Source organism: Euleptes europaea, chromosome 10, assembly GCF_029931775.1.
Source record: "Euleptes europaea isolate rEulEur1 chromosome 10, rEulEur1.hap1, whole genome shotgun sequence".
NCBI classification, from domain to species: domain Eukaryota; kingdom Metazoa; phylum Chordata; class Lepidosauria; order Squamata; family Sphaerodactylidae; genus Euleptes; species Euleptes europaea.
In genome coordinates this window covers 3,925,882-4,197,180 of record NC_079321.1, presented here as the reverse complement: position 1 = coordinate 4,197,180, position 271,299 = coordinate 3,925,882, and the positions used below count along the sequence as shown (strand labels likewise).

Below are 271,299 nucleotides of genomic sequence, written 5' to 3'. Positions count from 1 at the left end.
GGTGGTCTTAGGCATTGGACAACGAGGGCAGATGCCATGAGCTGAGAGGCCCCTGACCATTGAGCTGCCCTTTGGGGACCCCCGCACTGCCCACATTATTGGTGCCACTGCAAAGTGGCCTGCATTAGCTGGGGCGGGCAAGCCCTGTGGCCCCGTCCCACCACCCTAGAGCCTGGCCCCACAAACCCTACCCCCTCTGTACCCAGACCAGTGATTCTGGGGTCCCATCATGAGTTTTGCCCAGCATCCCAGAATCATTACAGCTGTCCTAGTGTGTAAGTCTAAGCAGAGGTGCATTTCATAGTCCATTTAAGTTAATGTCACTCTGTCCTCACCTGGCTGGCCCAGGCGAGCCTGATCTCGTCAGATCTTGGAAGCTCAGCAGGGTCAGCCCTAGTTAGTACTTGGATGGGAGACCACCAAGGAAGTCCAAGGTCAATATACAGAGGCAGGCAATGGCGAACCACCTCTGAACATCTCTTGCCTTGCCCTGGATGGCCCAGGCTAGCCCAATCTCATCAGATCTCAGAAGCTAAGCATGGTCAGCTCTGGTGAATAATTGGCTGGGTGACCACCAAGGAAGTCCAGGGTTGCTATGCAGAGGCAGGCAATCGGAAACCATCTCTGAGCATCTCTTGCCTTGAAAACCCTCCGAGGCTGCCGTAAATCAGCTGCGACGTGACGGTACTTTCCACCACCACCACCAACTCTGCATCTGATTGCTCAGTTGGAGTGAGATTTTAATCTCCATCTTCTTCTAAGACTGAATTCTTTCTTAAGTGAACCAAAGGCTTTATCTGTCCATTCAGAAATAATGTAACCAGGCTGAATAGAGCAGCTGCTTCTTAGCATACGCAGTAGTAATTTTGTTGGCAATTAGTGCTCCAATAAAAAAAAGAATACTTACATCTGTATTAAGAGTTTGGGGTTTTTTACCTTCCCCCCAGCTAGAATACCAGGTGTGCAGAATGAGAATAATTCTCCGTGCTGCACACGTATTCCGGGACTACAATTAGATGTTTAAGTAATGGTTCGAACACACAGCAATGTAAGAAAATCTGGGAGCTGGGAAGCTTTTGAAATGGAGAGGGTCTTTGGCTTCTGTTCTATAGCAATTGCACCGGTAAAAGGGACTCATCTGGAAGGACTCATTACTGTCAGCGTGGCTGATGGAGAAATAAGAAGGCTGATCAAAAGTCGCATTTTGGAATGTGCAATTTACATATAAAAATGGAAACCCTTGACAGCCTGTCAAAATAGTACTTAATGCAGCGGCGGTGTCAGAAAGGTATAATGATGCGTTTTGATGTCTGTAGCAGCTTTGTTCCCGAGCACACGTGAAGCTGCCTTCCAGGCTGTTCATGCAGGGACGTTTCCCCGCGGTCACCTCCACCGACTGCTTCGAGGCTTCCTTTTGATTATGCATGCCTTTCCCGACTGCCAGAAGTCGCCTCTGGCCACTGGGGAGCCAGCGTGGTGTAGTGGTTAAGAGCAGTGGTTTGGAGCAGTGGAGTCTGATCTGGAGAACCTGGTTTGGTTCCCCACTCCTCCACATGAGCAGCGGAGGCTAATCTGGTGAACTGGATTGGTTTCCCCACTCCTCCACATGAAGCTAGTTAGGTGACCTTGGGCTAGTCACGCTCTCTCAGCTGCACCTACCTCACCGGGTGTCTGTTGTGGGGAGGGGAAGGGAAGGTGATTGTAAGCCGGTTTGAGTCTTCCTTAAGCGGTGGAGAAAGTCAGCATATAAAAACCAACTTCTTCTTCTCCTCCTCCTTCGTCTTCTCACTCACCCCACACATTTTACCCATCTTTTCCGGATGCTGTTTTAGCCAGTATCTGGAAAACACGGGCAAAACATAAGGAAACACGTGGGGAGTGTGAGGTGACCTCTGATGCTTGGGAAAGGCATGCATAATCAAAAGGAAGCTGCAAAGCAGTCAGTGAGGGAGACTGTGGGGAAACAGTCCTGCATAAATGGCCATACTGAATCAGACCCTTGGTCCGTCAAGATGAGTATTGTCTACTTGGACTGGCAGCGGCTTTCCATGGTCTCAGGTGAAGGTATTTCACGTCATCTCCTGCCTGGTCCTTTTAACTAACAATGCTGGGGATTGAACCTGGGACCCTCTGCATGCCATGAAGATGGTCTACCACTGAGCCACGGCCCTCCCCATACCTGAAGCTGCCCTATACTGAATTAGACCATGTGGCCATCAAGGTACTGGGCGGAAAGGTACTGAATGGATATTAGGAGGAATTTTTTTTACAGTAAGAGTTGTTCTACAGTGGAATCAGCTACCTAGGGAGATGGTGAGCTCCCCTTCACTGGCAGTCTTCCAGCAGAGGCTGGATAAGCACTTGTCAGAGATGCTCTAGGCTGGTCCTGCATTAATCAGGATGTTGGACTAGATGGCCTGTATGGTCCCTTCCAACTCTATGATTCTATGATCCTATAAGGTCAGTACTGTCTGCTCAGACAGCCAGTGGCTCTCCAGGGTCTTAAATCAGAGGTCTTTCACATCACCTGCTGCCTGGTCCTTTCAACTGGAGATGCCGGGGATTGAACCTGGGACCTTCTGCAGGCCAAGCAGAGGCTCTTCCACTGAGTCATGGCCCCTCCCCAGTCTAATGACGCCATATAAATTAGTCCCTAGGCCTGCACTCACTGACAGTTTACGAATGTGTAGCATCGCCAGCTGCAACCTCCTGCTTGCCATTTGAGTAGATGTATTGATTGGTTTCATCTCTGTCCTGCCTTTCTCCCCAATGGGAACCCAACATGGCTCACGTCATTCTCCTGCCCTCTATTTTAGCCCCACAACAACCCTCGGAGGTGTGTTAAGTTGATAGTATGAGCGGCGCAGCAAGCTTGCATGTCAGAGTAGGGATTCGAACCTGGGTCTCCCATATCCTAGTCCAACTCTAACCACTAAACCACATTGCCCTACTATGAAGAAGAAGAAGAAGAAGAAGAGTTGGTTTTTATACGCCGACTGTCTCTCCCACTTAAGGGAGAATCAGACCAGCTTACAGTCACCTTCCCTTCTCCTCCCCCACAACAGACACCCTGTGAGGTAGGTGGGGCTGAGAGAACTGTGACTGCCCAAGGTCATCCAGCTGGCTTCATGTGGAGGAGTGGGGAAACGAACCTGGTTCACCAGATTGGCCTCCGCCGCTCATGTGGAGGAGTGGTGAATCAAACCCGGTTCTCCAGATTAGAGTCCACCGCTCTTAACCACTATGCCATGCTGGCTCTCTATGCCATTATGCCAACCATCTCTCTGACCTCCTATATATTTCCTAGAGATTTTTTAAAAATGCAGGATATGATCTAAAACAAAAGATTCGAATCCAGCTGAAGGAATTTATGGATTTCTCTGTATCTGGATCAGACTTGATATCTTCTGGTTTTAGATAAATAAGGAAACAGACTTTGTCCTGCATGTTTGGGGTGGTGGTGGATTATTTGGCTCATATAACAGCACAGTTCCTCTGTGCATACCCACCGCTGCCACCAATGTTATTTTGAAAGACTGAGGTACAGTTTCTTTTCTGGGTGGTACTTTTTTTATCCCCTGAACAATGTAGGCCTGATGCTACATTTTTTTGACACTTCCCCCAAATATTCTCTCTTTTTTTTTAAAGAATTTTTATTATTTTCTCATTTAATACCTCATACATACATCACTACTGAGTAATAAAAAAATAGTAAATGTAAATTAAGTCTAATAGAATGTCTAATACAAATAAAAATGACTCCCCCTTCACTTTCTTCCGTCTGAAAATAAATTGTAAGTACTTTTGCTAACAACGTAATCCCCATCTATATAAGAAATTTATCCTTTTCCTGTTTTATCTAATACAAATCTTATGGTGTCCTAGTTAGCCTTTATACAAAATACATACATGGGATTAAATCAAAATTTATCCTTTAAGTTGATCCATCAGAAAGTAATTTTCACAATAAGTTCTCCACGCCTCCTTACCTAAATATTCTCTCTCTTGAGGAATAGGTTATTGTGGAAGCATGGGGTTATTTGACTGCAAGGGACAAAAAAGGTATAATTCGGCTTAGGACTGCACCGTATGTTGGCCAAGAGAAAAAAGTCCTTAAAAATATTCCATCTAGCAAAATGCAGTCCTTTCCTCCATTTCACCGAGTGTTTCCACATGAGACATTTTTTCCACCAGCCACTTCCCTCAGTTCTCCATGAAAGCAGCTTACGGAGCCTTTCGCGCACAGCACCGTGATCGTGGGGTTGTTCTTCCAGGAATGAATTTCAAACCGCAGACCCTCAGAACCCATTCCTTATCTCACCCTTCCACTTAGGCCCTCGCTGCTTGTTAGTCGATCACCTTGGCCCGATGACATTTCTTTATCTTTCACAGAACCTGACTTCACTCGATTAAAAATATCCCACTGGTTCAGTACTTTCCCCAAACGTTTGAAACTTGAGGCTGACGGGTTCTCTCGGTTGGCAAAGACAGAGGCGTCTGTCAAGAGGATGAGCAGGATTAGCACATCGCTGGAGATAGGCCATTTCAGCACCAACAACTTACAACATATTATCCTTGTGGTCGATCTTATAGGTTTGCCCACGAATTCAAAGTATTTATACATACCCCGTACTTCACAGAGCGCTTAGATTCTCCTCAGAGAGATTTCCTTTTCTTCATCAGTGTAGCACTGTTTTTAATATCATTTTTTAGTATAATTCGTGACGTCATGGACGCTCCCCTGTTTTCCCACCCTTTATGTTTTAGCGCATACGTTGTAGGTAAATTCACTCAGAATGGTTGCCACTACCTTAATGCAATGCACTTACAGGGATATCATTTAAAAATTAACCGTGACCCCACGCGATTTAAAGGAGGGCATCGTCCAACACTCCGACATTCCTTCGCCAGTCCAAATTCATTAGATAAAAAATTAAACAGCAAGGAAAACAGCTGGCTGGGGGAGAGGAGAGGGGAGGGGATTCTCGAACCTTAACACAAACCTCCGTGCAGGCAGTCCACCCCCCCCCCACAAGTAATCAGAGAGCCACTGTCCTCTCCGCTGTGAAATGTGCACTCTTGATGGAAGTTAACTGCTGTGGGAACATTTGGTGCGGGAACAACAACAACAGAGAATCAAGCTGCAGCACCCGTTAGGTTTTCTCTGCCTCGAAATGTAACAAGCTACACAATGTACTTAAAGGAATATGGGAAGGAGCGCACCATTTCTTCGATAAGCAAAGTACATTTAATTTTTAAAAAAATCAAAACACAGAAAATGGGGACAGGCGGGGAGATGGGCAATGTGGCAGGCATGCACGATGGAGGGGTGGAGAAATGAATAGCATCTCCGTCATGTCCATACCTTGGGGAAGTCATTCTTGGAACTAGAGAAAGGAAAAAGTCCTATAGAATCATAGAGCTGGAAGGGACCACCAGGGTCATCTCGTCCAACCCCCTGCACAATGCAGGAAATTCACAACTGCCTCCCCCCCCACCCCCAGTGACCCCTACTCCATGCCCAGAAGATGGCCAAGATGCCCTCCCGCTCGTGATCTGCCTGTCAAAGAATCAGCATTGCTGACAGATGGCCATCTAGCCTCTGCTTACAATCCTCCAGGGAAGGAGAACTCACCACCTCCCGAGGAAGCCTGTTCCACTGAGGAACCGCTCTAACTGTGCTTACAGATAACATACCGATTAAAGGATTCCAAAACAGCCCCAACCCCAAACAGGGAAAACGGTGCAAACAAGAATAAATAAAACGTTCCATTAAATGTTTTAAAAGATTGGTGTGGAAATGGCCATACTGAAGGAAGTTGGAAGGATGGCTGAAAATCTTCATCTCACAACAGCCTAGAGTTAGTAGCCCAGCAAAGTGCCTGAATCTCTGGCCTAAGTATTCACTGGGCAATGTTAGACATTGGTGTTTGAGGTAGTGAATTTCCAACTCAGGGACACTCTAGCACATTTCTCTATGGAAACCATAGAGCTTTTGGAGAAATGCTGGACTAGATAGACCACTGGTCTGATCCCGGAGGGCTATTCTTATGTTGTTATAGACACAGCAAGCCAGGGAGTGTTGATTTTGTTGGCAATTAGCTACAACCTTTTTGACCCTGGGTTCCATGGTGCCCACAGGTACCACATTGGGGACCCCCGGGCTACACAGTTCAGTCTGCCTACTTATACTACATGACCTCAGTCCAAGTTTAAAAAAAAAACAGGGATATTTTTCTTTGTTTTTCCAGTATCTTGCATATAGAACGCTCCCCACCGTCACCACATATTGCAAAACTTCCTTTTGCATGGTCTGTATCTGTGTCGGTACTATTCCCAAGGGCATGAACTTCGGGTTTAATTCGATGTCCACCTGAAGCATTTCCAGGATCTCTTTGTGTATTCGCTTCCAAAATTTCTGAGCCTTTTTACAGGCCCACCACTGGTGGTAAAAAGTTCTTTCTGGTCCCGAGCACTTCCAGCAAGTTGCCCGGCTGGATCTGTACATTGTTTGTAAGTCTGTAGGTGCCAGACACCATCGTTAGAACATTTTACACCAATTTTCTCGGACGTCTTGGGACTTTGAGAATTCAATTTCAGAGTTCCCCATCTTCTCCCAGTCTTGCATTTCCCCAAAGTTCTGCGTCCATTTTATCATACATGTTTTCCCCATGCTTTACCCCCCATTCACTCTCCTGTATCTCTAAAAGATCAATAATAACAATAATAATAATAGGAAAAAAACATGTTATGTAGACCGGCTTTACTGGGCACGGACAAAAGATGAACTGTAAAATCTTCCCTATCTGCCTTCCCCCCTTTTTTTTCTGTACCCCCTTCAAAAATGAATAAAATCATTAAAAACAACAACAACAACAACAACAACAACAACAACAGGGAGCAAATTCAGGGAGACGAGGGCTCTGAACTGGCAGGGGAAAACACACAGAACAGCAGAAAAGGTTTAAGCCGAAAACAAAATGGCAAGTTTTACATCAAAAACCGAACCTCAAGAAAATTAGGCACAGCATGAATTGTAACTTTTGACTTCTTTTCATAAATAATTGCCAGCGTGGGGTAGTGGTTATGAGCAGTGGTTTGGAGAGGTGGACTCCCCACTCCTCCACGTGAGCGGCGGACTCTACTCTGGTGAACAGGGTTGGTTTCCCCCACTCCTACGCACAAAGCCAGCTGGGTGACCTTGGGCTAGTCACAGTTCTCTTCAAACTCTCTCAGCCCCACCTACCTCACAGGGTGTCTGTTGTGGGGAGGGGAAGGGAAGGTGATTGTAAGCCGGTTTGATTCTTCCTTAAGTGGTAGAGAAAGTCGGCATATAAAAAACAACTCCTCTTCTTCTTCTTCTTCTTCTTCTTCTTCTTCTTCTTCTTCTTCTTCTTCTTCTTCTTCTTCTTCTTCTTCTTCTTCTTCTTCTTCTTCTTCCTCCTCCTCCTCCTCCTCCTCCTCCTCCAAAGGTGACATTTCCAAATGGCTTTGGAAGCTGTTCGATGGTTGCCATGCATACTGGACTTTTTGCAGTTTCTCCAAACAGCCTAATTATAAGCTGCCAAGGGGGGAAAATAATCAATGCAATTTAATCCAGGTTGGGAGGGGGGGAACATGTCACTTTCCTCCAGTTTCCTGCCACGGGCACAAGCTAACAGGATCCCATTATCAAACAAAACCACAAAGCAGTGCATTGCACCATGTTTGTTTAAAATGGCAGGAAATGTCATGTCACCTTTCCGTCCTCTCTGGCAGCCCCAGATTCCATCAAGTAGTTTACAACGGGGGAAATCAGAGGAGAGATGGCAATATACATCCTGCATTTCAGCTCAGCGTTAATAACATGCCTGGTCTCATTGTGAGGGTTGCTGGAGTAGAAACTGATTCTATAAGCTGTGTTGGCCACGGCTTGTGTTGATGAATAGTTTTTGATTTCTTCACAGCTTCCACTGAGGCATGAGTTGTTTTAAAACACCTATTATTGGGGTAGGAAATGTGCTGGTCAATAATATCTATACTAATCGAGAGGGCATTATTTTTATTTTAGTGATTTGTACCCCATTTTTCTCCCCAATGGCTTATGCTTTTGTTCTCTTCTCTTCTATTTATCCTCAGAACTACAGCCTTGTGAGGGAGGTTAGGCTGAGAGAGAGAGAGAGAGAGAGAGAGAGAGAGAGAGAGAGAGAGAGAGAGAGAGAGACTGGCCCAAAGTGATCCGGAGATAGGGTTGCCAGCTCCGGGTGGGGAAATCCCTGGAGTTTTTGGGGGTAGAGCCTGAAGTGGGTGGGTTTCGGTGAGGGTAGGGACTTCAGTGGGGTAGAATGCCATAGAGTCCGTCTTCCAAAGCAGCCATTTTCTCCAGGTGAACTGATCTCTGTCGCCCGGAGATCAGTTGTAATTGTGGGAGATCTCCAGCCACCATCTGGTTGGCAAGCCCACCTGGAGAGCTTCCTAGACAGAGTGATTATTTGAACCTGGGTCTCCCAGATCTTAGTCTGATGCTCTATCTACCGTACAACTCAGGTATACAGTTGCTTTCCTGGTTTCATATGCATTGTTAGTCCACACACACACACATACACACACACAAACACACACACACACACACACACACACACACACACACACACACACACACACAACCTTTAAGTGAAAGCTGCATAACCTAAGCTTAGAATGTCAGTATCCTTTCTATGGATATGTCTGAGGAATTTCCTACATGGGACTCCTGGTGGCACTGAGCCCCACAGAGCGTAGGGTTGCCAACCTCCAGGTGGTAGCTGGAGATCTCCCGCTTGAGAGCCAGTGTGGTGTAGGGTTAAGAGCGGTGGTTTGGAGGAGCAGTGGACTCTGATCTGGAGAACCGGGTTAGATTCCCCACTCCTCCACATGAGCGGCGGATGCTAATCTGGTGAACCGGGTTGGTTTCCTCGCTCCTACACATGAAGCCATCTGGGTGACCTTGGGCTAGTCACAGTTCTCTTAGAACTCTCTCAGCTCCACCTACCTCACAGGGTGTCTGTTGTGGAGAGGGGAAGGGATTATAAGCCTGTTTGATTCTTCCTTAAGTGGCAGAGAAAGTCGGCATATCAAAACCAACTCTTCTTCTTCTTGATGGCACTTAACACACTCACATACAAGGAAGTATTTCTTCACACAACACATAGTTAAATTGTGGAACTCCCTGCCGCAGGATGTGGTGATGGCTGCCAACTTGGAAGGTTTTAAGAGGGGAATGGACATGTTTACTAGTCCAAATGGATACTAGCCGTGATGCATACCTATTCTCTCCAGGATCAGAGGAGCGTGCCTAGTATATTAAGTGCTGTGGAACACAGGCAGGATGGTGCTGCTGCAGTCGTCTTGTTTGGGGGCTTCCTAGAGGCACCTGGTTGGCCACTGTGTGAACAGACCGTGGACTTGATGGGTCCTGGTCTGATCCAGCAGGGCTTTGCTTATGTTCTTGTGTTAACCAGTGTATCATGGCTTACGTTTCTGAGTGTGATTCTAATGGCAGTCAAATTAAACTTACGATCTTTTAGTGTGACTTGACTGCCTTTAGAATCACTTAAGCCACAATAGGTTGGTCAGCCCCCAAGATGGTTGTTTTCGTTTTCCACTTCATTTGCCGTAGTACAAACGGAAACCCTCGCTTGCTGTAGCGAAATGATGCAAGTCGTTGGTATCCAGTGAAGACCTTTAGAAGGGAATCAATGCGGTCATTCTTTTCTATTTGGATGTAATTAGAAATCACCATTAGGGACAATTGATAAATGTGTCAGAGGGAAACAGAGATATATGTTTGGAGTACAGGCCAACAATGCTGGGCGGGCGGGCGGGGGGAAGCATGAAGGAAATGATAGGCTGGGCCTGTAGAACCTTACTGGTACTTATAGCTGGTGGTGGAGGAAAGTGCCTTCAAGTTGCAGAAGACTTCTGGCAATCCCATAGGGTTTTTAAGGCAAGAGACATAAAGAGGTGGTTTGCCATTGCCGGCTCTTTCATCATTTGTTATGTGTGAATCATTCAACTGTTCAAATCTTGAACATAGAGAACCACTCTTGATTTATCATACTAGGCTTTTCTTTGCTCAGCTCATTCCTTTCCCCTCTTTTTGCATAAAAATTAGGAAAAATTTTTTTATACCTTTCTTTTTCTTTTCTAAATTTTTGATCTCAGTGTGACATTGTTCAGGGCCAAATTGGCCATATGAACAGTATCATTAAAGTAAAGCGATTCTCTCTTACCCCTCTATCCCAGTGTATTATTAAATTACCCCTATTCTCCCCTGCACTCGGGCTTACTCAGCAGCCAATTTGTGGTTGGCTCCGCCTCCTTTCAACCTGCCACCTGGAGGGAGTCTCTTCACACATTACGAAACACAGAGGTTGGCTCCGGGGTCCCCCCTCTTGTGACCTGTGGAACCGTCTCATGTCCCTTGCAGTTCCTCCTCCATTCCTGCGCATGTGCCCGATTTGGATCACAAATTGCGGCATGCATGGAGAAAGATTTTCAGCCTCATCCTGTGAACCATGTTCCTGGCCTGCAGTAATCCCTCGAGTCGCATGTGACTGCCATATTGCATACTAGGATCAACCGGTGTACTTCGTATTGTGGAAAGAGGCTACTGGAATGCTTGAGCATCGAGCGCGTGGTTGTTGTTTTCTCTGCGGAGAATTTGATAATTTTGCAGAGAATTTTTCAGAGCAAATTCATTTCAGGTGTCAACTCTCAAGTTATGGCTGCATAGAGACCATCATGCAGGGTTTTATTACACAAGGCATATTGGGTTTTTTCCCGCTTAGATGGTGTATCGTTATTTGAGAGTCTGTGTCCCAATTGATGAACATCCCTCTGTGGAATGCCCCACGCCATGAATCACTGCAATTAGAGGCTACGGTTATTATCAAAAGCATTCCCAGCCCAGCAAAAACCCGCTGTCTGCATCCCAGAAATTGAGTATATGCTCATTAGATGCTCCTCTTTGAAGCCATGATAAATAAAAACAGATGATTAGGGTTTAAAAAAAATATATTGGCAGGTTCATCTTCTGAGACAGTGGAACAAGTAAGTGGTCAAAGAAATCCCACTTTTTAATGGCTGTGTGGTCATAAATCTTTTTGGGACCGGCCCACTGTCTGACCGGTCAAGAGAAGAGACAGCCGGCGAAGGCTGAAGGGAAGAAATATGACGATGCTCTCCCCAAATCTTGGTGACTAATTGAAACCTTTCTGTCCAGTGCCCATCCCTCGAGGATGTCTGATCCCCTTCCCTCCTTTTATGTTTCTTCTTCACATTTACGCAAAACTTACACAACAGACACAGAACATTTATATTTACAGAATACGTGCCCCTAAAAAGACAGCAGTAATAGTATTGAAAGCTGGACAGTGAAGAAAGCTGATAGGAAGAAAATAGATTCCTTTGAAATGTGGTGTTGGAGGAGAGGGTTACGGATACCGTGGACTGCCAAAAACCAAATCAGTGGGTTATAGATCAAATCAAGCCTGAACTGACCCTAGAAGCTAAAATGACTAAACTGAGGCTATCGTATTTTGGTCACATCATGAGACGACAAGAGTCACTGGAAAAGACAGTCATGCTAGGAAAAGTTGAGGGCAGCAGGAAAAGAGGAAGACCCAACAAGAGATGGATGGACTCAATAAAGGAAGCCACAGCCTTCAGTTTTCAAGATCTGAGCAAGGCTGTCAAAGATAGGACATTTTGGAGGACTTTCATTCATAGGGTCGCCATGAGTCGGAAGCGACTTGACGGCACTTAACACACACAATAATATTGTAATATCCACACCACAGCCCCGTATATTAGCCTGTCTGTCTAAACGCAGAGTGATATTGCCATATTTCACAGCTAGGGTTGCCAACCTCCAGGCGGTCTTAAAACCACAACAAACCTATGCTGATACAACGAAGTTTCTAATTAACAACAGCACGAGGGCTCAAAAAATATTTAGTAGCAAGAAAATAAATTCAGCAATATCATTCATGTATTTTGTAAGGTATTTCAACTATATCATTCATGTATTTAATAAGGCATCATTCAACATAAAGGCAAAGCAAAGCAAATATGCTTGATAAGCAAGCCAAACAATAGAAACAAAATTATGTGCAAAAATGTACAAATAAATACAGAGAAAAACTAAGAGAAGTCCCACCCGGGATCAAAAAATGTACAAATAAATACAGAGAAAAAAACGAAGAGAAGTCCCACCCGGGATCAAGTCCTTTCCAGGTAAATGGTGATCAAAATACCTATATGAAAGCACCTATATGAAATAAATCGGAGCAAGGTCCGTTTAGGGTGAGGGAAAGTCTGTTGAAGACAATAATTCCTTCCAAATCCACTTGAAGAAACGGTAATCCCAACGGGCCAATTAAAAAAAAAGAAAAATTCAACAAAAAGACGACACCTCTAGTTTGGTAATCGTTTCGCCAGTAAGGCTTCTTCAGTTGTACTTCTATGTAGTTCTTCTGATTTGTAGGGCAAAGAATTGCCTCTGAAAAAATATATACATGCTAAATATACATTCAAAGATCCCGATAGTGGAATAAGGAAAATGATAAATTGACCACATAAATTCTTACCAAGTCATACAGATAGACCTGATCAGGTTCTAGACCACAAGGGTTCCATTCACCTCCCGCGAGGTTGGTATGTCTAAACTCACCTGCAAAAGGCTAAGCTAAATAATGCAGATCAGAGTCAGCTGCGCAGAGACGGAGTCCCGGTACTCCTGTTGACGTTTAAAAGAAACATGCCAAATCAAAATCATTATTAAGTCCAGCAGGGGACATAGTTTTAAAAAGGAAGATTAGCTTCATTTCTTGTCTGTGTAGTATCTTAGCAATATCTTGTTGATGATAGGATCTTTGCTTATACTTCCAAAGCTCAAAAAATAAAATATCGTTTTCAGAATGACCTTTTCCCAGATAATGCTGTGTGAGCGGGGCGTCCATAACTCTTGCGCGTAAACTCGTGCTGTTGTTAATTAGAAACTTCGTTGTATCAGCATAGGTTTGTTGTTGTTTTAAGATTTTCTATACTATGGCTCACAAATTGACTTTGTTTAGCTACACTAGCACAGACAAGGATAGAATTTTTAAATTACTGCCTAAAAAGCAAGCCACTGTTGATTTCTCAGGTTGGCCAAGTCGGCCAAATCAGCAGTGGCTGAACATGGACTGACACAAACAGGACACAGGGTCTTATTCCAAGACACTGAAAGACTGGACAATTCTACCAACTATTTTGTCAGATTGCACCGAGAAGCCATTGAAATTCATAAACATCAGCACAACTTTAACAGAAAAGAAGAGAGTTTAAGAATGAATAAGGCTTGGCTTCCTGTCCTGAAAACCTCCAGACTAACAAAGACTACAGTCCACAATAGCCATGCGGATTAGCTTTGGATTTCACACAATAACAGATCACTTCAGGATACAATGGTTCCATATTAACATACCGTACCCTCATTAGCACATGATCTTGATACTTACAGGACAATGATCAGCACCTTACCTTTGATACTTTTTGCAGGACAATGATTCAGCTCAAACCCAACCCTTTCTGACTATATATTACTCTTCCTACACACTTGACACTGAGAGACACTGTCCTTCAGTGTTACTCCTCTGAAGATGCCTGCCACAGCTGCTGGCGAAACGTCAGGAAAGAAAATACCAAGACCACGGTTACACAGCCCGGATAACCTACAAGAACCAATGAACTCTGACCGTGAAAGCCTTTGACAATATTCTGAATTGTAATGTTGCACTCTCAATTTAATGCCGTGTATTCCCCCCCCCCCCTGACCTGCATGGCCCAGGCAAGCCTGATCTCGTCAGATCTCAGCAGCTAAGCAGGGTCAGCCCTGGTTAGTATTTGGATGGGAGACCACCAAGGAAGCCCAGGGATGCTGTGCAGAAGAAGGCACTGGCAAACCACCTCTGTTATTCTCTTGCCATGAAAACCCCAAAAAGGGGTCGCCATAAGTCGGCTGCGACTTGACGGCACTTTACATACACACACATCCCCCCCCCACTTGCGTTTGCCCTTCTCTGCATTAAAAAACAAAAACCTGCAGCTGTCAAAAACATGCTTTGAATTCCTGGGAAATGTTTTAGGAAGCTTCTGAAATTTGCTGTCAGCCTTTTCCTAGAAACGTACCATCGCAACAACATTTGAAGTGATGTGCATAATAATAACGAAAGCAGAACGAGGGCTGTTTGTTCGAAGGAAAATGAAAGGCCCGGCACCTGGTAAATCAATTTATCTGCACTACAGTTGAAAGAATTCTGGTTGAAAGAATTCACTGTTTGGCTTTGGGGGAGGGAGGGAGACTCTGTGGCATTAGGACTTTTTCTTGCTGTTAAGTTGACTTTCTGTAAAGCTGGAACTGAAAATCCAAATGCGATCTCGTTTTGAAAGCAGTGTGATCGATGATGGGTAGGCTTTCTTCTTCAGTAGTGCGGGATGTGTTCTTATCACTTCTGAAAAGCTAGTTTTGAATAAGTGTCTAATTTGAGCCACGTCTCACCCCAGAATCTGGTTCGGACGCTGGTGTTCAGCCGGACCATTGCTAATAATTAACAGCTTCTTTTCTAGGGTTGCCAACTTCCAGGTACTAGTTGGAGATCTCAAGTTATTTCAACTGATCTCCAGTCAATAGAAATCAGTTCACCTGGAGAAAATGGCCGCTTTGGCAACTGGACTCTATGGCATTGAAGTGCCTCCCCTCCCCAAACCCTGGCTTCCTCAGGCTCCGCCCCCAAAACCTCCCACTGGTTGTGAAGAGGGACCTGGCGACCCTAGCAATTGGACTCTATGGCATTGAAGTCCTTCCCCTCTCCAACCCCCCCTCCTGAAGCTCCGCCCCCAAACCCTCCCACCAGTGGAGAAGAGGGACCTGGCAAGCCTACTCTTTTCTGAGTTCATCCAGAGGTGGAGAGAATTCCACACCCCTAACCTTAATGTGGGATTGGAAGGCAGAGAAGAGGCAAATTCAAATCCAATATATATTCAGGGTTGGTAGCCAGCAGCCATTTCAACTTGGTTTGGGTTTCAGGTTTACCGAACACCAAAACTTGGGAAGCAGTCCAAATAGGTACATCCCGAAACAAGCCGAATAGATATTCGGCTTTTGGGGTTTCGGCTAGTTGCCTTCTGCAGCATCTTTTGTGGCCCTTGTCATGTTTAAAGGAGAGCTCTCTCCTTTCTTCATATTCCTGCCCCCTGGCTGGTTTCCAGGGCAGCAAGAGCGAGGGTGCAGGCATCTTGGAGTGGCCAATAGGAAGGCTCACTGGAGCTTCCCATGTGGCCACTGACAGCCATGCATTTTGCATGGCTGCAAAACCAGCTGGTGCAGTCTACCTGTTTTTTTGCACAGAGGACAACCTAGAGAGGGGAGGAAGGAGGGCCAGGAATTCTCAGTGACCAATAGGTACCCAGGTAAGGAAGAGCAGTGTTCTTTGGCTAATCACAGAAGGCGTTTTTTGGCTGGAATTATTTCCAAACTTTTCTGTGCTTGGCCAAAGACTATAAAAGCAAGTCTGGTTCCTAGACCAGGCCATTCCTCAGAGGTTTGAGAGAGTTTGGTGGCAAAGCTTTGGTGGCAAAGCTTGGCTTTAGCTCTGCTGCCTGATTCTCCCTCTGCGTCCTGGTGCCTCAGCCTGACCTGCTGGATTACTACCTGCTGCTTGGATTGGATTCCTCCCTGCCTGCTGCCTGGAGGAGAAGACATCAAAGGGTTTGAGATATCATCATTTTCCTTTCAACAAGCTGTTGTATTTGGGGCTTATTTTCTAAATTTTGTAGAAGCCAGCAGGCTTTGGCATGTTGGTTGGGAGAGGTGTTTGATAGTTTGAGGGGGTGATTTGATTATTTTTGGGGGGCTGCTTCCATTTCTCTACTGCAATTTCAAAGTTGCACTGTTTGGATTTTGGTGTTTTCTCTGCTTCAGATCCTACTGGCTTTCATCTGAAAGGAGGGGGTGCTTTGATTCACTGTTTGGGGGGACATGCACTGTTGTTGTTGTCATCATTCTCAGTGTTGCCATAAGAGAGAGGTTTTTTGGTGTCTGTGTTCTCTGGTCTGCGTAAGGTCCTGGTGGTTCTGGTTCACAATGTTTCTCTATGGAGGAGGGGGGTGACCCCTTTGGGACCCCATAAAATTGGATCCCCTGACTGAATCTTCACCAATCTTCGGGGGTCATGCAAGGACAGTCTTTTCAAGCTACACTGCAAATTTGGGGGTCCTACCTCCAAAAACACCCCTACAGGAGCTTTGAAAAAAATCCCCATAGACCATATTGGATCCAAATTTTTCTGTAAACCTGAAAATAAGCAGAATATTGATATTTTCTGGTATTAATATTTGGCTTATTCCAGGTTTACCAAAACGTTGGGCCCAATAAACCCCAACCCAAAATTTACCGGAATTTTTGTTTTGTACAACCCTAACTGGCTTTGATGGACCAAAGGTCTGATTCAGTATAAGGCAGCTTCATGTGTTCATGTATGTGGCCATGTGATAAAAAAGGAGGAGGCAAAGTCTTTATTAAATATTGGGCATATCTTAATGAAAGTCAAGCCCGCTGTATTCTCGAAGGGTTGTTTTTTCTTAAATCTTTTGCACAAGCTGTGTAAGATCATTCACGACTGCGAATTGTGCAGCTGCTAAGGAACAGAAGACGTTTGAAAGGAAATGTTAGTCATGAACATGCCGGAAATATAAAAATACCAGCTGGTGATTCCTCTTTCCCTGGACCAAACTTTGTAGTAAAAGTTCTTTTGTCTTAAGTATCCCTTTCAACTGTTCTTAATTTTGATCTTTAACTTGTGCAATACCAAATTTAGCATAGGTCTTTTCAGCAGCTTTAGTTACTACAGGCATAGAAACGTCCTCCATTTTTATATCCTGCGTGGAGGCTGTTTTGATATGGGTGAATATTTATTTAATAATTTACTTCAGTTGTACCCTGACTTTCCCCCCAATCAGGACCCAAAGTGGCTCACGTCATTCTCCTCTCCTCCATTGATCTTTACAACAACCCTGTGAGGTGGGTTAGGCGGAGAGTGTGTGACTGGCCCAAGGTCACCCAGCGAACTTCCAAGGCAGAGTGGGGACTTGAACCTGGATCTTCCAGGTCCTAGTCTGTGGTGTTGTGGTTAGGAGCAGTGGACTCTAATCAGGGGAAGCGAGTTCGATTCCCCACTCCTCCACATGAGCCACAGACTCTAACCTGGAGAACTGGATTTGATTCCCCACTCCTCCACATGAGCGGCAGACTCTAATCTAGAGAACCGGGTTCTATTTCCCACTTCTCCACATGAGTTCTGGACTCTAATCTGGAGAACCGGGATCAACTCCCCACTCCTCCACATGAAGCCTGCTGGGTGACCTTGGGCCAGTCACAGTTCTCTCCAAACTCTCTCAGCCCCACCTACCTCACAAGGTGTCTGTGGTGGGGAGAGGAAGGGAAGGCGATTGTACTCCGGTGTGACACTCCTCGAAAGGTAGAGAAAGTCACTATATAAAAACCAACTCTTCTTTGGCTTCGGCTTCTCCTCCTCCTCCCAGGTCCTAGTCCGACAGTCTAACCACTACATTACACTGGTTTTCTTGATTTAAATGTAGTTACAAGGAGTTACCTTTCCCCCCACTTAACCCAATGAAGCTTGGGCAGGCTAAAACTCTTGGCTGCTTAATGTTCTCCATTTGATAATTTTCCAGCTCAAAATCAATACCTCCGTGGTAAATTTTTAGCTGTGAGCAGCAGAGATTCCTGGAGTCTAAGGAAGGTGGGGGTTTGGGGAGGGGAGGGAATTCAATGCCATAGAGTCCAGTGGCCAAAGCGGCCATTTTCTCCAGGTGAACTGATCTCTATCGGTTGGAGATCAGTTGTAATAGCAGGAGATCTCCAGCTAGTACCTGGAGTTTGGAAGAGATCCAAACAACACACACAAAGTACTTAGAAATGAAGTGACAATTTATAAAAGTGAAAAGTGGTGCAACCAGGGAACAATATATACAATATATTTCAATATTGAAATTTGGTATGTGTATCTTATTGTTATCCTATTGTATATATTGTTCACTGGTTGCACCACTTTTCACTTTTATAAATTATCACTTCATTTCTAAGTACCTTGTGTGTGCTGTTTGGATCTCTTCCATTATCCGTACAGCACTGAGCCTTTAATTTCTCCAGTACCTGGAGTTTGGCAACCCTAGTATAAGGCCATAGAGCAGGGCTGTCAAACTCAATTCTTACGAGAGCCAGATATGACATAAATGTCAATTTGTAAGGCCGGGCCATGCCTCGCCAGCCCAGATCGAGTGTGTGCGTGTGTCTAACTCGGCTGGCTCGCAGGCCAGATAAGAGCTTTCAAGGGGCCGAATCCGGGTCGCGGGCCTTATGTTTGACATCCCTGCCATAGAGGCAAGCCACCAAAGCAACCAGTTTCTTCAGGGGAATTGATCTCGGAAGTCTGGAGGTCAGTTGCTATTCCAAGAGATCTCCAGGGCCCACCTGGAGGTTGGAAACCCTAAAAATAACTGAAGTAGAAAGGGTGAACGACCTGTGTTGGATTCCAACAGAGGATTTCCACAGACAAAAGGGGAGGTGATTTTTGCCGATTTTCCCCTTCCTGTGGAAGACCTCAGACTCCCACACCATGGGGGGTTTCAGCAGGATCCATGTACCCTTCTGCATCCATTAGGGTTGCCAGGTCCCTCTTCGCCACCAGTGAGAGGTTTTTGGGGTGGAGCCTGAGGAGGTTGGGGTTTAGGGAGGGGCTTCAGCTCCATAGAGTCCAATTGCCAAAGCAGCCATTTTCTCCAGGTGAACTGATCTCTGTCACCTGGAGCTCAGTCGTAATAGCAGGAGATCTCCAGCTGGTACCTGGAGGTTGGCAACCCTAGTACCCATACATCTTCTGTATTGAAATGTAACAGGGTGCAGTCCTCAACAGAGTTACATCCTTTTAAGTCCATCAAAGTCAATGGGCTTAGAAGGGTAGAACTCTGCTTAGGACAACACTGGTGGGGTATGAGCTTTCGTGAGTCACAGCTCACTTCTTCAGGATAACACTGAAAGTCAATGAAATCAGCATACTCACAAGGGGGGGGGAACCCAACACAGCTTCTGGTTGGGTAAAAAGTTATCCTTTCTCTTCACTCATTTCCAAGGGCACAGTTGCATCTTGATAATCCATTCAGACTAACGTTGGCATGTTTATTAACTAATAGTCTTTTACATCTTCTGCAGGCATCCTTGAATGACTGATGAGAAAGCCTCTTGAGAGCCAAGACTTTGTCTCCCAAGAGACTGAAGAGGCTGCCAAGCTCTTTCTTAATTCACTCAAATCCATTTTTCCCCCTGCTTATATTTTCATTTTGCATGGGATCAGGCACTTTGTATGATTTCTTCAAAAGATATGACTTCATAATGGTGCCTATGAATGGATTTGGGTCATTGTTAAGAGCTTTAACCAATCTGCATTGACTCTGTTCCATAACAGAATCCCTTTACATTCCTTCAGTTCATGATTTAGAAAAGGTCTTTGCACTGATAAATAGTTTGGACTGTTCAGAAAAGAGGAAATGTATGGCACCAAGGATGCATACATCTTGCCTGGCAGTATTTATAAAGTCAGTGTAACTTTCTTTAACAAAAGTAATTACAGGAGAATTACTCAGCTTTAAGGATGACAATGAGGAAACTGAAATTGTTCAAGACTTTATATTCCTTGGCTCCATCATCAACCAAAAGGGAGACCGCAGCCAAGAAATGAGAGGGAGTTTGAGACTGGGAAGGGCAGCCATGAAGGAGCTGGAAAAGACTCTTAAGTGTAAGGATGTGTCACTGGCCACCAAGATCAGGTTAATTCATCATATTCCCTACTTCTATGTAAGGGTGTGAAAGCTGAACAATGGAGAAAGCTGATAGGAAGAAAGTAGGTTCCTTTGAAATGGGGTGTTGGAGAAGAGTGTTACGGATACCGTGGACTGCCAAAAAAACAAACAAACAAACAAAAAAAACAAATCAGTGGGTTCTAGATCAAATCAAGCCTGAACTGACCCTAGAAGCTAAAATGACTAAACTGAGGCTATTGTACTTTGGTCACATCATGAGAAGACAAGAGCCACTGGAAAAGACAGTCATGCTAGGAAAAGTTGAAGGCAGCAGGAAAAGAGGAAGACCCAATAAGAGATGGACTGACTCAATAAAGGAAGCCACAGCCCTCAATTTGCAAGACCTCTATTTAATTGACAGCTAAAATATTTGATTTTAAAAGGGTTGCCGGTTCTGGGTTGGGAAATACCTGGAGACTTTGGGGGTGGGGCCAGAGGAGAGTGAGGTGTGGGGAGGGGAGGGACTTCAATGGGGTATAATGCCATACATTCCACCCTCCAAAGCAGCCATTTTCTCCAGGGGGACTGATCTCTGTAGTCTGGAGATGTCAGGCTGCTATCTCGGTTTCGTTATTGCCTCTGTCTCTGTATTGTGTTGTCTGCCCCCCAAGGTCGCATACCTAGGCCTGGGAACTCAGCTCCTGGGAAACTGTATTCATGCGTGTAATCTCCCGCCTTGCCTGCCTTATAATATCTCCCAGCTAGTGAGCCTCTCAGAGCTGTCATTTTATTCGTTTGCACTGTATGCCTATTTGATCAGTAAAAACCATCTGTTTGGACTCTATATGACTTTGTGGTGATTTCTGGTTCTGTGGGCCAAGGGCTGACATTATGACAGCTCTCCCTCATCTTCGCCGTTCTACTAGCCAGGCTGGAGCCCAGGGGGGTTCGCCTGCCACTTGGATGGGAGCTGTGCAGCTCTCCAGGTGATCTACTACCCTGGAGCCCTTCTCAGAGGATCCTACTCTGTTACAAGACTTAATCGCTGAACTTTTCCGGACGACCCGAGAGGTTTGCCGCTTGAGGGGACTGGTACAGGCGCAGTGGCAATCTCTTACAGGACGTCTCTGGATGTTAACATCGGAGGATACTGATGCTCGTTTAGATCTTCAGGACTTGGATCAATTACTGGACGATGCCCGATTGGCGACTGAGGATTTACAAATATTAACTGGACTTTTGGATAATCTTATTTCTCGACAAACTCTTTCTACCATGGCGGGAGCCCCGCCGGAGGTTTTTTCCCTGATCCCGGATGCGGCCAGCTGCCAGGCTGAGGCCAAGCGAGTCGCTATTAGCACCGCTCTTCTCCTTGTGGAATGTACAAAGGACACCCCGGTAGCCACCTTGGCTCAAGTTTTGACCCCGACGTTTGGAGCCGAGGCATCCGCACTGGCGGTTCGAGTACAACCTCTGCTGGGCGGGGAACCTGACCCCATACTCTTGCTCCTCGAGACAGAACTTTTGCCGCGCATTACGGCAGAGGCTGCCCTAAGACTTGAGAACGCCAAAGTTCTTGCGGATCAGCAAGCCGCCGAAGCGGCTAGGGTCGCAAGAGAGAGAGAGGCGGCGGAAGCAGCCAGGGCGGCTGCAGCAAGGATTAGGAATCAGGCGAACGTGGACACGCGTCCCAAGGACTATGTACTGGGACTATCAGGTCTAACTTTTTCCCCGGCGTTTGTCCCGTCGCGTGCGACCCAACGCGCACGCCGTTTGGCTGACCGACGTCGAGACTCAGATGAGTCTGAAGACGAGGATTTATATGGGGATAGCTCTCAATGGGCCACGAGCTTCCGAACCAGTAAGCCTCATCTTACTGGTGGCCCAAGTGAGGAGGTTCATCTTTTACGAACCCAGAATCGGGAGCTCTCCGACCGTGTTGATCAACTCCAGGAAGTAATGGAACTTATGCTTCAAGAGAACAGGCAATTACAACACACCCTGATAGCTCAGAGACAGCCCGTTCCGATACCGGGTCAGGGGGTACCCGTACAACCACCCGCTAATGTGCCTGCTCCACCCTTACCTCCTGGAGCTCCTGTTGCTCCTCCGCCCGGACCACCCGTGCAACCACCTGCTAATGTGCCCGCTCCACCCTTGCCTCCTGGAGCTCCTGTTGCTCCTCCGCCCGGACCACCCGTGCAACCGGGTCATCCCGCGCCCGGCCCTTGGAAGCAACTCAAATTGAGGACTACGTATGACGGATCTCTTGAGACTTTGCCTTGTTTCTTGCATCAAGTGGACAGTTATATGCGAGAACAAGGTCAACTTTTCCCCACGGAAGATAGCCGGGTGCGGTACGTAGCTTCCCTCCTGACAGGCAAAGCGGCTGACTGGATGGTCCTCCAGTTTGACACCCGCTCTCGTGCGATTCGTTCCCTCAACAACTTCATGACTGCCCTGAGAAGGAGGTTTGAGGACCCCTTCCTGGGGGAAAGAGCCAAAACGGAACTCTTACAATTAAAACAAGGCTCTGCTACAGTTCGGGAATTTGCCGATGAATTTCAGCGACTGGCAAGTAAAATTGTAGGTTGGCCCGAGACCACCCTAATCCATCATTTCAGGGAAGCCTTGCATCCTGACATTCTGAACTGGTCTTACATGCGGGGCGATCCCGATACCCTCGAAGGCTGGATCCTATTAGCCGAGGAAGTGGAAAGCCGCCGCCGCTTTATTTCTCTCGTCCGTCAAAAACACAAGGAGAAGGGCACCCAAAAGCCTCAACCCAAGGCACCACTGCTCGTCCCACGAAATCCCCCACGCCCGCTCCAGGAACGTGAAGCCCGATTTCAGAGGGGTGCCTGTCTTACATGCGGAGAAATGGGCCACTTTGCAGCCGTTTGCCCACGCCGCCAGGAATTATTTCGTCCCAGCACGACAACCCGCGCCCGAGGTCGTCCACCACGCAGAGGCACCGCGGCCACCCGCAGCGCAGCTCCGGGAAGGCCCACACCCTCTGCACTCCATGCCGGGGACCCAGCCTCCCTGCCTACTTCCAACGACCCCGCCGGGTCTTGGATTACAAGTGCCCCATTGGGGGACAGCTTTCCCTCTTCAGATGAGGAAAACCCTTGGATTTCTCCAGCCTTAAACCTGGAATCTCCCCTCGACTTGTCAAAAAACGGCTCCGGTCTGTGGTGAATGGAGCATCTCCACAGACCTCTCAGGATCTTCCTATCAAACCGAATGCTCCTACCAAAATCAAAGAAGTGGACTCCACCGTCTACGTGGATGCAGTTTTACAACAACTTAACGGAGGTCCACAAATCCCCGTCAAAGCACTAATTGACTCCGGTTGCTGTCGCACTCTCATAAGTGAAGCCACGTTTGCTGCACTCAGAGCCGACTCAGAGGCTTTACCCGCCCCCGTCCAATTTGCTCAAATGGACGGGAGCCAATTCCAGGGGGGTCCAGTTGATCACCGCACCATAGGGGTGGCAATGGGAATTGGTTCCCACTGGGAACAAATAGACTTCACTATAGCCCCTATCCGATTTGAAGTGGTCTTGGGAATTAACTGGATTAAAGGACATAGTCCCAGTATTGATTGGGAAACAAACACTATCTCTTTCGCTAGTCCCACCTGCGACCAGCATCGGCAAAACTTTGCTCTGCCATTTCCGCCCGTTCCAGCATTAACCTCTACTGCCCCAGTACCACCAGCTCTACCCGCTGTATACCGGGACTTTGAAGATGTCTTCGACCTTAGGGAATGTGATGCCTTACCCCCCCACCGGGCCTCAGACTGTGCGATTGAAGTAGTAAAGGACTGCACATTAACCAAAAGTAAGATTTACCCTATGAGCGCTTCCGAGCGCACTGTCCTCCGGGACTTTTTGGACAAAAACCTCGCCAGAGGGTTCATTCGCCCTTCGAATGCCCCAAACTCGGCCCCCGCGTTTTTCGTCCGGAAAAAAGAAGGCGACCTTCGCCTATGCATTGACTTCAGAAAGCTCAATGCGGTTACCCAGACCAACGCCTATCCTATCCCATTAATATCGGATATTTTGGGACAATTACAGGAAGGCCGTGTGTTCTCTAAATTAGACTTGGTGGAAGCCTACTACCGAGTCCGTATCCGCGAAGGAGATGAACACCTCACTGCCTTCTCTAGCTGTTTCGGAATGTATGAATTCCTTGTAATGCCATTCGGATTAAAAGGGGCCCCGGGGGTCTTCATGCAACTCATCAATGAAATCCTACATGACCTTCTATATCGTGGGGTGGTGGTCTACTTAGATGACATTCTCATTTATTCGAAAACTATGGACGAGCATGTGACTCTGGTCAGAGAAGTTCTACAACGCCTGCGTAACCATCAACTGTTCGCTAAACTAGCTAAGTGTGAATTTCACCAAAGCAAACTCACGTTTTTGGGATACATCATCTCCCACCAAGGTCTTCGCATGGACCCCGCCAAAGTCCAAGCCGTTCTCGATTGGACTCCCCCCACCAACCGTAAGCAAGTACAGCAATTTCTGGGATTTGCAAACTTCTATCGGGGATTCATCCCTAACTTCGCCCAAGTGGCTCTACCCATTACGGACCTGCTGAAAACTAAAGGAAAAGTAAGCTCGGCTGCCTTGCCCTCCGCAAAAATCCTATGGACTGAGCAATGCCAAGCCGCCTTTCTGGCCCTCAAACGCCTCTTCACTTCGGAACCGGTGCTACGGCACCCAGACCCAAATCGAATGTTCATTGTGCAAGTCGATGCTTCCGATGTAGCCATGGGAGGGGCTCTCCTCCAGCAAGGGCCGGACGGTCTTCTTCACCCTTGCGCTTACTTTTCAAAAAAATTTGCGCACGCTCAATTAAACTGGCCCATCTGGGAGAAAGAGGCCTCTGCAGTTCATCATGCACTGACCTTATGGCGGCAATTCTTGGAAGGGTCTAAAGTACCCTTTGAAGTTTGGACCGATCACAAAAATCTAGCTGCCCTCACGGGGTCCCATAAGCTATCGGCGAAACAACAACGGTGGGCGGAGTTCTTTGCTCAGTTCCGTTTCACCCTGAAGCACGTCCCTGGGAAGCAGAATGTTCTCGCGGATGCCCTCTCCCGTTTACCACAATATCCGGTAAAACTCGAAAGACCCACCAACTCTCTGTTCACCCCTATGCAACGTGGGGCCCTACCTATGCTGGCTGTGCAAACCCGATCCCAGCATCAGCACACCTTCCCTAACTCGCAAGCTCCGCCAGCCCAACCGGCTGCCCAGCCGCCACCGCAACAGACCGGAGTTCCCGCCCCTCCTACCCCTCCGACCGCTCAGCCGCCTGCAGTCTGCGCGCCGCCGCACGTAAGCACTAGCCCTATAACTGTTTCTCAGATCTCCATGACCGACGGGGGGGCTCCCTCCAAAATCCCCATCTCCGAATCCTTTTTAACTGTCCTTCGGGACCAGTGCCTTTTAGAACGTTCCGCTCACACCCTACCTCCTGGTGTTTTGGAACAAGGAGGGTCCTGGTACAAAGACTCAAAATTGTATGTACCCAAAGCTCTCCGGAAAGACGTTTTACATTTAGCTCATGGAGCCAAAACAGCTGGGCACTTTGGGTTTCTGAAGACCCTTCACTTATTGCGCAGACAGTTCTGGTGGGGGGGAATGCGTTCCGACATTGACTCCTTCATCCGCAGCTGTCCCGTTTGTGCCGCTGCGAAACGATCGCAGGGCAAACCCCCGGGACTGCTACAACCTCTTGAAACGCCCAGCAGACCTTGGGAAGTGATTGCTATGGACTTCATGACTGATCTCCCTCTCAGTGGGGGTAAAACTGTGTTGTGGGTTGTTACTGATTTGTTTTCTAAGCAAATACATTTGATTCCATGCGCAGGGATCCCCTCTGCTCAGAAACTGGCCCGCCTCTTCGTGACGCATATCTTTCGTTTACATTCGTTTCCGCGTAAAATAATTTGTGACCGCGGAAGTGGTTTCGTTTCTAAGTTTTGGAAAGCTTTCCTCAAGTTAGTGGGGGTGGAACAGGGATTGTCTAGTGCATACCATCCTCAAACTGATGGGCAAACTGAACGTGTCAATGCTGTACTTGAATGTTATTTGCGTTGTTATGTTAACTACCACCAGGATAACTGGGTGGAACTGTTACCTTTAGCAGAATATGCCTACAATAATGCCATGCATCAATCCACAGGTTTTAGCCCGTTTTTTGCTGTGTATGGACAAGATTTCAGTCCCATCGCTCCTACGGATGATGTAGAGGGGGAGGGGAACCCCGACATTGCCTCCTGGGCACACGCCCTCCGTACCACTTGGCCCTGGCTCGTTAGCAACCTCGACCGGGCCAAACGTAAATACAAAGCGCAAGCTGACAAACATCGCTCCCCCGGGGGTGATCTGCAAGTGGGTGCTTTAGTTTACCTTTCCACCAAAAATCTCCGTTCCACCCAACCGTGCCATAAGCTCAGCGCCAAATTCATTGGCCCTTTCCCCATTACTCGGGTCATAAACCCTGTCACAGTGGAACTGGCTCTCCCCAAATCCTTGAGGCGTGTGCATCCTGTTTTCCACATAAGCCTCCTCAAACCCCATGTTGCTTCTCCACGGTGGCATCCGGACCCACCGCCTGCGCAACCCATCATGGTGGGGGGGGAAGAACACTTCGAAGTCTCCAAGATCCTTGACTCCCGTATTCACCATGGCAATCTGCAATATCTAGTTCGTTGGAAACATTTCCCCCCTGCCTATGACGAATGGGTGCGCGCACTGGATGTCTCCGCCCCCGACCTCGTCGACGCCTTTCACATTGCTTACCCGAACAGGCCAGCCCCCTTGCGAACTGGGAGGGGGCCTTGAGGGGAGCAGAATGTCAGGCTGCTATCTCGGTTTCGTTATTGCCTCTGTCTCTGTATTGTGTTGTCTGCCCCCCAAGGTCGCATACCTAGGCCTGGGAACTCAGCTCCTGGGAAACTGTATTCATGCGTGTAATCTCCCGCCTTGCCTGCCTTATAATATCTCCCAGCTAGTGAGCCTCTCAGAGCTGTCATTTTATTCGTTTGCACTGTATGCCTATTTGATCAGTAAAAACCATCTGTTTGGACTCTATATGACTTTGTGGTGATTTCTGGTTCTGTGGGCCAAGGGCTGACAGGAGATCAGTTGCAATAGCAGTAGAACTCCAGATCCCACCTGGAAGTTGGCAACCTTTTGCATGAGTGTATGTTAAAAAATTTCAGAACCAATGACTTCTATCTTTAAGAAAAACTGGAATTTAAAAGCTGAAATCCCAGAACTCTAAACACTGGCTGAGTCAATTTTTTTTGAAGGCATATTCATAGTTGGGATCTTTGAGCGGAGGCACAGCTTTTTCAAATTAGTGATTCGAAGGAAGGAAAAACAAACCAAAGAAAGAGAATCGTTTCAATCCAGTTTTCCTTGAAAACTCTCTCGGAGGAGATAGTTTTTTGGGAAAATACGAGAGCCCTGAAGCAAAGACTCGAAATTAAGATAAAAACTCCCAGAGCACCTTTTATCGATAAACTCAGCTCGGGAGGCAGATAACATCCACAAGGCATTGGGACTTTTGCTAAAGAAATGATAAACAAAGACTGACTCGGTGGTGAATGGAAAGGGTACACTCAACAATAGCAACAGTAATAGTAATAGAGACATGTACTAAAATAATTACTTTTCCAGGAATCAGCAGCAGGGACTCTTCGAAGGGGCTTGCCGAACTCTGGAACGGGGACAATTCATTCCAGCTATTTGGTCTTTCTAGTGGCATTAACTTCAGCCCCTTTTATTTATGACTTTCAACAGGTTAGAACGTTTCCATTGAGAGTGCCCTGGGGGAGAACTGAAGTCTCTTAATTCTTAGAAGGATGTTAAAGGTAGAACATATAATTTACTATGTTAGAACAAAATAATGGCTTAGTGGAAAAAAAGAGCCCTATAAATTAGCTCCCTTAGATTTAGAATTGTGAAGCTCTAAGAAAATATTATCGTCTCCCGGGGATTTATTTTCCTTTGATCGGTCTCAAATTAATTGGCTGTGTTAATGGGAGAGGGATGTCTCTGCACATGTGAGCCAAAAGAAAAGCCCTGCTGGATCAGACCCAGGCCCATCAAGTCCAGCAGTCTGTTCACACAGTGGCCAGCCAGGTGCCTCTAGGAAGCCCTCAAGCAGGAAAGGGCTAGAGTCCTGATGTTGTTGAGGGGACTCAGTAGGTATGAATATCCATATAAAATTAGAATTTTGGGGAGTGATTCGTCTTTCCCAAGAGGAGTCCTTTGGTTTCTGTAGCATTGGGCCATTGAAAATATTATATGCATGTAACCTGACTTTATCTAAGTATTATCCTTCTATTATTGAGGAATCAGTTCTGTGCTCTTACAGCCCTCTGGTGGTGGTATCCTGCAGGCATGATTTAATTTTGCTAGATTTCTCAATTCTAGCAGAACAAATGAAGTACTTTGATCAGTGCAGCATATCCCACTTTATGGAGAGTACAGCGGTTATAACCTGAGCCTCTGCTGGAACTGAATATGGATGGGAAAACTGGGAAGATGCTGAATTCTTCCAGATGCAAAGAATTCTATTGGGTGAAGTAAGGAGGAGGAGGAGGAGGAGAAGAAGAAAGAGGAGGCGAAAGAGGAAGGAGGAAGAGGAGGAGGAAGAGGAAGGAGGAGAAGGAGAAGAAAGAGGAAGGAGGAAGAAGAAAAAAGAAGAAAGAAGAAGAAGGAAGAAGAAGAAAGAAGAGCTGGTTTTTATATCCCACTTTTCTCTACCGGAAGGTGTCTCAAAGCGGCTTACAATCACCTTCCCTTCCCCTCCCCACAACAGGTACCTTATGAGGTAGGTGAGGCTGAGAGAGTTCTGAGAGAACTGTGACTGGCCCAAGGTCACCCAGCAGGCTTCATGTGGAGGAGTGGGGAATCCAACCCGGTTCTCCAGATTAGTGTCTACCACTCTTAACCACAACACCATGCCAGCATTTAAATCCCGCTTTTGGTGTTGCAGGTCAGGCCTTCCTAGGCAGAGCAGTCATGAGCAGTTGTTTTCTGTTGCCTCAGAAGGTCTGACCAGAACCAACAGGTTGAAATTCAATCAAAAGAGTTTTCGGCTAAACATTAGGAAGAACTTCCTGATAGAGCGGTTCCTCCAGCTTCCTCTGGAGGTGGTGGGCTCTCCTTCTTTGGAGGTTTTTAAGCAGAGGCTAGATGGCCATCAGAAAGCAATGCTGATCCTGTGAACTTGGGCAGATTATGAGAGGGAGGGCAGGAAGGGTTGCACTTAAAAGCCAACTCTTCTTCTTCATCATCATCTTCGTCTTCATCTTCTTCTATTGCTGATCACCACTTTGGAGTCAGGAAGCAATTTTCCTCCAGGCCAGATTGGCCAGGGATCCTGGAGGGTTTCTCCTTCATTTTCTGGTTCTGGAGTAGGGGTCACTGGGGGTGTGTGTGGGGAAGGTAGTTGTGAATTTCCTGCATTGTGCAGGGGGTTGGACTAGATGACCCTGGTGGTCCCTTCCAGCTCTATGATTCTATGATCCTCTCTTGGATGTACATTGCCACTGGCCAGATCTGAGCTAAAGAATAAAGATCTGTTCCTCAAACACCCTCCTCCCCAATCTACAAAGGAATATAATACATCAGATCTTGTTAGTTTGTCATACAGATCTTTGTAATACTATGGTCAAGAAGAAGAGTTGGTTTTTATATGCCAACTTTCTCTATCACTTAAGGAAGAATCAAACCAGCTTACAGTCACCTTCCCTTCTCCTCCCCACAATAGACACCTTGTGAGGTATGTGGGGCTGAGAGAGCTCTAAGAGAGCTGTAACTAGTCCAAGGTCACCCAGCTGGCTTCATGTGGAGGAGTGCGGAAACCAACCCAGTTCTCCAGATTAGCCTCCACTGCTCATGTGGAGGAGTGGGGAATTGAACCTGGTTCTCCAGATTCAAGTCCACTGCTCCAAACCACCAGTCTTAACCACTGCACCACACTAGCTCTCAACACGGAGAACATTTAATACATTTTTGCAAACCCCTGCATTTTAGAGCGTAGCGATAATCTTTTAAAGACTGCAGGCTTCCTAGCAATGTGACCTCATCCTTTTTGACGTGCCCGAAAAGTTGACATGTGCAATCATTAGAAAAGGAATGCTTTTCGTCCCTGCATTAGAAACGACATCCACAGTTGCACAGGCGTAAGTCCAATGTGACATCCGCATGCAAATATCCCCGGCTGAGAGGGATAAAAGGCCAGCGGAATGCTTCAGACCCGTCCCGTAAAGCCGGCACCGCTTTTGTTTCCTGTGTCTATCGAGAATTCTAATCCACCCGGAAAAAGCCGGACAGCTGTCTCCCTTTCGCTTTCAGCCGGGCCGCACACAATCGGAACAGATGGGAAAGGAACAAAGGAAAAACGCTGACTTTTTTTTTTGAAAAGAATTGTCCGAGAGCAAGAAGGCGGGGCAATTCGATTTTATTTAGTTTCTCCTGTCGAGAGCCGGAGGTTTAGGATTGCAGAATATTCGCCGTTTCGAGCGTGGCGGGAGAACAGAGGGCGTTCACTTCCTTTCCAGATGCACTGAACATTTCCTTTTTTTTACAACCTGGACGGAGAAAGACAGATGCAGAGGGGGACTCCGGGCCCGCGTGATTCCCCCCGCCCCACCATGTACAGAAGCAGCTACCTGCGCGAGGTGCGCAAGGAGAAGTACGAACGTTCAGACGCGTTTGAAGAGCTGCCAGATTCGCCGGAGTTCGGCAGCCTGGCTCAGGCACAAGGCCTGGAGAACCTACAGGAGCTCAATGAACGGTTTGCCAACTACATCAACCGGGCCCGGGTCCTCGAGCAGCGCAATGCCATTTTCCGCAAGCAGCTGGAGACCTTCCAGCGCATGGAAGAACTGGCGGGGTTGGAAGAGGCGTTTGCGGCCCAGATCGACCTCAACCGCCAGCGGGTTCGTGAACTGGCCGCAGACCGATCCAAGCTGGAACGCGAAGAGAAAGACGCACAGCGTATGCTGGATGAATTCCGTAACAAGTAAGCGGGCTAGAGCTAACCCTGTGGTCCTAAACTCTGCTTATTATCCTCAAAGTCTCACAACCTATTTCTGCATTGTGGCTGACTTACCTGGTGGTGCCGGAAAGTGACATCAAGTTGTAGCCTATTTATGGCAACCCCATGAGGTTTTCAAGGCAAGAGATGTTCAGAGGTCGTTTGTCATTGCCTGCCTCTACATAGCGACCCTGGACTTCCTCGGTGGTCTTCCATCCAAGTAGTAACCAAAGCTGACCCTTCTTAGCTTCTGGGATGGCTAGCCTGGGCCGTTGAGGTCAAGGCAAGAGATGAACAGAGGCAGGCAATGGCAAACCTTATTAGTTGCCATACGTTGGCTGCAACGTGACAGCACGTTCCATAACTCATGTGTGTGTGTGTGTCTATCTTCCTAATCATGCAACATAGTGCAATGGGGAGGGGCCGTGGTTCAGTGGTAGAGCATCTGCTTGGCATGCAGAAGGACCCAGTTTCAGTCCCCAGCACCTCCAGTTAAAGGGACCAGGCAAGCAGGTGATGTGAAAGACCTCTGCCTGAGACCCTGGAGAGCCGCTGCCGGTCTGAGAAGACAATACTGACTTTGATGGACCCAGGGTCTGATTCAGTATAAGGCAGCTTCATGTATCCATGTGTTCCTGTGAGCTGGCTTTAATCAGCTCCCAAAGCCCTTTCAGCCCAGGAAAGCCCCCTTTAACCGGAGCCGAGTTACACCTGCAAAAAGGCAGGCATGGTCCTGTGAAACCCTATGGAGGCGTTTCACAGCGTTTCGTTAAAATTACCTTTTGGGCCTCCTTTCTGGGGCCAGGAAGCCAAACAGGTGGCAGCCCAGCTGCACCGTCCCAAGGTGCTTCTTAACCACCACCATCCCGTTGGATTTCACAGTGAGTAGTCCTTAGTGACACTAATGGCTGCCGAGCGATTGGAATCAGCAACCTTTTCGTTCACAGGCAGCTTGGCCAAAACCCGATGCAAAATTGTTCGGTGTGTGTTCATAGCCTTCGCCATGAACCGAACAGACCAGATGGCTGACTAATGCCTAATCTACAGCTTCAACCACCATAGGTTTGACATTAGTGACAAAATCACTAATGGTTGCCCGTTGTGTACTCAACACATGGCAGGGCCCATAACTCTTAAAATCCATGTAGTAACCCATTATTCAGGAGAAATGCTTGCCAGGGGTATCTAACATGGTGTTCACCAACAATTTTCCTGGTGCCCGCCAAGAAAGCCCGCGTGGTGTAGTGGTTAAGAGCAGCAGACTGCAACCTGGAGAACCGGGTTCGATTCCCCACTCCTCCACATGAGCGGCGGACTCTAATATGTTGAACCAGGTTGGTTTCCCCACTCCTACACATGAAGCCCACCAGGTGATCTTGGGCTAGTCACAGTTCTCTTGAAACTCTCTCAGCCTCACCTACCTCACAAGCTATCTGTTGTGGGGAGAGGAAGGGAAGGCAATTGTAAGCCGGTTTCAGACTCCTTAAGGTATAGAAAATCTGGGTATAAAAACCAACTCTTCTTCTTCATTTCAAAGGTGGGCAGGGCCAGGTGGGGGTTTTGCCCAGCAAGGCTCCTGATTGGCTGTGCATCCTGTTAAACAGAGTTTCTGCCTACAATGATGAAAAGTTATTAGAGTTATATATAACCTTGCTTCCTGGTATTTTGTGGTTGGCTCCACCCACTGTGGCAGCCATTTTTGTGGTTGCGCCCACCTCCCTGTGTCAGAATTCCAAAAGTGGCCATGGGTTAGGGTTGCCAGATCCCTCTTCGCCACAAGTGTGAGGTTTTTGGGGCGGAGCCTGAGGAGGGCGGGGTTTGGGGAGGGGAGAGACTTCAATGCCATAGATACCAATTGCCAAAGCAGCCCTTTTCTCCAGGGGAACTGATCTCTATCAGCTGGAGATCAGTTGTGATAGCAGGCGATCTCCAGCTAGTAGGTTGACAACCCTATGGATTATAATATTACACAAATTATAATATTACACAGATTTGTTAATTTTTATTTTTTTCTACATTTGTTTCTGCCCCATTTTGAATGTGAAATTCCCTACAACTCCATTCTATTACTGCAAGAGGCTTTTCCCAATGAGATGGGATTTTATTCATTTATTAAATTAGATATTTATATCCTGCTTTTCTCCCGAATAGGAACATGAGGAGGGCAGGGCTTGGGGAGGGGAGGGACAGTTTATAGTAATTTATGCAGTTTATAGCAGTTTATGGTCGTTTATGTATGGGAGTTTTACCTGAGGTTCGTTGCTGGCTGGACCCACATTTTCCTGTTGGGAAGCTATGCACATGCAGTCTCCGAGCTCAAATCAAGTCCTCGCCCCTTGAAATGCTGCTTTTTAATTGGCTTACTTTGTAGTGCTCACTGTGAGAGAAAATCCCGCCCCCAAACCAAATTGCTGCATTAAAAAGCATTTTAAGAACAAAAAACAAAAAATGGAGCAATCTGAAAAGGGGGGGGATCCTTAAAGCCTTAGTTTTAAGAAGCCTTTCTTCTGCTCAGAAAGAGCTCCCAGGAAGCAGGTAGTGTTTGAATCCCCGCCTCTTGACATGCTGCTTTGTAATTGACTGTGGAAGAATCCAAGCTTGCGTATCCCTTGCTTTGCCTTATGCATGAGGATTTCACCCGGGCTGAGCTCAGGGGAGAGGGAAGAATCAGGTTAACAGAAGGATGGGAAGTCCCGGGATTTGTGAGGGCTGGCAGCGAGGTCACCTCAAATGGAGGGGAAACTCATGCATAATTCCAAAGAACAACCAAGACAGACCGGGGCGAACGTGGGTGAAAGTATCCATGCCTAAACGACCTATATCATCATTCCCCCTGCCTCCATTTTATTCTCACAGTTAAATTAGGCTGAGTCAGCTTAGGCTGAGAAACAGTGCCTGACCCAAGGTCATAGAGTGGGGATTTGAACCTGGGACTTCCTAATCTTAGTCTGACAGTCAAACTACCATTCCACTCTGGTACAGCCTCCTGTGCCAGAGGAAGGTTTCTTGTGCTGAACAGGGTCACAGAGAACAGGACCAGAAACCTGAGCCATCAGCCCATTACTTTTAATCTGTATTTGTCTTTTGTTTCACTTCTTTGTAGGTATAGAAATGAATGTGAGTATCAGCAAATGCTGAAAACGACCCTGGAACGCCTTAACAAGGTAAGTTCACTGTCTGGGAGACACGATGTGTGTGTCCCCCCCCTGCATTTGTTCTTCCCTCTTGTGTCTTTTGTGATGATATGGGTACTGTACCCTGGGAGACGTGACTGTCCCCTTCTGTTGCCGTCTTCCACCAGTGGGTAGAGTTGCCAGGGCCCTCCTTGCCACCGGCGGGAGGTTTTTTTGGGCGGAGCCTGAGGAGCGAGGGGTTTGGGGAGAGGAGGGACTTCAGTGCCATAGAGTCCATGGCCAAAGCGGCCATTCCCTCCAGGTGAACTGATCTCTGTTGGCTGGAGATCAGTTGTAATAGCAGGAGTTCTCCAGCTAGTACCTGGAGGTTGGCAACCCTGGTTGTAATGCCTCTCCAAGTCATGATATCTCTTCCAATGCATTTCCTATAATACTTTGCTTAGCATGCAAACTATTGACAGCTTGGAGCAGAGCAATATCTAAACGTCTGCCGTCTGATAGTCAGACAGAGGCCCAGAACCTGGGGATCTAAAATCTTTATTGCATGGTCTTTGAAAATTCCCCTTATATCTTTAGAAAAGGCTTCTCTCTTTAGGAAGAAGCTTTAAAATTAAATCACACTTTTATCTTTGATTTCTCATAAGCCAAGATTTTCTTCTTTTTCTTCCTTTCTCTTTGTTCTGATTGCTCATCTTTGTGCTTTCGCTTTTATCCTGCAGTCGATCCTTGAGTGTTCCCTCCTTTCCCCAAACTACAAAAAGAGATTCTGCTTGAAACGGGATCGGCCTAACTTCTGTCATTCTAGTTCTAATTGTCTGTTTTTCCAAAGCTTGTTTTAGCCTCCAGTGATGAACTCAATAGAGCTCCCTGCTTTTCTCGGTTCCATTCAAGAACCCTTTGGTTTTTTCACCTACGGTTGCCAACCTCCAGGTACTAGCTGGAGATCTCCCGCTATTACAACTGGTCTCCAGCCGACAGAGATCAGTTCCCCTGAAGAAAATGGCCGCTTTGGCAATTGGACTCCATGGCATTGAGTGCAGACTAGACTAGAGTGCATCGCTCATGTGGAGGAATGGGGAATCATACCCGGTTCTCCAGATTCGAGTCCACCGCTCATGTGGAGGAGTGAGGAATCAAACCCATTTCTCCAGATTAGAGTCTACTGCTCATGTGGAGGAGTGGGGAATCAAACCCGATTAACCAGATTAGAATCTGCTGCTCATGTGTAGGAATCAAACCCGGTTCTCCAGATCAGAGTCCACCGCTCTTAACCACTACACCACGCTGCCTCTCTTAGACGGAAGTACCGTAACTCCGCATAGCTCTGTAATTTTTGGGACACCGAGTTGTCTGGTAGCGTTGCTCTTCTAGGACAACCAGCATTACAGATTTTGGAGCTCTCCTTGAAGATGAACATCTGTTGATTCAACTCTCCCCCCAACTGCTCTCTTCAGCCTCCATCAATCAGCCAAAAATATGCATTAAGAGTGTCTGTGGCCATATCAGGATTGTAGGAAGAGCTGTTGCAAAAGGCCGGTGACCAAGCAGGACAAAAGGAACATAAAATGAGTTGGCTTGTGACTAATGCCACCACCGCTTGCCAATGTAATCTCTGCAGCCCTCCTCTGGTAAAGGCTGACCTGTCACAAACAGTAAACATCAGATGGTTTAATGCAATTTCCACCGCGGCTGCGGCCGAACGAGCCGTTAAAAGCAGTTGGTTGCTAGAGAACATTTAGACCTCGGACTGAATAAATCACAAAATGGCCCCGCAGTCCACCGATGCAAAGGTCCGGGGCATTCCAGATCAGCAGGCGGTAGCAAAAGGTCACACCGCCTGTTAGAAATGACAAAGCCGTGAACACAGTCGGGGACTTTCGTGAAATCCATTGTGGGCTTTGTAAACGAATCCACGTGGGATGGGTGGTAAACAATATCCACCGGTCAGTGGTTGCATTAACAGCTGTATATTGTCGTCAAATCCCAACAATTCCTAAAAGCAGTAAAAATACCAAGCTTGTGGAATTCTTTGTGTTTTTCCAATGTTCCCTTTGTACTTTCCAAACCAAAACATCCAAATTAAAATACTGAATTCCTTAAGTGGTTTTTAAAAGGAGAACAAATCTTGTAGCTCAGCTGAAAAGTGAACTGCTTTGATAGGGGAGGACGCTTTTGTGGGCATTTTCAGGAGAGTAGCCATGTTAGTTGGCAATAGAAGGAATAGATTCGAGACCAGTACCACCTTGGAGACTAAGAGGATTCATCAAATGAATCATAGAGGATGGCGCAGAGTTGTTTTCTGTTGCCCCAGAAGGTCGGACCAGATCCGACGGGTTGAAATTAAATCAAAAGAGTTTCCGGCTAAATGTTAGGAAGAATTTTCTGACAGTCAGAGCAGTTCCTCAGTGGAACAGGCTTCCTCGGGAGGTGGGGGGCTCTCCTTCTTTGGAGGTTTTAAGCAGAGGCTAGAGGGCCATCTGTCAGCAAGGCTGATTCTGTGAACTTAGGCAGATCATGAGAGGGAGGGCAGAAAGGGTTGTATCAGTGTTTGGCTCTCATGGAGAGCCAAGGAAATGTCAATCACCACTTTCGGGTCAGGAAGCAATTTTCCTCTAGCCCTGATTGGAGGTTTTTTTAATTGCCATCTTCTAGGCATTGAGGAGGGATCACTGGGTGTGTGTGTGGGAGGTAGTTGTGAATTTCCTGCATTGTGCAGGAGGGCGGACTAGATGACCCTGGTGGTCCCTTCCAATTCTATGATTTCCTGTGTTGTGCAGGGGATTGGACTAGTTGGCCCTTGGGGTCCCTTCCAGCTCTATGTTTCTAACATCTTCAAATTGTGGTCTATAGCTTTTCCACAGAGGAACCTGAGCGATGCATTCAGACCAAGTCTTGAGCCCGTGGGTATTCCAGCAAACTCATTCGTATAATTACGTCCATCTTGAAAGAGCCAGGATGGCTTGGGTATTAATTGCATTCAATGTATTCTTGGCGATACACTCAGTTTTCAGTATTTTAATGAGGGCCTGTTTATGGAGATGCCGGTGAGATGTTTTTAGACTTGAGAGGGCAATCTCGCTGCGCCCACAGATTCCTTGGTACTTGTCGATGGAAATGTCGCCAGGGTAATTACTGCTCGCCAGCTGTTCCAGTTGTAGAAGATCTTCACTTTAATTATGTGGAGGCCTGCACCATTTCCAAGGTCAAATGGTATCATTTACAGCATCCCTGAAGAGGTCTGTGTTTGTTATTTGGCTGTCGAGTCCAGCTGAAGATTCGGCAAAGACCCTTACGCTGCCCATCTGTCGGAGCTGCCTCAATCCACCGCTTGCTCTGTGAGCCATAACTAGATTCCATGACTGGAATTGGCCGTGTACAAAATCGTATCTCTTACCTAGGGTTACCATCCTCCAGGTACTAGTTGGAGATCTCCTGCTTTTACAACTGATCTCCAGTCAATAGAGATCAGTTCACCTGGAGAAAATGGCCTCTTTGGCAATTGGACTCCCCTCCTCCAACCCCGCCCTCCTCAGGCTCCGCCTCAAAAACCTCCCACCGGTGGTGAAGAGGGACCTGGTAACCCTATTGATGAACTCAATAGAAGGGCCAGAGGTCCAAGCCAAGGTCACCCAGTTTTTCTCTACTGAAAGGAGTCTCAAAGCAGCTTACAATCACCTTCCCTTCCTCTACCCACAAGAGACACCTTGTGAGGTAGGTGGAGCTGAGAGAGTTCGGAGACAACTGTGACTGGCCCAAGGTCACCCAGCTGGTTTCATGTGTCAGAGTGGGGAATCAAACCCGGTTCTCCAGATTAGAATCCACTGCTCCAAACCACTGCTCTTAACCACTACACCACGCTGGTTTGAGTGTTCCAACATGGCCAAGGACACACCACCAGTTGCATAGACTAGATTCACCTTAGTGAGAGAAGCCTGTTTATACCTGCAGGTCTCTCAGCATGGTGTAGTAGTTAGGAGCGGTGGACTCTAATCCGGAGAACCCACTCCTCCTCATGATTTCCGGACTCTAAACTGGTAAATCAGGTTTGTTTCTCCACTCCTCCACATTAATCCTGCTGGGTGACCTTGGCCTAGTCACAGTTCTCTTAGAGGTCTCTCAGGCCCACCCACCCCACAAGGGGTGGGGAGAGGAAGGAAAGGTGATTGTAAGCCAGTTCAATTCTCCTTAAAAGGTGGAGAAATCGGCATATAAAAACCAACTCTTCTTCTTCTTCTTCTTCTTCTTCTTCTTCTTCTTCTTCTTCTTCTTCTTCTTCTTCTTCTTCTTCTTCTTCTGGCGATTGTGTGTGAGCAGCGATTCAGGCTGTCCAGATGTGTCGTAAATGGCAAACAAATGCTGTTTGTGCAACAAATGTGTTTTTTTTTTAAGCCAAGATGTAGTTTTGTCCTTGATCTACAGAAATAGACACTAATGAGAACTGTATACTTTCCCTTTCCCTATCTGTGGGCCAGCAGATGTGTAATTTCACCGTTTGTTATGCAACAGATCTGTCTGTCAATGGGAAACAGTGAAGAGGGCAGAAATGTGGAGCAAACGCCCGATCGCTGGCTTTAGAAGGTTCCGGTTACCGTCGGTAGTGATGAATCTCAATTATTCGCCAGGGAGATAGCTGGGTCCAAAGCAAAATCCATACTGAGGGGTTTCTGTTGTTGTTGGTATATCAGCAGGCCTGACCGGTTGTGCATTCCACGGTATAATGGAAACAGCAAACATCTGCACATTTTTGAATAGCAAGGCAGAGCTCTGGATTAGTTTGTGGCACATGCCACAAAAGAAATCCTTTTTTGAATGGCTCTCTGTCACCCTAGGAATGTGACTGTGTTACAGCACACAGGCCGATCTGTGGGGTATTCCCATCTGAGTGTCGGAAGACATTGGTTTGTAGAGAAAACCTCATTTTTCAATGCTGATATTTTGTACTTTTTCACGGAAGACAAGGTTCTTTCCCATTTACAGGCTGCCTAGCAATTACTTTGGTCATTTATGCATGGGAGGTTTTGCCTTGGAACTGCCGCACTCTAGATGCACATTTTCCTGCGATGCACATTTTCCTGCGAGCTGTGGCTCAGTGGCAGAGCATCTGCTTGGCATGCAGAAGATCTCAGGTTCAATCCCCGGCATCTCCAGTTAAAGGGACTAGGCAAGGAGGTGATGTGAAAGACCCCTGCCTGAGACCCTGGAGAGCCGCTGCTGGTCAGAATAGACTATACTGACTTTGATGGACCAAGGGTCTATTAGTATAAGTGCATTCCTGACTGGAATGCTGCTTAGGAGGCAACGGCCTGGCCGAAACCTCCGCCTGGTGCAAAAAACAACAACATGCAATCCTCATAGCGTTGCACGGGAGATATGCCACCAAAAGGTGGCATATTTCGGGGGGGGGGGACGGGCGTTCCCAAGCCAAAATGGCTCAGGAGGCCATCTAACGACGTCCCTGCCTCCTGGCCAGCACCATAACGCCCCAGGAACGCCTCCTAGGACGCTGTTACACCCCGGGAACACCTCCTAGATCGCTGCTGCGGCCTTTGCCGGAGTCCAGATGCCAGTGGCAGGTTCCGCCAGCTTTTGGGCCTGGCACTGCTGCGCCAGAGGCCAGAGACCGGCATCCGGCCCGGCATGCCAGCGCTGGGGCCACAAACACCGGCGTGCGCCTCCTGGATGTCGGTGCTGTGGGCCCTTGCACCAGCGTGGGCCTTCGCCAGCCTCCAAAGGCCTTTGGGCACGGCCGCCAGCTCGGCTCAGGAATGGGCTGTTGGGCAGCTTCATGTGTTCATGTGAATTTTCAAAACTCTGCATGGGGGCTTATTTTTTGCTTTGAGAATTCGGGCGGGGAAATGTGCATCTAGAGAGCGGCAAATCCAAGGCAAAACCTCCAATGCATATCAGACTGCATTCCAATAAAGCTTTGTTCTGAATGTACACACCAGTTAAAAAAAAAATTAAGGTAGGTACACAAGTAATACAGATTTGAAGACAATTTGCTGCTATCTGCCAGGTTCTAAATCAAATGCCTCATGGTCCTTTGCAAGGAACCAATTAGTCGGTTTCAGAACAGCCGTGCCGGCAACCAAAATATTTTAATTTATGACCGTTTGCAGCGGAGGAATCATATCTGTCACAAACGATTAATGTTTTAGTAATGCCAACTATGAGCAAAAAACGAACAGAAAACAGTTTTTCCTTTTGCCTTTGACACAGGAAGCCGACGAAGCTTTGTTATGCAATTTGGAGCTACAGATCGAACTGCAGTTCTCGCAGGATGACGTGAATGCCGCCAAGGACAGATTCAAGAAGGTAATTTCCACCAGAATTGTTTTACTGATATTTTCATTCCTTGCTCAGGAGTGGAGGCAGGAAAAGCAGTAGGCTTTTGATCTCTAGAGAGCCCCGTGGCGCAGAGTGGTAAGCTGCAGTACAGCAGTCCAAGCTCTGCTCATGACCTGAGTTCAATCTTGACAGAAGTCGGTTTCAGGTAGCCAAGTCAAGGTTGACTCAGCCTTCCATCCTTTCGAGGTCGGTGAAATGAGTATCCAGCTTGCTGGGGTAAAGTGTAGATAACTGGGGAAGGCCATGGCAAACCACCCCGTAAACACAGTCTGCCTAGGAAACATCGGGATGTGGCATCGCCCCATGGGTCAAGAATGCTTCCTTTTTACTTTGATCTCTGGTAGAAGAAGAGTTGGTTTTTATACCCCGCTTTTCTCTACTGAAAGGAGTCTCAAAGTGGCTTATAATCACCTTCCCTTCCCCTCTCCACAACAGGCACCTTGTGAGGTAGGTGGGGCTGAGAGGGTTCGAAGAAAACCGTGTCTGGCTCAAGGTTACTCAGCAGGCTTCATGTGGAGGAGTGGGGAATCGAACCCAGGTCTCCAGATAAGAGTTTACCACTCTTATCCATTACCCCCCCTGGCTCTCCGCCAAAGACCTTCTGCAGATGCATCCATCCTGTCTTCCTATCCCTTTCCCCTCAGTTGACAGTTCCTTGAAAGGCAGGTTATAGGTAACCAGGAGGACCAGGGATAAGGAAATGGTTCCTCTGTCTTCTGGTGCCAGAGATACACTCCAGTCCAAGTCCATTGAAACCAGTGGGTTGAGACAGGAGTAACCCTGCAAAACTGTGAACTGTTACCATCTGTTGGAAATGAGTATACTGAGGTACTGCGGCAATGTGGATTAGTGGAGGAGACTCTGCTTGGCATGCAGAAGGTCCCCGGTTAAATCCCCAGCACTGGGAGTTTAAGTGGTAAAAGGCACGTTGCGATGTGGCGCTTCTGGGTGTAAATCAGAAGTGACGCAATCACGTTGGTGCGGCCGCGCGTGCAAGCGATCCCCTCTTCCAAGCTGAGCAACCCTAGCCTGAAGATAGTCAGTCTTCTTTGGAGAAATAGATTCCAGTAAAGTCCAAATGCTGGACTCTGGTTGTACTTTTGTTTTTCCTAAATCAGATGGCCCAGCATGATGGAAATTTTGCTTCCCCCCTGTTTCTTTAATTTTTTTTTGAAACATCTGCTGATGAAGGGTTCTGTAGAACTCGAAAGCTGGTGCCGTGTTTTGTGTCATTGGGGCTGGCCTCCACAAAAAGGTTTTACATTTTGTTATTTCTTTTTTTCTGGATGTTGCAGGGGCCATCCCAGCCGTTTACAACTTTTTTTCAAGAGAACGTGGCCCGTATCTCTAATAAGCTCAGCAAAAGAGAGTAAAGGAAACATAGGATTGCCTGGCGATCTCCCACTATTACAGTTGATTTCCAGACGACCAAGATCAGCTCCTCTGTAGAAGAAAATGGCTTCTTTGGAGGGTAGATTCCATGGTGGGATATCCTGCTGAGGTCCCTCCCCTTCCCCAACCCCACCCTTAATAGGCTCCACCCCCCCCCCAAATCTCCAGGAGTTTCCCAACCTGGAATTGGTAACCCTAAGGAAACAGGACATTGCTGTAAGCAAGACAAACGGATTGTGAGCAAAAAATAGGAGTTTAGTCTCTCTCTCTCTCTCTCTCTCTCTCTGTGTGTGTGTGTGTGTGTGTGCGCGCAAATCCGCTTGCAAAATGAGCCATCACCTTGGCCAGCTAGTTTGTGAGAAAAGAGACAATTTCAGAAGGACAGAAAAAGAGGCAGGCGTTTTATGCACTGGAGGTTTTGCCTTGGATTTGCCGCTCTCTAGATGCACATTTCCCCCGTCCAAATTCTCAAAACTCAACAATAAACCCCCGTGCAGAGTTTTCAGAATCCAAATCCAAGGCAAATCCAAGGCAAAACCTCAAATGCATAAATTCTAGCCATTTCTTTTCTTCTCCACCTTCATCCTGCATCCCACGCTACGCCTCCCGGAATTCCTCCTCCTATGTGACATCGGATCCTTGTGCGTCTTTGCATTGAGTCATCCGTGTCTGACCACCCCAGCAACTCTCCGTGAGAGCCTTACAATTTTCAGAAATGAAAAAAAAAAAAAAACCGAAATAGGAAAACACGAGTTCGGTTCCTCGAACTGAACTGTGATCTCTTTGTAACGGAAGTTGTTGTTTTGTTCTGCCGCAGAACCTGACGGAAGTACAGACCTATGTCAGTATTTTGCAACAGATTGTGCAAACCGCCCCTCGGGTGTCTACCCTCACAGCGGGAGCCAATGAGGTAAGAGTTTTTTTAAAAGTTTTATTAATAAAAACAGTCAACAGTAAATATATACCTAAACTAAAAACAGTCACATAATCACATAAAGTCACATCAAATACTTTACAACCCTGCGTCCATAGCTCCTTCTCGCATAACCGAAACTATATCTTATTATAAAATGGACATTTGCATTCTTTGAATGGTTCTTGTCCATAGCAGGTCTACACTATTAATATCATTATTATTGTTTTTTTAAGTGGTTAGCTTCACTAAAATATACACCTCTTTTATTTTTGACAACCAGTCATGTATCTTAGGGGAGGTTTTCTGGTCGTACTGCCTGGCAAAGACCATTCCAGCTGCAGTTAACATATGTAACGCTACTATCCGTTGGTCTCTTGAAATTTCGGTAAGGTAGTTCAACAATAAGGTTTCCGGCTTAAATGGAATTTGTTTCCTCAACCCAACTGACATAGTTTTTACAACCTGTTTCCAAAAGACTGATGGCCTTATGCAACCTTACCAAAAATGAGGTAAGAGTTGAGTTCTCGATTAAATATGATGTCATGGTGTCAGGGTGGTGGTGGCAGTGGTGACACCAGCAAACCCCTCCAGTGCCCCACGATGCTGTGCCCAGCATCTGCCAGGCCCTGTCCGGCTGTGGACACGCCCTTCAAAGATGTGCCCGCTGGACAGCCAATCAGCAACCGTTGGTCCCTTAACAGTTGACAATCAGCTGTTCGGCTGCTCTGACCTGGAGGCAGGAAAGAGATGGCTCTACTAAGACACAGCTGCAAATTCCCCCTGGAAACTCAACGCTGACTCACCACTGAGGCCCAGTTTGGATCAGGGCGTGGTGTGAGTGGAAAGGGGACTTCAGCCTTCCCCCCACTGAACTGTTTTCCTAGTAAGAAATAGGCATGTTTTCAGCTCATGTGCTGCCCACCAATTTGTTAAACATTCCCCCCCCCCGAGGCTATTTCAGTTTGAGAAGCCCCTCAACATCTGTTAGCCATGGTGAATAGAAGAAGAAGAAGAAGAAGAAGAAGAAGAGTTGGTTTTTATATGCCGACTTTCTCTACCACTTAAGAAAGAATCAAACCGGTTTATAATTGCCTTCCCTCCCCCTCCCCACAACAGACACCCTGTGAGGTAGGTGGGGCTGAGAGAGCTCTAAGAGAGCTGTGACTAGCCCAAGGTCACCCAGCTGCCCATGTGGAGAAGTGGGGAAACCAACTCGTTTCACCAGGTTTGCATCCGCCCCTCATGGGGAGGAGTGGGGAATTGAACCCAGTTCTCCAGATCACAGTCCACTGCTGCAAACCACTGCTTTTAACCACTACACCACACTAGTAAAGTGGAACCTCCAAATAGAGAAGCATCATACCTCTGATTACCATGTTGGGGACCCCCATCGTACAGAATCCAATCTCCTTGTTTCCCCCTCTGCCCTCCGTTTATCTCAGGAGAAGCTGATAACCGAGAGGAGGATACCGATCCTGCAGAGCCAGTTGGAGGAATACAAGAGCATCCTTGGCCAGCTCCAGTCTCAGAAAGCGAAGCTGCACACAGAGGTATGACGGGCCAAATCCTACAGGGGCCGCTCTGAAGACTAGAGTGGCTGAATCATAGAAGCATAGAGTTGGAAGGGACCACCAGGGTCATCTAGTCCATCCCCCTGCACATTGCAGGAAATTCACAACTACCTCCCCCCATACACACCCAGTAACCCCTACTCCATGCCCAGAAGACGGCCTAGGTGTCCTCCCTCTCATGATCTGCCTAAGGTCATAAAATCAGCATTGCTGACAGATGGCCATCTAACCTCTTCTTAAAAACCTCCAGGGAAAGAGAGCCCACCACCTCCCGAGGAAGCCTGTTCCACTGAGGAACCGCTGTCACTGTTAGAAAGTTTTTCCTAATGTCTAGACAGAAACTCTTTTGATTTAATTTCAACCCGTTGGTTCTGATCCGATACTTATGGAACTTTTCAGAAGTTTTGTGTTCCTGGAACAATGAGACCCAAAGGAGTGAGATTTTTTAAAGGTTTTTAAAGGTGCTTTGATCTGTGTTCCTGGAACAGTGAGGCCATTTATACATATACATGGCTGTTTCCTGACGGTCACCCCGCCATCTCCTTTGGGGCTTTTCTTTAATTATGCTTGCATTTCCAACCATTAGAGATTGCCTCGCTCTCCCCGCGCATTTCCGTGTGTTTTGCCTGCATTTTCTAGATTCGTGTTTAGCCAGCATCCAGAAAACTCAAGGAGAAATGCGAGGGAAATGTGCAGGGTGACCTCTGATGGTTGGAAAATGCATGCATAATCAAAGTAAAGCCCTGAAGTAGCCGGCTGGGTGACCGCCAAGAAACAGCCCTGCATAAATGGCCAAAATGGTTCTTATGTAACTTTTCAGAAGTTTTGTGTTCCTGGAACAATGAGGAAGTATTATTACCATCAGATGGCAGACTAACACTTGGAAAACAAAGATTTTGCCTTACAGAAAAAAAATGTTTTATCATGGCCTTAAGAGAGCCCCGTGGCACAGAGTGGTAAGCTGCAGTTCTGCAGTCAAAAGCTCTGCTCACGACCTGAGTTCGATCTTGACAGAAGTCGGTTTCAGGTAGCCAAGTCAAGGCTGAATCAGCCTTCCATCCTTTCGAGGTCGGTGAAATGAGTATCCGCCTTGCTGGGGTTAAAGTGTAGACGACTGGGGAAGGCATTGGCAAACCACCCCGTAAACATAGCCTGCCTAGAAAACGTCAGGATGAGACGTCATCTCATGAGTCAGTAATGACCCATAGCTTGTACAGGGGACTACCTTTACCTTTAAGATCATGGCCTAAATGATTCCCCGTCCCACCATTTTAACACCCAGCCTGATGGAGGATTCAGGAGAGCTTCAGAGCTTACAATCGGCATTGTGCTGTTTCGGTGGGTCTTAATAAACTGCTTCTGCTTGGGGTTTTGTACGATGTGCCCATAAGACAATAGTCTTGATTTTTCAGTAAGTGAACCTTGTTTTCCAAGTGATGTACTGCCACCTGGTGATCAGTTTATATTGCATACATGTGGCACCATAAATGTTCATTATGGTGGTGGAAAGGGCCTTCGAGTCGCAGCCAATTTATGGCAACCCCCTAGGGTTTTCAAGGCAAGAGATGTTCAGAGGTGGTTGGCCATGGCCTGCCTCTGCGTAATGACCCTGGACTTCCTTGGTGGTCACCCAGCCAATTATTCACCAGAGCTGACCATGCTTAGCTTCTGAGATCTGACAAGATTCAGGCTAGCCTCTGCCAAAGGTTCATTATAGCCTGACTTTTTATTATTAGAATTAAAATCTTATTTATTTATTATGTGTTAATAACTCAGTTGTCCTTCAAACACCCACAAGGATGTTATTGTTGGTATTATTTGCTTTACGGAGCAACACAGCTACCCATGTGGGACATATTCCACAACTCTACCATTTATTTTTTTTACTCAATTTTTTTTCTCTTGCAATGTCTTGAGTAGATTTTAAACAGAGATTCAAATGTGACATTTTCCTTCCACACAAGGAAATCTTAGGAAACACTAGGTGTAAAAAACTACTATTGTAATGCAGAAAGTATGGCGATGATGCAGAAAAGATGGGCAGGCAAGAGAATAGCTTCCTGGTTCTCAAATCACACGTGAATTTCTCACCACAAGGTGGCATTTTGATGGACAGAGCGAAAAATCTAACCTTAGACCATGTCCATAATACTGGCAGAGTTCTTGCATCCTAACTTCAGTATCTAGGATTTTAGTGAGACTAAGGGACCAACTTGGAAGGTTTTAAGAGGGGAGTGGACATGTTCACGGAGGAGAGGGCTATCCATGGCTACTAGTCAAAATGGATACTAGTCATGATGCATAGCTACTCTCTCCAGGATCAGAGGAGCAAGCCTATTATCTTAGGGGCTGTGGAACCCAGGCAGGACGGTGCTGCTGTGGTCGTCTTGTTTGTGGGCTTCCTGGAGGCACCTGGTTGGCTGCTGTGTGAACGGACTGCTGGACTCGATGGGCCTTGGTCTGATCCAGCATGGCCTTTCTTATGTTCTTATGTTCTTAATCATATCACTTGTTTAAACGCCAGTGAAGCAGATTGATATACTTTTTGGGTGCTTGCCGTGCAGTCCTTTTCAGAGTTTCTCGAGTCTAAATTCGCCGCAATCAATGGTCTTAGACCAGAGTAACTTTGCATCCTGTAGCAACCTGCTGGGAAGGTGCGTTCCCCCCGGTTTCGAACCCTCGCTTCCATCTCCGTTTGCTGCACAGACCAGCATGCTGGAGCAGGCCATTAAGAACACCCAGGAGAGCTACGAAGATGAGATCCAGCTGTACAACGAGCAGATCGAGACGCTGAGGAAGGGCATCGAAGACGCCGAGAGGACCTTGGAGAAGTACACCAACGACTGCCGCCAGCTCTCCATTTACCAGCAGTCCCTGGAGAACGAACTCCAGCGCTACAAGCGGATTATTGAAAACGAGGACAGCAGGTGAGACATTGGTTCGTGCTGCGGAACTGCAGAGATGCTCGGTGGTTCGGAATATTGCTGTGTCTTTAACGACAACTCTGAGGACATATGGTTCACATAGTGATAGAGGAGATAGTTTAGAGAGATTCCCAGCGTGGTGTAGTGGTTAAGAGTGATGGTTTGGAACGGTGGGCTCTGATCTGGAGAACCGGGTTTGATTCCCCACTCCTCCCCATGAGCGGCGGACGCTAATCTGGTGAACCAGGTTGGTTTCCCCACTCCTCCACATGAAGCCAGCTGGGTGACCTTGGGCTAGTCACACTCTCTCAGCCCCACCTACCTCACAGGGTGTCTGTTGAGGGGAAGGGAAGGAGATGGGGACCCAAGTGGCTTATATCCTTCTCCTCTCCTCCATTTCATCGTCACAACAACCCTGTGAGGTAGGTTAGGCTGTGAGTATGTGACTGGCCCAAGGTCACCCAGTGAGCTTCCTTGGCGCGATTGGGGATTCAAACTTGGATCTCCCAGATACCAGTCTTAACCGCTACTCTTAACTGCTACAGACTTCACTGGAAACCTAATCAGAGAAATAGGAAGAACCATCAGCCCATTTCCTAACCCACCGTTGTCCAAGTGTGGTGTAGTGGTTAAGAGTGGTGGTTTGGAGCGGTGATCTGGAGAACCGGGTTCGATTCCCCACTCCTCCACATGAGCAGCAGAGGCTAATCTGGTGAACTGGGTTGGTTTCCCTACTCCTCCACATGAAGCCAGCTGGGTGACCTTGGGCTAGTCACAGCTCTCTTAGAGCTCTCTCAGCCCCACCTGCCTCACAGGGTGTCTGCTGTGGGGGAGGGGAAAGGAAGGTGATTGTAAGCCGGTTTTAGTCTCTCTTAAGTGGTAGAGACAGTCGGCATATAAAAAACAACTCTTCTTCCTCCTCTTCTTAAGCTCTCCTTCCCTGGAGGTTTTTAAGCAGAGGCTAGATGGCCATCTGTCAGCAATGCTGATTCTATGACCTTAAGCAGTTGATGAGAGGGAGGGCAACTTGGGCATCTTCTGGGCATGGAGTAGGGGTCACTGGGGGTCTGGGGAGGGACGTAGTTATGAATTTCCTGCAGCGTGCAGGGGGTTGGACTAGATGACCCTGGTGGTCCCTTCCAACTCTCTGATTCTCTGAGGTTAGAGTTAAGGAGAATGCCTCACCCGGAGAACTGCTGCCAGTCACCATAACCAATACCTGAGCAAGATGGTCTGACTTGGTATAAGGCCGCACCCTGTGCTCAAGCGTGAGACTGGTTTCCAATAAAAGATACTGTTCATTAGCAGTAAAGGCCAATCTTGGCGTTTTCTGTTTCTGCTCCTGATTAGAGTAGCACAGCAGATCACAAATAAACACGCCTGCCCTTGACTCTTTGACCCACCGATTAAAACGGTCTCTCCTAATGAATCATAAGCAGTCTACCAGTTTCCCTGATGCGCCAGCCCCGTTCTGAACTGTGTTCTATTATGTGCTTGAGAGGGAAGGTACTTTTAAGCATGAAGCTGCAGGCCGGGGTTGAGAATTAAAAGGCCGAAATGGAATAATAGCTGTTTATCCAGAAGGGAGCCCTGAACAATGGGTTGGCCACCCTGTGCCCTCTCTACTGGCAGGAGACATTCCGCTTGCAAAGGAGACCAGTTTTCAGGGATCAGCAGCCCCTCTCCCTGCATCTCCTGTCTCTATTCCTTGATGTTCCTGAGAGTTCACTTACTAGGGATGCCACCTCTGGATTGGGAAATACCTGGAGATTTTGGGGGCGGGGTTTGGAAAGGGGAGAGGCTTCGATGCCATAGAGCCCAACTGCCAAAGCGGCCATTTTCTCCAGTTGAACTGATCTCTATAGGCTGGAGATCAGTTGTAATAGCAGGAAATCTCCAGCTACTGCATGGAGGTTGGCAACCCTATCACTGACCCAAGGGAAGTCACAATTTGGGGGAAGACCAAACATGGCTGCTCGGAATGGTAGGGTTGCCAGCTCCAGGTTGGGTAATACCTGGAGATTTTGGGGGTGCAGCCTGAGGAGGGTGGGCTTTGGAGAGGGGAGGGACTTCAATGCCATAGAGTCCAATGGCCAAAGCGGCCATTTTCTCCAGGGGAACTGATCTCTGTCGCCTGGAGATCAGTTGTAATAGCAGGAGATATCCAGCCACCACCTGGAGGTTGGCAACCCTAATAATGGGGAGGCCGGAAAGCCCCCTTTTAAGCAGAGCAGCTTGGCTTATGCTTAAGGTTGCCAACCTCCAGATGGTGGCTGGAAATCTCTCGCTATTACAGCTGATCTCTAGGCAACAGAGATCAGTTCCCCAGGAGAAAATGGCCACTTTGGCCATTGGACTCTATGGCATTGAAGTTCCTCCCCTCTCCAAACCCCACCCTCCTCAGGCTCCCCCCCAAAAAAATCTCCAGGTATTTTCCAACCTGGAGCTGGTAACCTTACTTGTGCTGCTTAGGAGCCAAGTCTACACAGAAATAAAGAGAGCAAGTATCCACAAATATTTATTGATTTTCTTCTTTTATACCCTGCCTTTCTCTTCAGTGGGGACCCACGGTGGCTTCTGTCATTCTCCTCCCCTCCATTTTATCCTCATAACAGTAGGTTGAGGCTGAGAGAGTGTGACTGGCCCAAGGTCAGCCAGCGATCTTCCATGGCAATGTGGGGATTCGAACCAGGGTCTCCCAGATCCTAGTCCAACACCCCAACCACTATACCATGCTGACTCTCCCAAATTATATATTATATAATATTATATAATATAATATATAATAATTATATATACCAGTGACCCATTTTATTTGAATTCTTTCTTTTTTGCGCAGGGTTGCTGTCAAGTCACATTTGACTTATGGTGACCCCTGGTGGGGTTTTCAAGGCAAGAGACGTCCAGAGGTGGTTCGCCTTTGCCTGCCTCTGCATCACGATCCTGGATTTCCTTGGTGGTCTCCCATCCAAATACTTGCCAGGGCCGACCCTGCTTAGCATCTGAGATCTGATGAGATCAGGCTAGCCTGGGCTCTCCTTGGTTTAGCATTGGTTGAAAGTGAGGGAGAAAATCATTCCCGGTCTTGTTTAAGTTATGACTGTGCTGGAAACATCTCCTCCAATTTCCCCCCCACCCTCTGTGCTAGGTTGAATTCTGCCATCGTTGGAACTCCCGTGACGCTATTCACACAGAGTTACAAACCCCCGCAGATGCCAACTCTGAGAGGAAGAGGTAATGCATGACCCCTGAGCTTTGGTTCTGTGAGGCTGGCAGGTTGCCAAGATGCCTCTGTTTCTAAACGGGCATGAAGTCTGGTAGCAAGCAATATGACTAGGTTGAAGGGAACGTAAGAACACAAGAAAAGCCCTGCTGGATCAGACCCAGGCCCATCATGTCCAGCAGTCTGTTCACACAGGGGCCAACCTGGTGCCTCTAGGAAGCCCACAAAGACGACTGCAGCAGCACCATCCTGCCTGTGCTCCATGGCACCTAACATAATAGGCCAGCTCCTCTGATCCCAGAGAGAATAGGTATGCATCATGACTAGCATCCACTTTGACTTGTAGCCATGGATAGCCCTCTCCTCCAGAAACATGCCCACTCCCCCCTTAAAGCCTTCCAAGTTGGCAGCCATCCACACATCCTGGGGCAGGGAGTTCCACAATCTCAGGGGTCAGGTATCCACTCACTTATAGGTGCAAGCCTTCTCCTTCGTTTAAGAGCAGTCAAGCAAATGGAGAGAAAAACAGAGAGCGGGCAGATTTGATTAAAACAATTTAGAAGTTGCCGGGAAGGAGAGGTTTATAGCGCTACAGACCTCCTTTGCTGTAGCTGGGTCAAGTTCCAGATTTCATTCAAATTCACGGAAAGTTTAACTCAAACTTTCTCTCAGGCCTTAATAACAAGGGTTGCAGCCTGGTGCACAGTTGCTCACGAGTAAGACTCGATCTTTGCATCAAGCAGTCAGATCCGTAAACCAGCTAAGCTTGACTCCTCAGGCTTCCTCTCTGGGCCCACATCTCATGAGCCCTGTGGAAGACCCTCAACGATAGCTGTAGAGCGGTGGTCTTCAGGCCAATGGCCGGGACCCTCTAGTAGAATTGACTACCAATGAACTTTCAAGTAAGGACCTAAATGACTGATAGCTTTATAATCTCATGCCCCTCCTGATTCTTCCACCAATCAAAGAAGCTCATCTGGTGGACATATGAGAGGGCCTTTTCGGTGGCTGCCCCACAATTATGGAATAACCTCCACAGAGAGGTGCACCTGGCCCCTTCATTTTCGATCTTCAGAAGGCAGATGAAAATAGTTTTATTTAGGACTGCGTTTGACGAATTTGGTTTTTATTTATTGGTAGCCCTAATTGGAGATTTTAAATTGTGGTGTTTTTTTTTTTTAATAATCATTGTTTTACTTATAGTGTAAGATGCCTTGAGTTCTGCAAGACTGAAAGGCGGTGAATACCTGCTTTAAATAAAGAATATCATGAAAACAAGCTCAGGCTTAGATAGGGTTTGTTAGCCAAAATGCTCGGTTATGAATATTATGGGGAAATTAGCCTTCAATAACCGGCAAAGGCATAACCTAGGGATCTTAACCAGTGTTTACGGGAGTCCAATCCGAGACCCAATAAATGAGGCGAAGGCAAATGGATTTTAGTTTCAAGCATTTACTTATTAATAAAATATGTGCACAAGCATGCAAATATCATACACACATCAACATACAGAGTCTAGGAGCAAAAGAGAGGAGTAAAGAGACAGTCGCCAATGTGGCAGGCCCTGATGACGGGTTATACTGCACCTGTCCTGAAGCGGAGTTGTCCTGAGTTTCGTAGGCTAAAAATACTGGGGAAGCGGGGCAAGGAAGAGGGGTTCCCAGAGACTCGACCAGCGAGGCGGGGGTGTGTGTGACCAGGTTGCGCAAAACCCAAATCACAGAGTGGCGGCAAGGAAGCCAAGGGAAGACCTAAGATACCATATGGATGGTGGGACCCCAGATATACTGTTTTCTGGGGGTGGGGTGATTGGATTACCCTCATGGTTCCCAAGTTAAAACAAAAGGTGACAAAGGGATTAATGATCGGCTGCCGGGGTCGGGAAATGGGGCAATTGAGAAAACTATGCTGTTTGCATTGATTTGCGCAATTCCGGGAGGATCGGGAGTTGCTTGTAGATGGGATTACTGCTCATACACAAAGATGCACATCGCTGGTTCCGGAACATGTTACTTTGCATAGCCGGAGGAATGGTGTTTCATTGTTGTCTCAACGTCTCTCGATAGCTCACTAATCATGTTGATGAGGCAAGGGGAGGGGGGTGTTGATGGTGGCTGCGTGCTGACAGCTCCCTTTGAGATGGCTTCCACTGGAACGGGGGCACACAGGAAAATGGATTCCTTCTGGTTCACTTGAGGGGTTGACCTGGCCTCTGCTCCTTCACTGCCGGTTCGCGGGATGACAGGGCGCTCTTTTCCAGGCGGCTTTAGGCTTGCCGCTTGCTCTTGAGAGGTGGAGGCACACACCAGCTGGGGTTGCCATGACCAGTCTGAGAAATAGGCAACCCATTTTGTAACAGGTTGCCAACCTCCAGGTAGTAGCTGGAGATCTCCTGCTATTACAACTGATCTCCAGCCAATAGAGATCAGTTCACCTGGAGAAAATGGCCGCTTTGGCCATTGGACTTTAGGGCATTGAAGTCCCTCCACTCCCCAAACCCCGCCCTCCTCAGGCTCCACCCCAAAATCCTACCGCTGATGGTGAAGAGGGATCTGGCAACCCTAGGCTTAGAGCTTTCTTTGGAAGTTGTAGACAGTTCTCAAAATGAGCTGTTTGCTTTCATTATGAGGGTAAAGCTCCAACCATCTGACTGTTCTGAGGTAAATAAATATTTAGCACTAATTTGGGTGGGGCCTAGGATTGCCGACCTCCAGGTGGTGCCTGGAGATCTCTTTGGATTACAACTAATCTCCAGGTCCCCTGGAGACAATGGCCACTTGGAAGGTGAACTCTATGGCATTAGTCCCTCCCCTCCCCAAACCCCACCCTCCTCAGGCCCATCCCCAAAATCTCCAGGTATTTCCCAACCCAGAGCTGGCAACCCTAGTGAGAAGAGCAATTCGACAATGGAACCAATTTCCAATTTATTTTTTGCTGTTTATTTTTGCTGTCAAGTCACAGCTGAATTATGGCAACCATGTAGGGTTTTCAACCTGGGTGGTTTGCCATTGCCTGCCTCTGTGTAGCGACCCTGGACTTCCTTGGTGGCCTCCCATCCAACTACTAACCAGGGCTGACTCTTCTTGGTTTCTGAGATCTGACGAGATCAGGCTAGCCTGGGCTATCCAGAATATGTCTACTGATGGTTAAAATCATGGTCAAGCTTTGAGCAAACTGGTTAGACAGTTATCCGGAGCAGCCATCTCTAGAACAAATAGTTGCCCTACTGTGTCAATACCTGTTAGTATCATTTGAAGAGGTGGATGGTCATGATCTCTTTCATTATGGCTCATCGGTTCATTATGTTGTTCTGTTGTTCCCTTTCCTGCAGACATTACCTTGGTCATGCAAGACATTGCCAGTGCAAAGCCAAGACAGAGAAGTCTTCCGAAGAAAATTTCAAGGAGGAAGGAGATCACACCTAAAGACCTCACCCACGATGCTTCATCTGAAAAAACGTATGACCAAACCCTGGAAGGCTTTGATATGGATCAGCTGGATTTGACGCGTGAAGACCTGATGGGAGAAAGTGAGGTTGGGAAAGAAGGAGGAGAAGGAGATGAGCAAGAAAGGATTGCAGAAGATGTGCCTGATGGAGCCCAGATAAGCAAAGCTTTCGATAAACTGTGCAATATAGTGAGAGACAAAATCAGAGGCTACCGGAGACCAGGATCCAAAACTGACGTCTATACTAAAAAACGTTACGTGCTCGTCACAGGGGAGGGAAGTTACGAGGACCCCTGTTTCTTCTCTTCGTCCGTTCCTTCTGGAGGTGGGATCACCGTTTCTGAAGAGAAGATGCCAAGCGGAGCGGATGTCAAACCCATCCTGGAGTTACCCGAACCCCCAGAAAGTGACCGAAGCAAACTGGAAGCCCGTGAGACACCGGAGGGACCCAAGACACAGGAAGAGATGAAATATAAATACAAACCGGAAGGCGGAGAGAAGGAAGGCGAATCTGAGCAGCAGAAAGAATCCGAAGAAAGAGAAGGAGAGCCTACGAAAGAAGCCGGCGTCTTAGAACCCAAGCCAGCTCCCATGCTAGGCCCGCCTGGTCCAGCTGAAACAGGAATATGCGTAGGCGGAGAGTATGCCAGAGCCGTTGGCCCTTCTTTCGAAGAACTGGGGGCCCCAAGTTCCATGAGCTACGAGAAGGTCGAGGTCGTGGAATCCATCGAGAAGTTCTCAGACAACAAAATCCAGACGTACGAAGAGACTGCGATGATTGTGGAGACCATGATCGAGAAGACCAGTAAGAAGAAGACAGGAGACAAAAGCTGTTGATGCGCAGCTGGTTTTCCCTGCGCGCAGTCACTGAAGGTGTGATCCTCGACACCTTTCATTCCATAGCAAGATCGGCTGAAGTCAGTGGACCCTGTCCCAGTGTGAGTGGTTTAAGTACTGTAACCCAAATTGACATACTTTGCTTGGATTTGTTTTGTCCATCTTCTGAGGGAATGATAAAAAGTAGTTGTTTTTGCTGATTGGCATGACAGTTTGTCAGTTAATACTCTAATACTTCATAATATGGTTCCACTTCTGAGATGTTTAGAGCTGGTTCATAGATGAGCTGCTGCCACTAGGCTGCTGCTGAACAGACTCCATGTACTTCAGACCCATATAATGACACTAAGGATGGTCATGGAAAGTGCCATGAAGTTATAAGAACATAACCTAAGAAAAGTCCTGCTGAATCAGACCAAGGTCCATCAAGTCCAGCAGTCTGTTCACACAGTGGTCAACCAGGTGCCTCTAGGAAGCCCACAAACAAGAGGACTGCAGCAGCATTGTCCTACCTGTCCTCCACAGCACCTAATATATAATAGGCATGCTCCTCTGATCCTGGAGAGAATAGGTATACATCATGACTAGTATTCATTTTGATTAGTAGCCATGGATAGCCCCATCCTCTATAAGAACATAAGAAAGGCCATGCTGGATCAGGCCAAGGCCCATCAAGTCCAGCAGTCTGTTCACACAGTGGCCAACCAGGTGTCTCTAGGAAGCCCACAAACAAGAGGACTGCAGCAGCATTATCCTGCCTGTGTTCCACAGCACCTACTATAATAGGCATGCTCCTCTGATACTTTGGAGAATAGGTGTGCATTATGCATTGCAGCTGGCTTATGGCAACCCTGTGGGATTTTCAAGGCCAGAAGTGGTCAGATGCAGTTGGCCATTGCCTGCCTCTGCATAGCAACCCTGGACTTCCCAGGTGGCCTCCCATCCAAGTACTAACCAGAGCCAGCCCTGCTTAGCTTCCGAATCTGATGAGACAGCCCAACCTGGGCTGTCAAGGTCATGGCATGGAAAGTGCAGTCAAGTTGCAGCAGACTTATGGCGACCCAGTAGGGTTTTCAAGACAAGAGACCTTCAGAGGTAGTTTGCCATTGCCTTCCTCTGTGCAGCAAACTTGGAAGTCCTTGGAGGTCTCCCCACTGAGTTACTAACCAAGGCAGACCCTGCTTAGCTTCTGAAATCTGATGAGATCGGAGTGGCTTGAACCATCTGGGTCAGGGTGTTAATGATACAAGCCCCAATTTATCTGGTTACTTCCCAAGTCAGCATCAAGAGCATCAAGAGAAGGAGAAAGCCGCTGCCCTATAGAATGGAAATTATGAGTTGGGCCTAAAACAACTATTTGAAATTAAAACTTGGGGCTGGGGATTAATAAACCCAGTTGTTTTAGGCTTACCAATGGAACTTAGGTTTCCAACGATACAGCCCCAATCCAATAAGGGAGATGCACATGGGTCACTCATCGGATTGCCAACCTCCAGGTGGTGGCTGGAGATCTCCCGGTATTACAACTGATGACAGAGATCAGATCACCTAGAGAAAATGGCCACTTTGGCAATTAGACTCTATGGTATTGAAGTCCCTCCCCTCTCCAAACCCCACCCTCCTCAGGCCCCAGCCCCAAAAATCTCCAGGTATTTCCCAACCTGGAGCTGGCAACCTATTATTTGATAACTCCTCATCTTTCTCGAGCCTTCTGTTTAGCTAGATTGAATGCTAACCCCTCTATGGTATGGAATTTTGAACATACTCAGAAAGGACCTGTCCTTGCTCTTCTGGATCTATTGATTCATTAGCTCATGCCCTTTTGGAATGCCACTTTTATGAGGAACTGAGATCACGTTATATCTCTCCCCTTTTAATGTTTAAATCCAGTGCCTCTGTGTCTGACATAATGCCTTTTTTGTTAAGTGACAAGGATCCCAAAGCCACATTGTCATTGGCAAGATTTATTTCAGTCCTTTCATCCCTCATATCACCCTTGTGTGTTTAAATTAGATTTAAAATTATACTCCAAGATCAATGGATCAAGATCTATTGATCCAAATGGATCAAGGAGCTTCTAAGGGATAAAGGAAAGGAGCTGGCAACCCTACCTGGAGAAAATGGCTGCATTAGCCATTGGACTCTATGACATTGAAGTCCCTCCCCTCTCCAAACTCCGCTCTCCTCAGGCTCCACCCCAAAAATCTCCAGGTATTTCCCAACCTGGGAGTTGCAACCCTAGTCGCTCATGTGGCTGTGTATCATGGGGCCCATTAGAACTCAACTTGAAGTTAGTGGTCTCCATTAATAGAGGCAGGAGACCCAGTTGGACCACTGCCTCCCCTTCTGTGTTCACGAGTCACTGCAACGCAGTGCAACGTGAGCTGGATCGGGGCCAGCCTGCTTGGTGTCACAACATAACAGTGCCCTTTCTTTGGAGTAAGGCTCCTAGAATAGACCTGGGTAGGATTCCGAGTTGACCCGAGGATTGTACTGCGAGGTGTGTCAAGTATAAGTGGATAGACTTCATTAACTTCCCTACTGAGGTGGCTTCATATGGGGCAATCCTGATAACCTGTATCTCTAATGATGCTCGAGTGATGAATGTTAGCTGTTGACTTGTGATTGATTTTCATTTAATAAAAGTGTTGCCTTCCACAGGAAGTGTTTTTTGGGGTGGGGGGAGACTGGGTATTTAATCAGGTAGGGCAGCATCTGAGAAAATCACTTGGACTCACTGCATACAATGCAGCTCAAAACAGAGTTTTTTCAGGCTCTGGACCTATCAGTGATTGGGAGGAGGAAGAAGAGTTGGTTTTTATATGCTGATTTTCTCTACCTTTTAAGGAGAATCAAACTGGCCTACAATCTCCTTCCTCTCCCCACAAGAGACACCTTGTGACATAGGTGGGGTTGAGAGAGTTCGGAGAGAACTGTGACTAGCCCAAGGTCATCCAGCTGTAGGGTTGCCAGGTTCCTCTTCGCCACCGGTGGGAGATTTTGGGGGCAGAGCCTGAGGAGGGCGGGGTTTGGGGAGGGGAGGGACTTCAATGCCATAGAGGCCAATTGCCAAAGCGGCCATTTTCTCCAGGGGAACTGATCTCTATTGGCTGGAGATCAGTTGTAATAGCGGGAGATCTCTAGCTATTACCTGGAGGTTGGCAACCCTACCCAGCTGGCTTCGTGTGGAGGAGTGGGGAAACCAACCTAGTTCACCAGATTAGCCGCCGCTGCTCATGTGGAGGAGTGGGGAATCAAACCCGGTTCTCCAGATCAAAGTCCCCCACTCCAAACCACCGCTCTTAACCACTACACCATGTTGAAAACTGAATTGGTCAAATGCAGTCCTAAATAAAACTGTCTTGAAGTGCCTTGTGAAGATTGACAGTGAGAGGGCTAGGTGCACCTCCTGGGGAGGTTGTTCCATAATTGTGGGGCTGCCATCAAAAAGGCCCTTTCTCTTATGCCCACCAGATGAGCTTCTTTGATTGGTGGGACTCTGCTTTTCTACTCTCACAAGGGCCAACACGGTGGCTAACAAATTAAAACACACATAATAAAACCACATTTTAAAACCATTAAAGCCAACAAAAAAAAAAACCCAACACATAATTAAAACAATTAGAACCAAAATTAAAATACAAAAACATGAAAACAATTAAAACACTGGGCAAGAAGGCAAATATGTGGTTCTTTTTTATCACTGCTGATATAAAAAGTCATTCCTGCTGTATGGATGGGAGTGCACTGAAGACCAAGGAAATGTTTAGGAGTTCATTGTGGGAGCAAAATATTGGGCTGAATTTTGGGCTGATTTGTGACAGACCTCTGACTCCTCCCCCACACTATTCAAAGGGGTCCCCTGTACCCCAAGAGCAGCGTTTTGGGGGGTATTGGGGGCTGCAGTGGGAGAGGGTAGGCAAGAAAATCACACGAACACATGAACACATGAAGCTGCCTTCTACTGAATCGGACCCCTGGTCCATCGAAGTCTGTATTGTCTACTCAGATCAGCAGCAGCTCTCCAGGGCCTCATTCACATCACCTACTTGCTTGGTTCTTTCAGCTGGAGATGCCAGGGATTGAACCTGGGACCTTCTGCATGCCAAGCAGAGGCTCTACCACTGAGCCACAGCCCTTCAGACTCCTTAGAGAGAAGTGCTTCCATCTGTGGAAATTTTAGACAGGATCTCAACCATTTTACGGATTGTGTTGTCCTTGTGATCGGAATTTCCCACGGACTGCAGTGATATCATTTGAGTTTAGCGCCATAATTCAGAATTCCTCCTTTGCTCTCTCAACATGTGATCTGCTTCTTCAGTGCATTTTTATCTCAGCCTTCCCCATAGGCGTTCAACACAGGCTATGGGTTCTCCTTTCCCCATTCTGTTCTCACAAACCAACTCGTAAGTTAGACTGGGTGACAGCAAAAGTAACTGGCCCAAGGCAAACCAGCAGACCTGGTGTGGAAATTTGAACCCAGGGATGTGGATTTGAACCCAGGTCTCCCAGAGTACACTGACCACTAGAGGCCAGTACTCTAACCACTACACTACCATGGATCTGTTTGAAAGCCGAACCTTGAATAACTTCAGGAGAGCTGAAGGTCTTTGTCCACGTGTAAAGATGGAACATGAAACACACAAGGGTGATAGAATAAAATTACTGCAGAAGAGCAAAAATGCCCATTTTGTCCGGATCAAATAGACTTCCTAGCCCACATTGTTTTAGCATGTCCACAAAACAATATTGCGCAAAATAAATATAACACTCCCTGAATAAAACAGCTAAAGACACTTTTTCAGAAGCGTTATCTGCTGTCAAATAGATTGTTCAATTGCGTGAGAGATGTGGCAATGTTTCTGTTTATAGTGTCAAGGAAAAATTAAATTTCATTTCCCCTTTTTAAAGTGTGAAGTGGTTGATGGACAGCCAGTTAAATCTAGGGAAAGGTTTGTTGTTGGGTTTTTTTTTGGGAAACACACAGCCAAATGCTATAATTGCTTAACACGGCGGTTTCAAATGTCTTCTGAAAGAGAATCATTTGACTGCTGGAACAGGGCTAGAAAACCCTTTGTCAACAAGACCACCAAATGGGCCTGGAACATAGAATCGTAAGGTTGGAATTGGACCTCCAGGGTCTATCCCAAATGGGTCTGGAACATCGAACCAAATGGGTCTGGAACACATAATCGTAGGGTTGGAAGGGACCTCTAGGGTCATCTAGTCCAACCCCCTGCACAATGCAGGAAATTTACAACTACCTCCCCCCCACACACACACACACGTGCAGTGACCCCCTACTCCATGCCCAGAAGATGGCAAAAAGAAACCCTCCAGGATCCCTGACCAATTTGGCCTAGAGGAAAATTGCTTCCTGACCCAAAAGGGGTGATCGGCGTTACCCTGGGCATGTAAGAAAGGGCCACGAGAGCCAAGCACTGATGCAAGGACAGACAATTTTTCAGCGAATGAACTCTGGACTTACAACCAAGTTGCACGCCGTAGAATTCCAGGAGAAGGTTGTTTAAAAAGAGCCAACTTATCAAGTGGATGTTCTCATAATACCAGAGCGCAGGGTCATCTGCTGAAGCTGGAGGGTGAGAGATTCAAAACAGACAAAAGGAAGTATTTCTTCACACAATACATAGTTCAGTTGTGGAACTCCCTGCCCCAGGATGTGGTGATGGCTGCCAACTTGGAAGGCTTGAAGAGGGGAGGGGACATGTCCATGGAGGAGAGGGCTATCCATGGCTAATAGTCAAAATGGACACTAGTCAAAAATCTCCCAGCTGAAAGAGACCAGTTCACCTGGAGAAAATGGCCGCTTTGGCCATTGGACTCGATGGCATGGAAGTCCCTCCCCTCTCCAAACCCTGTCCTCTGCCCAAAAAACCTCCTGCCAGTGGAGAAGAGGGACCTGGCAACCCTACATGGCACCCACAGGCCACATGTTGGGGACCCTGTTCTAGAGAGTGAGGGCTTCTACAATGATGTGTGGGGCTTCAGCATTGTCTCACCTTGTGGGACACAAAGTTCCTTTACACAAAGTTGATGTCGACCTCCCCCAAAACCTCTGATGAGCAACGATGCTAGGATTCACCGCTTTACAACATTTCTTTATTTTACTCGTTTTATAAAACAGCAACACAGGGTCTTTAACAGTGTTCAAACAAGTAACCCCATGACTCCCTTATTATGAAAAATAAGTAATAAATTAATGTCATTCTGTCATCAGCAGTGCCACAAAAAGTTTTTCTAAATGGACATTTCCTCCACCTGTACTCTGATGCAAAAAATAATAAGTAAAACCCAGGATGTGCATGTATATATATAATGCATATATATGTAATATATCCTTGTTATTGTATACGATTGGGTGTATATATAAATATATATTACATATGAGACGCTGACATACTATTACACTTTATATTAGAGTATAGCTAATGTAGGGCCTGAACAACATATAGGTCAAACTAGCCAGGAGATATGTGCAAATGATCTATCTCAATGTGCATCCTATCCCCATTGAACATGGTGGCTATGCATGATGTTGATGGAGATATTCATGTCCACCTGGGGCTACTACTCATTTGTGAAAAAGTGCGACTGAAGCTAGTTGAGGGTCACTGTGGTAATTAGGGTTGCCAGCTCTGGGTTGGGAAATAACTGGAGATTTTTGGGGCGGAGGCTGAGGAGGAAGGGGTTTGTGGAGGGGAGGGACTTCAATGCCATAGAGTCCAATTGCCAAAGCGGCCATTTTCTCCAGGGGAACTGATCTCTATCAGCTGGAGATCAGTTGTAACAGCAGGAGATCTCCAGCTAGTACCTGGAGGTTGGCAACCCTAGCAATAATACCAAATCTCTCAGATGTGCATATCCATGTCTCATTACTTTTTAGTGTTCAGACTTTCAAAAAGTATGTGGAATCCAAATGACAAGGAAACCATTTGTTGGCCTTAGGTGGATTCCATGACCATTTGGCTTGAAGATTTAACACCATTTAGCTAGATTCGAGTCCAGTAGCACCAAGAGGGGCATGAGCCTTTGACAATCGAAGCAACCCTTAATCAAATATTTGGTGAATGTAATGAAGGGAGCTTCAACTCTCAAAAAAATTCATGCCCAGAAAATCTTGGTTTGTAAGGTGCAACTGGGCTCGAATGTAGAGGTTCTACTGCAGACCAACATGGCTCCCCTCTGAAACTATCTTAGCACATATAGTCATAAATGTGTGTGTTTGTGTTACGTGTCATCAAGTTGCTTCCGACTCATGGTGACCCTATGAATCAATGTCCTCCAAAACCTTCTGACTTTAACAGCCTTCCTCAGGTCTTGCAAATTGAGGGCCGTGGCTTCCTTTATAGAGTCCATCCATCTCTTGTTGGGTCTCCCTCTTTTCTTGCTGCCTTCAACTTTTCCTAGCATGATTGTCTTTTTCAGGGACTCTTGTCTTCTTATAATGTGACCAAAGTACAATAGCCTGTTTAGTCATTTTAGCTTCTAGGGTCAGTTCAGGCTTGATTTGATCTAGAACCCACTTCATTTGTTTTTTTTGGCAGTCCAGGGTATCCGTAACACTCTCCTCCAACACCACATTTCAAAGGAATCTACTTTCTTCCTATCAGCTTTCTTCATTGTCCAGCTCTCACACCCATACATAGTAATAGGGAATGCAATGGCATAAATTATCTTGATCTTGGTGGCCAGTGACACATCCTTACACTTAAGAACCTTTTGTAGCTCCTTCATGGCTGCCCTTCCCAGTCCCAATCTCCTTCTGATTTCTCGGCTGCAGTATAGTCATAAATACTTCACGTATATGAAAAGCAGTTTCTGTCACAGAATGATGGGGAAAGCAAAGGACGTCTCCCATTTGTTGGCCTTAGGTGGCACCCACAACCACTTGGCTCGAAGATTTAATGCATGTAGCTAGATCTGAGTCCAGTAGCCCCTTAGAGACCAACAGGGGTATGAGCTTTTGACAATCAAAGCACCCTTCATCGGAAATACCCCGAAAATCTTGTTGGTCTCTAATGTGCGACTGGACTCGAGTGTAGCGGTTCTACTGCCGACCAACTCTGGAACTATCTTAGTGCATATAGTCACGAATATGTCACATATATGAAAAGCAGTTTCTGTCAGAGAACAGAAAGGGAGACTCAGCATTCAAGGAAGGCCGTATTTTGGCTAAAGGGAGCATGGCTGTAATCATCAATGAGATACGGAACACAACCACTAGAGTCATGTTTATAATCTGAGGCTAGAACCAGACCATGTTCGCAGTTGGTTTAATTCAAGCTCACCAGTTTAAAAGTTTTATACTTTTTTATACTTTTTTATTTTATACTTTTCCCTCTCTGCATTAACAAAAACCAACTCACAAAACGCAATTCTTACATTTCTAAAATGTAGATGTGTGTGGGTGTTAAGTGTGCTGTCAAGTAGCTCCTGACTCATCATGGAGACCCTATGAATTGATGTCCTCCTTAACAGCCTTGCTCAGATCTTTCAAACTGAGGGCCATGGCTTCCTTTATAGAGTCCATCCAACTCTTGTTGGGTCTTCCTCTTTTCCTGCTGCAGTCATCATGCGGAAACAAGCGGGGAGAGTGAGGTGGCCTCTGACGGTTGGAAAATGCAAGCGTAATCAAAGCAAAGCCCTGAAGTAGTGACTGTGAGGAAACAGCCATGCATAAATGGCCTTACTGTTTGTACTCTGCCTAGCAACCCTGGACTTCCATGGTATCTCTCCCATCCCGGTACTAATCAGGGTTGACGCAGCTTAGCTTCTAAGATCTGACAAGATCAGGTTAGCCTGGGCCATCCATATCAGGGCTGCAGTATGTAGTACCAATAAATTAAAAAAAAAAAAACCCTCACTGATTGATTCATATACATGCAAAAGAACATAGCCAGGTGAAATGTTAAGCTCCTTTGTCTTCTGACAAAATGCAACAGGACTGATGATACATGTACATCTATCATGTGTGCTGTGGTTAGTATAAAGTTAGCAGAATCCTTCAGCTCCAACTATAAAGACATGTGCTTTTGGCTCTTCAGTGGAGGTGGAAAGTGCTGTCAAATTGCAGCTGACTTACAGTGATCCCATAGGGTTTTCAAAGCCAGAGTCAAACAGAGGTGGTTTGCCATTGCCTGCCTCTGCGTAGCAACCCTAGATTTCCTTGGAAACCTCCCATCCAAATACTCACTGGGGCTGACCCTGCGTAGCTTCTGAGATCTGACAGGATTGGGTTAGCTTGGGCTATCCAGAGTAGGGCACAGATGAACAGAGGTGGTTTGGCATTGCCTTCTGAATGGGATTGAGAGATTCTAAATGACCCCATGAGGAGCAAGATTTCATCTCAGCTGTCAACAACAGCCTTGCTGGGTTCCGAAAGATGAAAGAGTTAAATAATCAACAGAGATATTCATTCGACCTCCATCGTTGTTCAAAACTGATTCTCAAAATGAGTAGACTCGTAGACATCTATACCCCCTTTCTCCAGGTCCTATCATCTTGAGGTTGGTCTAGACTTGCCATCAGTAGCCTACGGAAGAAGTAAGATAGATGAAGGCAACAGAACAAGCCTAGATAAAGTCCTTGGAAACCCCACCCTTTGGATTTAGGAGAACTTATTTGGGAGGGGCCGTGGCTCAGTGGTAGAACCTCCACTTGGCGTGCAGAAGGACCCAGGTTCAATCCCTGGCATCTCCACTTAAAGGGACCAGGCAGGTAGGTGATGTGAAAGACCTCTGCCTGAGACCCTGGAGAGCCGCTGCCGGTCTGAGTAGACAATACTGACTTGATGGACCAAGGGTCTAATTCAGTATAAGGCAGCTTCATGTGTTCATGTGACCCAGAAAAATTTCACCTGGTGAGCTCAAGATTTAAAGTGTCAGCCCTTACAGTTCAATCTTACACTTTGCCTCTTAGAGGCATTCACCTTTGATGGCAGGGACCAAATGTATTAAAAATGATGCTTCAGTAGGGTTGCCAACCTACAGGTGGTGGCTGGAGATCTTCCGCTATTACATTTGATCTCCAGCCAATAGAGATCAGTTCACCTGGAGAAAATGGCCGCTTTGGCCATTGGACTCTATGGCATTGAAGTCCCTCCCCTTCCCAAACCCTGTCCTCCTCAGACTCCATCCCAAAAACCTCCCACTGGTGGTGAAGAGGGACCTGGCAACCCTAAGTTTCAGAGAGGCCAAGATTTCAGCACTTTGTTAAGATCAAGCCTTTAATATAGGTCATCATCCTACAAAGTACGCACAGAGGTGTGAATAACTGTGCAACAGGGTACCTTGAGGGTACAATCCAGCCGATAGATGTAGGGGTGGGGTGCTCTGCCTCCTGTGGCAGCCATTTTGTAGTTGAGCCCGCCACCCTGTGTCAGAATTCCAAAGGTGCCCACAGGCTCAAAAAGTTTGGGGACTCCGGCTTTTTGTAATAGTTAATGATTTTTGTTGAATTCTGCCTTAAGCATTTTTAAAGAGGCACAGGAGGTCTACAAAATACCTTATAGAAACAAACAAATAGTGTTCAATGAATTGCAGAAGCTAATCTGTCCTCTGGATCTCTCCACCAAAACTCTTTGGAGGGGAACCAGGCAGGCAGTTCCACCCATCTCTGTCCCGTGACTTCAAATGGAGAGTCAAACGACTTCAGTCAGAGAATAAATTCCTGCACAAAGCCAAGACACTTTACACAAAGCCAAGACGACTGCTTATAGTTTTCAGTCATGTGTCCCTCTTATTGCACATGCTTCTCTCATATTGCACATGCTTCCCTAGGAAACTGTTCAAAAGGCAACTTCTCAAGGAAGGATGTCGGATGTGGAATGGCAGCCTTTTGGACAACTTGATCAGTGAATTTCTACCAAAAAGGCCTGCACCGGGGAAGAGGGAAGCACTTATTCATTATATCAGTACAACTAATATGCATCGTGAAGTAAACATCACATGTGGCTTGGTGGTTCTTTCATCAGAGTCTGCCACAGAATTATGCACAAAGGTGAGGAAAGTGGGGGAGAGCCAGCATAGTATAGTGGTTAAGAGTGGCAGACTCTAATCTGGAGAACCGGGTTTGATTCCCCACTCCTCCACATGAACAGCCGACTCTAATCTGGTGAACCAGGTTGGTTTCCACACACCTCCAAATGAGTGACAGACTCTAATCTGGTGAACTGGGTTTGATTCCCCACTCCTCCACATGAGCGGCAGACTCTAATTGGGTGAACCGGGTATGATTCCCCACTCCTCCACATGAGCAGCAGACTCTAAATCTGGAGAACCGGGTTTGATTCCCCACTCCTCCACATGAGTGATGGACTCTAATCGGGTGAACCGGGTTGGTTTCCCCACTCCTACACATGAAGCCTGTTGGGTGACCTTGGGCTAGTCTCAGTTCTCTCTGAACTCTCTCAGCCCTACCTACCTCACAAGGTGTGTGTTGTGGGAAGAGGAAGGGAAGGCAATTGTAAGCTGGTTTGAGACTCCTTAAAAAGTAGAGAAAATTGGGGAATAAAAACCAACTCTTATTATTATTACAGTTCTAGCCCATCCTCGTCATCAATATCTGTACATTTAAAGTGGCCATGTAGAGTACAGGATAGCTAATATTATGTAACCTCCCCCAAACTCTACAGCTCTTTCCATTGGTTCTCAGAATGAGAACTTATTTAGACATCTGATTTTCTTTGCACCACTATAAAAACGTACGAGCCGATATTTCAGCAAGTAGAAGTTAAACCGTAATTTGCAGTTTGAAGATGTACCTTTTTCAGAAAAATAAAGAAATTGCAAGCAATGTCCATCACAAAAAGTAGAAAGAGAAATGCTATAACAACTTTGTTTTCTATTATTACTTTTGCGCGTGACACTTAAAAAACAAAACACCCTCCTCCCCAAACAAAGACAGGTACAGTCATACACTCCCAACAAAGAAGTTGGTAGGGAATAATATATTTGTGGCTCAGAAGTCAAAAGTTTCCATTGTAATTAAATGACAACGTGGACAATTGTAAAATCGGGAACCCAGGATAATGAACTAGAGACAATTAGTGGCGTGTGCTCAACAGAGAGGTTTAAGAAAGGAAAAAGAGAAAGGGGGATGACATGCAAAGCAATGCTAGTTCTTGCTCAATATACTTTTCAAACTTCTCTCCACGGCTTCATCTAATTCTTCTTCCAACTCCTCCTTCTTGGACATGGCCAATTTAGACTGGTAATCCTTCACTATTTGGTCTATATAGGGTGCACTTTGAGTTCCGTGTAGCATTAATGTCCATTCTTTCAGGACTCCTCTCTGAGGCATGATACCAACAAACCCAACTTCTAGAACCCAAGTACCTCTGGGGTCTTCTCCCCAAGAATGTGTCGTCATGAAAGGCCATTTGTCAAAGCCCACTTTGGAGTCGTCATCTCTCGGGCGTCGACTCAGCAAAATAGATTTAGTTCCCATTGGCGACGTCATGTTGACGTTCAGATCCCCCCTCCTGGTGGAGTTCACTGTGATAACTGCCTGAACGTGTTCCAGATAACGGACAAAGTTCTCCTTCCCTTCGCAAGCATCAGTTGTAAGCGTCAGGACCAACTTGCCACTGGACGGTATTTTCCTGAACGGGAACAAAAATGGAGAAATCGATGAAATTGATAAAAGGTTTAGCACAAACACATTTATGCGTGTATAAATATTAAAATTTGGTTTCCCGATTTTTAATGGAACAGGTATGACAAAGAGTTTTCTGAGGAGGAGGTGGTTATTAGTGGAGACTTTTACAGCACTATGTATTCGTAATTAGATTGTTAAGAAAGGTGTCTTTTAGATCCCTCCCCAAATCGTCGCGTTTATCTTTGAAAGATAATTTGAGGCATGGAGGTTTCTGCATCCAGGTGAAAAAGATCATACTTTTTATTCTGTACCACATAGCTCATATGCATGGCTTGACTTATTTTTAGCTTTTCTGGGAATTATAACTCTACAAAATTATTGGCCAAACTATTAAAATATGAACAGTTGGGGTATTAAAACAATTTGAGGTATTAAACGGTGCCTCGCATTTCCGGAGAATTCTCCTCACATTCCATTCCAGCAGGATAGTAGAGGAATTACTTGCTTCTCATGATAATTTACAGCGCATTCCTGACTTCTGAGGATGAAAGTCCTCCGGAGGCCAGGAAGGGGCTGCTCTGGTATTGGGGCCCCCCATATTGGCATCTGGGCTACTCACGCCACCATAAGTGGCCCCAATGCTGGCAGGGAGGCCCAGACGCTGATCTCCCGGTGCTGCTGCAGCAGTGCCACCCTGGGACGCAGAGAGGGTCTTCTGCCAGCGTCCCACTGGCGTAAAGTCCCGCACTGGCATTCAGGGGGGCGTTCTGATATCCCCGGGGGTGTTCCCAGAGTGTGCCAGGAGTGTGCCTGGCATGCTGGTGGCAAGAACGGCAGTGCTGCGCCTGCTTTTTAGCAGGCACAGCCTCGCTGTTCTCTATGGGGCGAAAAGCCCCATTTAAAATTTTAAAAGCCTTTAAAAGGCTTTTTTGATCTTTTGGTGCCCTGGAAATGGGCTAGGAGGAGCTGCAGTGGCACCTCCTCCCCGCTGTCTCCGGCCCCCGACAGCTCAGAAATGGGCTGTTAGAGCACTTTGGGATAAAAGTAAGGCGATATTTCTGGACTCAAGAAGTACAACTTTTGGTCCCTGGTAGGATCCAAATTTAGGATAAATCAGCACAAATGAAAAAAAAAAGTGAATATTCCCCTAATTGATACGCTCTCTCCAAGCCCAGTGAAGATCCAAGAGAAGAAACGGATAGATAATAAGAGAAGGATAATATAATTCAGTGATTCCACGATTTGCATTCAACTCTGATAGGGATCAGAGACAAAAAAAAATATCGATGGAAAGTAGAAGTTAAATGACAGAGCCTGAGAAAGAACTAGTAGGGAACTCACAGCGAACCCCTCAATTAATGGTAAAATCTATTCAAAAAGTTTGTACTCCTATATGAACAAGAAGGCAGTGGTCAAATAGTAAAGCATGGAGGCCCTGCTGAAGATACTGGCCTAATAAGTAGACACAAACTATAATACCTTTAAAACCTATTGTTTTTATTAACAAGACCACAGGATCTGGAGTTACAGTGTCAGAAGGGGGAGAATTAGAAATGCAGCAGATTATGAAGACGAATTCACTGGGTACATATTCAGTAGTGAATATTTGCTTCTGGAACATAGAAGGATTCCTTCCTCCAAGAAGCTTTCCACCAACTTAAGTGACTCTTTCTCCAATGGAAGAACCACTTAAGTTGAAGACAACCTCCTTAGGCTAGAGGAAGGTTTCAAACTTTGCTCAGTGGACTAGTAGGATAAGGGCGTTGACTTCAATGGACTTAGAAGGGTGCAACCTTCCTTAGGATGCAACTGCTAGATTTGAGTCCAGTAGCATCTTAGAGACCAACATGATTTTTGGGGTATAACTTTTCGAGAGTCAAAGCTCTCTTTGTCAGACACAAGTTGGAATGAAGATCTCAGAGTCCTCATATCCCAGTCATAAGGTGGGAGGGATGTTGCAAAGAAGGAACTCAGGATGCAGAGGTGTGATGCTCACTGTAATCAGCTTGATTCGAGCAGAGAGGAAATGCTTGGGGGGCAGAGAATTATAATCTGTAGTGAGATAAAAAAATCCTACATTCTTCTTCAGCTGGGGGGAGGGGTCCATTGTTCTGAACTTGTATATCAACTGAAGTTCAGCAATCTCACATTGTAATCTCCCCTTGAAGCTTCTCTGTTGGAGGACTGCCACTGTATTGCACTGTAACCTTTCTAGGTTACAACTAACTAAATTTTGAAAGATTATTCCCATGTTCAGTAAATTGTACATTCTTTTTCTAAGTTAAGAGCGTGAGTGACACCTGAAACCTTATTTTGAACCGGGTTGACTTTGAACCTGAATCACGGCATTGGCATTACATACATTTCCATAAGAACACACGATCACATGAAGCAGCTGCCTTATACTAAGTCAGACCTTTAGTCTATCAAGGTCATTAGTGTCTACTCTGATTATCTGTAGCTCTTCAGAATCTCAGGACAAGGTCTTTCAAGTTACCTTATCCTTTTAACTGGGGATGCTAAAACTTGAATCTGGGACCAACAGCATGCAAAGTAGATGTTCTACCACTGAGCTACACACAGCCCATCAGATTAAAGAGAGGGCCCTCCAATCAGACCCCAAAGAAAAAGAGGTTCATGCCTTCAGATACCAAGTTAGCTGCCAACTTGGAAGGCTTTAAGAGGGGAGTGGACATGTTCATGGAGGAGGAGGCTATCCATGGCTACTAGTCAAAATGGACACTAGTAGTGGTGCATACCTATTCTCTCCAGGATCAGAGGAGCATGCCTGTTATAATCGGTGCTGTGGAACACAGGCAGGATGGTGCTGCTGCAGTCGTCTTGTTTGTGGGCTTCCTAGAGGCACCTGGTTGGCCACTGTGTGAACAGCCTGCTGGACTTGATGGACCTTGGTCTGATTCAGCAGGGCTTTGCTTATGTTCTTGTGTAGTTTTCATTTTTATTACATACTTGGAGACTTTGCAAGATGCAGAGCACAGGCCTCATAAATCTGTGAGATTTGTTTATACACAAATAAAACCTAACTGATGGGTTTTGAAAAAGTAAAATAACCAGACCTCCACAAACCGCATCAGTTTTATATTAGTGCCGTATATTATTTTCCATTTCCAATAAAGCACAGCTATTTTCAGGGCTAACACCAAAAAAGTAAATTGCTTCTGTTGGAGGCATAAATTGGCCGTCATTAGGTTAGTATTTCAAATAATTTAATTGAACTTTAGCTGTTGCAGTCAATTAGTATTAATTGATTTGCTTGTTGACTCATTCCGCTTTACCACATGAGGAAAATCAGAACATAATTTGACTCCCTAGCCTTTAATTGGAGACCTGGAGAACACAAAACAAACTATTTATTGGCGCCATGGTACAGCATTCAAAACTACATTGACCGAGTTATCGAACTCTTTGCCACAGAGTGGAGTAAGGCAGAGAAGGACTTAACGAATCCTAATATCCGGATTTAATTAGTCTCATTTAATTGGCTTGGGGTAGATGATGTCTGTCCAGTTATTGGCCCAACTCTAGACCAGGATGTCCACCCACAAAGCACCATTTTCCTGTCTCCCTCACTCCCCTGGTAGCCCAAAATTGTCCCTGAGAGATCAGTTGTAATAGCAGGAGATAAGAACATAAGATCTCCAGCTAGTACCTGGAGGTTGGCAACGCTAATGTTAGCCAGTGGCTTGTATTCTACCATTCTGCTGACCAAATTTGGAGCCCTTCCTCTGACCAAAGTGTAACCTTTCCCTACTCTGTTCAGTTAACTATTCAGTTCACTTTGTACTGACCACTAGGGGTGTGCAAAATAAAAAAATCAGTAAATTTTGGGTTTGGGTTTATTGGGCCCGATTTTTTCCAGTAAACCCAAAATAAGCCAAATACCTATATCAGTAAATATGGGAATTTGGCTTTTTTTTGGGTGTCCCCAAAAAATTCAGCCCCATAGACTCTATGGGGATTTTTTTGAAGCTCCTAGGGGGGCATGTTTGGAGGAAGAGCCCCCAAATTCACAATGTAGCTTGTAGGAACTCTCCTTGCACAACCCTCAAAGTTTGGTGAAGATTTGGTCAAGGGGTCTGATTTTATGGGGTCCGGAATGGGTCACCCCCTCCTCCATAGAGAATCATTGCAAACTTTGCAATGATTCTCTATGGAGGAGGGGGCGACCTCTTCTGGATCCCATAAAATCGGACCCCCTGACCCAAACTTCACCAAACTTCGGGGGTCGTGCAAGGAGAGTCCCTTCAAGCTACGCTGTGAATTTGGGGGCTCTACCTACAAAAATGCCCCCAGGAAATTTTTAAAAAAATTACTTACATTTTAGACTTGTAAAAATAATGGCTGACCATCTGCTTCCTTCTTCAAGAATCGTTGGAAAACTAATGTTCCCAATGACAGCACGTTGCAGTCAATCATGGGAAATTGAGTTTTCTCATGTTTCTAATGGCTGCCTGCTTCCTCAAGACTCTCCCCAGGTTTGTGCATTAGGTAAACCCAAACCCAAAATTTACCGAAATGGCTAATTTTGGGTTTATTTTCGGTTCGGGTTTATCGATATGCACAAACCTACTCTCAAATAGGGCTGTGCAAATTTTTTTTTGGCAAATTTCAGGTTCGGGTTTATTGGACCCAATTTTTTTCAGGAAACCCAAAATAAGCCAAATACCCATAGCAGTAAATGCGAATTCCAGCTTTGTTAAGGTTTTCCTGAAAAAATCCAGGTCCATTTTAGCGTATGGGAAATTTTTCGAAGCTCCTGGGGCAGCATTTTTAAAGGTAGACTTGCCAAATTTTCAGAGTAGCTGCAAGGGACTCTCCTTGCATGGACCCCAAGGTTTGGGTCAGGGGGTCTGATTTTATGGGCCCTGTGAAGAAATGGGACTTGGAGGTTTTGAAATGCCAAAAGGGGCTCCAGGAAGAAAGTTTCTGGAGGTTTCAGGAAAAAACTTCTTTGACCCAGGTTGACCTAGTCAGTGGGTGGAGACAGAAAATGATTAAAACTGCTGAGAGGGAGGAGAAATACCCTCTTTTGGCTGGGACACTCAGGGAAGGCAGAGCTCATCTGAGGCCTGGAGGAGGCAGCCATTTTTTGACAATGTGCTGGCCCCAAGAACGCTGATGAAGCTTTCCAGGTAATGGAATCTAGATAGAAACGTACAGTACCCTAAGCTTAAGAGCCTGTCCTATACTCCAACATCTGATAGGGCATGTATAGAGAGAGGTACAGAGGAATTGCGTTTCTGCCAGTTCCTTGTTGCTGTGCTAGAAGTATCCCTGGAAATGTTTTACTTCTAATAAATACTTTTAAACTTTAAATGCTGACCATAGTTCTCTGTACCACATAGTCCTCCACCAGCTTGGAACACGCTATTGGAAAACAGGGGGGGGCCAGGAGGGAGGGAGGGAGGCTGGCCGTTGGCAAGCAGCTATTTCTCCAGTGGCAACCCCAGGCAGTATCTTGTCTCCGTGGTGCCCAGAAGTGGGGCAAGCGGGAGACACCGAGGCAAGGCCTCCGGGTTTGAGAGGGACGCTGGGGGAGATCTTGACCCCCACCCCAGTGGGCAAGACCTACAATGGTCAGGTGGTGGCAGCGGTTACCCGAAAGGAGAAAACGGCAACCCCTTCGAGGTAAGGTTCAGAATCCCTGGGAAAGGACAGGAGTGGAATAGGGCCTGAGAATCTGAGTAGGTCGTTCCGGCCGGGAGGCGCAGATCTATTCCAAGCCCCCCCCCGCACGCCTTCAGGGGGCTCCCCTGAAGGCGTGCGGGGGGGGGCTTGGAATAGATCTGTGCCTCCCAGCTGGGAGGCGCAGATCTGTTTAAAGGGCTCCCTGCGCGCCTTCAGGGAAGCCCCCTGAAGGCGCACGGGGGGCGAATTTTCCCCCGAACTCCGGATCTCGCCCGAATTTCGGGGATCCAAAGCAGGGGAGTTCGGACTTCGGCACGGCCCAAATCAAAACGGGCCGAATTTTGCCGAATCCGAATTTTACCGAATTTGTTTTTCAACAGGCCCCAAAAGGGGTCACCCCTTTCTCCATAGAAAAGCATTGAGCTACTGGATTTGTATCTGATGAAGGGAGCTTAGACTCCTGCAAGCTTATACCTTGAAAATCTTATTGGTCTCTACAGTGCTACTGGACTTGAATCTAACTGATTTTAACAAGCCTTATTACTTAATTACTTATTTTATTTTTAAAAATCTTGTATCCCACCTCCGGTGTGTGACTCATAGCAGTAGTAACTTATATAAAAAGCTTTTTTTTTAAACACACACACACACACACACACACAAATAGCCAGCACTTAAAACAATGAATTGCAGACCTAGCATCAGCAGGGGTGGGGAATCTTATAAATGGGCTGAGCCCTGAATATTTCATTTCACTTACCGAGGCTCTTGTATTGAGCCACCAACACAGTGAAACCTCTCCGGGACAGTTTTCCAGTCTTTGGCCATCTTGACCATGGCCCCAGCGTCAAGAACTCCATAGCCAAACAAGTGGTTGAACTCCAGACCAACCCCGTTTCTTCTCCACTGGTGAACTTCGTCATGGAGCTGATTCCTCTTGGATGTGAGGACCGTAAGATGCTGCATGTCCCTCCAGGTCAGGTCCACGCTGCGAGAGAGAGGGAAAGAGAGCGCAACATGGCGTGAGAGTCAGTGGCTCTTGAAAGACAGCTTCAGAAGAAAAGAATGGTTCCCTTTTGTTTATCAAAGGACCGCTACCTTCTCTATGCCCCTGTTCAGTCATCAGGCAGCCATCTGTTGGCTACTCCACCACTTAGGGTGGCCAGTCTGGCATGACCACAGCCCAGGGCCTTTTCCATCGTGGCACCAGTTCTGTGTAATAGGCTCCCTGAAGAGGTAAAGGGAAACCCCCTCCTTGGAAATCTTCAGGAGGTGCTGCAAGGCCTGCCTGTTTGCCAAGGCTTTTGAGGAGGTTGGAACAGCAGGCATCTTTTAAGGGGAGGAGGGGGGGAGAGATTTGGGGTTGGCCATGTTATTTTTGGTTTTAGCTGGTGATGTTTTAACGATTATTGCAAGCCGCATCATACCAAGGGGAAAGGTGGGAAGTAAACGTTTGAACGAATGACGAAATGAAGGAAGGACTGTTGTGGGAAAGAAGAACCAGTTCTGGACATTGGATGTCCAGATAAGGGATGCTGAACCTGTACTGGAAAATTATATTTCCATAATACAGCCCATGTTGATAGCCGTAGGGCAGCTTTTAGCGCCAATTCTAGCGCTGTTACCTGGAACCCTTAAGGATCAACACCCATTCATGCAGGATGAAACAATCTGTTGGTTTTATCAGGGATAAGGCTGTTTCGTGGTGCAGCACTACAGTTCCTAAACAAACAGGCTGTGTGGATAGACAGGAAAAGGCAGTTTTTGAAGAAGAACATGAGTGTCAAGAGCTGTCAAGTTGCAGCTGACTTATGGCAATCCAGAAGAAAAGAACGGTTTCCTTTTAGCTGGTGATGTTTTAACAATTATTGCAAGCCGCATCAAACCAAGAGGAAAGGCAGGATATCAATGTTTGAATGAATGAACGAACATAGCCTAAATGTAGTTTTAAACAATTTTTAAAATAATTTTGTTTGCATTGAACCGTCAGAAAGCAAAGGCTGTTTTCACCTACTTTGCCTCCAGCGCGAGTGCAAACACTCCCGCTGCCTCGGGTGCCGCTGCTGATGTTCCAGAGTGGCGAAGTGTACAGTTGCCGTATAAATCTGTCGTCGCCTGCAACAGTGTAGGGGGAAAGTTAATTAGAACAAATTTGGTCTCCTACATGTGGGATAGTCAGATCATCACAGGAAGTGGACTGTCTGAGAGAGCCAGCATGGTGTGGTGGTTAAGAGAAGTGGTTTGGAGCGGTGGACTCTGATCTGGAGAACCGCGTTCGATTCCCCACTCCTCCACATGAGCGGCGGAGGATGCTAATCTGGCGAACCGGGTTGGTTTCCCCACTCCTACACACAAAGGCAGCTGGGTGACCTTGGACTAGTCACACTCTCTCAGCCCCACCTGCCTCACAGGGTGTCTGTTGTGGGGGTGGGTGTTGTTAAGGGAAGGTGACTGAAAGCTGGTTTGATTCTTCCTTAAGTGGTAGAGAAAGTTGGCATATAAAAACCAACTCTTCTTCTGCTTCTTCCTCCTCCTCCTCCTCCTCCTTCTTCTTCTTCCTCCCTCCCATAGGTTTTACTGTTATATACTTAAAACTCCTTTCAACAAGCAGTCAAAAGTAATAAAAGCGAGTAGAAAAAGCGAGGAAACAGACCCTCCTGCATCAGCTATGCAAAATCCAATCAAACTTCATCGCCTAAACAGACACAGCTAAATGACCTGTTTTGCAGGCCGACCGAGTTCCGACTGTTCTCCTTCTTGGCCTAATTGGCTTTCTGTTTGCCGTGGCAGGCCTCCTAGAAGGCAGGCAAACTTTTCCCCAGCACAGTCACCACCAAGAGACATTATGTACACTTTCTGTCCATTTTCCGATATTTCCAGACAATGATTAAATAAGCACACGATGTGCTGTTATGCAAACGCGGAGAGCTGAATGTCAGAAAAAACGAATGCAAGCTAATTCCTCTTTTCCCTCTTGACGTTCTACCTCATTAGATTGGAAGCTTAGGCAGTGGCCATTATTGAGAATTGGGAAAAAAATAAAATAGGAGAGTTGGGGGGTTACCGCATTATGTATTCCCAGGGATGTATTAAGAGTTTGAAAACATTATTAAAAATACTGTTTGCACTTTCTATGTATTCCCACTGATGTATTAAGAGTTTGAAAATGTTATAAAAAATACTGTTCGCATTTTGTTTGACCCCTTTAGCTGTGAAGACGTCTTCCAACCATTTTTTAGCCGTGGCATCCAAAAACCCTTTTAAAGCAATGTTTTTATAACATTTTCAAACTCTTAATACATCGCTGGGAATACATAATGCGGTAACCCCCTTTGTGTTGTAGACCATGCCGAAATCCTAAGGGAATGTGGATGTCCCTGTTAAGGATAATATTTACTAACACCATTGGGCCCTGACTGGAGAAAAAAGACTAGGTCAAACAAGAATAGGAAACCACAAGCTAGAATATAACAGCAGTCATCCTTCAGTAAGTGATTCCCTCTACATGGGGCTGTCCTTGAAGACTATCCGGAAACTACAGTTGGCACATTAAGTTGCAGTGAAAATGCTATCTGGAGGGGGCTTAATTGTGTTTTAATTGAATTATTTCATCATTTTAACTGTGTTTTTAATTTCTTACATGTTTTAATGTTTGTTCGTTGTTTGTTTTTTGTCCGCTGCCTTGGGGATCCTGATCGGGTGGAAAGCAGGCATAAAAATGTTTTAAATAAATACATAAATACGAGGGGAGAGAGCTATGTGGTATCCTCTTAATATACATGGTCACCATTTTGTGTGAACAGGGCAATGCACATATTTTCCAGCTCCCAGCGCTTGGAGAGAGCGAAGCTGGGAAATACATGGGTTTCCCCTGTTCGCACAAAATGGCAGCCCCATATATCAAAAGGATTGGTTGCAGCACCCTCTGCTGGTATGCAGGTTACGAAAGCCAATCGTAATGGCTGCCAAGAAGGGCTTAGCAAGATTCCCTCAGATGAGTGGAAGTTTGAGCACTGAAGGGAAAGAGAAAGGAGCCAAACTTAATGTCAACAACCATGCAACTTACCACACCAGCTTCAGGATTTCTCTTTCTCCCATTGCTAAAAGTGGAGGCCAAAGTAGAGGAGCAGCTTTCATCGTATAAAGCTGTCCGGCCATCGTTGATCGCTGAGTTGATGGAAATGGTCCACATGCTGGATGCGTAGCCATCACAATTGCAGTCGTCGTAACTTCCGCCATCTCCAGAGGCCCACACGTAGATGCTTCCCTTCCCGCCACGGCCCTGCAGGAGAAAGGGAATCCCTCGTATTAAACAGTGCACACAGACAGACCCATCTGATTATGCACCCTGTCAAGGAGCCATAAAAATTGAGAAGAAGGGGAATGTGCTTTTGAGTTTAACCAACTCATGGCATCCACATCCACAGGGCGTTCTAGGCAAGAAATGAGCGAAGGTGGTTTGCCATCTCCTGCCTCTAAATACCGGCCTCAGTCTTTCTTGGAAGTCTCCTTGGAAATTCCTTGGAAGTCTCCCATCCATGTACTGACGCGTTAAAATCAAGAAGAGCAGGAGAAGGAGGAGGAGGAGGAGGAGGAGGAGGAGGAGGAGGAGGAGGAGGAGGAGGAGAAGAAGAAGAAGAAGAAGAAGAAGAAGAAGAAGAAGAAGAAGAAGAAGAAGAAGAAGAAGAAGAAGAAGAGGAGGAGGAGGAGGAGGAGGAGGAGGAGGAGGAGGAGGAGGAGGAGGAGGAGGAGTTATAACCAACTCATGGTGACCCCGTTTGCTGGGCATTCCAGGTAAGAAGAAGAGTTGCTTTTTATACACCGACTTTCTCTACCACTTAAGAAAGAATCAAACCGGCTTACAATCACCTTCTCTTCCCCTTCCCACAACAGACACCCTGGGAGGTAGGTGGGGCTGAGAGAGCTCTAAGAGCTGTGACTAGCCCAAGGTCATGCAGCTGGCTTCATGCGTAGGAATGGGGAAACCAACCCAGTTCACCAGATTAGCCTCCGCTGCTCACGTGGAGGAGTGGGGAATCGAACCCAGTTCTCCAAATCAGAGTCCACTGCTCCAAACTACCATTCTTAACCACTACACCACACTGGTAAGACACGAACCAAGGTGATTTGCCATTGCCTTCCTCTGCATAGCAACCCCGGCCTTCCTTGGTGGTCTGCCATCCAAGTACTAACTGTGGCCAACCCTGCTTAAGTCCCAAGCCCTGACAAACTCAGCTAAGCCAGGCCATTCAGGCTACTGAGAGCCAGCGTGGTGTAGTGGTTAAGAGCCGTGGTTTGGAGTGGTGGATTCTTATCTGGAGAACCGGGTTTGATTCCCCCCTCCTCCATACGAGCGGCGGAGGCTAATCTGATGAACTGGATTTGTTTCCCCACTCCTCCACACGAAGCCAGCTGGGTGACCTTGAGCTAGTCACAGCTCTCTCAGCCTCACCCACCTCACAGGGTGTCCATTGTGGGGAGGGGAAGGGAAGGTGATTGTAAGCCGGTTTGAGTCTCCCTTAAGTGGTAGAGAAAGTTGGCATATAAAAACCAACTCTTCTTCTACTACTGGGTTGAACACAAAACCCACATAAAGAGACAAATGTGCAGAATTCTCAAACCTTGCATTTAGGATTAACTGTGGCCACTTGCACACCCTTTTGTACTCAAAATGTTCCCAATTACCTCTTCATTTTCTTGGGACATGAAAGATTCTTCCAGCAGACAGTAAAGCACACGACAGAGAATCGATTGGAGAGATAACAGGGACAGAGGCAGTATTTTGTAACAAGGGATACAAAGCCCACTTAACTTGCCTGCAGCTAGATTCTTTGGCAGGCCGGTATAAAACAGCCCTTCCTTTACTCAAAAACCAAGGTTGCCAGGTCCCTCTTCACCATCAACAGGAGGTTTTTGGAGTGGAGCCTGAAGAGGGCGGGGTTTGGGGGGAGGGACTTTAATGCCATAGAGTCCAATGGCCAAAGCAGCCATTTTCTCCAAAGGAACTGATCTCTATCGGTTGGAGATCAGTTGTAATAGCAGGAGATCTCCAGCTAGTACCTGGAAGTTGGCAAAACTATCAGAAACCCAAGTAGCTTCAACACAAAAAGTAATGCTATTAATATTACAAAAACAACTGATAGCCGAAACAAACAAACAACCCCCCATGCTCTCAACCACTGACAAGTGGGGCCAAGAGATTTTGAGACCAGAGTATAAAATAATGAAGATAACAGAGTGGGAAAGTGTTGCAACATCCTTCTAAAATAGGGTTCCCATTTGCCCACTTGTGGTGGGAGACCTCCCGCCGATTGCAGCTCTTTCCCTCCGATTAAGGATGCCAACCTCCAAGTAGCGGCTGGAGATCTGCTATTACAACGGTTCTCCAGCTGATAGAGATCAGTTCACGTGGAGAAAATGGCTGCTTTGGCAATTGGACTCTATGGCACTGAAGTCCCTCCCTTCCCCAAACCCCACCCTCCTCGGGCTCCACTCCAAAAACCTCCCGCCGGTAGCAAAGAAGGATGTGGCAACCCTACTCCTTCGGTCCAGGAAATCCAAGGGTCATTCTGCAAGGGGGAGGGACATTTCTACTAAAATCCGGAACATTTTTGCCAAATGACAATTTCCAGGATTCTCTGATTGTAGCAAGCCTCAGAAAGATCCAAAAACAAAAAGTTGTGTAATATTTCAAGGGAAACCAGAACCGTTAAAATTACCACAAACAATTGACAAAGATGTGTACGGTAGATACACCTCTTCGCTACTAATGAGTAAGCCAGGGGTCAACCATGCAGTGAAAAGAGAAGGATGTGGGAGCTACGAATCGCTGATCTGAAAATTGTGAAATGTAGCATCTACTTCTACTTCTGCCTCATTGGTTTCCAAGACTATAAAATTGGAGGTGGGGAGGGGAGATACACCCACACACAGGCACACATGCTGTGGCTTTCAACAGTGAAGGTTACAACAGAACTTTCTCCTTGCCAGGCTAGCTGGTTAGAAATTCCTAAGTTCAGACGAGCTTTCTTATTGGCGAGATGTAATGCCCTAGACTCAGCCGAGACACAAGGGCAATACAATAAAATTATTGCAGAAGAACGAAATGCCCATTTTGTCTGGATCAAATAGAGACATGATAGAGGTCTATAAAATTATGCATGGTTTGGAGAGAGTGGACAGGGAGAAGTTTTTCTCCCTCTCTCGTAATACCAGAACATGGGGTCACCTGCTGAAGCTGGAGGGTGAGAGATCCAAAACAGATAAAGGGAAGTATTTTTTCACACAACACATAGTTAAATGGTGGAACTCCCTGCCCTAAAATGTGGTGATGGCTGCCAACTTGGAAGGCTTTATGAGGGGAGTGGACATGTTCATGGAGGTGAGAGGTATTCATGGCTACTATTTAAAATGGATGCTAGTCATGATATATAACTATTCTCTCCAGGATCAGAGGAGCATGCCTATGATATTAGGTGCTGTGTAACACAGGTAGGATAAATTCTGCTGCCGTCGTCTTGTTTGTGGCTTCCTGGAGGCACCTGGTTGGCCACTGTGTGAACAGACTGCTGGACTTGATGGACCTTGGTCTGATCCAACATGGCCTTTCTTATATTCTTATAAATGGCCTTTGAAATGCATTTCATCTCCAGCTTCTTGCTCACTTTGCTCAGTAGTTTACATAATCCTAAACCTTTGCTATTCTGACATCTCCGGCACCTCATCCTCCTCTGCCACCTCCCAGCAATGGAAAAATCCAATGGTTCATAACTCTCTCTTAAAGAAAAACGAGACACGCCGTTCCCTTTTAACACCCTGGGTCCTCTTTTCACCGGAGAACCCAATTACAGTCCCATGATTAGATTATAAATTCTTAATACTTCCCCTAGGTGTTTTCCATCTTTGCAGAATTGTTTTTCTCCCTTAGGCACAACCATGTTATTGAGGCAATAATAATGTTTGTCAGAAGCACGGGCACAAGGAGAGCGCCAAACGCGGGGCCCACGGCTTCAGTAGACGAGTTCAGCCCCGGCACGACTTCTTCTTTTTGTGCTGTTATTGAAGAACCCACTACTGACCTAAAATGCCAGTGTCATAAAAGGCAACTTGCAGAAAACACTTCGTTCAATTACATTTGTTCTTTAATGGGGTGGGGGGGAGTTGAGAGGGGAAAAAAACAGTATCATGAAATTTCAAATACAAATATAGAAGAAGAAGAAGGAGAAGAGTTGGTTTTTATATGCCGACTTTCTCTACCACTTAAGGAAAAATCAAACTAGCTTACAATCACCTTCCCCTCCCCACAACAGACACCCTTTGAGGTAGTGGGGCTGAGAGAGCTCTAACAACTGTGACTAGCCCAAGGTCACCCACCCAAGGTTACTTTCCAAAGTGGCTATACGGACAGTATGTTAAATGTAAGACTAGGGCTCTTTGTGTGGAAACTTTGATGGAGCTATGGTTGCCCAATCTGGGTTGGGAATTACCTGGAGATTTTGGGGACGGAGCCTCAGGCAGGCAGGGTTTGGAGAGGGGAGGGACTTCAATGCCATTGAGTCCAATTGCCAAAGTGGCCATTTTCTCCAGGTGAACTGATCTCTGTCACCTGGAGATCGGTTGTAATAGCGGGAAATCTCCAGCCACCCCCTGGAGATTGGCAACCAAAACTACAAGGGAGAAAGACGTTGGCTCTTGGCCAAGTTCTTTCCTCTCCCCATGGCTATTTTGGGGACAAAAGAGGGATATGCCTACTTTCACCTCTGAAGAAATCTTCAGAACAACTTATGCCTCCAAGAAAGTTTTAATTTGGCTCGGCTGCAGAGGAAGCTTTAGAAAGGGACAAAAATAAAAGGAATCCTCTACTTCCTCCCCTGTGGACTCCCTCATATTAGACCTTAATCTACCTCCTCTGTACATCTTTGACAGAGATGGACTTCTTGCCCTATGACTGGGAATGGGGATAGTTTCACAGGGTAGCCGTCTTGGTCTAAAGTACCTCCAGGTACCACAACCTTACCATGCATTCATAACTATGTTAGTCATTTATTTGCAAATGGCTTGTGTTACATCGTGCCCACTGCTAGGGTTGGGAGGTTTTTGGGGCGGAGCCTGAGAAGGGTGGGGTTTGGGAAAAGGAGGGACTTCAATGCCATATAGTCCAATTGCCAAAGCAGCCATTTTCTTTAGGGGAACTGATCTCTATTGACAGGAGATCAATTGTAATAGCAGATCTCCAGCTAGTACCTTGAGGTTGGCAGCCCTACCTACTACTACACCAAGCTGGTTACGAACCCTTGAAGGCATTCAGCCAACTTACCTTTAGGGCAAAAAACATCTAAAGGTAATAGTCCTTATACGTAGGGTTGCCAACCTCCAGGAGGAGGCTGTAGATCTCCTGCTATTACCACTGATCTCCAGGCGACAGAGATCAGCTCTCCTGGAGAAAATGGCCACTTGGGATGGGGGACTCTATGGCATTATACCTCTCTGAAGTCCCTCACCTCTCTAAATCCCGCCCTCCTCAGGTTCCAACCCCCAAATCTCCAGGTATTTCCCAACCTGGAGATGGCAACTCTATTTATACGTCTTCTGATGACTCAGTTAAAATTCTGGAATGGACAGTCTTAGTTTTGTGGCCCAGGGGTAGAGCATCTCCTTGGCACACAGAAGGCCCCAGGTTCAATCCCTGCATCTCCAGTTGAAAGGAGTAGGTAGCAGGTGATGTGAAAGATCTCCGCCTGAGACCCTGGAGAGCCGCTGCCAGTCTGAGTAGACAATACTGACCATGATGGGTCCGATTGGGCCCTCACTGCATTTTTTAAGTGGCAAAAATCTTCTCTAAATGGTATCAATAGCCACAGGTTGGATCTGTGGCCAGAGTTAACGTCCACTGCAGCCATTAGAAAACCTTCAGAAGAAAAACTGCATTCCACACCATTCCCAGTTATTTAATTTCCAGTTTGAGTGCATTTGGGACAAGAACATTTTATTCCTTCCATGACACTGAAAGGGAGCCACATTAAACTTTCACATTAATATTCTTTATGTGTCTTTTCTCCTCTGCCAATAATTCCGTTCTCCTAGTTTATTCATTAGTAATCTCCTTGGAATATGAAAATCCGAGCCCTGGATGCCAAAGGGAGGGTTCACATATTTATTCATGTTGGAGTTTTATTAAGAATCTATGACATTTCTGTAGAACGAATACTTCCCCGTTCTGAAAACAGTCAGAAATTAGATTTACATTATGTATGTACTCAACAGAGATTTGATGATGCAGAGAGACTTGATTCTCATAACATTAAGATACGCGGGGGTATGGTTTTTAAAATAAAAAAATTCCCAAGCCTGCTCCATAAGCTGACATCAAAGTAAATGTGCAAAACTTGATTGCAGTTTCTATCCTCCCCTAGGATGTTCAAGGGATTCGGGGCTCCATCTAGGGTTGCCAACCTCCAGGTGATGGCTGGAGATCGCCTGCTATTACAACTGATCTCCAGGTGACAGAGATCAGTTCCCCTGGAGAAAATGGCTGCTTGGGCAATTGGACTCGATGGCATTGAAGTCTCTCCCCTCCCCAAACACTGCCTGCCTCAGGCTCCGCCCCCAAAATCTCCAGGTAATTCCCAGTCCAGAGCTGGCAACCATAGCTCCATCATAGGTTCCTCACAAAGAGTGCTAGTCTTATATTTGACATACTGTTCATTATTAGACAAAGATGTTGCATTCGTCTAAGAATAACAGAGTCGTTCTCAAGACCCCGTGAAGCTTTCATGCAGTCTTCCTTTAGGGTTGCCAACCCCCAGGTGGCAGCTGGAGATCTCCTGCTATTACAACTGATCTCCAGGTGATAGAAATCAGTTCCCCTGGAGAAAATGGCCGCTTTGGCCATTGGACTGTATTGCATTGAAGTCCCTCCCCAAACCCTGCCCTCCTCAGGCTCCGCCCCCAAAATATCTTGGTAATTCCCAACCCAGAGCTGGTAACCCTATCTTCGTAAAAGACCTGCTCTCCCTTTGGGGCCCAATACCAACTCACTTGGTTGTTTTGTTTCCCCCATATCTCCCCCACACTGACAGCTGTGAGTGTTTGCAAGGCAAAAACCTACCCTCTCAATACAGACTTCAATGAAGACCTAATAGAAGAAATAAGAAGAACCATCAGTCCATCTCCTGACCCACCGCTGTCCAAGTAAGGGTGAACTCCCACTAGGGTTGCCAACCTCCAGGTGGTGTCTGGAGATCTCCCTCTATTACAACTGAGCTCATGAACACATGAAGCTGCCTTATACTGAATCAGACCCTTGGTCCATCAAAGTCAGTGTCGTCTACTCAGACCGGCAGCCACTCTCCAGGGTCTCAGGCAGGGGTCCTTCACATCACCTCCTTGCTTTGTCCCTTTAACTGGAGATGCCGGGGATTGAACCTGGGACCTTCTGCATGCCAAGCAGAGGCTCTACCACTGAGCCACAGCCACTACTGACTTTGATGGACCATGGGTCTGAGTCAGTATAAGGCAGCTTCAGATGTTTATGAGATTTCTCACCTAGGCATGAGGTTCATCCCTCTGCCCCTAACTTTCTTAGGCCAAGTACACTGGCAATATTCGTGAGACAACCATCAAGTCCAGCATCATCTTTCTAACGGCAGTGAAACAGATGCTCGAGGAAGGCCACCACAAGCAGCGGATGATGGCAACAACATTCCACTATTGATTACTGCCACCAACGATACCCAAGAACTGGTACTCAGAGGCATCATGGCATCTCTTTCTTCTCTTACCTAAGGAGATCTAACCATGCACACTACTCACCTCAGTGTGTGATAGCCAGCATGGTGTAGAGGCTAAGAGTGGCGGATTCTAGTCTGGAGAACGGGGTTTGATTCCCCATCCCCACTCCTCCACGTGAGTGATGGACTCTAATCTGGTGAACCTTCACTATCAGAGTAATTTCCTAATACAACTTGCTATGATTCCAATATTAAAGAAGCCAAACCATTTTTTTTTTGCACGACAAGTTCATCCAAGATGATTTTTGTTGTTGTTCGTAACTGTATTACTCACTTTTGAACAGCATCAAGTTGTCTGCAGAAGACTATAATCTGGAGAACTGGGTTTGATTCCCCACTCCTCTACTTGAGCAGCAGAGGCTAATCTGGTTTACTGGGTTGGTTTCAGAATACGAAGCCTTTATTGGCATTAGTTATACAACATCTATATAAACATGATAAAAACAATTTGAAATCATCTCCATAAAATTGACACTAAAACAGGTTTAGATACATTAGAAGTTACTCATTTCACAGCCCTAAAATTACCTCATGAGTTGCACAAGCTTTCGCGCACTTTAATTGCCCTCAGTAAAAATCATGCCACAACATCAATTATTAGTGGATCCTGCGTGTTCATAAGGATGGAGGCCTTAATGCTTACAGGTAGCCATTCTTTGTCCGCAAAGATTGGGTCTATTAATTGAAAATGACCTCTAGCATGCAGGGGACAGTTGATTAAAACGTGGGAGACTGTTTCAATTTTACCCTCCCCACAAGGACATACCCTTTCTGCAAAAGGGACTTTATTATATCTCCCAAGGGTGACTTTGGACTAGTCACAGCTCTCTTGGAGCTCTCTCAGCCCCACCTACCTCCCAGGGTGTCTGTTGTAGGGAGGGGCAGGGAAGGTGATTGTAAGCCAGTTTGATTCTTCCTTAAGTGGTAAAGAAAGTCGGCATATAAAAACCAACTCCTTCTCCTCCTCCTCCTCCTCCTTTAATTCCAATATTAAAGAAGCCAAATCATTTTTACATGACAAAAAATGGAATCCAAGAAGAACTTTTTTTTGTGCGTACCTGTATTAGAAGAAGAAGAGTTGTTTTTTATATGCCGACTTTCTCTACCACTTAAGGAAGAATCAAACCGGCTTACAATCACCTTCCCTTCCCCTCCCCACAACAGACACCCTGGGAGGTAGGTGGGGCTGAGAGAGCTGTGATTAGCCCAAGGTCACCCAGCTGGCTTCGTGTGTAGGAGTGGGGAAACCAACCTAGTTCTCCAGATCAGAGTCCAGTGCTCCAAACCACTGCTCTTAACCACTACACCACGATGACTTTTGAATAACATGAAGCTGTCTGCAGAGGACATGTACAGTGTGCAGCGTCCACGGAATTAAATGAACCTTCACCAGGCTGAAATTTTATGCATCCTTAACTGGAAACAAGTCCCAGAGATTGAAGTAGGGCGTCATTCGGAAAGATACTTGGTCAGAATCGGGCTGCAAGAACTTTGGGATAGCAATGGATTCCCTTTATACTAATCTTTAAAAGGCCTCGCAGTCATGGGAACGAAACGGCGCTGTTGCGACGCAAGGGAACATTTTGAAGGTCATGCTTTCTATACTATTTTCCTTTCCAGCGAGCTCAATACCGCTGGAGCCTTGAACTGGAACATCCTAGCAGGGGGTGCTCATTAGCGGGGTTTGGCAGCCGCCGCAGAGGGCTTTCCAAATAAAGGAGAGCTTCCCCCCCCCACCCCCAGATGCTTCTCTGCATAATCTGAAGGCAAAAAATAGAACGAAACGGAGGGGGGAAAGAAAACAGGGGAAAAATAATCATACAGCTTTGGTTGCTGCCTTTGTGAAACGCAGGCCCTTTTTCAGGTACGCGTAGACGAACCAAGAGATTGCATGAGTTGTAATTTGGCGAGGCTCTTCATCAGATGTGTCATTTGTGGCCGGCTTTTTCTGCCAACCCACGCAGCCTGTTCTGGTTTCCGGGGACCAGGTCTGTTTTGAACCTTAAAGCGTCCCCTCAGTGACAAGATGTTCTTAGGATAGCAAGGGTAGAGGCTCTGGGTTTGCTGCCATGAGGTGAGACCCTGGAGATGACTGAGCGAGAAGAACCTGGTGATGACTGAGGCAGGAGTTGTGTGCAAATGACAAGGAAGGTGGGTTTATTTATAGGTTAGTTTTAAAGGTCTGCAGTTTTTCAGAGGAGAAACCTGGCTGAGGCAGGAGCGAGAAGAACCTGGAGATGAATGAGTTGTGTGCAAATTCTCAGGAAGTTGGGTTTATTTTAAAAAAAAGTAAAGGTCCCCTGTGCAGGCACCAGGTCATTCCTGACCCATGGGGTGATGTCACATCCCGACGTTTTCTAGGCAGACTATGTTTACGGGGTGGTTTGTCAGTGTCTTCCCCAGTCATCTCCCCTTTAACCCCAGCAAGCTGGGTTCTCATTTTACCGACCCCGGAAGGATGGAAGGCTGAGTCCACCTTGAGCCGGCTACCTGAAACCAACTTCCGTCGGGATCGAACTCAGGTCATGAACAGAGCTTGGACTGCAATACTGCAGCTTACCGCTCTGCGCCACGGGGCTCCTTGGGTTTATTGAGAGGTTGGTTTTAAAGGTCTGCAGTTTGTCAGAGCAGAAACCTGGCTGAGGCACATAGTTTCATGTGAGAGCCAGCATGGTGTAGTGGTTAAGGGCCCTTTTTGCAACCAGTGGGAGGTTTTGGGGCGGAGCCTGAGAAGGGTGGGGTTTGGGGAGGAGAGGGGCTTCAATGCCATAGAGTCCAATTGCCAAAGTGGCCATTTTCTCCAGGGGAACTGATCTCTATCGGCTGGACATCAGTTGTAATAGAAAGAGATCTCCAGCTAGGACCTGGAGGTTGGCAACCCTACCCCAAACTCATCTTTAAACTGTTTCAAGTTGGGGATTTGGTGCGCAAGTAGGATTTTTTAAAGAGTAACTGCAGCCGGTTTAAGCTCTTCAATCAGCTCTCATAGTAAATTAGAAAAATCACTCACAGGAGATGTTCTCTGGGGAAATATCTGAAGCCGATCTGTGTGGAAGAAATTGGATACACAAGGAGCACATGTCCCTTTGCATAATGGCAAATGCAAATATGCAGATTTTCAACAGCGGAATAAATTCCGTACGTGGCTCTATTTTTTACCATTTTGCGAGTAACAGATGGGCAGGCATAATTTGCAGGCAGGTAATAAAACTGACAGAGGCTATTGTCAAGGCAGAAAAAGTCAATTTGAAAGTAAACGGCAGTCTGATCACTTTTGTCTCCCCCATTAACCTCTTATCGAAATTCATTTAGAAAACAAGTGGTATCTCTTGCTTCAGAGAGGGGCAAAATATCCAGCTCACCAAATTTGCAAGGCATGAAAGAAAAGGGGAGACAAATCCTGTACGGTGCAATGAATCATACATCTGCTCTACCATTCTACTGTGCAAAGTTTGAAGCCTTCCCCCAGCCTAAGGAGACAGCCACTTAAATTGCAGGAAGACTCCTGAGGCTGGAGGAGGAGGAAGAAGGTTGGTTTTTATATCCGATTTTTTTTACCTATTAAAGAGACTCAACCCAGCTTACAATTGTCTTCCCTTCTTCTCCCCCCAACAGACAGCGTGTGAGGTAGGTGGGGCTGAGAGAGTTCGGAGACAACTGTGACGAGCCCAAGGTCACCCAGCAGGCTTCATGTGTAGGAGTGGGGAATCGAACCTGGTTGTTCAGATTAGAGTCCGCCGCTCATGTGTAGGAGTGGGGAATCAGACCCTGTTCTCCAGATTAGAGTCCACCACTCATAAGGAGGAGTGAGAAATCAAACCCAGTTCTCCAGATTAGAGTCCGCCACTCATAAGGAGGAGTGGGGAATCAAACCCGGTTCTCCAGATTAGAGTCCGCCGCTCATGTGGAAAAGTGGGGAATCAAACCTGGTTCTCCAGATTAGAGTCCACCGCTATTAATCATTATACCACACTGGCTCTTTTTTCGGGAAGCTTGGATTACAGTTGTCAACCTCTACTTAGGACTGCTATCCTTCAGGTGGGGTCTGGAGATCTCCCAGAATTACAACTGATCCCTATACTACAGAGACCAGCTCCCCTAGAGAAAATTGCTGCTTTGGAGGGTGGACTCTATGGCTTTATACTGCCCTCACTAGGTTCCTCCTCCAGGAATTTCCCAACCTGGAATTGGCAACCCTAGGTTGGATCCACCCAGCTATATACATCCCTTACACTGCATTAACATCAGAATAATCCCTCCACTCCAAAACCCTATAGTATAGTGAGGTAGGATAGCAAGTTAATTAAAACTCTTGACTGTCGTTTAGAAAACCTATCTGTGAAAAAAAACCTCTAGCATTAACATCAGACTTATTGGCAGGGGCAAAATTATGCGCAATCACTAATTGCAAGAAAGCCTTCGCGACCCCAATTTCTGAGTTGATTAAAAGAATGTGTTCAATGGCCACGCTGTGAAAACTAACACGTTCATTAGAGTTTATGATAAGAAATGTTCAGATCATTCTGCAGAGAGAGAGAGAGAGATTCCCTTGGTAGCAGATCTTAAACTGTGCAACGTTTAGTTTCGTTTCCAGCGCTGTTACAAAGATACTCTGTTTTATTAGGGCAAAGAAAATTATTTTTAAAAAAACAAAACCAAAAAATGCCGTAGAATTGCAGACGTTCGTTACAAATTAGAAAGTATCTAATGGCGCTGAGAATAGCACTCTCCCTCCCCCAGGTCTTTGATTGCTATCTGTCTTATTGCATATGGGAACAGAACAATCGTAAAGGGTCCCATGTTGTCTTAGATCTGGCCATAGAATCATGGTAGTGTCATTTCTACCTTTATACTCATGGTAGTGTTATTTCTACTTCTATGCTCATTCCCCCAATAGCCCAGGCCTAGTCTGATCTCGGCAAAGCTTGGAAGCTAAGCAGGGTTGGCCACAGTCAGTAATTGGATGGGAGACCACCAAGGAAGTCCAGGGTCGCTACGCAGAGGCAGGCATGGCAAAACAGCTCTGAACATTTCTGCCCCAACCTACATGGCCCAGGCTAGCCCGATCTCGTCAGGTCTTGGATGATAAGCAGGGTCAGCCCTGGTTAGTATTTGGATAGGAGACCACCAAGGAAGTCCAGGGTCACTACACAGAGGGAGACAATGGCAAACCACCTCAGCTCACCTGACCTGGATAGCTCAGACTAGCCCGATCTCATCTGATCTTGGAAGCTAAGCAGGGTTGGCCCTTATTAGTACTTGGATGGGAGACTACTAAGGAAGTCCAGGGTCACTACGCAGAGGCAGGCAAAGGACACCACCTCTGAACATCTCTCACCTTGAAAACCGTACAGGGTCACCATAAGTCATCTGTGACTTGACAGCACTTTTCACCGGCACCATATTTTACAGGCAACTTGCTGGCCAATAAGATGCAAAATATCGTCCACAACAGGCCAACCATCCCAATAAAATCACAGAAGAATGTGAAAAGAGGACCAATACCTTATTGACCCCATCTGCCATGGCTTGTAAGGTGAGTTCTCTTGGTCCATCCACGGTCTTACCATTATCGGTCGGGCCCCAGCTGGCGCTGTAAATATCTATCACTTGGGGCATGTGACTGATCGAAGAAGCTTCAATGATGTCAGTCATAAATGGCTGGTCCAGCATTCGGATACCTGTGGAATGAATTGACATAGAGGGAGATACTTTTTATCTACATCCTGCTTTTCTCTCTCGTGAGCATCCAAATCGGTTTATCACATCATTTCCCCTTCCTCGACTTTATCCTCACAACAACAACCTTGCGAGGTTGGTCAGGCCCAAGAAAGCGTTTCCATGACAGCATGGGGATTTGAACCCTGGGTGTTTTGGGTCCCAGTGTAACCCTCTAATCCACTATCCCTCACCGGCTCTCAAGATGTCTGAAGGGGGTTCTAAGTAAGAAAACCTATAAAATCAAACTCTGTGTTTTCTACAACAAAACATAAGTTTAGTTAACAAACAGGACCATACAACAATTCTTCCACTGCCCCCACCCCCAATAAACATACTTTATGAAGCTGCCTTCTACTGAATCAGAGGGAGGGTCCATCAAAGTCAGCATTGTCTGCTCAGACCAGCAGCTGCTCTCCAGGGTCTCAGGCTGAGGTCTTTCACATCACCTACCTGCCTGGTCCCTTTAACTGGAGATGCCAGGGATTGAACCTGGGACCTTTTGCATGCCAAGAAGATGCTTTACCACTGAGCCACAGCCCCTCCCTAAGCCACAGCTGGCAACCCTAGACATACAGGATGGCAATCTGTATTTTAGGCAGCGTTATTTCCTCACTTGTAATAGGCTTTTTTTTTTACAGCTAACTGAGGAGAGTTCTTTTATTCTTCTTATCCCAGGCCTTTCAAAAATGACTTGCAGCAAATGGGAATCAAACCGAGCATGAAGGAGTTGGAAGATGACCTTCAGGCACAAGGTATGCTGGGACCCATATATCCAATGCATGTATCATAAATACACACACACACACACACACACATACATACACACACATACACAGGTGGGGTGCTTTTATATGTCCTTCCCCCACCCCTTGTGGCTTGTAGGGGCTGTTCAGTCCTACAGCTGTGTACTTGGTGGGCAGCCATGGATTAACAGTTAAGACTGTGCAAAACAATAAGGAATTGGGAGAGAAGAAAAGAAGGCAACCTATATGTAACAGTGACCTGACCTAGGCTAACCCCTTCTTGTCAGATCTCAGAAGCCAAGCAGGGTCGGCCCTGGTTAATACTTGGATGGGAGACCACCAAGGAAGTCCAGGGTTGCTACGCAGAGGCAGGCAATGGAAAACCACCTCTGCTATGACCTGGATGGCCCAGGCTAGCCTGATTTCATCAGATCTCGGAAGCTAAGCAGGGTCGGCCCTAGTTAGTACTTGGATGGGAGACCACCAAGGAAGTCCAGGGCTGCTCCACAGAGGCAGGCAATAGGAAACGACCTTTGAACATCTCTTGCCTTGAAAACCCTATGGGGTCACCTTATGTTGGTGGCTTGATGGCACTTTTCCACCACCGTTTGTAGCAGTTCTGCCTCTGAGAGACCATCCTAGATATTTATCCCCTGGTTTACCCTTACCTGCCACCTTTGAATTATATGCCACTCCGACTCCACAGATGTTGTTGTCAGCTGCAGCGGAGACTTCTCCAGCGCACCGGGTCCCATGGCTGCAGAGAAAAGACAAGGATCCCATCTCAAAATTCACGTGAAAATCAATATTCCAAGAACCCTCTAAGCCTTTACAAGGCTGATTAGATGTCATGATGATGATGATGATGATGAAGAGTTGGTTTTTATATGCCGACTTTCTCTACCACTTAAGAAAGAATCAAACCTGCTTACAATCACCTTCCCTTCCCCTCCCCACAACAGACACCCTGTGAGGTAGGTGGGGCTGAGAGAGAGCTGTGACTAGCCCCAAGGTCAGCCAGCTGGCTTCATGTGTAGGAGTGGGGAAACCAACCCAGTTCACCCATAAATAAATATTTGGGTGTATCCACCCATCCACCAAGGACCCTTCTTCCAGCCTAAGGAGTTTCCTCCAATGGAAGAGTCACTTAAGGTGGAAAAAGTCAACTTAGGCTGGGGAGAGGCTTCAAATTTTCCTGGATGACGTGGTAGGATAGAGGTAATATCCACCCCATGACATCTGTCTTTAAGATCATAAGAACATAAGAAAGGCCCTGCTAGATCAAACCAAGGCCCATCGAGTCCAGCAGTCTGTTCACACAGGGGCCAACCAGGTGCCTCTAGGAAGCCCACAAACAAGGGGACTGCTGCACTATTATCCTGCCTGTGTTTCACAGCATCTAATATATTCAGCATGCTCCTCTGAACCTGGAGACAATAGTATCATGCATCATGACTAGTATCCATTTTGACTAGTAGCCATGGATAGCCCTCTCCTGCGTGAACATGTCCACTCCCCTCTTGAAGCCTTCCAAGTTGGCAGCCATCACCACATCCTGGGGCCGGGAGTTCCACAGTTTATCTATGTGTTGTGTGTAGAAATACTTCCTTTTCTCTGTTTTGAATCTCTCGCCTTCCAGCTTCAGCGGATGACCCCACATTCTAGTATTATGAGAGAGGGAGAAAAGCTTCTCCCTGTCCACGCTCTCCATACCATGCATAATTTAATAGACCTCTATCATATCTCCATTGAACCACCTTCTTTCCAAGCTAAACAGCCCTAAGCATTTAACCCTAAAAGTTATTCAAACTGGTGTTATTCTCACAAGATATTCAAAGGATATTTTTTGCATCTGTCTGCTTGCTTTACTTTCTGTTAAATTATGTTCTTCTTTAACCTTACCCCCCCCCCCCCAAAAAAAGATTGAAACATTTGAAGAGATTTGATGGAGGCACAAAATACAAAGGGACTGGGCATTCGGTTTCGGCCAGTTTATACCCATCTGCATTCATAAATACAACTTTGTTGCGAGAAAATATCTCCTTCCTACGAGAGGCAACAAACATTTCCCAGAGTCCAATATCCTTTCTTGTAAAGGCTCACGGGGCGAGTACAATTTTTAGTTTGCAAGATACATTTCTTTCGGCAACCACGGTTTCAGTTGATATCGCTATTAAAGGAGCTGTGCTACCGGGTTGCTAGGCATTTGCTATCTGGTACCCGGGGGCTGCAGGGAAGGCGTAGGCAGGTTATGGTATTACATAGCGCCTTAAACCAGTTCTTAGGGCTGGGAGGTGGCTGACGTCTCTGTCGGTCGGCCCCCCTCTCCGAGGGGAAGATATTGTACGTAGAAATCACAAAGGCATTTTTCGATGTGAATACAGCAGGAGCAGACGCTTGCAGAGGCTTAGAACACTGTTCCTTCTGCATGGCAACGCTTCGCATCCAGCGGCTGCCCGGTCTTGCCGAGAGGTTTCAACAATGCTAAGAGCAACCGAACAAGGCCGTCTCCGGCTGGCCGGCATCAGGCATTTGGAAATGTCAGCCTCCTGTCCGCTAAATCTGGACAAAGCAAATGGGCTGGGGACACCAATTTTCTAGTGCTGCTGCAACTTAATGGGCACAAACCTTATTAGAGTCTTGTGAGAAGACAGTTAGGAGCCCCGTGTGAGCTGCCGTATACTTCAAGAAAAGAACATGCAGCTAGGGTTGCCACTGCTAGGTAATGTTTTCTGTTGCCCCAGAAGGTCGGACCAGAACCAACGGGTTGAAATTAAATCAAAAGAGTTTCCATCTAGACATTAGGAGGAATTTTCTGAGAGTTAGAGTGGTTCCTCAGTGGAACAGGCTTCCTTGGGAGGTGGTAAGCTCTCCTTCCCTGGAGGCTTTTAAGAAGAAGTTAGATGGCCATCTGTCAGCAATGCTGGTTCTGTGACCTTAGGCAGATGATGAGAGGGAGGGCATCTTGGCCATCTTCTAGGCATGGAGTAAGGGTCACTGGGTGTGTGGTGGGGGAGGTAGTTTGGAATTTCCGGCATTGTGCAGGGGGTTGGACTAGATGACCCTGGTGGTCCCTTACAACTCTATGATTCTATTATTCTAACTGGTAGGAGGATGGTGGGTAGGGAGATTGGAGGGTGCAATGTCCTCTTCACCACTACCTCACTTTCAGGGTGACATCGAATTGCTCTAGGAATCAACGGAAATTCGATGGTTTTACCATAGTTTCAGGCAATTCCTAGAGCTACCCAACGTCACTTCTGGGTTTCCCCCAGAAGTGACATAGCAGTGCAGAGAAGAAGAAGAGTTGGTTTTTCCGTGCCTGTTTTCTCTACCTTTTTAAGAAGGAGAATCAAACCGGCTTATAATCTGCTTCCCTTCCTCTCCCCACAACAAACACCTTGTGAGATAGGTGAGGCTGAGAGAGCTCTAAGAGAGATGTGACTAGAATCATAGAATGATAGAGTTGGAAGGGGTCACCGGGGTCATCTAGTCCAACCCCCTGCACAATGCAGGGAATTCACAACTACCTCCCCCACACACCCCCAGCGACCCCTACTCCATGCCCAGAAGATGCCCAGAAAATGCCCTCCCTCTCATGAACTGCACAAGGTCATAGAATCAGCATTGCTGACAGATGGCCACCTAGCCTCTGCTTAAAAACCTTCAGGGAAGGAGAGCTCCTGACCTCCCGAGGAAGCCTTTTCCACTGAGGAACCGCTCGAACTGTTAGAAAATTCCAGGTTCAAATCCCCCACTCTGCCATGGCGGCTCACTGGGAAACTTTGGGCCAGTCATCCCCCTCTCAGCCTAACCTACCTCACAGGATTGCTGTGGAGAGGAGAAAACAGAGAAGAACAATTTTGTCAACTGCTAGACATCACGAACAAGACGTTACAAATAAGAGGCAGCTTAGAATCACATCATAGATACAAACTAACAGAACATTTGTATTATTGTATTTTGGATATAGACTATCTAGAAATTAACAGTATAATTAGATGAAAAGATTCAAATGCCGAAGTAACAGTAGAAATACAATGGTTGATATATTTAATATACTGATTTCTTATGTTCTTGCCCTGCAGTGAAATATTTTTTAAGGCTGTAACTTAGGTCTATCAATGACTGAGGTTGCCTAAGCATGTCAGATCAATTTTATGTGTAGTAACAATCTCAGTGTTATCTATATTTTTGTCTATTCTTGTTATTTTTTTGGTATCTCTTCATTATTATTATTTTTCCAAAAAAACAAACTTTTTCTAAAATGGTGCTGCTTTTGGGTCCACTGGGCAGAACAGTGGGGGTATAATATCCGCATAAATGTTCTGAAGGGAAACAGAAAGGACACAAGCTATCAATAGTTATGAAATATAAATTTATTTTTCAAGGGCCTCCCTTCGAGAAGGGGGGTGGAAAAGGCAGAGGAATGAGGAATCTTTGAAGTCCAGAACTTTCCCAGCCCCTCCTTTTGTTCCTTGCAAATTAATTGCCGCACATTAGTTAAATGTCAGGTTTTCTCCGTAGAGAGCCTGTGATATTCTGCACTAGGCGGAAGTGGCAGGACTGCAAATGAGAACCCTCCGGCTCTTCGATCATCCTCAATGGCAAATGCCGGGAAGGAGGCACAAAACGGTGCTTACAAGCATAAAACCTTAGAACAAAATCCGTCCATCTACCCTTTAAATAGGGATCTTGGTGTTCTTGGGGTGAGTAGCAGGGAAACGGCGGCAAAAAACCCACCCTTTTTCAATCATATCCCTGTCCAGGAGGCTTTTGTGACCTGATTGATGTGTACCGTTATATAGGAAACCATCAAGGTTATCCTCTGGAAGCAAACCGTTGAGTTATTGAGAGCCAGTGTGGTGTAGTGGTTAACAGAGGTGGTTTGGAGCAGTGGACTCTGATCTGGAAAACCAGGTTTGATTCTCCAGTCCTCCACATGAGTGACAGACTCTAACCTGGTGATCTGGATTGGTTTCCCCAGTCCTACGCATGAAGCCAGCTGGGTGACCTTGGGCTAGTCACAGCTCTTTCAGTCCCACCTACCTAACGGGGTGTCTGTTGTGGAGAGGGGAAGGGAAGGCAACTGTAAGCAGATGTGATTCTTCCTTAAATGGTAGAGAAAGTCGGCATATAACAACCAACTCTCTTTCTTTCTTTCTTTCTTTCTTTCTTTCTTTCTTTCTTTCTTTCTTTCTTTCTTTCTTTCTTTCTTTCTTTCTTTCTTTCTTTCTTTCTTTCTTTCTTTCTTTCTTTCTTTCTTAACTAAAGAAAGGCTCCAGACAACCAACAAATACCAATTGGTAAAAGAAAGCCAAAGGAAGGGCTCTGGCTATTCCTACCACCTAGGGTTGTCAACCTCTAACTGGGTCCTGGAGTTCTCCTGGAATTTCAACTGATCTCCAGACTACAGATTTCAACTCCCCCGGATAAAATGGCAGCTTTGGAGGGTGGACTCTGTGGCATCCTGTCCCTGCTTCCTCTGACGAAGAAGGCCTTGAAGTAGCAAGCAGACAAAGAGAGGAACAGCAACAAACTGAGCTGGCACAGACAGATAGATGTCCCTTGTGCCTACCACCACCCAGGGCAGGGGACTCATCTGTGTCTAAAAGCAGCCCTCCACAGCCACTGGAGCAGTGGCGCTGAAGGTGTAGAAAATTCCTACTCGAGCACAGAAAGAGTGCTAGGTTACAAGCACTAGGAAGAGCACTGCCGGCTAATAGCGATGAGAACACTGAGCTTCCTCTAGTAGTGAGTGCTGAGTCAGAAGAAACAGCAACAGCTGGTTCCTTTTAGGCTTATTTAAGCAGGCGCTTGCTGACGTGGAAACAACTCGTTACTACTACCATGTGTTTTCTTGGTCCTCTGATCATTCCTGAGATGCTCGTAGCCTTGACCTTGGAATGGATTGTGACTTGGCATTTGGAATTCACTTTTGATACCAACACTTCGGACCCAGACCTAAAACACCCCAGCATTGACCCTCGGACTGCTATCTGACTACTCAACCCACTTCTGGTCCTCAGGTTGGTTGGCATTCAGGACATCCACGCCCAAATTTCCAGGAATTTCTCGACCTGGATCTGGCAGCCCTATCCCATCATAAGAACATAAGAAAGGCCCTGCTGGATCAGACCAAGGCCCAACAAGTCTAGCAGTCTGTTTGCACAGTGGCCAACCAGGTGCCTCCAGGAAGCCCACAAACAAGATGACTGCAGCAGAATTATCCTGCCTGTGTTTCACAGCACCTAACTCAATAGGCATGCTTCTCTGATACTGAAGAGAACAGGTATGCATCATGACTAGGGTTGCCAACTTCCAGGTACTAGCTGGAGATCTCCTGCTATTCAGTTCACCAGGAAAAAATGGCAGCGTTGGCAATTGGACTCTATGGCATTGAAGTCCCTCCCCTCCCCAAACCCTGCCCTCCTCAGGCTCCGCCCCAAAAATCTCCCATCGGTGGTGAAGAGGGATCTGGTAACCCTAATCATGACTAGTATCCATTTTTACTAGTAGCCATGGATAGCCCTCTCCTCCATGAACATGTCCACTCCAAAACCGAGGCTTGGATTTCTCACCCCCCCTTTCAGATTGCTAAATTTTTTGTTCTTAAAATGCTTTTTTATGCAGCAGTTGGGTTTTGGGGGAAAATTTATTTCACAGTAAGCTCTACAAAATAAGCCAATTACAAAGCTGCATTTCATGGGGCGGGGACTTGATTTGAGCTTGGAGACTGCTGGTGAATAGATTCCTAACAAGAAAGTGTGGGTCCGGCGAGCAACAAAACTCAGGTAAAACTCCCATGCATAAATGACCTTTGTGTAATAGTCATTTGGGTGGGTTGCCCACAGCACACATGCCCTGATCAGCATGGAACAAAGGGAGTTGTGGCATCTGCTCATTCACTCAATTATCCGAGCAGGCCTCTGCAACCTTCCCCCCATCGATGCCTGTGGAAATCAGTGGCCTTCGACTGGAGTAAGTCTGCACAGGACTGCATTGCGAGACTTGCGCCATGTTGAAGTGGTCACCGACGCAACCAGAAAAGCATTTTAAGTTAGAGAATCATAGAATCATTGACTTGGAAGGGACCACCAGAGTCATCAAGTCTAACCCCCTGCACAGTGCAGGAAATTCACAACTACCTCCCCCCCCCACACCTAGTGACCAGAAGATGGCCAAGATGCCCTCCCTCTCATGATCTGTCTAAGGTCACAGAATCAGCATTGCTGACAGATGGCCATCTAACCTCTTCTTAAAAACCTCCAGGGAAGGAGAGCTTCCCACCTCCCAAGGAAGCTTGTTCCTGATAACCAAAGTAATTGGATGTGCTCATTACCTGTTAAACCAGTCATCGGTATAGCGGGGGTATGGATAGGGGTCGTTGCTGCTGAAATCGTAGCTGGCTTGGGCATTCTGGGGGGGGAAATAGTTGAACAAATAAGCGTTAAGTACAAAAAATACGAGTTAATGCAAAATGTCAAGACTGGTATAAGTAAACCGCTCTTGTTATTATGGGTTTGACATATTTTTAAAGCATAGTCCCAGTCTATCTGGTTATTTTTGTCTTGAGGTCTCATTTAAGAGCCAGTGTGGTGTAGTGGTTAAGAGCGGCAGACTCTAATCTGGAGAACATCAATTCCCCATTCTTCTACATGAGCGGCAGACTCTAATCTGGAGCACCAGGTTCGATTCCCCAGTCCTCCACATGAGCAGCGGACTCTAATCTGGAGAACTGGATTGGTTTCCCTACTCCTCCACATGAAGCCTGCTGGGTGACCTTGGGCTAGTCACAGCTCTCTTAGAGCTCTCTCAGCCCCACCTACCTCACAGGGTGTCTGTTTTGGGGAGGGGAAGGGAAGGTGACTGTAAGCTTCCTTAAGCGGTAGAGAGGAAAAAAACCAACTCTTCACCTTCTTCTTAACCTTTTACTTGTGTTAGATTAACACGGGGTCCCCAAACCTTTTGAGCCGTTGGGCACCTTAGGAACTCTGACACAAGGTGATGAGCGCAACTATAAAATGACTGCCACAGGAGGCAGATCCAAGCACAAAATGTTAGGGAGTGAGGTGATGCATAGCTCTAACAGTAACTTTTCAACATTTCGGACAGAGGCTCTGTTTAACAGAACGTTACACGTTTTAAAATGTGTATAAAATATTGTGCTGCGATGGCAGCTGCTGCCAAAGCCACTTAAAAAAAAAATCTGCACAGCCAATCAAATCTCCAGTGTCCAATCAGAACCTCTGCTGGGCAAAAGTCCCACATGGCCCTACCCACTTTCTACAAACTTTTGGCGGGTGCCATGGCTTCCACAGGCACCAAGTTGGGGACCCTGAGTTAACAGAAAACAATATAAATATTTAGAAAATTTAAATTATGGTAGACTGTCATAAGAACATCAGAAAGGCCCTGCTGGATCAGACCAAGGCCCATCAAGTCCAGCAGTCTGTTCACACAGTGGCCAACCAGGGGCCTCTAGGAAGCCCCCAAACAAGACGGCTGCAGCAGCACCATCCTGCCTGTGTTCCACAGCACCCAATATATTCGGCATGCTCCTCTGATTCTGGAGAGAATAGGGGTGCATCATGACTAGTATCCATTCTAACTAATAGCCATGAATACCCCTTTCCTCCATGAATATGGCTGTCAGCGATAAAGTTGCCAACCTCCAGGTACTTGAAAAAAATAAACAGCATCACAGCTCAAGCAATTAATGAAATGCAATGCAATTTTACAATTCTTTAGAAATTTATACTAAAATGAACATACATTCAAATGCAGAAAGACAAATTCCATGCAAAATATAACCTTTAAACAAACAAATGTACAACTGATGAAGCAAGTTTGCGAAACGTACACAGACTCCGGAAGTGGCGTTTTGTCGTTTGTTACAATTTATTTCGTATGGACTTTCTACGACTGAATTAGGAGTCCTGGGATTTATTGTTGTTTTGAAGGACTGAAAAGCAACTGCTGTTGCCAGGAGAACTTTTGGTGAACATTAACCAGTTTTTTGTTGGACTCTCCTATTTGATACTAGGCTGCTGCATTTTTCAAGCCTTATTTTTTTATATTTTGTATGGAATTTGTCTTTCTGCATTTGAATGTATGTTCATTTTAGTATAAATTTCTAAAGAATTGTAAAATTGCATTGCATTTCATTAATTGCTTGAGCTGTGGTGCTGTTTATTTTTTTCAACTAACGTTATTCAGCATACGTATCAATTGTTTAGTATAACCTCCAGGTACTAGCTGGAGATTGCCTGCTATTACAACTGATCTCCAGCTGATAGAGATCAGTTCCCCTGAAGAAAATGGCTGCTTTGGCAATTGGACTCTATGGCATTGAAGTCCTTCCCCTTCCCAAACCCCGCCCTCCTCAGGCTCCGCCCCAAAAATCTCCAGGTATTTCCTAACCCGGAGCTGGCAACCTTAGTCAGGGATGACCACATATAATCTGGGGTGGCCTCCTTTGTTCCTGAATTATAATTCTAACTCAGGTTCAACAAATTTGAAGTTTTGGTCAGAGGAAATATTGAAGAAGCAGCTGCATGTAAAAAGTTAGACAGAAATTGCTTTATTTTACAGTTAAAGGTGACCAGAACACAAAACAAGCCAGCTGCTGCTTGAATCTGTTGCCTACTTTTGCGAGTGGTGGGGAACTTGATGCTTTAAATTTTCCTTTATAGTCTTCCGAGAAATGTATCTTCTTAAAAGAAAATCAGATTTCCCCCCAATATTATCACCATGTATTATGGTGTCCATTAAGAATAATCCCAGCTGAGCCTCCAATGTGACAGCATCTCTAATGTAAAAAACAAGTGACCAAAATGTGGGTAATTAAATTTATACATTCGATTCCTCTAGAGGGAAAAGTGTTTCTGAAGCAGGAATTAAAAGAAGCCATGTATTATTCATGACTGGGATTTTAGCGGACAAGAGGAAATTGCCTCCAGTTCTAATTCACTGAAATTTCTCGTAAATAACTAATTTCCCCCATATGCCAGGCCTTTGTAAGACATGTAAGGTTGGATCCAACCAGCTTTTCTGGGGAAGGGGTCTCCTCTGACTGTAGGGTTGCCAGATCCCTCTTTGCCACTGGCTGCAAATTTTTGGGGCGAAGCCTGAGGAGGGCGGGGTTTGGGGAGGAGAGGGACTTCAATTCCATAGAGTCTAATTGCCAAAGTGGCCATGTCCTCCAGGTGAACTGATCTCTATCAGCTGGAGATCAGTTGTAATAGCAGGAGATCTATCTCCGGACTACAGAGATCAGATCCCCTGGAGAAAATGGCTGTGGAAGGTGGACTCTGTGGCGCTATACCCTGCTGAGCTCCCTCCCTGCCCCAAACCCCATCCTCCCCTGGCTCCACCCCCAAATCTCCAGGAAATACCCAACATGGAGTTGGAAACCCTACATTGCGAACAAGACTATACGATTCTATTAGAGCACTGGTTCCCAACCGGGGGTCCGTGGACCCCCAGGGGTCCGCGAGAACTAAATTAAGGTCCACGAAACAAAGTTATACACCCATAATAAATTAATATTTTCAATTAAAAGTTCTCTATTATAAAAATATATATTCAAATATTATTCTAAGTTTAATGTTTAACTAACAGTTATGATAAAAGTTTATTTTCAAATTCTCTGAATTTTTATTTTGAACCTTGGGGTCCCTGCACCGAAAAAAAAAGCCCTAGTGGTCCCTGGTCAAAAAAAGACTGGGAACCACTGTATTAGAGTGTGCTTCATTTGAAATAGTAGGGCTGCCAACCTCCATGTACTAGCTGGAGATCTCCTGCTATTACAACTGATCACCAGCTGAGCTGATAGAGATCAGTTCCCCTGGAGAAAATGGCCACTTTGGCCATTGGACTCTACGGCATTGAAGTCCCTCCCCTCCCCAAACCCTGCCCTCCTCAGGCTCTGCCCCAAATACCTCCCGCCGGTGGCGAAGAGGGACCTGGCAACCCTATCAAACAGGCTGCCCAACAACAGAAGTGACATGCTTATGAAATAGGAATGTGCTCTTGAAATGATACGGAAATGTGGGTTTTGAAGCTGTTATTGCAAACATTCTTAGCCATGTTTACCACTAGGATCCGCAGAAATACCTCGGGGAACAATTAGATGAGATCGAGAGAAGCCTTTCTTCTTTCTCCCACGTTCATTTTCAAAGATGAAGCACGGCAGAGGGGATGCTAGTTGAGTCACTTGTTTACCTTGGCCGTTTCCCCCTTTCTAAGTTTCAGAGGGCAGCCGGGTTGATCGGCAGCAGAACAGCTAGATTCGAGTCCAGCGGCACCCCAGAGACCAACAAGATTTGGGGGTTACGAGCCTTCAAGAGACCCTTGAAAGCTCATGTGCTGAAAATCCTGTCGGTCTCTACGGCGCTACTGGACTCGAATCAAGCAGTCCCCCTGAAGCTGTTTGCCCAGGGAAGCAAGCAATATACCCTCTCCCTCAGCACTGAAGCCAAACCCAATTTATTCCTTCCCCGGCAGCTTTTAATTTTAATTTTTTTAAGGAAGATAATGATCTTGAATCTCCTGCCTCAAATCTAATTTGGATGCCCGTAAACTAATGGTTTCGGTCGACCAAAGGGATATCTTGTCTCTCCGTCTCCATTATCGGCACAATTTCTGTCACTGCCACTGAACAATGACATTATTACGATGCTGTGATCGTGATGTGTCCGAGGATGAGAGAAATGACTTTTTGCCCACATGAAGGAAACCTAAGAGGCTGTAAACTTTAGTTTCTGCAAAACATTGCATTTTGATTTATTCTGAGAAGAAGGAAGAAGAAGAAGAAGAAGAAGAAGAAGAAGAAGAAGTTTTTATATGCTGACTTTCTCTACCACTTAAGGCAGAATCAAACCGGTTTACAATCACCTTCCCTTCCCCTCCTCACAACAGACACCCTGTGAGGTAGGTAGGGCTGAGAGAGCTGTGACTAGCCCAAGGTCACCCAGCTGGCTTCATGTGTAGGAGTGGGGAAACAAATCCATTTCACCAGATTAGCCTCCGCCGCTCATGTAGAGGAGTGGGGAATCAAACCCCGTTCTCCAGATCAGAGTCCACTGCTCCAAACCACCGCTCTTAACCACTACATTATGCTGGCTCTGAAGATGACTTCAGCTCTAAAACCATCACTTCAGAAAGGAAAGGAAAGGAGTCTTCATGTATGGTTGCCAGCTCCAGGAGGGTGGGGTTTGGGGAGGGGAGGGACTTCAATGGAGTATAATGCCATGGAGTCCACCTTCCAAAGTGGCCATTTTCCCCAGGGGAACTGATCTCTGTCACCTGAAGATCAGTTGTAATAGCGGGAGATCTCCAGCCACCTCCTGGAGTCGGGCAACCCTAACTACAAGGGAGAAAGACGTTGGCTCTCAGCCAAGTTCTTTCCTCTTCCCATGACTGTTTTGGGGATAAAAGAGGGCTAAGCCTACTTTCCCCTCTGAAGAAATCATCAGAGCAAGATATGCCTCCAAGAAAGCTTTAATTTGGCTTGGCTGAAAAAGGAGCTTTAGAGAGGGACCCTGGTGGTGGTCCCTTCCAACTCTATGATTCTACGAAAAATAAAAGGAATCCTCTACTTCCTCCCCTGTGGACTCCCTCATATTATGTTTCATAATATTAGACCTTAATCTATCTCCTCTGTACATATTGGAAAGAGATTGACTTCTTGGCCTATGACTGGGAATGGGGTCAGGTATGCAAACATAACATTTGGGGACAGTTTCACAGGGTAGCCGTGTTGGTCTAGAGTAGAATAGCTATATTTGAGTCAAGTAATACCTTAAAGATCAACAGAACTGGGGGTGGGGTATAAACTTTCAGGACGCAACTCTCCCTTCATCAGATACAACTTGTATCTTGTTAGTCTCTAAAGTGCTATTGAACTTAAATCTATAATCCTTAGGGAAGCAAAAGAACCTTATCTCTAGTAGATTCCGGTCAGGGACTAGTAGAAAAAGAAGAGATGGTTTTTATGTGCCGATTTTCTCTACCTTTTAAGGAGAATCAAACCAGCTTACAATCTCCTTCCCTTCTGCTCCCCACAACAGACACCTTGTGAGGCAAGTGGGGCTGAGAGAGTTCAGAGAGAACTGTGACTGGCCCAAGGTCACCCAGCAGGCTTCATGCGTAGGAGCTGGGGAACAAAACCAGTTCACCAGATTAGCCTCCACCGCTCATGTGGAGGAGTGGGGAATCAAACCCGGTTCTCCAGATCAGAGTCCACCGCTCAAAACCACTGCTCTTAACCACTACACCACACTGGCTCTCCATGACATTCCCTGAGAAGAGATTCAACCCCCAGTGCCAAGAGTCGCCCTGGACAACCATCCCCAAACTGGAGACTTTTCCCTATCTCCCGCTGATTTTCAAAGTCCTATAAATTGTTTTTGAATTATCATAGTTCATGAATCTCTTACTTTCTTGCCTGGTGGTGGAGGGAGGTGCCATCAAGTCACAGCTGACTTTGGCGACCCTGTAGGGTTTTCAAGGCAAGAGAGGATCAGAGGTGGTTTGCCATTGCTTGCCTGTGTAGCGACCCTGGATTTCCTTGGTGTTCTCCCATCCAAGAACTAACCAGGGCTGACCCTGCTTAGCTTCTGAGATCTGATGAGATCAGACCAGCCTGGGCCATCCAGATCAGGGCAGAGAAAAACAAAGGTGGTCTGCCATTGACTTACTCTCTGTAGCAACCCTGGACTTCCTTGGTGGTCTCCCATCCAAGTACTTACCAGGGCCGACCTTGCTCAGCTTCTAAGATCTGACAAGATCAGGATAGCCTGGGCCATCCAAGTCAGGGCAGAGACTAACAGAGGTGGTTTCCCCACTCCTACACACGAAGCCAGCTGGGTGACCTTAGGCTAGTCACAGCTCTTAGAGCTCTCTCAGCCCCACCCACCTCACAGGGTGTCTGTTGTGGGGAAGGGAAGTTGATTGTAAGTTGGTTTGATTCTCCCTTAAGTGGTAGAGAAATTCGGCATCTAAAAACTAACTCTTCTTCTTCTTCTTACTCTGGATAATGATCCTGGACTTCCTTGGTGGTCTCCCATCCAAGGATTAACCAGGGCTGACCCTGCTTAGCTTCAGAGATCTGATGAGATCAGGGTAGCCTGGGCCATCCAGCTCAGGGTGCTATTCCTGTCTACATAGGGTTGCCAGGTCCCTTTTCGCCATCGGCTGGAGGTTTTGGGGCGGAGCCTGAGGAGGGTGGAGTTTGGGGAGGGGAGGGACTTCAGTGCCATAGCGTCCAATGGCCAAAGAGGCCATTTTCTCCAGTTGAACTGATCTCTGTCGGCTGGAGATCAGTTGTTATAGCAGGAGATCTCCGGATAATACCTGGAAATTGGAATCCCATTGTCTACAGCTATAGAACTGGAATTTGGCAAACAGACATTTCAGTTAACCCCTAATAATGTCAGAGCAGGAACTGGGGGGCAGGGGGACATCCCAAGATGGGGACTGGGGAACAGAGTAGCATCAACCACAGCAACTGCCTTGTAACTTTGTGGCATACTCAGGATGGATCCTGAAGTTAACAAGTCTTGAAACAATTAATTTACCCATCCAGGTTTCTCTTCACAAAGTTCAAGAAATCAGCCATTGACCTCTGGGTTTTATTTTTCACATGTTCCTGAACAAATCCTGGGACGCATCAGCTCAGCATGGAAAAGAGAGTCAAACGCAAAAATGAAGCAGTTTATTGTGAAGTATTCTCCTGGAAACTTGTGTTTATGTGTTCCTAATTACAAATGTCCCTTCTGTCGATTTTATTTTCAAGGAGGCTTACAGGCATTAGGTTTTAAAGGGTACTCTTGTGCCACTGGAGTCCCCCTAAATTGGCCACGAATGCAGAGAGCTGCCAACATCAACATGCTACACGTTTATTTCGGAGCTTGGATGTATACCGTCTTGAAGGGCTGTCATATAGAGGAGGGTGCTGAGTTGTTTTCTGTTGCCCCAGAAGGTCGGACCAGAACCAACAGATTGAAATTAAATCAAAAGAGTTTCCGTCTAGACATCAGGAAGCGTTTTCTAACAGTTAGAGCGGTTCCTCAGTGGAACAGGCTTCCTTGGGAGGTGGTGAGCTCTCCTTCCCTGGAGGTTTTTAAGCAGAGGCTAGAGGGCCATCTGTCAGCAATGCTGATTCTATGACGTTAGGCAGATCATGAGAGGGAGGGCATCTTGGCCATCTTCTGGGCATGGAGTAGGGGTCACTGGGGGTGTGTGGGGGAGGCAGTTGTGAATTTCCTGCATTGTGCAGGGGGTTGGACTAGATGACCCTGGTGGTCCCAACTCTATGATTCTATACCTATCCCATTCTGAGAGCCCAGAGTAGGGTCATAGAATCTCTCCAACTGCTATTAAAAATGTCAGCCCCCTTTGCCTTCTTTCAACTAGGAGTTCCCACACAACTAGGGTAGCCAACCTCCAGGTAGTAGCTGGCGATCTCGTGCTATTACAACTGCATCTCCAGTTGATAGAGATCAGTTCCCCTGGGAGAAAATGGTCGCTTTGGCAATTGGACTCTATGGCATTGAAGTCCCTCCCCTCCCCAAACCCCGCCCTCCTCAGGCTCCACCCTAAAAGCCTCCTGCCAGTAGTGAAGAAGGACCTGGCAATCATACACACAACACAAGCCAGCCTGTTGAACAAGACAAAAGCACGTGCCAAAAACTCCAAGAAGAGCTATAGCCTTCCCCGGACCTTATATTCATTTTACTTTTCTCCGTAGGGCTGTTGATTCGGTTCGGCCCGAACTGAAAAACAGCCGAATTTCCCCTGATTCGGTGGTTTTTAGTTCGGGACGAACCGAACTCAAAAATGGAGGGCAACCGGGGGGGCCGAATTCAGCGAGTTCGGGAGTTCACGAATAAATCCGGCCAATTCGGGGCCGTCAGTAAGCAGCATTCTCCTCCCCCGGCCAATCGGTGGCCAAGCTGGGTCTTCTTCTGGCCAATCAGTCAGGACTGAGTACTGGAGGAATCAGCTGATGTGCAGCCCGGCCAGGGAGAGAGAGAGAGAGAGAGGGAAATCTTCGTGTGTGGGGGGGGGGTGCTTGTGCACATTCGCTCCTTTCTGTGGCTGCAGGGAGCGTATTTTTTGGAGTACAGACACAAAACTTTCAGCAGAGATTCAGACAAGCCTTCTTAAGAGACCACCCAAGTTTTGTAAACATTGGGTCAGCGGGTCCCGAGATATGGGCTCCCCCCTTTTTCTTTCCATGGCTGCAGGGGGCGCATTTTTGGGAGTACAGACCCCAAACTTTCAATGGAGCTTCAGATGAGCCTTCTTAAGAGACCCCCCAAGTTTTGTAAACATTGGGTCAGGGGGTCTCGAGATATGGGCTCTCCCCCTTTTACACCCCCCCTTTTCCATTTCCGTGGCTGCAGGGGGCACTTTTTGGGGGATACAGCCCCCAAACTTTCAGCATAGCTTCAGACAATCCTTCTAAAGATACCACCCAAGCTTTGTAAAGATGGGTTCAGTGGGGGCAGAAATATTGGCTCCCCCCTTTCTCTTTCCGTGGCTGCAGGGGGCGCATTTTTGGGGGTGCAGATCCCAAACTTTGAGCGGAGCTTCAGGCAAGCCTTCTTAAGAGACCACCCATGTTTTGTAAACATTGGGTCAGGGGGTCCCAAGATATGGGCTTTCCCCTTTCCCCTTTTCCCTATTGGGATGAATGGGATCCTGTATGCATCTCCTCCAGAGCAAAATGTCCCGTGCCTAAATGGAAAAGTCTTGGATTACCCAGTCCTCCCCAGACCCTCCTGATGGAACAGAAGACAGCCACAGTAAGACCCCTTTGGGGGCTTTAATCTGTAATTTTTCTCCTGTGTGTGTGTGGGGGGGGGAAGCAGAGTCTGTGTGTGTGTGGGGAGGGAGCAGTTTCTGTGGGCGGGGGGGGAAGCCAAAGGGGGCTTTTGCCGGTTCTGCCTGGGGTGTGTGTTTCCCCTCGAGTCTCTCTCTCCCTGGTTTGAGGGGGGTTTCAGTTGTGTGTCTTCAGGTTTTCCCTCATTCATAAAAAACTTCTCAGCTGATTGTCGGGGCTGGGAGCTTTGTGCGTGGGCGGCAAGCTCTGCTCAGAGATGCACATTAAGGGTGGGGGGACCCCTTTTGGGGCCCATATCTCAGCCCCCCCTGACTCAATCTTTACAAAACCTGGGGGGTATTTCAAGAAACGTCCTTTGAAGCTCTGCTGAAAGTTTGGGACCTCTACCCCCAAAAATGCCCCCCCAGAGCCGCGGAAAGGCGCGGTTGTGTTTTTAATGGCTTTATTCGGCCGAATTTTTTCCCCGAACTTTGAATTCCTGCCGAATTGCACGGACCCAAAGTGGGGGAGTTCGGACTTCGGCATATGCCGAATCTAAACGGGCTGAATTCAGCCGAATCCGAACTATACCGAATTTTTTTTAATTCAACAGCCCTATTTCTCCGTTGTTTACTTTCACCCCAAGAGCCCATTTTCATTTGTATTTCCTCAACGAGATGTTCTCAGCAAGACTTAATAGATCTGATCATAGCCGACGTTTGAACAGCAATTTACTGGATGCATCAATTGATGGAGTGTCAGATATCATTAGCTGACTCAATCAAGGCTCCAGAATTACATTAATCAGATAGGACATCTCCACCGATGCCTTCTGCCACCGATTCACGCACCGTCCAGACTAACAACTTCTTCCTTCTTTGCAAGAAGAAACACGAGCATACTGGATCTACTTGCCATGGTTGTAACCCACCTTTCCTTTATGGAGTTCAGGACTAGGGCAGAAAGGAGGAAAAGGAGGAGGAGGAGAAGAGGTATAAAAACCAACTCTTCTTCTTCTACCTTTAATCAGCAAGTATGACACTTTTCTGCATGAGCTGCACTCTGCCAACAATTAGGGTTGACCAACCTCCAGGTAGTAGCTGGAGATCTCCCGCTACTACAACTGATCTCCAGCTGATAGAGATCAGTTCCCCTGGAGAAAATGGCTGCTTTGGCCTTTGAACTCTATGGAATTGAAGTCCTTCCCCTCTTCAAACCCCACCCTCTTCAGTCTCCGGCTGAAAAACCTCCTGCTGGTAGCAAAGAGGGACCTGATAATCTTACCAACAATACTAAGTAGGGTTGACTCTGCTTAACTTCCAAGATCTGATGAGATCAGGCTAGCCTGGGCCATCCAGGTGAGGGCAAAAAACATACAGAAGTGGCTGGCCATTGCCTGCCTCTGCGTAGCATCTCTGGACTTCCTTGGTGGTCTCCCATCCATGTACTAACCAGGGCCCACACTGCTTAGCTTCCGAGATCTGATGAGATTGGGCTGGCCTGGGTCGTCCAAGTCAGAGTTCTGCAGCATTACCCTTTTCTTTAATCGCATGTTAAAGCTGCATGTCCAGATTTATGTTCTAAAAGCTCAGTCCTGAACATGAACTCATGGGGGATTAACGCATGGGCAGAATGTTCTTGGTTCGCTCCTCCCTTATCTCACAATATTTTATTCCGACGCAGGATAGTCAAACGCACGACGCTAGTCCATCCCACCAAAAGTCCGAAGCAAGTAGCTGCTGGAGGCTCCCCGTGCGTTTGAGCCACCCATATAATGTGGGATAGTAGTGGAGTGACCACCGTGTCATTGCCCAAGGACTGGCTGAGGGGTTATCCAATCAAAGGCCGATTATCCCCCTTTTTTTTCTTGGGACACCAGCGTTCCGGTATACCATCGTGATGGTGTGAAGCACCCCCCCTACAGGGCTGGTCAGGGGGTGTCTGTCTGGCCTGGAGAGGGTCAGGGCTTGAGGCGCCTCTTCAGCCCCAGACCAGTCCGAGGGAGAGTCTGAGCTTTCCTCTCCCTCGGAGGCTACCCTTCCTAGCCAGCAGCGCGGCTCGCACCTGCCCCGCCCTTGCTCACCCGCTGCTCAGCTGTTTGTCGGGGCTGGGAGCTTGAACAAAAGGAGGTTAGTAGCGGGCTAGTCGTGTGATTACACGCACGCCGGCGTTCCGGTAATGTAGCAAAATAAAAAAAACTAGCAGTTTAGCACCGAAAAGATCACTAGAAACCAGGGATTGCTTAACCCGGGTTGTTGTTTTTTTTTGCTTAAATCGCGCCTAAGGTGGGTCTGATGCGCTGCCCTCGGACAGTCATGCATTTAGACCATGGGAATTCGCTACTTTTAAGGCACAAAGGAGAGACGAATTGGCCATGCGTTAAACCCCATGGTCTCCTGCACAATCTAGGAAAGGCTGATGGTATTATTTCACTTTAACCTTACGTAAAGGAGGAAATATAATTTTATTTGAACATGACATTAAGACGTGTGTGTGTGTGTGTCTGTGTCAAGTGCCGTCAACTCGCCGCCAACATATGGCGGCTTAGGGCAACCCTTATGGGTTTTTCAAGACAAGATACTATCCAAGGTGGTTTGCCATTGCCTGCCTCTGCATAGCAACCCTGGACTTCCTTGGTGGTCTTCCACCCAAGTACTAACCAGGGCCGACCCCACTTAGCTTCCAAGATCTGACAAGATCGGGCTAGTCTGAGCCATTCTGTTCATTTCCTTGAACAGAGGTAGTTTGCGATCGCCTGTCTTTGCGTAGCAACCCTGGACTTCCTTGGTGGTCTCCCATCCAAATACTAACCAGGGCCGACCCCACTTAGCTTCCGAGATCTGATGAGATCGGGCTATACCACACTACTTTCCCTCCAACATTAAGAAATACCCCCCCATTTATGATTAACTATATACTCAATTCAAGTACCTTGACTCATGGTTTAAAGAGGTGAACACCCACTGAAATATTGACCTGGACTATGATATGCAGACCATGTTCAGAAGAGCAGCTGCCCATGTTTAGTAAAATGATGCTCTAGTGGAAAATCATAGAGTCAGAAAGGACCACCAGGGTCATCTAGTCCAACTCCCTGCACAATGCAAGAAATTCACAACTACCTCCCCCCACACACCCTTAGTGACCCATATTTCATGCCCAGAAGATGGCTAAGGTACGCTCCCTCTCAGGATCTGCCTAAGGTCATAGAATCAGCATTGCTGACAGATGGCCATCTAGCCTCTGCTTAAAAACTTCCAGGGAAGGAGAGCTTACCACCTCCTGAGGAAGCCTGTTCCACTGAGAAACTGCTCTAACTGTTAAAAAACATGAGCACCAAATTTGTGTCCAAACAGGAGCTTGAAATCTTGACCGTCCACATTTACGATTAAATTTTGCAGATCGACTGCTGTCTTGACCTTTCTCCTTATACAGTTTCCACCTTAAGAAAACTATGTACCGCGCAGCTATTCTGGTACAGACGGTGGTTCTCCAAGGCACAAGTAATTTGGAAATTCAAATCGCAGCTCTGCACGTTGACGCCACTCTTGGTTTAGTGTGGATGACACAGCTGCTGCAAGGCTGGGGTGTTGGGCCCAATGACCTTTGCGGAGATCTCCCAATTTGCAACGCCTCCACAAATTCGCATTCTACTGGATGTGAAATGAGTCAGCGACTGTCAATATATTCTTAATTAGGAACCGGGGGACATAGACAGAGATCATTATGCCTGGTTTGGACTCCTTCGACTTTTGAACCTGGGAAAGCTGAATCCTGGCATCCTCAGACCCATATGAAGAAGGAGGAAGAGGAGAGTTTTTATATTCCGCCTTTCGCTACCTTTAAGGAGTCTCAAAGCAGCTTACAATCACCTTCCCTTCCCCTCCTCACAACATGACACCTTGTGAGGTAGGTGGGGCTGAGAGAGTTCGGAGAGAGCTGTGACTGGCCCAAGGTCACCCAGCTGGCTTCATGTGGAGGAGTGAGGTATTGAACCCGGTTCTCCAGATTAGAGTCCACCGTTCATGTTGAGGTAGGGCTGCTAGGTCCCTCTTCGCCACCAGTGGTAGATTTTTGGGGAGGGGTTTGGGGAGGGGAGGGACGTCAGTGCCATACAGTTCAATTGCCAAAGTGTAATCTTTCTATGAGCAGATTGCTGGTTCTAACCCTAAGTGTATACAGTGACCATGTGCTGAAGTCAGAAGAATCTCCATAGCTGATCCAAGATATGGAGAATGTTGCTTGTAACCTAATTATGAACTATGAATTTTATGCTCATGAGTGTGTATACCATTAGCTGTGTTAATGAAGATGGGAATTCCAAAGCAATGTTCTCCCAGGCTACAAAGAGAAAGAAATGAAACCAGCATTTGTTGAGACAAACTATGATCCCAATGATTTGGAGTAGAGCTGTGCATATCGAGTTTACCGAGCTGCAAATAAACCCGAAAAAGCCATTTGGCTTTTTTGGGTTTAATTGTGGCCGAATAGGGGAAAAGAGGAATCCCAGCAAAGCAGATAGCCCCTTCCCAAAAAACCCAAAAGAGGTATTCGGGCTTTTCGGGTTCGGCTACTCCCCTTTACTGTATATTTGTGCTGCCAGCCTTCTCTGGAGCTGGAGAAACCCCACAACACAGATCTACAGCAATCCCATGCCACCCCAATTTCCAGGCGCCCCACACATCGGGTTGGCATAGAATTGCTTTATGTGATGCCCACGCTGCACGACTTCCCTGTAGCCCAAGGAAGCCACACAGGGTGGGCTTCACTTAGATCCATGCTGCCAAGGCTGGGAGCGTGGATCTTAATGAAGCACCCCCTGCTCGCCTTCCCTAGACTCCAGGGAAGATGGGGGGCACGGGGTGTTCCTTGCCAGATTTTTCCGGTAATTTTCAGCTTCGGGTTTATTAAACCTGAAAAATTTCCAAAAAATCTGGGTATTCTGGATTTTTCAAGAATTTTCCAGTTTAATAAACCCGAAGCCGAAAAATATTGGGGGGGGGTAATCGGTGCACACCCCTAATTGTGGGATGAATACTGGTTTCACAATATAACCACACTTTAAACATTGTTTTCTGGCAAGTCTTAACTGAACCAGTATGCAATAAACGCGGGGTTTTACATGAAGAGTATCATCTAGCTAAATTCTGCTGGTTTGCCTGACTAATGGGCAAATTCTTTGGAGTCAGACCAGTCACTGATTTATATGTTCTAAATGGAGATCTCTGGTTCAGTATATTACGTGAAAATGCCATTATGATATGTACAATCAGTTCCTTTCCCTTCAACCATTTGTAAAAACAAAATCCGCAGCTGTTTTCCTCCTATCTGTTATTTAAATCGGCATCTCTCTCGCATTGTGATAGCGCTTCATTATTCTTTCCAGAAAGTCTTTTATCTAGGAGAAGTTTTGCCTGACAAAATTGCTGGCTTTGTGTGTGCCGTGTGAGCTGAAAAGCCACCCGTGGAATACATTATACTTCATATTTTAATTATCGGTTCAGAATGAAGGGTTCTCTTGGTAGAGAGGAGGAAAATAATTTTCAAAAGGTTGAAGCCCTACAGAGTTTCAGGTTTGGAGAACGAAATGATTCCTGTCTCAAATGCAAACCCGACGTTTAAATTCGCTCAGTTGCAGAGGCTATTCTGGCAGAGAAGAAAATGCTATAATGGTCAGAGCATCGGACTAGAACCCTGGGAAACCCTGGTTCAATTCCTCTCTTGACCTTGGAAGCTTGCTGGGTGACTTGGCTCCAGTCACACTCTCTCAACCTAACCAACCTCACAGGGATGTTGTTGCGAGAAAGCGGAGGAGGAAAGAACTGCTTTGGGTCCCCATTGGGACAAAAGCAGGATACACTTTTTAGGCATGCAAAATTAGTACACATGAAGCTGCCTTATACTAAATCAGACCCTTAGTCCATCAAAGTCAGTATTGCCTACTCAGACTGGCAGCGGCTCTCCAGGGTCTCAGGCAGGGGTCTTCCGCATCACCTACTTGCCTAGTCCCTTTAACAGGAGATGTCGGGTATTGAACCAGGGACCTTCTGCATGCCAAGCAGAGGCTCTACCACTGAGCCACAGCCCCTTCCCCTCATTCACCCCCTTTTCTAATTTACTCTGCAAACTGATATCGCAGATTAAAATGTACTCTGCAGTCTTGTATAGCAGATTAACACAGTGTAATACTCAAAATTAGCATGATGGCGAACATGATGAAGAAAAACATTTCACAGTATTTATTCAGGGTTAACCAGCATATTTTTGGAATGTGCTCAGTAGATCAGAAATGCTTTGTATTTTTCCTGAAATAGATGTGATGCGGTTGGATGCTTTTGATACCTGATTGTTGTTTTGTGAAATGCCATGTTTGCCTCTGCTTAATTTTGACAAAATCTAATAAAAGAAAGGTAAGCTATTAGTCTCTTGCCTTGAAAACCCTACTGGGTTGCCATAGATCGGTTGTGACTTGACAGCATTTGACACACACAAGCTGGTACGAGATGAATCGCACGGAATCAGAATGAAAGAGGCGAATGAAATTAATATGAACTGAACTGCTTTGGATGGGAGTCAGAGTCACCAGGGGCCGTGTCTCCAAATGGATTAAACAAACAGGGATGTTAATGAAACAAATACATGAACTGTCTGAGTGAGAGAGGTGAAATTAAAAAAAATTTAGATAGCCAAAGACCAGTACAATATGAACACAATTTTACTGGGTTGTTTTGGCCAGAGGTGTGGCAGGGAGGGGATTTGACAGGCTGAGGGCCCCCAATATATTGATTTGTAATGCCTCACTAGGGTTGCCAACCTCCAGGTGGTGGCTGGAGACCTCCCGCTATTACAAGTGATCTCCAGGCGACAGAGACAATTTCGGCTGGAGAAAATGGCCTCTTTGGAAGGTGGACTGTATGGCATGATACCTCCTTGAAGTCCCTCACCTAACCCTGCCTTCCTAAGGCTCCACTCCTGAAATCTACAGGTATTTCCTAATCGGGAACTGGCATCCCTATACTTCAGGTTAGTAGGGTTGCAAAGCACCAGGTGGGGCCTGGAGATCTCCTAGGATTATATCTAAGGTTGCCAGATCGAGCCTGGAAACCAGTGGGAAGGTTGGGGCAGTCACATGGGGGGGGGTCGCAATGTGACATCATTTCTGAGGAAAACCCAGAAGTAATGGGGGGTAAAAAGAGGAAGGCCCGACAAGAGATGGATTGACTCTATAAAAGAAGCCACGGCCCTCAATTTGCAAGACCAGAGCAAGGCTGTCAAAGATAGGACATTCTGGAGAATATTGATTCATAGGGTCGCCATGAGTCGGAAGTGACTTGACGGCACTTAAGACACACGCACACACACACACAAGGGTGGGTAGCTCTAGGAATCACTGGAAAGAGTTTCTGGCCATTTCTAGAGCTACCTGCCATCACTTCCAGGTTCTTCCCAGAAGTGATGTCATCACAGCAGTGATACTGATATTTTTTAAAAGATTTTTTCTACCACTGCCACTTCAAGGGGTGGTGAGTAACAGGGGCTCATGGCTGTGACCCCTACACACAACAGAGTCTTGCTACTAGGACTGTTGAAAAAAAATTCAGTAAAATTCAGATTCGGCAAAATTTGGCCCATTTTGATTCAGGAAATGTCAAAGTCCAAACTCCCCCAATTTGGATCCGTGCAATTCGGCACGAGATTCGGAGTTCGGGGGGGGGGGGGAATTTGGCCATTTAAAGCCTTTAAAAACACATTCGCGCCTTTCCACAGCTCCGGGGAGGCATGTTTGGAGGTAGAGGTCCCACACTTTCAGCGTAACTTGAGGGGACCCTTCTTGCAAGAACTCCCAAGTTTTGTGATGATTGGGTCAGGGGCCCCTGAGATATGGGGCTCAGAAGGGGTCCCCCCAATCTGCCCATTGCAATAAAGCCATTACAAACACATTTGCGGCTTTCCATGGCTCCAGGGGGGGCTTTTTGGAGGTAGAGGCCCCAAGCTTTCAGTGTAGTTTGAGGGGACCCTTCTTGCAAGAACTCCCAAGTTTGGTGACGATTGGGGCAGGGGGTCCCGAGTTATGGGGCCCAGAAGGGGTCCCCCCCTCCGCCCATTGGAATGAATAGAAAGAAATAGACTGTTTGGACTCGGAGTTTGCAAAACTATGCAAAGCAACACGTGCCGAGCGGCGCTGGGGAGAGACTCACGCAAGCCGCACCGTCACACTCAACCCCAGGCTAGGGGCAAAAAACAAAAGCAGAGCACAGCACACAGTCCCGCAGAGATGAGCGGGCACACACCCTCTGCAGAACGGGCGAAGCCCCCCCCTCAAACCAGTACGGCTTGGCTCAACCCCAAACGGGGAAAAAACCAAGGAGGAGGAGGAGCGGCCCGGGTGCCGAGTGGAGAGAGACTCGCTAGCCGCCGCACAGACTCAACTTTAAATTTTAAAACTTTAAAAGCAGAACACACACTCCCGCAGAGGCGAGCGGGCACACACCCCTCGGCAGAACGGGCGAAAGCCCCCTTTGGCTTCCCCCCCAAAGGCATGTTTCACCGGCAATGTTCTTCTGCACACCAGACGCAAGATATCAGCTGCCTTCGTGCCCTGAATTCTAAACATGCAGAATAGTTAGCTTCAGCCCCTGAGTCTCATACCAGCTGCCCAATTATGCATCTTTTATCATGCAGAATACCCACTGTCGAATGCAGCATTTTTTTTCTCTCTCTCTAAAAAATGCTCTAGACTTCAGTGGAGCTGAAATGCTTTTTTCCTCTCTACCTCGCTATCAAAAACAATGAAGCTCTTCTTACAAACTGATGAAGGCATGCCATACCACAGGGAAAGTAAGTATCCTAACAATAAGCACAGCCTGAATGCCTTACAGCTGAAATACCTCTCCATCCCCCACCTCGAACGGTGCCATCCCTTCCCTTCCAGTGGAAAAATGGACACTGTTAATTAAACCTAACAACCGAGTGTCAAATTAATGGGCTGATTTAAATGTTAATGATCCAGGGGCCACGGCAAACAGCCAGGATCACAGAATACAGTTCAAAAACATCAGTCAGGCCTTCTAGAAAGACTTAAGGCACTTTCACACAGCCCAGATAATCCACTTTCAATCCACTTTCAGTGCACCTGAACGATCCTTTGCAAGTGGATTTTGCCAGTTCACACAGTAAAATCCACCTTCAAAGTGCATTGAAAGTGGATGGAAAGTGCATTATTTAAGCTGTGTGAAAGTGCCCTTAGAATCATAGAGTTGGGACCACCAGGATCATCTAGTCCAACCCCCTGCACAATGCAGGAAACTCACAACTACATCCCCCTTACACCCCCAGTAACCCCCACTACATGCCCAGAAGATGGCCAAGATGCCCTCCCTCTCGTGATCTTCCTGTCAAAGAATCAGCATTGCTGACAGATAGCCATCTAACCTCTTCTTAAAAACCTCCAGAGAAGGAGAGCTTACCACCTCCCGAGGAAGTCTGTTCCACTGAGGAACCGCTCTAACTGTTAGAAAATTCTTCCTAATGTCAAGACGGAAACTCTTTTGATTTAATTTCAACCCGTTGGTTCTGGTCCGACCTTCTGGGGCAACCGAAAACAACTCGGCACCCTCCTCTATATGACAGCCCTTCAAGTACTTGGAGATTTAAAAGATGACTTAAAAGAGCTTTAGTTGAGATGTAGGTGAGATTTGAGGATTTTCATGATTTTTAGGGTTGCCAACCTCCAGGTACTAGCTGGAGATCTCCTGCTATTACAACTGAACTCCAGCAGATAGAGATCAGTTTCCCTGGAGAAAATGGTTGCTTTTGCAATTGGACTCTATGGCACTGAAGTCCTTCCCCTCCCCAAACCCCGCCCTCCTCAGGCTCCACCCTAAAAATCTCCCACCAATGGTCGAAGAGGGACCTGGCAACCCTAGCTGTTCCTGTCTTACCTGTGATAACCCTGCTTCCTACCAGTTAACAACTTTCTCAGCCAATGGTCCTTGTGGATTTTTCTGGCGCAACATTCTCCAGCTACCTTTATTTAGAACCGCCCATTATCCACCCTGCCGTACGCTCTCTGTTGCCAGAGGCAATTTGAAAGGGCAATTCTAAATGTCAGCCCTTCCTGCACGATATTTCAGCAGCTCTGCTTCCAACTCTTCAGCGCTTGGCGTATGCCTTTCCTTCCCACTCAACAGAAGGTTTCCTCATGGGGAGATTTCAGAGACATGTTAAAACCGTGGCAGGCGTGACTCCATCCGTCCTCAGACTGACTCATCCTCAGAGAAAGCCACCTTCTAGCAGAGCCAAAGACTCATCGGTGAGAATTCATACACTGAACAAACAGCTGGACCGTGGATCTTGGACGAGCGGGCAACCTCGTCATGGCAAATTGCGTTACCCCCTTTTTTTTCTAAATTCATTTTCTAGCTTGCTGCTGAAGCAATACTGTTATGTTTAACAGTTAGAGTGGTTCCACAATGGAACAGGCTTCCTCGGGAGGTGGTGACTTCTCCTTCCCTGGAGGTTTTAAGCAGAGGCTAGATGGCCATCTGTCAGCAATGCTGATTCTGTAACCTTAGGAGGATCGTGAGAGGGAGGGCATCTTGGCCATTTCCTGGGCATGGAGTAGGGGTCAATGGAGGTGGGGGGGAGGCAGTTGTGAATTTTTTGCATTGTGCAGGGGGTTGGACTAGATGACCCTGATGGTCCCTTCCAACTGTATGTGTCCATGATTCTATTCTGTGTCCTCGGTTGAATGTTTTAATCCTTCCCGTCAACTTAGGCACAGGCCTTTTCTGCATGGCTGTTTCCCTCGCAGTCACCCCTCCGACAACTTGGGGTCTTTGTGTTGATTATGCATGCTGCTTCCGACTGTCAGAGGTCGCCTCGCTCTTCCCCTATTTTTCTCGCATTTTGCCCACATTTTCGAGGACCTGTTTTATCACGAATTTGGAAACTCAGGGGGAGAGCGAGGGGACCTCTGATGGTCAGAAACAGCACGCATAATCCAAACAAAGACCCAAAGTCATTGAAAGGGTGACAGCGAGGGAAACAACCATGCATAAAAGGCCACAGTCTCCGTTCCTGCCGATTAGGGTTACCAATTTCAAGGTGAGGACTGGAGTTCTCCTGGAATTGCAGTTGATCTCCAGATTACAGAGATCAGTTCCCCTGGAGGAAATGGCCTCTTTGAAGGGCGGACTCTTTGAGACACCATAGAGTCTAGCTGAAACAGAAGTCCTAGGGTGACATTAGTCCCCTGCTGAGCTCCCTCCCCTCCTCAAACTCCACCTTCCCCAGGCAGATCTCCAGGAATTTCCCACACTGCTGTTAGCAACCCTTCCTGCCTATTAGGGTTGCCAGGTCCCTCTTCACCACCGGTGGGAGGTTTTTGGGGTGGAGCCTGAGGAGGGCGGGGTTTGGAGAGGGGAGGGACTTCAATGCCGGAGAGTCCAGTTGCCAAAGCGGCCATTTTCTCCAGGGGAACGGATCTCTATCGGCTGGAGATCAGTTGTAATAGCAGGAGATCACCAGCTAGTACCTGGAGGTTGGCAACCCTACCTGCCAACCTATTTCTAAAGTTTCGCTCCTCAAAGTGAAAGCGTTTTAAAAATCGCTCAGCCTTATCGCGCAAGTTCTGTGGAAAGTGCAGGATGTACAAAATGCCAAATTGTCGCCAAAAGCCTGGTGACGGCCTCTGTCTTCCTTCAGCCTACTTGAAACTCTTGCGTCTGAAATCAAAAACACTCACCTTCTTCAAGGACTCGGCCTCTCTCAGCTCTCCCACTCTCTTCCCTGGCTCCGACACGAAGCAATTATACTTCACTGCATCTCTCTTCTGGTGTACAATGACTCGAGTCCTATCTTGAAGGACTTGGTCGTGAGGCCCGGGCGCTTTAATTCACCAAAGTAAACAAAAAAACCCTACATTCCTCATGGATGAGTGTCCATCTCTAGACATTGCCATCATTATACACTTGGCTCAAAGCCTAGTGATGTAAATAGAAGGACTCCTCTTGGAGCATTCGCAGGCTTTGGGACAAGTTGTTATGTTCCTGCCGATCCCGCTCTCAAAGTATTCTCACACTGTAAAACCTACAGAGCCGAACTGAAGACTCAGTTGGCGTTGTCTGCGAGAATAAATTGAATCATACCTATCCAGTGACTGATTCTTGAGCAGTAAACACTCGGCTTGTTGGTATCGTACATTAGTTTGTCTGAAAGAAAACAGTGCTGCGAGTTATGCTTTTCTAAGGCCACTGTTTTCAGTGGGAGAAGAAGAAGAAGAAGAAGAAGAAGAAGAAGAAGAAGAAGAAGAAGAAGAAGAGGAGGAGGAGGAGTTGGTTTTTATATGCTGACTTTCTCTACCACTTACGAAAGAATCAAACCGGCTTACAATCACCTTCCCCTCCCCTCGCCACAACAGACACCCTGTGAGGTAGGTGGGGCTGACAGAGCTCTGAGAGAGCTGTGACCAGCCCAAGGACACCCAGCAGGCTTCCTGTGGAGGAGCGGGTACTGCTACCTGTCAGGCAAACCAGAATGCTGATTTTCCGAGGTTCTGGTTCGCATGAATGGAAAATCCATGCGCCTCCCAAGCTTGTGCATATAACGCACCCGAGAGCTGTGACTAGCCTAAGGTCACCCAGTTGCCTTCGAGTGTAGGAGCAGGGAAAAGTCCAGTTCACCAGATTACCCTCCGCCGCTCATGTGGAGGAGTGGGGAATCGAACCCAGTTCTCCAGATCAGACTCCACCACTCCAAACCACCGCTCTTAACCACGACACCACGCTGGTGTAACTCTTTAGGATGGCAGGGTTACCAGATGTCCAGGAGAAACAGCCCGGCTTGCTGTTGTGCTTTAAACGTCAGCTGCGGCTGCAGAGATCAGCAAATGATTTTTGAGGGCCTTCTTTGATTGCATGCCGGCAGCTCCCTTGAGAGATTTCTGGATTGCTGCCGGTGCTCCTTCCGCTTCCCTGGCTTTTTTTTGCTCGCTGACACTGATTTTGGCATAATGCTGGCTGGGGCAAATTTTTTTAGCTGAAGTGGCTTCAACATGAGGGTGGAAAAGGGTCTTTGAATTATTTGAAATCAAGTGCAGCTGCATGATTGTTTTTGTTATATGAATATTGGCTGGCCATAGCGGCTGTGAACCTTTCTCCGCGGCTAGAAAGTTCTCCGCGGCTGGCCTGCGCATGCACAGTCTCCCGCGCAGAACTGCACAGAGACCACAAAGATGAAATGCAACAGCCAGATTTCTTCTGCAGCTAAATGCCCACCAAAAGAAAAAGAAGAGGATGAGGACACTTGGGTAAAATTAAAACTCATCATTGGTTTTTTTTTTTCATTCATTCATTCGTGTGTTTGTTTGTTTGTTTAAAAAGCACATTCAGTTTAAAAAAAACCACCCTGTATTTCTTCTCATCTGCACTACAGATTTCAGAGGCTGTCTGGGTTATAGCCTCCTCCTGCACGAAAAAAAAAATATATTTGCTATTTTAAAAGAGGATTTGGAAATGATACTGATTTTCAGTGTCGGTAACGGGAGCTTATTCAGAGCCAGGCAACCTGGTAATTCTCCTACACAAAATGTGCATTTTGTTCCACATGCCAGAGGGTGAGGAGAAAATCCATCTGAATCTATTGAGGTCTTTGCTTATTTTATATGCGATTCCCACCCCCCTCCACCCGCCCCATCAATATCAACAATCCAACGGCGCTGTTCACATAGTCAGCAGGCAAATCTGTAATGCGGAAGAATTACCAGGAAATAGTGCGTTGTAATATGGGGAAAAAATGAGTACTTACATAGTTTGTGGCCAGATCTGGATGAAGATAATCAATCCCTGCAATATACAACAACAGCACATAAATCATAGTTAACACGTTCTCCCAAAATACCAGAAACGGAGATGATTGCAGTAGCTATAAAATTAAATAAGCCTGTGGATAAGCACACCGAGAGAAGTAATATTAGCCTCAGAGCTTATTTTGGTTACGTACAAGCTTTCAGTCCTTGAGTTTTACATTTTAGGAGGGAGGGGGACATTCATACATGCTTTGTAGGGATGCCAGGTCCCTCATCGCCACCGGTGGGAGGCTTTTAAGGCGGAGCCTGAGGAGGGCAGGGTTTGGGGAGGGACTTCAATGCCATAGAGTCCTGTTGCCAAAGCAGCCATTTTCTCCAGGTGATCTGATCTCTATCGGCTGGAGATCAGTTGTAATAGCAGGAAATCTCCAGTTAGTACCTGGAGGTTGGCAACCCTAATGCTTTGGGCCAGATTCAGAAATATGTTTGGAAAACTGAAGCACAGAGATAAGGCAGGAAGCTTACAGCTGCCAACTTGGAAGGCTTGAAGAGGGGAGTGGACACGTTCATGGAGGAGAGGGCTGTCCATGACTGCTAGTCAAAATGGATATGGCCATTTTCTCTAAGCGAACTGACCTGTAACTCTACATTTCACCACAAACCGGGGCAGTAGGGTTGGTTTTGTTATTTAGTTCTGGAAGCCATTGTCATGCAATCGTTCGCCTCCTCCCCTGCCAGGTCCCACTTCGCCGCTGTCAGGAGGTTTTGGGGACAGAGCTGAGGAGGGCGGGGTTTGGGGAGGGGTGGAACTTCAATGCCATAGAGTCCAGTTGGCCAAACCCCGCCCTCCTCAGGCTCCACCCCAAAAACCTCCCGCCGGTGGTGAAGAGGGACCTGGCAACCCTAGTAGAACATAATGTTCCAATATATCCAAGTTTAGACCTGCAGCATGTGAATCCTAGCTATGCGCTCCACTGAACAGAAGATAAATACCTTCCACTAAATGTATTTCCCTGGTTATGTGACCAGGAAAATAAACAAGATTGTCAATTCCAATTCAGCAAACAGGCTAAAAGCCAGCCAGCTCTGAAGACCCACAGGTCTGCAGTTGCAAAAGATATGAATCCAACATATCTGTTGCCTTTATCCTTCTATCCAAGCCCCTGCTCTACAATAAAAAAAGAATGGGAACTGATTTCACAAAGAAGCTATAAAAATTTGTGTTTGTGTGTGTGGGAGCTGTCCACAGTGCACTACATCACAGGAAAAACTGTCACATCAGTTTGCTTCCATGTACATCGCGAGGACCTAAATCACAAAGCGTTTTAACTTAAGGCGATTTGTCACCGGAATCTCTTATCTCAAGTATGGCTTCGGTTGCCACCTCCCGTTTGGGAAAAACTGGAGATTTTGGGGGTGGAGTTGGAGGAGGGCGGGGTTTGGGGAGGGGAGGGACTTCAATGCCGTAGAGTCCAAGGGGAATACACAGAAGGTAAGCCTGAAGGGGAGATGGAAACAAAACCCAGGTACTTACCAGTCCACCTGATCCTGCAGCCAATCACAAGCCCCGCGTGGCAAAGGCCCTTCCCCCGTTCTGAAAAGATCAGAGGACGCCAGGAGAAGTACTGGCAGCCACCATGGCAGCCACTGTGGTTGCCAACCTCCAGGTACTAGCTGGAGATCTCCTGCTATTACAACTGATCTTCAGCCGATAGAGATCAGTTCCTTTGGAGAAAATGGCTGCTTTGGCAATTGGACTATGGCATTGAAGTAGGGTTACCAGGTCCCTCTTCACCACCGGCGGGAGGTTTTTGGGGCAGAGCTTGAGGAGGGTGGGGTTTGAGGAGGGGAGGGACTTCAATGCCATAGAGTACAATTGCCAAAGCAGCCATTTTCTCCAGGGAAACTGATCTCTATCTGCTGGAGATCAGATGTAATAGAGGGAGATCTCCAACTAGTACCTGGAGGATGGCAACCCTACATTGAAGTCCCTCCCTAAACCCTGCCTTCCTCAGGCTCTGCCCCAAAAACCTCCCACCAGTGGCAAAAAGGGATCTGGCAACCCTACAACCAGTTGAGCGTTGGCAATAGGATTGCCAACCTCCAGGTACTAGCTGGAGATATCCTGCTATTACAACTGATCTCCAGCCGATAGAGATCAGTTCCCCTGGAGAAAATGGCAGCTTTGGCAATTGGACTCTATGGCCTTGAAGTCCCTCCCCAAACCCCGCCCTCCTCAGGCTCCGCCCCAAGAATCTCTTGCTGGTGGCGAAGAGGGACCTGGAAACCCCAATGCCCATCGGCACCACATAGGGGAACCCTGTGTTAGGTTGTAGGTTTAAGGGGGTGGATTGAGCCAAGCAGATGCTCTGCCACTGAGCCACGGCCCAGAAAGGTACCCTCTGGATAGTAGGGTGTTAGGAAACGGGTTGCCAATCTCCTGGGCTGGTCATGGCAACCCAAACAGATGCGTGCCACCACTGTTCCATACACACGCCAAGCCCCAAACACAATGGGGAAGGCTCCTGTGCCTGCCAGTGAGACTGATTGGAAGGAGCCACGGGCAGAGAAGCCTCTTGGAGAGAACCAGAGGGACTCCATATTCTCTGACCCAGTATCAAGAAGGCTGTCATTTTGCAAAACATGTCCAGGCATGCACGCAGTCCTTTCCCCCCCCCCCTCTCCCCTTGCATCATCAGCAATGATTAACCAGCCATCGACAGACATTGAAACAACAATGAAGAATCGTTATCACACCGTTGTGTCAGTTCACTAATCTCATCAACCAGAGACTGCAGGTTTCTCCTGGTGTTGCACAAGTCACTGTATTTAGAATAGGTTTCCATATCACCCTCTCCCCACCCAGGTAGCCGACCATTAGTTCTTTTGTCACCTTTTGTCACACTGGAAACCACCTGGATAATCCAATCACCTCCCCCCCCACCAGAAAACAGTATAACTGAGCTGCTGTAAGTCCATACCTTACCTTAGGGCTTCCCATCTCATACAGCCTGCCATTCTGCCGGAGTGGGCAGCCATGCTGGAATACGCAGGGGGCTACCCCTACCCCCTGTTTATTCCCCATGCCCCCTTTTTCTTCATCTTAGTCTATTGGAACTTAGGACAACTCCTCTACAGAAAAGGTATCGTATAGCCCATCAACGAACCCTGCCAAATTGGCTAACATCTCTGTACTCCTCTCTTTTGATTCTTAGATTCTCTGTATGTTTGTGTTTGCACCACTGAATGCCTGAACGACATAAACTCTCTTAATTTGGAAACCTTTTACCTCTGTCATTATTCTATGGTCACTGAAACGGACTCTGATATACATAGGATGCATCTCGCTATATAAATAAATATTATAGTTACCGATTGCTCAGATAATTTCCCCATTTAAAGAGCATTTTGGCTAACAAGGGGAAACATTTTACAGTAAGAGTTGTTCTACAGTGGAATTGGCTTCCTAGGACGGTGGTGAGCTCCCCCTCACTGGCAGTCTTTAAGCAGAGGCTGGACAAGCACTTGTCAGGGATGCTCTAGGTTGATCCTGCATTGAGCAGGGGGTTGGACTAGATGGCCTCTAATACCCCTTCCAACTCTATGAGTCTATGATTGTAAGGCATATATTACCATCCCTACCAGTGGGGGGATCTGTTGCACATCTGAGTGTTCCATATTGTTTCTGTATTGGTTCTAGTTCTGTGTTCTGGAGGGAGTTGACTGTTTAACTATTGTAACTGGGTATTCGAAAGACTAAGAAACTAATGAGACCTGGGCCTTTTATGCAGGGACATTTCCCTGCGGTCACCCCCACCGACTGCTTCCTTTTGCTTATATACAACAAGCTAATCCAACAGGAAGTGTTCTGTGTTACCGATATTATTCTGTGTTGTACACCCTCAAACCAATACAGAACAATATCTGTAACACAGAACACTACCTGTTGGATTAGCTTGTTGTATATTTGTTTGGGACGATTACTGGGACGATTACTGTATTAACTGTGACGTGTCATCTGTAAATTTTGTGTTTTAATTATAAATGTAAACCGTTGAAGTGGAAGTTGTATGTAATTTGGAGCTGTCCCTGGTGAATTAGCAACCTGAATATAGGTAATTTCATTTTAAAATATTTGTTAGAAATCATTAACAAGTTATACTTCCAGACAGAGGGTACTACTTGACAGAGGTTTGTTTCTTGGACATTTTAGTACCTTCATTCGCCTTTAGGATTATTGGGCATCCATGACTGCTGTTCTCTTGCAACAATCAGGGACAATTACACACCTTACAGCTTTCACTGTATCAGCCAAAGTCGTGGTATGGAAAAGTTCTCCGCCCGGTGATATTTTAACAAGGACTTAGACAGCTGGAACCAAGCCGGGCAGAGCAGCGAGAGAGAACAAAAGAAAATGCTTTTGAACTGCATGATGGATGGGATTTAAAAAAGAGCCAATTCCATTTCTGTAGCACAAATGAAATATATATTCCCTGTAGCCAGTAGGGGAGAATTTGGCAACCGGCCACCATTTCAAATTGCAATTTCATTTCTGTGTTTACTTATCATCTGACTTCGCACGCCTTCTCACCAAGGCAGTTCTTAGAGAAACCCACGAAAAAATCAGAAGTACGCCAGTGAGGTCTGGAAGAGACAGTGTGAATACTTTGCTTCGGACTAAGGTTATCCTCTTTTAAAAAAAGATTTTTTTGGGGGGGGGGTAAGGGGAGAGAAGTCCCTTCTGTCTAGAATTTGTGCTCTTGATTAAGGAGTCAGGGAGGATGTTGGAAGAGGCGAGAAACTGAGCTGCCATTCATATCCGCTGTTATGAAAACGAGGGTTTCTCAATCAGGCACATTCCATGCACAACAATCCCCAGTGCAATACTTTCCGTCGTGTATGTTTTTTTTCTAAATTATAGCCCACCTTTCTCATTGGCCATTTATGCCGGATCAATTTTGATGCTCGCTCAAAGCTCTTTTTTAAAATGCGACCTTTAAAATGCCTATTCACGGTCCTGATGCAAAAGGAAAAATTCCACACACACCCCACTCACCTGCTCCTTGTTTGCATAGCCATTAGCAATCACCGGTTGCATAGCTAACGTGCAGCTGTGATTTTGCATGCTTCCTTGAGGGGATTCTTCGGTGTGGGGGCGGAGCAAACACAAAAGGTCGCAGTCACTTCCTGAATGACGATTCAGAGTGAAAAACTCAAAAAATATGCGGGGCACTTCAGCCTGGAACACGCTGCTAATTACCAAGCATAAATGGCCATTGAGACTTGTGAAGTGTTAAAGGATAGCTGCCAACTGCAAATCAGCAGTGAATGGCCGGAGGGTGGCCATTCCCTGCTGATCTGCCAGCACAGCCTTGCTGTTCTCTATGGAGGGAAATTCCCCATTTAAAAGGGGAAAAAAAGATTTAAACAGGCTGTTTTTAGCCTGTTGGCAGCCAGGGAATCTCTTTGGAGGTGCAGCAGCGGCATCTCAGCTATGCCGTCCCCGGCCGTCACAAAGAAGAGAAAGAGTTGGTTTCCATATGCCGACTTTACCATTTAAGAAAGAATCAAACCGGCTTACAATCACCTTACCTTCCCCTCCCCACAACAGACACCCTGTGAGGGCGGTGGGGCTGAGAGAGCTCTAAGAGAGCCGTGAGTAGCCCAAGGTCACTCGGCTGGCTTCATGTGGAGGAGTGGGGAAACAAATCCAGTTCACCAGATTAGCCTCCGTCGCTCACATGGAGGAGTGGGGAACCAAACCCGGTTCTCCATATTACAATCCACCACTCCAAGCCCCCGCTCTTAACCACTATATGCCACACTGGCTCTCAGGAATGAGCAGCCCAGGTACACTCAGCTCACAGATTCAGGCTACTGGAGTCTGCACTCACCGTCGTCCATAATTCCAATCGTCACCCCTTTCCCCGTGTAGCCCATCTCCCAGGCTTGAGCCACATTGAGGTCGAGTCCCGGAGTCCCATCTGCTTGCCCAGTGTTGATCTAATGCATCAAATTAAAAAACAAAACAAAATAAAGCATGAGAGATGTAATTGCTTGGCAGGAAGCGAGATGCTTACAAACCCCTGAGAATCCACCTGGCCCATCTGCTTCAAAATATCCTTTGTTTGCTTGGGAACGCAAGCCAAAAGAAGGAATAACATCCACATAAGGTACAGATCTCACTTAAGACATGACGCAAAAATACGGTTGCCAACCTCCAGGTACTAGCTGGAGATCTCCTGCTATTACAACAGATCTCCAGCCGACACAGATCAGTTCCCCTGGAGAAAATGGCCGCTTTGGCCATTGGACTCTATGGCATTGAAGTCCCTCCCCTCCCCAAACCCTGCCCTCCTCAGGCTCTGCCCCAAAACCCTCCCGCCGGTAACAAAGAAGGACCTGGCAACCCTAGTCAGCTGTGACTTGATTGCACTTTCTACCACCACCACCGGGGCATGAGTACAACATCTGTGGTTGGAAGAGGGGGTGTCTACAAATTAACTAAAATAATAATAAATATTAGGTTGGATCCATCCAGCTTTTCTTTTGGCCAAAAAGATTGGAAGTGTTCCTCATCTCCAGCGTAAGGACAATGCAGGAGATCATACGACCTGCCGTGTGGGACGGGGTCTGGAATAAGGAGAGGAATTAAGGGTGATGGAGTGACTCCATGTTTGTATCCCCCAGATCTGCCTGACGACTTCCCTCTTACGGATATCTGGGACTGTTTTCCTGGCAATGAAAAAAAAGTTGTAAAGGATGCTCATTGTTACTTACCAAGTACCACTGCTTTGTAAACAAAGGGTCGTTCATGTTGATGTCAATTTCATTGATGTCTCGGTACCCCCGCTTCCTCCTCCCGAAACCTTCTTGCTGCACTGCCTTCTTTACCTGCAGTGGCAATTGGAAACAACAACAACAATTAACTCACTGTCACTATCTTTAAATTAATAAAGGTATAACCTTTTAAGAAATCAGAAGGAGATTGAGACTGGGAAGGGCAGCCCTGAAGGAGCTAGAAAAGATTCTTAAGGTCATTTATGCATGGTTGCTTTAACCTCCTTTATTCCCCATTTCAGCCAGGATCAAAGTAACCTGAGTTGGGGGAAACTGTATGCATTGGCTGGAATGATCAGGGACGAAACTGTGCGCTAATGGAGGCATGAATACAGACAAGCAGTCTCCCAAGTTCAAATCAAGTCCCACCCCTTTAAATGCTGCTCTGTAATTGGCTGACTTCGTAGTACTCACCCTGAGAGAAGATTTCCTTCCCCCCAGAGCCAACTGCTGCATAAAAAAGCATTTTAAGAACAAAACCCAAAAACCGGAGCAATCTGAAAGAAGGGGGGGGGGTGAAATGCAAGCCTCGTTTTAAAAAAGCCTTTCTTTTGCTCAGAAAAAGCTCCGATGTAGCAGGAAGCAAGAAGCACTTGAATCCCTGCCTCTTTACACACTGCTTCATGATTGGCTGTGAGAAAAGCCAATCTTCTGTGCTTCCCCTGTTTTGGCTATCTGCATGCTGCCTTGAAGAGGGGTTTGGAAAAGGGTGGGCTGAAGCTCAACCCAAGAACAGAGTGTGCACGCTCTGTGACTCCAGAATGAGCCAGTATGAACGGTTTAATTTGGGCCATAAGAGGAATGGGAAAAGCCGGGTTCGTTTTGCATTGAGACAGCGTTGATCTCCCCAAAAATGAGGTATCGTGCATACTGAAAAATTTGATCCTGGCTGAAACAGGGAATAAAGGAGGGTAAAGCGACCATGCATAAATGACATAAGTGTAAGGATGTGTCACTGGCAACCAAGTTCAAGTTAATTCATGCATTCGTATTCCTTATTACTATGTATGAGTGTGAGAGCTGGACAATGAAGAAAGCGGATAGGAAGAAAGTAGATTCCTTTGAAATGTGGTGTTGGAGGAGAGTGTTACGGATACCCTTGTCCCGCGACGGGCGGTTCCCCGGCCCGTCCGGGACGAACTCCGACCCCCCCCCCCCGAGTTTCCCAGCGGGAGTTCCTGACTCCCCAGGGGCGGGGGAACGCCGGCACAAGGTTGCCGGCTCCTTGGGGGAAAGGCCCCTGACGCAGAACTCACCTCGTTCTTCCCCCTTAGGGACCCGACGGAGGGGCGAGGAGGCAAGATCGCCCAGGAGCCAAGGGGATGGCAGCCTACTCCCGGCGACGGGCGCAGCTGGAATGACGCGCGCCGCCGAGACCCGACCCGCGGATCAGCTGGGCTGCGGCAGGGCGCGGGCGGGGCCGGGGAGAGCTGGCTGGCGGGAGGAGCGGCGTTCTCCCACAGGCGCGGCCCTCCAGCCCTATTTAGGACTTCCGGGGGCGGGACTGGGGGCGGGCGGGGGAGGAATCTCTCTGGCCTGAAGAAGATATAAGGCCAGAGAGGTGCCTTGGCCAGGAAGGATTGCAGCAAGGAAGGGTGAGAGGCAAGCTGACTCTAGACACCCTGGCTGCGTCCGAGGGGGAAGGAAGTTCTGATTCTCCCTCGGACTGGTCTGAGGCCGAGGAAGCTCCTCCAGGCCCACTCTCCTCCAGGCCAGAGACCTCAGGGGCGACAGCGGTCCAGGGGAGGCGCGACAACCCTGGACCGCCAAAAAAACAAATGAAGTGGGTTCTAGATCAAATCAAGCCTGAACTGACCCTAGAAGCTAAAATGACTAAACAGGCTATTGTACTTTGGTCACATTATGAAAAGACAAGAGTCCCTGAAAAAGACAATCATGCTAGGAGAAGTGGAAGGCAGCAGGAAAAGAGGAAGACACAACAAGAGATGGATGGACTCTATCAAGGAAGCCATGACCCTCAGTTTGCAAGACCTGAGCAAGGCTGTTAAGGATAGGATGTTTTGGAGGACATTGATTCATAGGGTCGCCATGAGTCGGAAGCGACTTGACGGCACTTAACACACACAAAAAACCTTTTAAGCTTTTGGGAGGGTCAAAAATAATTAGCAAAAAATGTTAACACACTCGTTTTATAAGATAAACCCATGCTCATCTGTTACTCAATTATATAACTTATTTATTTATTTACTTCATTCATACCCCAACTTTTCTCTCCAATGGGGACACCCTGTGGCTTACAACGGTTGCCTCCATTTTATCCTCACAACAGCCCTGTGAGGTAGGTCAGGCCGAGAGAGGGGGGAACTGCAATTCTGTCCCCCTCCTCCTGCTGCCGGCGTAGATCAGGCCTCAGCCAAGCGCACGGAGGGGGCGAGAGCGATTCTGGGATAAGGTCCACTGAACAGGTAATAAAAAGCAACGGCAGGTATTCTGTTCTCCATGGCAGGCGTCACACGTAATCATACTCAGGACTGAAGTGTTACCCCTGTTAAGTAGAAGCCAGTGGTTGACCAGCAACGGAATGACAGGGATAAATGGAACACCGACTCATTAAGAGAAAGTGAATCACAAGCCCCGTTTCTATGGGCTTTTATAAGGGGGGGGGGGTACCTGATCATATGAAAACCAGAAACCTACAGCTGGTGAAAGGACACACGCGGCTGTTGTTTTCAGAGCACATAATTATCCGGCGGAACATTACCGCCGCGATGTGCTATCGAGGCAGGGGCACGAAGGATTAGGAAGAGGATCAAAAATGGACATGATTGAGGATTGCGCGGCGAGGAGGAACGCGGCATGCAAGAAAGGGAAGCAGGGCTGTGCTTTGATCCCAAACCTACTGGCAGGATTGGTTTTGAAAGGGATCTGTACTATTGGAGAAGGTGTGGGGGAGGATGTGGAGAGATTAGGCACCTACAATGTTCTGTCCATAAACTATGGATTCAGAGTCCTTATCTCCTCTGTCCCAAGGATTCAGGATATGTACCCGACATATCTCCAGCTAGTACCTGGAGGTTGGCAACCCTATGGGCAACCCTACTGTGGAAGCCTCGTGCCTAGGGCTGCCAGGTCCCTCACCGCCAGATTCGTCACCGGCGGGAGGTTTTTGGGGCAGAGCCTGAGGAGGGCAGGGTTTGGGGAGGGACTTCAATGCCATAGAGTCCAATTGCCAAAGTGGCCATTTTCTCCAGGGGAACTGATCTCTATCGGTAGAGGATCAGTTGTAATAGCAGGTGATCTCCAGCTAGAACCTGGAGGCTGGCAACCCTATTCATTGTGGTGGGGCTGGAGGGAGTGATCGGCACAATAACAAGGGTTGCCAGGTCCCTCTTCACCACTGGCATGAGGTTTTTGGGGTGAAGCCTTAGGAGGGCAAAGTTTGGGGAGGGGAGGGACTTCAATGCCATAGAGTCCAATTGCCCAAGTGGCCATTTTCTCCAGGTGAACTGATAGAGATCGGCTGGAGATCAGTTGTAATAGCAGGAAATCTCCGGCTAGTACCTGGAGGTTGGCAACCCTACTCATGCCTGAAGCGAGGGTGGCCTCTGCATCCTCTGTTCACTGTGGATTGGGTTGAATTTAAGACAGCAAACTCCCAAGAGTCTCTCGTAGCATAAACCAAACCCGGCTCTCTGACACATCATGTTAGAATAGAATTATGGTGCAATAAAACTGTCGGCCTTTAATGCGACATGAAACCGTTTGTCGATAAAGTGAATTCTGGTGCATTAATCTAGCCTTGTGAATACTTCAGTGAATGTTCAGGTCAAAACACTGTTGCTGTTGTTTTTAAATCATAAATGAGTGGATAGAACCGAGGTGCAGTGAATTGCTATTTGGGAAAGGAACTGAAGCATTCAGAAATAGTCAAGTGGGGACCCGCAAGGACTTGCGGATGGCATCTACATTTGCTAGGGTTGCCAGCTCCAGATTGGGAAATACCTGGAGATTTTGGGGGTGGAGCCTGAGGAGGGAGGGATTTGGAGAGGGGGGAACTGCAATGTCATAGAGTCCAATTGCCAAAGCAGCCATTTTCTCCAGGGGAACTGATCTCTGTCACCTGGGGATCAGTTGTGATAGCGGGAGATCTCCAGCTCCCACCTGGAGATTTGATTTGAACTCGAATTGTACATTTTGGACTCTATTTCATTTTGATGTTTATAATACTTTTATTTTTCATTGGTGGGGTAACCTGTGACACCTTGGTTGTGACTGTTTTGATTATATCAATGACAAATGTACAGAATAGTACACCAATACTGAATTATTTTTGAGTAATCATTATAAAATTCAGTTTGATTATTGTTAATTGGAGCTGGTGCTGTTTTTCCCTTTACCCACCTGGAGGTTGGCAACCCTATCTATGGTGTTATACCCCACTGAACTCCCTCCCCTCCCCAAACCCTGCCCTCCTCAGGCGCCATCCCCACAATCTCCAGTTGTTTCCCAACCAAGAGCTGCCAACACTAGGGAGAGGCCTTTATATATTTCCCTAGGCTCCTGCCTTCTTCCTCTCTATCGGTTACAATTTCCCCTCCAGAATGGGCAAGGGCCAATCTTGAGTCCTACATTTCCCCTGGGAGCTTCAAGTAGGAAGAAGAGGACTAGTCCCTCCTCCCTACAGAGTCAAGTCATCCAGCCCCACTGTTCCCAAAAGCTGCAATTAGGGCTGCCAACCTCCAGGTGGGGCCTGGCGATCTCCCAAAATTTACAACTGATCTCCTGGAAAAAATGCTTAAAAATTGCAAATGCTTAAAAATAAACCTTTTATTTTTATTTTTTAGTGTTCAATACAGTAACACTTGCTGTTTGAAATCAAACTATGAAAGAGGGATTGAATACCCCACATTGTTCATCTCCTGTTTTATAAAAGCATAGAGTTGGAAGGGACCACAGAGGTCATCTAGTCCAACCCCCTGCTCAATGCAGGATCAGTCTAGAACATCCCTGACAAGTGCTTGTCCAGCCTCTGCTTAAAGACTGCCAGTGAGGGGGAGCTCACCACCTCCCTAGGGAGCTGATTCCACTGCCGAACAACTCTTACTGTAAAAAACTTTTTCCTAATATCCAGCCAGTACCTTTCCTCCCGCAATTTAAACCCATTATTGCGAGTCCTACCCTCTGCTGCCAACAGGAACAGCTCTTGGGTTGCCAGGTCCCTTTTCACACAGGTAGGAGGTTTTTGGGGCGGAGCCTGAGGAGGGCGAGGTTTGGGGAGGGGATATGACTTCAATGCCATAGAGTTCAATGGCCAAAGTGGCCATTTTCTCCAGGTGAACTGATCTCTATCATCTGGAGATCAGTTGCAAGAGCAGGAGATCTTCTGCCACCACCTGGAGGCTGGCAACCCTAAACAGCTCCCTGCCCTCCTCTAAGTGACAGCCCTTCAAGCTCTTCAAGAGAGCAATCATGTCCCCCCTCAACCTCCTCTTCTCCAGACTAAACATTATTTATGTTATATTTCTATTGATGCTTGGCATTGTTTTAATTATTGGGATGGGCCATCTAGCAGGATAAAACATTAAAAAAAGAAAATGTAATCAGGATTGGATCTGTAACTTGGGCTGTAAACTACCCTAGCGGGTGAAAAATAGCCTAACAAAAATAATACAGCGCATGCTTGGCTAAACCGGATTTTTCTGTGCCATGGCAGAAGGTGAAGGGAAAATGCATCAAAATTAAAGCACATTTGAGTCACGGAGACAATGAAGAGATCATTTCAGAGGCTGCCTCTGCTAGCAATTATGTCAGTCTCTGCTACTCTTGCTCCAAGCCTGAAAGGCTTGGGATTATTGTGAAAAATAATTAAAAGAACAGAAATCAAAAGCGTGCTTGAAAGGAATTCCAGGAGGCGGGAAGAGAACTGAAATGGCTGAACGCCCACGCAGTCCCTCCGGCTACGCAGAGCTCTGGATATCAAGGGAATACACCAGGAGCGATGTATGCCTGTAAAGCTATATTGATGGAATGCGGTGTATTAAGCATTTCAGTTTTTCCAAGTATATTATTCAAAACGGCCTTATAGGACATGAAGTCTGACTCCTTCCTCAATGCAGGAACGCTCAAGCTTTGGATTTCTTGCATTGGCAGGGAGGTTGGACTAGATCAGGGGTGTCAAACATATGGCCCGCAGGCCGGATCCGGCACTTTGAGAGATGTTATCCAGCCCACGAGGCCGCCATCCCCCTCCGCTCCCGATCTGGGCTGGCACACCCACTGTGGGCTTGCCAGCCGAGTAGGGTTGCCAGGCCCCTCTTTGCCACCGGCGGGATGTTTTGGGGGGCAGAGCCTGAGGAGGGTGGGGTTTGGGGAGGAGAGGGGCTTCAATGCCATAGAGTCCAGGTGCCAAAGCGGCCATTTTCTCCAAGTGAACTGATCTCGATCAGCTGGAGATCAGTTGTAATAACACACACAACCCTTTTCTGTTAGTATTCACTCCTGTATTTTGTACTAGGTGGGTGGGTGTCATCAAAAATAAACAAACAAACAAATCAATCAATAAAATGTCTAAATAAATAACTACATATTGGACCCATTCACACTTTATATTTTCAGGTCTATACTTAAAACCCTTTGCCTTGACCTGGATGGACTGGACTAGCCTGATCTCATCAGATCTCAGAAGCTAAGAATGGTCACCCCTGGTTAGTAATTGGACGGGAGACCAACAAGGAATGCCAGGGTTGTTGTTCAGAGGAAGGCAATGGCCAACCATCTCTGAATGCTCTCTTGCCTTGAAAAGCCTAAGGGGTTACAATAAGTTGACTGTAACTTGACAGCACTTTACACACACACACACACACTCAAAACACTCAATGTACACCTCAAAAACAAAATATGTTGAAGTGACCTTGACTCTTACCTCAGTAAAGGATGTGTGTTTTAATAGTCCTCCGATCTACGTCATTAAGCATCAGTATTAAATATTTAGGGGTCTCAAACATAAGGCCCGCGGGTTGGATCCAGCCCCTTGAGAGATCTTAAGTGGCCCATGAGCCAGCCCAGGCAGCCACACACACACACACTTTCGATCTGGGCTGGCCCGGCCAAGTGACATTTATGTCATATATGGCCCTTGTAACCAATGAGTTTGACACCCCTGATTTTAGGGCATCTCTGCCCCCCCCCCCATTTACAACTAGATCATTGACAAGATACTTGCTGAGTTTCCATTAGAGAAAAGAACCCAGACACTTAGGAAGCGGGTCTCAAGATCTAAAACATCAACGAGGAAAACGAGATTTCAATATTGAGTTTTAAGATACTTCCACTTAGGTCCAGTGCATAAAAAAGAACCATGATGCTAATAAACCAGCAGGACGGTGAGGCAGAACAAATTAACAGATTCATCAATCGAGTGCCGGACGACTCCAGGAGGGCTTGGCATCAAAACACTGTAACTGATACCATGCAGTGTATTCCAAGAAACGCTAAGGAAAAATGTCTCGTTGTAAAGGTTGACAGGATAAGCTGATGTGGCTCAGCGCATCAGCCGTGTTGTTTTCAGTGAGCTGTACCAGCAAAATTCCCCCTGAATTTAGACATAGATTTGTCCTTATTTTCCAGAATTATCCTCCAGAGGGAACACCATAGGCATGCACTGCCTGCAATAGGTAGGTGCATAGATCCTTGTCCGCCTGACATTAGGGTTACCAGGTCCCCTCTCAGCTCCAGAGGGAGGTTTTGGGACAAAGCTGAGGCAGGGATTGCGTGCAGCCGCGATCGCATCACTTCCCGTTTACACCCGGAAGCGCCACATCACAATGGGCCTTTGGCCACTCAAACTGGGAGTTTGGGTGGTAAAAAGCCTGCTGTGATGTGGCACTTCCGGGTGTAAACCGGAAGTGAAGAGATCTTGTTGGTGTGGATGCGCGCGCATGCGATCCCCTCTTCCAAGCCAGGCACTGGTGGGCAATTGCCTGCCAGTCTAAGCGACCTGGCAACCCTACCTGATAAATGCACTTTTCTGTCTATGGAAATGCAGCCTTGTTCCTGACCAGAAGCTGTTGGCTTCAGGGTAGGGCTGCCAGGCCTCCACCCCAATCTGCCACCCCCTGGCACTGTTCAATTGGCCAACGGGGGGGGGGGCTACTGGCAGCGGGGGTAGGGTTGCCAGATACCGGGTAATGGCGGGCAAATGCCCGACAATTAGAGGGGCTGCCTGCCATCCCTCAGCTGGCCAGCGGTTAGAAGCAGAACAGCTGAATGGGAGGCCATTAACATCTCTTCCAGAGTAAACCCGATCCAAAGCCCCTCTCCAAACAGTATTTCAGACTGCGCCATTCGTCACCATTCTCTATGGGAGTCAGAGACGGATGGAAGGGCTACAAGACCGCAAGCGTATTGGCAGCCTTTATAGGAGCACAAACGGCTGGCTCGTTTTAATAAATCTACCGTCCTCCGTGGTCAATTTTGACGTCGTTAAAAGCCTTGTAAAAAGCTCAAGCCCTCGTTTTCCGCAGTTGATTGTGACAAAGTGTTGGGATGCACTTTTGAAGAGCCGGGACCGCCGACGAGTGGGTAGAAATCAATACTGCTTGTAGCGCACTGAAGAAGCACAAGAAAGGACCATAAGGAAGATGGTGCATCTGACGCACACACGTACACACACGTACACACACACACACACACACATACTTATCAATTATACTGTCATTAATGTCATATTAACCATGATGTAATGTGGCATTAGGTACTGAAAGGAAGGACAGACATAGTCAAAATTAGGACTGTCCATTAATACAGGATTCCGAGACTCCATATCTGTCTCCGAGGAATAAAACTCTAGCAGGGGCACGAGAGAAATAGGGTTGCCAAGTCCATCTTCGCCACCGGAGGGAGGTTTTTGGGGTGGAGCCTGAGGAGGGTGGGGTTCGGGGAGGGGCTTCAATGCCATAGAGTCCAATTGCCAAAGAGGCCATTTTCTCCAGGGGAACTGATCTCTGTCGGCAGGTGGCTAATAAATATTTTAAATAAAAAATAGAGAAATAAATAGATACCCCTCCTTCACAATCGCTTCTTACACCGCCTCCCTTCTTACACCGCTACTATCATCTCTGAAACTGAACCAATGTGTTAATGTTTCTCAGAAATCCACATTTCACAGGAATTCCTTTTCTCAGCTCTGGATGGATTTTTCCACGTATCATTTGAAACAGAAACCAAGCGGAGACTTAAACATAAGGGATGCCCGCTGACCCAACCACAACCTTTCTTGGGCTACTTCCCTGAGATTTGATTATCGCTTGGTAAATCAGGTTTTTTTAAAAAAAAAATGAAAACGAGCAAGGGAAGAAATCGATATGTTTCTCAATTCAAGAGACCTCTCGCCGTGTCGAGCGCAGATATAAAGGATCGATGAAGCTGAGCAGAGTTTGCAGCCAGTTCAACTACGCAATCGATAGTGTTCACCTAATCACTCCTTTGAAATTCAAAAGAATTGGTTATGTGGGAAACTTGGCGGGGTGGATAACAAGACGGTGGCTGTTCCCTGCAAGCCACGCAGACAGACTTCTGAAGCACAAAACTATCGTTCCCATTTCAGGCGGTCGAGAAAGTAGAGAACTTCATCCGAATGGATTCTTCAAGGGGGGGAAACTGCATGAAGATGCATTACCCAATTGTAGAAGAAGAAGAAGAAGAAGAAGAAGAAGAAGAAGAAGAAGAAGAAGAAGAAGAAGAAGAAGAAGAAGAAGAAGAAGAAGAAGAAGAAGTTGGTTTTTATATGCCGACTTTCTCTCCCACTTAAGGGAGACTCAAACCCGCTTACAATCACCTTCCCTTTCCCTCCCCACAACAGACACCCTGTGAGGTAGGTGGGGCTGAGAGAGCTCTAACAGAGCTGTAACTTGCCCAAGGTCACCCACCTGGCTTCGTGTGCAGGAGCGGGGAAACAAATCCAGTTCTCTAGATTATCCTCCACCGCTCATGTGGAGGAGTGGGGAATCGAACCCCGTTCTCCAGATCAGAGTCCACCTCTCCTGTTGCGGAATGGGGAATCAAAACCAGTTCTCCAGCTTAGAGTCCACCGCTCTTAACCACTACACCACGGTGGGTAGAGTTGCCAACCTTCCGGTGGCAGCTGGAGATCTCCTGGGATTACAACTGATCTCCAGGTAACAGAGATCAGTTCCCCGGGAGAAAATGGCTGCTTTGGAGGGGGGACTCTATGGCATTATATGGGAGCTGGCAACCCTACATACAGGTGTGGGGTAGGGTTGCTAACTCCGGGTTGAAAAATACCTGGAGATTTTTGGGTGGATGCTGAGGAGGGCGGGGTTTGGGGAGGGGAGGGACTTCAATGCCATAGAGTCCAACTGCCAAAGCAGCCATTTCCTCCAGGGGAACTGATCTGTATAGGCTGGAGATCAGTTGTAAAAGCGGGAGATCTCCAGCCACCGCCAGGAGATTAGTACAAGAATATGCTGAGATATCTGCAAAAACAGTTTGTATTGGAAAACCAAACAAACAATAACAGCAAAGTGCTATATACAGAAATGACAAATTACATCAGTGAAGCGCTATGTACATAAATTGCCATAAGCATATACAGCAATCTAGGCATATATTTTTCATATCCTAAATGCAGGTAGATGTTCAATGGATGTTCATATTACATTTTTTATATGATGTGTACCAAAAATTGATTATTTTATGGATAGTTTGGAACATTGTGTATTGTGTATTTATGTGTAGATGTGGGACTGAAGAAGACTCCGAAATGATTGTATCCCAGCATTCCAACTTGTTCTTCAGTAATATGAACATCCATTGAACATCTACCTGCATTTAGGATACGAAAAATATATGCCTAGATTGCTGTATATGCTTATGGCAATTTATGTACATAGCACTTCACTGATGTGATTTGTCATTTCTGTATATAGCACTTTGCTGTTATTGTTTGTTTGGTTTTCCAATACAAACTGTTTTTGCAGCTATCTCAGCATATTCTTGTACTAATTTCCTAACCTATGGTAACAGTAGAGAGATGTTTGTTGTTGGTTACCGCCTGGAGATTGCCAACCCTAACCTCTGGCCCTGAAAACCCCACAAGTCGAAGGCAGCAAAAACTGAACTTAAGAAAGATGTCCTTGGGCCCTCCAAGTAGAAAACGCCGAGTCCCGACTCAGCAATATCGTAAAGAAGCAGAAAGAAACAGAGCGTTGGTAGTACCAAAAGGACCCTGTAGGCTCAGTAGGGTTGCTAACCTCCAGGTACTAGTTGGAGATCTCCTGCTATTACAACTGATCTCCAGACTACAGAGATCAGTTCCCCTGGAGAAAATGGCTGCTTTGGAGGGTGGACTCTATGGCATTATACATGAGCTGGCAACCCTACATACAGGTGTGGGGATGGGTTGCTAACTCTGGGTTGAAAAATACCTGGAGATTTTTGGGCCAGAGCTTGAGGAGGGTGGGGTTTGGGAAGGAGTGGACTTCAGTGCCATAGAATCCTATTGCCAAAGCGGCCATTTTCTCCAGGGGAACAGATATCTATCGGCTGGCGATCAGTTGTAATAGCAGGAGATGAACACACATGAGCACATGAAGCTGCCTTCTACTGAATCAGACCCTTGGTCCATCAAGGTCAGTATTGTCTACTCAGACTGGCAGCAGCTCCTCCAAGGTCTCAGGCAGGGGTCTTTCCCATCACCAGTAGCTGATCTTTTCAACTGAAGATGCTGGGGACTGAACCTGGGGCCTTCTGCATGCCAAGCCCCATGGCTGTCTCTTTATCCCTTGCTGAACGCACAGCACACGCCAAGCACCTGAGCACGGCCCACTGGAGGGAGACTCGAACATCATTCAGCCCTCCCTCAATCTCATTGGAATGAATCCTGCTTGTTTCTCGGCCTGACTCATCGCCGCCCACTTGATTCTTTGGAGTCCATCCTGGACCATTCACGGGCCATCTGTCACACCACAAGGACCGACGTCGCTACTGCCATGCAGGCAGCCGTCCAAATGTCCGCATGGATTAATATTTTTTTGCACAACTGCTACTTTATCATGTAGGACAGGGAGGGCCAGCCTAGGGTTCTTTGGTGTGCTAGGCAAAGGCGAAGAAGAAGAAAAGGAGGAGGAGGGGGGTTGTATGCCGATTTTCTCTTTTAAGGAGAATAAAGCCGGTCTACACTCTTCTTCCCTTCCTCTCCCCACAACAGACACCTTGTGAGGTAGGTGGGTCTGAGAGCATTAAGAGAGAACTGTGACTACCCCAAGGTCGCCCAGCAGGCTGCATTTGGAGGAGTGGGGAAACCAACCCGGTTCACCAGATTAGAGTCTGCCACTCATGTGGAGGAGTGGGGAATCAAACCCAGTTCACGAGATTAGAGTCCGCTGCTCTTAACTACTACACCACGCTGGCTGTCTCCTATGACTATGACTTTGCACCCTCCCCAGCGCCAATTCAACAAAGAGAAAAGTGAAACGTTTCGAGGATTTTTTTAAAAAAGGCATTCAAAACAAGCAATTACAAATGGGTGTGTGTGTGATGTACTGTCAATTGGATTCCAGCTCCAGCTGGCTTTAAAATAAACGGGTGTGCCACAGCATCTGGTTGTTTTGATGTGCAACCTGTACTCTGGACAAGAGGCTACTCTTAGGACAGAATATGGAGCAACAGAATGGTTACCAATTGGGGGTTTTGCCCAACAAGGCTTATGATTGGCCATTGGAGATTTGAGGGAGCTTTAAAGAAGAAAGTTGACATGTTCATGGAGGAGGGGGCTATCCATGGCTCCTAGTCAAAGTGGATACTAGTCATGATGAATACCTGTTCTCTCCAGGATCAGAGGAGCATGCCCATTATATTAGGTGCTGTGGAACACAGGCAGGACAATGCTGCTGCAGTCGTCTTGCTTGTGGGCTTCCTAGAGGCACCTGGTTGGCCACTGTGTGAACAGACTGCTGGACTTGATGGGCCTCGGTCTGATCCAGCATGGCCATTTCTTATGTTCTCATGTTTAAAATGTTCTTTGGTAGAAGCTGCCACCACAGCACAAAAGCCTTCACTGTGTGATTTATGGTTGGCTATGCCTCTTGTGCTTTGGAAGGTGGTAAAAGGTAAAGGTCCCCTGTGCAAGCACCGGGTCATTCCTGACCCATGGGGTGACGTCACATCCCGACATTTACTAGGCAGACTTTGTTTGCGGGGTGGTTTGCCAGTGCCTTTGGAAGGTGGAGTCTATGGTATTATACCCCATTGAAGCCCCTCCCCTCCCCAAACCCCACCCTCCTCAAGCTGCTGCCTAGGGCTGCTAACTGCCAGTCTGTATTGACTTTAATATATTTGTAGCTTGTAGTTTAGTAGATAGATATTGTATTTTCGATAGTATTATATCACGTTGTAGCATTGCACATTAAAAATGTAACCTTTAGTATTACATGCACATGGTATTTTGGCCATAGTTGCTGTTTATTTTGCATAGTCTATACAACTTACAGCACGATTGCAATTGCTTTGCATTTTTTGTGGTGGCAGGAGATCTCCTGCTATTACAACTGATCTCCAGCCGATAGAGATCAGTTCCCCTGGAGAAAATGGCCGCTTGGGTAATTGGACTCTATGGCATTGAAGTCCCACCCCTCCCCAAAACCCGCCCTCCTCAGACTTCATTCCAAAAACTTCCAAGTATTTCTCAACCCAGAGCTGGCAACCCTATGGATTATTGGATGTAACAGAAGCAGAATGTATCACCTATCATTAGAAAAAGAGTGACGACCCTGCCGTTTCAGATCTTCTCCGCGTTCCACCCCGCAGCCAAACCAAGCGCCCTGGTTTACAAATGCATATTCTGCCCTGGACCTCTGCCAGAGGGGAGGGCACAGCAGCTCTCTGGGTGGGCGTTTGCGCGCCCATGTCTCCCCTGCGGCGCCGCCTCAACGTAATGAAAAACAGACGCTTATAAATAGGAGGCATCTGGTTTTGTGCAAGCGCGAAAGTCTCCTTTGCACAGAGCCTCTAATTGCCGCATCACGTCTTTTTAGAAAATTAGCTGGAAAAACATTCCAGGGTTGTGCAAAGGCCTTCCAGACACTCTCCCATGCTGAGGTGGTGGAGGGTGCAGGCCAGAAAAGACCTCGCGCTCGCAGGGAACCGAGCGTCGGGCCCTTCCCAACGTGTTGCAGTCAATCAAGTTTTATTTCGATACAATGATCAGCTCTGAAAAATCAAAGTTAGGTTAAAATAATAAAAGAAAAGAAAATAATATCCAACGTGTGTCCATTTCACAATGAAGCCAACGCTTGGGGAATTCTGCTTCCCTGGGGAAAGAAATACCACTCCTGTCAGCTCATTGAATTATCCAAATTTTTTACCACCCTACATACCTACAGGCAGAACAGAATGAACATAAAAGGATGGGGGGGGAGGTTGGCTTCTCATTCTAGTAATAAATAGGGCTGCCAACGTCCAGGTACTAGCTGGAGATCTGCTATTACAACTGATCTCCAGCCGATAGAGACTGATCGCTGTCGCCTGGAGATCAATTGTAATCCCAGGAGATCTCCAGCCACCATCTGGAGGTTGGCAGCCCTGGTTGTAATTCTGGGAGCTCTCCCGGCTCCACCTGGAGGTTGGCAGTCCTATATACTTGCATGAATACAAGAAGAGGCAGACAGAAATGGTCACTGTCAAGCTTGGGAATAGCCTTTTTCACAGAACATTCTGGGAAGCATAAGGAAAGCCCTGCTGGATCAGACCCAGGCCCACCAAGTCCAGCAGTTCCTTTCACACGGTGGCCAACCAGGTGCCTCCAGGAAGCCCACAAGCAAGACAAACACAGCTGCATTATCCTGCCTACGTTCCACAGCGCCTACTATAATAGGCATACTCCTGTGATCCTGGAGAGAACAGGTATGCATCATGACTAGTATTCATTTTGACTAATAGCCATGGATAGCCCTATCTTCCATAAGAACATAAGGAAAGCCCTGTTGGATCATACCATGGCCCATCAAGTCCAGCAGTCTGTTCACACAGTGGCCAACCAGGTGCCTCTAGGAAGCCCACAAGCAAGACGACTACAGCAGCATTATCCTGCCTGTATTCCACAGCACCTAATAGGCATGCTCCTCTGATCCTGGAGAGAAGAGGTATGCATCATGACTAGTGTGCATCATGATTAGTAAATACCCCTGTTATTAAGAAGTCACAACACTTCATCATTTCAAAACAGAGGATATTGCAGAGGTACACCTGTATAAATCCATTGAAATCCGTAGGCACAGGACAGCACACTGATAATGATGCAAAGAAGAGATATGACATCGTCCAGCAGGTACAGCGGAGTCCCCTGGTGAAATACACTAACAGAAGGATGACAATACCTGTGGCAATTTGCCATTCCTGGCCCACAGCACCAAGCCCATAATAATACCATGGTACGTGACGTATTGTACTCTGCTTGCTTGATCTGTATAGGCAGATATTTCCCCTGCGGTCTGTTCTTTACCCAGGAAAGCAAAGCCTCTGTAAATGTTATGGTGGCATTGCATTAATGCTTTGTGGAAGTGAAGAAGAAGAAGAAGAAGGAGTTTTTTTTATACCCTGCTTTTCTCTACCTTTAAGGAGTCTCAAAGCACCTTACAATCACCTTCCCTTCCTCTCCCCACAAAAGACACCTTGTGGGGTAGGTGGGGCAGAAAGAGTTCGGAGAGAATTGTGACTGGCCCAAGGTCACCCAGCTGGCTTCATGTGGAAGAATGGGGAAACCAGCCTGGTTCACCTGATTAGAGTCCGCTGCTCAGGTGGAGTAGGGAATGAAGAAGAGTTGGTTTTTATATGGTGACTTTCTCTACATTTTTAAGGAGAATCAAACCAGCTTACAGTCTCCTTCCCTTCCTCTCCCCACAACAGGCGCCCTGTGAGGTAGGTGGGGCTGAGAGAGTTCAGAGAATTGGGACTAGCCCAAGGTCATCCAGCAGGCTTCCTGTGGAGGAGTGGGTACTGCTATCTGTCATGCAAACCAGAATGGTAATTTTTCCAGGGTTCTGGTTCGCATGAATGGAAACTGTACACTCATGGAAAATCCATGCGTCTCCCAAGTTATGTGATACTAGCTTGTACATATAACGCGCTTGAAACATTGCTGGAGAGTTCCTGCAATGGATGAATGGAATGTCACCAAAACGACTGAAGAGGGCTGATGTCTTTAACTTGATACATTTGACATTGGATCGTGTGTGTGGGTGTGTGGGTGTGTAAAATGCTGTCAAGGCACAGCCAACCCTGTAGGGTTTTCAAGGCAAGAGATGAACAGAGGTAGTTTGCCATCGCCTGCCTCTGTGTAGCGACCTTGGACTTCCTTGGTGGTTTCCCATCCAAGTACTAACCAGAGCTGACCCTGCTTAGCTTCTGAGATCTGATGAGTTCAGGCTAGCATGAGCTATCCAGGTTGGGGCATTTGTGGTGATACAAATCATAATTTGTGGTCTCCCATCCAAGTACCTACCAGGGCCAACCCTGCTTAGCTTCCCAGATCTGACAAGATCAGGCTAGCCTGGGCCATCCAGGTCAGGGCTCAGCGGCTCATAGATTCACTTAAAAGTTTGTGGGTTTTTTTGTATGGACTGTGCTCTAACTCGTTTCTCTTAACCTCAGAATTTATTTAAGCCTCGCTATTTACTCTGTTGAAAATGTTTTATTCTTTGTATCTTTCAGAGCGATGACATGTGGAAACGGATCTATTTTCCTTCCAATTATCCTCCTGCTTCCCTAGATTGTTTTATTGCTTGGTAAAATAAATATTGTGTGCAGAAAAAAGAACATCAACAGCAATAAACAGCAACAATGATTACACGGCCAGACCTGGATTTCTATTTTGAGCGTGCAGGCTCTCTTTTTGCTGCTCTGGGAGGAATGGAAATAAATCTTGAGAAAAAATAAATCTTGTGAGAGTATTGTCTGTGCGTGTGTGTAAAGTGCCGTCAATTCACATCCAACTTATGGCGAACCTGTAGGGTTTTCAAGGCAAGAGACTTTCAGAGGTGGTTTGCCATTGCCTGCCTCTGCGTAGCAGTTAGCGTTGCCAGATCCCTCTTCGCCACTAGTGGGAGGTTTTTGGGGCGAAGCCTAAGGAAGGCAGGATTTGGGAAGGGGAGGGACTTGAATGCCATAGAGTCCAATTGCCAAAGCGGCCATTTTCTCCAGGGGAACTGATCTCTGTCAGCTGGAGATCATTTGTAGTAGCAGGAGATCTCCAGCTAGTACCTGGAGGTTGGCAAACCTAGTAGCAATCCTGGACTTCCCTGGTGGTCTCCCATCCAAGTACTAACCAGGGCTGACTCTTCTGAGATCTGATAAGATCAGGTTAGCTGGGACCATCCAGATCAGGGCCAAGAGTATTATAGCTAGGGTTGCCAGGTCCCCCCTCGCCATTGGCGGGAGATTTGGTGTGTGAGCTATTTTCGAGTGTGCAGCTTGCACACACAATAATGTCCCTTCTGGAGTAAACCCAGAAGTGATGGAAATGTGCTAGCATGTCCCTAAAAAAACTCTATGGAAACCCTAGAGTTTTTGGAGGAATGTGCTAGAGCATCCCCATCAAACCCGGAAGTGACAGGGACGCTCTAGCATATTCCTCCAAAAACTCTAGGGTTTCCAAAGAGTTTTTTGAGGGACATATGAGAGCATCCCCATCGCTCCTGGATTTATCTCAGAAGGGACATTATTGTGCCACCCTTTAGCTGGCCTGTTTCTCCCACCGGTCAACTGAGGGGTGGGGGGCAGGCCTGTTATTTGGCAGTAGGGTTGCCAGTTCCCTCTTTACCACCGGCGGGAGGTTTTTGGGGCAGAGCCTGAGGAGTTTGGGGAGGTGGGGTTTGGGGAGGGGAGGGACTTCAATGCCATAGAGACCAATAGTCCAAGGTCACCCAGCTGGCTTCATGTGGAATAGTGGGGAATCGAACCTGGTTCTCCAGATTAGAGTCCGCCGCTCTTAACCACTACACCACACTGGCTCTCAAAGCTAGCTGGATCTAACCTATATGTTCCGATTCTCCATACAGAGCGTAGGCAGAACTTGGTTCAAAGGTACCCTTGAAATCCTCTCATTCGCTTTGCGACTCAGAGTCAAGGACCGCTTTAGGAGGATTAATCTAATTTTTAAAAATAGTTTCGTTCAAACAGATGGAAGCAGTGGTGCTGGAAGGTATTTTCCAAGGAGGACGTTGCTGGCCTGAAAAGCGGGGGGTGGGGTGGAGGGAATGGTTCGTGCAATCACATAATTTCTTACAAGTTCAAAAACAGAACAATTTTCCCCAGGCCCCGTCAGAGTTCGATTGTTCTTTCCTGTAGTATTAGATCCAATAAAGAAATTGGCCTGCGGTTAAGAGTCGACAAAACTAACACGCACAATAGTTTTTTGCAGACAGTTGGGGGATTTTATAAAAGAAACACTTTTTGAAGAACTTCAAACTTTAGTTAAGAAAAAATACACCAATTGTCCTGAGAACAAATATATGAGAATAACCAATGCAAAAAAACAACAACAAAAGCATTCTCCTGCATTGGACAGAGATCTGGAATTCCTGTCTCATTACCAATGCTGATTTCTCCCGATGGCCAAAAAAACAAATCAGTGGGTTATAGATCAAATCAAGCCTGAACTGACCCTAGAAGCTAAAATGACTAAACTGAGGCTATCGTATTTTGGTCACATCATGAGACGACAAGAGTCACTGGAAAAGACAGTCATGCTAGGAAAAGTGGAGGGCAGCAGGAAAAGAGGAAGAACCAACAAAAGATGGATGGACTCTGTGAAGGAAGCCACGTGTCAGCCCTTGGCCCACAGAACCAGAAATCACCACAAAGTCATATAGAGTCCAAACAGATGGCTTTTACTGGTCAAATAGGCATACAGTGCAAACGAATAAAATGACAGCTATGAGAGGCTCACTAGCTGGGAGATATTATAAGGCAGGAAAGGCGGGAGATTACACGCACAGGCTGAATACAGTTTCCCAGGAGCTGAGTTCCCAGGCCTAGGTATGCGACCTTGGGGGGCAGACAATACAGCGCAGAGACAGAGGCAATAACGAAACCGAGATAGCAGCCTGACATTCTGCTCCCCTCAAGGTCCCCTCCCAGTTCGCAAGGGGGCTGGCCTATCTGGGTAAGCAATGTGAAAGGCGTCGACGAGGTCGGGGGCGGAGACATCCCGTGCGCGTACCCATTCGTCATAGGCAGGGGGGAAATGTTTCCAACGGACCAAATATTGCAGGTTGCCATGGTGAACACGGGAGTCAAGGATCTTGGAGACTTCGAAGTGTTCCTCCCCCCCCACCATGATGGGTTGCGCAGGAGGTGGGTCCGGATGCCACTGTGGAGAAGCAACATGGGGTTTGAGGAGGCTAATGTGGAAAACAGGATGCACACGCCTCAAGGATTTGGGGAGAGCCAGTTCCACCGTGACAGGGTTTATGACCCGGGTGATGGGGAAAGGGCCAATGTATTTAGCACTGAGCTTATGGCACGGTTGGGTGGAACGGAGATTTTTGGTGGAAAGGTAAACCAAAGTACCCACTTGCAGATCACCCCCGGGGGAGCGATGTTTGTCAGCTTGCGCTTTGTATTTACGTTTGGCCCGGTCGAGGTTGCTAACGAGCCAGGGCCAAGTGGTACGGAGGGCGTGTGCCCAGGAGGCAATGTCGGGGTTCCCCTCCCCCTCTATATCATCTGCAGGAGCGATGGGACTGAAATCTTGTCCATACACAGCAAAAAATGGGCTAAAACCTGTGGATTGATGCATGGCATTATTGTAGGCATATTCTGCTAAAGGTAACAGTTCCACCCAGTTATCCTGGTGGTAGTTAACATAACAGCATAAATAACATTCAAGTACAGCATTGACACGTTCAGTTTGACCATCAGTTTGAGGATGGTATGCACTAGACAACCCTTGTTCCACTCCCACCAACTTGAGGAAAGCTTTCCAAAACTTAGAAACGAAACCACTTCCGCGGTCACAAATTATCTTACGCGGAAACGAATGTAAACGAAAGATATGCGTCACGAAGAGGCGGGCCAGTTTCTGAGCAGAGGGGATCCCTGCGCATGGAATCAAATGTATTTGCTTAGAAAACAAATCAGTAACAACCCACAACACAGTTTTACCCCCACTGAGAGGGAGATCAGTCATGAAGTCCATAGCAATCACTTCCCAAGGTTTGCTGGGCGTTTCAAGAGGTTGTAGCAGTCCCGGGGGTTTGCCCTGCGATCGTTTCGCAGCGGCACAAACGGGACAGCTGCGGATGAAGGAGTCAATATCGGAACGCATTCCCCCCCACCAGAACTGTCTGCGCAATAAGTGAAGGGTTTTCAGAAACCCAAAGTGCCCAGCTGTTTTGGCTCCATGGGCTAAATGTAAAACGTCCTTCCGGAGAGCCTTGGGGACATACAATTTCGAGTCCTTGTACCAGGATCCTCCTTGTTCCAAAACACCAGGAGGTAGGGTATGAGCGGAACGTTCTAAAAGGCACTGGTCCCGAAGGACAGTTAAAAAGGACTCGGAGATGGGGATTTTGGAGGGGGCCCCCCCGTCGGCCATGGAGATCTTAGAAACAGTTATGGGGCTGGTGCTTACGTGCGGCGGCGCGCAGACTGCAGGCGGCTGGGCGGTCGGAGGGGTAGGAAGGGCGGGAACTCCGGTTTGTTGCGGTGGCGGCTGGGCAGCCGGTTGGGCTGGCGGAGCTTGTACGTTGGGTAAGGTGTGCTGATGCTGGGATCGAGTTTGCACAGCCAGCATAGGTAGAGCCCCACGTTGCATAGGGGTGAACAGAGAGTTGGTGGGTCTTTCGAGTTTTACCGGATATTGTGGTAAACGGGAGAGGGCATCCGCAAGAACGTTCTGCTTCCCAGGGACGTGCTTCAGGGTGAAACGGAACTGCGCAAAGAACTCCGCCCACCGTTGTTGTTTCGCCGATAGCTTATGGGACCCCGTGAGGGCAGCTAGATTTTTGTGATCGGTCCAAACCTCAAAGGGGACTTTAGACCCTTCCAAGAATTGTCGCCATAGAGTCAGTGCATGATGAACTGCTGAGGCCTCTTTCTCCCAGATGGGCCAGTTTAATTGAGCGTGCGCAAATTTTTTTGAAAAGTAAGCGCAAGGGTGAAGAAGACCATCCGGTCCTTGCTGGAGGAGAGCCCCTCCCATGGCTACATCGGAAGCATCGACTTGCACAATGAACATTTGATTTGGGTCTGGGTGCTGTAGCACCGGCTCCGAAGTGAAGAGGCGTTTGAGGGCCAGAAAGGCGGCTTGGCATTGCTCAGTCCATAGGATTTTCGCGGAGGGCAAGGCAGCCGAGCTTACTTTTCCCTTAGTTTTCAGTAGGTCCGTAATGGGTAGAGCCACCTGGGCGAAGTTAGGGATGAATCCTCGATAGAAGTTTGCAAATCCCAGAAATTGCTGTACTTGCTTCCGGTTGGTGGGGGGAGTCCAATCGAGGACGGCTTGGACTTTGGCGGGGTCCATGCGAAGACCTTGGTGGGAGATGATGTATCCCAAAAACGTGAGTTTGCTTTGGTGAAATTCGCACTTAGCTAGTTTTGCGAAAAGTTGATGGTTACGCAGGCGTTGCAGAACTTCCCTGACCAGAGCTACATGCTCGTCCATAGTTTTCGAATAAATGAGAATGTCATCTAAGTAGACCACCACCCCACGATATAGAAGGTCATGTAGGATTTCATTGATGAGTTGCATGAAGACCCCCGGGGCCCCTTTTAATCCGAACGGCATCACAAGGAATTCATACATTCCGAAACAGCTAGAGAAGGCAGTGAGGTGCTCATCCCCTTCGCGGATACGGACTCGGTAGTAAGCTTCCACCAAGTCTAATTTAGAGAACACACGGCCTTCCTGTAATTGTCCCAAAATATCGGATATTAATGGGATAGGATAGGCGTTGGTCTGGGTAACCGCATTGAGCTTTCTGAAGTCAATGCACAGGCGAAGGTCGCCCTCTTTTTTCCGGACGAAAAACGCGGGGGCCGGGTTTGGGGCATTCGAAGGGCGAATGAACCCTCTGGCGAGGTTTTTGTCCAAAAAGTCCCGGAGGACAGTGCGCTCGGAAGCGCTCATAGGGTAAATCTTACTCTTGGTTAATGTGCAGTCCTTTACCACTTCAATCGCACAGTCTGAGGCCCGGTGGGGGGGTAAGGCATCACATTCCCTAAGGTCGAAGACATCTTCAAAGTCCCGGTATACAGCGGGTAGAGCCGGTGGTGCTGGGGCAGTAGAGGTTAATGCTGGAACGGGCGGATATAGCAGAGCAAAGTTTTGCCGATGCTGGTCGCAGGTGGGACTAGCGAAGGAGATAGTGTTTGTTTCCCAATCAATACTGGGACTATGTCCTTTAATCCAGTTAATTCCCAAGACCACTTCAAATCGGATAGGGGCTATAGTGAAGTCTATTTGTTCCCAGTGGGAACCAATTCCCATTGCCACCCCTATAGTGCGGTGATCAACTGGACCCCCCTGGAAATGGCTTCCGTCCATTTGGGCAAATTGGACGGGGGCGGGTAAAGCCTCAGAGTCGGCTCTGAGTGCAGCAAAAGTGGTTTCGCTTATGAGAGTGCGACAGCAACCGGAGTCAATTAGTGCTTTGACGGGGATTTGTGGGCCACCGTTAAGTTGCTGTAAAACTGCATCCACGTAGACGGTGGAGTCCACTTCTTTGATTTTGGTAGGAGCATTCGGTTTGATAGGAAGATCCTGAGAGGTCTGTGGAGACGCTCCATTCACCACAGACCGGAGCCGTTTTTTGACAAGTCGAGGGGAGATTCCAGGTTTAAGGCTGGAGAAATCCAAGGATTTTCCTCATCCGAAGAGGGAAAATCGTCCCCCAATGGGGCACTTGTAATCCGAGACCCGGCGGGGTCGTTGGTAGTAGGCAGGGAGGCTGGGTCCCCGGCATGGAGTGCAGAGGGTGTGGGTCTTCCCGGAGCTGCGCTGCGGGTGGCCGCGGTGCCTCTGCGTGGTGGATGACCTCGGGCGCGGGTTGTCGTGCTGGGACGAAATATTTCCTGGCGGCGTGGGCAAACGGCTGCAAAGTGGCCCATTTCTCCGCAAGTAAGACAGGCACCCCTCTGAAATCGGGCTTCACGTTCCTGGGGCGGACGTGGGGGATTTCGTGGGACGAGCAGTGGTGCCTTGGGTTGAGGCTTTTGGGTGCCTTTTTCCTTGTGCTTTTGACGGACGAGCGAAATGAAGCGTCGGCGGCTTTCCACTTCCTCGGCTAATAGGATCCAGTCTTCGAGGGTATCGGGATCGCCTCGCATGTAAGACCAGTTCAGAATGTCAGGATGCAAGGCTTCCCTGAAATGATGGATCAGGGTGGTCTCGGGCCAACCTACAATTTTACTTGCCAGTCGTTGAAATTCATCGGCAAATTCTCGAACTGTAGCAGAGCCTTGTTTTAATTGTAAGAGTTCCGTTTTGGCTCTTTCCCCCAGGAAGGGGTCCTCAAACCTCCTTCTCAGGGCAGTCATGAAGTTGTTGAGGGAACGAATAGCACGAGAGCGGGTGTCAAACTGGAGGACCATCCAGTCAGCCGCTTTACCTGTCAGAAGGGAAGCTACGTAACGCACCCGGCTGTCTTCCGTGGGGAAAAGTTGTCCTTGTTCACGCATATAACTGTCCACTTGATGCAAGAAACAAGGCAAAGTCTCGAGAGATCCGTCATACGTAGTCCTCAATTTGAGTTGCTTCCAAGGGCCGGGCGCAGGTTGACCCGGTTGCACGGGTGGTCCGGGCGGAGGAGCAACAGGAGCTCCAGGAGGCAAGGGTGGAGCAGGCACATTAGCGGGTGGTTGCACGGGTGGTCCGGGCGGAGGAGCAACGGGAGCTCCAGGAGGCAAGGGTGGGGCAGGCACATTGGCGGGTGGCTGTACGGGTACCCCCTGACCCGGTATCGGAATGGGCTGTCTCTGAGCTATCAGGGTTTGTTGTAATTGCCTGTTCTCTTGAAGCATAAGTTCCATTACTTCCTGGAGTTGATCAACACGGTCGGAGAGCTCCCGATTCTGGGCTCGTAAGAGATGAACCTCCTCACTTGGGCCACCAGTAAGATGAGGCTTACTGGTCCGGAAGCTTGTGGCCCATTGAGAGCTATCCCCATATAAATCCTCGTCTTCAGACTCTCCTGAGTCTCGACGTCGGTCAGCCAAACGGCGTGCGCATTGGGTCGCGCGCGACGGGACAAACGCCGGGGAATAAGACAGACCCGATAGCCCTAGTACATTGTCCTTGGGGCGCGTGTCCACGTTCGCCAGATTCCTAATCCTTGCTGCAGCCGCCCTGGCTGCTTCTGCAGCCTCTCTCTCTCTTGCGACCTTAGCCGCTTCGGCGGCTTGCTGATCCGCAAGAACTTTGGCGTTCTCAAGTCTTAGGGCAGTCTCTGCCGTAATGCGCGGCAAAAGTACTGTTTCCAGGAGTGCGAGTAGGGGGTCGGGTTCCCCACCCAGCAGAGGTTGTACTCGAACCGCCAGTGCGGGTGCCTCGGCTCCAAAAGTCGAGGTCAAAACTTGAGCCAAGGTGGCTACCGGGGTGTCCTTTGTACATTCCACAAGGAGAAGAGCGGTGCTAATAGCGACTCGCTTGGCCTCAGCCTGACAGCTGGCTGCATCCGGGATCAGGGAAAAACCCTCCGGCGGGGCTCCCGCCATGGTAGAAAGAGTTTCTCGAGAAATAAGATTATCCAAAAGTCCAGTTAATATTTGTAAATCCTCAGTCGCCAATCGGGCATCGTCCAGTAATTGATCCAAGTCCTGAAGATCTAGACGAGCATCAGTATCCTCCGACGTTAACATCCAGAGACGTCCTTTAAGAGATTGCCACTGTTCCTGTACCAATCCCCTCAAGCGGCAAACCTCTCGGGTCGTCCGGAAAAGTTCAGCGATTAAGTCTTGTAACAGAGTAGGATCCTCAGAGAAGGGCTCCAGGGTGTAGATCACCTGGAGAGCTGCACAGCTCCCATCCAAGTGGCAGGCGAACCCCCCTGGGCTCCAGCCTGGCTAGTAGAATGGTGAAGAGAAGAGATAGCTGTCATAATGTCAGCCCTTGGCCCACAGAACCAGAAATCACCACAAAGTCATATAGAGTCCAAACAGATGGCTTTTACTGGTCAAATAGGCATACAGTGCAAACGAATAAAATGACAGCTATGAGAGGCTCACTAGCTGGGAGATATTATAAGGCAGGAAAGGCGGGAGATTACACGCACAGGCTGAATACAGTTTCCCAGGAGCTGAGTTCCCAGGCCTAGGTATGCGACCTTGGGGGGCAGACAATACAGCGCAGAGACAGAGGCAATAACGAAACCGAGATAGCAGCCTGACACCACGGCCCTCAATTTGTAAGATCTGAGCAAGGCTGTCAAAGATTTTGGAGGACATTGATTCATAGGGTCGCCATGAGTCGGAAGCGACTTAACGGCACTTAAGACACACACACAATATCCCTCTGCATATCACCCTTGATCCAGTCATGCCTGCTAATGTCATTTACTTGCTTTTGACATTGACATGCTATTGCCATTGGGTGTCTGTGAGTCCATCTATCCTTAAGAAGAGAAGAGTGAATTCATTCTGGCTGTGTCTGAAGAGGTGAGCTGTGACTCACGAAAGCTCACACCCCTGCCAGAAATTTTGTTAGTCTTTAAGGTGCTACTGGAATCATGCTCTTTTCTACTGCTACAGACAAACTAACATGGCTACCCATCAAGATGCAAACTACATTCAGCTGATTCCCATCCCATGTGGAAAGCGGATCTTTCATCTGGTGCTTGGGGTGTGTGGGAGATCTCCTGCTATTCCAAATGATCTCCAGCTGACAGAGATCAGTTCAACTGGAGAAAATAGCCGCTTTGGCAATGCTCTACGGCATTGAAATCCCTCCCTTCCCCAAAACCTGCCCTCATAAGGCTCCGCCCCAAAAACCTCCCACCGTGGTGAAGAGGGACTTGGCAACCCTAGTTACAACTGGTATGGGAGAAAGGCAGGTTTAAAAGTGTGTTAAATAAATAGCATCCTCCTTCTGAGTGTATTCGAGTTATTTAAGTGAGTAGCAAGAAGCATTCACGCTGTACTTTTCCCAAATGTAAAGCAATCCACATACAGGAGATGAATAACTAACAACCACCCTGTAAGGTAGTCCTCTATTCTTGTGCCCAAATTACAGATAGGGGATAGGGTTGCCAGCTCCAAGCTGGGAAATACCTGGAGATTTTGGGGGTGGCACCTGAGGAGGGCGGGGTGTAGGGAGGGGAGGGGCTTCATTGGGGTGTGATGCCATGGATTCCACCTTCCAAAGTGGCCGATTTCTCCAAGGGAACTGATCTGTGTCACCTGGCGATCAGTTGTAATAGCGGGAGATCTCCAGCCACCACCCGGAAGTTGGCAACCCTAATAGCGAGTAGGGTTGCCAGGTCCCCCTTCACAACCGGTGGGAGGTTTTGGGGGCAGAGCCTGAGGAGGGTAGGGTTTGGTGAGGGACTCCAACGCCATAGAGTCCAATGGCCAAATTCGGCCATTTTCTCCAGGTGAACTGATCTCTATCGGTTGGAGATCAGTTGTAATAGCGGGAGATCTCCAGCTAGTACTTGGAGGTTGGCAACCCTAAAAGCGTGTGAGGTTAGAAGAAAGGTGCCTTGCCTGGCAAATGCCGTCGCATCGCAGAAGCAAGTTCAGAATCAGCAGCTTTCTTCTGTTCACAGAAAGTCTCTCGGCATTTATCAACACAAACCATCATGTAGACAGATCCCCGTTTGTCTACTATAAATCCCTAAAGCAAACATATGGGGGTTCAAGAAAACAGTCCCCGGTTCCTCCCTCTCCCCGATACTTAACATTTGTCTTGGCACACCTGCCTGCAAATAAGTTGGTTTTTAATTTCCCTGTAAATACAGGATAGCGGCAATTAATTGCAGAGGTTCATCACACTTGGCATTTGGTATTTTTCTGATGTGGAGGAGAGTCTTTGGGATCGGGGCATTAACTAATTTTGGTTGTGGAAGGGGGAAAGGGGGGAGATAAAAAGGTGTCGGCCTTTTGCTCGAAAGAGATTGGTCTGAGGGAACGGGGAAAGAGACTCAGGTAGTCTTCGGCAGAATGCTGCAGTGTTATATAACGCTCCAGCCAGCCAGAAACCGGCTTGCTTATTTCGCTCCCAAGACTTGTAAGCAGCCATAAAAACAGATATAATTATATCTGGCCAGACTCCATCCTCTAGAGATTTCAGGTTTAAAATAGGCTCGGGTATACAATATGCCAGATTTGCCTTAATGGGGGAAAGGATTGGGTTTCGAGCGTAAAGAGAGAGTGATTTATTTAGGTCAGGCCGGGAATATTTTAAAATTCAAACTGTGCATCGTTATAGCAATTTTGCCTCTGGTTCAGGCGCTGCAACGTGAAGGAGAGAGAAACCGCGCGGCATCTAACACGTTCCTATCTCATGCAAAAAAAAAAAAAGGTAAATATTCAATATTGAGCTCTATTTTGACATTTTCAGGCCAAGTTAAGGCTCTGCTGTCAATTCTCTCACACTTATCAGCACACTCAATGTAGGTTCGTCTGGACTCAACCTAGGGTTGCCAGGTCTCTCTTCGCTACCGGCGGGAGATTTTAGGGGCGGAGCCTGAGGAGGGCGTGGTTTGGGGGAGGACTTCAATGCCATAGAGTCCAATGGCCAAAGCGGCCATTTTCTCCAGGGGAACTGATCTCTGTCTGCTGGAGATCAGTTATAATAGCAGGAGATCTCCAGCTAGTATCTGGAGGCTGGAAACCCTAACTCAACCACGATAAGGCTGAACAAGATATGACAATCATCAGGTGTTCTCCACGTGGGCTGGCAGCCATATACCAGCTGCCCACTCCCCGTAGAGAACTCCCTCTAAAAGAGCAGAGGGTCCCTAGGGATGACAACCTCCAGGTGGGGCCTGGGGAGCTCCCAGAATTATAGCTCATCTCCAGACTACAGAGATCAGTTCCCCAGGAGAAAATGGATGCCTTGGAGGTAGGATTGCCAACCTGCAGGTACTAGCTGGAGATCTCCTGCTATTACAACTGGTATCCAGCTGACAGAGGAGGAGGAGGAGAAGAAGGAGGAGGAGGAGAAGGAGGAAGAGGAGGAAAAGAAAAAGAAAGAAGAAGAAGAAGAAGAGTTGGTTTTTATATGCCGACTTTCTCTACCACTTAAGGGAGACTCAAACCGGCTTACAATCACCTTCCCTTCCCCTCCCCACAACAGACACCCTGTGAGGTAGGTGGGGGTGAGAGAGCTCTAACAGAGCTGTAACTTGCCCAAGGTCACCCAGCTGGCTTCTTGTGTAGGAGTGGGGAAACAAATCCAGTTCAACGGATTAGCGTCCACCCCTCATGTGGAGAAGTGGGGAATCAAACCCGGTTCTCCAGATCAGAGTCCACCACTCCAAACCACTGGTCTTAACCACTACACCACACTGGTGAAGGGAGTGGAGTTAGAAGAACAGAGAAGGAAATGCCAGCCAGGGAGGAGAAGGGGGCGTACTGTAGGGTTTCCAGCTCCGGGTTGAGAAATACCTAGACATTTGGGGGATGGCGCCTGAGGAGGGTGGGGCTTCGGGAGGGGAGTGACTTCAGTGGGCTATAATGCCATAGAGTCCACCTTCCAAAGAGGCCATCTTCTCCAGGAGAACTGATGTCTGTCGCTTGGAGATCAGTTGTAATAGCAGGAGATCTCTAGCGCCACCCAAGTTGGCAACCTTAGTCATGGAGAGCAAGCAAGTGCTCTATGAACACATGAAGCTGCCATATACTGAATCAGACCCTGGGTCCATCAAAGTCAGTACTGTCTACTCAGACCGGCAGCGGCTCACCAGGGTCTCAGGCAGAGGTCTTTCACATCACTTACTTGCCTAGTCCCTTTAACTGGAGATGCCGGGGATTGAACCCTGGACCTTCTGCATGCCAAGCAGAGGCTCTGTCCATGGCTCTCCAGGGTCTCAGGCAGAGGTCTTTCACATCACCTACTTGCCTAGTTCCTTTAACTGGAGATGCCAGGGAATGAACCTGGGACCTTCTGCACGTCGAGCAGAGGCTCTACCGTTCAGGCCCAGCCCCTCCCAGAGCAGCATGCTGAGGGGAGGGAACTAAAAGAGCTTTTCTCAGAGCTCCCATCCCTGCTCGGAGGCTGGAGGATGTGGCGGCAGGGGGAGAGGCGGCAGAAGGGGGAGAGAAGGACATGGCGGGAGGGTCAGGACGCAGCAGATATAAACAGGCTGCTCTCTCCATTTTACGACCCTTGAAGTCAAAGGTTGTAATTTGGCATCTCGGAGTCCGGTTTTTTAATATTGTGAAGGAGACGGCTGGTGCTTCATCTTTATTCTCCTAGAAGACATTTTCTAATTAAAGCTCGCCAAGCCACGGATATAACAGCTGAGGTCTCCATCTCCACGCGCTCTTTGTTTGTTCTGTAATAGGAAGGTCACCCCATGGTGGCAGCGTCTCGGCCGTAAAACCGTGCCCTCCCCAGAAAACACACAAAACAGTCCAGCCGACCCATATATCCTGCCCTGCAGCAGTGCACGATGGAGGGCTATCTGCGGTTTCTATCTATCGAGATAATCTGCTTTTTCCAAAATGTTGCAAACAGGCCTCTTCGTGCTGAGATCCGGGGGGAGATAAATGGCGTTTTAGAGATCACATTAATCTGATCTCGAAACACTGTTTTTCCTAAGACTCCTGCCGGAACATGTTTCTATCAGCCATTTCCTCAGATAAGGTCCCTAAGAGAATTTACATCAGGGCAAAAAAAAAAAACCCTCAAACAACAGCTGAGAAATGGGAGTTATTTTATACTTGGGAGTTATTTTATACTTATATGTCCTCCAGATAAGCAATTGATCAGTTAGTATTTCTTTCAAAACGACATATTGACAAATGAAAGATAATTATTTTCAAAACACCATTTTATTAGATAAACTGTACAATGTTTGTTTGATACTTTGTTGTACTCTATAAGCTTATTTTTTAACAGAAACTGTAACGATGTTTTTATATATTCATGATATATCTTTTCCCCTTCCTTTTTTTCCCTTTTGTACCCCTTAATACATAAAAAATAAAAAAATAATAATAATAATAAAAAAAACAGCGAGAAACAATGGCGTAAATAGAACGCCGCTCCCGAAGTAACAAAACACCATTTTTTTCTTTCTGAACGTATCGCGCTCTGTCAGCCTAACAAGAAAATGAAACAAGTTTCGGTTTGATAAGAAAGCGGGTAGTAAATCTCATCCCTTGGCAGAAGGCTGGCCTTTCTGATACAGAGCCGAATGAGAGCTTTTGGCTATTTGGTTTCCTTTGCCTTATTCATTATGAATTTAAATGACTCTCCTGTTCAACTCTCTCATTATAGGATTGCCCCCCGCGTACAGTTTGTACACGATAAGCAGATGAGTTCCCAGTCACACCTCATTTGTGAACGCTGAGCTGACCGCCCCGCTGGGGTGCTTTGTATTTGTGATTAAAGCTAAATTAGCAAAATGCAACCAGTTCAAATCCTTCCTATGTGATTTTGATGCATACAAAAGAATCAAGACAAACGTCTCTTGGAAGCTTCAGGTGTGGAAGGAAGAAGAGTCAGTGTGGTGTGATGCATAGGGTGTTGGGCTGGGATCTGGGAAACCCAGGTTCACATCCCTAATTTATATCATGATGCTTGCTGGGTGATCCTAGGCCAGTCATTCTCTCTGCTTAACTACCTCACACGGTTGTTATGAGGATAAGATCGAGCAATGGAGAACCACTTTAGGGTTGTGAACCTCCAGGGGGTTAACAGACAAAAAGTAACAGCAGCTATCACCAAAGGCAAGTGTACGTATGCTATAAATATGTTTATAATAACATGAAAAATCATCTGGTAAAAAAGAAGAAAAAGAAGAAGAAAGAAAAAGAAGAAAAAAGAAAAAGAAGAAGAAGAAGAAGAAGAAGAAAAAGAAAAAGAAAGAGAAAAAGAAAAAGAAAAAGAAAAAGAAAAAGAAAAAGAAAAAGAAGAAGAAGAGTTGGTTTTCATATGAGTTGGTTTTATACTGGCTTACCCTTCCCTTATTCTCCCCTCAACAGACACTCTGTGAGGTAGGTAGGGCTGAGAGAGCTCTAAGAGAGCTGTGACTAGCCCGAGGTCACCCAGCTGGCTTCGTGTGGAGGAGTGGGGAAACCAACCCAGTTCACCAGATTAGCGTCCACCACTCACGTGGATGAGTGGGGAATCAAACTCGATACTCCAGATTAAAGTCCACAGCTCCAACCCACCGCTCTTGACCACTACACCATGCTGGCTCTCCATTGAGAGTATGACACAAATATACATAGCACAACCCCAACATTTGTGCATCGCAATTGGAGCCTACTAAATGAAACTAAACAACTACAACATCTGCACTGAAGCTGTCATGTCCCATGCCGTGGCAACTTCTCGTGGCGGCAGGCAAAAAGTGGAGTAAGTTGCCAGCTTGTAAGAGCATCCAGCAAAATCAGGCAGCTCGTGGGACAAGTTGAAAATAGACTTGAAATTCTGCCGCGGTTTGTGAATCGAGTAACACGGCTAGTTGGAACATCAGTAAGTTAGAGTCACAATGCGTTGGGTGGGCAGAAGTGGCCACCGAAGAAAGCAGAGCTACCAAACAACAATGAGTAATGGAGCAACAAAAATCAGCAAGAGAGGAATCCAGTACTACCTCTTTCATATCTTTCTTCAGTCGCACCTCTTCATAATGTTGCCCAAGCAAAATCCATGGAAGTTTCAGAGGAGACATTTCTTAACAATCTTCCTTCTAGCATCCTATGCCTGTATGTCCAGGGGGTAGCTCTTGAGATCACAACTGATCTCCAGGTGACAGAGATCAGTTCCCCTGGAGAAAATGGGCTCTTTGGAAGGTGGACTCTATCATATGGCATTATACCCCACTGAAGTCCCTCCCCTCTCCAAACTCCGCCCTTCTCAGGCTCCACCCCAAAAATCTTCAGGTATTTCCCAAACTGGAGCTGGCAACCTAAACCACATACATAGGGTTACCAGGTACCTCTTCGCCACTGGCAGGAGGTTTTTGGGGCGAAGCCTGAGTCCAATTGCCAAAGCAGCCATTTTCTCCAGGGGAACTGATCTCTGTCGGTTGGAGATCAGTTGTAGTAGCAGGAGATCTCCAGATAGTACCTGGAGGTTAAGCAACCAAAATAAACACCTCTGTACTACTACCTCAGGTAAGGAACTAAGTACAGGAAAGGCTGATGATATTCAATCAATCAATCACAAGTTTACAAAAACAAGGTGTATTAAGTGCAGTGAATGACATACAACACACAAATCTATATACAGTCCTATGTTAACAGTCCTAAAGGGTACAAGTCTCAAAAGTTCCACTATGAGTAATCTTCATAAAAGAATGGCAAGGGAATTTGGTATAAACAGTCCCATACAGGTACAAGTATCCAACAATGAACTGCAACAAATCTTCATAGGAGAGTAGCAAGGGGGACAATCATTTCTGTTCTTCCTCAGCCCCGTTTAGTCAAAGCCAATTTGTATGCATTCAAAATTCTCATATTATTTCCTTTCTCCCATAGGGATGAAAAAAGCTGCTATGCCAAATAAATCTTGTAGTGTTCCCCTAAGGGATACTCCATTTCCAATGCATAGTTGCACAGATGCTTAAAGCCGTTCCCAAAGGGATACAAAGTACTTGAAGGGCTGTCACATAGAGGATGGTGCCAAGTTGTTTTCTGTTGCCCCAGAAGGTCAGACCAGAAACAACTGGTTGAAATTAAATCAAAAGAGTTTCCGTCTTGACATTAGGAAGAATTTTCTAACAGTTAGAGCAGTTCCTCAGTGGAACAGGCTTCCTCGGGAGGTGGTAAGTGCTCCTTCCCTGCAGGCTTTTAAGAAGAGGTTAGATGGCCATCTGTCAGCAATGCCGATTCTACAACCTTAAGCAGATGATGAGAGAGAACGCATCTTGGCCAACTTCTGGGCATGTGGTGGTGGTCACTGGGGATGTAGGGGGAGGGTAGTTGTGAATGTCCTGCATTGTGCAGGGGGTTGGACTAGATGACCCTGGTGGTCCCTTCCAACTCTATGATTCTAAAATTCTATAAGAATCCCAGGAACATATCCTCTCTTTTCTTTTCTGTGGATAGGTTTGCCAGGTTCTTTTTACGCTGCCACCATTTATTCACAGATATGTACACGTATGGCGATAGAGGCTTTATGGGTGTGTGCCAGAGCATATGGTCCATTCTTTCCCTGTGACAGTAGGCATCCCATCAGCAGGGTTAATACAAAAAAAAAGAGAGTTTACTTTTGTCGAAGGTTTAACACAACAGGGGAGTGATTCATACATACAAATAAAGGTTCTCAGTTCTTAAACTTGAACTCTAATTCAGTTCATGCTTCTAGAACTCTTTGTAACTGGATAGGGCTGTTTAGCTTGGAAAGAAGGCAGTTAAGGGGAGAAATGGTAGAGGTCTATAAAATTATGCATGGTATGGAGAATTTGGACAATTTAACTATGCGCTGTGCAAAGAAAAACGTCCTTTTATCAGTTTTGAATCTCTCACCCTCCAGCTTCAGCAGATGACCCCAAATTCTGGTATTATGAGAAAAGGAGAAAAGCTTTTCTCCTTTTCTCATAATACCAGAATTTGGGGTCATCTGCTGAAGCTGGAGGGTGAGAGATTCAAAACTGATAAAAGGAAGTTTTTCTTTGCACAGCGCATAGTTAAATTGTGAAACTCCCTGCCCCAGGATGTGGTGTTGGCTGCCAACTTGGAAGGCTTTAAGAGGGGAGTGGACATGTTCATGGAGGAGAGGGCTATCCATGGCTACTAGTCAAAATGGATACTAGTCATGATGCATACCTGTTCTCTTCAGTATCAAAGGAGCATGCCCATTATCTTAGGTTTTTTGGAACACAGGCAGGACAATGCTGCTGCTGTTGTCTTGTTTGTGGGCTTCCTAGAGGCACCTGGTTGGCCACTGTGAGAACAGACTGCTGGACTTGATGAGCCTTGGCCTGATCCAGCAGGGCTTTTCCTCAGCCGTTGATAGGCTACTCTCATGGCTCTCCCTAGCTCAGAACTGCCAGCTCTTCCTCAGTTGCTCTCCAGATCCTACTGACTAACTCTCCCTCAACTGGGCCACTCACTGAATCCTTTTAGGGAGAGGCAGAACCAGAGCTATTCATCACTCTAATCTACCTTATAAGGTTATTGCATGAAAAAATGGGTGGCGGGGGGTGGGCAACCACATATACCACCTTTATGTTCATGGCAGGGGATAAAAATGGATGGATGGATACATAGACAGACAACTGTGGACATGTGGGAAATAAAGGCAGCAAATAAATGAATTCATTTTCATAATGATATGCTCCCATGGAAACTGGCTACAAAGCAATTATGCACCCAAACAAGCAAACAAGAGAACCAGCGTGGCTTAGTGATTAAGAGCGGTGGTTTGGAGCGGTGGACTCTGATCTGGAGAACTGGGTTTGATTTCCCACTCCTCCACATGAGCGGCGGAGGCTAATCTGGTGAACTGGGTTGGTCTCCCCACTCCTCCACATGAAGCCAGATGGGTGACCTTGGGCTAGTCACAGCTCTCTTAGAGCTCTCTCAGCCCCACCTACCTCACAGGGTGTCTGTTGTGGGGAGGGGAAGAGAAGGTGATTGTAAGCCGGTTTGAGTCTTTCTTAAGTGGCAGAGAAAGTTGGCATATAAAAACCAACTCTTCTTCAAACAACAATGCAATCCTATGCAGATATATCCCCTTCTAAGTCCTTTGAAGTCAATGGGTTTAGAAGGGTGTAACTCAGTTTTGGATTAAACTGTCAATCCTGCTACAGGGTTTAGCTATTAATGTTCAGCAGATTGTCACCATGATGAATTTTGCACGATATTTTTGCCTTGTATAATTTTGGAACAGACCGAGTTGAATCCCCATCTCATTCTGTTTTTCAACCCCAGGGGTGGGTGAATGGAGAGAGAACATGGTGGGAGCAGCTGGAAACTCCAAATCTTGGGAGGGTGGCCACAACAGATATAGTTTCAGAGCCACCCTAAGCAGAGGTACCACTAGGGATGCCAGTCTCCAGGTGGGTCCTGGAGATCCCCCAGAATTACAGCTCATCTCCAGAGATAAATTCCCCTGGGAAAAAGGGGAATTTACATGTGTACAGCTGTGGGTCTCTCTCGAGGAATCATCACACGTTTAGTAGATGCCCTCAAAAAAGCAAATCATATATACATGAAGTTCTCACCAGGGGTCTTGCTCTCTCTCTGTTACTTCACATTCTCATAACAATGCAACTCGTATGCTTTCAAACAGTAATTGCAAGATGGAAAGTCATTCGGAGATGACTTACCCGAGGATCTTTTTCTAAGCGAAGCTGATGCTTAAGACTGCGTCGTCTCCGAATCTTGGGCAAGCCGTTGTGATAAAAGTGGTACCCATCTTCGACAAAAGGAAGCTGGAGGAAGATTTTTTTTAAAATTAAAAGTTAGAGCGAAACGCTTAGGGTGACAGTATAATATTGGACAATAGATCAAGTAGAGAACATTCACTTGCTAGAGAATCCCAGAGGAGGGGGAAAAAACAATGCTTACTAAAGTCAGTTTTGATCTTGTACTAAAAGTGAATGTAATAGTCCTGTGTATATATGTACCACAGTAGCCCACACAACCATGTCTTGTTCTATATATCCAGAGATCAAGATTTCGTTACTGCTAACCACTATGCATGGTGTTTTAAAGAGTAGCAGAGCACACTATCTAAAATCTGGCACAGGGGAGGTGATGCAGTTTGGAGAGGAAGATGGAGACAAGAGTGAACAGAGGAAGAATATGAGTGGATCCTCACAATGCTTTCAGCTTGGGGTAGTGGTTAAGAGTGGCGGACTCTAATCTGGTGAACCAGGTTGGTTTCCCCACTCCTACACATGAAGTCTGCTGGGTGACCTTGGGCCAGTCACAGTTCTCTTTGAGCTCTTTCAGCCTCACCTACCTCACAAGGTGTCTGTTGTGGAGAGAGGAAGGGAAGGAGATTGTAAGCCGGTTTGATTCTCCTTAAAAGGTTAAGAAAATCGGCATATAAAAACCAACTGTTCTTCTTAATGGAAGCAGTGGGGATACTTCTGGAATTAATTTATTTTTCCATTTTTAATATAGTGTACAGAAAAGGATTCTCAACCCATTTTGTGTCTCTTGCTTTTTCCCCTCCAAATACAATTTTTGAATTAATTCTAGATTTTCCCCAGCCACTTCCATACCTAACCCATGACTTATCACAGGCTTCTTCCAGATATGATACCAGTGTTCTCAACTGGTTTGCCTCATAATATTTACAGTCTTTAAGCAGAGGCTGGACAAGCACTTGTCAGGGATGCTCTAGGCTGATCCTGCATTGAGCAGGGGGTTTGCCGGCCTAAGCTGGGATGAAAACGCAACAGGGAAAGATATCAACTTTATTTAAAAGAAAACTGTTCAATTCCATTGGAAATGAACGTAAAAATATATGCATTTGTGTTCCTTAATTTAGGGTCTCTCTACCAATGTCCCGAATTAAACTATTGATAGTTAGTGAGGAAAAGTACCATCTCTGCATAAAATCTTAATAACCACGTATTTTTAAAACAATGTTTGTAGGCCTAAATTATCTTATTTATTTATTTACTTCGGTTATACAACTGCCTTTCTCTCAGGTGGAACCCAAAGCGACTTCTGCCATTCTCTCCTCAATTTTATCTTAACAACAACCCAGCGAGGTAGGTAAGGCTGAGAGCATGTGACTGGCCCAATGTCACCCATAGGGTTGCCAACCTCCAGGTGGTAGCTGGAGATCTCCTGTTGTTACAACTGATCTCCAGGTGACAGAGATCAGTTCCCCTGGTGAAAATGGCTGCTTTGGAAGGTGGACTCTATGGCATTATACCCCATTGAAGTCCTTCCCCTCCCCAAACCCTGCCCTTCTCAGGCTCCACCCCCCAAAATATCAAGCTGGCAACCCTAATCATCCAGCAAGTTTTCAAGGCAGGGTGGGGATTCGAACCAGGAACTCCCAGATCTTAATCCAACACACTAACCATTATACCCCATTGGCACACATTAAATTCCATTAAATACACCAGCAGTTTTAAGGAGTTTTAAGGAGTTAAGATAGAACAAAATCTGGTAGAACATGACAACCTGACAAGATTTTGTGCACAGACGGTTACATTTACCAGGGTACCACTAATTCTCTTTCTCCAATGCATGGCTTCAGATGCTCAGGGTTTTACAGAGAATAATTACCGGTATACTGATGGGATACATCAGGTGTTTAGTTTCCTAAGATTAAGTCGCAGGTTTTATCCATATAAACCTTATTTGAAGTCTGCATTTGGCTTACCAGCACCGCCCATAAAAACGATTCAAGGTGAAACATAATGAAGACATTATAGATGGCTTCTAATCCTGTCAGGTAACATTATTATATGTTGCCCGTGATGAGAACAATATTTTCATTTGTATTTTTGAATGTGCTGCTGAGATGGTCGTTGTTTCATTTTAAGTTTTTCAGTTTCAAGAACCCTTGAGATCTACTCGAGGCATTCTGAGCATTTCCCACAGCTGGCAAAACAGTCAGCTCAGCTTGCTGGGAAATGTTGCTCGAGGAACAGTTGCAAATAGCCATGAGAGTTCTCATACGCAGTAATAACCCTTGTTCGGCTTCCTTTAGAATCACAGAATCACGGAGTTGGAAGGGGCCATAGAGGCCATCTAGTCCAACCCTCTGCTAAATGCAGGATCAGCCTAGAGAATCCCTGTCAAGTGCTTGTCCAGCCTCTGCTTAAAGACTGCCAGTGAGGGGGAGCTCACCACCTCCCTACGTAGCCGATTCCTCTGTCAAACAACTCTTACTGTAAAAAATTTCCCCCTAATATCCAGATGGTACCTTTCTGCCCACAATTTAAACCCATTATTGTGAGTCTTATCCTCTGCTGCCAACAGGAACAGCTCCCTGCCCTCCTCTAAGTGACAGCCCTTCAAATACTTCAAGAGAGCAATCCTGTCCCCCCTCAACCACCTCTTCTCCAGACTGAGCATTCCCAGTTCTTGCAGCCTAGGGCTTGGACTCCAGGCCCCTGATCATCCTCGTCGCTCTCCTCTGCACCCGCTCCATTTTGTCCACATCCTTTTTGAAATTAGGCCTCCAGAACTGCACACAAGACTCCAGATGTGTCCTGACCAATTGCGGTGTACAGCAGGACTATGACATCTTCTGTTTTGGATGTTATGCCTCTGTTGATACACCCCAAGGCTGCATTAGCCTTTTTTGCTGCAACATCACACTGGCTGCTCATGCTTACCTTACCATGCATTTTCCATGTGTGGGTTTTCATGCTTATCTCTCCCCTAGCTTGACTACAGTGAAAATACTTTGTAGATTCTTATATAATACACATAATTTACAGAGCGAGCGTGGTGTAGTAGTTAAGAGCGATGGTTTGGAGTGGTGGACTCTAATCTGGAGAACCGGGTTGGTTTCCCCACTCCCACACATGAAGCCTGCTGGGTGACCTTGGGCTAGTCACAGCTCTCTCAGCCCCACCTACCTCACCAGGCGTCTGTTGTGGGGAGGGGAATGGAAGGTGTTTGTAAACCGGTTTGATTCTTCCTTAAGTGGTAGAGAAAGTCGGCATATAAAAACCAACTCTTCTTCTTCATAATTTAGCATTGGGGGTGGGGGACCTACAGCTTCTTAAACCTCATTGCCTGTAACTGAGAGGTGTATATACATTGTTAAAAAATGTAAGACTGTCCCTCTTCCAGCTGCATTGATTACTCTTTCATACGGATAGCGACAATTAAAATCCCATTTAAAAATCCACATTTTAGAATCTGCGGTTAATGACTTAATTAGTCAAATTGCTCAAATGAATAGTAATGCTGCTTTCAAGCACTAGATTTTCAGGACAAACAGTCACATGATTCGCACCTCCTGAACATCGAGAAACGATTTATCGGCTAATGCGGAGAGAAGCTTTCGGAGTCCTTATCCTTGAAAGAAAAGTCCAAAACACATCTGAGGCTTTATAGAAGAGAACTGTTTTGAAGCACATGCAGCTTAATGGAAGAAGTAACGCTTGGTGGCTGGCCCACTATAAGTGTTGCAGAAATTTTAGGCGATGATAGCCTCAGATGGGGAGCCAGTGTGGTGTAGTGGTTAAGAGTGGTGGTTTGGAGCGGTGGACTCTGATCTGGTGAGCCGGGTTGGTTTCCCCACCCCTACGCACGAAGCCAGCTGGGTGACCTTGGGCTAGTCACACACTCTCTGCCCCGCCTACCTCACAGGGTGTCTGTTGTGGGGAGGGGAAGGTGATTGTAAGCTGGTTTGATTCTTCCTTAAGTGGGAGAGAAAGTCGGCATATAAAAACCAACTCTTCTTCTTTTTCAGGAACAAGTGTCTCCTTTTTCTTGCAGCAAGACACAGAATAAGAGGCGTCAACATGATTGGCTGGGATAACAGTCAACTTTCTGGACCTGGCAACCCTGTTCTGCCCTCTCCTTCTGTTATAAAAAGGGCCTAGGTTGCAGTAGGAATTAGTCCCGTGGCACAAAAAGTGCAGTACTGCAGTCAAACGTTCTGCTCACAACTTGAGTTCGATCCCGATGGAAGTCGGTCTCAGGTAGCCGGCTCAAGGTTGACTCAGCCTTTCATCCTCCCAAGGTCGGTAAAACGAGTGTCCAGCTTGCTGGGGGTAAAGAGAAGATGACTGGGGAAGGCACTGGCAAACCACCCCATAAGGTTAAAGGGCACTTTCACACAGCCCAAATAATGCACTTTCAATCCACTTTCAATCCACTTTGAAGGTGGATTTTACTGTGTGAACTGGCAAAATCCACTTGCAAATTATCATTAAGGTGCAATGAAAGTGGATTGAAAGTGTATTATTTGGGCTGTGTGAAAGTGCCCATAGTCTACCTAATAAATGCCGGGATGTGACATCACCCCATGGATCAGGAATGACCCGGTGCTTGCGCAGGGGACTTCCTTTACCTTTAAACTGCAGTAAAAGAAAATTGGGGGGGGGGGTATTGGGGAGACCAACCTAAAGTCAGAGGGGATGGTACCCTTGTGGGTCTTGACTCACCGGCTGAAGCCCAGCGGGTTAACTGGACATGGCTAACTCAAATGGAGTCAGTAGAAAAGAGTAACAGTCCAGTAGTTCCTCAAAGACTAACGAAAATGTCTGGTAGGGTATGAGCTTTCACGAGCCACAGCTCATTTCTTCAGAGCCACAACTCACGAAAGTTCATACCCTGCCAGAAATTTTGTTGGTCTGTAAGGTGCTACTGACAGCTTCGGGCTGGGAAATACCTGGAGATTTTGGGGGTGTAGCCTGAGGAAGGCGGGGTTTGTGGAGGGGAGGGGAGGGACCTAAATGCCATAGAGTCCAATTGCCAAAGTGGCCATTTTCTCCAGGGGAACTGATCTCTATCAGCCGGAGATCAGTTGTAATAGCGGGAGATCTCCAGCTAGTACCTGGAGGTTGGCAACCCTAGGGTGCACCCACCATGTGGTATCAGAATTCCAAAGGTACCCACAGGCTCAGAAAGGTTGGGGACCCCTGTTCTAAAGGTTATGTTGGACGTGGACCGTGCTTTGAGAGAGAAATAGCAAATTCAGGAAGCAAACGTACGGAAGGAGCCATTTTTAGTACGAATGGTATACGATCACCAAAAACAAACAAATAATTAAAAAAAACTACCCTGAAATGCCACCCGTTACTTTCCTTGCACTTAATGGTTCCATATCAACAGTGCCTGCATACAGAATGCGCTGAATTATTTAGATTACCACAATCAATATAATTCTTGCAGCAGATAACGTTCAGATCGTTCTAAAAAGAAAGACTGCCTTGTTTGCCTCATACATCGTCATCAATCCTCAACCACCCAAGAACTGCTATTTTATTTGCCTCGTAGATACTCGTCAGTCCTCAACCACCCCTGACCGGGGATAAGAACGGTTCGCCGATGACGTCCAGCATTCACTGACGGCAAATTCAAGGAATGCCTGACGTATGTGCAACGATCGTAGATAGGGAACAACCAAGAAGCCACAGGGAGTGCTTACCCAGAATTAAGGTTACCAACCTCCAGGCCCTAGCTGGAGATCTCCTGCTATTACAACTGATCTCCAGCCGATAGAGATCAGTTCCCCTGGAGAAAATGGCCGCTTTGGCCATTGGACTCTACGGCATTGAAGTCCCTACCCAATAGAGAGGGTTGCCAGGTCGCTACCAGCAGGAGGTCTTTGGGATGGAGCCTGAGCAGGGCAGGGTTTGGGGAGGGGCTTCAATGCCGTAGAGTCCAATGGCCAAAGCGGCCATTTTCTCCCAGGGGAGCTGATCTCTATTAGCTGGAGATCAGTTGTAATAGCAGGAGTTCTCCAGCTAGTACCTGGAGGTGGACGACCCTAGTTCTGGATAAACTCATCCACTCCTTGTGGCTTCTTGCTTGTTCAGTGTAAATGGTCAGGGCAGAGATGCACTATCCTTTGTAAATGTGGAGATTCTAGAAGTTTAAAGGGTCATTGCATTAGAAATGTTTCATGCCTGCTTTTGATTCTCCTAAGAGTGCCTTCAAACTGAGGGCTCCCGTATTCTATCTGGGTCAAGGCTCATTAAAAACTCGAAAGTAGGACAACATCTACGGGTTGTTGTTGTTACCATCTCTGCTGCACAGCGATAGAAGAAGAGCCCCCTGTGGATTCAGCGGCTCAGTTCAGACATAACACACGACCACGGCTCCTTTTAACTATGATTCGTGTGAAGAATTGATCTCGTAGCTGACCGGATCCTGGTTTGTTTCACAGATGCCGGTTCTGTTACCTTCGCTCTTTCCCCACCGAAGAGTTGGCTGGTATCCCAGCCTGCATTGCAGAGAGGGAGCGCTCCACGAGGAGACAAAATTAAGCCAGGAAATCTGCGTTCACACTTTGTTGAAAACCACAATTCCGACTAAGGTTGTTTATGCATGGGAGTTTAACCGGAGGTCCATTGTTTGCTGGACCCACACCTTCCTGTTGGGAGTCTATGCAGCAGCAGTCTCCAAGCTCAAATCAAGTCCCCGCCCCTTGAAATGCTGCTTTGTAATTGGCTTACTTTGTAGTACTTACTGTAAGAAAACCCCCCCCCCCAATTGCATAAAAATGTTTAAGAACAAAAAACAAAAAACTGGAGCAATCTGAAAAGGGGGAGAGAAATCCAAGCCTCAGTTTTAAAAAGCCTTTCTTCTGCTCAGAAAGAGCTCCAAGGAAGCAGGAAGCATTTGAAACACCACCTCTTTACATGCTGCTTTGTAACTGGCTGTGAGAGAAACCAAGCTTGTGTGTCCCACGCTTTGCCTTATGCATGGGGACTTCATCCGGGCTGAGCTCACGGGAGATGGAAGAATTGGGTTAAAAGAGGCACTGGAAGTCCTGGGATTTGTGAGGGATGGCAGCAAGGTAATCTCTAATGGATGGAAAACTCATGCATAACTCCAGGGAACAACCAAGACAGACAGGGGGCAAATTTGAGTGAAAGTACCCATGCATAAACCACCTAAGTGGGGTGAATAAACCAGCTTCAAGCCACGGTTTCAGATCCTGGTCTGATGGGTTCTAACTAACAATATCTACTGAAGGGGCTCCCATTTGGACTACCACACTAAGCATGGTTTAGTGAAACTATGGTTTTGCACGATATATTAAGTAAACCGATTCTGTCTAAAGGTCAAAAGTATTGTCCTGGATAGAAGATGGCAATCCCAGTCTAGAACTAGGGGAGGGGGCACGGTTCAGTGGTAGACCATCTGGTTGTGGCTCACTGGTGGATAAGGTTGCCAACCTCCATCTAGTAGCTGGAGAGCTCCCACTATTACAACTGATCTCCCGCTGACAGAGATTAGTTCACCTGGAGAAAATGGCCGCTTTGGCAATTGGGCTCTAGGGCATTGAAGTCCTTCCCTTCCCCAAACCCAGCCCTCCTCAGGCTCTGCCCCCAAAATCTCCAGGTATTTCCTAACCTGAACCTGGCAAACCTAGTTTCCAGGTCCATCTTTGCCACCAGCGGGAGTTTTTTGGGGCGGAGCCTGAGGAGGGTGGGGTTTGGGGAGGGGATGCCATAGAGGCCAATGGCCAAAGCAGCCATTTTCAATGCCATAGAGGCCAATGACCAAAGCAGCCATTTTCTCCAGGGGAACTGATCTCTGCTGGCTGGAGTTCAGTTGTAATAGCAGAACTCCAGCTAGTACCTGGAGGTTGGCAACCCTATCTCCCTGTCCACTGCAGCCTGCCGATCTCTACAAATGCTGTTCCTGGAGGGTAGGGGGGCCAGAGGAATGACACGCGGGAGGTCTCCAGCAGGAAGGGGAAATCAGAAGATCATTGCCACTTTAGGTCAAACCCAATATTTGGTGCCCCGAAATCAGGGAGGGGAGCAGAGGTTGAGAACGCTGCAAGCATAACTAATTGTTGCTACGTGCTTGTGAATGTCAACCTGTTTTTTTATTTATTTTCACTAAAATCCCAGTTGAAATTATGGGGGAAACGCTAGCATCAAATCAATATTAACGATTTTCTTTCTGCATCATTATTCAGGTATCCTTCCTGCCAGGGAGCATACAATGAATAATTTAAAAGGCGTTTGAATAATGCATGGCTGGGTCTCCCCCCCACCCCACCCCACCCCCACACATACCCTTTTCAGTGGGGGCTGTCTCGATGGAAATTATAAGATTCTGCCTTGCCAAGTTTAGCACTTATGGGTGTTAAAATGGATAGTACGTCCCTTCAGTAGGACAACAGCTTTCTCTCACAAAACGGAGAGCTTTGAGTATGACACTTTTGGAATTTTACAGATGTTAGACCAGTTTTGTTTCCCTCTTTTGATTGGTTTTTATATGCCGACTTTCTCTAAGACTTAAGTGAGAATCAAACCGGCTTACAATCACCTTCCCTTCCCCTCCCCACAACAGACACCCTGTGAGGTAGGTGGGGCTGAGAGAGTGTGACTAGCCCAAGGTCACCCAGCTGGCTTCATGCGTAGGAGTGGGGAAACAAATCCAGTTCACCAGATTAGCCTCTGCTGCTCATGTGGAGGAGTGGGGAATCGAACCCAGTTCTACAGATCAGAGTCCACCGCTCCAAACCACTGCTCTTGACCGGTACACCACTCTGGATCTTGGATTTTTAACAAATCCAGCTGCCCATAAAGAAGGCCGTACATCTGGGTCACACAAGAAAAAGAGTTTGTTTTTATATGCCGACTTTCTCTACCACTTAAGGGAGACTCAAACGGGCTTACAAGCGCCTTCCCTTCCCCTCCCCACAACAGACACCCTGTGAGGTAGGTGGGGCTGACAGAGCTCTAAGAGAGCTGTGACTGGCCCAAGGTCACCCCGCTGGCTTCATGTGGATGAGTGGGAAAACCCACCCGCTTCACCAGATTAGCCTCCGCCGCTCATGTGGAGGAGTGAGGAATCAAACCTGGTTCTCCAGATCAGACTCCACCGCTCCAAACCACCACTCTTAACCACTACACCACGCTGGTTAGTGCTTGGATGGGAGACCACCAAGAAATACCTGGGTTGTTACGCAGAGGAAGGCAATGGCAAACCACCTCTGGAAGTTCTCTTGCCTTGAAAACCTTACAAGGTCGCCATAACTCAGCTGTGACTTGGCAGCACTTAATACACACATGCACACACACACAATTCTGAACCTGGCTCCAGAGTGTGGATCACAAAGTCAATTCAGTGAGGCCAGGGACAACCAAAGGGATGTTTGTGCAAGCCTGGGGAACCCCAGGTGTGCAGAAAAATCCTCAAACACCTATATACTAATTCCCAAGTGTACCCTCTTATCTGCGGATATCTAAATCCGCAGATTGGGGGCGCGATTGCTCTGACCAGTGCTAAGGGGGAACCCTTAGGTTTGCAGAAAAATCTGACATTTAAAAACAACCATTGGGTGGATTAAATAAAAGAGTGTTCTCTGAGCCAACACACCGATCTCAAGCAGCGCAGCCCTGGAGTTGCACAGGTCCCAGAAAGGGCCCCCCAAAAGAGATGGGGGGTAGATTGACAGATAAGGCAAGGGGGAGAAATAGGGGGTAGGTTGACAGATGAGGGGAGAAAGCAGGAAAATAGAAAGGTAGGTTGACAGAGAAGGGAAGGGGGAGAAACAGGGGACAGATTGTCAGAGAAGGGGGAAGAGGGAAGGCATCCGAGGGGGGAAGGGATGCACCCTCTCCCTACGTGTCTTGCAGGTCCCCACTTGCGTTTTAAAATTGGGGTGCTTTTTTAAAAGGAGAATGGCACCTGAGATCTTGCGAAATCTTGGGATATAATATTTGGCATTGGGGAGTTGCCTAGCAACTGAGGCGTATGAGGACTGGTTGAAGCAACCCCAGCACAAGTGGAGGCTTCCGGGAGAAAAGCGATGACAAGATAAAAAGTGGAAACAGGGGCAAGGGAAGGAGGGAGGAAGAAAATGGTAATGGAGGGGCTGGAAACCCGGAAAGGGGGGGATGCAGAGAAATCAGTGGCCAGGGAGAGCAAGGGGGAGAAATTGGGGGTCCAGCAGGGGATGGAATTTCCTGTCCCCAGAGGTCTTGAAGGTCCTCTGCTTGTTCCATCCCTAAGAGAGCCACCATGGTGTAGTGGGTAGGAGCAGCAGACTCTAATTTGGAGAACCGGGTTCGATTCCCCACTCCTCCACAAGAGTGGTGGACTCTAATTTGGTTAAACAGGTTTGACTTCCCACTCCTCCACATGAGCAGTGGACTCTAATCTGGAGAACTGAGTTCGATTCCCCGCTTTCCCACATGAGTGGCGGACTCTAATCTGGAGAACCGGGTTCGATTCCCCACTCCTCTGCATGAGCAGTGAACTCTAATCTGGAGAACAGGGTTCGATTCCCCACTCCTCCACATGAGCAGTGGACTCTAATCTGGAGAACAGGGTTCGATTCCCCACTCCTCCACATGAGCAGTGGACTCTAATCTGGAGAACAGGGTTCGATTCCCCACTCCTCCCCATGAGCAGTGGACTCTAATCTGGAGAACAGGGTTCGATTCCCCACTCCTCCGCATGAGCAGTGGACTCTAATCTGGAGAACAGGGTTCGATTCCCCACTCCTCCCCATGAGCAGTGGACTCTAATCTGGAGAACCGGGTTCGATTCCCCACTCCTCCGCATGAGCAGTGGACTCTAATCTGGAGAACCGGGTTGTGAGGTAGCCCCACCTACCTCACAAGAAGGTGTCTGTTCTGGGGAGAAGGAGGGAAGGTGATTGTAAGGTGTTTTGGGACTCCTTAAAAGTAGAGAAAAGCGGAGTATAAAAGCCAACTCTCCTTCCAACGTTCAACTGCTGGGCCACATTAAGGAGTGGAGTTGGTTCTCCACCTCTTGGCATAAATAATTTTGGAAATATTGTTACCGATGACTTCAGGCTGTCTCTTTCTGGGGAAGAGGCTGTGATTCCGTGGCCTTGACCATCCATGCCCCTGGGAAACAAATCCCTTTATTGGCTGTTAGTGCCAATTAATAAATGACAGCTGTTTATTGCCCCCTCTAAATGAGGGTTAATCTTCTGTGTGCTGATACCACTATCTTTCCTTTATTGCACCAATCAAGTAAAACAAATACATCCTTTTAATTTTCATTCTCTGCAGGTTCCCCGCCATCAGCTCTTGAGCAGGGCTTTTTCGGCTAAGATCCTATATATCTGGGTGTATTAATGCACCTAAAATTTGAATAAAGAGCAACACATTTACAGGAGGAGGAAAAAAGAGGGAGTAAATGTGAAATTCCTTAACTAATTTATTAACTCCCCCCCCCTAAAAAAAAATCAGGTTTTAAAACGTAGTTTTACTAGCAGAGTAAGAGGATGCCCACGCACGTACTCCAGAATCCTTTTGCCAACTAGGGTTGCCAGGTCCCTCTTCACCACCGGTGGGAGGTTTTTGGGGTGGAGCCTGAGGAGGGCGGGGTTTGGGGAGGGGAGGGACTTCAATGCCATAGAGTCCAATGGCCAAAGCGGCCATTTTCTCCAGGGGAACTGAACTCTGCCGGCTGGAGATCAGTTGTAACAGCAGGGGCTCTCCGGCCACCACCTGGAGGTTGGCAACCCTAGTGCCAACTGTGTCTTGTCTGCCCAACCAGGATTCCCTCTATTTCATTTGGTAGATTTTTCAAGGGAACCGTGATCATGTTCAAGTCATTGTGGGGAAGGGGGAATCTCCCTTTCAGCTACTAATACTGTAATCATGACAGGGGTCCTGAAGGGAATAAAGCAGGGACGTCAAACTCAATTGTTACGAGGGCCAGATAAGACATAAATGTCACTTGGTTGGGCCGGGCCATGCCTCACCAACCCAGATCTGGAGTGGTGGGGGGCTGCCTTGGCTGGGTTGCAGGCCAAATAGGAGCTCTCAAGGGTCGGATCCAGCCCGTGGGCCTTACATTTGACACCCCTTGCCCAGATGAAAGAGGACCCAGGCTGCTACCATCTAGCCCTGCCCAGTGATAGTCTTGTCTTCCCTCAAGGGCTGATGTGCCAAGCTCAGAAGGACCTATTTCGAGTTAGCCTTGCCCAGGAATTTAATGAACATGGAACATTGTCTTGGTGACCTCTCACAGACCTGGCAAGATGCTGCTCCATCCCATGTTGCTGCAAATGCTTGCTTCTCCAGATCAGAGTCCACCGCTCCAAACCACCACTCTTAACCACTATACCACGCTGGTTCCCAGCTTTCATTTTTTTAAAAAAATAACTCTCTAGTCTAGGGGTGTTAAACTCAACTGTTACGAGGGCTGGATATGACATAAATGTCACTTGGTGGGGGCTGTGCCTTGCCTCGCCAGTCCAGATCGAGAGTGGGGAGGGGGCAGCTGCCTCAGCCGGCTCGTGGGCTGGATAAGAGCTCTCAAGGGGCCGGATCTGACCCGCTGGCCTTATGTTTGACACCCCTGGGGTAAAGGATAATGTGACAAGTTGTTTTTAAAAGAGGTATATCCCCCCTTTTTTTTTGAAAAAGGGAGTATATCCATTATGACAACCAGCATGGTGTAGTGGTTAGGATGTCGGACTAGGATCTGGGAAACCCGGGTTCGAATCTCCCCTTGTGCCATGGAAGCTTGCTGGGTGACCTTAGCCAAGTCACACACTCTCATCGCTGACCCTGGCTAGGATTTGGATGGGAGACCTCCAAGGAATACCAGAGTCACGGGGTCACCATAAGTCAACTGTGACTTGGCGGCAAAAAAAGAAATATCCATTATAAGAAAGTAAAAATTCAAAGCAGCTTACAATCGCCTTCCCTTCCTCTCCCCACAAGAGGCACCTTGTAAGGTAGGTGGGGCTGAGAGAGCTCTAAGGCCATTTATGCAGGGTGAGTTTTGATGCTCGCTCAAAGCTCTTTTTTAAAATGCAACCTTTAAAATGCCTGTTCACGGTCCCGATGCAAAAGGAGAAATTTCACACACCCCACTTGCCTGCTCCTTCATTCCGTCCATTAGCAACCGCTATTTGCATAGCTAACACGCAGTTGTGATTTTGCATGCTTCCTTGAGGGGATTCTTCGAGGCGGGGGTGGAGCAAACACAAAAGGTCACGTTAAAGAGGCTCTTAAGAAATCCGGAGCAGGTATGCACCGGCTTTGCAGTCACTTCCTGAATGACGGTTCAGCATGAAAAACTCAAAAAAATACGCAGGGCACTTCAGCCTGGAATGCGCTGCTAATTACCAAGCATAAATGGCATAAGAGAACTGTGACTGGCCCAAGGTCACCCAGCAGGCTTCATGTGGAGGAGTGGGGAATCGATCCCGTTCTCCAGATTAGAGTCTGCCGTTCTTAACCAGTACACCACACTGGCTCTCCAATGGTATACATCATCATATTTTCATGGGAAAACAGCCTGAAAATGTCATGAACAGCGGGCGAGTTCCTTCATGCCAGCAGGTGGGCTGGCACCCATCCCCAAAGATTCTTGAGGGGCGCTCCCCGGGCGTCCTGTACAACTTGGCACAGCTAACAACAGATACCAAGAACTGCAACTAGGGTTGCCAGCCTCCAGGTACTAGCTGGAGATTTCCTGCTATTACAACCGATCTCCAGCCGATAGAGATCCATTTACTTGAAGAAAATGGCCGCTTTGGCAATTGAACTCTATGGCATTAAAGTCCCCTCCCCAAACACCACCCTTTTCAGGCTCCGCCCCAAAAACCTCCTGCCGGTTGTGAAGAGGGACCTGGCAACCCTAACTGCAACCAATTGGCAGCTATAAATTGGTAGAAGGGAAAGCATATGCGTACTAACACGCAGCAATCTGTTTTAACAACTGAGATCCTTTAAGCAATTAGCAAAGCATTATTTTGCAGTTAGGATGTACACAAATGTTTTTCTTGTGGGTGAGAATTTATTTTTTAATTAGACTGGAGTGAATCATGCCAAATAATTTGCTTCTTATATTATCGGCTTTGTGGTTTGTGAGTAAGACTTAGTTATCTCGATTTTTTTTTTGACACTCAAAAGCCAAAATATGTTTGGGTGTTGTTGTTTTTTCATGCTGAATGCATTACTGGCATTCTTTTGGATGCTGCTACTCGGAGAGCTCTTCCACTTGAGCCTATCTCACAAGGCTGTTGTGAAGTTAAAATGGAGGAGTAGCAACCCTGTTTCCTTGAAGGGAAAGGAAGAAGTGTAATATATTGATATCGATAGATTAGATAGATTAGATAGATTAGATAGATTAGATTAGATTAGATTAGATTAGATTAGGATAGATAGATAGATAGATAGATAGATAGATAGATAGATAGATAGATAGATAGATAGATAGATAGATAGGTATAGATACAGATACAGATATAGATATAAAGATATACACACAAGTTAGTATGAAACAGCTGTCAGAAGAAGAGGGAGGAAGAGCAAAGCCCAAGGGACCCTGTTAGAAAATTCTTCCTAATGTCTAGCCGGAAACTCTTTTGATTTAATTTCAACCCGTTGGTTCTGGTCCGACCTTCTTGAGCAACAGAAAACAACTCAGCACCCTCTGTAGGACAGCCCTTCAAGTACTTGAAGATGGTTATCATATTCCCTCTCAGTCTTCTCCTCTCCTGGCTAAACATACCCATCTCCTTCAACCTTTCCTCATAGGACTTGGTCTCCAGACCCCTTACCATCTTTGTTGCCCTCCTCTGGACACGTTCCAGCTTGTCTACATCTTTCTTAAATTGTGGTGCCCAAAACTGAACACAGTACTCTAGTTGAGGTCTAACCAGAGCAGAGTAAAGCGATACCATCTCTTCGCGTCATCTGGACACTATACTTCTGTTGATGCAGCCCAAGACTGCATTTGCCTTTTTAGTTACTTTTTAGTTAATTTTTCTTAAATTGCAGTGCTCAAAACTGAACACAGTAGTCTAGGTGAGGTCTAACCAGAGCAGAGTAAAGCGATACCATCACTTCGCGTGACCTGGACACTATACTTCTGTTGATGCAGCCCAAGATCGCATTTGCCTTTCTCAGTTGCCCAGTTGACAAAAGCCCAGACAAGGCCGAAATCTTTTTTCTGGGGTCATTCTGCCGGGTGAAAAGAGGTGCATGTTGGAAAGCACTATGCTGTGTAATCTCCTTCATTAAAATGACAACACAGTGTCCACGACATACCAGTTCAGTGACTTCTGGAATATCATGCCCTTAATTATTATTTCTATTAGTTATTCCAAGCACAGCTTGGGCCCGGCGCCCATTAATTTCAGCCGCTGAGGCCCGTGTGCGAGGCATCACAACGTGTTTGTTGCTTAGCCTATTAACCTTGAGGAAATGGGCTGCACCTTGGCGGGTGGCGTTGATTTGTTGAGGGCCAGAGGTCGCTGCAAAATGCAGGCTCAAGATAAGTAAAAACAATGAGGCATACAATTAAAATGGATCTCTCCCCGCTGAAAGAAAACCTGGATGGTCAAGAAGGTAGGGGCTGCAGAAGCTTAAATGTCTGCTAAATACTAGGGTTGCCAACCGCCAGGTGGTGGCTGGAATTCTCTTGCTATTACAACAGGCAGGATGGTGCTGCTGCACTCATCTTGTTTGTGGCTTCCTAGAGGCACCTGGTTGGCCGCTGTGTGAACAGACTGCTGGACTTGATGGGCCTTGGTCTGATCCAGCAGGGCCTTTCTTATGTTCTTATCTCCAGCTGATAGAGATCAGTTCCCCTGGAGAAAATGGCCGTTTTGGCAATTGGACTCTATGGCATTGAAGTCCCTCCCCTCCCCAAACCCTGCCCTCCTCAGGCTCTGCCCCCCCCAAATCTCCCGCCGGTAGCGAAGAGGGACCTGGCAACCCTATCTGTAAAGGGGGGTATTGTCAACATGGGCCAGCAGCTGCTCTCTACCATCTCAAGCAAAGGTCTTTCGCACCACCTACGACTTGATCACGGTAACTAGAGGTGCTGGAAATTGAACGTGGAACTTTCTGCATACCAACCAGATGCTCTACCTAGGGTTGTCAACCTCCAGGTGGGACCTGGAGATCTCTCACTATTACAATTGATCTCCAGATGACCAAGATCAGTTCCTCTTAGGGTTGCCAGGTCCCTCTTCATCACCGACGGGAGGTTTTGGGGGCAGAGCCTGAGGAGGGCAGAGTTTGGGGAGGAGAAGGACTTCAATGCTGTAGAGTCCAATTTCCAAAGGGGCCATTTTCTCCAGGGGAACTGATCTCTATTGCCTGGAGATCAGTTGTGATAGCAGGAGATCTCCACCTATTACCTGGAGGCTGGCAACCCTAGCTCCCCTGAGAAAATGGCTGCTTCAGAGCATGGACTCCATGGTATTGTACCCTGCTGAGTTCCCTCCCCTCCCCAATCTCCACTCTCTCCAGGCTCCACCCCCAAAGTCTCCAAGCATTTCCCAACCCAGAGTTGACAATCTTAGATCTCCCCTCCCCCAACACAAAAATCTAGGCTTTGCCAAATGAACTTTTGTTGTATTGTTTGAGCTACCAAATCAAATAAAGTAATCTTTTATGAAACAAATTTGACATATTCTAATAAGAAACAGCAACCCCACCACCACCCAATTGCTCCAAGCTGGCTACCTAGTGAAAACTACAGAGAGAAATCTCTCCCCAGCGTTTAATTTACAGTGAAGAATGCAACACTTAATATAACACCTATGGATTGTTGGCCACAAATATATAAATGTTCTTCTGCCGTGTACTTTATTGTGCCGATAAGCTGAGAACTGGAAAGGTAAAAACTTTTCGCAGGATGGGGAACGTTAAATTAGAGGGAAAAGATTCCATGTGGCCGAGAAAAAAGCCAAATGTTTTAAATACAGACCATTTATAGCAATTTACGTTTCAGACTCTACAATCTTGCACTTCATAATCTTCCTAGTCAACTCATCAGACCAAATTTTATTAAGCTTTCACAAGACATGGCCCATAAACTCAGAAAGTTGTTTTACATTTTGCTCCATAAAACAGTTTTGGGGCTGTCGTTTTTCACGTTTGATAGTAGTAATGTAGCTTGGTATATTCTACTACGGTGAGGCACCAAACAAAGTCTTTCTGCTCTTTTGGGGAAAAATACAAAATTTAAGAAGAAATGAAACTGGCCATATCAATCCATCCCTGATGTGTAACAGGGATGCTTAGGGCTGTTTAGCTTGGAAAGGAGGTTAAGGGAAGACATGATACAGGTCTATAAAATGATGCATGTTCGTCTCCTGATTCAAAACAAACAAAAGGGGGTATTTCTTCACACAATGCATCGTTAAATTGTGAAACTCCCTGCCCCAGGATGTGGTGATGGCTGCCAACCTGGAAGGCTTTAAGAGGAGAGTGGACCTGCTCATGGAAGAGAGGGCTATCCATGGCTACTCGTCAAAATGGATACTAGTCATGATGCATCCCTATTCTCTCCAGGATCAGAGGAGCATGTCGAATATATTAGGTGCTGTGGAACCCAGGCAGGATAATGCTGCTGCAGTCGTCTTGTTTGTGGGCTTCCTAGAGGCACCTGGTTGGCCACTGTATGAACAGACTGCTGGACCTTGATGGACCTTGGTCTGACCCAGCAGGGCTTTGGTTATGTTCTTGTGTTCTTATGCCATTGCCTACCACTGTGGAGCGACGGTGGAAAATAAGTGATGAAATCCATACACGTAGACTTTGCTACTATAGAAATAAGGCATGTACGTCGATCTGTCAAAACATTATTAAAACCATGCAACTGAAGGGTCTAAAATATATGTAGAGACACAAACGCTCTTTCTCATTCCAGACAGTTACACTGTCATTAAAAAATAAGTCTGGCAAATCCAATATAAAGAAGAAAAATGGATGAGTCAGCACGACAGGCACTGGGGTTAAATATTAACCAGGTGTGAAAAAGGATCGTTCCTTCTTTGCAGGGAAATCAATTTCTTTATTAAAGAAACAAGGTCTTCGCTAATACACAAACTTTTTAAAACCACCATGCAGACTGCTGATCTCCCCCTCTGTGTGTGTTGCGTGCACACACACACACACACACACACATCCCTATGCGATGAATTTCCATTACAACTAACACATGTACACATGAACACATGAAGCTGCCTTATACTGAATCAGACCATCGGTCCAACAAAGTCAGTATTGTCTGCTCAGACTGGCAGCGGCTCTCCAGGGTGTATGGTACAGCTTATTATTTGGGAGGGGCTGTGACTCAGTGGTCTCAGGCAGAGGTCTTTCACATCTCCTACTGCCTGGTCCTTTTAAACTGGAGATGCCGGGGATTGAACCTGGGACCTTTTGCATGCAATTCCCGGCATCTCCAGTTTAAAAGGACCAGGCAGTAGGCGACGTGAAAGACCTCTGCCTGAGACCACTGAGCCACAGCCCCTCCCAAATAATAAGCTGTACCATACACCAGTAGAAAAGCCATGTCTAAGCTCTGAATTGCTGCCTTCTTTGAATACCCCCACCTTGGCCAGATCTGAGAAAAACAAAAATCATCTTTTTTCAGGGAAGACAGCAACGCAAGGCCACGAACAATCAGGACGGAGAATCTACCATAACAATCACTCTGTTGAAGATAGCGGTGGAAGACCCCTTGGCAAAATGACACATCTAAAGCTGAACCAAGCCATTGGGAAGGGGTGGGGAGGATAAGCTTGCAGGCCTTTTCCTAGCTGGCGAAGCAGCCCTGCCAAAAGATCCCAGCAAAGGAGAAACCAAGGACTTTGTGCTGAGTTTTATTCTCACGCAGGGACGGCAGGGAACAAATGTGCAGCTTTTCAATAATGCATGGTGATTTCTCTTCCATGAAACAAGGTGCATGTAAGATGGGGGTGGGGGGGGGAAGAGAGAATTAAAAATGCATCTTCTTCTGGCTTGTTTTCAGTCCGTCAGCCTCTCATGTGGCGCTGTCAGGAGACTAATAGTGCCTTTCTAAGCAGAGTTACAGAGCCAGTGTGGTGTAGTGGTTAAGAGCGGTGGAGTCTAATCAGGACAACCAGGTTCAATTCCCCACTCCCCCACATGAGCAGCAGACTATAATCTGGTGAGCCAGGTTTGTTTCCCCACTCCTCCACATGAAGCCAGCTGGGTGACCTTGGGCTAGTCACACTCTCTCAGCCTCACCTCCCTCCCAAGGTGTTTGTTGTGGGGAGAGGAAGGGAAGGAGATTGTAAGCCGCTTTGATTCTCCTTAAAAGGTAGAGAAAGTCGGCATACAAAAGCCACCTCTACTTCTTCTTCTGAATCCACTGAAGTCAATGCGCTTGGAAGAATGTAAACTCTGTTTAGGATTGCCCTGAAATTCTACAGACAGTTACTTGGGCGCAAGCTCTCTTGAACCCTGTGACTTACTTCCAAGTAAACATGGATAGGCTTGGGCTGGTGGGCACAGACCTACCTTTGTGAACTAGGGTCATTTATGCATGGGTACTTTCACTCATGTTCACCCCGCATCTGTCTCGGTTGTTCCTTGGAGTTATGCATGAGTTTTCCGACCATTCAAAATGACCTCGCTGCCAGCCCTCACAAACCCCGGGACTTCCCTCTCCCCTGAGCTCAGCCTGGATGAAATCTTTGTGCATAAGGCAAAGTGTGGGGCATGCAAGCTTGGTTCCTCTCACAGCCAATTACAAAGCAGCATGTCCAGAGGCGGGGATTGAAATACTTCCTGCTTCCTCGGAGCTCTTTCTGAGCAGAAGAAAGGCTTTTTATAACCGAGGGTTGGATTTCTCCCCCCACCCTTCCTTTCTGATTGCTCCGTTTTTTATGTTTTGTTGTTCTTTAAATGCTTTTTTACGTGGCAATTGGGTTGGGGGGATTTTTCACAGCAAGCACTACAAGCAAGCCAATTACAAAGCAACATTTAAAGGGGGCGGGATTTGATTTGAGCTTGGAGGCTGCTGGTGCAGAGATTCCCAACAGGGAGGTGTGGGTCCAGCGAGCAACGAACCTCAGGTAAAACTCCCATGCATAAATGACCTTGGTAGACATCTCCGGGGGCTGGAAGTACTTTGGCTCTGTAAGGGTTAACTTCTAAGTGAAAACAAGCCCGGTTTCCTCTACCAAGAGGAAGGGAAGCCCAGATAAGATATTTTTGCTAACAATTGTAGGAAACGAACTTGGACTTCCAACTCCTTGCAGCAAGGCAGACAGGAAAGGACAGCGTTCAAGGCTAATTCAGGTTACACCCTTTTTAACAGCCACTGCTGGGCATAATCTCATTCATTAACAGAAGGCTGGTTGATCTCCCAGGTATTCTCAACAGAAATACTCCAGCTTCGTCTCTTCCTCTTTTGTTCTCTTGGCATTTTGCAGATTGCCTCAATCTTAACGGTCCGTTTTGTTCACAGAAAAGGCAATATCGAAAAAAGACCACCCGGAGGAATGTACAGGCGTGGGAGCCGAGAAGCCTCAGAGGGCTCCAGGCCGAGATTCCTCTGGGTCCCTGCCTCTCCCCATCCAGATCCAACCCAAATGTCACAGGAAAGATAATCACATGACCTGGCTAGCTCCATGGATAGGTTGCCAACCGCCTGGTGGGGGCTGGAGATCTCCTGGGATTAAAATTGATCTCAAGGCGATAGAGACCAGTTCACCTGGAGAAAATGGCTGCTTTGGAAGGTGGATTTTATGGCATTCTACCGTCCCCTCCCCAAACCCCACTCTCCTCAGGCTCCACCCCCAAAATATCCAAGTATTTCCCAACCCAGAGCTGGCAACCCTATCCATGGACACAAACACACACCCAGGAAATTAGGTTGCTGGGAATTCTGTACCCTATAACCTCCCCTCTGCCTTGACCTGGATGACTCAGGCTAGCCCGATCTCACCAGCTCTCGGAAACTAAACAGGGTTGGCCATGGTTAGTACCTCAATAGGAGACCACCAAAGAACTCCAGGTCCTTACACATATGTGGACAATGACAAACCACCTCTCCCTTGACCAGGTTGGCCTGATCATGTCAGATTAAACTAAGAGATCGGGCTAAGAGATGCCTGATCATGTCAGATTAAACTAAGAGAAAAGCGATTCCACCTAAACATTAGGAAGTACTTTCTGACAGTGAGGGCGGTTCGATGGTGAAATGATCTGCCACGGGGGGGGGGCGTCTTTGAAGGTCTTTAAGCAGAGGCTGGATGGCCATCAGTTGGGAGCGCTTTGATTGTGGGATCCTGCATGGCAGGGGGTTGGACTGGAAGGCCCTTGTGGTCACTTCCAACCTTTTGTGATTTTGTGATTTTTGTGATTACGGAAGTTAAGCAGGGTCACCCCTGGTTAGTACATGGAGGAGAGAACGCCATGGAATTTCAGGGTTGCTACGCAGAGGCAGGCAATGGCAAATGATGTCTGCCCTGACCTAGATGACCCAGGCTAGCCTGATTTCGTCAGATCTCAGAAGCCAAGCAGGGTCGACCCTGGTTAGTACTTGGAGGGGAGACCACCAAGGAAATCCAGGGTCACTATGCAGAGGCAGGCAATGGAACATCTCTTGCCTTGAAAACCCTACAAGATTGCCATGTGTCAGCTGTGACTTGATGGCACTTTCTACCAGCAGCTGGCATAGCCCTGATCTGAATGGCACAGGCTAGTCTGTTTTCATCAGATCTCAGAAGCCAAGCAGGGTCAGCCCTGGTTAGTACTTGGATGGGAGACCATCAAGGAAGTCCAGGGTTGCTATGCAGAGGCAGGCAATAGCAAATCCCTCTGTTCATCTCTTGCCTTGAAAACCTTTTGAGGGGTCACCATAACTCAGCTGCAACCTGGCATTAATTTCCACCAACACTGATCCCCCCCTTCTCCCAGTGGCCCTCTGTACAGGAGCCATTTCCTCATATCAGGAAATGAAGGGAAAGGGCGGAAGGTGGCCCGGAGCATCCTAACCAAGGAGTTTTACACCAAGAAGTTTAAAAAAAAAACCTGTCCACACAGCCACATCACTGTCTAACAGAAGGGGAACTTCAGCCTTGCCGAATGGCCCCGTATCAGGCAGCAATGGAAGGAAGCCAGCTGGTCATTGGAAGAGAAATTAAATTAAAGAGTTAAATTGTGGAACTCCCTTCCCCAGGATGTGGTGATGGCTGCCAACTTGGAAGGCTTTAAGAGGGGAGTGGACATGTTCATGGAGGAGAGGGCTATCCATGGCTACTAGCCAAAATGGATACTAGACATGATCCATACCTATTCTCTCCAGGATCAGAGGAGCATGCCTATTTATATTAGGTGCTGTGGAACACAGACAGGATGGTGATGCTGCAGTTGTCTTGCTTGTGGGCTTCCTAGAGGCACCTGGTTGGCCAGTGTGTGAACAGACTGCTGGACTTGATGGGCCATGCAGGGCTTTCCCTATGTTCTTATGTTTTGCCTTCATTTTTCCTAACGAACCCTCTGACTCGGTGAGGTGATGCCCCCGAGCGTAGTATGATCTTCTGCTAACACCCACTCATTCCCACATATGCACACTTTGGAGGAGCTCCCTGAAACCAATAGGGAGACACACACACACACACACACACACACTGTTGACTGCAATGAAAGTTGGATCAGATCCTTCTTGCATAACCACTGGGGGGGAGGGGGAGAAGAGGCAGCTGATGGCAACAGTGAGGCTCTCTTGCTCAGTGTCAGTCTTTCGAGCGGGACTTGCCCCTTCCTTCCCTGGTACTTGCAGGAGCTCTTCTGACCCTGATGTGTTTCCTAAAACCGAACCATCTGCTTGGACCAGATTACTGAAATCAACCGTGAACCGAAATAGCCCTCTCTAACCAAGAGAGAAAGGGGTCAGACAGACCCTATTCTCTAGGCTCTGTCATTAATGAGTAGCCTGTATATTCATCTGACAGTTTCCACTTGCCTTAGAATCCCCCACTGTGTTCTCACCAGAAGTATTGGTGTGGTACTTGGTGCCACAGTGACCGAAACACACTTTTAGGTTGGGGAGGGGCTGTGGCTCAGTGGACAAGCCTCTGCTTGGCATGCAGAAGGTCCCAGGTTCAGTCCCCGGCATCTCCAGTTAAAGGGACTAGGCATGGAGGTGATGTGAAAGACCTCTGCCTGAGACCCTGGAGAGCCGCTGCCGGTCTGAGTAGACAATACTGACTTTGATGGACGAAGGGTTTGATTCAGTAGAAGGCGGCTTCATGTATTCATGTGTTCAGTTAGGGGAGGGGCTGTGGCTCAGTGGTAGAGCCTCTGCTTGGCATGCAGAAGGTCCCAGGTTCAATCCCCAGCATCTCCAGTTAAAGGGACTTGGCAAGTAGGTGATGTGAAAGACCTCTAACTGAGACCCCGGAGAGCTGCTGCTGGTCTGAGCGGACAATACTGACTTTGATGGACTGAGGGTCTGGTTCAGTGTAAGGCAGCTTCATGTGTTCAATGCAATGTGTTCAATGCAAGGCAGAAGCTCCTGAGATTGAGCTCTCCTTTGCAGAATTCCTTTAAAGGAATGCTTCAAGGCAAAAGGCAGGCACCTCTCCAGATCCCTGTTCACAATCTCCATCAGGATGCACCCCTACCTCCGTGATAGTTTCAGCTGGAGAATGCAGCTTGCCGATTTCCACTGGCAACTCATTAGATATCCAAGCAAGCATGTATGGAGACAACACCTAGGTCTCCAAGTATCGCTGATCCTACTCAGAATCACAGAATCATATAGAGTTGGAAGGGACCACCGTGGTCATCTAGTCCAACCCCCTGCACAATGCAAGAAATTCACAACTACACCCCCACACCCCCAGTGACCCCTACTCCATGCCCAGAAGATGGCCAAGGTGCCCTCCCTCTCATCATCTGCTTAAGGTCATAGAATCAGCATTGCTGACAGATGGCCATCTAGCCTCTGCTTCAAAACCTCCAGGGAAGGAGAGCTTACCACCTCCCGAGGAAGCCTGTTCCACTGAGGAAGCGCTCTAGCTGTTAGAAAATTCTTCCTAATGTCTAGACAGAAACTCTTTTGATTTAATTTCAACCCATTGGTTCTGGTCCACCTCAAGGGTCAGCCTCTGTTCACGTTGGGGTGCATATGCCCGGCCAGCATCTGAAGCTTTCCACATCTTAGAAACCAGTAGTGGAAAGCGCTGTCCTGTCGCAACTGACTTATGGTGACCCTGTAGAGTTTTCAAGGCAAGAGAAACAGAGGTGGTTTGCCACTGCCTGCCTCTGCATAGCGACCCTGGACTTCCTCGGTGATCTCCCTTCCAAGTACTAACCAGGACCGACCCTGCTTAGCTTCTGAGAACTGATGAGATTGAGCTAGCCTGGGTCCATCCAGGTCAGAGCAGAGGTGGTTTGCCATTGCCTGCCTCTGCCAAGCAACCCTGGACTTCCTCGGTGGTCTCCTATCTAAGTATTAACCCAGGCTGACCCTCCTTAGCTTTCAGGATGGCTAGCCTGGGCTATCCAGATCAAGGCAAGAGACATTCAGAGGTGGTTTGCCATTGCCTGCCTCTGCATAGCAAACCTTGGACTTCCTTGGTGGTCTCCCATTCAAGTACTAACCAGGGCAGACTCTGCTTAGCTTCCGAGATCTGCCGAGATCAGGCTAGCCTGGGCCATCCGGATCAGGGCACCTGAGAAACTATCTACGCAAATTAGAAACCATCCTAGGAATCCTCTAACTCGATCCCAGAGAGGTGTGTAGGCTGGATTCTACTCTTGTTATGTGGCTCACCAAATCCCTTGCTCAACACAATCTGTGCGGGGGGGGGGGGGGGAACCTGGATTACAGACACTCAACCACAGGTAAGAGTTTCATTATGTCCAACACCAGCATTAAGATTCCCTGTTAAAATTAGCAAGGCTCTAGGGTACTGTACTATAATCCTATCCAAACAAAGCCCCAAGTTTATTCCAAATTTCTGCAATTTCACTGTAGGTTTTCAATGGGGGGGGGGAGGAGAGATCAATATTAATAGCTAGAAGGGAAAGTAAGAGTCTCATGGAACTCGGATGCAAAACCTCTGCAAGATGCATGCCCAGACCTTCCCAACTTTGCAAGAGGGCTCCACCAGCGCCATGCAAAAATAAGAAAACCGTCTGTTTTCCCCTTTGCAAAGAAGAAAACCCAAGGAGGGCTCCTTACCTTCCTGACCCCGCTGAAGCCATACTCCGCGGCCAGCCGCGACGCCTCTGCCCCTGCCCCTGGGCGCACCTCCACCAGGAAATGGTTCGTGTAAACGGCCCTTTCCGACGCCGAGGCGAAGCAGAGCAGCCCCAGGAAGAAGAGGCCGGCGCTCTGCCCGGCTGGTGCGGGGTCTGCCTTCATGACTCTCTCGGAGGGGGGATGCCAGGGACTTGCCGGGGAGAGGAGCCCAGAAGGAATGGAGGGAGGGAGGGAGGGAGGGGGGAGTCCCGCAGGCTGCAAGTCAACGGGTGCAGCTCCCCTTCAGCACCCCCCTGCAAGCCCGAGAGGGGAACCCAGCGCGGTCCTGGCGCTCTGCGTGCCTGCGCCGCGATGCCAGCTCTGCATTTTCCCCCCCGCTCCCTTCGGCTCCTCCTCGCCCACCACCCAGCGGCGGCGGCGGCTCCCCGCCAGCCAGCCCGGGGCGGGGCGAGGCGAGGCGGCCGGCCCCGCCGACCCCTCCCCGGCCGGCGGCGGCGCCAGGCCTCCCTCCGCCTCCTCCGGCCGGGCGGCGCCTCGCCTTTCAGCACCCTGGACAGCTCCGCCGGCCCTGCGGAGGAGCTCTCCGCGGGGCTGGAGAGCTCCTGCCGCCCAGGCGAGCCTCGCCCCGGCGTGCCTGCAGGGACTTGGCCCCGTTTGCCCCCCAAATTCAACGCCCGCCCTCCTGGGGCGAGAAGGCACGGTCGCTGGAGCCTCCTTTCTTCCCTGTTCCAGCCAGGATCCAGCCAGGATCGAACGCACGGACGTTCTTCGAACGTTCCAGCCAGGATCGAACGCACGAACGTTCTTCGAACGTTCCAGCCAGGATCGAACGCACGAACGTTCTTCGAACGTTCCAGCCAGGATCGAACGCACGAACGTTCTTCGAACGTTCTTCGAACGTTCGAAGAACGTCCGTGCGTTCGATCCTGGCTGGGTCCTGGCTGGAACAGGGAAGAAAGGAGGCTCCAGCGACCGTGCGCTTTCGCCCCTGGTCTCCGGGGAAGGCCCTGACCTGGATGGCCCAGGCTAGCCTGATCTCTCAGAAGCTAAGCAGGGTCAGCCCTGGTTAGTCTTTGGATGGGAGACCACCAAGGAAGACCAGGGTTGCTGTGCAGAGGAAGGCCCTGGCAAACCACCTCTGTGAGCCTCTTGCCACGAAAACCCCCAAAAAGGGGTCGCCATAAATCGGCTGCGGCAGACCGGCTCTCTCCAGGATCAGAGGAGCAGGCCTGTTATATGAGGTCGTCTTGTTAGTGGCTTCCCAGAGGCACCTGGTTGGCCACTGTGGGAACAGACTGCTGGACGTGAGGGGCCTTGGCCTGATCCAGCAGGGCTTTTCTTATGTTCTTATGATGCATCCCTATTCTCTCCAGGATCAGAGGAGCATGCCCATTATATGAGGTGTTGTGGAACAGGGTAAATGCTGCTGCAGCCGTCTTGTTTGCGGGCTTCCTCGAGGCACCTGGTTGACCACTGCGTGAACAGACTCTGCTGGACTTGATGGGCCTTGGTCTCATCCAGCAGGGCTTTCCTTATGTTCTTATGGAGGATGGGGCTATCCTTGGCTACTAGTCAAAATGAACACTAGTCATGGTGCATAGCTGTTCTCTCCAGGATCAGAGGAGCATGCCTGTTATAGCAGGAACTGAGGAACACAGGCAGGATAATAGTGCAGCAGTCGCCTTGTTTGTGGGCTTCCTGGAGGCACCTGGTTGGCCACTGTGTGAACAGACGGCTGGACTTGATGGACCTTGGTCTGATCCAGTAGGGCCTTTCTTATGTTTTTATGAGAGAGGCTACCCTCTCCAGAGCCAGACTAGGGATGCTGGAAAGGGCAGTGGTATTTCTGTGATACAGGGGAGGGAAGAGGCAGGGTGGGGGAGAGAGAAAGGTTCAAGGTGTGCCTTCCCTCCCCCCAGTCTATCAGTTGGATGGTGGCTGGAAGTGCCCATTTATTGACCATTCTCTCTTGAGAGACATGGGGGGGGGGGCTGGTCCATTGCAGGGCACTTGGTGAGGGTTCAGGCCCCCTAGAATGAAGGGCAGCATTTAGCAGCTTAGCTCTCATTGAGAGCAATGAAAATGCGAAGAGCATGGTGTCATGGTTAGAAGAGGCAGACTCTAATCTGGAGAATGAGGCTTGATTCCCCATTCCTCCATATGAGTGGTGTACTCTAATCTGGGGTACCAGGTTCAATTCTCCACACCTTCACATGAGCGGTGGACTCGAATCTGGAGTACCGGATTCACAAGGGCAGAGCAAGGTGACCTCTGATGGTCAAAAACGGCATGCATAATCCAAACAAAGCCCCAAAATCATCAGAGGGATGATGGTGAGGGAAACAGCCATGCATAAAAGACCTTTCTCTCATTCACTACTTCATTTTCAAGGCTGTTTTGAGGGGGAAAACAGAGCAAGGGAGAATATGTACACTGTCCTAATCTCTCTCTTGAAGTATTTGAAGGACTGTCACTTAGAGGAGGGCAGGGAGCTGTTCCTGTTGGCAGCAGAGGAGAGGACTCGCAAGAATGGGTTTAAATTACGGGCAGAAATGTACTGGCTGGATTTTAGGGAAAATTATTTTACAGTAAGAGTTGTTCGACAGAGGAATCGGCTGCCTAGGGAGGTGGTGAGCTCCCCCTCACTGGTGGTCTTTAAGCAGAGGCTGGACAAGCACTTGTCAGGGATACTCTAGGCTGATCCTGCATTGAGCAGGGGGTTGGACTAGATGGCCTGTATGGCTCCTTCCAACTCTATGATTCTATATCTGTTTTGTCATCCAGATCTGTTGAGCATACAGGATTGTATAAATAACTGGTGTGGCAGTGACTTTAAATTGCTCTTACCATCATCCCTCATTTGGGTGGAAAGGTAGCATAAAAATATTTGAAATAAATAAATTAAATAACATGCTTTTCCACTTCTTTTAAAAAATCTGAAATGCACTCCCGTGGCTAGCTTTTGAGGAGAATGACAGGCAAAACGGGGCTCACAGCCAAATTATAGCAGTGAGTAGACTGCAGAGTATTAGATTAAAAAAACAGACAGGCAAAATAGTTATCGGAGAAAAATCAGACCCCTCCCCTGCATAGTGTAGTGGTTAAGAGTGGTGGTTTGAACAGGTGGACTCCAATCTGGAGAATCAGGTTGGTTTCCCCACTTCTCCATGTGAAGCCAGCTGGGTGACCTTGGGCTAGTCACAGTTCTCTCCGAACTCACTCAGTCCCACCTACCTCACAAGGTGTCTGTTGTGGGGAGGGGAAGGGAAGGAAATTGTAAGATGGTTTGAGACTAAAAGTAGAGAAAATCGGCATATAAAAACCAGCTCTTCTTCTTCTTAACTGAGCGCAATTTATATCAGAATTATTACATCCCGACACTTCCCGTTGGGTGACCTCAAAAACATCCGCTGACTCAGGAACTTTGCAGTGCAATCCGAAGCAGAGTCACACCATACTAAGCCTGTTGACTTCAGTGGTCTTTGAAGGGTGTGACTCTGCTTAGGATTGTACTGTTGTATATGGAACATATGGTATGCCAATGAAGGTACTGAAATTGAAATTGTATATGCAACATATTGGTGTACAAGATGGTAGGGTTGCCAACCTCCAGGTACTAGCTGGAGATCTCCTGCTATTACAACTGATCTCCAGCCGATAGAGATCAGTTCACCTGGAGAAAATGGCCCCTTTGGCAATTGGACTCTATGGTATTGAAGTCCCTCCCCAAACCCCGCCCTCCTCAGGCCCTGCCCCAAAGAACTCCTGCCAGTGCCGAAGAGGGGCCTATCAACCCTAGTAACTGTGGATGTGGCTCTCTATGAGCCGTGGAGTATCGCTGCTCCAGTCTAAGCCGATTGATTTCATTGCATTCCCATTACGACTCTTAGCTGCTTCCTCAGGTTTTGCAGATTCCAAGCAGTGAGAGATATTTACTCAGCCAAGGCAAGGGGAACAAATAGATCTTTCCATCCATCAGTCTGACCTCAGGTGAAAATACAAGCACCGAAGTGAAAATACAAACACAAGCATTGCTTCACTGGGTCAGCTAGGGTTCCCAACCTCCAGGTGGTGGCTGGAGAGCTCCCACTATTACAACTGATCTCCTGGCATCAGAAATCAGTTCCTCTGGAAATAGGGTTGCCAACCTCGAGGTAGTAGCTGGAGATCTCCTGCTATTATAACTGATGTCTAGCCGATAGAGATCAGTTCCCCTGGAGCAAATGGCCGCTTTGGCGATTGGACTCTATGGAATTCTGACAGAGGGTGGTGGGCACAGCCACAAATTGGCTACCCCTGGAGGCGGAGCCAGCCTCAAAATGTCAGGGAGTGAGGTTATGCAAAAGTCAAATAGTAACTCTTCAACATTTCAGGAAGGAGCTCAAACAGGATGGCTTTTAAAATTAACTTGTGTTTTTTTTAAAAAAAAAATTCTTCCCTACGCACAGCTTGACCCCCTTCTGGATGCACACCTTAACGTGGTGAGGGGGTTTGTGTGTGTCAGGGAAGCTGAGATCGATAATAATATCAATCAGACTTCAGGGAAAGCCTATCAACATAAGTATCATTCAAGTTTATGCCCCAACTACAGATGCTGATGAAGAAGAAATTGAAAGTTTTTATTCCAGTGTTCAGGAAGAAATTGATCAGACATCTAAACAAGATATGGTGATAATCATAGGTGATTGAAACGCAAAAGTAGGAAACAAAGCAGAATCAAATGTTGTTGGCAGATTTGGGCTAGGAGCACGGAATGAAGCAGGAGAACGCCTCGTAGAATTCTGTGAAGACAACAATCTGTTCATTGCAAACACATGTTTCAGGCAACCAAATAGACGATTGTATACATGGACATCACCAGACGGCCAGTATAGAAATCAAATAGATTATATAATTGGAAGGAGAAGATGGAGAAGCTCTATTCTCGCAGCCAAAACAAGACCAGGAGCCGACTGCGGTACAGATCATGAATTGTTAATATCGAAAATCCAGATAAAGCTTAAGAAAAATACCAAAACATTCATAGCACTGAAATACAATCAAAGCAATATTCCGGAAGAGTTTAAAGACCATGTAAGGAACAGATTTGCATTACTGAGTTCAAGTGAATGTAAACCTGAAGAACTATGGGTGGTAACTAGAGATATTATCAAGGAAGAATGTGCAAAGACTATTCCTGTAGCCAAAAGAAAAGAAAAACCTTGATGGATGTCTGAGGAAACTCTTAAAATTGCCAGAGATAGACGAGAAGCAAAAGTAGAAGGTGACAGAAATAGAAACAAAAGTCTAAGTGCAACGTTCCAGCGACTGGCACGTAGAGACAAAGAGACCTATTATAATAACCAGTGTAAAGAAATAGAAGAGAACAACAAAAAAGGAAGAACAAGAGATCTGTTCCACAAGATCCAAGAAATCAATGGGAAATTTAAAGCAAGGTTAGGCATGCCGAAAGATCAGCATGGAAATACATTAACTGAACAGGACAAAATAAAGAAAAGGTGGGAACAATACACTGAAGAACTATACAAAAGAGATGAAAGGATAAAAGATTCTTTCCAAGAAGAATCTTTTGAAGAAGAACCTACAGTTTTAGAACGTTAAGTGAAAGCTGCATTGAGAGCAATTGGGAGAAACAAATCACCAGGAGCAGATGGGATATCAATAGAGCTATTCCAAGCCACAGAAACAGAGTCTATCAAAATCTTGACAAGAATATGCCAACAGATATGGAAAACAAAACAATGGCCCACAGACTGGAAACGATCCATTTACATTCCAATTCCCAAGAAAGGAGACATCAAAGATTGCAGCAACTAATGGACCATCGCATTAATTTCTCATGCAAGTAAAGTGATGCTCAAAATCTTACAGCAAAGGCTGTTACGAGAAATGCCTGATGTTCAAGCTCATTTCAGAAAAGGAAGAGGCACTAGAGATCATATTGCAAATATACGCTGGTTACTGGAGCATACAAGAGAATTTCAGAAGAAAATCAGCTTGTGTTTCATAGATTACAGCAAAGCTTTTGACTGTGTGGATCATTAAAAGCTATGGCTGGTTTTAAAGGAAATGGGTGTGCCACTACATCTGATCGTTTTAATGTGCAACCTGTACTCTGGACAAGAGGCCACAGTTAAAACAGAATATGGAGAAACAGAATGGTTTCCAATTGGCAAAGGTGTCAGAAAAGGATGTATTTTATCTCCCTATCTCTTCAATTTATATGCAGAACATATAATTAGGAAAGCAGGATTAGATTTAGATGAAGGTGGGGTGAAAATTGGAGGGAGGAACATTAATAATTTGAGATATGCTGATGACACTACATTATTGGCAGAAAATAGTGAAGATTTGAAACGACTACTGCTAAAAGTTAAAAGAGAAAGTGCCAAAGCAGGACTACAGCTGAACATCAAGAAAACAAAAGTAATGACTACAGGAGAATTATACAACTTTAAGGTTGACGATAAGGAAATTGAAATTGTTGAAGACTTTCTATTCCTTGGCTCCACCATCAACCAAAAGGGAGACTGCAGACAAGAAATCAGAAGGAGATTGAGACTGGGAAGGGCAGCCATGAAGGAGCTAGAAAATATTTTGAAGTGTAAGGATGTGTCACTGGCCACCAAGACTAGATTAATTCATGCCATCATATTCCCTATTACTATGTATGGGTGTGAAAGCTGGACAGTGAAGAAAGCTGATAGGAAGAAAATAGATTCCTTTGAAATGTGGTGTTGGAGGAGAGTGTTATGGATTCTGTGGACTGCCAAAAAAAACCAAATCAGTGGGTTGTAGATCAAATCAAGCCTGAACTGACCCTAGAAGCTAAAATTACTAAACTGAGGCTGTCGTATTTTGGCCACGTCATGAGACGACAAGAGTCACTGGAAAAGACAGTCATGCTAGGAAAAGTTGAGGGCAGCAGGAAAAGAGGAAGACCCAACAAGAGATGGATTGACTCAATAAAGGAAGCCACAGCCTTCAATTTGCAAGATCTGAACAAGGATGTCAAAGATAGGACATTTTGGAGGACTTTCATTCATAGGGTCGCCATGAGTCGGAAGCGACTTGACAGCACTTAACACACACACATGCACACCTTCACTCATGCAATGAGTAGAGTATTTGTTTATTTGTTTAGCCATAGGCCATTACAAAACTTCCTTACATACTCACACAATGAAGATCCTTGTGCTGTGAGGCAGCAATTTTTAAAAATCTGCACAGCCAATCAGATTAGGGTCAGATTAGGGTTGCCAACCTCCAGGTACTAGCTGGAGAGCTCCTGCTATTAGAATGGATCTCCAAGCGACAGAGGTCAGTTCCCCTGGAGAAAAATGGCCACTTTGGCCATTGGACTCAATGGCATTGACGTCCCTCCCCTCCCCAAACCCTGCCCTCCTCAGGCTCCACCTCTCCAGCCTCCCACTGGTGGCGAAGAGGGACCTGACAACCCTATGAGCACAGTATTGGCAGTCTCAGAGATTTCTGTAAGGGCTGTTCTTTGCTGCAGGGAAAGGGGGGTGGAATCTTGAAATGAGCTAAAATTATGCATTTTGGATGTAAGTCAGTCCCAGTGGGCAAATATAATTGACAGTTCTGAAAAATGTGCTATTAATATATGCAAATAGAACAGGGAGAGGGAAGGGTTTTTTTTTTAGAAGAACAAGAGTTGATTTTTATAAGATGACTTTCTCTACCACTTAAGGAAGAATCAAAGCGGCATACAATCCCCTTCCCTTCCCCTCCCCACAACAGACACCCTGTGAGGGAGGTGGGGCTGAGAGAGCTGTGACTAGCCCAAGGTCACCCAGCTGGCTTCATGTGAAGGAGTGGGGAAATAAATCCAGTTCACCATAGCCTCTACCACTCATGCAGAGGAGTGGAGAATCAAACCCATTTCTCCGGATTAGAGTCCACTGCTCCAAACCACCGCCCTTAACCACTACAACACGCTGTAAATCATCATAGGCCTTTTATGCATGGCTGTTTTCTTGGGGTCACCCCACACACACACTGCTTCGGGGCTTTGCTTTGAGTCTGCATGCCTTTTCCGACCATCAGAGGTCACTCTCCTCGCACATTTCCATGCATTTTGGCTGAGGTTTTCTGGATGTTGGCAACCCCATTGTACACAGGTGCATGGATTCCACCCAACGTTGGCTGAGAGCACACGGCTGTCTCTGGGCTTGGAAGGCTCTTGAAATCCCAGCAATCCAACTGCACAGCCATTCTCATTTGACCGAAGTCTTTCCAAAAAGGTCGGAGCAGCTTACGAAAGCTTTGCCCCCTGGGAGAAGAAGAAAAAGAAATCCTCTGCATGTCAAATCGAGACCTGTCAGAAGAGAGGGCAGCTTCTGTCTGTTATGACAGCAGAACTCCCAAAGAGATGCATCACGGACTGAAGCACTTCTGGGTTAACCACCAGTCTCACGTTTAAGCACACCAAGAAGAAAGGAAATAACTGAGGACGCACTCAAAGCTATTTGGCATTGAAATCGTTCCTTTATCTATGCGAAAGCCTTCCGGCAATAATGCCTCTTGCTAGCCATGCAGACAGTCTGCTTGCGGTTACCTCATAAACAAAATTCATCCTAAAGAACACGAGAGCTCTCTTGAGCATCCCAAATGGCACACAAAAGAACTATAGAGAGAGGTAATCTTGTACATAATTGTCACTAGTATCTAACACTGCAAGCCCATGCTAATACACCAAAGAGAGCAGAGAATCTTGAATTCCAGAAACTGCAAACTCTTCTTGAATCGAGGGTTGCCACCTGCCTGGAGAAGAAGACCCTGTCCTTTTAACAGAAGCTTAATGGGGCTTAATAGGGTTGCCAACCTCCAGTTGAGAGAGCTATCTAACCTTGTCAGAAGGAGATTAAAATACACCTCTGTTCAATATAAGACACCTCAATTCGTGGAAGTGAATATGACTGGAAATGAGTTACTTATAAATATAAGGTGTGATCAACGCTATAGAGGTCCTTTTGATGATAAAAATGCAACTGAAGAAGCAGCTTATCGAAATAGGTCAACTGGATCCTTCCCTATATTGCATTCTCCAATATTCAAGTTGAAATTGGACTATGTACAGCATTAAGGCGCATTGAGCCGCACATTGCCTTTTTAAGAGAAGCATTGCTTTTTTAAACTTTGTCAAGCAAGCGGCAGTGCCAAGGGAAGCTACTTCTCGCACCCCTGTTGGGACTATTGACAGCAACACCGTGTTTTCTTGTATTACTATGTTATTTAACATGTTTGTATATGTGTGTTTTGCACTATAAATTGTTGGCATCAAGCACCGTTTGACTTATTTGTTATTACGGCCACAGTGCTGTGTCTTTTATTGTAACCTCCAGTTGCTAGCTGGAGATCTCCTGCTGTTACAAGTGATGCCCAGCCAATAGAGATCTGATCCCCTGGAGAAAATGGCCGCTTTGGCCATTGGATTCTATGCCACTGAAGTCCCTCCTCTTCCCAAACCCTGCCCTCCTCAGGCTCCGCCCCAAAGATCTCCCGTGAGTGGTGAAGATGGACCTGGCAACCCTAATAATGCATAGAGTCCACCTTCCAAAGCAGCCATTTTCACCAGGGGAACTGATCTCTGTCACCAGGAGATCAGTTGTAACAGCGGGAGATCTCCAGCCACCACCTGGAGACTGGCAACCCTAGGTGCAGGCCAGATATAGGCCTTGTGAAGCCCAGTACACTTAAAACACCTACCAAACGGAGGTTGTTTTAATAGTTTGACATGGTGTTGAAACGTTAGACTAGGGATCCCCAACGTGGTGTCCATGGGTGTCATGGAGCCTCCCGACATCTTTTCTGGCACCCACCAAGTGTTTTTAGATAGTGGGCAGGGCCAGATGTTGATTTGGCAATGATAGCACAAGGATATTCACTGTCTGACTGAAGGTAAGATACAGCAGCCATTTTGTGGCTGGCTCCACCTCCTGCAAGAGCCATCTATACGTGTTTGAAATGCATTGTATTTTGGTTTAGGAACAAAGCCAAGTCAGTAATTAAGGACGTGGATTTCCTCATGAGTAAGTGTTCTCTTGGAAAGATTTACCACTAAGTTGGTGTCTTCCTGTTGCCCCGCCTGGGAAAAAAATCACTATAGTCCTGGTTCCTATTTCTGGGTCTAAGGGAATAATCCCTATTTGAAGAACGGCTCGATGCGCTGGAAGAATCCGTTTCTGAGGGGAAGGTACGATTCTTACGTCTCCCCCCTCTCTGCGTTGGACGCGTGTCAGGCAGACTATTATCCACGTCATTGAACCATGGATACACCATATTTTTTTTGTGATCTGATACTACCTCCAGGTAGTAGCTGGAGATCTCCTGCTATGAAAACTCATCTCCAGACAATAGAGATCAGTTCACCTGGAGAAAATGGCCACTTTGGCCATTGGACACTATGGCATTGAAGTCCCTCCCCTTCCGCCCTCCTCAGGCTCCACCCCAAAAACCTCCTGCCGGTGGCAAAGAGGAATATGGCAACCCTATCAGGGACCCCTACATTAGATCACTGGTATGTTCTTTGAGAGTGGACGATTTTCTCCACACTACCACAACACGTTGTTGTTGGGTTTTTTGAATTGTCCAAAGGGAGCAATTTGCAGATTGACACCTTATAGCATCTTTGTCAACAGGGAGTATTGTTTAAAATTGGTGATACTGTCTTAAGTAGACTAATAACTGCTAGACGCATCAGATTTCACAGCTCCAGTAACACAACAAATGTGTGCTGAGACACATGATAACGTCAAAGAAAAGTGAAACTTCAGTCACGAAACTGTGAAGGAGCTATATTTATTTTTCCTCCTTGGGGTTCTGGCCAGGAATAGGATTGCCAGCTTCCAGGTACTGGCTGGAGATCTCTTGCTATTACAATTGATCTCCAGCTGATAGAGATCAGTTCACCTGGAGAAAATGGCAGCTTTGGCCATTGAACTCTATGGCATTGGAGTCCCTCCCCTCCCCAAACCCCACCCTCCTCAGGCTCCACCCCAAAAACCTCCCATCGGTGGCAAAGAGGGACCTGGCAACCCTAGCCAGGAACAACCACAAAAGATAACGCCCCTCCATTCTCTGTGCTTGACATTTGCCTTTTTTTTTACAAGAGGGTGGGAAATGTAACATGACTCAGATCAATTCATCATTAACAAATATAATAAAAAGTTGAGTCTTCTTAGTATAGCCTTTCTCTGCCCCAAAGTTGACTTTCTCACTATCGATTTTTAATTATCAGATGTCGGATCAAACTAGACATGATGATTTCCACACATACACCCCCCCAAGAGTAGTGCTGCCTACCCCAGCTTGGGTAATTCCTTCAGATTTGGGGACAGTGCTTACAGTTTGGGGTGGGGCATAATATAGGGTTATCAACCTCTGGGTGGTGGCTGGAGATCTCCATCCTGCTATTACAACTGATCTCCTGTCAGTAGAGATCAGTTCACCTGGATAAAATGGCCACTTTGCCAATTGGACTCTATGGCATTGAAGTCCCTCCCCTCTCCAAACCCCACCCTCCTCAGCTCCACCCCCAAAATCCCAAGGTATTTCCCAACCCTGAGCTGGCAACCCTAGTGTAATACCTCAGCTGGGCATAATGTCGTAGAGTCACTCTCCGAAGCTTCTCTTTCCTGGGGCGACCTCTGTAATCTGGAGATCAGGTGTCATTCTGGGAGAACTCCAGAAACCCCGTTGAGATTGTTGACCCTATATAAGAGTTAATGGCAGCTTCAACTGGGGCATTCTGGATTTTAGCTTGTTGGTTTACTGCTTGGTCATGGCTGCAAAAAAGTCACCCACGTGTTATATTTACCAATTAGTCATGGCTGCAAGAAAGTCACCCGTGTGATGTGTTTACTAATTGGTTATGGCTGCAAAAAAGGCACCCGCATACTATGTATTTGTGTGTGTGTTAAGTGCCGTCAAGTCACTTCTGATTCATGACTATGAATTTACCAGTTGGTTATGGCTGCAAAAAAGTCACGTGCAGGCTATGTGTTTCCTGACTAGTTATGGCTGCAAAAAAAGACATCCGCATGCTATGTACTTGCTGACTGGTTATCTATTTATTATTTCCACTTATTATCCCTCTCTCCCAGGCCAAAACCGGGCTCAGAGCGGCTTACAAACATAAATATCCCCTTAGATCAGTGAAAACTTTAAGACATTTTAAAATAGCCCTATAAAATCATATAAATATCATCCTAATTTACCTAAGGCGCCTCTAAAGTGTAACATAATGGCTACGAAAAAGGCACCCGCGTGCTATGTGTTTACCAATTGGTTAGGGCTGCAAAAAAGTCACCTGTGTGTGATGTATTGACTAGTTATGGCTGCAAAAAAAGGCACCGGTGTGCTATGCTCTGCCTTCTGCCCCTCTGGAAACATGGGCTCTGGGTCAATGATAACTTTTGTATGCATCATGTGCTTCCTTTGGCAAATAAATTATGCAGCTGAGATATTATGCCCAAGTAACAGCATCAATGGTGATCTATGCATAGTCATTTTCTGCTAAATGTGTACGTTGAGTTCGGCTCTGCTCCGTAAATCTTACAACAGTTTGTCCAACAAGCATTCTGGGTTTTATGGCTGTGAAAAGTTTATTTATTTATTTATTTTTTTGCTGCAACATAGTGGTGGCTGGAAAGCCTGGCTTTTCAGAAAAAGGTAGGACGGGACCACCAAAGGATAAATTACAATCGCCCAGCTTATTGCTAGGCAATAAGTAAGTTTTGTGCGCTGAGTAAATCCCGAAGTTGGCAGCAGATATTTTAAATTACCCAACCCATTGAAGCAGTCTGGCTTCCACAGAGATCGCATCCATTATCCCTCCCCTAAACTGATAACTTTCCACAGTGTGTGGTCGTCTAGCAGCAAATCCCCACCTGTCTTTTCCAAAAAAGATTTACATGCCCCTTGTGATAAAATTAAGGCGAAGGAGGCTTAGAAGAATAAACTCGTAGTGGTATATTTTTAAAAAATCAATATGAATGTTTTCAAGTTCATGAAATGGACTTCTAATTTATACCTTTGCTGGAGAGACAAACTTCAAATCTGCAACGAAGCAGGAAATTTACAGTGTATTGGGGGTTGTATTGATGTGTATTGCAGTGTTTGTACTAACTAGGGTTGCCAGGGCCCCCCTGACTGCCAGCAGGGGATGAGGGGTAGGGTTGCCAGATCCAGGTTAGGAAACTCCTAGAGATTTGGGGGTGGGGCCTGGGGAGGATAGGGACCTCAGTGAGGTACAATGCCATGGAGTCACACACACACACACACACACGCAAAGCATCCATTTTCTCCAGGGGAGCTGATCTCTGTAGTCTGTAGAGGAGCTGTAATTCCGGGGGATTCCCAGGTCCCACCTGGAGGCTGGCATCCCTAGTACTAACCTGTCTTGTAAAAAAGATCTCTGGGAAAGTTTATTCTTGGGGTTATGGGTAGGAAAACCAACTCCAGGATGGGGAATTCCTGGAGATTTTAGGGATGGATCCTGGGGAGGGTGGAGTTTGACGAAGGCAGGGACCTCTGTAGGGTATAATGACATAGAGTATAACGACACAGACATAGATTCTACCCTACAGAGAAGCCTTTTTCTCCAGGGGAAATGATCTCTATTGTCTAAAGTAATTGGCTTACTTTGTAGTGCTTACTGTGAGAGAAAAGTCCCCCCTCCCAAACCCAATTGCTGCATAAAAAAGCATCTGGGGGGGGGGGCTTGCAGTATCCAGGAGTAAGTGTTTGTTTTGCAAACTTCCCCCAGGCTGGTAGAAAAATATTCCCCATCTGTACATGGCCCCATTGTACAGATTTTTTTATCCACACTCTCATTGTTCAGAATTAGATATATTAACAAAGGAAGGAGGAAAGACAAAGAGTTTGCGAGAACTTTGAATTCTGCTGATGTGCTGTTATAACATGGCAGGAGCTGGGTTTTTTTCTTTTTTTCTTCTCTTTTTTTACATTTTCATTTACAGAGATTAGCACATGCAGGTGTTGGTTTTAAACCAGGATTTAAAGCATGACTGACACTTCTATGAAAATCACTACAGAAGAGATTAGCACCCCCTATCTAATCAACAGCAAGCTGCTTTCTTTTTGAATGTGCAGCCGCGGCACCTAAATTATTAAAAGCACGCTGCGGTCAAGTAACAGGAAATGAGCTTTTGAAGGATTACTATAAAGGGACACATGGAAAAGCCCTTTTGATTGGTGGCTGTTTCAGAATTGGATGAGAATATAATTTTAATGGCCTTTGCATTAAAGACTGCATGTGGCCTATGAGAAAGAATATATCTTATTAACACATTCAAAGTAATTATTTAGTTTATATAGTTTATATACAAACTAACAGTATGCAGAGATGAATAGAAACAACTACAGAAATTACATATATAAGCAAACTGGTTTATATGTTTCATTTATCATTTCATATCTGACACACTTGACCATTAGTGAGGTTATTTTTGAATTTTGCACTCTTTTGAAATATCGAGGGTTTTTTAAATTATATATAAATTAAGCATGCTTATCTCATTCTCTTTAATCATGTCCTTGGTTTGATTTTGCCTGGTATATCTTCATGTGTAGTAGTAATCTCAGTTTGATCTGTATTATTAGCTTTATATAGTCTATCCATTTTTCACCTTTTCTATTTTTTATTATGTAAAATAAATAAATACTATTAAAAAAATAAATAATTGGATGAGAGTATAATTTTAATGGCCTGTTCATTAAAGACGCATGGGCCTATGAGGAAGAATATATTTTATCAACACATTCAAAGTAGTTAGCTTATATAGTTTATATAGAAACTAACGGTATGCAGAGATGACTAGAAATTATAGAAATTACAGATATAAGCAAATTAGTTTATATAGTTCAATTATTATTCCATATATGAAAAAAGGGACTAGGCAAGTAGGTGAGGTGAGAGACCTCCGCCTGAGACCCTGGAGAGCCGCTGCTGATCTGAGTAGACAATACTGACTTAGATGGACCAAGGGTCTGATTCAATATAAGGCAGCTTCATGTGTTCATGTGTTCTTTGGACATGAACGGGGCAGATGTCTGGAGAGCGAGGTGTCTGCACTCTTGTCTCATTTGCCCTAACTGCACACAAAACAAGCGCACCTAATTTTGTTTTCTGTGTGACGGAAAGCGCTTAGAGCCCTATTACGATATCGGTCTTCTGTCTCCTCCCCACGTCAACTTCTGGACTAAGTCTAGTACAACCAAAGCCCCGTAAAACAGGCTTCCTGATGGAGCACGCACTTAGCAAATGAAGCCCCATTAAAGAACCCAAGCGTAAAAGGTCTGCGCGCCTCTCCAAAATGGATTGGAGTTGGCAGGAATTACGTTCACCCTCTGCAAACTGATCTTTCCCAATGTATGCCACGTTGACGTGGTTCGTTGTTTGTCAGCCATTTTGTCGAAATTATGTTATCTAACGTTTTGTTTTCTAATTTGTGCAATGAAAGAGCTTGGGGAAAAAACACTGTCGGATGCAGTATCTATGGATTAGAAATCGCAACACCCTCAAAATAGATGACGATGGGTAGCCGTGTCAGTCTTACTGTAGCAGTAGAAAAGAGCAAGAGGCCAGTAGCCCCTTAAAGACAAAAATAATTTCTGGCGGGGTATGAGCTTTCGTGAGTCACAGCTCACTCCTTCAGTATCTGAAGAAGTGAGCTGTGACTCACGAAAGCTCATACCCTGCCAGGAATTTTGTAAGTCTTTAAGGTGCAACTGGACTCATCCCCAAAATAGTTTGCAGAAGTAATTTGTGAGAATAGTTTTTGACTGGTTGTGTCTTGTCACAATTAGGGCCATGATATTTATTTATACTTTTCACTATCCCCACCCCACCCATGGACACACAATGTAACATCACCAGTGAACTTATCCATGAATGTAAATACTAGTTATCCTTGCTGTTCAAACTTGGATCACACAGAGGTCAACCAGTTCCTCTGGAGGCCAACAACATACAGGCCAAGGCCTTCCCATGATGTTGCCTCCCGGCACTGGAATTCAAAGGTTGACTGCCTCTGTATGTGGAGGTTCACTTTAGTCACCATGGATAGTAGCCACTGATAGACCTCTCCTCCATGAATCTGCCTAATCCCCGTTTAAAGCCATCTGTGGCCATCACTACTACATCCTCTGGCGGCAAAGTCCGCACTTTAGTCCCTTGCTGGGGAAAGAAGTATTTCCTCTTGTCCATCCTGAATCTACTGCCCATCAGCTTCATTGGATGCCCTCAATTTCTAGTATTTTGGGAGAGGGAGAAAAAGTTCTCCCTGTCTACCTTGCCCTGTGCATAATTTTATAAACCTCTATCATGCCCCCACTTAGTTGTCTCTTTTCTAAACTGAAAAGTCCCAGACTCTTCAGCCTGTCCTCCTAAGGATGGTGCTCCAACCCCCTAATCATTTTGGTTACCCTCTTAAGAACATAAGAAAAGCCCTGGTTCATCTGTTCACACAATGGCCAACCAGGTGCTTTTAGGAAGCCCACAAACAAGATGACTACAGCAGCACCATCCTGCCTGTGTTCCACAGCACCTCATATAAGAGGCGTGCTCCTCTGATCCTGGAGGCAACAGGTATGCATCATGACCAGTATCCATTTTTACTAGTAGCCATAGATAAGCCTCTCCTCCATGAACATGTCCACTCCCCTCTTAAAGCCTTCCAAGTGTGCAGCCATCACCACATCCTGGGGCAGGGAGTTCCACAATTTAACTATGCGTTGTGTGAAAAAATACTTCCTTTTGTCTGTTTTGAATCTCTCACCCTCCAGCTTCAGCAGATGTTCTAGAATAATGAGAGAGGGAGAAGAGCTTCTCCCTGTCCACTCTCTCCATATCATGCATAATTTTATAGACCTCTATCATGTCTCCCCTTAACTGCCTTCTTTCCAAGCTAAGCAGCCCTAAGCTCTGTGATGTCCTTTTTGCGATTTGGCGACCAGAACTGCTCACAGTATTCTAAATGAGGCTGCGCCATCTAAGCAGGGACATTATATGGATTCATTGGCTGTTTTGTTTTCAATCCCTTTCCCAGTAATCCCCAGCACGGAGTTTGTCCTTTTCACCGCTGCAGCGCGCTGGGTTGAGGCTTTCATTGAGCTGTCTACTACGACCCCAAGATCTCTTTCCCTCTCGGCCTCAGCAAGCCCGGAGCAGTCTGGAGTAGAAAATAAAGCCCATTCCTCACCTCAGCAATTAAGAACGCAGCGTGGATTTCATAGCCCTGGTTCGTCGGTCTGCCAAACTGAAGACACCAAAGCAGCTCTGAGATGTAATTTGAAAGGTAAACTGCTACCCAGCAATTTGAAAGGCGGAGAAAATGAATCCCTTGTGTCTTAGGGGCAATCCTAGCATATTTCCCATGGAGCCCACTCTGGAATCATTAAAAAATGTCATTTTCTCCCTACTGGAGAAATTAAAGGAACTGTTAATTACACAGATCTTTGATTAGACTTAACGGCCCATTACCTGCACAAGAAGGAGAGCATTCAGTCTGACCAAAGGAAGAAACAGACACATGAACACATGAAGCTGCCTGATACTGAATCAGACCCTGGGTCCATCAAAGTCAGTATTGTCTGCTCAGACCGGCAGCGGCTCTCCAGGGTCTCAGGCAGAAGGTCTTTCACATCACCTACTTGCCTGGTCCCTTTAACTGGAGATGCCAGGGATTGAACCTGGGAGCTTCTGCATGCCAAGCAGAGGCTCTACCACTGAGCCACAAGCCCTCCCCAACAATGGGACCTGCTACAACGAGGGCTGATTTCTTGGTTGTGCACCTCTGCGGTGTTAATTACTCTGGTGACAAAAGTATTTGAAGGGCTGTCATATAGAGATCATGAGAGGGAGGGCATCTTGGCCATCTTCTGGTCATGGAGTAGGGGTCACTGGGCTGTGGGGGGGGAGGTAGTTGTGAATTTCCTGTGTTGTGCAAGGGGCTGGACTAGATGATGCTGGTGGTCCCTTCCAACTCTATGCTTCTATTATTCTAAGTAACCCCCTGTGACTTTCCTTCTTGCCAATATAATACAGGAACTTCACATTGGTTAACAACGAACAAGCGTATAGTTTTGTCGAAGGCTTTCACGGTCAGAGTTCATTGGTTCTTGTAGGTTATCCGGGCTGTGTGACCGTGGTCTTGGTGTTTTCTTTCCTGACGTTTCGCCAGCCGCTGTGGCAGGCATCTTCAGAAGATGCCTGCCACACCTCTGAAGATGCCTGCCACAGCTGCTGGCGAAACGTCAGGAAAGAAAATACCAAGACCACGGTCACACAGCCCGGATAACCTACAAGAACCAAAGCGTATAGTTTATTTCTCATGTTTAGTATTTATAAATATGCCCGGGTTGGCCCAAGCTAACGTCTTCTCCTACTTGAAGGAGCTGCTGATGTATCCAACCATCAGTGTCAAGTTTCTCCCAGGATGGTTTCACCAACCAGAGAGAGGGTCAAGACTGCACGGACCCCACCTCAGTAATGCCCACGGGACACCATAGTTCCAAGTCAGGTTGTCATCCTCTTGGTAGGAGCTGGAGTTCTCCCAGAATTATAACTGATCTCAAGAATACAGACATCAGTTCCCCTGGAGAAAATGGCAGGTTGGAGGGTGGACGCTGTGGCATTGCACCCCACTGAGGTTCCTCCACTCCCCATACTGTGCCCTCCCTCAGCTCCGCCCCCAAATCTCCAATAATTTCCCATCCTGGAGTTGGCAACCCTAGTTCCAAGCAAAGAAGGGGATACTTTTAGTGCCTCTGGCCTTTTATCAAAGACAGTTAACTATCATCCATAGTTAATTATTTTAAGAGAAACAAACTAAAATGTTCATTTACTACTCTACCAAATTAATTAGAATGAGCTTCTTTTCACATTAATGACCTGTCTGTCTCGGTCCTTTTGTTTGCTCGCTGCACAATCGGAAAAAAATGTTTCTGGCAGCCGCCCCTTAAAATTGGTGGCTATTATTCTAAGCCAATGTGCTGGAGACAAAAATAGAGGAATTCATTACAAGCTAATGCTACTGGATAATTCTCACTTCTAGAGCAGTCTGTCCATGTGCCTTTTGAGATCTCTGTGATTCAGCAATCAGGAGGAATTAAAATGCTTTCCAACCCATGCTATATAAAACCATCTCATTAAAAAAAATGACTTGAAGTTCAAGCAAAAGGGATTCGTCTCTGCTTCATGAGCTCCAAAAGATCATTATTTTAGCCCAATTGAAATAGCAGCTAATTAGAAGTCATTATTTTAGTGGGAGGGAAAGTTGCATGAAATAATCAGCTTCTTAAAAGACCAATGCCTCCCAAATCACTCTTTCTGCTGCCTCAGAAGAAGAAGAAGAGTTGGTTTTTATATGCCTACTTTCTCTACCACTTAAAGGAGATTCAACCCAGGTTACAATCACCTTCCCTTCCGCTCCCCACAACAGACACCCTGTGAGGTGGGTGGGGCTGAGAGAGCTCTAACAGAACTGTGACTAGCGCAAGGTCACCCAGCTGGCTTCGTGTGGAGAAGTGGGGAATCAAACCCGGTTCTCCAGATTAGAGTCCACCACTCCAAACCACTGCTCTTAACCACTACACCACGCTGGCTCTCTCTGGTTGGTTTGCCGTCTCCTGGTTCCCATTGCCTACAAATAGGGTTGCCAGCTTTGGGTTGGGAAATACCTAGAGATTTGGGTGTGGAGCCGGAGAAGGATGGGGTTTGGGGAGGGGAGGGACTTCAATGGGGTATAATGCCATAGAGGTTGGGAAATACTTGGAGATTTGGGGGTGGAGCCTGAGAAGGGCGGATTTGGGGATGGGAGGGACTTCAATGCCATAGAGTCCTCCTTCCAAAGCAGCTCTTTTCTCCAGGGGAACTGATCTCTGTCGGCTGGAGATCAGCTGTAATAGCAGGAGATCTCCAGCCACCACCTGGAGGCTGGCAACCCTACCTACATAACATCTCTTCTGCTGGCAGAAGCCATTTTGGATATTTAGAGTTGTCAGCAGGTTCAATGTCACCGTCGGCAGTGATGGATGGATAAGGGCCGATAAACTGCAGCTCAATCCAGGCAAGGCTGAGGCGCCACTGGTTGGTTCTGTATTGAATGAGGGGTTTCAGAGTGAGTGGGCAGTATCCCAGCACAGGCTAGAAGAAGAGTTGGTTTTTATATGCCGACTTTCTCTACCACTTAAGGAAGAATCAAACTGGCTTACCATTACCTTCCCCTCCCCACAACAGACACCCTGTGAGGTAGGTGGGGCTGGGAGAGCTGTGACTAGCCCAACATCACCCAGCTGGATTCATGTGTAGGAGTGGGGAAACTAATACAGTTCACCAGATTAGTGTCCGCCACTAGCAAATTTCAGGTTCGGGTTTTTTTGGCCCAGCTCTTTTCCGTAAACCCGAAATAAGCTGAATACCCATGCCGGTGAATACGGGTATTCAGTTTATTTGAGCTATTCTCAAGGGGCCCCTGGGCAACTGCCCAGGATGCCCATGCGGTAAGACGGCCTGGGCGGGGCAGCATGGCACATATGCGAATCTTGCGACAAGCCAGATTCACTCACGTTCCAGCTTCGCATCTCTTAAAAGTGACGTCTGGATGCAGCCAAGCGAAGGCTTTGGGTTACCAGTCCGCTTTCTGCTAGCTCTTTCTCGTGCTGCGTCCACATGGAGCAATTACGAACGCACGGTCCACTTTAACCCCTGGTCAGTTCAGATACTGACCCCTAACCGCAACCCTGTGTTTTCTTATACAGTGATGCAATTTGTTTCTCCGATACACATTTCACTTCTTGCTGATTCTCTAAGAGCCGCGACCAACCTACACTCCCTGGGCGTTTGTACCGAAAGTGCAGTTCCCCTCGCTGGGTCCACGACCTCTTCTACCCCCTAGCAATTAAGCAGATGTTTCGGGGCCCTGTAACCAAGGCAACGATCCGGAGTCCTGTGTAGCTGAAAGAGCATTTATAAACTCCAGGTACACTGCAGTAATGAAACCATGGTTGGCGAGACGATGATATTAGGAAAGGTTTCCGGACAAACTGCCTACGCGTACCTTCTCCGCACTCCCCCCATTCAGACCCCCGATCCTATGTCCATCTGCCTCGTGTACAATATGAGCACACTTTCAGGTCGTATTTAGCGCATTTGTGATCTTTCGTGGTCCTCTCCTTTTTCGTAGCCAACTTCTTATCAAAATGTGGAATTCGCTGACAGAGGATGTAGTGATGGCCACGGGCATAGAAGGCTTCAAAAGGGGATTAGGCAGATTCATGGAGGAGAGGTCTTTCAGTGGCTACTAGCCATGGTGACTAAAGGGAACCTCCATGTTCAGAGACAGTCAACCTCTGAATCTCAGTGCCTGGAGGCAACATCAGGGGAAGGCTTCGGCCTCTATGCCCCTCCCGAGGGACTGGTTGGCCCTCCCGAGGGACTGGTTGGCCACTATGTGAGGCGGGATGCTGGACTAGATGGACCGCTGGCCTGTTCCAACAGGGCTCTTCTGATGTTCTTACGACTTTTGATATTACATGCCATTTGCTTAGGGGAATCTACAGATTGCATCCCCGTAGAAAGCATTCCTTGGACACGGGCTCAAGGCAGCAGGTTAATTTTTGACAGCTGAGGAACAAGAGCTTGAGGAGATTCAGAGAGTTATGGCTGATCAGAAAGATGCTTGTTACTTCGTTTAAACCAAAACACAGCAACAATACTTTTATAGTTCAGATTACCACCGTGATTAAGGTTTTATTTCCACTGTGTGGAGCTCTATTAACTGACTTAAAAGGCAAGGGTCACCCTCATGAAGTCTTTATCGAACGCAGCCAACAAAATAGTAATCGGCATAGCACCAAATCACCGTTCCCCCAAATATGGCCGGCGTTCTAAACCAGACTGTGCGCAATTTGATATCAGGGACGCTTAAGGAAATTCAGTGTTCCTCCTGAGCAACGGATGCGTCTGTGTCGTTTGCTCTCGCCCGCTGGCAGCAAATGTGTTTTCCTCCTCCTCGGGTCAGGCGCTGCACCAGCTGGACCAACAGCCGGACTGCGGCAGCATCATTCCCGAAGGCTTTGCCGGGAGGCTATTTCTGTGCCTGGAAAACCGTGGCGGGCCGGCAAATGCAAATGTGGATCCCATGGATATTAGATGCGCTCTGTCTTCCCACCTCCGATTCCTAACAGGAGAAAGTGGACGCTGGGCATATTGCAAAATAATTTCGCCGCTCCGTTGTGCTTCTGCTCTACCCTTTCCTTCTTAGTTGAATGGCCCAGTCAAGAAAAGGCCGAGAGCTTCCATGATTGTTGGCCAAGGATGCTTTCCTCAGAGTCAAAGGCCCAGTTCTCCTGTAGGCCAGGCACCGTGGGAGAAAGGGGTTGCCAGCTCCAGGTTGGGAAGTACCTGGAGATTTTGGGGGCAGAGCCAGAGAAGGGTGGGGTTTGGAGAGGGGAGTAGGGTTGCCAGGTCCCTCTTCACCACCGGCAGGAGGTTTTGGGGGTGGATCCTGAAAAGGGCAGGGTTTGGGGAGGGGAGGAGCTTCAATGCCAGAGTGTCCAATTGCCAAAGTGGCCATTTTCTCCAGGGGAAATCATCTCTATCAGCTGGAGATCGGTTGTAAAAGCAGGAGATCTCCAGCTAGTACCTGGATGTTTGGCAAACACAAGTTAGCGTGCTGTAAAGTTAATTGGTAAACAAGAACAGCAACAAGTTGCATCAATTGAATTTTATGAACAATAGTGGTATTAGAATATCATATCCACTATCTTACTCGTGAGTAGCTCTGTTTATGTGAATCGTTTATATGTGTTGGGCATTGACCCTGTATTTTTGCATTATATTGTGGCTGTAAATACTCACGAGTAAGATAGTGGATATGATATTCTAATACCACTATTGTTCATAAAATTCAATTGATTGCAACTTGTTGCTGTTCTTGTTTACCAAGTACCTGGATGTTGGCAACCCTAGAGGGGAGGGACTTCAATGCCATAGAGTTTAATTGCCAAAGCAGCCATTTTCTCCTGGGGAACAGATCTCTGTTGCCTGGAGATCAGTTGTAATAGCAGATCTCTAGCCACCACTTGGAGATTGGCAACTCTAATAATAGCCAATGTAATGCTGGGGCCACAAAAAACCTAGCTCTCGTTGAGGGCAGTCGCACATTCCTAGGGCAAGGGACCACCAGCAGATTAGTACCAGCTGAGCATAGTCATCCCTCAGTGAAGGGATGTCATGTTGATGAGGGAACTACCTTGTTCTCTGTTGCTTCAGAGACTAGGACACGGAGTAATGGATTTAAACTAAGAGAAAAGCGATTCCACCTGAACATTAGGAAGAACTTCCTGACGGTGAGGGCTGTTCGATGGTGGAATGTGCTGCCTCGGAGGGTGGTGGAGTCCCCGTCTTTGGAGGTCTTTAAGCAGAGGCTAGATGGCCATCCGTCAGGAGCGCTTTGATTGTGGGATCCTGCATGGTGAGGGGAGGGTTAGGGTCACTGGGGATGTGGGGGGGAGGTAGTTGTTAATTTCCTGCATTGGGCAGGGGGTTGGACTAGATGACCCTGGTGGTCCCTTCCACCTCTATGATTCTATAGTGTTCTTCGGGGGACATACCAGGAGAGGCTGCGAGAAGGGGGCTACGCCCCCTTCGCATCTCTCAAGTGAAGCTGCCGTGTTAAGATGCAGTTAGCCGGTGGGTGGAAAAGCCACTGATGAGATGGGATGAGACGTTCTCAATAAAGAGAAGGATGACGAAAGCCAACACTGCCGAGAGCAATCACCGCCAAGAACAACAACAAAAAAAAGACAAATAGCAGCTGTGATGACTCACAAGGCAAATATTGGTCTAGGGTGAAGCCCATATAGGATGAAGAACGTAAATACTAAGAACGGTGCACAAATATGGCGATGTCATTTTGAATTCTTCAATCGCTTTAAGGCTGGACGTCGGGGAGGGGCCCCACGGAAAACAATCTATGTGCACTTTATGGCTAGGGTTGCCAACCTCCAGGTGGTTGAGCAAACCAAAATCAACACCTCTGCACTAATATCAAGGATAAGGAAAGTAGTGCAGGAATCTTAGGCTATAATTACTACAACACAAATGAGTGAAACATCAAAGTGTAATCAATGCATACAATAGTGGAAAGGGACAAACATACAACTATATACAATGGTATTTCAATAGCCCACAAAGGTATGTTAAAATGTGTTTTTTTCAATAGTCCATAAGGGTACATAGATCCAAGAAGATTCCAATAGTTGTTCAGTGGTACAGGCTTCCTCGGGAGGTGGTAAGCGCTCCTTCCCTGGAGGTTTTTAAGCAGAGGCTAGATGGCCATCTGTCAGCAATGCTGATTCTATGACTTTAGGCAGATGATGAGAGGGAGGGCACCTTGGCCATCTTCTGGGCATGGAGTAGGGGTCACTGGGTGTGTGTGGGGGGAAGTAGTTATGAATTTCCTGCATTGTGCAGGGGGTTGGACTAGATGACTTTGGTGACCCCTTCCAATTCTATGATTCTACGATTCCCAACTTAGGGTTGGCAACTGTACTTTTCTATCAGTTTGGTATCATTTGGGTTCTCTGTGCAAACGTCTCTGCTGTCCAAAAAGCATTGATTGGATAAATGAATCCTCCAGTGAAGGTGGTGATTCTTTTCTTCTTTCAAGATGAATTTGATGATTTATGAGCTCTGGTTCGTACGCCACAAAGTCACCCTGCAGCTTCCAGGAAAAAAAAAAGACATTTGATTTGGGATTGTGATTGAACTACTCAATATCTTTGAAGGAGAAAAAGAAGAAGCTTTTGTGATTCTTCCAGCGTCCAAGCAACAGCAGACAACTGTTATATCACTTTTTTAAAAAGCTAATAAGTTTCCTGGTTTTCTGATCTTTACTTCATTTTTGCAAATAAGACCGAATCCAATCACAGATATTTAGGGGCAGGTCCTCCATTGCTGTATTTTTGAATGTGAGTTAATTAAACCCAACCCAGATCTGGCAACCTTACTCAGGAGGGATGTGATGCCATCGAGTCCACATTCCAGAGCTGCAGTTTCTTCCAGGGGAACAGATCTCTGTACCCTGGAGATCGGTTATAATTCTGGGAGACCATCCAGAACCTGGAAGTTGTCAACCCTATTTATACCCCACTTTTCTTCCCAATGGGGAGTCAATGTGACTCACAACATTCTCTTCTCCTCCATTTTATCCTCCCAACAACCCTGGGAGGTATGTTAGGGTGAGAGTACGTGACCGGCCCAGGATCACCCAGCAACCTCCCATGGCTAAGTGGGTATTGGAATCTGTGTCTCAGAGATCCTAGTCTAACACTCTAACCACTAGGTCATGCTACCTCTCAAATGGGGCAAGCCCAAAGCATCAGGGAAGTTCACAAGCCGGGCATGAAGACGACAGCCCTCTTCCTCCGTCTTTTATCCAGCACGCTGCCTCTGAATATTAGCTGTCACAGCTAAGAGGTATGAGCAGCCTTTCTTCCACAAATGTGTGAAAAACATGTAGGCCAGTGGTTGGCACCACAGTTGCGGCCACAAATCCCATAAATTAATTCTATGTCATGCAAATTATATATTACAAGGCTTGACAATACTGTCATGGTTGCCTAGAAACAGCCACTGAGGGCACGTGGAGAACCGGGTTTGATTCCTCCCACTCCTCCACATGAGCAGTGGACGCTAATCTGGTGAACCGGGTAGGTTTCCCCACTCCTCCACATGAAGCCAGCTGGGTGACCTTGGGCTAGTCACAGTTCTCTTAGAGCTCTCTCAGCCCACACCTACCTCACAGGGTGTCTGCTGTGGGGAGGGGAAGGGACGGTGATTGTAAGCCGATTTGATTCTTCCTTAAATGGTAGAGAAAGTGAGCATATAAAAACCAACTCTATGAGAGAAGATTTATTATTATGGCATTAGCCAGACAAGATACAAACCTTATCAATAAAACCGATTACATGATAAAATAATCTCTTTGTAAAAAAATAAAATACAGATAAAATGTAATCAATTAAAATTAACCTTATTAACACTGGTAACCTTTTCCGAACGGATGTTAATTGCTACAGAACAAAATTTGGCTACCTGTAAATAACTTTGAGAGTCTCCCTCCCATAAGAGAAATTTTATTTTCTCTTCCTCCGAACTGGATTCCATTAAAACCAACTCTATTTCTTCTTCTTTTTCTTCTTCTTCAAGCTTAGGTGCTCCTTTTATGATTTCAGGGTTTTTTTTAACCATCTTTTTTTTTTTTTTTTTAAGATTTCTGATTTTTCTGCAAACCTGGACCTTTTTTTAGGTTTGTAGAAAGAGCCATCTTGTGTGTTCATGGCTGTTCATGGTTTGTCTGTCTCTGGATTTAAGTGTCCACAGATTTTGCCATGTTGAGAATTAGCTATAATGATGATGCTATTATTTTGTCTCTCCTGAGAACCCCCCCTCTCCTGTGACCCCCCTCCCATGTTCTAGCAATTATAAGAGAAGGAAATTTTTTCTTCTCTATCCACTTTCTCTGCTCTCCATCATGGCCAGCGATTAGTTGCCGATTTTTCCTGGTCTAATAAATTCCCCCATGTGCTTCTCCTGTACAGGCTTTGCTTCATGAGTCAAATATCATCTTCTCCCCCACATCAATCCTGTCCAAACATGCTTCATATTAGCCCAGCAGAGTAGAAAAGATCTTTAATTTCCTCTTTGCGTCAAGCCATTGGGACTGAGCAATGAGCAATTTCCTCCAACATAATACCAGTAGGAGATACAGCTTGTTCTCAGTGAAATACATGCTGGAGGAAGATGAGAATTTGATTCCTAGCTTTGATGCTTCTCAAAGTAAGTCAAAGTATAAAATAAATCTCCACTATCTAAGTATTTCACTCCTAGGTACAGACATCCTTCTACCTATGTCCTTTAGGGAAGTTATTACGTACAGAGGTCTTTTCATGCTCTTTAAAAGGTATATGGCTGTTCCCTCTTCTTTTTCTGGAGGGCAACGTTGATTGACAATGAAGCATGTTTCTTTACAGGCTTTATTGGTTTTGTTAAAACAACAACCCTGTGATGTAAGGAACAACAGTTATCCTGTCGCAGACATGGGCTGAAGTTGTGGAATAGTGCCCTGTAGGGTTGCCAACCTCCAGATACTAGCTGGAGCTCTCCGGTTATTACAATTGATCTCCAGCCGATAGAGATCAGTTCAGCTGGAGGAAATGGCCGCTTTGGCCATTAGACTCTATGGCATTGAAGTCCCTCCCCTCCCCAAACCCCACCTTTCCCCACTCCTCCACATGAAGCCAGCTGCGTGACCTTGGGCAAGTTGCAGCTCTGATAGAGCTCTCTCTGCCCCACCTACCTCACAGGGTGTCTGTTGTTGGGAGGGGAAGGGAAGGTGATTGTAAGCCGGTTTGAGTCTCTTTTAAGTGGTAGAGAAAGTCGGCATATAAAAACCAACTCTTCTTCTTCCTCCTCAGGCTCCACCCCCAAAACCTCCCACCGGTGGCGAAGAGGGACCTGGTAACTAGGGTTGCAAACCGCCAGGTACTAGCTATAAATCTCCTGCTATTACAATTGATCTCCAGCAGATAGAGAGCAGTTCCCCTGGAGAAAGTGGCCGCTCTGGCTATTCCTTTCCTTTCCTTTCCTTTATCCCTTAGAAGCTCCTTGATCCATTGATCTTGAGCAGCATATATCTAGTGTTTAAGGGATATAAGGACTGAAACAAATCTTGCCACTGACAATGTAGCCTTGGGATCCCCATCGCTTAGTAGAAAAGGCATTATGTCAGACACAGAGGCATTAGATTTGTATGTTAAAAGGGGGGCGATATAATATGATCGAAGTTCCTCGTAAAAGCGGCATTCCAAAAGGGCATGAGCTAGTGAATTGAACTTTGGCTATTGGACTCTATGGCATTGAAGTCCCTCCCCTCCTCAAACCCTGCCCTCCTCAGGCTCCGCTCCCAAAATCTCCAGGTATTTCCCAGCCCGGAGCTGGCAACCCTAATGGCAAACCACCTCTTCCCTTGAAAACCCTATAGAGTCGCCATAGGTCAGCGGCAACTAGGGTCGCCAGGTCCCTCTTCGCCACCAGCGAGAGGTTTTTGGTGTGGAGCCTGATGAGGGCAGAGAGGGGAGGGGACTTCAATGCCATAGAGACCAATGGCCAAAGCGGCCATTTTCCCCAGGGGAACTGATCTCTGTCAGCTGGAGAGCAGTTGTAATAGCAGGAGATCTCCAGCTAGTACCTGGAGGTTCAACACATCAAAATATACAGCAAAAGGCTCTATAAATTCACTGTATTAATTGTCTAAATTACATCTAAATATTGAGTACAAAGCAAAAAACACAATACTACAAAAGCAAATTAGAAGGCACAGAGGCACCTTTCTAACAACTATGAACAAATAATCTTCTGTCACCCTGAAAAGTAGCGGAGCGCCTAAGTTCCGAGTACACCGAAGCTGTCCCATTATTAGACAACAAATACAGTGAGTTTATAGAGCCTTTTGCTGTATATTTTGATGTGTTGAGCCAACTTTAACAGCATAGTTGTTGTATTTAGTACCTGGAGGTTGGCAACCCTAGCGGCAACTTGACGGCACTTTCCACCACCAATTGTGAACAGTTGGGGTTCTTTAGTACATGACAGAGGGTCCTAATGCACCAACAATTTACAGCATATTATCATTGTGCTTGGGGTGTGTTTTGGATGCGTATTCTTCATTTCCGATCGCACCGTGCCTGTTAAGACTGCTCCCAAGACGGTTTATCGTCATATTGTCCTATCGCACCTCCAAAATAATAGTCTGAAAAGTTGAGAGGAGGAGCATGGGGGAGCACTGCGTCATGTCTGTGTCACTGATTCTTCCCCGCCTCCCCACCTCCCCTCCCCTTTCTTTGTTTCATGCATGCGCTATATCATTGATCCGAAGGAGCGCTGTGCGCCATTAAGAATTGCCTCATTCGCACGGCAGGGAAACCCTAATCACAACCTGTGCAGGCATTTCCCCCCCTCCAAAAAAAAAACCAAAATGAGCCGTTCCTTGCACAGTGCTAATCACAGAGCTGCCGTCTTTTCAGGCGTTGGTCCAACGATCTTGCATTTTTTCGTTGGGACGAGCACATTAAAAAAAATTTTTTGAGAGCAGGGAGGCATGCTCAACCCCAGCAGCAAGAGAAAGAGAGGAACAGACGGGGAGAAACTTTGTGCCGGCAGGAGAGCCCTGACTTGTGTGTGTGTGTGCGGGCGCTCTCTCTATCCCTCCTCCTGCTGCTTCCTCCTCCCCCATCTGCCGCTCGCAGCAATTTTGCTACTTTTCCAGCCCTCACCCTCCTCTGCATTCCTTCCCCCTGAAGCCCACAAACCGTTTACAAAATCCACTTCAAGGACATTCCATATGAGGGAAATGTTTGATTGGGACCCTGCACAAATAAAAATGGTTGGTCTAATGTTCCAACGTTCCCGTGTTCCTTTGTAAGACCACAAGCACTTATGGGGGGGGATTAAGTAACAATAATGATTGGTGGGTGCAAACGGGAGGGGAGGGAGAAGGTGGGATGGGAGGCGAAAGGCTTTTCATTGGGTGTTGCAAAAAGAGGGGAGGAGAACTGAATAGCGTATGTAACTGAACACACCCCTTGGATTGCCGGTTTTGAAACGACATAACAAAATACATCGTGGTACAGGCGTTTGGGGGAAAAACAGATGTCTGGCCCTTCCAAAGCATTTCCAAGCCGAAATGGGAGGTCTGAGGTGCGATCTAACCTGGATAACACGTTTTTAAAAACGTAGTATATACTGAGTGCGTTAGACCCCAGAAATGCAGCTTCCTTATTCTGTTTCCATGAAGGGGTAATCAATAAATAACAGGAAACCCCAAGGAAATGAGGATTGCATCTATCAGTTCCTCGACGTTGCCTTCTCCAAATCCTTAAACAATGTGAAAAAGGAGAATTTACTGGGCCGAGTGACCAAACAACAGATGTCCCTCTCTTTCACTTGACTAACATGCTGCTGAAAATCTTTTCCAACTGACATAAGAACGAGTTCCCGTGTCGGCAGGCGTTTGACGCGGCGGCGGAATCCCGATGAGACGTTGCTAATTCGTTCGGAGGCTTGACAGGAAAAGCAGCTTGCCCCTAACAGATCGAGCTCATCAGATTTCTCGCTTTTGTCGGATAACAAAGAGTGTGGATTAGTTCAGGGCCTCCCTTTCCATTTCTCAGTCCTCCTTCGCAGGTGTCTGAGTTTGTTGGCCTGGGACGGGCATGTTGAGGCTTTTCCCAGATGGTATTTGTACTGCCGGTTGCTAGTAGGAAAGGAGAAGACAGGAAATGTATTGTGGTTTTTAAACGGGAGAGTGTGGGGGGGAGAGTAGGGTTGCCAACCTCCAGGTACTGGAGGAGAAAATAGACACCACTGTACTAGTATCAAAGGATAAGAAATTCAGTACAGGAGCGAAGAATACTTATAAGTGCAAACAAATATTTATATGCTACTGTGTCTAATACAATACGCACTTCATAAATATACAAAAAGAACCATTCATACAGTTGTAACACACAGTGTTACAACTGTATGAATGGTTCTTTTTGTATATTTATGAAGTGCGTATTGTATTAGACACGGTAGCATATAAATATTTGTTTGCACTTATAAGTATTCTTCGCTCCTGTACTGAACCTCCAGGTACTAGCAGGAGATCTCCTGCTACTGCAACTGATCTCCAGCCGATAGAAATCAGTTCCCCTGGGGAAAATGGCCACTTTGGCAATTGGACTCTATGGCATTGAAGTCCCTCCCCTCCCCAAACCCCGCCCTCCTCAGGATCTGCCCCCCAACACCTCCCGCCGGTGGCAAAGAGGGACCTGGCAACCCTATAGATAAAGGGAGCTAACTTTATTTATTTACATTATCCTCTTCAATGGGGGCCCAAAGCAGCTTACATTTTTACGCCATTAATGGAGTTGCCAGGTCCCTCTTCACAACTGCCGGGAGGTTGTTGGGGCGGAGCCTGAGGAGGTGGGGTTTGGGGAGGGGAGGGACTTCAGTGCCATAGAGTCCAATTGCCGAAGTGGCCATTTTCTCCAAGTGAACTGATTTCTATCGGCTGGCATCAGTTGTAAAAGCAGGATATCTCCAACTACTGCCTGGAGGTTGGCAACCCTATCTCCAGGATCTCAGGCAGAAGTCCTTCACCTACTTTCCTGGTCCCAAGGGGAGATTCCAGGGATTGAACCTGGGACCTTCTGCATGCCAAGCAGATGCTCTACAAACTGAGCCGCAGCCCCTCCCCGTACAAATTCCATTCATTTGTTCATGTGTATGTGTTTGTGTGTGTTCACACCATCCACACACGTGTTTAAAAACAGAAAACATTATCTCTACCCGTAGACTTTGTCTCTTGTGATCATACATTTTCCGGAAACCTTGATGTTTGATTAGCAAAGACGGAGGCAATGTGTCAACTGGAGGCCTGTTTTTGTCTTGAAGGTCAACAACCACAAGAATAAATTGCATTTTAATGGAGAGGAGGATGAGCAGACTGGGCTTCCTATGTGAACGGTTCCCCCCACCACCACCTTAGCAAAATCAGCTTCCTAAACCGATTCTATTAAGGGAGAAGCAACGTTTCCCCGAAGCTCTAATGCACAATAATTATGGAGGCCTGCAGTTGGGAGCTCCCAATTTATTAATTTTTTTAAAAAACCCCGTTGATAAGAGAAGAGCTAATCACATTGATTGATGATGGGCGAATCGGAAGAGTTTCTGGGCCCCGGGAGGCCTGTCTCCCAAGCACATTCTTAATGAGCCAATTAACAAAAGGTGAGCGGCAGCGCCTCTCGTTCTCGGATCCCAGACTCAGGCGACGTCGGGAAGAATTGGAGGCCCGTGCCAAAAATAGCCCCGCGAGCAGGTTGCTAGGTGCTCCGCTCCTTGACATTTGTACGGCGAAGCACCGCATTGCCTGCCGGCTGGCGCAGGTTTCGAACAAAACGGCGTCGTCAGAAAGTGCGGCCCCTTCCAGTTTTGAGAGGTCCCTAATTAAAAGGGGGCTCAAGGCTTGGCTTCTTTCCAGAAACTCCATGGGTGATACAGCCGGGTCACAATGGCTGCTCGAGGCGTCTTGGCTGCTGTGCAATTCGGCAGACCTCGGCGGAGCGGCTTCGAGCTGTCTTCCTTTCATATCATGTCCTTTCACAGAATCCTTGTCCTCTTGTAGGGTTGCCAACCACCAGGCGGCGGCTGGAGATCTCCTGCTATTACAACTAATCTCCAGCCGAGAGATCGGTTCACCTGGAGAAAAGCCCTCCTCAGGCTTCGCTAGGGTTGCCAACCTCCAGGTTCTCCAGGTAGAGGTCAGTTCACCTGGAGAAAATGGCCACCTTGGCAATTGGACTCTATGGCATTGAAGTCCCTCCCCTCCCCAAACCCCGCCCTCCTCAGGCTCCATCCCAAAAACCTCCCGGATGGCGAAGAGGGACCTGGCGACCCTATCCTCTTGGCATCTTCCCTTAGAGGAGCCTGGAGAAGAAAGGGACCTCAGTAGGGTAAAGAGTTGCCAGGTCCCTCTTCACCACCAGCAGGAGGTTTTTGGGGAAGATCCTGAAGAGGGTGGGATTTGAGGGAGGGGAGGAACTTCAATGCCATAGAATCCAATTGCCAAAGCAGCCATTTTCTCCAGGTGAACTGATCTCTACCTGGAGTACCTGGAGATTGGCAACCCTAGCGAAGCCTGAGGAGGGCAGGGTTTGTGGAGGGGAGGGACTTCAATGCCATAGAGTCCAATTGCCAAAGCGGCCATTTTCTCCAGGTGAACTGATCTCTATCGGCTGGAGATCAGTTGTAATAGCAGGAGATCTCCAGCTAGTACCTGGAGGTTGGCAACCCTATTTATCCATACACTCCAGTTTTGTTTCAGTACAGAGACATACAAACTATTTTACATATGATGGTCTGGTACACAGTACCAGTAAGAAAGTGACCAAACGGGCGTCTTCCATCTTCGACTTCAAGTTCCCCTGAGAAAGACAGTGAGAAATTCGAGTTCCCTGCCTCCTTCATGCTCCAAATCACAGTCATGGCTGGTTTTTTTCCAAGGGAAGGGCATGCAGCGACGCAGAAACTACGGTTTCTTAGAGGTTATTACTGTATCTATATTTCTATTCCATTAACCACAATTCTCTTGAGAAATCAAAGAGGCTACAATGTGTGAAGAAGGGACTAAAACACAGTGTGAAAAGGAAAGTGTTCCCCAAAAGGTCACTTGGTCGTAGCGCATGCATGCCAGGGGTCCATGTTCAAGTCAGGTTGCTAATATCACAGTTATGTGCAGGGATTCACACGGAGAGCTGGCGATTAGTGCCAAGAGGGATTCAGGCAGAGGTGGGAGCGGAGGTGTTTCTCTCGCTATTGTGAAATTCCCCCGACAGAAACAAATGTAGTAAAAACTATTCTTAGAGCAGCCAGATTCACGCGATGGCAGAGGAGAGCGAAAGAGCTCAAATAACCAGACAGCCAAGTATAAACAAAGAAGGCTTCCCCCAAGTCGTTCACGTTTGTCGCTATTCAAATGAGAGTTTTATATCTTTTTATCTCAATTAATTGCCAAAAAGAATAAGAATTTTTAAAATATAAGAGATTACCCTGATGCAAGTATAACAAACTAAAGTTATTTTGTAACTATATTTTATTTAGAAATCATTTTACAATACTGTATTGTTTTTACAATGTTAACGTTTACCCCGTTCCTTTTTTCTTTCCCTGTACCCCTCAAATATATAAATAAAATAACAAAAAGTAAAAAAAAAAAAATGAGAGCTGCCCATGTGGGAAGAGGGAGATTTCCATTTTTCCTTACGCAGATTTGGGGAAAGACAATCCGTAGATTTTTTAATGTTTGCTGTGACTAGTGTAATCCAACCAACCAACATTTTTTTATTAGGCATGTCTGAGATTCAGGAAACATGTTCATCTTGGCTCACGCATTATGCGCAGTAGATGCTTTTTCTATTCAGCATAGATGTGTGAGTGAAATGTTTAAAGACCTTCTTAATGTTCCTCGGTATTTATCTGTTATCTTCCCACTTTCCCTAGATTTAACTACCATTGGCTATTCATCTGTAGGGTTGCCAACCCTACTTTGCCGTCCTACTTTGCCGTCCAGATACATAGGAAAGGTACACTCCTTCATGCATTGATTGAACAGTGCACGGAAAGATTGAAGGCTTGAAAAAGTCTACACGAAATGGAATTATACCGGATCTCCATTGCTCTACATCTTGTTTCCGTGGTTTACTGATGCACTTTATGAAATTGAAACTATTAATACGGACTGAATAAGGACTGAGCATTTTGGCTTATATTTTGCATTGTAAAGCCTTATGCTGAGAGCTGGGGTCTTACTTAGACCAATTGTGATATACATTTCTTTGCTCCAGAATTGTGGTTATTGAATGTTTCCAATATATATCTGTAATAGCATGAGTTGCTATTGTTTGGTTTCTTTATTTTAGAAACAATTGTTTTGTGCTATATTTTGAATTCCAACCTCCTGGTACTAGCTGGAGATCTCCTGCTGTTACAACTGATCTCCAGCCGATAGAGATCAGTTCACCTGGAGAAAATGGCTGCTTTGGCAATTGGACTCTATGGCATTGAAGTCCCTCCCCTCCCCAAACCCCACCCTCCTCACGCTCAAAGTAGCCGTATCAATCAACGCTGGTTTAATTGCATTCGTGCCTAATGTACTCCTAGACATTCTCTGGAGACTTTGACAGTAAGGTTAAACATTCAACTTGTCAGTTCTGCAGTATCTGTTCACTTCTCTGCTCTGTGCACCTCCTCACGATTCGGGCATCAGTAGTTCATAGCCAATTGCTACACATTTTCCTATTTTGGGACATGGCAGCCAAGTAGGGTTGCCAACCTCCATGTACTAGAGTTCTCCTGGTATTACAACTGATCTCCATCCGATAGAGATCAGTCCCCCTGGAGAAAATGGCCACTTTGGCCATTGGACTCTATGGCATTGAAATCCCTCCCCTCCCCAAACAGATGAGGAAATTTTCAGAAATATCTCTGCTTTCAAATTTATAACAAAAATTCAAAGCTGCATCAAAGTCAGGGGGGAGAGGGCTGCCAAAAGAAAGTGGAAGGAAGGGATTTGGGGTGGGGGGAAGCAAACAATTTGTGGAGATGGGAAGGGGAGGGACTTGTGTAAAGAAAATCAATCCTCATAGAAATCTGGTTGGCCCTGATTTCATCCTCAAAGACACACTTTCACATGTGATTTTTTAAAAATTTTGCACACAGGCTTAGAAGAGCTATTATAGATTCATTTTTTAAAAATTCTGTCTTAATTAAAAAGGTTCATTTAAAAGCCATTTTATAGCTGAGGGGTCGTTTTTATTTAACAAAATGAGCAGACGGAATAATTTGCCTTTAACTCCACGGTTTACAAAGCATTGGAAACTAATTGCTTTTTAAACAAAATATTTATGCAGGCAATTTGCTGAGTTAAGAGAGATGGCATTTATTAAGAATTGTTTTCAGGTGCCGTGTTTGAAAAGCATTACCATTGACAAAACATTGGTGACTGAGTGCATTATTAGAAACATCGCAGGTTAGAAGACACTTTGTACAAGGGAAGTACGTAGGGTTGCCAGCTCTGGATTGGAAAATACCTGGAGATTTTGGGGGTGAAGCCTGAGGAGGGTAGGGTTTGGGGAGTGGAAGAACCTCCATGGGGAATAATGCCATAGACAGGGTTGCCAGGCCCCTCTTCGCCACCAGTGAGAGGTTTTTGGGGCAGAGCCTTAGGAGGGCAGGGCTTGGGGAGGGGAGGGACTTCAATGCCATAGAGTCCAATTGCCATTTTCTCCAGGGGAACTGATCGCTATTGGCAGGAGATCAGTTGTGATAGGAGATCTCCAGCCACCACCTGGAGGTTGGCAACCCTAGCCATAGAGTCCACCCTCCAAAGCAGCTGTTTTCTCCAGGGGAACTGATCACTGTCATCTGGAGATCAATTATCATTCTGGGAGATCTCCAGGTCCCACCTGGAGGTTGGCAACCCTACAAACCAACTTCAAAGCAAAGCTCTGCATCCCTTCCCTAAGACCTGAGTTACCTCCTTTTAAAATGTTTCCCACTGGGAATTTGAGGGATCCTGTTTGGGGGGCCCAAGAGTAGGGTTGCCAACCTCCAGGTACTAGCTGGAGATCTCCTGATATTACAACTGATCTCCAGCCGATAGAGATTGGCTCCCCTGGAGAAAATGCTTTGGCAATTGGACTCTACGACATTGAAGTCCCTCCCCTCCCCCAACCCCACCCTCCTCAAGCTCCGCCCCCAAAATCTCCTGCCTGTGTCCAAGAGGGACCTGGCAACCCTACCCAAGAGTGACTGCCAATCTGGGTAACTGGTCTCATTTTGTAGAAGAAAGCACCTTATAGCTGTATCCATTCACTACTGGAAAAACATAGCTTTCAAACAAACCAAAAGGATATCCAGCCTCAAAGTCTGTGATCTGGAGGATGATTAGAGTGGTGGAGTCTGCTCTGGAGAACCGGGTTTGATTCCCCACTCCTTAACATGAGCGGCGGACTCTAATCTGGTGAACTGGATTTGTTTCCCCACTCCTACACACGAAGCCAGCTGGGTGACCTTGGGCTAGTCACAGCTCTGTCAGAGCTCTCTCAGCCTCACCTACCTCACAAGGTGTCTGTTGTGATTCTCCCTTAAGTGGTAGAGAAAGTCGGCATATAAAAACCAACACTACTACTACTAGTAGTAGTAGTAGTAGTAGTAGTATTACTACTAATTCTTCTGCTTCTTCTTCATTTTACTTGGCAGCTTATATGAGACTGTTGGGTGTGTTGGCTTTTCCACATACCTTTATGCACATTAAGAAAGGAGGTCCATGGCATAGGAACAATTGCTGGAATACCAGAACATTTGAAAGAAAACCTGTGTAGGTTGCCAGTCTAGTAATTAAAGATGTATCTCGTATGGGTGCCAAACAGCCTTCTGACAGACTGAATCTTGAGTCGTTTATCCATGGGTACATTCACTCACGTTCACCCCCCCTCCATCTGTCTCAGTTGTTCCTTGGAGTTATGCATGAGATTTCCCTCCATTAGAGATGACCTCGCTGCCAGCCCTCACAAATTCTGGACCTTCCCGTTCTTCTGTTAACCCGGTTCTTCCCTCTCCCCTGAGCTCAGCCCGGGCGAAATCCCCATGCGTAAGGAAAAAAGCGGGACACGGAAGTTTAGTTTTGTTCACAGCCAATTACAAAGCAGCCTGTCCAGAGACAGGGATTCAAATGCTTCCTGCTTCCTTTTTCTGAGAAGAAAAAAGCCTTTTTTTAAACCGAGGCTTGGATTTCTCCCGCCCCCTTCTTTTCAGATTGCTCCGGGGGGGGGGGGGTTGGTTTTTGTTCTTAAAAATTGGGTTTGCGGGGGAGGGAACTTTTATCTTACTACAGCCAATTATGAAGCAGCATTTCAAGGGGCGGGGATTCAACTACTTCCTGATTGGAGGTTGGAGACCGCTGGGTGCATAGACTCCCAACAGGAAAGAGTGGGTCCAGCGAGCAACGAACCTCAGGTCAAACTCCCATGCATAAACCACCTTGGTCTGCGCTACAGCAACAGAAAAAGGAGCCCCGAAGATAAATCTGACTAGCAAGATCTGCCAAACTGACCCAAAAGGACCCTGGGAAATAACCTCTGATAACATGCTCTTTAGGTTGACTTTCTAATTTCCCAAGGTATCACCTTCGACTCTGCACGCAAATAAGCTGAACTGAAGTGTAAGAGGTATAGTCTGCGCTCACGAGGAAAGGAGGTGGTTACCATGACAACAATATTTTTGAAGATGCTCTCAATTTGTAGGTGAACCAGCCTTCGGGTACATCTTTCAGATTTCCTGTTAGTTGCATGGAGATGCAAAAGAGGAAAGTATTCTGGTACCTCCAATGGTTGTGCAGATGACGGATATTTGGTGACTGCTTCTTTTTGCACTGGGGTAACAAATATAGCCCCGTGGCGCAGAGTGGTCAGCTGCAGTACTGCAGTCCAAACTGCTCACGACCTGAGTTCAATCCCAACGGGAGTCAGTTTCAGGTAGCCGGCTCAAGGTTGACTCAGCCTTCCATCCTTCCAAGGTTGGAAAAATGAGGACCCAGCTTGCTGGGGGTAAAGGGAAGATGACTGGGGAAGGCACTGGCAAACCACCCCATAAAGAAAGTCTGCCTAGGAAATGTCGGGATGTGACATCACCCCATGGGTCAGGAATGACCTGGTGCTTGGACAGGGGACCTTTACCTTTACCTTTACAACAAATATAGCACTTCCTGGCCTGCCCGTCTCTATATTCCTCTTTAGTCTGTCCTGAATCTACTGTCCATCAGCTTCACTGGATGCTGTCGAGTTCTAGTATTTGGGGAGAGGGAGAAACTTTCTCTCCACCCATTTCTCTCCACCCCATGCATAATTCTATAAGCCTCTTGTCATGTCTCTCCCCTCTCCCCACTTATCATTCTTCTGAACTGAAAAGTCCCAGACTCTTCAGCCTTTCCTCATAGGGAAGGGACTCCAACCCCCCAATCATCTTGGTTGTCCTCATAACTCCTTGGTTAATTCATGCAATCCTAAGTCTCCCCTTCCTCATGAAGTGTTAAGGATTAAGGTTACCAGCCTCCTGGTACTAGCTGGAGATCTCCTGCTAGGAGAACTGATCTCCAGCCGACAGAGATCAGTTCCCCTGGAGAAAATGGCCGCTTTGGCAATTGGACTCTGTGGCATTGAAGTCCCTTCCCAAAGCGCGCCTTCCTCAGGCTCTTCCCAAAGTGATGAATTGGTTCCTGGCAACTATTAATGATGTTGTTCCAAATTTCTGGATGCAGGAATACAGCAGAATTGATATTACTGCCATTACCTTGCGGCACCCCGGCTCAGCTGAATTCCTTCTCCTTCAGTTTAAGTCGCAGTAAAAAGATTCCCAGATCTGCAAGAAAATTTATCCTAGCTGTCAGTCAAAAAAGAAAGAAAAGGAGACAGTACGTGCCGTGTCAGAGTAACCTGTGGAGCTGTTGAGCAAAAACAGAGATGCATAAGGAGGAAAAGCCAATCAAAAAAAGAGTTGCATTTGCCAGTGTTCTTAAATTGAGAGTTTCTTGATTAAAGATGGGTACCAGATAAGTCTGAACCCTTCTGAACTATTATATAGAAAAGTCTCATGAGAATACATTTAAGATGCTTAGCCAGCATTCCCCTGAATTTTCCTTTATGTCACATGCAAGATGTCTCTGACTAGTAGTTAGTCCAAAGTACACTTAGCGCTGTTCAGCTTAGAAAGAAGGCGGCTGAGGGGAGACATGATAGAGGTCTATAAAATCATGCATGATATGGAGAGAGTGGACAGGGAGAGGCTTTTCTCCCTCTCTCATAGTACCAGAACGCGGGGTCATCTGCTGAAGCTGCAGGGTGAGAGATTCAAAACAGATAAAAGGAAGTCTTTCTTCACACAACGCATAGTTAAATGGTGGAACTCCCTGCCCCAGGATGGGGTGATGGCTGCCAACTTGGAAAGCTTGAAGAGGGGAGTGGACATGTTCATGGAGGAGAGGGCTATCCATGGCTACTAGTCAAAATGGCTACTAGTCATGATGCATAGCTGTTCTCTCCATGATCAGAGGAGCATGAAGAATATATTAGGTGCTGTGGAACACAATGCAGTCGTCCTGTTTTTGGGCTTCCTAGAGGCACCTGGCTGGCCACTGTGTAAACAGACTGCTGGACTTGATGGTCCTTGGTCTGATCCAGCATGGCTGTTCTTATATTCTTATGTTTATGTTCATATGTTGGGAAATACCTAGAGATTTTTGGGGCGGAGCCTGAGGAGGGCAGGGTTTGGAGAGGAGAGGGACTTCAATGCCATAGGGTCCAATTGCCAAAGCGGCCATTTCCTCCAGGTGATCTGATTTCTATCAGCTGGAAATCAGTTGTAATAGCAGGAGATCTCCTGCCACCACCTGGAGGTTGGCAACCCTAGACAAAGGGGTGGGTAAGAAGGCGGTGGGGGCAGGATGCAGTGGTAGCGGAAGGGTGGAAGAGGAAAAGGTGATCATAATGATGGGAAGACAGAGAAGGAGGATGGAGCAGTGGGAGGAAGAAGAGGAAGAAGAAGGAGGAAGAGTAGGAGGAAGAAGACTTGGTTTTTATACCCCACTATTCTCTACCTTTTAAAGGAGTCTCAAAGCAGTTTACAATCGCTTTCCCCACATACGCATACACAACAGGCACCTTGTGAGGTAGGTGGGGCTGAGAGAGTTCAGAGAGAACTGTGACTAGCCCAAGGTCACCCTGCTGGCTTCATGTGGAGGAGTGGGGAATCCAACCCGGTTCTCCAGATTAGAGTCCACCGCTCTTAACCACTACACCCTGATGGCTGGAGAGGGAAAGGACATGAAGACAGCAGCAGAGGCAGGTATGGAGAAAGGAGGAAGGGGAGGCAAGCAAGAGGAGAGGAAGCGGGGACCCGCAGGGGGTTGGATTTCCCTTCTCCCCCGAGTCCCTTGCAAGTCCCCCCACTTGTCTCTTCTATATCCAAAAGGTAAAATAGATCTGTGACTGTTGCTCTAGCTTTCTGCTAGAAATATACCAACAGATAATAGACTTAAGATACTCCAAATACTTTAAAAAATAGCAATTCCTATTCTTCTTACAGTCTGGATTTTCCTAGAGTGGAATATACAGCTTTAGGTACTAATTGGAACATTTGCCTTGCAGCCTATGTAAAGAGACTCAACACCCACATATTATGAGTTTGGATTCCGTCAGAAGTGTTACCTGACATATTTTTGCTCTAAAATTCAGCGACGCTTTTTGTTCCCTGTAAACAGCAGACAAAACACATTACGGGCCCCTATTGATACTTCTGTCAAAGTACGTGTGGCTGTTTTGCAGTTCTCCTTGCCGTTGCATGCAGTAATTATTGCTAAACCCATATCAGCATTTTTCTTAAAAGCCTCTTTGCGAGGTTTGGAAAATAAAGAATTCTACACCTGACACTTTTTCCATCATGAAAGCAAATAGACTTGGGAAAAAATAAATAAAATGCTGACGAAAGTCACGCACTTCATTGCCTAGCAGCCAAACATGATCGTTTACCAAATTAAAGTCATTTTGACATCTGTTTGTTTTATCAAGATAATATATTTTAACCAGAGAATGCAGAAGGAAACTCTTACGGAATTAACTCGTTGTTGACTAGGCTCCCTCTTTCTGTCACTCTGGTTGGATAGCAATTATCACTCCAGTGGTTTTACTGGTTATAGAATTAAGAGTGCGAAACAATATCCGTGGCTCAGTGGTAGAGCATCTGCTTGGCATGCAGAAGGTCCCAGGTTCAATCCCTGGCATCTTTAGTTAAAGGGATTAAGCAGGTAGGTGATGTGAAAGACCCCTGCCTGAGACCCTGGAGAGCCACTGCCGGTCTGAGTAGACAATACTGACCTTGATGGACCAAGGGTCTGATTCAGTATAAGGCAGCTTCATGTGTGTTCATGTGTGTACCCCTTTCTGGTCAGTTTAGATATTAATAATCAACCAAGTGTGTTCCTTCAAAAGCCACTGGGATCAGTGGCTTTTGAAGGAAGATCTTACTAAGTTCCCATTGCAACATAGCCATAGAAGTTTGGGAGGGGTATATGCTCAAAGACATCACAACCAGCAATGGCCACGCTGGAAAAGATATGTCATGATCAGACTCCCAAAAAGACAAGAGGGAGAAGCCCTGTTGATTATCTCTGGAAAGAGAATGCCCACACTCGCAGGAGCAACTACGAAAAACGCCCTGCACTCATCAACAGAAGAATGTGCCTTCCTTATAAATGAAATGGTGGAGTGCCATCAATTCACAGTGGTTTATGGTGACTCCATACGGTTTTCAAGGCAAGAGACATTCAGAGATGGTTTGCCATTGCCTGCCTCTGCATAGCAACCCTGGACTTCCTTGATGGTCTCCCACCCAAATACAAACCAGGGCCAACCCTGCTTAGCTTCCAAGACATGATGAGATCAGACGAGCCTGGGCCATCAAGGTGAGGGCTTATAAATAAAATGCAGAACAAGATTTCTTTACCAGGCCTCTAAGATTTAAGGAAGTAAGCAAGAATCAGTTGAGAGAGCAAGAAAAATGATAATTATTTACTTTTTCCATCCATTGGAAAAGAAAGATATACCACACAGCCACTACACATTTCACTGCTTCATTAGTTCAATTTATACCCCACATTTCTCCTCAACAGGGACCCACATTGGCTTACAACTTTCTCACGCTGGTGAGAGCCAGCATGGTGTAGTGGTTAAGAGCGGTGGACTCTAATCTGGAAAACTGGGTTTGATTCCCCATTCCTCCACATGAGGGGCAGACTCTAATCTGGTGGACCTGGTTTGTTTCCCCGCTCCTCCACATGAAGCCTGCTGCACAGAGTTGCCAGGTCCCTCTTGGCAGCCAGTGGGAGGTTTTAGGGGTGGAGCCTGAGGAGGGCAGGGTTTCGGGAGGGGAGGGACTTCAATGCCATAGAATCCAATGGCCAAAGTGGCCATTTTCTAAAGGCGAACTGATCTCTATTGGCTGGAGATCAGTTGTAATAGTAGGAGATCTCCAGCTAGTACCTGGAGGTTGGCAACCCTACTGCTGCACGACCTTGGAACAGTCACAGTTTCCTCCAAACTCTCTCAGCCCCACCTCCCTCACAAGGATGTAGGGTTGCCAACCTCCAGGTACTAGCTGGAGATCTCCTGCTATTACACTTTGGCCATTGGACTCTATGGCATTGAAGTCCAAACCCCGCCCTCATCAGACTTCACCCAAAAAACCTCCCACTGGGGGTGAAGAAGGACCTGGCAACCCTACATGGGGGAGGGGAAGGGAAGGTGATTGTAAGATGGTTTGAGACTCCTTAAAGGTAGAGAAAATCGGAGGATAAAAACCAAGTCTTCTTCTTCTATTGTTATCTTCATGATAGCCCTTTGAGGCAGGTTAAGCTGAGTTTGTGACTGGCTCATAGCCTCCCAGCAAGTTTGCATGGCTGAGTGGGGATTCGAACCGACACAACACTGGTTGTAACTTTGAACTTCCCCCCTCCTGTGAATGTCTCATTTTCATGCAGGTGTCTATCTAGTACTCAGATCAAGGCATCCCTTAATGCAAAGCCACGACACAGGACTGAGCACGAACACTTTAAAGGCTGAGCTTTATTGTTCCACCCTGCACGGGGGAAACCTATTCCATTAGCAGACACGAGAGAAAGATAAATGATCCCTCCAGCTTCTAGAAGATTAAGGGAAATCTCGCCACCGCCTCCTCCCCGTCATTCTTGCTTCCTCATGTATAATGTATTTCATCTGATCCCACAAAGAGATTTGTTGTGCTGAAGCTTGGATGATTTTTTAAACCGGGGCTTTTGCACATTACATATATATGCGCTGTCAAGTCGCAATCGAGTTAATGGCGAGCCCAGCAAGGGGCTTTCAAGGTCAGCGAGAAGCAGAGGTGGTTTGCCATTGCCTTCCCCTGCAGAGTCTTCCTTGGTGGCCTCCCATCCAAATACTGACCATGGCAACTGGTTGGCCACTGTGTGAACAGACTGCTGGACTTGATGGACCTTGGTCTGATCCAGCATGGTTTCTCTTATGTTCTTAACCCCAGCAAGGAGTTTTCACGGTAAGTGAGAAACATAGGTGGTTTGCCATTGCCTGCCTCTGCAGAGTCTTCCTTGGTGGCCTCCCATCCAAATACTGACCATGGCAACTGGTTGGCCACTGTGTGAACAGACTGCTGGACTTGATGGACCTTGGTCTGATCCAGCATGGTTTCTCTTATGTTCTTAACCCCAGCAAGGAGTTTTCATGGTAAGTGAGAAACATAGGTGGTTTGTCATTGCCTGCCTCTGCAGTCTTCCTTGGAGGGCCCCCATCCAAGTACTGACTTAATGGAGACCCCAGCTAGAGGCTTTCAAGGCAAGTGAGAAGCAGAGGTGGTTTGCCATTGCCTTCCTCTGCAGATTTTTCCTTGGTGGTCTTTCATCCAAGTTTCAACCCTGCTTAGCTTCTCAGATCTGACGAGATCGGGCTATACCATGCCACCTTCCCTCTCCCTCTCAAGGTGAGGCCTGGAGATCTCCCAGAATTATAAATGTTCTCCAGACTGCAGGGATCAGTTCCCCTGGAGAAAATGGCCACTTTGGCAATTGGACTATATGGCATTCAAGTCCCTCCCTTCCCCAAACCTGGCCCTCCTCAGGCTCCACCCCAAAAACCTCCCGCCGGTAACAAAAAGGGACCTGGCAACCCTACCCGCAAGCCAGCCAAGGCAGCTATCCCCCCCCCCCCCATCCCGATCTGGGCTGGCGAGGCATGGCCCGTCCCGTCCAAGTGACATTTATGTCATGCCCTGCCCTTGTAACAATTGAGTTCGACACCCCTGGTCTAAGACCCTCAACTGGCGTCCTCGGAAAGACGTGGTAATACATATTGGGGAAGAAGGTCTCCAACCAATGATTAGCTGACAGCTTTGGTCTTGTCTCCAATATGCTAACAGCATCCTACCCTCAACCGCCCCTGTGGCTTGGTAGGTTTTCAGGCAGCACCAAGGTTATTGGAACCATTTGTCTTCATTCTCCGCGCTCGACCTTGAAGTCCCCACCTGGCAATCCCGCAAAGTGCAGAGCGGAGTTACATTCTGCAGTAAGAAGGACTTGAATCACACGCAAATCTCTCGGAGCACAGACCAAGAGCTGCCGCTATTGGTTTACCCTTCCTTTCTGAAGTGAACATAATGGTAATCCTGCCAACACTTTAAAAATGCATTATTCTGTTAGGAGCAATTCTGCTCTGCCTTTGGGGATTTTATAACTAGACATGGATACTGCATCGCACACTGTGACAGGGTGGTTTTTCCAGAGCCTTGAAAAGCTACACTTTAAGCTTGGAAAAAGAATTAGGGACCTCTTATTCTGCAAGATACATCCTTTTGTCAAGGGGCAGCCCGTTCTTGAGGGGGGGGGGTTAGATAGGTGGTGGAAGGGAGCAGCGCAGGTATGCTGCCTCCACAGAGTTTTCCTGGCCATCCCAGGAGAAAAATTAAAGAGAAAAATAAGGCCTCATCAATAGGGTTTCCAACCTCGAGATACTAGCTGGAGATCTCCTGCTATTACAACTGATCTCCAGCTGATAGAGGTCAGTTCGCTGCGAGAAAATGGCTGCTTTGGCAATTGGACTCTATGGCATCAAAATCCCTCTCCACCCTCCTCAGGCTCCACCCCAAAAACCTCCCACCAGAGGCGAAGAGGGAACTGGCAACCCTACTCACCAACTTACAGGAAGATCAAGAGTTTCTGGCTATTCCTAAGAGCTACCCTAATGCCAGTCCAGCTGTGTCGCTCGATGGTCTCAGAGAGAGGTCTTTCACCTGGTACTTTCAACGCGAGATGATGGGGGTCGAACCTGAGACCTTCTGCATGCAAGGGTGGATTCTCTACCACTGCACACATGAACACATGGAGCTGCCTTCTACTAAATCAGACCCTTGGTCCATCAAAGTCAGTACTGTCTACTCTGACTGGCAGTGGTGGACTCTAATCCGGAGAACCGGGTTTGATTCCCCACTCCTCCACATGAGTGACGGAGGCGAATCTGGTGAACCGGGTTGGTTTCCCCACTCCTCCACATGATGCCACCTGGGTGACCTTGGGCTAGTCACAGCTCTCTCTGAACTCTCTCAGCCCCACCTACCTCAAAGGTGTCTATTGTGGGGAGGGGAAGGTGATTGTGAGCCGGTTTGATTCTTCCTTAAGTGGTAGAGAAAGTGGGCATATAAAAACCAATTCTTGTTCTTCTAACTTAAAAAAAAAAGAATTTTGTATGTAAAATCATCCATATTCATATGGTTGCCAACTCCAGGTTGGGAAATCCCTGGAGATTTGGGAGATTGGCGTTTGGAGGTTGGGGGTTGGAGAGGAGTCTGAGAAGGTTGTAATGCCACAGAGTCCAGCCTCCAAAGCAGCCATTTTCTCCAGGGGAACTGATCTCTGTCGTCTGGAGATGAGTTGTTATCCCGGGAGATCTCCAGGCCTCACCTGGAGGTTGGCAACCCTAGGCATTACACATCTGCATGCCACTGTTTTTTATCTGTTGATTTTCAGCGGACTGGTCACGATCGCTTGGAAGAGCTTCGGTGGCCATGAACTACCTTTATTAGCTTCGAAGAGCAGGTATGGCCTTTGTAAATAATTTAGCATTGTGAGGAAGCATCCATGACTCATTCGCAAAGCCATTTCTCTTCCACTACCAAATTATTAATGCGGCTAGAGAAAGCCGCCGAAGCGCTGAACTCTGGCTGTTCAAAGCCCGCCTGGGAAGTTGTATCCTCAGCCAAGGAGTCTCTTGTCTTCCTCCCTCTGTGCAGAGGATGGCAAAGTTTTCAGAATGGGGCATTTTGGGTTTAAATCCTAGACTAATCCTTAAATATCTTCACATTTCACGAGGAGATTTGACTAACCCGCACATCCACGCTGCACGCACAAGTTCCAGCGTGGTGTAGTGATTAAGAGCGGTAGACTCCAATCTGGAGAACCGGGTTCGATTCTCCACTCCTCCACGTGAGCGACAGACTCTAATCTGGTGAGCCGAGTTGGTTTCCCCACTCCTCCACATGAAGCCAGCTGGGTGACCTTGGGCCAGTCACAGTTCTCTCCGAACTCTCTCAGCCCCACCTACCTCACAAGGTATCTGCTGTGGGGAGAGAAAGGGAAGGCGATTGTAAACCAGTTTGATTCTACTTAACAGGTAGAGAAAATCGGCATATATAAACCAAACTGGCTACTGCGGTTTATCTTCAGTTTACCTTCGGTGAAGATCCTTGTGTTGTGGTGGCAGCTGCTGCCAAAGCCATATTTTAAAAAAATGGGCACTACCAATCAAATTTCCAATGGCCAGTCAGAAGCCTTGCTGGGCAAAAGCCCCTCCTGGCTCGGCCCACCTTCTAAAAATATTTGGCGTGCACCAGAAAAGGTGTTGATAGACACCATGTTGCCCTCAGAAGAAGTAGAAGAAGAGATGGTTTTTATATGCCAACTTTCTCTACCACTTAAGGGAAACTCAAACCGGCTTACCATCACCTTCCCTTCCCCTCCCCACAACAGACACCCGGTGAGGTAGGTGGGGCTGAGAGAGCTGTGACTAGCCCAGGGTCACCCAGCTGGCTTCACGTGGAGGAGTAGGGAAACGAATCCAGTTCACCAAGTTAGCCTCCGCCGCTCATGGGGAGGAGTGGGGAATCAAACCCGGTTCTCCAGATCCGAGTCCGCCGCTCCACACCACCGCTCTTAACCACTGCACCACACTGGCTCAGGCACCATGTTGAAGACCCCGGTATATAGATCCCACTGTAAATACAGTGGATTGTTGTCTCGTAAAGAAATAGTGCCCCTTTCTATTCAACGGTAACCATCATTACCAGCAACTGCGGGTTTCTGTACTTCGTATCTCAAACAGGAGCCGCCTCACACCTACTGTAGGCTGATATTTCATCACCAAAGGCATTCGCACAAAAGGCTTTAATATTTAAAAATGGTTGTTAAGACTCCAGGCACACCCCCGTGAACAAAACCTCAGCGTAGACAAGAACTCGCTCTGCTGAATTATTCATAGACTCTGCAGACCTACCCCGTCAATCGAGAAATGGGGACGGGTGACGTCTTTGTCCAGACCGGCTCTCCTGCGCTGCAATCTCAGGGGTTTCATCCCCGAAGAATGTGGTTTTCTGACTGCACACTGTAGTCAACAGCTTTGCTACAGATCTGCCCCTAAAACAAGGTATCTGTTGCGAGATAATCGTGCGGTTTGGACATTTGAGACACTGAGATAGAATAGCCAACTCTTGGATGAGAAATTCCTAGAAATTTGGGGGTGGAGTCTGGGGAGGGTAGAGTTTGGGGCAGAGGAGGATCCTCCATGGGGTATAATGCCATAGAGTCCACCCTCCAAAGCAGCCGTTTCGTCCAGGGGAACTGATCTTTGGGAGCCTGGAGATCAGATGTAATTCCAGGAGATTCCACCTGGAGGTTGGCAACCCTAGAGATGGGGTGGGGGTCGCATCTGCTGGTCCATCCTCTGACTTCCATGCCTTCAGTGGAAAATCTCACAATTAGGTCCCTGTCTCCTCTTTTGTGTACCCTCTCATATATTAGAGCAGCCTTACATAAAGCTGCCTTATCCTGGGTCAGACCACAGGATAATCTTTTCTGACTGGCAGTGGCTCTACAGGGTCTCAGGCAGAGGTCATTCACATCTATGGTTGCCATCCTCCAGGTGGTAGCTGGAGATCTCCCGCTATTGCAACTGATCTCTAGACAACAGAGATCAGTTCCCCTGGAGAAAATGTCCGCTTTGGAAGGTGGACTCTATGAGATTACATCCCATTGAAGTCCCTCCACAAACCCCGCCCTCTTCAGGCTCCACCCCCCAAGGCTCCACCCCCAAGAACTGGCAACCCAATTCACCTCACCTCCTACCTGATGCTTTTAACCGGAGATGCCGGAGATCGAACCTGGAACCTTTTGTCCTTGCTGGTCCTATGATCCCCAGCATAGCTTTTTTGGGTGGTCCCTCTTTCACCAGCATAAAAACTGGTTGCCATCTCCCTGCCTCTCGGAAAAGTGGTGAGAGAGAAAATACATTTAAAAAATGGTCATCAGGCCAATGGTGTGATGTCACTTCTGGGGGAAATTGCAGGAAGCTCTATGGTAAACCACAGAGTTCCCTACAACTCCTAGAGAGGTGTGGCGTCACTTCCAGTTTTCCCTGAGAGTGTCATCACACCATCATTGATGGTCCCCACTGTATCCACATCCCTCCAGACTCCCACTAGTTGCTAGGCCATGGCTGAGAACCCTGGATCCAACCAGTATGTAAAACTGTTGTTATTCACATCCTAACAATATTCAAAGTAGGCTTGCCAGGTCCCCCCGCACCACCAGTGGGAGGTTTTTGGAGGCCGGGCTGGGGTGGCGATCAAGCACGTAACCACGTGCGATGCATCTACGTCACATTCCTCATGCAAAAGGATGCTTTACCACTCAAAAAAACCCCCAAACGCTAGCGTTTTGGGGGGTTGAGTGTTCAAGCGTCCCATCGCGATGCGGCGCTTCTGGGTTTACCTGCAGAAGTGACGTTACCACTGCAGGCGAGCAATCGCCGCTCCAAGCAATGCCAACCTGGCAACCCTAATTCAAAGTTTTATGATCAACACCCAAGTCACTGAACAGAAAAAAAAAAACCCTTGCCAAAGATTCTGGATGGCGAAGGCTTTGTGCTGCTCCTGAAACCCTGCGGTACAGGTTCCACGGGCATCGTCTAATTTAGCTATTATTCCAAACAGCGTTGCCGTTTCTAAAGATATCCTTAGAACAGAGTTCACTTTCCCCGCACAAGCACACTCTTGGAAAATTACTATTATTTAGAAGGACTGAGGACATACTGCGGCTCTGAATGCCCTCAAATCGCTGCTCTTGCCTTCCTCCTGAAGCTAGATAACAGAATGAGAGGCGGAAGGTTGAAGAGTTATGGTAAACGGCATCATTTGAGTGCAGCGGGTGGGCTGTGAGATTTCAGAAAAATCTAAGATCGACACACACACCCAAATAGTATATCATGATTCTGAACAGCACCATATCTTTACTTGCAGAATATTAGAATATTCTTCACTCGACGCATAGTTAAATTGTGGAACTCCCTGCCCCAGGATGTGGTGATGGCTACCAACCTGGAAGGCTGTAAGAGGGGAGTGGACATGTTCATGGAGGAGAGGGCTATTCATGGCTACTAGTTAAAATGGATACTAGTCATGATGCATACCTATTCTCTCCAGAATCAGAGAAGCATGCCTATTATATTAGGTGCTGAGGAACACAGGCAGGATGGTGCTGCTGCAGTCGTCTTGTTTGTGGGCTTCCTAGAGACACCTGGTTGGCCACCATGTGAACAGACTGCTGGACTTGATGGGCCTGGGTCTGATCCAGCAGGGCTTTTCTTATGTTCTTATGTTCTTAGAATAAAGTTCTGTGGTAGTGATAAGCTTTGCTTTCGGTGTCCCTTTGAGGGTATTTCCACTGGCAGCACACGCAGGCCGATTTGGGGACCCAAAGAAGCTTACAACATTGTACTACTCCCCTCCATTTTTTTCCTCACAACAACAACCCTGTGAAGTAGATTAGGCTGAGAACTGGCCCATGCCCACCCAGCAAGCTTCCATTTACCCTAATCAGGTATCAGACTTTTTCCCCACATTTTTTTTTAAATAAGTTTTTATTTTTAAGAATACAAGGATTGGCATGAGTCAGTAGTGTGATGCGGTAGCTAAAAAGGCAAATGCGATCTTGGGCTCTGTATCAACAGAAGTACAGTGTCCAGATCACGCAAAGTGATGGTATCGCTTTACTCTGCTCTGGTTAGACCTCACCTAGAGTATTGTGTTCAGTTTTGGGCACCACAATTTAAGATAGATATAGACAAGCTGGAATGTGTCCAAAGAAGGGCAACAAAGATGGTGAGGGGTCTGGAGACCAAGTCCTATGAGGAAAGGTTGAAGGAGCTGGGTATGTTTAGCCTGAAGAGGAGAAGACTGAGAGGGGATATGATAACCATCTTCAAGTACTTGAAGGGCTGTGTACGAGTTAGGAAACCAACTTCGATCACCAGATTAGCATCCACCACTCATGAGGAGGAGTGGGGAATCAAACCTGGATCTCCAGATTAAAGCCCACCGCACCAAACCACCGCTCTCAACCACTATACCACGCTGGCTCTTGTCTACAAAGGGTGGACTCCATGGCATTAGACCCTGCTGAGGTCCCTCCCCTTCCCAAAGCTCCACCCCCAGATTTCCAGGAATTTCCCAACATGGACTTGGCAACCCTACAACCCGAGCAGCCATCTGTATGTCCTTTGAAGCTCCTGGGCTCAAAATCCAGGGGTTATTTGACTGTTCGGATGACTTACGGCCTTCTCAGACTCTGCCACACCAGGCGCACATCGGGCGAAAACGCACGGTCGCTTGAGCCTCCTTTCTTCCCTGTTCCAGCCAGGATCCAGCCAGGATCGAACGCACATCCGTGCGTTCGATCCTGGCTGAATCCTGGCTGGAACAGGGAAGAAAGGAGGCTCAAGCGACCGTGCATTTTTGCCCTTCATTTCTCTCCGCTAGGCAAATTTTCACCATTATTGGGTCAATCAACATTTGCCTGTCGGAGCGCCAGAGACGAAGACGGTGTGTGTTAACCTCATCCTTAATGGCTTTCCATGCAGATCCCAGTAAGCCAGCTGTTATTAGATCGCTCTTTTGCTGTCCAGGTTTCGTTCTCTCGAGTGACAAATGCTTTTCATAAGAGATAGCCACCCTCGCCGTTACCGTTTCCCTGTGTGCTTTTGAAGCTTCTGTAGAAAGTCGCCCGCCAACGTTTGTTTGCAAATTATTTTAATCGGCTGCCAGGCCAGAAGAGTTCGCAAACCGCTGATAAGCTTTCCAGGAGACCTGGAAGGAATCACATGGGAAGGAGTCCGAGCCTCGAATGGATAGCCTCTTACGCTTTGTGAAACGGAGAACAGCCCCTTCCATATGGGTTAGCAAGAACGGTGGGTTTTGAGCACCTCTCTTGTCTACAAGGGGCAACATACAAAGAAAAGCCCATTTATGTACTCTGAAGCCATGAGAAGAACATAGAAGAAGGAACACTTTGTATTAAGTTGAGAAGAAACAGCCTCCTGGCCTGTCAAGGTCTCCTTGGTGGTAGAAAGTGCTATCAAGTAGGGTTGCCAGGTCCATCTTTGCCACAGGTGGGAGGTTTTTGGGGTGGAGCTTGAGGAGGGCAGGGTTTGGGGCGGGGAGGGACTTCAATGCCATAGAGTCCTATTGCCAAAACGGCCATTTTCTCCAGGTGAAATGATCTCTATTGGCTGGAGATCAGTAATAGCAGGAGATCTCCAGCTACTACCTGGAGGTTGGAAACCCTAGGAACTGACCTCTGTAGTCGAGCTGAAATTCCAGGGGATTGCCAGGTCCCACCTGAAGGCTGGCATCCCTACCCTTCTTCGCGCTGTGAAAAAAATGGTCAGATTTTCAAATCTCTAAAAAGAGAGGAATGGGGGAAGCAGAACTGCTCTCAATGGTGAATTTATTACCATTTCAAAGGGGCTTTTTTTAAACGTTCCAGGACTTTGAAATGATAATAACCCAAACATAAAGCGAAGCCACAGCTCTCTCTCTCTCTCTTGACATGCCTTGCTCTTAGTTTTCATTTAACGTCTTATAATTTAACTCACGAGTTTTGAATGCGTACAATACTGAAGCTGGGCAACATTTTTAAGGAAGGGTTTGCACAGCCTTCAATGGGACAAAAATGTAATAAAAAAATCTTGCGCAGAAGAGGACATAACTCACACTTACCTGCATCAGGAATAGAAAATACCTTAGATGAGTTTTTTTAAAAGGATTTAATATATTCTGGGCACATTGTGGACATAAAGAGAGCTCTGTCTGTCTCATCCTTAATTTTCTTTTCCAGATGCCCTTGGGATCTTTCCTCAACCATGGGGTTATCAATGTAGAATCTTGTAGAACAGCCAAGTAAAACCCATCTGTCTTTGTTGCGGTATGTGATCTAGGAATTGTAGATCAGAATTTCTAAAATCGGTGCTGTGACGACCGAGGGGTGAAATTTTATTGCGAGAAGCAATGAACTCCTCCACAGATTTATGAGCACACCGCATAACCCCAGACGAGTACAACATGCTTCAATCACATAGCATGAATTGGATGTGCGGGCAGAGAAAACAGCTCTTTCATTTCCTTCATGGTGTGTGTATCTATAGAGCCAGTGTGGCATAGTCGATAGAGTAAGTAGGGTTGCCAACCTCCAGGTGGTTAGCAATCCAAAAGGTGGTGGCTGGAGATCTCCCACTATAACAACTGATCTCCAGCTGACCTCCATGTGCCCTGAAGGTAAATGGTTATAGTCCTGCACGTTTATTGTGAAGGTTTGGGAAAATTCAGAGCCCAGTATGTGTTCCTGAGTGACTTAAGAACATAAGAAAGGCCCTGCTGGATCAGACCAAGGGCCATCAAGTTCAGCAGTCTGTTCACACAGTGGCCAACCAGGGGCCTCCAGGAAGTCCCCAAACAAGACGACTGCAGCAGCACCGTCCTGCCTGTGTTCCACAGCACCCAAAATTATAGGCATGTTCCTCTGATACTAGAGAGAATAGGTATGCAGCATGACTAGTATCCATTCTAACTAATAGCCATGAATATCCCTCTCCTCCATGAATATGTCCACTCCCCTCTTAAAGCCCTCCAAGCTGGCAGCCATCACCACATCCTGGGGCAGGGAGTTCCACAATTTAACTATGCATTGTGTGAAAAAACACTTCCTTTTATCTGTTTTGAATCTCTTGCTCTCCAGCTTTAGCAGATGACCCCGTGTTCTAGTATTATGGGAGAGGGAGAAAAACGTCTCCCTGTCCACTCTCTCCAAACCATGCATAATTTTATAGACCTCTATCATGTCTCCCCTCAGCCGCCTTCTTTCCAAGCTAAACAGCCCTAAGCGTCCTAACAGCTCCCCATAGGACAGTTGCTCTAGTCCCCTAATCATTTTGGTTGCTCTTTTCTGTACCTTCTCAAGCTCTGTAATATCCTTTTTTAGGTGTGGTGACTTATAAAGCTATAAAATGTCCTTTACCATTGGTACCTAATAGATGTCCATTTCCCTCATTCCTACAGGTCAAGTTACACTGTCTTATACCTAGTCAAACTACTGGTTTATCAAAGTGAGTACTCTGATTGGCGACGGCTCTCCAGGGTCTTCGGCAGAGGTCTTTCACATCACCTATGATCTGATCTTCAAGTAGGGATTTGAGGGGGGGGGGTTGGAATTGGACCTTCTGCATCCAAAGCAGGTTCTCTACCACTCATTCACGGCTCCCTCCTCAGAATTAGTTTTAATGAAACTCTGCCTGCACTAAGAACAATGTTAGGGGGAGGGACCATGGCTCAGTGGTAGATCATCTGCTTGGTATGCAGAAGGTCCCAGGTTCAGTCTCTTGCATCTCCAGTGAAAGGCACCAGGCAAGTAGGTGATGTGAAAGACCTCCACCTGAGACCCTGGAGAGCCACTGCCAGTCTGAGTAGACAATACCGACTTTGATGGACCACGGGTCTGATTCAGTAGAAGGCAGCTTCATGTGTTCACGCGGTCAACATTCTGATAATTCCATTATTCTTCTGCTAACCAGGTTTGTAGGATCAGAGCAAGGAGAAAAGCAAATTCTACGGATGCTTCATAGCGACTGACCTATTTCCCAATTTTCTTTCCAAATGCTTTCAAATTTTACATTTCTCAATGAGCTGAGAGAAGGGTTGGCAACGCTAGTTTGGGAAATACCTGGAGTTTTGGGAGGTGTAACCTGGGGAGGGGAGGGTTTGGCAACTCCCCTCACCCTCAGGGGTCCCCAACACAGTGCCCTTTCTTGATGCCCACCAAGTGTTTTTAGAAAGTGGGTAGGGCCAGATGATTGACCATGGGAGATATGGTTATAGGAAGAAGAAGAAGAGGAAGGAGGAGGAAGAAGAAGAAGAAGAGGAAGGAGGAGGAGGAGGAGGAGGAGGAGGAAGAGGAAGAGGAAGAGGAAGAGGAAGAGGAAGAGGAAGAGGAAGAGGAAGAGGAAGAAGAAGAAGAAGAAGAAGAAGAAGAAGAAGAAGAAGAAGAAGAAGAGTTGGGGACCCCTGCTCCACCAGCTCCCCAGGGTCTGCCAATGGGAGGCAGAACGTGGAATACCAATTTGGCTAACCCGGCTAATAGCCCATGATAGACCCATCAAACGTTCTGCCCCCAAATCTAAGCGGCAGGGCCAGGAATCGATTTCCTGACTCCTCGTCAGAGTCGCCCGCATCTTTCTTGCCCGAGTGGGGAAATGAGGAAAAGTCTTCAGCCTCCGACGCTGTCAAGTCTCATTAAAGAAGATGCATGGTGGATGCATCTGTCTTCTCAAATGAGTGTGGGTGGGGGGGATGCTTTCTATCTACCGCTGATATGCGCTGGCAGGCTGAGCATTGTGGCGCAAACCGGGCACGCTATTAAAAGAGGCTGACGTGATGCGGCTGGAGAAAGATGCTTTTGAGACGGTGTCGTCTTCAAGACTGTGGGGCGAGCTACACCTGACAAGCAGAGTTGCGCCCCCCCCCACCCCATCCCATCATGCTGGGGTTTTTAAAATCCCAAAATGTTTTGTGGCCTTTGAGGGTTGCCAACCTCAAGGTGGGGCCTGGAGATTTGAGAGCCAGTGTGGTGTAGTGGTTATAGGGTTGCCAGGTCCTTCTTTGCCACTAGCGGGAGGTTTTTGGGGCGGAGCCTGAGTATGGCAGGGTTTGGGGAGGGGAGGGACTTCAATGCCATAGAGTCCAATTGCCCAAGCGGCCATTTTCTCCAGGTGAACTGATAGAGATCGGCTGGAGATCAGTTGTAATAGCAGGAGATCTCCAGCTGGTACCTGGAAGTTGTCAACTCTTAGTGGTTAAGAGCAGCAGACTCTTACCTGGAGAACCGGGTTTGATTCCCCACTCTTCTACATGAAGCCTGCTGGGTGATCTTGGGCCAGTCACAGTTCTCTCAGAACTCTCTCAGCCCCACCTACCTCACAAGGTGTCTTTTGTGGGGAGAGGGAGGCGATTGTAAGCCGGTTTGATCCTCCTTTAAAAAGGTAGGCATATAACAACCAACACTTCTTCCTTATCCTCTAGGCTACAGAGATCAGTTCCTCTGGAGAAAATGGCTGCTTTGGACAGTGGACTCTGCAGCATCGCATCCCTGCTGAGGTCCCTCGCCAGTCTCCACTCTCCCCAGTCTCCACCCCCAAGTCTCTAGGAATTGCCCAGTTGTTCATCGCTCTCGATCATAAAAGGCGATGCCTTTGGGTAAACAAACATCTGCTGACATTTGAGAATGCTCCTCTTTGTCATCGCAGTCTAAGGAAAACCACCCTCATAGCTGCCATTAAAAAAAAAATCCTTATGATCTTGGCTTTGGCTTGCCAAGCTGAAAATCACAGGACCTCTGTGCTCATTTAGGGATAGGGTTGCCAGGTCTTCGGCACCGGTGGGAGGTTTTTGGGCGGAGCCTGAAGAAGGCAGGGTTTGGGGAGGGGAGGGACTTCAATGCCATAGAGTCTAATGGCCAAGGCGGCCATTTTCTCCAGGTGAACTCTATTGCCTCGAGATCAGTTGTAAAAGCAGGAGATCTCCAGCTAGAACCTGGAGGTTAGCAAAACAAGAAAAGAGCACCTCCGCGCTATTACCGTCAGGTTTGGAAACTGGCACGGGAAGAAATCAGTACAATAATACAAAATGTGTATATTGTGTTTCAAAACATTTCAACAAGTACAATGGACTACAACAAGTGACAGTAAACAATATATACAAAATATACAAAACGGGTTTGATGCAGCCTATGAATAGTACCGCCTATAAATAGTAGAATCTTCTTAGTATATAGAAAAGTATTTTAAAAGTCCATCAGGTACATGTATAAATGATCACAGAGTCTTCATTAAGCATGATGGGTGGGGGACGGCCGTTTCAAAATTTCTTCAGCCCCATTTCCAATCAAGTATCCAAGCTGAATTAGATTCTCTATATCATCATGAAGCCAGTTCACCAGTTCCCGTAGGATACTCCCAAGTGTAGGCAGCAGCTCAGCTTGTTTAGAGCCAACCCGTTTTGTATATTTTGTATATATTGTTTATTGTCACTTGTTGTAGTCCATTGTACTTGTTGAAATGTTTTGAAACACAATATGCACATTTTTTATTATTGTACTGATTTCTTCCAGAACCTGGAGGTTGGCAACCCTATTTAGGGACCAGAATGCTTTTACATTAGAACGCTGCCCACCACAGCATAGAGAGGCTCAGAGCCGCCGTGCTTGGGAGGTTAGACTGGCGTTTCCTGGAGCTAAGGCCATAAAGATTTAGCCTTTTACCTGTCTGAAGTATACATCAGCTTCCTTTATTGAAAAGCAGCGTCAAAGGAGAAGCCAGACATGTCAACCTCTTGGGATCCATTATAGAAACACCGGTAGAAGTCTCTGTCCTTTTTGTGAAAAGAGAGATCATCGCTGCCTGCTAATGTGGGCCTTAGCCTAAACTGGATGAGAGACAGTGTGGTGTGAGAGTTAGAGTTGCCAACCTCCAGGTGGCGGCTGGAGATCTCCTGCTGTTACATCTGATTTGCAGGCGTAGAAAAGAGCAAGAGTCCAGTAGCACCTTAAAGACTAACAAAAATATTTTCTGACAGGGTATGAGCTTACTCTAACTAACACGGCTACCCACTCTGATTTGCAGGCGACAGAGATCAGTTAACCTGAAGAAAATGGCTGCTTTGGAAGGTGGACTCTATGGCAGTATGCTCCACTGAAGTCCCTTCCCCTCCCCAAAACCCCATCCTCCTCAGGCTCCACCCTCAAAATCTCCAGGTATTTCCCAACCCAGACCTGGCAACCCTAGTTAGAGTGTCAGACTAGGATCTAGGAGATCCGGGTTCAAATCCCTCCTCTACCATGGAAGATCATGGGGGTGACCCTGGGCCAGTCGCACAATCTCAGCCTAACCAACTGCACAGGGTTGCTGTGAGGATAAGATGGAGGAGAGGAGAATGATGCAACCAGCGCCAGCGCCAGATTTGGGAGGACCCTGGAAACAACTCTGTGCCCGGGAGCCCCCTTCTGCCCACCACCAGGGAGTCTCATTTAACCTTGCATTTGTGTTAGCCTGTCAGTAGGGTTGCCATTGCCAACCTCCAGGTGGTGGCTGGAGATCTCCCGCTATTGCAACTGATCTCCAAGCGACAGAGATCAGTTGCCCTGGAGGAAACGGCCCCTTTGGCAATTGGCATTGAAGTCCCTCCCCTCTCCAAACTCTGCCCTCCTCAGGCTCTACCCCCAAAACCTCCAGATATTTCCCAACCGGGCTCTTCCAGTATTCTTGTTTGACACTTGGGGCTGCCAGCTCTGGGTTGGAAAATACCTGGAGATTTGGGGGTGAAGCCTCGAGAGGGTGGGGTTTAGGGATGGGAAGGACCTCAGCAGGGTATAATGCCATAGACGCCACCTTCCAAAGCTGCCATTTTCTCCAGGGGAACTGATCTCTGTTGTCCAGAGATCGGTTGTAATTCCAAGAGGTTGCCAGCTAGGGTTTCCATCTCCAAGATGGGAAATACCTGGAGCTTTAGGGGATGGAGCCTGAGGAGGGCGGAGTTCGGAGTGGGGAAGGACTCCAATGCCATAGAGTCCAATTGCCAAAGTGGCCATTTTCTCCAGGTGTACTGATCTCTTTTAATGTGGAGAAGAGGGGGTTGAGGGGGGACATGATTGCTTTATTTAAGGGATGGCCCTTGTGGTCTCTTCCAACCTTGTGTGATTTTGTGATTTTGTAACCCAAGTTTGAAACTGATATATGACAAGTGTGTTTCTGGGTGGCGGAGAGTTTGGATTGCTGAATCCAAGCCGGGTGCTAAGCTGATTTTTCTCCCTTACTCAAGCCGAATCCCAGTTCAGGGCCTGCCTGACAAATATTGACCTTTTTATCATGCTGGAACTTCCAGTCTTCCAGCATCACGTATATTTTAAGACACATATAAGCCTTGGTTCTTTGTTGGGTAAGTTTTTGACTGAAACTAGGGGGACATCTAGAGGTAAAAGAATGTATTAAGCCAGCCATTATTATTTTTTTGCCATCAAGTCAGAGAATCATAGAATCATGGAAGGGTCCACAAGGGTCATCTAGTCCAACCCCCTGCACAATCCAGGAAATTCACAACTGCTTCCCCCCACACACACCCAGTGACCCCTACTCCATGCCCAGAACATGTCCAAGATGTCCTCCATCGCATAGAATCATAGAGTTGGAAGGGATCACCAGGGTCATCTAGTCCAACCCCCTGCCCAATGCAAGAAATTAACAACTACCTCCCCCCCACATCCCCAGTGACCCCAACCCTCCCCCCGCCATGCAGGATCCCACAATCAAAGCACTCCCGACAGATGGCCATCTAGCCTCTGCTTAAAGACCTCCAAAGACGGGGACTCCACCACCCTCTGAGGCAGCACATTCCACCATTGAACAGTCCTCACCATCAGGAAGTTTTTCCTAATGTTTAGGTGGAATCGCTTTTCTATTAGTTTAAATCCATTACTCCGTGCCTAGTCTCTGGAGTAACAGAGAACAAGCTAGTTCCCTCATCAACATGAAATCCCTTCAAATATTTAAACATGGCTATCATGTCTCCCCTCAACCTTCTCCAAACTAAACAAACCCAACCCCGTAAGTCTCTCCTCATAGGGCATGGATTCCAGACCTTTGACCATTCTGGTTGCCCTCCTCTGGACACGCTCCAGCTTGTCAACATCCTTCTTAAATTGTGGAGCCCAAAACTGGACACACTATTCCAAGTGAGGTCTGACCAATGCAGAATACAGTGGTAGTATTACTTTCCTTGATCTAGACACAATACCTTGTTGATGCAGCCCAGAATTGCATTGGCCTTCTTAGCCGCCATATCACACTGTTGACTCATGTTCAGTTTGTGGTCCACTAAGACTCCCAGATCTCTTTCACATGTACTGTTGTCAAGCCAACTCTCTCCCATCATCTGCCATGATCTGCCTAAGGTCAAAGAATCAGCATTGCTGACAGATGGCCATCTAGCCTCTGCTTAAAAACTTCCAGGGAACGAGAGCCCACCACCTCCCAAGGAAGCCTGTTCCACTGAGGAACTGCTCTGTTAGAAATTCTTCCTAAGTAACAGCTGACTTATTGCAACCTCACAGAGTTTTCAACGCTAGAGACTGTTCAATGGCAATTTGCCTTTGCCTTCCTCTGCGTAGCAACCCTTGATTTCCTCTGTGGTCTCCCATCCAAATACTAACCAAGGCCGACCCTGCTTAGCTTCTGAGATCTGACGAGATCGGTCTAGCCTGGGACATCCAGATCAGGGACGTCTTAATCTAGGGTCGTTTTAATTATTACCATATCTGTCAAATGTCATTATCATGAGCTGATTACTGTGAACAAGTTAGGGTTGCCATCTCCAGGTTGGGAAACACCTGGAGATTTTGGGAGTGGAGCCTGAGGAGGGTGGGGTTTGGGAGGGACTTCAGTGCCATAGAGTCCACCTTCCAAAGCGGCCATCAGTTGTAATAGTGAGAGATCTCAAGCTACTACCTGGAGGCTGGTGACCATATACTCTCCTAATAGGGTTGCCAACCTCCAGATAGTAGCTGGAGATCTATTGTTGTTACAAGTGATCTCCAGGTGATGGTGATCAGTTCCCCTGGAGAAATGGCCGCTTTGGCAATTGGGCTCTATGGCATTGAAGTCCCTCCCCTCCCCAAACTCCTCAGGCTTCACCCCAAAAACCTCCCACCGGTGGTGAAGAGGGACCTGGCAACCCTACCTCTTAATATATACATTGCAAATGAAAACTCTCTTATTTATCCAAATATTTTTTGGGGGGAAGGAGTTAACTTTTGTTTTATTGCTACATCTTCAAATTACCTGATAGGTCTGGCGTGATTTTTTTTTTTTTTAGACTTGTTGTTTCTAGATTTTACTTTCAATGGTTCTGACCTACTTTTGCAATCTGCCTTCCTACAGGGAAAAGCAAAGAACAGTGGCATAGATAGATCTCGCCCCACATTTTATCTCACTGTAAGAACTGTGTGTAGGCTTACAGTGAGACCTTACGCCAATTGTAGCCCTTGCTTGCCCATGCTCAGCTGATCGGCAGGGGAAACTGGAGCCAAAGGAGGAGCCATGATCATTGATCATTGGGGAGGGATCATGGCTCAGTTTGTAGACCCTCTGCTTGGCATGCAGAAGGTCCCAGGTTCAATCCCCATCATCTCCAGTTAAAGGGACTAGGCGAATGGGTGATGTGAAAGACTTCTGCCTGAGACCCTGGAGAGCCGCTGCCGGTCTGAGTAGACAATACTGACTTTGATGGACCAAGGGTCTGATTCAGTATAAGGCAGCTTCCCATGTGTTAATGTGTTCATTTAGGGGAGGGGCTGTGGCTCAGTGGTAGAGCATCTGCTTGGCATGCAGAAGGTCCCAGGTTCAATCCCCAGCATCCCCAGTTCAAGGGACTAAGCAGGTAGGTGATGTGAAAGACCTCTGCCGGTCTGAGTAGACAATACTGACTTTGATGGACCAAGGGTCTGATTCAGTATAAGGCAGCTTCCCATGTGTTAATGTGTTCATTTAGGGGAGGGGCTGTGGCTCAGTGGTAGAGCATCTGCTTGGAGTGCAGAAGGTCCCAGGTTCAATCCCTGGCATCTCCACTTAAAGGGACCAGGCAGGTAGGTGATGTGAAAGACCTCTGCCGGAGACCCTGGAGAGCCGCTGCCGGTCTGAGTAGACGATACTGACTTAGATGGACCAAGGGTCTGATTCAGTATAAGGCAGCTTCATGTGTTCACCCTGGAGAGAGAAATTAACACGAAAAATAAGGCATCAACCTTCAGGAAGTTTTAAGCTACACATCTATTTTGCTCCTTAAAATAGCTCCTGTTGAGCCCTAGCTGGAAGCTGTGCTGCTTTTCTCTGCCCGAAGAGGCCCATAGTCCAGTTAAAGCACTGGTTCCCAACCAGGGGTCCGTGGACCCCCAGGGGTCCGCGAGAACTAAATTAAGGTCCGCGAAACAAAGTTATAAACTCATAATAAATTAATATTTTCAATTAAAAGTTCTCTATTGTAAAAATATATATTCAAATATTATTCTAAGTTTAATGTTTAACTAACAGTTATGATTACAGTTTATTTTCAAATTCTCTGAATTTTTATTTTGAACCTTGGGGTCCCTGCACCGAACAAAAAAGTCCTAGTGGTCCCTGGTCAAAAAAAGATTGGGAACCACTGAGTTCAAGGGACTAGGCAGAGGCTCCAGGTAGGTCAAGGACACGCAGTAGTGGAATTCATTCATTTCAATCTAGTGACTTGAGCCTGCTGTGGCCACTGGGGGTCAGCACAAGCCTACTGAACGATTGCAATAAGATCCTCAAAAAAAGGAAAAGGATACATTGACAAGCAGAAATGATCAGGCTGACCTCGATCGTGTTGTATGGTACCCCGCCCACCCCAAGCTCCGCCCCCAAATCTCCAGGAATTTCCCAAACTGGAGTTGGCAGTACTAGGCACCCCCAACGGAAGGAGGTACCCTACACTACACCCTTGCTACTTACCACGTACGTAGTTCTTGAGATTATTTCACCCCATTCGTTAACCAAAGGCTGCTTTGATATGAAAGGGATCCCTGGTTGCCCTGTGGGTAAAGTGCCGTCAAGTCGCAGCCATATTACGGTGACCCCAACAAGGGGTAATCAAGGCAAGCGAGAAGGAGAGGTGGTTGGCCATCGCCTTCTTCTCCAGAGCCTTCCTTGGTGGTCTCCCATCCAAGAACTGACTTATGGCGACTCCCGCAAGGGGCTTTCAAGGCAAGTGAGAAGCAGAGGTGGTTTGACATTGCCTTCCTCTGTAGATCCTTCCTTGGTGGTCTCCCATCCAAGTACCAACTTAGGGGAGGGGCCATGGCTCAGTGGCATGCAGAAAGTGGCATGCAGAAGGTCCCAGGTTCAACCCCCCGGCATCTCCAGTTAAAGGGACTAGGCAAGTAGGTGATGTGAAAGACCTCTACCTTGAGACCCTGGAGAGCCGCTGCCGGTCTGAGTAGATGATACTGACTTTGATGGACCAAGAGGCTGATTCAGTATAAGGCAGCTTCAGGTGTTCATGTATGTGTGTTCGTGGCATCCCCAGCAAGGGGCTTTCCAGGCAAGTGAGAAGCAGAGGTGTTTTGCCATTGCCTTTCTCTGCAGGGTCTTCCTTCCAAGTACCGACCCTGCTTAGCTTCCGAGATTGGGCTATACCACGCCGCCTTCCGTTCCTACCTGGCGCCATACTTATCAGAATAACTTTCCCCCTCCAGTTCTTTAGTGAGAAAGAAGGTACCAAGGGAGAAGTAATGCCCACATGATAACCGAAGCATAGATTAGCCCAAAGCCCTGAAAATCTTAACTAATATATTTAGCACACGTTATTCTAAATCACAGATAACACCGTCTTTTAAAAGGACAACAGCCTTTCTCACCAGGGCAAATATCAAACGTAGCAACTAAAATTTGACATAGGATTATTATTTTGGTGTTGTCTTTCCCTTCGGATAAAAGAGCTGATTAGGAAAGAAATACAGAAAGGAAGAACGTGTGCGTCTTTCAGTCATGGTTTCTGGATTTCTCTCCAACAGCTTGGTAGGGATGGGTGGCTAGAATAGTGGGGGATGAACTTACGAATCAGAGACATTCCTTTCTATTTAATATTGTTAAATATTTAATATTTGTGTGCTTGCCCTAAGATCACATGACCTTAGTTTGTCTTAAAACAATACTGCTCTAGATAGGGTTGCCATCCTCCAGATGGTAACATAGCAAGAAAAGAACAAAAGCACAACAATTAAATGCAATTCAATATATTAAGTGTAACAAACAAACAGATAAACAACAAGTGATCATAAGGTGAGTAATAAAGAAATGTAACAATCTTATCATATCAATGTCCTATTTTTCTTTTGCAGAAATGAAAGTTCCCAGGTAAGTATTTTTATCTTCTCAGAGGAAAAATTCATGAAGAAACAGCTGAAGATGATGAATGGACGTGTTGTCTAGATCAATATACACGTTTTGCCGAGGCTTCATCAACTTGACAATCTCTCAGTTTTCTCACGTGTCAGTTGTCTGTCAGAAAGATTGATAACTAAGTTCTCCTGTTTGTATTCTGTCCTCATAGATGGTATGATTATCAAGCCCGACAGGCTCTAAGAAAATTTCACTACCTAATATGGATATAGTAAAAAAATATTATTTTTTCTAAGCCACGATCTGACTTTAATGAGGAACAAGAATTTGACTCCTTCAGTTCCTCCAGTGCTGGATCCTCTTCTTCTTTCTCCAATCAGCAAGGACGCCGACCCAACTATTTTTTACGACAAGGAGGACGCCCCAATTATTGACCACCAGGCTCCCGTCCCAGGGGAGGACGGAATAAAAACGGGAGAACTTAGAAAATGGCCATTTTGGAAGGTGGACGCTATGGCATTGAACCCCTCCCCAAACTCTGCCCTCCTCAGGCTCTGCCCCCAAAATCTCCAGGTATTTCTCAACTCAGAGCTGGCCACCCTAGTTCTAAAAACTGCTGCACAAGATGGTTCAGTCACTCTTTATATATATTTTTAAATTTTTCAAATGAACAAAACAAAATACACAAACATACAAACATCCGTTCTTCTAGGTTATCCGGGCTGTGCAACCGTGGTCTTGGTATTTTCTTTCCTGACGTTTTGCCAGCACCTGTGGCAGGCATCTTCAGAAGATGCCTGCCACACCTCTGAAGATGCCTGCCACAGCTGCTGGCGAAACGTCAGGAAAGAAAATACCAAGACCACGGTTACACAGCCCGGATAACCTACAAGAACCAATGAACTCTGACCGTGAAAGCCTTCGACAATATACAAACATCCATTTCATATCAAGGTTGTTTTAAGCCACTCCTCTCTCTGGTCGTCTTTAGCTGCGGAGCCCGAAATATTACAACCGGCATTCCAAGATCTTATGCGCAGAAGAAGTCGATGGCCTGCAAGATACAGACATTAGAAAGAGACGGCAAAATGGATTTCTTCAAATACTGTACCGCCTTTAGCTGAAAGAAAGGCAACCTTAAATGTTACGCACACAAAAACAGTATTGGACATAACTGTAACTTGTACATGCAAGACGACCCCTCCCTTTTTGTGATTGCACACCTGGGGAAAAAAGAGTCTTGCATCTGAGTAAGTACAGTACGTAAAGTATCATAGTTCTATGTTTAAAAGAAGTCTTGAAATCAGATGCTGCAATAAAATACCACTTCCTGGGTAGGGTTGCCAGGTCCCTCTTCGCCCCCAGCAGGAGATTTTTGGGGCAGAGCCTAAGGAGAGCGGGGTTTGGGAAGGGACTTCAATCCCATAGAGTTCAATTGCCAAAGCGGCCATTTTTCGCCAGGTGATCTGATCTCTATCGGCTGGAGATCAGTTGAATTAGCAGGAGATCTCCTGCTACTACCTGGCAGTTGGCAACCCGATTCCTGGGAGGAAATGTTAAAAGAAAAATAAGTCTTTGTTTTAGGATTGCCAGGTTCCTCTTTGCCACTGGCAGGAGGTTTTGAGGGCAGAGACTGAGGAGGGCAGGGTTTGGGAGGGGAGGGATTTCAATGCCATGGAGTTCAAGTGCCCAAGTGGCCTTTTTCTCCCAGTGAACTGGCCAACGCAGAGAATGTTAATAACAGCCAGCGTTGGTCCCTGAAGAAGGCATTAATCGCTGAAACAGAAAGATCACCGGGCTTCTGTAGAGAACAACTGCACTACTGAATTGCTACTCTCAAGAAGCATATCTGTGGAAGAAAGGGAGGTTGGCACCCCCTTTCATGGACTTACCTATAATACTGTTATTTGTTTGTAACAAGGCATAGTCCTCTCTTTGGTGTTACTTTTAAGGCAATAATTAACAACACATGTTTTTGCCTATATACTATCAGTGGTGGATATGTTATTAAATACCACTGCTTTATAATCATTGTGTCTAGCTTGTGAAGTGCTGTTTCTAGTTTGCTGAGTATCCTACAGCACGCTAACCTTTGTTTACCACAGTACCTGGAGGTTGGCAACCCTTGAAGGGATTAATTCCCTTTAACAGAGGATATGGATCGTTTGATTATGGCTTAGCGAAAGTCATTTAAATCACACGCGCACAAAAACAGGCAAAGTCATTTGTCTTAGCAAAAATCAATCTTTACTTACTAAAATCAGGGAATGGGTTCACTGGGATTAAAAACAAGAAATCCTTTCTACATTTCTAAGTTCCCTATACTTGCCAGAAGTTTCTGGCAGTTGCTAAGCTTAAACACGAGGCATTTCTGAAAGACAAAATAGCCCCTCCATCCTTTCAGGTTGGTATCCAAAAGGTAACTACTGTACTGCTTTCTCTCCTACACAAAGGATATAAGGAGAGCAGTAAAATGCAGATTGCTTGTGCACGTGACTACAAGCACATTTGCAAGGATGCTTCCCACTGACCCATAGCTAGTTAACACATTGGAGATTACACCACCTTCTAGAACTGGTCAGCATCTAATACAATCAATATTAACCCTGGTCTGTCTGACATGTAACAAAGCTCGCTACCTAATACCCAACAACCCTAGTTCACCTGGAGAAAATAACCGCTTTGGCAATTGGACTCTATGGCATTGAAGCCCCTCCCCTCCCCAAACCCCTTTCTCCCTGGGCTCCACCCCCCAAATCTCCAGGCATTTTCCCACTCAAGGCTGGCAACTCCAGGCACACCCTCAACACAATTTATCATCTCAATGAGAAGGAGGCCAAAGGTATGCATGTAGGAAACCGTGGTGCTTGTAGCGCAACCAAAGTTATCTGAATACATATACCTCAGCTCCCTGAAGGAGAGAGGGGAGCAAGAGGGCAGATGCTAAGGACGTGGCGCGTTGCCCAGCCAGGGGGGGAAACACAGGCAACAGCGGCTAGCAACAGGAAGCAGAGCTGCCAACAAGCATAGAGAGCTCCTTGTGCCCAGAAGAGTGCCCCTTTCAGCACACACCCGGCCGGAGCCAAGCAAAATTTGGCAGAGGTTTATTCAACAACTTCAGGGCAGCAAGCGAGTCGCTCCGTTAGCCGAGTAGACCTCTTCATTGGAAAATGAGCCCATCGGTTCCACCGGTTACGGGCCGAGAGGGTCTGATAGAGAACGCCAGTCCCCACCCAGCTCAAGAGGCAGACCTAGGAGGACGCCTTGTCTCTTACCCTCGTGGGAATCGTCCTGTTCGCTTCCCGGAAGACGTGCTGTTCCATGACTAAGCTCCTGGGGAAATAACCGATGGTGCCCATCTGGTCCTCGTACTGTTCACTGTAAACCTGCCAAGGTGCAGCAAACAAAACCTGGGATTAAGCATGGGTAGGGTTGCCAGCTCCGGGTTGGGAATTGCCTGCAGATTTTGGGGGTGGAGCCTGAGCGGGGCTCAGAGTCCAATGACATAGAGTCCAATGGCCAGAGTGGCCATTCCCTCCAGGCGAACTGATCTCTGTCGGCTGGAAATCAATTGTAATAGCAGGAGATCTCCAGCTAGTACCTGGAGGTTGGCAACCCTATTCATAGGAGAGAGTGTGGCTCAGTGGTAGAGCATCTGCTTGGCATGCAGAAGGTCCCAGGTTCAATCCCTGGCATCTTGAGGGACTAGGCAAGCAGGTGATGTGGAAGACCTCTGCCTGAGACGCTGGAGAGCTGCTGCCGGTCTGAGTAGACAATACTGACTTTGATGGACTAAAGGTAGGGTTGCCAGGTCCCTCTTTGCCACCAGCGGGAGGTTTTTGGCGCGGAGACTTAGGAGGGCAGGGTTTGGGGAGGGGAGGGACTTCAATGCCATAGAATCCAATGGCCAAAGCAGCCATTTCCTCCAGGTGAACCGATCTCTATCCACTGGAGATCAGTTGAATAGCAGGAGATCTCCAGCCACCACCTGGAGGTTGGCAACCCTAACCAAAGGCCTGATTCAGTATAAGGCAGCTTCATGTGTTCATGTGTCATTCTCCACAGTAAAACTAGCATTGTGCGGACGGTTGCCAAACTCCAGGTGGGACCCAGGAATCTCCTGAAATTACAAACATCCGTTCACCTGCAGAAAACGGCTGCTTTGGCATTGAAGTCCCTCCCCTCTCTAAACCCCGCCCTCCTCAGGCTCTGCCCCCAAAATCTCCAGGTATTTCCTAACCCAGAGCTGGCAACCCTACTTCCCGAAAAGGCAGGGCTGAGAACCTGCCCCTTGATCTTAAAAGGATCCTGGTAAACCCTATTTCTTAACATGGAAGTTATTGAAGGATAATACGTAGGGATGTCAGTCTCCAGATGGGACCTAGAGATCCCACAGAATTACAGCTCATCTCCAGACGACAGAGATCAGTTCCCCTGGAGAAAATGGCTTCTTTGGAGGGTGGACTCTGTGGCATTGTACCTCACTGGGGTCCCTGTCCTCCCCAGGCTCCATCCCCAAATCTCCAGGAGTTTCCCAACCTGGATCAGGCAACCCTACCCCCCATCCCCTGCCGGTGGCCAGGGGGACCTGGCAACCCTAGATAATAGCCAAGCGGAAAGAGGGTACTGTTTGTCTATTGAAGGTCTTACCGTTCCAGACCAGAATTCTCCTGCATTTTTTTCTTTCACCAGCTTTGAGTAAACGTAGATCCGTTGCCCTTTTCGGATATTAATGAACCTGCAATCTGGTGCGTTGTAGTCATCTTCTGCTCTTGCAAGGGAAATGGCATCTGTGGGGGGGGGGAAGCAAACAGGAGAAAAATAAGGCTGTGGCTCAGTGGTAGAGCATCTGCTTGGCATGCAGAAGGTCCCAGGTTCAATCCCCGGCATCTCCAGTTCAAGGGACTAGGCAAGTAGGTGATGTGAAAGACCTCTACCTGAGACCCTGGAGAGCCGCTGCCCTTCTGAGTAGACAATACTGACTTTGATGGACCGAGGGTCTGATTCAGTATAAGGCAGCTTCATGTGTTCAAGGCCACACCAGGGGACAGGAGAAAACAAAAAGGAGCCAGGTGGGAGGTTGAGAATTTATTTAGCTCATCTAGACCCCTACACATGTTTGTAATTTGCTTTTGTCAGGGGATATAATTAGGATATCATACTAGAGACCAGAGAAGGCTACCTTATAACATGCTCAGATTGTTCATTCTTGTATTTTATTGTGTTATTTTAATTTTTAAAGGAATAATAATTATTACTCTGTTATATATTTTAATTGAAATTATTATTACTTTTGTAGTTTGCGTTAGAGCCCTGATGAAGCAAGTTGCCATAATACCTCCTGGGACAACATGATTTTGACTAAAATAAGATCGATCGGAGTCTCTCTTGACGACTTGGTTGCATTTACAGAGGCGCACATTTTTAAAATAATCAAACATCGTCTTTTAGATATGGAGTTTCAATGGTTGCATCCTACTCAACCTTCTGTTTGCTCCTCAGCAATGTTGTGCCTTTTGAATAAAACAGACAGTATTCCCCATTATTTTTATAATTTGGATATCTCTACTCTCCGTAGAGCTTTTTCTCTTGCCAGGGTCAATGCCTTCCCATCTAGGATACTGTATGGAAGGTTCACTTGCAGAAGTGGCTGAGATTTTGGCAACAACTATAATTCTTTTTTTTTTTAAGTTAACTTTGAGAAGTAGTACACAGCAGCTGAAGGGTATCAACAGGTCCCTCGGAGGGATCGAGGCATTACTTTGATACACAATTCTGCGCCTGTCACAACTGGATAAAAACCAGACTTACGGGCGCAGCTTTCGTCCGCACACCGCTTCTTGCTGGAAAGTTTTCCCATAAAAATCCCCTTCGTGGTCGGGAAAGCCAATCCGAGGCAGAGCAGCAGAAGCAGCCGACGAACGGCGCGTGACATGTTCTTCCTCTGCCCTCTTTTAGAAGCACCTGGCTCAAATGAAAGGCAGGCGGAGGAATGGTTCTCTTTTACATAAACACCAGGACTCATCTGCACGGAGGGGGAGAACCTCTGGCCAACAGGAGGTGGAGAAGACATTTCAGCACTTGGAAAGAAATCCACGTAGGGTTTCGTTTACCCGTCGTTCCAAAATACCTCCGTCTGCTACATAGACTATTAATGCAAGACTTTTTAAAGATTACATCAAGGAAATTTTGCACAAGGATGGGGGGGGGGGAACCATTAATCCGTTGATTACACAAATGATTCCCAAACTGTATTTATTATTGAGATATTTTTCTTTTTCCTGGGCATAAATATGTTCATTGTTTTATTTGTAAAGGAGACTATGGCTCCATTCCTTCTATATCATTTGTAATAATCTCAGCTTTTACTATGGTTTGTATATGTTCTGTTTGGTTATTATTATAAAAAGAAAAAGTTGTGGATACTGAAAAAAGGAATACTTCCATTCTTCACATTATATTGAATTATAAAATTATTATATAAAAGTATATATACAATTATGCATGGTTTGGAGAGTGGCCAGGGAGCTTTTCTCCCTCTCTCATAATACCAGAACACGGGGTCGTCTGCTGAAGCTGGAGGGTGAGAGATTCAAAACTTTTAAAAGGAAGTATTTCTTCAAGCAACGCATAGTTAAACTGTGGAACTCCCTGCCCCAGGATGTGGTGATGGTTACCAACTAGGAAGGCTTTAAGAGGGGAATGGACATGTTCATGGAGGAGAGGGGTATTCATGGCTGTAAGTTAAAATGGATACTTGATGGGCCTTCGTCTGATCCAGCATGGCTTTTCTTATGTTCTTAATTTAGCTAGGTTCTCAAAGTGCAGCAGCTGTAAGCCAAGAACATGCAGAACTCACAAGATTTATTTTTAATAGGACACCAACGGCCTGATCCTAGGAACACTCAGTAGTAAATCCAACTGTGATCAATGCAACTTACTCCCAGGTAAGACAGCACAGGATTGTGGCTAAAGGGACTCTCACGGTGCCTGTTTCATTATTCTTTCCTTACAGTGGGGTTGCAAAGACTTGTGCATCAAGTAACTTTTAAGGAAAGAAGGGTTCTGGGACAGTTTAAAAGATTATTTTACGAACTGCATAATACGCGCCTGTAGGGATCTAACGGTATGGAGCTTAAGAGTGGTGATGAAAGAGGTCTTGTCAGAATTGTTCACCAAAGTAGATGATCATAAAAAGTACGCCGATCGGTTCTATTGTGCGAGATTTGGAAAGACAAAAAAGGCCTCACGTTTCAGACCTTGTTTTATCAAAGTCAACAGGATGTGTGGGGGGAAAACCCCCAAACAATAGGCAACTGTATTCTGTGTGATCAAAGACAGGCTCACAGGGAAGAATTCAGCTGTCAGTAGACTTTCATTGCCATCTGCTTATCTTTCCAGGCCTCGCAAACTTTCAGTAGAGATTAGAGAAAGGGAGAAAGAGCCCCTGCTGATATAATTACCTCCATCATCAAAAATCAGAACGTTTGTGCTGCTGAATGTGGTCCCTGCATATTCTGAGATCAGAAGGAATGGAGGGTGAGATTCAAAATGGAGAAAAGGTAGTATTTCTTCACTCAATGCAGAGTTAAATTGTGGAACTCCCTGCCCTAGGATGTGGTGATGGCTGCCAACTTGGAAGGCTTTAAGAGGGGAGTGGACATGTTCATGGAGGAGAGGGCTATCCGTGGCTACTAGTTAAAATGAATACTAGTCATGATGCATCCCTATTCTCTCCAGGATCAGAAGAGCATGTCTGTTATATGAGGTGCTGTGGAACACAGGCAGGATGTTGTTGCAGCCATCTTGTTTGTGGGCTTCCTAGAGGCACCTGGTCAGCTGCTGGACTTGATGGACCTTGGTCTGATCCAGCATGGCCTTTCTTATGTTCTTATGAGCATGCCTATTCTATTAGGTGCTTTGGAAAGCAGGCAGGATAATTCTGCTGCGGCCGTCTTGTTTGTGGGCTTCCTAGAGGCAGCTGGTTGGCCACTGTGGGAACAGACTGCTGGACTTGATGGACCTTGGGTCTGATTATGTCTGATTATGTTCTTATACATAATCGGCTTTTAAATCACTCCCACCATGATGGGGCTGCACTTCCAAAGACAGGGTTGGATCCGCTGGAACATTTCCATGGATGGCAAGTCTTCTGCCTGTGGGAGCGCGACTTCCCCACACCTGCTAAAGCCAGAAAAGCTCTTGGGGCGGGGGGTTAATCTCTAGGCACACCACGTTGGGGGGCATTTTGAACTGAAGCTGGAGGGAAGAGGAGGGAAGTTGTGCTCTGTGGGCAGAAATCTTTCAAAACTCCCCAGTGGATGTGACCCTCATCCCAGGCTACTGGACAGTAAATATGGCCTGGCTGAAATAAAACAGCACACTTCAGTTCTCATTTTTGTAAAGAAACAAAACACAGCTTTATTCTTCAACAGACAACATTTCCTAAAGAGACCCTCGCTATGAAGAACTGCAGAAAGTCACAGTATAAACTGAATACGGACCAGAAGGAAAAAAATCAGCACAAGTAGTTCGCTTTCCTTTAAAGTACTTGTGAGACACTTGAAGGCGTCCCGTTGAACGATAGAAATGATTTCTCCTCAAACTGAAGAAACCACACCGCCATTTACCAAAACGCTGAGATCATATTACAAAAAAATAACATCAGCAAGTCCTCCTGGTTTACTTCTTGGCATAAGTGATTTTCATGGCATGGGAGGGAGTGATCTTAAAGCCTTGGAGGGCATCCCGTGCCGCACCCGCCTGGCCGTCGTTTTCAAACTCCACAAACGCAATGTCGTGCCTGCCAGGAACCAGACGGACTTCTTTGAAACCAGGGAACCTTGAGAGAGAGAGACATATTTCTTTATTTACCACATTTATTTCCTGCCTTTCTGCCCAATCAGAGCCACCTGAATGGCCTTAGACAAAATCAGGTTCTTTATTGACTTATGGAGCCAGTGTGGTGTAGTGGTTAAGAGTGGTGGTTTAGAGCGGTGGACTCTGATCTGGAGGACTAGGTTGGATTCCCCACTCCTCCACATGAGCGGCAGAGGCTAATCTGGTGAACTGGATTTGTTTCCCCACTCCTCCACACAAAGCTAGCTGGGTGACCTTGGGCAAGTTACAGCTCTGTTAGAGCTCTCTCAGCCCCGCCAACCTCACAGGGTGTCCGTGGTGGGGAGGGGAAGGTGATTGTAAGCCGGTTTGATTCTTCCTTAAATGTCGGCATATAAAAACCAACTCTTCTTTGCTTCGTTCCCTAACCACTGAAAAATTTGTAAAATTCATATCTGAAAATACAGTCGAGAGCTACAGGCATTCTGCTAAAGAGAACCACTCTAAAGGAGCCACACACTAAAAACTGGAGAAGTGCATATGCAGGAACCACGGAATTTAGGTAAAACCAAAACATCCCACCCCATGGTTAACAAGCCATTTTCAGTAATCGCCGCTGTCAAGTCACAGCCAAATTATGGCGACTCCTCATGGGGTTTTCAAGGCAAGAGATTTTTGCCATCGCCTGCCTCTGAGTCATGGCCCAGGATGTCTTTGGTGGTCTCCCATCCAAATGCTAACCAGGGCTGACCCTGCTTAGCTTCCAAGATCTGACGAGACCAGTGGTCCATCTAGTCCAGCATCCTGTCTCACACAGTAGCCAACCAGTTCCCCTGGAGGGCCAACAACAGGGCACAGAGACCGAGGACTTCCCCTGATGTTGCCTCCTAGCACTGGGATTCAGAGGTTTATAAGACGTAAGAAGAACCCTGCTGGATCAGACCAGTGGTCCATCGAATCCAGCATCCCGTCACACACAATGGCCAACTGGTTCCTCTGTAGGGCCAATAACCAAGCACATAGGCTGAGGCCTTCCCCTGATGTTACCTCCTGGCACTGTGATTCAGAGGGTGACTGCCTCTGAACATGGAGGTTCCCATGGCCAGTAGCAACTGATAGACCTCTCCCCCATGAATCTGTCTAGTCCCCTTTTAAAGCAGTCTATGCCTGCGGCCATCACTACATCCGCTGGCAGCGAATTCCTTCAACATCCATTTTGGCCTGCTCCAGAGCCTTGGCTGTCTCCCCCCATCCAGACGGTAGGGGTTCACTCTGATTCCCTTCTCAACCCAGGCCACAAAAACACTTAAAAAACTGAAAGCATGGGAAGGTGCTGCGAAGGACCTGAGAAATCTGGGGACCTCTTTATCTCACAGTTAAGGGGCCGTAGCTCAGTGGAAGAGCATCTGATTGGCATGCAGAAGGTCTTAGGTACAATCCCCGGCATCTCCAGTTAAAGGGACCAGGCAAGTAGGTGATGTGAAAGCCCCTCTGTGTTCTTTTACTGGGGAGGGGCTGTGGCTCAGCAGTGGAGCATCTGCTTGGCATGCAGAAGGCCACAGGTTCAATCCCTGGAATCTCCAGTTGAAAGGACCAGACATTGTTTGATGTGAAAGACTTCAACCTGAGACGCTGGAGAGCCGCTGCCAGTCTTAGACAGTACTGACCCTGATGGACCAAGTTCCTAAGTCAGTTGAGGGCAGCTTCATGTTGGAGAGGGGCCATGGCTCAGTGGTAGAGCCTCTGCTTGGCATGCAGAAGGTCCCAGGTTCAATCCCCGGCATCTCCAGTTCAAGGGACTAAGCAAGTAGGTGATGACCTCAGCTTGAGACCCTGGAGAGCTGCTGCCGGTATGAGCAGACAATACTGACTTTGATGGACCAAAGGACTGATTCAGAATAAGGCAGCTTCACGTGTTCGCCTTGGGGTCTTCTCAGAATCAGAGGATCACAAAACATTTACGCACCAAGGAGGAAGAAACAGTACAGGTTTTTAGACACACTTACTGATTAAAGAGCATGGAAAGCATCATTTCGTTTGTCTCCTCTGGCAGGTTGTTGAGGAAAAGGATGTAGTTTGGTGGATTATCAGGCACCTGTAATTAAAAGACAACAACAAGATATACATACGTTTGCTTTCATAAATTGTTAACTAGTTTTCTGCTGGCATTCGTGGATCCTGGTTATGCTACTACTGCTAATGTTCCATTTGATAAACGAACATATTAGGGAAAGGATTTATAACGGTGCAATCGCACGCAATTTGACTCCTGACTATGGCTGGAGCAACCGTGCACAGGATTGCACCATAAATCACCAGGGGAGCAATCCTAAACAGATCTACTTTGCATTAAGTGTCGTTTTTATTCACTGAGGCTTTCTCCCATGAAGGTATTTTTAGGATCACAGCCTCGGGCTATTAAAGTTCTTCTATAAAACAGTTGGCTTGAGGTAGAGGTTCGAGTGCCAGAGCAGGAGCTGGGAGACCCAGATTCGAATCTCCACTCCCAATTCATATTCTGTAAAAAGGGGCCAGATAAAACCCACAGTATTTATTTGGAGGAAGTACAACTGATCAACTAGTTTATCATTATCAGAAGCAGGTCACAGAAGTTTCACTTCCAACAAAAAATGCATTTATCAGTACCCATAAATCTATTGCTCAAGACAGCCAAGAGCGAAAATGGTTTGAATTTGTTTGAGAGCGATACGAGGGAGAGGGAATTACCTGTTGGTTCTGCGAAGAGTTGGCCTGGGCATTCGCTGAATTCTGGTTTGCTCCCTATGAAGAAAGAATGACACGGCAGTCAGTTTTTATTCCAGCTCTACGGTCAGAGAACGCTCTGTTAAAAACCGAGCTCTTATGCCACACAGAGTGCCACCCATCTGAGAGGTTTTATTCTCTGGCCAATGACATTGACATCTCCTGAAAAAACTTGTTTGCAAATGCCCCTTACCTGATTGGGCTTTTTGTTGGCAGCGTTTGCAGACTGTTCCAGCAGCTTCGACTTCTTTTTCTCTTTTCTCTTCTCTTTGTCGGCAAATGTACCGCGCATTTTCGAAATGACATCAGAGTCTGTTTTTGCATATTGAATGCGCTGTTTAAACAAGAAGATTTTATTCATTTTAGGAGCAGAACAGTAAAGCTCTGCATGGCTTGGAACCTGGGTATTTGAATGACTGTCTTCTCCCATACGTTTCCACCCAGGAATTAAGCTCACAGAGAGAGGCCCTCCTGACTGTTCCTTCTATCAAGCCTATTTGGTGGGTACAGGAGAGAGGGTCTTTTTGGTGGCAGCCCCGCTGTTATGGAACAACCTCCCCAGGAAGGTGTCCCTAGCCCCCTCACTTTCAATCTTCAGGAGGCTGCTGAAGATGGTTTTATTTAGGACTGCATTTGGCGAGTGTGGTTTTTGTTTACTGGCAGTCCTAATTGGAGAATTAAAATTGTGGTCTTTTATGTTTTTTTTTTTTGTAATTGTTGTTTTATTGTCACTGCAAGCAGCCTGGAGCTCTGCAAGGCAGAAAGGCGGCCAATAAATGTTTTAAATAAAGTAATAATAACGAGACTTACCATTGGTTTGCTATAAAACGGAAAGCCCTGCAGCTGCCTCAGGGCATTGGTGGACGATCCGAGCTCTTTATAGATCACAAAGGCCTGTCCTCTCATCTTCATCGTCTTCAGAGCCACAATGTCCACGACGTGGCCAAACTGAGAAAACAGCGCATATAAAGACCTTTTCAGTTCTGTTAAGACAAAAGCAACAACAATTATCTGTTGCACACCTTTGTTTTAGGTAAGGAATTTTGTTTTTCCTCCTTGAAAGGACTCAAGACGGGTTACGATGTCATTTTATAAATACTTCTCAGAACTAGCCAGGTAACAGTTAAAATCTGCAAATGCAACCATGAAAAAGATCCAACCATTCGACTCTAGGCAAAGGCTGTTAGCTCAACAGAGCACAGAGATAAACAGGAAAGGAACATTGTCCTGCTTGCAGATTTTTAAAATCTACTTCATTTATACCCCACCTGTCTGTTTAGTTGATACTTATATGTACACTTTGAATGTAATATCAACCCGCTTCAGAAATATTTAGACTGCATTCCTCGGATGTGCGCTTGTACAAGTCTAAACATACTTTAGTAACAATTTGACTTCATAGGCACAAAGTTCATTTGGAAAACATCTTAAAACACACACCCAGGCTGAAACAAAATTCTAATCGTTCTATTTATTTGTGTGTATGTGGGCATAATATGTTGAAACTAGTCCACTGAAGAAAGCCTGGTGGCCGGAACACATTCAGCATGTGGCTTTAGATAATCAACCCTGTATTTGCTGCCATGAAGGCTTGTTTTTGTGTGTGTGTAGAGAGGGGGAAGAGTTGGTTTTAAATGCTGACTTTTTCTACCACTTAAGGAAGAGTCAAACCGTCTTACAATCACCTTCCCTTCCCCACAACAGACACCCTGTGAGGTAGGTGGGGCTGAGAGAACTCTTAAGAGAGCTGTGACTAGCCCAAGGTCACCCAGCTGGCTTCATATGGAGGAGTGGGGAATCAAACCAAGTTCTCCAGATCAGAGTCCACAACTCCTATATATATATATTTTTTCATTGTTTAATTAGATTTTATTTCACCCAACCTTTCGGGTACCCAGCTTTGTTTTGAGGTTGGGTTATTTCCCCCTCTGTTCTATCTAACACAACTGCTGCCAGCTACACTCAGCCTAAGGTGGAAGCAGTGAGTTATTTTCATACCTTCCTTCTTAATTTTGTCATTAACGTTGTTGATGTAAAGTGTGTGGTTTGGCCGTATGTCCATCTTCGAATTGGTTTTAGGCCACCCTGGAAAACAAGACAATTGATTAAGGTTAGAGGCACTGTGGTGTAGTAGTTGGGGTGTCAGTGTAGGATCTGGGAAACCCTGGTTCGAATCCCCACTCTGCCACAGCAGCTGGCTGGCTGACCTTGGGTCAGTCCTACCTCATAGAGAATAAAAAGAAGAAGATAATTATGTAAGCTGCTTTGGAACTCCATTATGGAGAAAGGCTAGGTATATAAACGAAGTAAACAAATACCCAAAACAGATCACATGAGGATTACTGATCACAACCACCTTATAAAAGTGGTCAAGAGTAAAAGACAGTGATCAGCTCAAAGTCACCGATGCACCATGATAGAGCAGGGACTGGAATCCAGGGCTTCCCCACTCCAAGTGCCATATCTCTAGCCATCACATCACAACAGCTCTTTATGCCAAAGCAAGACCCACGTTACATGGAGAGGGGGGGAAACGACAGCTAAAAAAAGTCACCACCGCAACACCAGTTGCAGTTACAAAAAGTTGGACCACGTTTTAACAGAAGCCTTGCAAACCTCTGAAGTGAACTGACGAGGGAGCCTCAGGCAAAAACATTTCCAGGCCTCCCTATTCAATACCATGGGGGAGAAAATACCCACCTACCCAAATAGTTGTTCAGGCTACAAAATAACATACAGGAAAGCACCCGACTCCCATAAGAACAAAAAATAAATAAAAATGCTAAGTATTCAATAAGAAAAGCCTGCAAAAAGTGTCATTGTCTTGGTGGTTTTAGAGCATCCAGCTAAGCCTGGAAGCATAAGGTTTTAATAATTATGGCTTTATTCACATCGGAAGCCCCCTTGAGTCCCACAAGGTAGAAAGGCAGCTCATAGACATTTTAATAAGAAGGAGGAGGAAAAGAAAGGGACTGTTTCTTACTCCTTCTCCTTTCGTATCAGTGTGCCAGTCAACCTACACATTTTAATCATATCCTTCCTCCAAAGGGCTCAAGGCAAGCACGGTTCCCCCCCCCCCATTTTTGACAACAGCAACCCTTTCAGATACATCAGGCAGGACCAAAGGGACAGCCCCATGTACCCTTCCTGTTGTAGCCTCACAACAACCCTGCGAGGTAGGCTACGGGCTGAGAGCCTGTGACTGGCCCAGCGACCTTGCAAGGTAGAGAAGGGATTCGTACCCGGGTCTCTCCCCTCCCCCCTCCCCCGCAACTCTTACCTACTGACCCAACACACCGGCTACCCCCGCTCGAACTCCACGCGCCCTGGATCTGCCTCCCTCCCTTCCGCTTCCGGCTGACCACTTCCGGGATTTACACTAAGAGACCCAGCGAGAGAGAGAGAGAGAGATACGAGCTTTCACCACAAAGATGCCAGGACCAGAGCGTCCCCAAGTCTCTCTATGGAATAAGTTTTAAAAACCGGAAACTCTAGCCTCTGCGGTCCCTCCCGCTGGTCGTCCAGGAGACAGCCTCAACTTCCGGTAGAAATGAAACGGTTCCATTGGCCGTGATGCCAGCAAGAGGCCGTCCTATCTCCCGTCAGTCATAAACCGGAAGCGGCTCGGAGGGCCGCGTCCGTTGGGTGTCTCCCCGCGACAACCTCCTTGCGGTTGCCATGGCCACGCCGGGGCGGAATCGATCCCAGGACGATCGATGGGCCGCGGGGACGCTCTCAGTCGCGCGCCGAGAAGGGGAACACCATTGCGCATGCTCTGGGGCTCCGGTTGGGGCGGGGCTTTATTTATTGACGCCGGGATTCGGCTCGGATGAGCTAATGGGAAGCGGCAAGAAACTGCAAAAGCATCATGGGGGCGGGGAGGAATCAGTAATAATAAAATACAATTGATACTCTTTTGTATTTTCTTTTTATTATTGTATTTGTTTTTTTCTGTTAAAAATTATATATATAATAATGATTATTTTATTATTACTAATAATAAAATAATCATTATTATATATATAATTTTTAACAGAAAAAAAACAAATACAATAATAAAAAGAAAATACAAGAGTATCAATTATATTTTATTATTACTGATATATATATATATATATATATATATATATATATAGTAATGATTATTTTATTATTACTAATAATAAAATAATCATTATATATATAATTTTTAACAGAAAAAAACAAATACAATAATAAAAAGAAAATACAAAAGAGTATCAATTATATTTTATTATTACTAATATATATAGTAATGATTATTTTATTATTACTAATAATAAAATAATCATTATTATATATATAATTTTTAACAGAAAAAAACAAATACAATAATAAAAAGAAAATACAAAAGAGTATCAATTATATTTTATTATTACTGATATATATATATATATATATAGTAATGATTATTTTATTATTACTAATAATAAAATAATCATTATTATATATATAATTTTTAACAAAAAAAACAAATACAATAATAAAAAGAAAATACAAAAGAGTATCAATTATATTTTATTATTACTTATATATATATTTATTTATATATTTATTTACACACACACACACACACACACACACACACACACACACACACATATATATATATATATATATATATATATATATATAATAATAAAATAATCATTCAGTTTTGGGACTGCTCGTCAATGTATCTGCTCTTAAGCTCCCTGTAATGCAAACTGCAGCCAAGAAATAAGAAAAAGATTGAGACTGGGAAGGGCAGCCAGGAAGGAGCTAGAAAAGATCCTTAAGTGTCAGGATGTGTCACTGGCCACGAAGGTCAAGTTAATTCATGCCATTGTCTTTCCTGTTACTATGTATGGGTGTGAGAGCTGGACAGTGAAGAAAGCTGATAGGAAGAAAGTAGACTTCTTTGAGATGTGTTGGAGGGGAGAGTTATGGATACCCTGGACCGTCAAAAAAACAAATCAGTGGGTTACAGATCAAATCAAGCCTGAACTGACCCTAGAAGCTAAAATGACTAAACTGAGGCTGTTGTATTTTGGTCACATTATGAGAAGACAGGAGTCACTGGAAAAGACAGTCAAGCTAGGAAAAGTTGAAGGCAGCAGGAAAAGAGGAAGACCCAACAAGAGATGGATTGACTCTATAAAGGAAGCCACGGCCCTCCGTTTGCAAGATCTGAGCAAGGCTGCCAAAGATAGGACATTTCAGAGGGCATTGATTCATGAGTTGGAAGCGACTGGGCAGCACTTCACCCACACACACATTGCAAACATAACATATAAACAGTCTAACACGAACTGTCAGCTTGTTCTCGAAGGAGGAAGGGAGGTATCTGTGCTCTCACAAAAATAATCCAGAAATGGACTATTGTGTGTGTGCTGTCAAATCACAGCCAATTTACAACTACCATTAATAGGGGCAAGAGACACACAATGGGAGTTTGCCAATGCCTGCCTCTGCGTAGCAACCCTGGACTTCCTCAGTGGTTTCCCATCCCAGTACTAACCAGGGCTGACCCTGCTTCGCTTCCGAGATCTGGCTAGATGAGGCTAGACTGGGCCATCCAGGTCAAGGCGATAATTAAGTGCCGCCAAGTTGCAGCCAACTTATGGTAACCCCATAGGGAGCCAGCGTTGTGTAGTGGTTAAGAGTGGTGGTTTGGAGCAGTGGACTCTGATCTGGAAAACCGGGTTCGATTCCCCACTCCTCCACATGAGCATCGGATGCTAATCTGGTGAACTGGGTTGGTTTCCCCACACCTCCACATGAAGCCAGCTGGGTGACCTTGGGCAAGTTACAGCTCTGTTAGAGCTCTTTCAACCCCACCTACCTCAGAGGGTTTCTGTTGTGGGGAGGGGAAGGTAAGGAGATTGTAAGCTGATTTGATTCTTCCTTAAGTGGTAGAGAAAGTCAGCATATAAAAACCAACTCTTCTTCTTTCAAGGCAAGAGACGTTCAGCGGTTTTGGGCCACTGCCCTTCTCTGCATAGCAACCCTGGACTTCCTCGGTGGTCTCCCCTCCAAGTACTAACCGGGGCTGACCCTGCTTAGCTTCTGAGATTTGTCAAGATTGGGCTAGCCTGCACCATCTAGGTCAGGGCAGAAGACATACAGAGGTGGTTTGCCATTGCCTGCCTGTGTGTGGCAACCCTGGACTTCCTTGGTGGTCTCCCATGGCTGACCCCGCTTAGCTTCTGAGATCTAATAAGATCAGAGCTAGCCTGAGGCATCCAGGTCAGGGTGAAGAATAACCAGCTAATATTAAGTAGTGGTGGAAAGTTGTGTGAATAAGGGCAGTCGTCTTGTTTGGGGGCTTCCTGGAGGCACCTGGTTGGCCACTGTGTGGACCGACTGCTGGACTTGATGGGCCTTGGTCTGATCCAACATGGGTTTTCTTATGTTCTTATGTCCTGACGTCACCTATCTGGCTTCATGTGGA

General features: G+C 46.8%; 4 protein-coding genes and 1 non-coding gene across 5 annotated transcripts; 2 read left to right on the top strand and 3 right to left on the bottom strand.

The window, feature by feature from the left end:
• The first annotated feature begins 30,529 nt into the window (after positions 1–30,529).
• Positions 30,530–54,752, top strand: BFSP1 (beaded filament structural protein 1). Its single transcript, XM_056856671.1, has 8 exons — positions 30,530–30,945; positions 34,064–34,124; positions 40,314–40,409; positions 42,652–42,744; positions 44,193–44,300; positions 47,028–47,248; positions 50,394–50,479; positions 53,800–54,752. Exons 1-8 carry the CDS (start codon positions 30,530–30,532, stop codon positions 54,750–54,752), a joined length of 2,034 nt encoding a protein of 677 aa, XP_056712649.1.
• A 12,062-nt stretch (positions 54,753–66,814) lies between these two features.
• On the bottom strand, positions 66,815–189,602 carry PCSK2 (proprotein convertase subtilisin/kexin type 2). Its single transcript, XM_056856799.1, has 12 exons — positions 189,420–189,602; positions 164,171–164,275; positions 128,691–128,804; positions 127,805–127,913; positions 121,910–121,947; positions 98,615–98,691; positions 91,941–92,029; positions 90,314–90,489; positions 77,086–77,301; positions 75,034–75,134; positions 73,780–74,007; positions 66,815–67,374 (listed from the first exon to the last, which is right to left on the bottom strand). The coding sequence occupies exons 1-12, from the start codon at positions 189,600–189,602 to the stop codon at positions 66,888–66,890; spliced, it is 1,923 nt and encodes a 640-aa protein (XP_056712777.1). The 3' UTR covers positions 66,815–66,887.
• Positions 189,603–250,885: 61,283 nt separating this feature from the next.
• TRNAS-GGA (transfer RNA serine (anticodon GGA)) lies at positions 250,886–250,957 on the top strand. The gene has a single exon. It is a non-coding gene; the product is annotated as a tRNA-Ser (tRNA).
• Positions 250,958–256,498: 5,541 nt separating this feature from the next.
• Positions 256,499–259,182, bottom strand: OTOR (otoraplin). Its single transcript, XM_056856798.1, has 3 exons — positions 259,059–259,182; positions 257,898–258,037; positions 256,499–256,633 (listed from the first exon to the last, which is right to left on the bottom strand). The coding sequence occupies exons 1-3, from the start codon at positions 259,180–259,182 to the stop codon at positions 256,499–256,501; spliced, it is 399 nt and encodes a 132-aa protein (XP_056712776.1).
• Positions 259,183–261,904: 2,722 nt separating this feature from the next.
• SNRPB2 (small nuclear ribonucleoprotein polypeptide B2) lies at positions 261,905–266,930 on the bottom strand. The gene is made up of 6 exons (XM_056856490.1): positions 266,847–266,930; positions 265,659–265,831; positions 265,042–265,182; positions 264,813–264,866; positions 264,092–264,180; positions 261,905–262,089 (listed from the first exon to the last, which is right to left on the bottom strand). Exons 1-6 carry the CDS (start codon positions 266,908–266,910, stop codon positions 261,930–261,932), a joined length of 681 nt encoding a protein of 226 aa, XP_056712468.1. The 5' UTR covers positions 266,911–266,930; the 3' UTR covers positions 261,905–261,929.
• Positions 266,931–271,299: the final 4,369 nt, after the last annotated feature.

Bases quoted from the DNA above. Each gene is read 5' to 3' on its own strand.
- OTOR (XM_056856798.1), bottom strand. From the start codon at position 259,182: ATGTCACGCGCCGTTCGTCGGCTGCTTCTGCTGCTCTGCCTCGGATTG. The intron at 258,038-259,058 runs GTAAGTCTGGTT...CCCCCCCCACAG, and splicing joins TGCGGACGAAAGCTGCGCCC to ATGCCATTTCCCTTGCAAGA. The intron at 256,634-257,897 runs GTAAGACCTTCA...GCACCTTGGCAG, and splicing joins GAGAATTCTGGTCTGGAACG to GTTTACAGTGAACAGTACGA.
- PCSK2 (XM_056856799.1), bottom strand. From the start codon at position 189,602: ATGAAGGCAGACCCCGCACCAGCCGGGCAGAGCGCCGGCCTCTTCTTC. The intron at 128,805-164,170 runs GTAAGTCATCTC...TTGCCACTGCAG, and splicing joins GCTTAGAAAAAGATCCTCGG to GTAAAGAAGGCAGTGCAGCA. The intron at 98,692-121,909 runs GTAAGTACTCAT...TTCCCCCCCCAG, and splicing joins CAGATCTGGCCACAAACTAT to AATGCCCAAGCCAGCTACGA.
- SNRPB2 (XM_056856490.1), bottom strand. From the start codon at position 266,910: ATGGACATACGGCCAAACCACACACTTTACATCAACAACGTTAATGAC. The intron at 265,183-265,658 runs GTAAGTCTCGTT...TTGTTTAAACAG, and splicing joins CGTTTTATAGCAAACCAATG to CGCATTCAATATGCAAAAAC. The intron at 264,181-264,812 runs GTAATTCCCTCT...TTTTAATTACAG, and splicing joins ACTCTTCGCAGAACCAACAG to GTGCCTGATAATCCACCAAA.
- BFSP1 (XM_056856671.1), top strand. From the start codon at position 30,530: ATGCAGAGGGGGACTCCGGGCCCGCGTGATTCCCCCCGCCCCACCATG. The intron at 40,410-42,651 runs GTAATTTCCACC...GTTCTGCCGCAG, and splicing joins CCAAGGACAGATTCAAGAAG to AACCTGACGGAAGTACAGAC. The intron at 47,249-50,393 runs GTGAGACATTGG...CCTCTGTGCTAG, and splicing joins ATTGAAAACGAGGACAGCAG to GTTGAATTCTGCCATCGTTG.